The following is a 251444-nucleotide window of genomic DNA, read 5'->3' as shown; positions in this document are numbered from 1 at the left end:
ACCCTAACCCTAACCCTAACCCTAACCCTAACCCTAACCCTAACCCTAACCCTAACCCTAACCCTAACCCTAACCCTAACCCTAACCCTAACCCTAACCCTAACCCTAACCCTAACCCTAACCCTAACCCTAACCCTAACCCTAACCCTAACCCTAACCCTAACCCTAACCCTAACCCTAACCCTAACCCTAACCCTAACCCTAACCCTAACCCTAACCCTAACCCTAACCCTAACCCTAACCCTAACCCTAACCCTAACCCTAACCCTAACCCTAACCCTAACCCTAACCCTAACCCTAACCCTAACCCTAACCCTAACCCTAACCCTAACCCTAACCCTAACCCTAACCCTAACCCTAACCCTAACCCTAACCCTAACCCTAACCCTAACCCTAACCCTAACCCTAACCCTAACCCTAACCCTAACCCTAACCCTAACCCTAACCCTAACCCTAACCCTAACCCTAACCCTAACCCTAACCCTAACCCTAACCCTAACCCTAACCCTAACCCTAACCCTAACCCTAACCCTAACCCTAACCCTAACCCTAACCCTAACCCTAACCCTAACCCTAACCCTAACCCTAACCCTAACCCTAACCCTAACCCTAACCCTAACCCTAACCCTAACCCTAACCCTAACCCTAACCCTAACCCTAACCCTAACCCTAACCCTAACCCTAACCCTAACCCTAACCCTAACCCTAACCCTAACCCTAACCCTAACCCTAACCCTAACCCTAACCCTAACCCTAACCCTAACCCTAACCCTAACCCTAACCCTAACCCTAACCCTAACCCTAACCCTAACCCTAACCCTAACCCTAACCCTAACCCTAACCCTAACCCTAACCCTAACCCTAACCCTAACCCTAACCCTAACCCTAACCCTAACCCTAACCCTAACCCTAACCCTAACCCTAACCCTAACCCTAACCCTAACCCTAACCCTAACCCTAACCCTAACCCTAACCCTAACCCTAACCCTAACCCTAACCCTAACCCTAACCCTAACCCTAACCCTAACCCTAACCCTAACCCTAACCCTAACCCTAACCCTAACCCTAACCCTAACCCTAACCCTAACCCTAACCCTAACCCTAACCCTAACCCTAACCCTAACCCTAACCCTAACCCTAACCCTAACCCTAACCCTAACCCTAACCCTAACCCTAACCCTAACCCTAACCCTAACCCTAACCCTAACCCTAACCCTAACCCTAACCCTAACCCTAACCCTAACCCTAACCCTAACCCTAACCCTAACCCTAACCCTAACCCGAACCCTAACCCTAACCCTAACCCTAACCCTAACCCTAACCCTAACCCTAACCCTAACCCTAACCCTAACCCTAACCCTAACCCTAACCCTAACCCTAACCCTAACCCTAACCCTAACCCTAACCCTAACCCTAACCCTAACCCTAACCCTAACCCTAACCCTAACCCTAACCCTAACCCTAACCCTAACCCTAACCCTAACCCTAACCCTAACCCTAACCCTAACCCTAACCCTAACCCTAACCCTAACCCTAACCCTAACCCTAACCCTAACCCTAACCCTAACCCTAACCCTAACCCTAACCCTAACCCTAACCCTAACCCTAACCCTAACCCTAACCCTAACCCTAACCCTAACCCTAACCCTAACCCTAACCCTAACCCTAACCCTAACCCTAACCCTAACCCTAACCCTAACCCTAACCCTAACCCTAACCCTAACCCTAACCCTAACCCTAACCCTAACCCTAACCCTAACCCTAACCCTAACCCTAACCCTAACCCTAACCCTAACCCTAACCCTAACCCTAACCCTAACCCTAACCCTAACCCTAACCCTAACCCTAACCCTAACCCTAACCCTAACCCTAACCCTAACCCTAACCCTAACCCTAACCCTAACCCTAACCCTAACCCTAACCCTAACCCTAACCCTAACCCTAACCCTAACCCTAACCCTAACCCTAACCCTAACCCTAACCCTAACCCTAACCCTAACCCTAACCCTAACCCTAACCCTAACCCTAACCCTAACCCTAACCCTAACCCTAACCCTAACCCTAACCCTAACCCTAACCCTAACCCTAACCCTAACCCTAACCCTAACCCTAACCCTAACCCTAACCCTAACCCTAACCCTAACCCTAACCCTAACCCTAACCCTAACCCTAACCCTAACCCTAACCCTAACCCTAACCCTAACCCTAACCCTAACCCTAACCCTAACCCTAACCCTAACCCTAACCCTAACCCTAACCCTAACCCTAACCCTAACCCTAACCCTAACCCTAACCCTAACCCTAACCCTAACCCTAACCCTAACCCTAACCCTAACCCTAACCCTAACCCTAACCCTAACCCTAACCCTAACCCTAACCCTAACCCTAACCCTAACCCTAACCCTAACCCTAACCCTAACCCTAACCCTAACCCTAACCCTAACCCTAACCCTAACCCTAACCCTAACCCTAACCCTAACCCTAACCCTAACCCTAACCCTAACCCTAACCCTAACCCTAACCCTAACCCTAACCCTAACCCTAACCCTAACCCTAACCCTAACCCTAACCCTAACCCTAACCCTAACCCTAACCCTAACCCTAACCCTAACCCTAACCCTAACCCTAACCCTAACCCTAACCCTAACCCTAACCCTAACCCTAACCCTAACCCTAACCCTAACCCTAACCCTAACCCTAACCCTAACCCTAACCCTAACCCTAACCCTAACCCTAACCCTAACCCTAACCCTAACCCTAACCCTAACCCTAACCCTAACCCTAACCCTAACCCTAACCCTAACCCTAACCCTAACCCTAACCCTAACCCTAACCCTAACCCTAACCCTAACCCTAACCCTAACCCTAACCCTAACCCTAACCCTAACCCTAACCCTAACCCTAACCCTAACCCTAACCCTAACCCTAACCCTAACCCTAACCCTAACCCTAACCCTAACCCTAACCCTAACCCTAACCCTAACCCTAACCCTAACCCTAACCCTAACCCTAACCCTAACCCTAACCCTAACCCTAACCCTAACCCTAACCCTAACCCTAACCCTAACCCTAACCCTAACCCTAACCCTAACCCTAACCCTAACCCTAACCCTAACCCTAACCCTAACCCTAACCCTAACCCTAACCCTAACCCTAACCCTAACCCTAACCCTAACCCTAACCCTAACCCTAACCCTAACCCTAACCCTAACCCTAACCCTAACCCTAACCCTAACCCTAACCCTAACCCTAACCCTAACCCTAACCCTAACCCTAACCCTAACCCTAACCCTAACCCTAACCCTAACCCTAACCCTAACCCTAACCCTAACCCTAACCCTAACCCTAACCCTAACCCTAACCCTAACCCTAACCCTAACCCTAACCCTAACCCTAACCCTAACCCTAACCCTAACCCTAACCCTAACCCTAACCCTAACCCTAACCCTAACCCTAACCCTAACCCTAACCCTAACCCTAACCCTAACCCTAACCCTAACCCTAACCCTAACCCTAACCCTAACCCTAACCCTAACCCTAACCCTAACCCTAACCCTAACCCTAACCCTAACCCTAACCCTAACCCTAACCCTAACCCTAACCCTAACCCTAACCCTAACCCTAACCCTAACCCTAACCCTAACCCTAACCCTAACCCTAACCCTAACCCTAACCCTAACCCTAACCCTAACCCTAACCCTAACCCTAACCCTAACCCTAACCCTAACCCTAACCCTAACCCTAACCCTAACCCTAACCCTAACCCTAACCCTAACCCTAACCCTAACCCTAACCCTAACCCTAACCCTAACCCTAACCCTAACCCTAACCCTAACCCTAACCCTAACCCTAACCCTAACCCTAACCCTAACCCTAACCCTAACCCTAACCCTAACCCTAACCCTAACCCTAACCCTAACCCTAACCCTAACCCTAACCCTAACCCTAACCCTAACCCTAACCCTAACCCTAACCCTAACCCTAACCCTAACCCTAACCCTAACCCTAACCCTAACCCTAACCCTAACCCTAACCCTAACCCTAACCCTAACCCTAACCCTAACCCTAACCCTAACCCTAACCCTAACCCTAACCCTAACCCTAACCCTAACCCTAACCCTAACCCTAACCCTAACCCTAACCCTAACCCTAACCCTAACCCTAACCCTAACCCTAACCCTAACCCTAACCCTAACCCTAACCCTAACCCTAACCCTAACCCTAACCCTAACCCTAACCCTAACCCTAACCCTAACCCTAACCCTAACCCTAACCCTAACCCTAACCCTAACCCTAACCCTAACCCTAACCCTAACCCTAACCCTAACCCTAACCCTAACCCTAACCCTAACCCTAACCCTAACCCTAACCCTAACCCTAACCCTAACCCTAACCCTAACCCTAACCCTAACCCTAACCCTAACCCTAACCCTAACCCTAACCCTAACCCTAACCCTAACCCTAACCCTAACCCTAACCCTAACCCTAACCCTAACCCTAACCCTAACCCTAACCCTAACCCTAACCCTAACCCTAACCCTAACCCTAACCCTAACCCTAACCCTAACCCTAACCCTAACCCTAACCCTAACCCTAACCCTAACCCTAACCCTAACCCTAACCCTAACCCTAACCCTAACCCTAACCCTAACCCTAACCCTAACCCTAACCCTAACCCTAACCCTAACCCTAACCCTAACCCTAACCCTAACCCTAACCCTAACCCTAACCCTAACCCTAACCCTAACCCTAACCCTAACCCTAACCCTAACCCTAACCCTAACCCTAACCCTAACCCTAACCCTAACCCTAACCCTAACCCTAACCCTAACCCTAACCCTAACCCTAACCCTAACCCTAACCCTAACCCTAACCCTAACCCTAACCCTAACCCTAACCCTAACCCTAACCCTAACCCTAACCCTAACCCTAACCCTAACCCTAACCCTAACCCTAACCCTAACCCTAACCCTAACCCTAACCCTACCGCAACCACTGCAACCACCGCTAAGTCCTACCGCAACTCCTGCAACCACCACTAAGTCCTACCGCAACCACCTGCAACCACCGCTAAGTCCTACCGCAACCACCGCTAAGTCCTACCGCAACCACTGCAACCACCGCTAAGTCCTACCGCAACCACCTGCAACCACCGCTAAGTCCTACCGCAACCACCTGCAACCACCGCTAAGTCCTACCGCAACCACTGCAACCACCGCTAAGTCCTACCGCAACCACCTGCAACCACCGCTAAGTCCTACCGCAACCACCTGCAACCACCGCTAAGTCCTACCGCAACCACCTGCAACCACCGCTAAGTCCTACCGCAACCACTGCAACCACCGCTAAGTCCTACCGCAACCACCGCTAAGTCCTACCGCAACCACCTGCAACCACCGCTAAGTCCTACCGCAACCACTGCAACCACCGCTAAGTCCTACTGCAACCACCGCTAAGTCCTACCGCAACCACTGCAACCACCGCTAAGTCCTACCGCAACCACCGCTAAGTCCTACTGCAACCACCGCTAAGTCCTACCGCAACCACCGCTAAGTCCTACCGCAACCACCTGCAACCACCGCTAAGTCCTACCGCAACCACTGCAACCACCGCTAAGTCCTACTGCAACCACCGCTAAGTCCTACCGCAACCACCTGCAACCACCGCTAAGTCCTACCGCAACCACTGCAACCACCGCTAAGTCCTACCGCAACCACCGCTAAGTCCTACTGCAACCACCGCTAAGTCCTACCGCAACCACTGCAACCACCGCTAAGTCCTACCGCAACCACTGCAACCACCGCTAAGTCCTACCGCAACCACCGCTAAGTCCTACCGCAACCACCGCTAAGTCCTACCGCAACCACCGCTAAGTCCTACCGCAACCACCGCTAAGTCCTACCGCAACCACCTGCAACCACCGCTAAGTCCTACCGCAACCACCGCTAAGTCCTACCGCAACCACCGCTAAGTCCTACCGCAACCACTGCAACCACCGCTAAGTCCTACCGCAACCACCGCTAAGTCCTACCGCAACCACCGCTAAGTCCTACCGCAACCAGCAACAACCACCGCTAAGTCCTACCGCAACCAGCAACAACCACCGCTAAGTCCTACCGCAACCACCTGCAACCACCGCTAAGTCCTACCGCAACCACTGCAACCACCGCTAAGTCCTACCGCAACCACTGCAACCACCGCTAAGTCCTACCGCAACCAGCAACAACCACCGCTAAGTCCTACCGCAACCAGCAACAACCACCGCTAAATCCTACCGCAACCACCGCTAAGTCCTACCCCAACTAACTAGGCACTAAGTCCAACTAGAGCCTAAATCTAACCACACTAGCCCCACACTTACCTGTCACACCTACCTTGTATGGTGAGATGGTCCTGGTGCAGAAAATGCAACACAACACTCAGTTCTGTGTGACAAATATTGCTTTATTGCATAGTGAGCAATGTTTAGTGCATGCTGTGATATCACAGAGCAGTACAAACAATGCACATCAACACACAGAGCACACACATGGGCACAATACAAGGCGCAGTTTACAAGTACAGCATACACATCGTCTGCATCAGTACAAGTTACAACCACAGCAAATACAAATACAGAGTGGGTTCCAGACATCATTTTGTCATACAAAGACTCAGAGCGGGTCTGAGAAACAGTTACAGCCACAGCATACACAGCATCAGGGCGGGGCCAAAAATTGTACAGAGCATCAGAGCGGGTCCCAGACATCATGGTACACAGCATCAGAGCGGGGCCCACAAATTGTACACAGCATCAGAGCGGGGCCCAGACAGCATCGTCATGGTACACAGCATCAGAGCGGGGCCCACAAATTGTACACAGCATCAGAGCGGGTCCCAGACATGTTTTACAGCCATAGTGTACACAGACAGTCCAAAACTCACTTCATATACATAATCCATATCAGACCGACTAGACAAGGGTCACGAGGCCTCAGTATCATTTGGGTACACAAACACCGCGTTCTGCACGCAATCCACATACCCGATATACAAAAAACCAAACGCTTTCCTTAATTGGGCACATGGAATCAAAGGACCGGGGCCACATCAAAACCAACACGGACCTCAGGGCGTCCGGGACAGAACTCGAGTCTCAGAGTGGCCGCAAACCGGCACGAGTCTCAAAGTGGCCGGGAAGGAGCAAAAGGTCTCCAACCAACGGCCGTGCGTTGGTTACGAGGTTGGGTTAGCCTACTCTACAAGGAAAAACTGAGCAAAGCTAACCCAACCCCGTAAGCAAGGCCTAACTCAATTTGAAATTTAATTTGTCAATTTAGTTCAAGCCAATTACTCAAATTAAACTCAATTTGGAACAGGCAAAAATCATGGCCGGCGCTGAAATCAGCGCTCATCTTGGACTGGCCGCAAACCGGCACGAGTCTCAGAGTGGCCGGGAAGGAGCAAAAGGTCTCCGACCAACGGCCGTGCGTTGGTTACGAGGTTGGGTTAGCCTACTCTACAAGGAAAAACTGAGCAAAGCTAACCCAACCCCGTAAGCAAGGCCTAACTCAATTCAATTTGGGAGAGGCAAAAGCCCCTGCTGCACTGAAATCAGCGCTCATCTTGGACTGGCCGCAAACCGGCACGAGTCTCAATCCAATCGGAAAGGAGTGCAAAAGGACTCTGTGAGATGGGGGTGTTGGTTATGGGATTGGGTTAGCCTGCTGGACAAGTAAACTCAGAGCAAAGTTAAACCGACCCCATAAGCAATGGCTAAAGTCAATTTGGAAGTGGCAAAAATCAGCATCCGTCTCAGTGTGGCCGCAAACCGGCACGAGTCTCAAAGTGGCCGGGAAGGAGCAAAAGGTCTCCGACCAACGGCCGTGCGTTGGTTACGAGGTTGGGTTAGCCTACTCTACAAGGAAAAACTGAGTAAAGCTAACCCAACCCCGTAAGCAAGGCCTAACTCAATTCAATTTGGGAGAGGCAAAAGCCTCTGCTGCGCTGAAATCAGCGCCCATCTCGAATTGGCCGCAAACCGGCACGAGTCTCAATCCAATGGGAAAAGAGTGCAAAAGGACTCCTTGCAAACTCTGGGTGTTGGTTACGGGTTTGGGTCGGCCTGCTGGACAAGCAAACTCAGAGCAAAGCTAACCCGACCCCGTAAGCGAGGCAAAGTACTGGACACGATGAGCCATGGGATTCTCCAGGAGATAAGTACAGGGGGGTGCTGGGACGGGGACACTATTGGCTGTGTAAAGAACAAGTGCCATGGCCACGCCCATAGGGTGGGACTATAACCAGTGTCATGTCCCAAGTGGAATTGGGGCATGTCCAAAATCTTTATTGATGAACTGGGTGAGGGACACAGTGCACCTGCGCAAGTCTGGAGACGGCGTCGCGGTGGAAGGAAGCGTCGATCAGCCGCCGTAGAGGAGATGTGGACAGACGGACGTGGACGCGTTGGATCGCCGGGCTGAGGACTATGAAACGAAGTACAATCGATGCGAGTGCTGCATCCCACACGGTGTGCTTACAACTGCAGGTGACGCTATGGGCTGGAATTGAGCAGTGCTGAAGAGGCCTCCACCTGTAACAACAAGAGACATCATTTAGAAAGAGACATTGGAAACTCTACAAACGCAGAGACGCAAGTAGAGCTCGCCGTCAGCCCGGCCCTGTAAACGGTGCAAGAGTCAGGTTAGCGTTATTACAGAGAACTTTTAGAGCTGTTTGAGATATGACTTTGAAGGTCAGAGATGGTCACAGTGCACAACTGAGGTGTAGAGCTCTGTCACTACGCCTGTACTGCTGTACGGTTCTTAGGTTACAACTACACATGCACACACACACGCACACTCTACTTCTACACTACGGTGACCCAGATTGAAATCCAGGGCACAAAGTGATGCAGTACAACACAACGGGATAACCATCTTCTAGAAACACAGTAATTTATTCATAAATAACAATGGTGCGCACACGTTGTCCTTACCTCTTAAGGCAGCTGGGCAGCAAAGTGCCATTCCAGGAGTCGCATCTTACCGTTTCTCACCGAGTCTGTGAAGAACAATGGATCCCTCCGTGTGGTTTTTGCGGTGCAGTTCTCCGCTCCCACCTGTGGAACGCAACAAAGAGTGAGTGCGCTGTTCAGAAACACGGGGGCTGCACTGTGAGCGCTGCTAAAGACACCTGGGGCCAAGAGACATGGTGACACAAAGGAGTTCGGTGATCAGAGGCAATTGGGAGTGCGGGAATGTCTCCAATCAGAGACATTGGGAACTTCAATCAGAGTTATTGGAGGGTTGGGCATTACCATCACCGTTGGGTTGGATGGTTTTTCATGGGGTTAATACAGTAATCAATAGGAAATGGAGAGTTAGGGTTAGTGTTACAGCTACAGTATGCTGTAATACAATTATCTTTAGAGCTCCCATTAAGCTTGGGGTTCAAATCAGCATTAAAACCAAAGCTGCCACCCAACCGAACCCAGTGAAGCGAAGGCAAGCAAGAACCCAGGGCAGGCAAAAGCAAGGTGAAATCCCAAGAAAAAAAAACAAAGAAAAGGAAAGGAGAAGAGGCAGGGCATGCAAAGTCAAGAACATCTCAGGAAAAGACAATGGGATAAAGGCAAAGGTGAGGAGAACTGTGCAGGGAATGCCGAGGGGAAAACAGGAGGAAACAGAACAGCACGAGGAGAAGGGCCACAGCAGCACCACAAGAACAGTGCCAGGAGAAGGGCGTGGACAGCATCGCAGGAAAAGCCAAGACAAAACAAAGGGCAAAGGCAGCAAGAACAACACAGAGCCAGAGCAACACAAAGAGAAAACAAGGGAGCAGTGCAAAAAGCAAAAAAGGGAAAGGGACAGAGGGAACGGCGCAAAAACCCAAGAAGGAGAAAGGGAGGGAGGGAACGGTGCAAAAATCCAAGAAGGAGAAAGGGAGGGAGGGAACGGCGCAAAAAAAGAAAGGACTATGGGGGTCAAGAGTACGGTGCCAAGAGAAGGCCCTGAGCTGGACCAAGAGAATGGCACAAAGACAAGGCCCCAGCAAAACTAAGGGCAAACACAAGAAGAACACTGCAGGGAAAGCCATGGCAAGGAAGGGGAATGATGCAGGAAATGCATTGAAAGGGCCAAGAGAACGATGCCAATAGAGAGCCTGGAAATGGGCCAAGAAAACGGCACAAAAAGGCCCAGGCAGAAACAAAAGCAAAGAGTGAGGAAGGGGAACGGCGCAGGGAAAGCAATGAGGGGCAGAGAACGATGCCAATAGAGAGCCTGGAAATGGGCCAAGAAAACGGCACAAAAAGGCCCAGGCAGAAACAAAAGCAAAGGGTGAGGAAGGGGAACGGCGCAGGGAAAGCAATGAGGGGCAGAGAACGATGCCAAGAGGAGGTCAGGGCAGAACTTAAGGCAAACACAAGGAGAACACTGCAAAGAAAGGCAAATGGCAAGGAGAAGAAACAGGGAAAGGTGGGGGGAAAAGCAAAGGGGAAAGGCAAAGAAAACACCACAGGGAAAGCTAAGAGGTAAAGACAAAGAAAACATCTAGAGCTGCCTGCCTGTTTCCTTCTGGCTACCCTACAGCACTGAAAAAAGCTCTGGGAGCACTGCACGGCACAATGGGCAATCACCAGTGGGCATGCGCAGCCCTTATCTGGTTGGGGGAACAGTTACCAGTCAGCACAGTCCGGTTCTAGAACATTCCAGGAAATGCAGCTTCCCATTCCTCTCCACTTCCACATTCCATTCCCAGGAGTGCTGCAGCTCCCCATGGCCACCTGCAGGACACAGAACAACAATGAAGGCACTGTCCCACACATACAGGACAACGTCTCTTACACAAACGCGCACAGCAGTGCTTCTTGCCCAGAACAACGTGGTTGCACCCTGTGCACAATGCTGCTCACCAGGAGCAGTGCTGCAGCTGTAACAGAGCACAAAAAGTTTCAGTGCTCAGTTTTATTGCTTCTGTCCCCTCTGATGACTGCCGATCACACAGCCCTCAGATGCTTTGGTTTGGGATATGGGGACTGGGGAAGCGATGCCACCCACCCCCCATCGTGAGCCGAGATCGGGTACCGAACTGCCTGGGGAACCGGAGCATCCCAAAGTCTATGGGTCCCGATGAGACGCATCCTGGAGTCCTGAGGAATGAGCTGATGGAGTTGCAGAGCTGCTCTCAATGGTGTTTGAAGTCAAAGCAATCAGGTGAAGTCCCTGGTGAGAAGAATAAAGGCAGCATTACACCTCTTTAGAAAATGTAGACAAAGGATGACCCCAGGAACCACCGACCCCCTCAATCTCACCTCTGTGCTGGGAAAGAGGGTGCAGTGGATCCTCATAGAAGCGCTGCTGAGACGCATGGAAGGTCAGGATGCGATATGGGAGAACCTACAAGTCTGCCTGCTGACAGCTCCCAGGAAACTCACCGAGTGCTCCTGTTGGTGCGATCCCTGGGCTCTACTGCACCTAAGCTGGAACAGCTCTGTCGCAGCGTGCGGGGAATTACCTTCTGTTGGCCACCTAGTCCCACAGCTGCACAGCTCCCTTTAAAATAGGGCCTGGGAGATGGGAGGGAGAGGGGTGGGGGCAGCAGGAATACAGAGGCCCAGTAGAGTCAGGAAGTGCAGGGTCTTGATGCTGACTGCTGTAGGCTGAGGTCCGGCTGCTGGACTCTGGCTGCAGTGCTCCAGGCAATCGGTGTTATTGGAGGACCTAGATGTTGTTAAATAGGGTTAACAGAGATAAGTAGGAAAAAGACAACTAGCATTAAGTTTAGGGTTACACTGCACATGATTACAATTACCTTTAGAGCGCCCATTAAGATTACAGTTCAGGTGATGATTAAAATCAAAGCTGCCTCCAACACATCCCAGGAAGGCAAAGGTAAGCAGAACACCCAGGCAAGGAAAAGCCAAAGTGAAATCCCAGAGAGAGATGAAGCAAAAGAAAGGCAAGGAGAATGGTGCAGGGAAAGGCAAGGGGAAGAACAAAGGAGAACAGCACATGGAACGCCCTGGGGATGGAAAGGGAACGGCGCAAGGACTGCACTACGGGGCCAAGAGAGCAGTGCAAAGAAAAGGGCTAGAGCTGGGCCAAGGGAAGGAGAAGAACCAGGGAAAGACACAGCAAAGATGAGGGCAAGGAGAACGGCACAAGGAATGCACTAAAGCCCAGGGCATGGAAGGGGAACAGAGCAAGGAATGCACTACAGGGACAACAGAGCGACGCCAAATGAAGGCCCAGAGCTGGGACAAGAGAACGGCGCTAAAAAGCCCAGGGAAAGGGCAAAAGACAATGAGGAGAAACAGAGAAAGCCCAGGGAACGCACTATGGGGCAAAGAGAGCGACGCCAAAAGGCCCAGAGCTGGGATGAGAGAATGGCACTAAAATGCCCAGGGAAAAGGCAAAGGACAAGGAGAAGTAGGGAAAGCACAGGGCATGGAAGGGGAACAGTGCAAGGAATGCACTACAGGAACAACAGAGCGACGCCAAAAGGCCTAGAGCTGGGACGAGAGAATGGCACTAAAATGCACAGGGAAAGGGCAAAAGACAAGGAGGAGAAGCAGGGAAAACACAGGGAATGGAAGGGGAACAGTGCAAGGAATGCACTCAGGGGCCAAGAGTGCGATGCCAGGAGAAAGACCAAGCAAAAGTAAGGAGACAGCACAAAGGGAAGAAGAACAAGGCAAAGAAAGACGAGGGAAAGGGCAAGGACAACACCCAGGAGGAAAATGAAAAGGACAGGCAGCTTTTGGGTACCCTAAAGCACAGGGAAAAAGCTCTGGGAGGACTACATTGTGCCATGCTAGGTGATAGAAAAGCAGCAGTGAGTGTGTGCTGTCCTTACCTTTGTGGGTGACCAGTTACCAGTCAGCAAAGTCCGGTTCTGAGCCATTCCGGGAGATGCAGCTTTGTTTTACTCACTGCTTTCATGGAACACCCCACGTTCCTCAGTGCAGCTGCTGTATCCCCAGGAGTGCTGCAGTTCTCCGTGGCCACCTGTTGGACACAAAACAGCAGTGAAAGCACTGCCCCGCATGTATAGAGCAGCACCTTTTACACAAATGCACTCCTCTGAGAAAGGAAAACTTGTAACCCCATTTCATCTCTTACCACGGCCAGCAGAAAACCTGCCTGCATACGAGTGATGCACAAAGGAGGGGCTCGTGGTGTTCCATTTCCTGCTCTGCAGATCTCACAATACTTACACCATCAATTAGAGGAGTCTCGGCAAGCCTTAAACACCACTGAGCTGTAAAAAGAGATCAGAACAAAGAAACACATAATGTAATTCATTATGTGATAACGAGTCACAAAATGCCTTTAAACAATACTCCACCTAAGCTGATGTAGAGCACCATTTACCACAGTTGTAAAACAGGCTGGGATGATGCAGGAGCAAAGTTCAGGACCCCAAGGTGGAGATGATAAGACGAAAACTGTAAAAAAAGAAACAAAGGCTTAACCACAAAAAAAAAAAAAAAAGCTTTAAAAAGAAGCCCAAAAAAGATTGTGAGAATACTGAACCCCTTTATAGAAAAGGGCATAAGCCCCAGACATTCTCAGAGCTGCAGTGCTCTATCAGCTGAGCAGCGTTATCCTGGGGCGGATTGAAGCGTTCCAGAAATGAGGCAGTAGTGAAAGAACAGAATAAACAGCAGCTCCTCCATCACCAGTTCAGAGAAAAAGAAGTAACCCCAGCACCTCCCTTACAGAAAAAAGGAAGGGCATAGAGAGAACACAGAGAACAAACATAGCTCCCTTAAACCAGAATCAAATCCCCAAAACAACAAAAAGCATAACCCAAAAGCAAAACAGAAATCACTGACCTTACTCCAAAAAGCAGCATTAACCCACAGGATCCATAGAGAGCAGCTCCAGGCTGAGATGCTGCCCCTGCGGCTGCCGGCCCTTAAATGAGGGCAGGGGGGGGTGGAGCCAGGGATCCCCTCCTATCCGCTCCCACGGCTCAACTGCTCCCACCTGTGCTCCCAGGGCTGGCCACGCCCCCTCACCAGGTGCTCCATCACAGCTCGGGCTGTGACTGACAGTTCCCATACAGGTGTGAGTAATGGCTGACAGTTCCCATACAGCTGTGAATGAACTAAAATAAACCGGGTCTGCCTGTCCAGCGGGGGGGGGATGATCAACGGATGAGCTCCCTCATTACTGCCCCAATGTCCCTACATCCCCCACTGCTCCACGATGTCTCTACAACATCTGCAGTGTCTCCCCAACGTCCACAGTGTCCCCACATCCCCCAGGGGCACATCCCCGGTGCCCATCAATTGTGTGGAGGTGGTGGTAGTGACAGTTCTGGTGACAGCAGGGACAGAGGTGGGGACACCGCTGTGCCATGTCGGCCACCCCGTGCTGTGCACCATCGCCACGGTGAGGTCATGGTGGGACACAAGGGCACAGAGAGGACACAGAGACATGGGGGGACATGGGGGGCACGTGGTGACATAGGAGACAGGGGACACAGTGCTGGACTGTCCCCGCAGATACTGATGGAGGTGACACCAAAGGTGACATAGAACCGCTCGTGGGGCACTGCACTGCAGTTGGGGGTCAGAGCCAGCAGGTGGGACCAGAGGGACATGGGGGGACGGGGGGGGGATACAGCAGTGATGGGGGCCAGGGAGGGATGGAGGGACAGGGGGACAGAGGGGGGAATGAGGGACAGGGGAACGGTGTGGGGTGACCACAACAGTGATGTAGGGGTGATACTGAGGGAGTGACACCACGGAGTAACAGTAGGGGTGAAATTGGGGTGACAGCAGGGAGTGACGCTGAGATGACATTCGGGTGATGAGGAGTGACACTGGGGGGGCGATGTTGGGGTGACGCTGTATTGGTGATGTTGGGGTGACATAGTGATGATTCTGGACTGGCGCTGTTGGGGTGACACTACTGGTAATGTTCAGGTGATGCTGTAGTGGTGATGCAGGGGTGACGCTGTTGGGGTGATGTTGGGGTGACACTGTAGTGGTGATGTTGGGGTGACGCTGGGGGTGCAGTGGAAATGCTGAGTGAGGACTTGGAGCAGTGATGGCGCACGTGGTGGGGGGGCGGGGCCAAACCGGGGCAGCTCAGGTGTGTGCAATGCCGCTGATGACAGGAAGGGGAGGGGCCGGGACCACCCCTTCCTCTCCCTCACTTAAGGGCAGGAAGTGGAGCTGAGCGGTTCTTCCTGGAACTCTACGTACCGGAGATCGTTCAAGGTAGGGGAGTTTTTCTTTTTGGTACATGTGTCCACGTTTGTTGTACAGGGACATTGTTCTCATTTGATGGGAGTTGGTTGTGATGTTGTTATGCTGTTATGCTGTTTTGCTGTGTTGTCTATCCTGTTATTGGGGGACGCTGTTATGGGGAGATGCTGTGGGTGATGCTGGGCTGACACCAGGAAGGGATGTTGGGCGAAGACGCTGGGGGCTGAGAGCGTTAGGTTCCTGTAGGGCAGTGATGTTTTGGGCTGATGTCGTTGGGGTGATGTGGGGCATGGATAGTGGGGGATGATGTTAGGGCCTCACCTGGGGGAAGGACATCAGGGAGTAATGTTGTGATGACTTTGGGACTGAACATGGGGGGCTGTGCTGGGCACCACACCAAGAGCTGTTGTGCGAGCAGGAGTTCCACTTGGGCTCCGTGTCCTGCGCTGGCCACGCAGATGCGGTGCAGCAATGGAACAAACCCTGCAGACCCTGGGGAGAAGCACAGCTGGAGAGAGGCAGCGGTGGGGGAGAGGCACAGTGTCCCTTGGTGCAGGGGACGCCCTGCTGGCACTGCCTGTCCCACCCCCGGCTGCCGGGTTCTGCTTTTCTGCTTTCCGGTGCTTTGCCGACTCCCGGGGGTCATAAAGTGATGGGGCACTGTGGGACTGCTATGGGTCACATTAAGGAGAGATGTGGGGGAGATGCGGGGTGATAATGTTGGGGAGTGACACAGCAGTGACACTGGGGGCTTATGTTGGGGTATCAGTGGGGGCTGAAGTCAAGGAGTGACACTGGGGTGATGCTGGAAGATGACGCTGTTGGGGGACATTGTTTGCTATCACTGGGGTGGTGTTGGGGTATCACTGGGGGTGACATCAGGAAGTCACACTGAGAGAAGACACTGAAAGAAGGAGGTGGGGGGGATGGTGGGGGTGGAAGACCAAGGGGGGGGGGGAGACGCTGTTGTTGTGCTGGTTGGTGGGAGAGATGCTGTTGCCGGTGTTGTTGTTGGGGGGGAGATGCTGTTGCCGGTGTTGTTGTTGGGGGGGAGATGCTGTTGCCGGTGTTGTTGTTGGGGGGGAGATGCTGTTGCCGGTGTTGTTGTTGGGGGGGAGATGCTGTTGCCGGTGTTGTTGTTGGGGGGGAGATGCTGTTGTTGCCGGTGTTGTTGTTGGGGGGGAGATGCTGTTGTTGCCGGTGTTGTTGTTGGGGGGGAGATGCTGTTGCTGGTGTTGTTGTTGGGGGGGAGATGCTGTTGCTGGTGTTGTTGTTGGGGGGGAGATGCTGTTGCTGGTGTTGTTGGGGGGGAGATGCTGTTGTTGCTGGTGTTGTTGTTGGGGGGAGATGCTGTTGTTGCTGGTGTTGTTGTTGGGGGGAGATGCTGTTGTTGCTGGTGGTGTTGTTGGGGGGAGATGCTGTTGTTGCTGGTGGTGTTGTTGGGGGGAGATGCTGTTGTTGCTGGTGGTGTTGTTGGGGGGAGATGCTGTTGTTGCTGGTGGTGTTGTTGGGGGGAGATGCTGTTGCTGGTGTTGTTGGGGCGGAGATGCTGTTGCTGGTGTTTGTTGGGGGGGGGGAGATGCTGTTGTTGGTGCAGGTTGGGGAGTTGCTATTCCTGGTGGTGTTGGTTGGGGCGGAGATGCTGTTGCTGGTGTTGGCTGGGGGGAGAGATGCTGTTCTTGTTGTTTTTTTGGGGGGAGATGCTGATCCTGTTGTTGGTTGGGGGGGAAATGCTGCTCCTGTTGTTTTTTTGGGGGTCAGATGCTGTTTCTGTGGTTGGTTGGGTGGAGAAGCTGTTGCTGGTGTTCGTTGGGGGGGAAATGCTGTTGTTGTTGGTTTTTCTGGGGGGAGATGGTATTCCTGTTGTTGGCTGGGGGGAGGTGCTGTTCCTGGCAGTGTTGGTTGGGGGGGAAATGTTTCTCCTGTTGTATTTTTGGGGGGAGATGGTATTCCTGGTGTTCATTGGGGGAAGATGCTGTTGGTGGTGTTGGTTGTTGTGGGGGGGTGGCACTGATGGGTGACACTGGGGGATGGTACTGAGGTGATATTGGGGGGACATTGGAGAGCAAAGTGGTGCGGAGATGTTGGGGTACCACTGATGTTTAACAGCACGGAGTGATGTGGGGGTGACGCTGCTGGGACACCCCCGAGTGACGAAGTGACATTGGGGTGATGTTGGGAAGTGACACTGGGGGGGGCTTAGGAGAGGGATGCTGGGAACGTTACTGGGGGCATTGATTTGGGGAGAGGTGGGTGTGGATGGTGGGGTCGTGCTGGGAGTGATGTTGGAGAACCACTGAGGGGGGAATCGGGGCAACAGTGGGTGACATTTCGGGGTGACACTGTTGGGGCTGTGCTGGGCACCACACCAAGAGCTGTTGTGCGAGCAGGAGTTCCACTTGGGCTCCGTGTCCTGCGCTGGCCACGCAGATGCGGTGCAGCAATGGAACAAACCCTGCAGACCCTGGGGAGAAGCACAGCTGGAGAGAGGCAGCGGTGGGGGAGGGGCACAGTGCCCTTTGGGGCAGGGGACGCCCTGCTGGCACTGCCTGTCCCACCCCCCGCTGCCGGGTTCTGCTCTCTGCTTTCCGGCGCTTTGCCGACTCCCGGGGGTCATAAAGTGATGGGGCACTGTGGGACTGCTATGGGTCACATTAAGGAGAGATGTGGGGGAGATGCGGGGTGATACTGTTGGGGGGTGACACACAGCAGTGACATTGGGGGCTTATGTTGGGGTATCAGTGGGGGCTGAAGTCAAGGAGTGACACTGGGGTGATGCAGGAAGATGACGTTGTAGGGGGACATTGTTTGCTATCACTGGGGTGGTGTTGGGGTATCACTGGGGGTGACATCACGAAGTCACACTGAGAGAAGACACTGAAAGAAGGAGGTGGGGGGGACGGTGGGGGTGGGAGACGAAGGGGAGGGGGGGAGATGCTGTTGCTGGTGTTGGTTTGGGGGAGATGCTGTTGTTGATGTTGTTGTTATCGGGGTGATGCTGTTCCTGGCAGTGTTGGTTGGGGGGAAAATGCTGTTGGTGTTGTTGTTGGGGGCAGATGCTGTTGTTGCTGGTGTTGTTGTTGGGGGGGAGATGCTGTTGTTGCTGGTGTTGTTGGGGGGAGATGCTGTTGTTGCTGGTGTTGTTGTTGGGGGGAGATGCTGTTGTTGCTGGTGTTGTTGTTGGGGGGAGATGCTGTTGCTGGTGTTGTTGTTGGGGGGAGATGCTGTTGTTGCTGGTGTTGTTGTTGGGGGGAGATGCTGTTGCTGGTGCAGGTTGGGGAGTTGCTATTCCTGGTGGTGTTGGTTGGGGCGGAGATGCTGTTGCTGGTGTTGGCTGGGGGGAGAGATGCTGTTCTTGTTGTTTTTTGGGGGGGAGATGCTGATCCTGTTGTTGGTTGGGGGGAGGTGCTGTAACGGGTGGTGTTGGTTGGGGGGGAAATGCTGCTCCTGTTGTTTTTTTTGGGGTTCAGATGCTGTTTCTGTGGTTGGCTGGGGGGGAGAAGCTGTTACTGGTGTTCGTTGGGGGGGAGATGCTGTTGTTGGTGTTTTTTCTGGGGGGAGATGCTGTTCCTGTTGTTTGCTGGGGGGAGGTGCTGTTCCTGGCAGTGTTGGTTGGGGGGGAAATGTTTCTCCTGTTGTATTTTTGGGGGGAGATGGTATTCCTGGTGTTCGTTGGGGGAAGATGCTGTTGGTGATGTTGGTTGTTGTGGGGGGGTGGCACTGATGGGTGACACTGGGAGATGGTACTGAGGTGATATTGGGGGGACATTGGAGAGCGAAGTGATGCGGAGATGTTGGGGTACCACTGATGTTTAACAGCACGGAGTGATGTGGGGGTGACGCTGCTGGGACACCCCCGAGTGACGAAGTGACATTGGGGTGATGTTGGGAAGTGACACTGGGGGGGGCTTAGGAGAGGGATGCTGGGAACGTTACTGGGGGCATTGATTTGGGGAGAGGTGGGGTGTGGATGGTGGGGTCGTGCTGGGAGTGATGTTGGAGAACCACTGAGGGGGGAATCGGGGCAACAGTGGGTGACATTTCGGGGTGACACTGTTGGGGCTGTGCTGGGCACCACACCAAGAACTGTTGTGCGAGCAGGAGTTCCACTTGGGCTCCGTGTCCTGCGCTGGCCACGCAGATGCGGTGCAGCAATAGAACAAACCCTGCAGACCCTGGGGAGAAGCACAGCTGGAGAGAGGCAGCGGTGGGGGAGGGGCACAGTGCCCTTTGGGGCAGGGGACGCCCTGCTGGCACTGCCTGTCCCACCCCCCGCTGCCGGGTTCTGCTCTCTGCTTTCCGGCGCTTTGCCGCCTCCCGGGGGTCATAAAGTAATGGTGCACTGTGGGACTTCTATGGGTCACATTAAGGAGAGATGCTGGAGGAGATGTAGGGTGACATGCAGCAGTGACATAGGGAGTTATGTCTGGATATCAGTGGGGGCTGAAGTCAAGGAGTGACATTGGGGTGTTGCTGGAAGATGATGTTGTTGGGGGACATTGTTTGCTATCACTGGGGTGATGTTGAAGTATCACTGGGGGTGACATCAGGGAGTCACACTGAGAGAAGACATGGAGGTGGGGGTGACGGTGGGGGTGGGAGACCCAAGGGGTTGGGGGGGAGATGCTGTTGGTGGGGTTGGTTGGGTGGGGGAGATGCTGTTGGTGATGTTGGTTGGTGGGGGAGATGCTATCCTTGTTGTTGGTTGGGAAGGGAGATGCTGTTTGAGTTGTTGGTGGGGGGGGGTATATGCTTTTGGTGCTGGTGTTGGTTGGGGGGGAGATGCTGTTGATGGTGTTGGTTGGGGAGGGTGATGCTGTTCCGGTTTTTTATTGGGAGGGGAGATGCTGTCGCTCGTGTTGGTTGAGGGGGGGGAGATGCTGTCGCTCGTGTAGGTTGAAGGGGGGCGGTGCTGTCGCCGGTGTTGGTTGAGGGGGGGCGGTGCTGTCGCCGGTGTTGGTTGAGGGGGGGCGGTGCTGTCGCCGGTGTTGGTTGAGGGGGGGAAGTGACACTGGGGGGGGACGTAGGAGAGGGATGCTGGGAACCTTATTGGGGGCATTGATTTGGGGTGATGTGGGGTGTGTTGAAGATGGGGTCATGCTGGGAGTTATGTTGGAGATCCACTGATGGGAGAATCAGAGGGTAACACTTGGGTAACATTTTGGTGTGACACTGTTGAGAGCTGTGTCAGGGAATCAAACCATGACTTGTTGTGCAAGCAGGAGTTCCACTTGGGCTCCGTGTCCTGCGCTGGCCACGCAGATGCGGTGCAACAATGGAATAAACCCTGCAGACCCTGGGGAGAAGCACAGCTGGAGAGAGGCAGCGGTGAGGGAGAGGCACAGTGCCCTTTGGTGCAGGGGACGCCCTGCTGGCGCTACCTGTCCCACCCACCGCTGCCGTGTTCTGCTCTCTGCTTTCCGGTGCTTTGCTGCCTCCCAGGGGTCATAAAGTAATGGTGCACTGTGGGACTTCTATGGGTCACATTAAGGAGAGATGCTGGAGGAGATGTAGGGTGACATGCAGCAGTGACATAGGGAGTTATGTCTGGATATCAGTGGGGGCTGAAGTCAAGGAGTGACATTGGGGTGTTGCTGGAAGATGATGTTGTTGGGGGACATTGTTTGCTATCACTGGGGTGATGTTGAAGTATCACTGGGGGTGACATCAGGGAGTCACACTGAGAGAAGACATGGAGGTGGGGGTGACGGTGGGGGTGGGAGACCAAGGGGTTGGGGGGGAGATTGCTGTTCCCGTTGTTGGTTTGTGGGGGAGATGCTGTTGCTGGTGTCGGTTGGGGGGAGAGATGCTGTTGCTGGTGTCGGTTGGGGGGAGAGATGCTGTTGCTGGTGTCGGTTGGGGGGAGAGATGCTGTTGCTGGTGTCGGTTGGGGGGAGAGATGCTGTTGCTGGTGTCGGTTGGGGGGAGAGATGCTGTTGCTGGTGTCGGTTGGGGGGAGAGATGCTGTTGCTGGTGTCGGTTGGGGGGAGAGATGCTGTTGCTGGTGTCGGTTGGGGGGGGATGCTGTTGCTGGTGTCGGTTGGGGGGGGATGCTGTTCCTGGTGTCGGTTGGGGGGGGTTCATGCTGTTCCTGGTGTTTGTGGGGCAGGTGATGCTGTTGCTGGTGTTACTGGGGAGGTGGCACTGATGGGTGACACTGAGGGATGGTAGTGAGGTGATATTGGGGGAGACATTGGAGAGCAAAGTGGTGCGGTGATGTTGAGGCACCACTGATATTTAACAGCAAAGAGTGACGCTGGGGTGATGCTGCTGAGACACCCCTGAGTGACACAGTAACATTGGTGTGATATTGAGAAATGACACTGGGGGGGGGGCTTAGGAGAGGGATGCTGGGAACCCTATTGGGGGCACTGATTTGGGGTGATGTGGGGTGTGGATGATGGGGTCATGCTGGGAGTGATGTTGGAGAACCACTGAGGCGGGGGAATCAGGGAGTAACCCTTGGGCGAAATCTTGGGGTGACACTGTTGGGAGCTGTGTCAGGGAATCAAACCAAGACTTGTTGTGCAAGCAGGAGTTCCACTTGGGCTCCGTGTCCTGCGCTGGCCACGCAGATGCGGTACAGCAATGGAACAAACCCTGCAGACCCTAGGGAGAAGCACAGCTGGAGTGAGGCAGCAGTGGGAGAGAGGCACAGTGCCCTTTGGTGCAGGGGACGCCCTGCTGGCGCTGCCTGTTCCACCCACTGCTGCCGTGTTCTGCTCTCTGCTTTCCGGTGCTTTGCCGCCTCCCAGGGGTCATAAAGTAATGGTGCACTGTAGGACTTCTATGGATCACATTAAGGAGAGATGCTGGGGGAGACGTGGGGTGACATACAGCAGTGACATAGGGGGTTATGTCTGGGTATCAGTGGGGGCTGAAGTCAAGGAGTGACATTGGGGTGATGCTGGAAGATTACATTGTTGGGGGACATTGTTTGGTATCACTGGGGGTGATATCAGGGAGTCACACTGAGAAAAGACATGGAGGTGGGGATGGGAGCCCAAGGGGTTGTTGGGGGAGGAGATGCTCTTCGAGGTGTTGGTGGGGTGGGGGAGATGCTGTTGATGGTGGTGTTGGTTGGGGCATGTGATGCTGTTCCTGGTGTTGTTGGGGGGGGATTTGCTGCTCCTGTTTTTTGTTGGGAGGGGAGAGTCTGGTGTTGTTGCTTGGGGCGGGGAGATGCTCTTTGAGGTGTTGGTGGGTTGGGGGAGATGTTGCTTTTTTTTTTTTTCTGAGCAGTGCCTGCAATACCGAATTCTCCCCACACGGCGGCAGCACTGAGTACCGCCGCGGTTCTGAACATGCGCAGTAGCGCTGTTTCCGTGCGCTTATTAGCGCGGATTCCGTGCGCATGCGCCGTGTTTTTTTTCTAGGCAGTGCCTGCAGAACCGAATTCTTCCCACACGGCGGCAGCACTGAGCACCGCCGCGGTACTGAGCTTGCGCGCGGACGGGGCGGTCTCCTTGACGTCAAGTGCTGAGCCGAGCCAATCGGGTGCCGGCGTCGTGCATAGGGGTGGTAGCGAACGAAAATGGCCGCTTCCCGGATCGGAATCGCGATCAGCACATAAGCGGCGAAAAAAAGCGGCAGAACCCTAAACGGGGAGGCGGGAAATATTGTTGTGGTGACGGTCCGAAAACTGGCTTCTCGCCGGCCCTTTGGGGACCCGAGTCGACGGATTATTATATAGGAATTTGTGCGCATGCGCAGTATCTCCGTTTCCACGTGCATGCACGATTCTTTATTTATATTTTTTTTTCCTGGGAAGTGCCTGCAGTACCGAATTCTCCCCACTCGGCGGCAGCACTGAGCACCGCCGCGGTAATGCGCGTGCGTTGTGCCTCGTCTTGCAGCTAGTAGTCAGGTGTAGCGTTGAGCCAATCGATTGCCGCCGTGTGCGCATGAGCCACTCGGAGTGTAAATGGTCCGTTCCCTGGACGGATTCGGTCTCAGATGTAAAACCGCTGGAGCGTAGGAGGGTCTTTCTGTTTTGGAAGAGTGGGAGTATTGCTGATGACCCATGAATTGACTTTTCACCCACACCAGAACGTGTCTAATAATTGGTGCTTTCTATAAGGTTTAGTTCTTTGTTTGTTTTTGCGTATATGCGCCACTTCTTGAAGGACTGAATTCAAGAATTCTGAAATCACAGCAAAAAGGGGCGGATTAGCCGCGCAGAGTGATCAAAACGTAGATACGTCTCTTCATATTTTTACGCGCATGTGTATTCTGCTGCCATCGAGACCAAACATCTAACGGCAGTTTCGCGACGTGGCCACGCGGAGGCAGCATAGACCGCGAAAAGAACTTCTACGGCATTGGCGCGGAGCCGCAGCACCGTCCCTGCGTTCTGGTCTTTTTATTTTTTTTTTTTCTGTCAGAGTAATACTTAAAAGAGGAGATTGAGAGGGGAAAAAAAATAAGAATACAAACAAAACTTCTTGAAACCTGTGCTCCTTGCTCATGAATATCTGTAAAAAATGATCAAATTGGTGTGGTCGTGCTTTTTGTTTGTTTTTCCAGCATCAATTACCCTTCTTTTTCTGCTACTATGATAACAAAATGAAAGCACGTTAGCAGAAAGCACAGGGCCGTATTAATGTTCTCTCAGCCTCTGTCTTGTTCATAATTTATGTCTCCAAGTGCCTTTCTTGCACTCCCAAGGTTGGTGTTTTTTTTGTTTTTTTTTTTTTTGTGGGTTTTTTTTCTGGCTTTTTATTCTCTTCAATGACACAAAATGGGTGGGTTTTAGGCCCTAATAAATATTCAGTCACTGCACAAACCTGCAGTTTTAGTTTCTTGTGGACCGTTACATTCTTTCCACAATTTAATGAAAACTGCGGTTTTCCACCTCAGTTTAGATGGATTAACTCATCTGCACAGAACGAATCGATGCCTCACAGCTGCCTCTCACAATGCGGCCTGAAGGGTTGTGCGGGATGTGCTGACAACCCCTCAGAGCCCTCTGCAGCGCCACTGCTACCATGCGTGTACACGTGAATGCACATGCTGCCCCTACCTCCTTTCTATTGTCTTTAGGATTCAGATGATTATGAATGTTACTTTTAAGGTGACTTATCTGGATTAGTTTGAGTGAGTTTTTAGGGTAAAGTTGTAACCAATCATTGTAACAGTCATTGAGGTTATGATTCATGTTACTTCCTGGGTTAGGATTATGATTATTTTATTGACTGTTTTTTGCTTTACAATTAATGTAACTTTCACTCTGAATTTATAGTTGTTTTTTTTTTGTTTTTATTTTATTTTATTTGTACCATTTCAGGTTAGATATATTTTTTTAGCATTGGATTAGGGGTTAGGTTGAAAGTTACATTATGAATTAATACAATTACCTTCAGAGCTCCTATTATTTCGTTTTGTGTCAAGGTTAAAATTAAGGCTGCCTCCCAGCCCATCAGGCCCCACCAATGCCATCCTGTGAATGCTACTGTTTACTGTAACACTGTAGCTGCTAACAACAGACAAAAAGTCAGAGGGACACAGCAACATTTTCACCTCTGACTTCTCTGATAAGGGTGTTGGTGAGGCAATGCCTGCCTCCCCCCACCCCCACAAACCCTCACACTTTGTGCAAGGCTTGGGACAAACCAAGGCTGCCAGCTATTTATTCCAGCAGAGCAGGAGGAAGACAGTTTAAAGCTTATAATGAAGCTCATTGCCTTATCATAAATGCAAGCTGTCAGCTCCAGTGCAGATGAGTGCAGCAGCATGGGACAACCCTGCATGCTGCTGCCCCCACCTGGCACCTCTGCCCCCCCACACCTCTTCCTGAGCTCATCCCAACACCAAAATTCAGACAGAAGAAGCTAGTGCCAGGATTGCTCTTGAATACGCTTTTTTTTGTTGTTGTCTTTTACTGAAAAAATCATTCATAAATTAACAAATACAAAAATGTACAAACACATGGGTAAATAAATGTAATGACACAAAGGATTGCTTTGCTGAGAAGTGTGTGTGCGTGTGTGTGTGTGTGTGTGTTTTAAAACACTTAAGTCTTCAGTGCAAAAATGTCCCCCGGCACCTCTTAAAAACACAACAGCAAGCTCAAGAGCAATGACAATGGAAAGATACTCTATAGTTTAAAGCCATCTCCAATGGTGAGTGACTTCAGCTTGTGGCTGTTGCTCAGACGATACCTCCCCTAGTGAAGCAGCTTTACGAATAGCAAATGTAAAATAAATACTTCTGAAAATGAAGTGGCTTATCAGGAAAAAAAGAATTCAGCACTGAACATGGCCTGCCCTTTGTGGGACTGTGATACCATGGTAACATGGAAGGGGTGAACAAGTAGCCTCGTTGGATTTCAGCTGCCAGAATATGAACAAGTTCTCCTTAATATAAGAATTTTTACATCATAACTGCACATGCGCTTGACAGTATGTTTTTAACAGTTACACTTACTATACAGTATTTGACATATCTGGTAAGATTAACAGTGCACATTTTAAGATATTCTACATCTTATAAAAGGAAAAATTGAATGTAATTAGAACAAAGAAACTATGAACAGGGATGTCGCTGGGGGGAAACGGACTCTTATGCCAACTGTACAGTGCATTTCTGAGCAGAGGTAACATCTCATTTTGTTCAATGCACGGTGCAATGGAGGTCAGGTACACTTTAAAGGCTGAGGATTCAAATGAAGGTAGTTTAACACCTACTCACACACACATGCACGATTTCTGCAGCAGTGAACATCAACAAGTTGAAATACATTCCTTGTTTGAAGCACCATTAAACAAAGACAAATTTCTAGCAACGTCTCAAGATTGAAGAAAAGAGGGTAAGGGCAACACAGGTTTCGCAGCTGAAAAGGGTCCACGTGAATTAGAGATCAAGATTCAGAAACAGACAGAAGTCTTTATTGCTATATGTGCCATAAAAAGCAAGTCCTCACCTCTGCCTATGAATAACCATGTTGAATTCCCTCGCGGAGTGACATTAAAGCACATGTAAAATCAAAGGCTTTAAACCTAAGTTCTAAACTATCGGCACTTTTCAAGGGCAGGCTCGCTGTCCTCTCATGCTGGCCGCTAAGATCCACACCACCAGAACTCTGCTTTCTCACCTCACCTTTTCCAGATATAGGTTAGGAGCGCTCTGGGCAGTCACACCCACAACAGATGCGTATGGGGATCATACGTCCATGGAACTAAGAAAAGAATGTAAACTATGAACAGGAAGGAAACCTAAGGCAAACCTAATGCAATAAGAAGAATGTTAAAGTCATTCTGAGGTTAAATACAAGTGTTTTGTATAAATAGTCTTTAAAACATAACCCCCAATATATTTACCTTTAAGTCAGGGAAGTCCAGTAAAAATGACTGTATACATGCTGCGTAACCTACAGACTGACTTGGAGCACGGAGGGGATAGGGCAGGCGCAGCCCAGCCTGCTGCAGGGCAATTCAAGAGGCTGGACAGGGCACCAGACTGAGCTGCCAAGTTCCTAGTTCTCAAGCCTGCCCGAGGTTAACTCGTGTGTCCTTCATCTATCCCATGTCATTGTCTGCAGACAGCCTGCCCACCAGCTGTACTCCTGCCAGTGCTTTCAGGTGGCCAACAGTGGCAACCACATCATTGGGTTCACTCACTGCTTACCTAATTCCACAGAACGACTATCAAACCCTTCTGCTACACATAAGGATGGCAGGGACTAGGTGAGCTCCCAGGGAGCTGCAGAGCCATGCTTGCCAGGGTGTGCAGAACAAAGGTGGTGGATCCCATCCCATATAGCTTCACACTGATCAGTACAGTATGTCACAAACATGATAGAAACATGACTTTTTCCTGGAAGGAGCCACCTACATGATTCCTGTAAGGAGTGACAACTTTACTGTATTTCTTACAACAGGCTGTATTTCTCACCTGCTGCTTTTAATACTGAGGGCTCTGTCCCACAAATTAATGCATATGCATAGCTTAGATCATGCAAGTATTCTCACTGGTGGAACAAGGAACAACTTGCACAAATACAGTGAGGCACACACAAGTACTTACAGAATTCAGGACTAAGATGAGTGAGTGATCTTATGTAAACCTCGAGCTTGGGTTCAAATTACAGAAGAAAATAAAAATAGGCAATTTACACAGCCTATTTACATTTACACTTCTTTAAGAAGCGATTCTGATGCATATATTTTAAGCAGGTCATTAAAAAAAAAAAACAGTACAAATGTAGAAGAATGGTACCAGTTGTCTGGTTTCCCACCAGGGCAGTTCTGACCGCATTGCTCCCAACACTTGACAGAGGAAAGAAAATGCCCTAGGTAAATCTGGTGCTGAGGATTGCTGGAGGAATGTGCAGATGAACGCAGCAGCTCCGACAGCTGTCCTGAAACCCAGAAAGCAAAGTGGCAGGGAACAAAAAAGCCTATGGAGCACGATGCATGAGAACTGGATAGGGCTGGGACAGCTGAGACAATTTGTGCGTGCACTTTCAGCCTCATACTCCAGAATACCATGATCCTTCATTAGACAAAGTATTTTGTCCTCAATAACCCTTGAAAAGAAAGTCAGGTGTGACGCTTTCTTGGTGAAGGGCAGAGCAAAGTTTTCTCCTCTTAATATTCAGTTACCAGAGCCAGCTCTGGTGTCAGGTTAACAGTGATGTTCTTATACAAGGCGTCATATGTGACATTAGGAAAGTAGTTCAAATTATTGAGGCCATCCAGAGCTTGCCTTTCTTTTGACTTCCTCAGCAAGGCGTACCTGTTCAGAGAGAAGCAGACGCCCATGGAACACTGGCAGATCACCATCTGTACATTCCTGGCATGCAAGCATCCCCAGCATCACCAAATTACACAAAATTCTGAAGTTTAATAAAGATGCTGTTTGCTCCCCATCTTGAAGTTCTTGCCCAAAGCCTCCCTGGGCTCAGAGAAGGCTCCTGCTCAGGGCCGGACAAAGCATTCCAGAGAAAAGCAGTGATGGTGACGAAGCCTTCTCCACTTTTAGGAGACTGGATCTTGCACAAAAGCAGAACTAATGGTGTTAGTCTGAGTGGTGAGAAAGGTGGTAGTTAAATGAGATGAACTGTACTGTGGGGAAGGAAACTGCAGCTCCACAAGAGCAGCCTCAACCATATTTAGGGGCAGCATGATTTAAAAAGAAAAGAGCAGCAGCAGCCTGATGGCAGGACAAAACCCAGCTTCCTCCCCGCAGCACAGCTGTGCTGACACCTGGCTGCACCCAGGGCAAAGGGAAGCCAAGGGGAGGTGGGGCAGGAAAGGTACTAAGGAACAGATGCACCACAGAGAAGAGGGAGGCTCTGGGTCACAGCAAAGGAGGATGTACCTAAGCTAGCTTCCAAGAGCTCATGGAATCAGGACACTGTCAGGAAATGGCAGTATTTATTAATGTTTCCCTTCCCTGGGAAAGTGGTCAGGTCACTCTGCTTAGGTGGGAAACGGTATGGCAGAAAGCAGCAAGGGCAGCCTTCACAGGAGCTGCAGGCACATTAGGATCCCTTGCTTTCACATTAATGTGCTGGAGCAGTCTCATCAGTGCTCCGTCTCTCCTCTCTCCTTCACAGCTTACAGCTGTTACTGCCCTGTAACAGCTGCTGGGAGCATTGGACATGCTATAAACTTTATGAAGGTCTCAGGTTCTTTAAAAAAAAAAAAAAATCACTTGCCTTCCTAGGAACTGCACTTCTCCTCGATGATGGTGCGGAATTGATTTGTATTTCCCTGTGTCCCCTTCAGGTCGAGTCACTGAATAGCCTGCATACTGCACTCTGCATTGGAAAGGAAAAGAAGTCTACTGTTGCACATGCTGTACTGTCGACACTTGCCAGCATGCACAATCAGTGCACTCACGGCTTCTACGGCAGCTTTGTCTTTACACCAGGCAGATAAGCTCAGCAAATCCCCCACCATTACCTAGGCTGTGCCAATCTCAGCACCTCAAGGTGCCCAAAGATCAGCTGGGGACTGTATGACAACACCACCATGGGAGGCTGCACACAAATATCAGTATTTCACAACCACCCTTCCCCAGCTTGCTTTGTATCTGTAGCCTGCAGAGCCACCCACCTGGACCCATGCTGCCTGCAGCCAGGCTAGCTCTGCCCAGCCCAGGTGAGCACAGCACAGCAAGGGACACAAGAATGCTGTGGGTCTGAGGCTGCTCCTAGCACCATGCTCAGAAATTTGAGTTCACGGAATTTCTGTGCTCCAAGCACAGCGTGCTGCACAGAGCCCTGCTGCTACCCCATTACAAGGATGCAGGACACAGGCAGAGCCATACCTGTTCCATAAGTCGTCATCCTCGCCGCCCCAGCCCCAGAAGGCATTGGGAAAACCATTGATCTTCCAGAACTGCTCAACAGTCAGGCCACTCACCCCGCCGAAGAACTCATTATAGGGCAGCCTGAGCAGGAGAGAGAGGTCAGGAGCAAGGCATCAGCCACCACACAGCCCCTGGCAGAGCTATGAGAATACTCTCCTCCACGCTCCTTTCAATGTTTTACTTTGCACTCCTGCCTTTGATAAGAAAATCTAACACTTGCTCCTTATCTATTATTGCAGTGCAGAGAAAGAACAGTGCTTACAGGTACATGTACTTGTCCAACTTGGCTGCAAAGTGTCTTGGCATCTGTCCACACCCGTAATAGTTGCGGTCATTTTCTGGTATGTGGTCCACATCATGGAAGATGAGACAGTCCCAGTTCAAGTCCTTCATCGCTTCCCGAAAGCCAACATTGAAGAGCATGGCACGGTTGAAGGGCTGAGTACCAGCCTAGGGGAAAACAGAGCAGAGGCACCTTCAAAGGGAGCCCCATGCCATGCAGGGGCATTCCCACACTGATTGAGGGAGCTGAAGAGCAGTCTGTTCCACAGTCTGCTACTCAGAAGGAAGTGATATACTAGATCAGAAAGATTGGTGGGATTAACTGAACAGTACATACCAGGAGTGTACAACAGCAAAAATAGAGATGTGAGAATTATTAGTCAGATAGATGAAACAAACAATTTTGATCAATCTTTACTGGCTACTGCTCAGAAAAGCAAGGACAACTAAACGTGAAGGTCTACAGGGCAGAAGAAGCCAGACAGCTCTCCCAGCAGGTTCATATACACATCAATCTACAGCCTGATGCTCCACATTGGTGGAAGCCTTCCAGAGATCACATGGACCAGAGTCGTGCACATCCCTGTGCCCAGGAGAATTCTCTCTGGGGCTGCTTCAAATACACACTAAAGTAGTGCAGCACTGTGGAACCTGGAAATACCTGCTTCAAAGATGTCTTAAAAAAAAATAATGATATTTTCCAATGTAGTGTTTAAGAAATCTGAATGTCTGCTTTATTTTTTTAGATTAAAAGCAGACATTCTGGGGCAACCTATTTGCCAATTTTAAGCAAGATGGGACAATTTAAACATTGCAACATTAACATCAGAGGCTCAGAAATTTGGATGCCATGATCTGGTAGGGAGCCCCTCAGGACACTCAGCAGAGCTGTGCTGGCAGGCTGCTGCTGCTGCACTGACACCAGAGCACGGTCACTGGTGCTGCCCATCATGATCACTTACTTGTTCCACAACATAAAATGCAAACTGTAAACGTTGACGCTGCAGCATTGGAATAAGGTGCCTGAAAAGGACTGGAAGATGCTCATAGCGATTGCGGAATGGGATCAAGATCGCCACCTGAGGAAGAAAAAAGAAGAAAGCTCACACTGCAACCTGAGAGCAGCTCCCTGCAGATCCCAATCAAGGCAGATGTCTGCTAGCACAGCATCAGTGCTGCTCTTCCCTGTATCAATGCATTGGCTCCCATGTAGAGCTGGGCAGCCTGAATCCTTTCCCACCTCCACATCAGGGCTCTGCTATCCACTTCTTGGGGAATTTTTGCTGATCCTGTGATGCTTGCAGCCCCAATCCCTGCACCTCTACCCAGCAGTGGGACAGCTACAATGCGCTGTGCCACCCCTCTGGGTGGAGTCCCTGTACATGTCACCTCTCCTCCCTAGGGAAACTCCCTCTCACACAGGACAGGATCAAGCTGGATGCTCATCAGTGAGAACCAGATGGCAAGTTCCTTGCAGCCCCTTTATAGTCCCTGCAGAAATCCAAAGCTATCTCATGAGTCATTAATGCAGCTCTCATCAGCAGTAATTCTTCTGCAGCTGCTGCAGTCCCACCCCCCAAGGATCCTCATACACACCAGTATACAAACCCATCGTATTCCCAGTACCCCATTGCCCTGAGATGCTCCTCATCACCCATTCACCTTCCAGCGAGGCAGGCAGTCGCTCGGCTTCCAGTGGCCTCCCAGCTTGATGGAAGGGTCTTTGGAGAAGAACTGGTGGATGTCCTCCATCGTAATCTCGCTCATATTTACATCAATAGCGCCCTCTGGGAAGGTGGCAGGAGGAAGGGGGTCAGGAGCCATGTGGTGCCTGTCTGGCCCTGCCCTATCCTCAGCACCAAGCACAGGTGGCTTCTTCTGTCCCCAGACACTAATGACAACTAAATAGCCATTTTCCCCTTTTCAGAAACATTTAACTCACAAATGCTAACTTCCCAATGAATACTAGCTATGCAGGAGCATCACTCTTGGCTGCACCCTGCAGCCTGTGCCCAGTTTGGGGTTACAGAGCTGGAAAAGGGCTGCCCAGCTTTCTAACCGCCTGGCATCACACAGTTCCCCTTTTATTCATGTTTACCAAATAGTAGGAAAGCTTCAGGAGGGAAACATGCCTCCAGTGTAGCACAAATTAACATGTACAAATAAAGGGTAAACAAACACTTCCCAGGAGGGGACAACTCAGAACAGCGCTGTCATTCATCCCTGGTGCACTGTGGGAGAGGTAGGACAGGGTTGAGCCAGGGTGCTGCAGGAGTGCCATAGCATGCTGTGTCATGGTAGGCAAGGGGGACGCAGCTGCTGGGAGCGTCGAGTACTCACTCATAGAAGGGAGCCTCTCAGGACAGGTGTGGTTGGGAAAGTAGGTAAAATCTTCAGGAAGAAAAGTTGTAGCTTGCAGAAAGGTTTCACTGTGATTCAGGTCAAGAGGATAATCTGGGGAAGCAGGGGGAAAAAAAAGGGAAAAAAAAAAGTCTACACCTGAGCTGTGGATCCCCGATTTGTCTGGCTGCCATGAGAAAACCCCAACATCTCCGCACATCTCCAGCATCATAGAGGTTTCCTTATTAGGCACAAATCCTTGATTTAGCACCATGATCCGGTGCCACAGGAGCAGCCCGTCCCTTCAGTGAGGCCGCACCACAGAAACAGTCAGCTTCCAAATCGGACAGCTGCCCTCAGGCACCACCGAGAGGTCAAGGCGAAGAAGTGCAGTGAAGGGGGGGCTCAGGTGCACAGGGCCAGCATGGAGCCAGACACAGCTCACAAGGGTACATGCTGGGCCTCTATACCCCGCTGGACTACAGTCAATTTCTCCAGCACTTCCTCTGCTTCCTTTCACTTTCTGTGTCAAAGTCACTGAACTGCTGCACCTCCAGCTGCTTTACATCTTTGCATAGCTATGAAATGCTGCTTTCTACATTTACCCACTCATCAGCTTTGCATATGTAGCTTCAGCCAACCACAACCTAAATTTTCGGCACTAGAGAAGTTTCCTTTCTGTAGTAATGCATCAGCTGCTATGGGAGGATGGTGCCTCTCCACTTCCTCAGCCCTCACATAGGACTTGGTCCCTGCAGCAACCATCTCATCCAAAGCAGCCCCATACCCCAAGCCCACTGGGACACCAAGGGCTCATCACCTCCAAGTCTGGCCCTCTCTTCCCTAATATTAGTGATACTGCTCTAGATCTTAAGAACCAGAGTCCCATTAAGCTCATATTGCCAGAACATGCTCTCAGTGCTTGGTTTCACTGGTAGAGTGAAACTCAGCTCTCCTTTCTTGTACAGAGTGCTGCCTCCTTTTGCTGGAGGAGCAGACAAGATGCACCTAGCTCACTTGCACAGAAAATGTATTAATGCATCTATTATCAAATGCTTAAAAAGTCATTAATTACTTCCTCATTTTAACAATGGAAGAAAAAACAGCAAAGCATGAATATAGCAGGCAAGACAGAAGCACTTTGTACTTGCAGCAGACTACCCTGTGCTTTGTCACCTTGCCATTCAGGGTCAAACACCACATTTAATCCATCTGCCTAGAAATTAAAGCTTCAGAGGCTGGAGGGCACACACATCCTCCAACCAGCTCTGTGCAGAGATGTTGCCTTTCACTGCCTCACTGGGGATGCTCAAAAAGCATTAGCAGCCTCCTGCCCACTAGGGTAACCAGGGAGGAGCCCACTAGGGTAACCAGGGAGGAGCCATAGTCTCCTCATGCCCTGCAGCCTCTTCTGGTTCCTGCTGGCTGATTTCCCAGGTGGCCTGCACATGGCTTGGGACCCCAGCTCTCGCACAGTGAGGGGAAAATGTACATCACTGGATCTGAAGCATGCCCTCAGAGATCATGCCAAAGGCTCTGAAAACACTCAGTGAGGAAGATACTGACCCAGTGTTAGTACCACTGTTGTGGTCACAGTGCCATATGTCTGACAGATGCTGCCACCACCACCCATCACCTGCTCTAACCTCACAGCTGAGGGAAGCTCACCCAAGGCTAGCGTATAGCAGAGCAGAGCAGGCCAGGCTGTCCATTCAGGTCTGAAGAGCTGACGTCTGGGCACAGCCAGTTCTTTTGGCAGCAGCATTTCACGGCCCACTTCATAGAGTTGATGGCCAACTTCAGAGGGCTTATACCCCATGAGAGCCCAACAGCCAGATTCCCATCACCAAAGCGCCCAGCCTTCCTCTCTTGAGTTCACAGCAAACCCTTTCCTCACCAGGCATCTGCTTCAGCTGACATTCTCAGCCCTAAACAGCCCAGGCTGGGCAGGAGGAACACAGCATTGGTGTATTTCTGAACTAAGAAGCCATCCTGCCCTTTAAAGCTCCCCTAGCCCTAGTGACATGCTGCAGACTCATGCTGCTGCTCAGGACACAAAGCCAGCAGCAACATGACTGCAGGTGACATGTGGGTGCCAAGAGTACATGCTCAGTGTCACACCTGCTAGCCTCAGCTCCAGAGCAATGTCTCATGCCGTGTCATACACAAACAGTACACTTATGTTTTCACTGCACCACGTTTACAGCAACACTTGGTAGCCTTTCACTAACCATATGCTAGGGGTGGGAATGGCCTGGGAGCCAATGCTGCCTCTTAGATCCAGCAATCTATCCACAGCCTGATATAGGGCTGTGGCAAATCTCCAGCTAAGTCACTGCAGTTCACCCTGCACAGGAAGAATGAAGCTGACGAGCACAGGCTCCTCCACATGTGTGATGCCAAGGCTCTGCAAGCATGTGTGAGCCCAGAAGCTTTTGGGTTGTTTGTTTTTTTCTTTTCCCTAAATCTGAATCCCCATCATAGAATTATCGAATGGTTTGGGTCGGAAAGGACCTTTTTTTAGGAAAGATCACCTAGTTCCAATCCCCTGATATAAGCACTGAGTTTAAGTGTTTATCCTTAGAGCAACTGACTAACAAGCAGAGGTGCTTGGAAAGCAAAGAGGCTTTCAACTCAACATCCACTCATTTGAGACCTATCAAAATTTCTACCCTATGTTTAATTGAAACATTGGAACTAATATACATAAATACACACACACATACAAAGAAAACAGTCAAAATTCCCACTTTGCATTTACCAACATAAATTACTTCCTTCAAGGGAGGCAAGTTAAGTTCAACCTGATTTCCAATGGAAATGAAAGCTTTAATTAGAACAATAATTGTTAAAGAAATACCTGAGTCATTCACACTGCTGTTCCTCTTGGCATAGGCACTGCGGACCACCTGCTCATACACCTGAGCTCCTATTGTTCTCATGTTTTCACGAATCATGATGCCTTGGGCTTGCATCATGAAGAGGTAGGTGTTCACTGCAAGAAAAACAAACAAATATATATTTCCACGAGCATCAGCTGTTGCAAGCAAGAGAAACACAAAGCTTTTAGATGTACTCCTGGTGCCCTGAAGTTTCCTGCTACTTGAATACCCCTAGGCCATGCATGCCAGGGTGACCATGGAGGTCATGGCATGGGCAGAAGGCATTTGCAGCCAGCTGATGAGTTGTCCCACCAGCCCAGTTGCCATTGGTGTCAGAGGCTGAACAGTGCCTTCTGCTGGGTAAGGACAGACATTTAATTAGGAAATGAGCCAGACTGGTGCCTCAAAACAGGGCATGTAACTATGTTTCATCTTGCTGTCTTCAACCCTCCTTCCGCCCATGTCCAATACAGTGTGTTTCCCCATATGGGTAAGTAAACATCTGGCTCCATAGCTTACATGCTTTTTCACCAGCCTGCTGCAGCTCACGCCAGCACACCATCACCACAGTACTAAAGGGCCAGCTGCAGGAAGGGCTTGTTTAATGCTTCTTTCCAACCACTCCTGGCCCATCTATTGCCCTTCAAATGTGCCAATGATGGAGGTCATAGGAGTGTATAATGCAAATGCAATGAAACAAAAGGATGAATTTGCCTCAGAGTTTGTCAGAGTTCATTCCCCAGCAGTTCAGCCTCTTCTTGCCCATGGGATGGGTGACACCAACACAGCAGTGAGCAGGAGCTGACCCCGCTGCACTGAACCTCCAGAGAGGAGCAGCACAAGGACCAGCAAGGCACAGCTCCACCTTGGCCATAACAGCAAGGATTCAAGACTCGCCATTTCCCTATCCAAAACCCCAAAGGCAAATCACGAGACAGAGCATGGCCTCTCCTTGTTTGCTCAGGCAGCCATGGTTGTAGCTGCTGGAGATGCACACCAGCACCAGGCTGAGATAACAGCAGCAGGGCCCAACCAGGTTTGCACTTTCCAGCTTATGCAGGGCTGGAGTCAGTGCAAGGGACAACTTGCTGATGCTGAATAAGTCATTTAGCTTTCAACTCCATAATGCCTTCTACTCACTGGATAAAGTGGTATCAGGTTTGGTGAAGCATGAAAGAATGAAAGAGACACAAATCAGTATCCAATCACCATTTAATTTAAGGAGCAGGGATGCTTGTCCAGCACTGAATGCAGTGTTTGTTTTCCCTGTTTCCTAACAAGGAAGATGCAGCATGGACACACAAGAGCCACATGACATGACCTGCTCATTTTGACTCATTTGAAATTGCAGTGGGAATCCTTAACTGACTGTCACAGCCATTACCATCCCCAGGAGAACTCAAGTGAAAACAAGCCCAGCTTTGTTCCAGGCAGCACTGCCTTCTCCCATGTTAACTGCTTTGCTAAGATCTTGGGTCAGGGGGTACCTAGCCATGCAGCAAGCAAAGACCCCCATGTCCCCACTGCCTCAGCTGACGCCATGGACCCCATGCCATGACCCAGTGCCATTGTACATGCACATTTCTATGTCCCAGGAAGTCACACTTAAAATGTAAAATTTGTAACATTTCACTCCTTATACATGCACAGTGCCCAAATCAGCTCGGTGCAGCTGCCAGGACTGTACTCAAACCCAGATAGGCCCTCACTTCCCTTGGCTTTTGATGAGTACTGGGGACAGGCTGTAATTGCACAGTGCACAACCCAGCTGCCTCCAAGGTCTGAGTCACAGTGTCATCAGCATTGCCATCATTGGCTGTGACCGTGGCCCCTGTTCTGGGAGCAATGTGCATGGCTGATCCAGCATTCAGCCAGAAAACAATTTTCTGCATTGCGAGATATGGCTAATGCAATCACATCAGATCACGTGGGTTCTCCCTTTATTCAATTTGAGCACACAGCACTTCAGAGCATATCTGCAGTGTTAGCAGGCAGGCTACATCATGAACAGCTGCACAAGGACAGGAGGGGATCTCAACCACCATAAGATCAGAAAGGGGTGGGGTTTTTTTCCAACACATTTCCAGAAGACCCTCACTATACACACAGAAAAAAAAAAGCAAAATTCAAAAATCTGTTTGCACAAGTGATTGAGTTAAGATTATTCCCTTTAGTTTAAGGGACAAGCCAATCCTGCTTCGATGACACATGAGAACGCAGCACCAGGCTCACAGCAGCACCCAGAGAACTCCACCCTCCAACCCACACCCCATTGAGCATAGATAGGGTGTGGGGGAGAAAACCAGGGCTCAACAACACTGGGACAGCAAGTTGGATCAGAGAAGTCAAGTTCAATTACAGAAATAAGCACTGAAGACTTCCTCTAATCATTTCTTAGCTGGTATTTTCAGGGCAATTCTAATTAAGAAACAGCTGGCTCCCCCATGGAAAATTAATTTCACTGTGATAATACGTATGAGAAAGGACAGCAGAAGAATTTCCAGCACAGTAGTTTGTTTGGGAGAGTGCTGAGCGTGACCCACACCAGCAGCCAGCATGAGAGGGGCTCAGACCCAATGCATCCTGCTCCTCACCCCAACAGGACCAGACTGTCCCTGGCTCAAGATCAGCAAGATGCCAGGAAGATGGACCATGTAGATGCCAGCACTGTGCCCTACCAGTGAGTGGTATCAGCACCCAGCTAAGTAGCCAGGCTTTGAGAAAGAATTAGAGCACCTGCCTCTATAAGGAGATTTACAGTTTTCTGTCTCACTCTCAGCACCAAGGGGTTGCCCAGGGGGTCCCTTTCCTCTAGGTGTGACAAAGCATACGGACAACCTGAGCCCTGCCCAGGGAGCAGGTGCTGGAACAACAAAGCAATAAACCCTAACCACACACACAGTTCATCTGATGCCAGGAGAGCACATGAAGCACTGGGTTCATACAGCATGCAATGCTGGAGATGGGAGGGAAGATCTGGGAAGTGCCAGGGTGCTATCAGGAAGCTCCTCCAGCAGATCCCAACCCAGCTCCGTCAGCAACAAAGCAGATTTCTAACCACATTCACCTTAGGCTTAGCCTCCAAGGAAAAGATAGTTAAAACAGACTGAACCTGTAAACATGTTAATGAGGAAGATGGGCAGCACAGCATCCCACAGATAACACACCAGGATACCTAAGGTTCCATTAGTCTTCCCATGCAGCAGCACCATATTCCCCAGATGTATACATTGCCAAACAATTAAATCAGAGGTACTGATTAGTTTTGTGTAATTTAATTTTAACACCAACACTGCTACTTATGTCTTTGCCTATAAATAGCACAGGAATAAGTTATTTGATATGTTAAATGGCCTAAGAATTAGCAGTACAGCAGCACTGAGCTGCTAATTACAGAGCAGCATTCCCCACTTGGCTGGTTACCAGCCCTCACATGCACCAGGCAAGGAGGAAGATCAGCGACTAGAGCAGTGTTTGACCCAACTGCTGGGAGTTTGCATCTTGAAGTGGTAAGGAAAAATTTAAAAAGCTGTGGAGCGTGGGGAAGCCACATTATTCTAACAGTCCCTAGATTCTTAATCTAGGCATTAAGAGGGCAGTGTATCAGCAAAGCCTCAGCAGCACCCCCACAGCTGGGCTGGTGCACTCCAAACACTCCTGTGCTCACCTCACAACAACAGGACACCAAGCAAGCATCAGCAGCTCACCAAACACAGGCAGCTTGGCACTTGTTCCTTGGGAACTTAGCAGACAAAGCAAGGGGAATTCCTGTGTCCCAAGCATCTTCCCCAAGAGGCAGGAATCACACTCATTGTTGACAGTGGGGCTGCCTGTACCAAACAGCTGGCCCAGATTTTCTAAGGACACTGATAACCTAAGGCATTTATTAGCTTATCATGAATTATGTAGCCTTGGAATATCAAACATGTTTGACAATGTTTCAGAGAATAACCTCTTTAGAAGTACTTCATCCTGCTACCCATTTAACTTACTGAATGCTCAGAGCCACCCCACTGTATGCATGGTCTGTGTGGTACTTTCCTGGCTATCAGCAGGGTGCAAGACATGTAAGTCAGTATGGGAGCCCTGACTAGGAGAGAAGGAAAAACAACCTTCCCTCCTTTACCCCATGCCATATACTTGTCACACACTCCTAAAGAGGATCAAAACTCTGTAGCCCATTCCTGCACTGCCCTCCATAGTGTCCTAACACCCAGGAGCATCACACTCACCAGCAGCAGTGCTGCCCACACAGCATCATAAGAAACCCCAAAACTTTAGCCCATCAGCAATAGGAATTAAGTGTTTCAGCATCAGAAGCCATACTTATACTACCCTTCAGTGTTCAATGCTCTATATATAATGAATCTTGTTTAATATCTTTATATTATTTATCTCTATCTTGTTTAATATCTTTATTGATGACCTAGATGAGGGAATTGAGTGTATGCTCAGTAAGTTTGCAGATGACACAAAGCTGGGAGGATGTGTCAAACTGCCTGAGGGTAGGGAGGCCCTTCAGAGGGATTTGGATAGGCTGAACAGCTGGGCTGAGCTAAATGGGATGAGGTTCAATAAGACCAAGGGTCCTGCACTTTGGCCACAATAACCCCATGCAATGCTATAGGCTTGGGGCAGAATGGCTTGAAGAATGTAAAGAGGAAAAGGACCTGGGGGTGTTGGTTGATGCTCGGCTCAACATGAGCCGGCAGTGTGCCCAGGTGGCTAAAAAGGCCAACAGCATCCTGGCCTGTATTAGAAATAGTGTAGCCAGCAGGAGCAGGGAGGTGATCATCCCCCTGTACTCAGCTCTGGTACGGCCGCACCTCGAGTACTGTGTTCAGTTTTGGGCCCCTCACTACAAGAAGGACATTGAGGCCCTGGAGCGTGTTCAGAGAAGGGCAACAAAACTGGTGAGGGGCCTGGAGCACAAGTCTTATGAGGAGCGGCTGAGGGAGCTGGGATTGTTCAGTCTGGAGAAGAGGAGGCTCAGAGGAGACCTTATTGCACTCTACCACTTCCTGAAGGGGGGTTGTGGTGAGGAGGGGGTAGGTCTCTTCTCCCTGATAAGTAATGACAAGACGAGAGGGAATGGCCACAAGTTGCGCCGGGGAAGATTTAGATTAGACCTGAGGAAGCATTTCTTTTCTGAAAGAGTGGTCAGGCACTGGAATGGCCTGCCTAGGGAGGTGGTTGAGGCACCATCCCTAGCGCTGTTCAAGAAGCGTTTAGATGAGGTGCTAAAGGACTTAATTTAGTAGTTGGGTAGAGATAGTGATAGGAGGATGGTTGGACTAGATGATCTTATAGGTCCTTTCCAACCTTATGAACTTATGAACTTATGAATGAAGTTACATATTAATCTCAGTTAAGCAGCAACAAGAAACTAAAAACTCAAGGAACACTTAGAAACTGAGAAGCAGGTGCTGGTGGGCTGACTTGCTGGCTAGCAAGCCTGCTGAGGGCCTTGAAACACCAAAGGAAGACTGAGCAATGCTTGCATGGAATTACAGATGCAAGACATGCAGGGTGCTTGGGCTGGAAGAGAACCAGGAACAGAGGCATTTGTGATGTGAGAACAGTGTGAGTCACCTCAAAGCTAAAGTAAACAGTATTTCCTTCCTCCAGAGTAGCCATCAATTCACCTCCATGCTGGCTACTTTCTGCCCATGGTCACATTTACCAAGCTGGAACCAGGCACCTGCAGCTGCCTCCCTTCTGCAGAACAGCAGGATGAAGAGAGGTTACTGGAATATACATATATGTTACTGAGGTGGGTTTTTTTTTTCAGTAAGAGGCAAGATTATTTGAATAGTTAGTATATTGTAAATAGTTTGCTTAACACAGCTGGGAGACCTCTTCCCATGGTGAAGGCAGCATACACCTGCTCACAGCAGTGATCGCATGCACAGGTAAAAAGCAGCCAAGAGCACTAACACACCTCCTGCAACAACAACAAAAAGGTAACCTTGCAAGGTTACCCTTCCCCTGCTGGTTCAGGGAGACCCTGCATGTGCAACAGCTTCCAACTGAGGATGGAAAAAAAAAATGACATTAAATACACATCTCTATCTGCTTGCATCAATAATTCCATCCCTCCCAGCCTGTGCAGAAACAAATGTTGTATGGCAGGCTTGATGCTAGCACAGCATCCAGCACTGTGCTACTGCCAGCAACAAGGGCACACGTTGCCTGTGAAAGCACTGAAGAATGTTATCTGCCATAGGGACACAGCAAGCTCATATCAAGTATCAACGGCTTGTGTAGAAGGTGGAAGCCTGTGTGTTAGCAGTCTGCAAGCACGGAGCTTCACATGTGGAAAATAATTTCAAACTGAGAGTGCAAAAAACAAAAACAAAACAAACAAAAAAAACAACAACAACACAACTTCCCCAAAGTTTTTGATGACACTGAACAATCATTATCTCTATGCCCCTGCACTCCTATCACTGAGAACTTTTCCTGTCCGATTTCACACTTGGTCAGGGCTGTCTGACATGTGCCTGCTGACCTACGGGGTTTCTGAAAAAGGAGCCACAGGGCCATAGACATATGATGATCTTGCTCAATAGCTGGTCTCCAGACCAACACGTTCAAGAGCTTTGATCCACTACAAATAAGCAGTGAGCTTAGCCCTTCATTAAACATGTAGCATAATCCACCTAAATCTCATTAGCCAAGAAGCTCAAGGCTCGTCCCACTAGCTGTGTGTGGCATTCCATCTGTAAGCACAGCCCCACCAGCACCAAGCACAGGGCACAGTGTGTCACCCCTGCTGTTCTGGCACCGCCACATGAACTCAGGGCATAGAAATTCACAAGCTCCTTTTGTAAGGCTCCCCCAAATAATGGGGTGGGGAGCAGCCCAGAGAGGTGACTGCAGGACAGCCAGCAAAGCCCAAAACCACAGTACTGCTCTGGCAGGAGATAACCACAGGGGAAGAAAGAAAAATAAATAAATCACAGCATAATGTGGGCTAGGAGAGAACTGCTCCTGAGGGCACAGCATGTTTTTATTTGAGCCAACAGAAGGCAAATTACATGGTAAGCAGTACTGCTACCACCTATCCCAGGTACCAGGCAGGTATGTGTGGCACACCCAGCAACAGGGCTGTCCCCAGGACAGCAGCCACTGCTGAACGCCTCACACCCCTGCTGCATCTGCTGCTCCCAGGCTGTATGCAGCAGCAGCACACTCAACTTACACATGCAGACACATCACGGGGCTTCTGTCAGCACTGTTACCTTAAAAACTCCAGGTGTGGATCCTGGGGAAGTGCAAAGAATTAAAAAACAAACAAACATGCTTTAGAACTTATGAGGAAGGGAAAAGTGGTTTTAGGCACAATCCTAAAGCATGATCTCAGACAGCTTGAAAAAAACAACGAAAAACAACTCCACAGGATTTCTAGAACAGAAAAAGTGGCATATATAGGAGATCTTCTTTCTTTAATCAAATGCTACACAGGAAGGCTCAGCAGAGAAAGTCTGTTCCTGAGCATGTGGTGCATGCCAGTCACCAGCTGGTGCAATAGAAATCATCTTTTTGGTATTTGTATCCTCAACCAGAGTCAGGAAAGGGCTGCCTGCAGAGTAACTGTGCATGATAAATGACATGCAGTTGAGCATTGCAGGGGCATTTCACTGCTTCAGATGCTTCTGCTATAACAATCTTCTCTGACTCAGCAGCTGAAAGGGATGCTGGGAAGAAAGCACCTTAAAAAAAAAAAAAAGTAATGCATTATTAATATGGATGCTGGCAGCAAGATACCAGTTGGAAAAATACTGAACAGGAAAAACACAACTGCAGAATAAGAGACAGAGCTGCACGTGTTGGGGCATTTCACACCACCCCGGCAGTGGGCTGCAGTCAGGCTGGTTGCTGTTGCCTGTACAAGCATTGCTAGGGCTGGAGCCAGCCTCTCTCCCCCAGCTCCATAAGACTGAGAGTTTGGGACAGGGACCTCGTGCACAATTCCTTGCAGCCCCAGAGGAAGTACAGCAAACACAGCAAGTCTTGGACATAGCCCAGGGAAGCTGACACTTCGGTTTGGGTTTACCTGCTCTGGCACATGGTCTTTTATCTACCCGCAGTTCACACATCAGCTGCTGACTCTCAGAACCTTCTCTCATTTGTTTTCCGAGCCATCAACTTGCTCTGGCCAACCCCTGGCAGCAGCGATGCAGGACAAGAGGTCCTGGTGCGACATACACAGCTGTGTGCATGACACCACGCTGCTCACACGGAGTGCCCCACTGATATCCCAGGCACCACACACTGGAGCACTGCAATGTTTCCCTGCTTTCAGTAGCCAGGTGAGGAAACAGTATCAGTTAATTCCTGCCTACCCATTGCACTGCAGTATTTGTTTTCCTGGTTGATTCTGCATGCTTTGTTGATTTTTTGGTTGTTTAAGAGCCAAGAGGCACCTTGCAAACATTAGCAACCATGCAGCTAATTCCAAATCTTTGTGCAGGATGCAGCATACTTACAGCCACTGGTGAAAGAAGGCCCTGCACCCAAGGACTGTATGACCCTGAGGGCAGATGCTGCGCCTGCAGCATAACCCAGTAGTCCTTCACCGGCAGCATACTGCCAGGATTGAAGAGATCCTTCTGACTATTTGTTTGCTAATAGTTTTCAAATAAAACCAATCAATCAGCTTGCCATAAAACTCCCTAGGTATGTAAACAAGCCCTGGCTGGAGAACAACGCCCATACCACAGTGTGACAGCAGCGCAAAGGATTTTTTCCACGCTTGCTTTTTTCTGTTCACAAATGTTCACTCCATGCACAAAAACTTCAGCCTTTACATCTCAGATATGGAAGGCAGATGGAGAGTACACCTGTGCAGGTATTGCACAGCATCAGCACAGCAGCATGCTCACTTTGCCAAGGAGGGATTCAGTCCCGAACCAACACCACACGGTTGCGGCCCCACTCAGCCAAGTGCTTCCAGCCGAAGCACACTTAAAGCAACCACTAAAACTCTACAGTCCCCCTGCAAACCTGGGTTTTGATGCTGGGGCTCAAACTAGGCTCTTGTACAGCGGCAGTGCTATTTACACAGAGTTGCCACAACAACAGATTTCTACAGCTCTTCTTCATACAAAGTGCCCACAGTCACTACAAAACACGACATGCCTACCACAGCTCACTTGATCAGTATAGGTCTAAACAGCGCCAGAAAGACCTAGAAAACTCCTTTTGTAAGTGAACACAGGGCACTGCACTCTTCCTGTCACTCCTGCCTTGAGCCTGAGCCCACAAGGACACTTCCTACAGTCCCTGGGCCCAGCCAACCCGCAGATAGGATATCCTGGCTCTGGAGACACTCCCCTGCCAGGCACTCACAGCACCCCCCAGGTATCTGGTCTACTTTTCCTAGCAAAATAATGGTAGCTCTGAAGCAATGCTAAACACCCTGACATTTTTGAAGTGCTAGATTTAACAATCACAATTTAACATTCTCTGTGAAACACATCAGAATACACATCTCCAAGATTTTATTTTTTTAAGAAGGGACAAGAGCCTTAAAACACTTATTAACCATACTAATACACAGATGCTCACAGTGCAGTCAGACAGAAACACAGTCAGAACAATCCAAACGCAAAGAAGGAAAAGCTAACATGGAAATAAACCTCACAAAAATAACCTAGCACAGCTTTATGTCGAAGTAAACACACTCTATTGTAATAATGGAGCTTTAAAAACAAAGCTGATGAAAAAGAGGTTTCCTTGCTCTGTGGAATTTTTCTCCTGGGTTTGCAGTATTGGTGCTGCTACAGTGGGGTTCTGCAGAGCTGATTCCACAGGGTACCCCTTGAGGCCCCCATGAGTTCAGTGCATGCAAAGACCTTGCACACCATGTGGATATTAAAAGACACCAACACTGACAGCACTGAAGCAGGGACAAGTGAGGGACACATAGGTCCCTGCAGCATCAACTCCATTCCCCAGGGGAACACAACATCCTGGCAGAATTAATGCACTTCAGGAGCCCACTTGAACCAGCTCAGGGCACATTGCAGCAGAGCCCTCCTCCCCACCCCCACTTGGAGCCTATCAGAACTTTGGCCATATATGGTTTCTCAAGCCCACAAAGGTCAGGTTTCCTGGAAATCCAGGCAGGCAGCACTGATGTTTTTGCTTTAGGTGTTGGTCCACTGCATATCACTGATGTTCTGATGCAATTAATTCACAGGAATTAACCTAGAAGGTTCTGTGACTTCCATGAGTCATGCTCATGGAGACGATCCACTGAAATGTGAACTACTCATGTTTTCCCTACAGTTGCAACACAGAGAAAGCTACCAGAAAAATAAACCAGAAGCACCTGACAGACAACATGAACTACTACTGCCTCCACTGCCTCAAGTGTTTAACAGTAAAAAAAAACAAAAAAAAAACAGTAACTCACCTGCTCCAGAAAGACCTTGCCATTCCTCACCCATGACCTGCAAGCCATCAACAACAGGCTGAAGCTGCAACAGCCTCCTGGATGCATGTGCATTTGGAAAAATCCTGCTCTGGACATTACCAGTGATGAAACAGGGACTGTTCCCTCACACTGAATGAATGCAGGAGATGCAGAGATGCTAAGCCCTAGCACCAAGAAGGATTTCTTCCTACCCTCAGTTATCACGTTCAGTGCATGCAAAAAGCTCTAGTGGAACCCCTTAAGAAATTGGTTTAGGTTGTACAGTTTTGCCAGGCAGATTTCTTAGGGATGGGATAGGAGGGTGAGGGAGGCAACACCACCAGCACTCTCACAGCAACACACAGCCCTTTCCCATGCAGCAGAAGGAAAGTCAAGCAAGTAGTGGCCGGAGTTACCACAGCACAACCCTCACTTCCTCCCATTCTCAGCTGCCATGCCAAGCCCAGCATCACATGGCCCCTCCTGCTGCAGCAGGGCTCCAAGTGAAACAAGAGTGAACAGAAATCAAACCCTTCCTCCAGCAGCTACTGAGCCTGACCACACCTCCTTCTGCCAGCATTTCCATGAAAAATGCATGTCAGGCAGAACAAACAGATCTCCATCTTCATGTCACCACTGCAGATGTCCCTGCAGAGCCACTTGCCCAGCCCCAGGGACACACCTGCCACCACTCCTCCTTGCCCAAGGCATACCCATGGCATTCTGCAGCCAGCACAGAGTCATGCTGGCACCAAGAAATCAGCAGTAGCAAAATATTTAGCTATGTTCACACCTGGCACTACTATTCTGTGTGACAATTTGCCAGGACAATGCATGAATTAATCACCTTGGAGCAGTTGAGTGTAGTAGAGTTGTGTTTCCACCAAGGCTCAAGCAAGATGCACAGAAATGCTGTGGCTTTGCTCTCCATGATGTCATGCTGCTGACCACCAAAATGCAGTGCAAAGGAATAACACTTAAAAGCAATGTGACTAATCATAAAAGATGTTCTTGCATCACAGACTTAATCCAGGCCCAGTGCTGCTGACTCGTGCCCTGTACAACAGTTCTAAAGCAATTCCTGATAAGCTTGGAGGAAGTAAAGCCCAACTGAATTACAGCTTGCTTACAAAGGTAACAATCTTTCATTCAATTTAAACTCTCTGGCAAGAAAGATACATGTATTAGAAAGATTCTAATAAATAAATTAAAATAGAAGCCCCAAATTCTGAAAAACGGAAAAATCAGAAGCAGACATCTGTGTACCACATCTCAGACCTTCCCCTTTCCAGGCATCTGGTGATTACCCACAAAGGGTAATAAGGGCATGGTTTAAGAATTTCCTTCTGGTGATGCGAGAGTCACCAAGATGAAACAGAAGCACAAGCAACTTGGAAGACTATTACTACTTTCAGACACAAGACAGAATTTCCTTGCTTTCGCAGTTCCTGTTATAAGAGCACAAAGCCAGCAAAAGATACTTCATATGGGTCACTGTGATGTGAAAAGCTATGACAGCCAGAGATTCTTACCACAGCCCCTTGAAGCACCAGCAGTCCTCTGAATGAATTCCAGGAACACAGTCTTCCAAAATTCAATTAAGGAGAAGCAGCTTCTAGAGGTGACACTTGTATGGCAGCCACCACTCACACATGCGTCCATCCAACCCAGCCTCTGGGCTGCCAGCAGTTATAGAGCAGGCTGATCTGTCAGATCTCACTGAGGCTTTACTTATTCCAAAGATTATTTCAGTGCAACTGCTCATAACTAAAACAAAGCCTGTTCCCAGCCACACGCAGCTTACAGCCCTCTGCATCAGACAGGCTGCAGCACAAGGAGCAGGCCCGAGCCCTCATGGGACACAGGCACAGCAGCAGCCCCTTGGCCACTGCATCTGGAACAGCCCTATCAGGCCCTGGCCCTGAGCTCAGCCTAGAGTAGAACAATTGGTGCCTCACAATGCTCACAATGGCCATGATGAGACAGACCCACATAATAACTCCATCTGCACCAGGAACTAAAGCTCACAGGTGCCAGGGAACAGCATGTGGCAAAAAGGGACCTGGCTGCCTCCATGCAAGCCACTTGGTGCCCAACAGCTTCCTAACAGGTGTTGTAGGCCAAGAAAAAAGGACACAAGTTGTGGTGCAGCTTGGAGGGGGAAATACTCAAGCATTCTATTTTTGTGCTGTGAAGAATGAGATGCTGAATACTTAACACTGCATTGCTCTGTAAAAATCTGTGGTGACAAAAGAAAATTCAACTTCGTAGGTGAAGCCTCGTTTAGGGACATAAGCGAGGAGCCACCCCAGGCATCAAATAAGCCAGGGACATTCAAATAGAAGTCCCAAGAGCTCTAGGCTCCTACTAGATGTCAAGCATAGCCACTACCCACAGAGGTTGAGCTCTCTCACTTGTGCCCTCGATGGCTCCAAATAAAATTCTTTCTCGTGTTTCCATCATGCACAGCAAAGACCCAAGCAGTCAAGGGTAGTCCGCTGTCCCTCATCCTGGGGCACAGGACAGCACCAAGTAGAGCCAACAGGAAGGCAGCCCTGCTGGCAGCTGAGCTAGGCTCTATCTACAAGGCACCAAGAGCTGTTTTCTTGCTTCCCCAGCCGTCAAGCATGCCAGCTCCTCATCAACATGCTGAGACAGCACCGAGAAGTGCAACTGTCCCAGTTTTCTCCTGGCACCAGGACCCAAGTGCTCCAACACAACAAACCTCAGCAGCTCCAAAGCATTTTCCCCCACATCATCCCCATTCAGAGCCTGTACCAGATGTTATGGACACCTCTGCTCTCTGCCAAGTTGACTGCGTCCTCTACACAGGGATACCCTGCACATCAGCCACAGCCACTGGCCTTCACCCAGCCCTAGGACAGGCCGCCCTCAGCTGAAGGCCCTTCAGGTCCTCCTACCCTTCCACAAAACAAGGGTTGCTACGGGAGTACTTATTTTCATCATCTTTGAACTTTGAACTGATTCAAGATGTCCTTTAAGGCTGGTTCAAAGTAGTACACAGCTTCCTCAGCTTCAGGTCCCTTTTATTTGGACTTTTTTTTTTTTTTTAACTGAGGAACAACCAAGAAATAGGAGTAATCACTTCTCAGACTGTGTTGGGCTCTGCAGACAGCCAGCCTGGGGCTAAGGCCTCACACCATGTCTGGCGCTTTCCTTTACATACCATTTGCTCAATTTATTGAGATCTGCAGCACTGTTGACATCAGGACAAACAGCTTTTCTTTCAAGTTCTCTCTGCCATACCGGCCTAAAATCAAACTGCCAGCAAAAGAGGCAGGATGACAAGCCCAGCTGCCCCAGGAACACTGGCCTGGGCTCTCGCAACTGAACGTTTCTGTCTGAAAGTTGGTGGGGAAACAAACAGGAACCAGATCTTCCGTCACCTGACAGGGAGACAGATGAGTCAGAACAGCATTAACATTCACATGGACCACCTTCATATCTCTGCTTCATCTCTCAGTATCTCAGATGGTGAGAGCACGAGGTAGAATGTGACCATGCCAGCTATGATCCAAATAGGCAAAAGCTCTAAGAAGACAGCTGACTTTGCATTAATCTTATATCCTACAGCATCTCTAACATCTCCAGGACCATTGATCAACCAGAGAAGCATAAAGTAGATGAGACAATGTAACACCACAGTTCTCAGGAGAGATGTGTGCCCTGCAGGAGACCATAGCTGATACAGCCAGCACTGGCAGCACCAAGTAGCACACAGAAGGGGCACATGTCAGTGCCTGTACAAGTATCCTCAATTGGATGCATGAGAGCCACATAGCCATGCTTGGCCACTCCAAGGCCAAGCTGCAAGACAGCTGCCGTCAAACAAGACAGCAAGCCCTGGGCCACCAAGCCCAGGGCCTGAAACAGTGGCCCCACTCAGGTCATTCTGAGGACAAGCATCCCTACTCGCAGGCCTTCGCATACCAGCAACACCCCACTCCACCCTGCAAAAGGCTCCCAGAACCCAGGGGCACCAGTGGGACATGTGCGCTAAATAACCACCATGCAAGCACCCTTGAGGAGCATGGTATGCACAATATCAATGGCATTTCAAGGAAAAAATCCCATCTGCAAGACTTTCATTTCTTTTGAAATAAACATGCTTTCAAAAAGATCGTAACTAAAAGCTGAGTTGAAGGCCAAACTGACCGTGAGCCTCGGCTTCTTGCAGAAACGCGATACACAGAGCAAACACAACAGTTGCTTTCCCAGTCACGAATAGCCCCGCCTCCCACGAGCGGGCACACAGCGCTGCAGGCAGTGCGCGCGGTGCTGGCCGTTTCAGTGGTCCGCCGCTCCGTCCGCCCTTCAAGTACTTTATACACAAAAATATACTCAACTCTCGTCTTTCTGCTTTCCAAAAATAAAAATAAAAATAAAAATAAAAATAAAAATTTAAAAGGTAGCATTTCCTCCAGGTAGAGTTCTGATCGCAAACACTCCGACGTTTGACACACTGCCCCTTCCCAACTCCCCGGCAGCCGGCGGGCTCGGGGCTATCATCCCAGCGCGGCTCGGATCGAGCTCCGTCCGTCAGCACCGGGCAAACAACCGCGGCCCGCACCTCCCGTGGGTCACAGAAACGGCCACGCGTGCCCACGGCGGAGGAACAAGCCCGCTCCCACGCACGCACCCAGCGCGATCCCAGGGCAGCACCAATCCCTCCCCCCTCCCCCCCGACCCCAATCTGGGCTTTTTCCAACGCCGACAGCGAGCGGGGCCACGTTGCCCACCGCCGGAGCAACGCAGAGCGGTATACCAAGAGCACCGGGCCCCTCTCCGGGCCTCGAGGAATGCCGCGACAGGCGTCCCGCATTACTCAGCATTTCGAACGGAGGGGTGCCTGGGCTCCATCACTTACCGATACCCGGCGCCACATAGACGAAGTAGAGGAAGGAGGAGGAGAGCGAGAAAAGGAAGAGCGCGGCCAGCAGCGAGCGCCGGGGCAGCAGCCGCCAGGCGCCGCGGGGGCCGCGGGGCCACCGCATGGCCGATGCGCCGCCGCCCTGCCGCTCACATGCGCCGAGGCCCGGCGGGAAGCGCCGCACCGCAACCGCTCCGAGCCACCGCCCGCGCCCGGCGCCGCCGCATGAAGGAGACACAGCGACGCGGGGCGGGGCGAGGAGCGGCTGCAAACTCCGGCCCCCGCTGCAGAGTACGCTGCTGGGAGGGCTCCTCGGATCGGGATGACGTGTGTCGTCCGCCCCTCGCTCCGTCCCCACCAATAGCGTCCCCAAGGAGACGAAGGTAGCCCTGGGACAGCCGGTGGGAGCCTCGCGACGCCTGGAAATGATGCTGAGGGTCTCAGTGGAGGCCTCGGAGTGCCAGAGCTGGCCTTGAGGCAGCCAGTAATGGCCTTGGGGCAGCCTAGTGGGGTTTTGGGACGTGCAGTGATGGCTCCATACAATCTGAGGTGGCCCTTAAACACGTGGGCATGACCCTGGGAACCCACTGATGGCATCAGAATCCAGCAGTGGCCTTGCATGTCCAGCTATGTCCCTGGAACACCCACCAATGGCCCCGGGATACCCAGTAACAGAGCCAGGGTACCCAGCAGGAGGAGAGAGAGTGAGGGCCGAACACCCAGCCCACCATCCTGCAGGGGTGGGCACATGCCAGGTACTGTACAGACAGTGCTACGGGAAGCAGCCTGGGAAGGGGCAATGGGCACAGGTGGGCAGAAGGGAAGAGTGGGCAAAGTCAACACGGTCAGCGCAGCTATCAGCACTAGCAGCAGTTGGCAGTGTGGTTTGTTCAAGAGTAATTAAGTACTTTTGCACATATTTGGCACCTCCTCCACTGTTTGTAGGAGGAATTTGAAGGAGACACAGAGATGCCTGAAAATGAGAAAAGGAGAAAGAAGAGTTTCATTCCAATCAGGGGAGCCAGTTGAAGTGGCTACCAGGGCCCAACCCAAACCACAGCACTGACCGGACTGTGCTGAGTGGTGGAAGCTGTGACCATACTTGTCTCCATATCCTGGTCATGAGCCTCCCCCTGGCAGGAAACAGGGATTGCTTATCTGAACTTCTGACTTTCAGGCCCCACCATGATTGCCTGGCTGTAGTCTGTGCAGGCAGTGTGGGGACAGGCATTGGAACTGGGGACTCTGTGGGTGAGGCTGTGTCCTAAAGGGAAGGATTCACTTCCCTTTCATGTACAAAAGGCAAAGAAAGAAAGCAGTTCTCACGTGAGATAAATGTGAGAGAAATACCTCCATATTAGATGCATGGATTCACACAGGAGGGAGTAGATAAAGAAAGAAGATAAAGTAAAAATTAAATGGATTAGCAGGGGGAAAAAAATCTCCCTTTAAAAGGTGAGGCATTAATTTTCTTAATGTAACAAGACTCAGAAGGATCCTGAAGACAGAGGATGTCCCAGAGATAGGAGCCTGAGGAGGTAAGCAGGGATTTCCCTGGAGAAGCTGCAGGAGCTGCATGAACAAGGAAACCTGCATTCCTTGTTTTCCAGAATTGCCACTGCAGCACCACCTTCACTGAAATAAATTAAGTCCTGAGCCTTGTTAATTGCTGTGAGCCCACAGTATTTCAGCAGGATTGTGTTGGTGAGTGCTTGCTGGATCTGTTATCTGCTAAACAGCTTTCATGCAGCTCTTAAAAGGATGCCCTGAGTAAGGAAACGCAGGAAGATTTATTGGGCTGCTTTTTTATTTGTCTGAAGCAGATACGGCCAAATATGAGGTGTTGTCACAATAACCTAACCTTGTGAATGTGTTTAATTAGCAATGACATTGCTGGAGGAGCCACCAAGAAACTGGCTCCAGACACAACTGCTAGAGGCTCAGGAAGGGAAGAAGTCAGAGCCCTGAAGCTCTGTCTGCCCCTCATGCCCTCTCCCAGTTTGCCTGGGCCCAGGTCATCCCCATCAATCCACATAATTTTTCAATTTTCACAGCTCTTTCCCCTCCTCCTGTCCCTGCCCTGCCTTTCTAATTCATCCTATTTGCTGAATGCCAGCCCAGTGGTTGCAAACACCAGCCAAGGCCATTCCCCCTGCCTTCTCCCCACTGTCAACGAAATCAAACCAAATGGGAGGAGGGGTTTTAAAGATTGGATTGTTTCAATGGGCAGTCCAGTACAAAGGCAGAGAGGAAGGAGCTGTATGGTGGAAGGGGTCTGTATGGGAGCAGCTGATGGTGGTGGAATGGGGACACATGGAGACACAAGGTGGCTCCCGTTCCACTGCTACCTCCTGCAACACCACTTGTGCCCTGCCATGAGCAAACTGCTGCATAGAAAGTGCCATCAGATTCTTCTGGCAGCAGGCAGGAGTGGCAGGATTATGTTTCTGTAGGGAACATAATCGCTGAACCTCAAATTTGGGGTTTGAAATGTTCAATAAAGTGCTGCACTCTGATAACACATCCATTATTATCAGCTGCCAACAGCTTTCACAAAGAGAAACTGATCGAGAGCAATAATTTTCTTCTGCCACTTCTGCATGGGATAGATTGCACCAAGGGTGTCGCAGCTCTCTGGTGCTTGGCCGGATTTGTTACTTGCTGCTGCTGGAAGTGCTTCTGGCACCTTCAGCCCAATGGTAGAGACTTCCCAGAAAAAAGCCTCAATTCTATGATCAGGAAAATGTCTCCAATTATGAAGTTCAGGGCAGTCAGCACCTCACTGTGTTGGCACTCCAGATGCTCAATAGTCCTCCATTTGCTTGAGATGTTCCCAGGAGTTTCTGCTGCCAGATATTTTGTGAGTGAAGCAGAGCATGAGCTGTGCCACTCAGGCAGACCAAGATGCTGCATGGACTGGGTGCTGAGCAGCTCTCAGATCTGCAAACCCTGGGCAAATGAAATATGCTCCCTGTGGATGCAACACAGGTCTTGCTGCAAATCCACTCAGTGCTATCAGTGTCATCACTGGCTGTGAGAAGGAGAACTGACAGGATGCATGTACAGTAAGAATGTAAATATTTTCTCCATGCATACCTATAGCCATAGCGTACACAATAAATATTCATTCAGCATATCATTTGCTGGGTGTCAGATCATTGACATAATTATTGATGCATCAGGTTTTTCAAAAGACACAATAGAGTGTGTACTTCATTTGGTAGTAAAAGCACACCTAAGTGGTCCTGGCTTTTTAGGCTAGGCATCAGATCACTGCCACCCACACGTTGCTGTTTTACCTGACATCAGTGTGTTGGCAGTAACAGAAAGGAAACTGAAGGTAGATATTTGTTTATTAAAATTAAGGACCTCCACTGAATGCTGAAAGATGATGCTGACAAGCAGGATTACAATACCCCAGTTCTTGGATTATGCCACCCACTGAACTTTCTAATAAGGCTGTTAGAGCTCTGATCTTAGCACTCACTCATGCACATGCCTAACCATAGGGCCCTTTCATTCTAAGCAAAGTCAACAGATGTGTTGGACCTACCAAAAAGAGACAACAGCAACAGAAATGATTTTGCAGAATTCCATGTTCACTTGGAAGGTTGTTGTCATCACAGTAGGTTAAAATACTAAACTTATCGTTGCACTTTTCAAAGATTCAATTGATATCATTACCTCTGAGTGAGCCCTTCTCAGAATGCTGATGATCTGACTCCATCAACTTATCTAGCTTACCAAAAACAAGTTAAATGCCTTTGAGCTAAATATTTTGGCTGGAGAACATGCCAGAAGGTACTTTCCAAAATTTCCCAAAAAAGGAAACTTCAGCAGACCACATAAAAGTATTGTATAATTTACCACAAGTATAACTCATCCAGATGTTAAAATACCTCTCAAGAGAGTTCCTTGCAGAAAATCTATGATGATAACTGAGTTAAAATACTGCCAAGCAGCCAAATCTATCTGTGAGTTTAAAAATGAACAATATTCAGAATATTCATCACACCATGAGACTGAGACTGGGATACCAGGAGATTCTCCATTCAAGCCATTCTTGTTCACTGATACTGTGGAGGAGCACTGCTTTTTTCCCAGTCCAGGAGGAACTGTGCAGATATCTACAGAGCAGAGCAGGAATGGGAAGGACCCAGCCTCTTGCTCCTGGGAGCTTGTGGATGGAAAATAAACTCTTGGACTATTTAGACACAGGGCTGGATTTTAAAATGAACACTGTGGGCAAAAAAAGTGGGATGAATTCTGCCTGTATTCAAGCCACCAGTGGAAAAGATTTTAAAACTTCACAACATGCAGAAATGTAACTATCTTCCAGAAGTCTGGGGATGAGGACAACCAGGAACAAAAAGCATTTCAGAGAAAATTGCCTTCTATTAGCTCATAATTACATAATGCAAAATTAACTCATGGAAGCCAACAGCTTAATTGGATTTCCAACTGCGGAAGATCTGTGTCATGAATTAGAACCTTCCCCAGTTCTATTGAATCAAGTGTCTCCCCAAGTGCAGGAGCACTGTCATGGGCACACACAGCTCCATGTTTCAGCACAGCATTCCCAGAGCTGCTGAACAGATGCTGCCTTTGGTGGAGCTGAGGCATGTTTTACACCCACAGTCATGAAACAGCTGTCCCATCAGAGTGACCTGCCAGAATTAGCATTGCCCATTGGGTTTTCTCCTCCAGCCTTAATCACTGCCTGCTTTTAGCACCAACACCATTTGTGCTACGTGTTTTTATTTTTCCCAAAAGGAGCATTTGCATCTTTACTTATGTATTTTATTCTGAGGAAATCCTAATGATTTTCTTTCATACTTCACTTTGCTCCTGTTTGTAGGGGGACTCCTGCTGTTGTTCTATAAATATCCCATCTTTGAGTATCTGCAGGAGCAAGCACAGCTGAGAGCAGAAAAGGTGAAGTGAAGCTCAAGAGGCCTTTACCAGTGCTAAAAACAGCTGCTGCCACTGATGGTGAAAATAATTTCTACCTCATCCAGAGAACAATAGCACAGAGCCCAGAACTGTTGCCTCATGTGATTTATTTGGCTGTGCTTGAGCTTAGCAACATGCTATATAATGGGTTATTTTATTTTATTTTATTTTTTGCATGTAAGTATCACTCTAAAAAAGGTTTAATTGCTTTCACTATGGATGGTGATGAGAATGCCTTGGAAAAGCCATTTGTTTCTAAAACACTGAATAGGTAACTTCCTTCCAGCTCAGAAGCTCTGAGTTAGCTTTGCTGGATCCTTCTGAAAAATTAGCAACCAGAAATTCTCTGGCATGGAGCAGAAAGTAACACCCAGTGTCACTTGGCTCAAGTGTTGAATTATTTGCACCAGCTTTGAAAACCCAGACTTAGAATGTGTAGTTGCAAGCTACAGGCACCCATAGTCCTGATCCCACAAGATGAGGCTCAGTGGCCAGTGCTGCTTGCAGCCTCACAGAAACCCAGAGTGAAGAAAGGGCTCCTAGGTACTGGTATGGCTTGCTGAGCACAGAAAGCAAACAAGGTATTTCAGCTGTCCAGAACCAGAGTCAGAAAGCTGGCCTGCCACCCACAGCAGGGCACACACCTGCTTGGCACAGCACTGCCACTCTCTTGCTGTCTTCTCTACACTGCTTCTGCAGCATGCTCCCAGAGTTACGACTGCAATGACCTTCACACAAGGACACACATGAATTCCTTTTCCTTGTTCCCTTGCAGGCTTCAGGGGCAGAGTATCTCTTGAGTGGCCTTGGAGATTACCACAGCATCAGTCATGGCAATGTGGTCTGAAAAGCTCCTTGCTCCTGCACACAGTTCAACCTCCAGGGTGGTTTACTTTGGTAATTACTGAACACTTCAAAGCATTAGCTGTGGACATGAGCAGGACCTGCCTATAGGAGTGCAATAATATTAATGTCTCTCCATGTGAGGGGATCCTATGGCACTTGGAAGTAGCTTCTTTTGGAGCTGCAGTCATTCTTCTAGGCAAGCTGCCTAGATGTCTCCATTTCCCCAGAGCTGCTCCTTTTCTGCCTAGATGCTTTACCTGGGGAGCAATTACTTGCAGCAGCCCCATTCCCCCTGCCACACACAACAAGCATCAGGAGGAAAAAGCACAGAACTTTTCTGTCCATCATGCAGTGAATATGCTGCAGGACCAACATCTTCTGGAAGCATCAGAATTGTTGTGAAGGTGCTGAGCAGTTGAATATGTGCATGTAATGGATCAGTACCTTTCAAGTGTGATGGATTTCCTGCACGTGTACAAACCATCTACTCAGGAGCACCACAAAAGAAGGCATGGTTCCTGGTCCCCACAGAGAATCATAGAATCACCAAGGTTGGAAAAGACCTCTAAGATCATCCAGACCAAACATCCACCTGTCATCAATACTTGGCACTAAACCAAGAAGATCAGGTTGGCCAAGTAGGACCTGCCTGTTATAAACCCTTGCTGGTTAGGCCTGATGCCCCGGTTGTCCTGCACATGCTGTGTAGCCTCCCTGAAGATGATCTGCTCCACAACATTTCCTGGCACCAAGGTCAGGCTGACAGGCATGTAGCTCCCCAGATCCTCTTTACAACCCGTCTTGTAGATGGGAGTCACGCTGGTGAGCCTCTAGTCCTCTGAGACTTCCCTGATTGACCAGGAACAGAGGACGAACAGTGGTCCTGCTCATCCATGGGGAAAGATGGCATCATGTCCAGCAGGGCATTTCCCATTGGAGATAGCATTTCTGGTGTGAGTGGGGTTGTTTGTGCCAACCCCATGCCTTTCTCCCTCTTGAGTTACTGCACTGTGGCACTGCTAGTGCTGTCAGCAAGTTTGGGGTCACAGCAGGGCTCAGGAGCAGATTTTTGGGACAGCGGTGCCTCCCTGCCATGTTGGCCTGGCTGTGACTAGCAAGATTTAGCTGCAGGTGAATGCTGCTGAACTATGTGCTGTGTACCTGCCTGAACACCATGGATCAAGGGCTTGGTCCATGGCCAACTTGAACATGCTCTGTCACCTCCTCCAGGCAGCCCAGCAGCCCTGCCCAGTGCAGGTCTTGTTCATGGGGTGGGAGCAGGGCAGGGCAGGGCAGGGCAGGGCAGAGAAGCAGTGCCACCAGCTCTGCAGAGCCAGTGGGAGCTGTGGGAAAGAAAAATCACCTAAAGTGGGATTTAAAGATGATGCCAGGGCTCATAATTTGCTAGTTAGGAACAAGCAGGGTGACTACACAATGTAACCACAGCCAGAAAAACTTCAGGCTGAATTTTGTCATAACAAAAGTAGAAGTGACATCTTCTTTATTCCCTGACATCACTCAGCTAAAGCAGCATAACTCTGAGAGTTCTGTGTCAGCCACTCTCCTGAAACACAGGCTGCAGGGTTCAATGCCTGCTTTTACAGATGATATCTGTGACATATAGTAGTTTGCCAGTTTCAGTGACCTAATGGGCTCTACTGGCCCCAACCACTCTTTGTCCCCAAACCATCACCACCTCATGATTCAGAGGGGTGTGAGGCACTCTCTGCGTTACAAGCACACAGTGTGTTTCAGTCAGGTTCACAGAGTTTCTCATCTTATGCAATTTTCAGATCTCCACAACAGCTGAATGCAGCTACCTGGAAAGTCTGCCAGGAACAGTGCCTGACTGCAGCAACAAACTCAGCTTCGCTTTGCCAAGGACATATTTTTCTCAGATAAACTTAGAAAAACTTAGTGCAGTTCATTGAACAAAACCTGGATTCAAGCTGTTTCATTTGTAAGGGTATTTTGAACTAAACAAACTGCTTTTTGTTTACATTTTCACCAGCACTGCAGATTTCAGGGTTTAGAGCTACTCTAGTCACTCTTAGCCGGCTCCACTGTGTGGGAACAGAGAGAAGGGACAGTATAATCACTGGCTCAACTCTGAGGCCACAGCATCACATTTCTGGCAGTGCTCCTGAGACTGCAGTCAGTGTGAACTGAAGTACTGCTTCTTGGAGCCCACCACCTTTCAGGGCAGCGCAGCTGCTGACAGAGCCTCATCTCTGCTGGGCACAGAGCAGATAACCAGCATTAACAGCATGGTCCAAGGCACCCTTTTTCATTTTGTGTGCCACGGAGAAAAGGAGTGGCTATATCAGAAACACATTGCAGAGATACAGAGGCTGCCAGAGCTGATTTCTTCCTGGAAAGAGAGAAGGATCCAACAATGGCTTTTCCAAGGAAAGAAACAATTCCCTTGCCCTCGGCTCTTCTTTCTTAACCAGCCTCCCCTCCCTGAGTGATGTCAGCTCAAAAACTTTGCTCTCAAGCTGGCTCTGGCTGGCATGGAGTGAACTTTCTTCATGCTGTGTTTTATGTTTGTGACAGGAACAGCACTGGAAGCACAACAGTGTTTTAGCTGCTCCTGAATAGGGTTTGCACAGTATCAAGCCTTTCCTCTTCCCACTGTGCCCGCACAAATACAAAGCAGGGGCACAGCCAGGACAGTGCCCCAGAATGCTGTGCTCAGCCACAGAAGCCCAGGAAACACAGGAGAAAGGGGACACTCGGAGTCATAGCACTGATTCCCCCAAGTAAACATTGTGCTTTCCCCTAGACAGCTGAGCACTCACGTGCCAGTGGGAAGAAGTGCATTCCTGTTATATCTTCAGGCTTGCTTCCGTTCCTCCTATGCAGCTCTTTTGTTGCATATCACCTCTGGCCTATGAGACAGTTACTGTCCTTGACAGTTCTACATCTTTGTTATTGTTATTATTCCACTTTTCCTCTCCTAACATCCTGCCTCCCCCTTGTTGCTGCTCAGGGCTGCAGTACAGCTCTGGGTCAAGGAAGGTCAGATGGCTGCAGGAAGGGATGCCCCTCTGTACAAAACAGGGCCTGCATGTTGGGTGTTAGAACTGATTTGTGGAGGTGTGAACAGCAGCTGTGTTTTATTAACAGAGCAATTTCTGTTCTGATGATGGATTACGGAGATAAAAGAAGTAGCAGAGCATTTTTCTTGGGAGACATGTCAGAGGAACGCCTATAAAACTACCAGCAGCTGCCTCCAAAGGAGAGGAGTCATGAGAGAAAATTGTGATCTCATAAGGTAGAGAAGGAGTCAGCACATTAATTTTTTTTTTTTTTGTCTTTTTGTTATGTGCTTTGCTGGACACCAAACTGGATACCTTTTTCCTTTCAGCTGTGAAACTTCTCTCTGTCAGCAAGGTCACCATGGGCAGCATAATGGAGTGTGCCCCAAATCCAAGTCCTTGGTTTCCCAAAGATCTGCTCAGCAACAGTTGACAACCCTTTTTGTCCTGGCAACAATAGCAGATGCCATCAGCTCACACTCCCAGTTCCATAGTGTATGTGCCCCCTGCCTTTGCATGCCACTGCATTATTGGTAAATAGCAGAGGAGACTGGCATCCTTCTTGTGAGGCCTTCTGCAAGGGCAGGCAGGTTTTGGAGGTGGTTTGAGAGCATAAGGCGACAGGTCCTGGGAGTGCCCAGCAGCTTCAGACTACATCCGTGAGCAAGGAATGCCATTGTTTGCACAGTTGTTCATTCTTCCTATTGCTATTTGTTTGTGGACAAGTCACAGCAGATGCTTCCCACTCGTACAATTGATAGTAGGATTCATTTGGAGCTGGTACCAGTAACTAATCCAGCTAACAAAACACTCTGTTTGTCACAGAGCTGTCACAAAGATTTGTTAACTCCTATTGACAGGAGGGCATTCAGGTTACAGAGTAATAAGGAAGGAGGAAGAACTTTTTCTCATGTAGCAGGAAGAATGCAATCCACAGAATAACTAAATGCTGCCTTCAACAATAAAAGCATTTGGGAGTCAAAGCAGTCCCTCCCAGTGTGGGGCAGGCAGCAGCAGACTGTTTCAGAAAAGCAGAAAACTGGGCCAGATCAGGCCAGTCTTTCTGCAGCTGGCATTCAGGTTTCACCTCATGCATGATAAATGGCTTCTATATGGTGAACAGCTGCCACATGTGCATGAAGGGCCAATTCAAACACATTACTTGTGGTCCCTCCTAGCACATGACAGGTGTCTGAAGAAGCTAGGAGCAGCCAGGTCCAGAGCAGAGAGCAGAGGTGGCCCTTCCCAGCCTATAGAGAATCTGAAGGTACTGAAATGTCCATAGTTTCAGTGTGCAGAGCAATACTGGAGGGGCTCCCTGGGAGCCAGGCTGCCTTGGCTTATACTGCTCTTTGTTTTTAAGGTGTCTGCTCATGACCTCTGATGGCTATTTGTAGAGGAAGGGGTGGTGGTGGTCTTTCAAACTCTAATGCTATCCTGACCAGAACTGAATTTTTCGTTCTGTTACTTACGGTTAGGGACGTAAAGATGGTTCCTACTGTTGGCATCTTTCTTCCCTGCTATCGCTTTCACATAAACATGCATGCAAAGCACCAAATACATAGATGCACTCCAGAAATCTCACCTGTTACAAGGTGCAGAAGGCTTGAACTCACAATGCTTATTTGAAATTAAGCTATGAACAGACCCTTATCAAACAAACTTCAGTGCCTTGAGGAAGACATGCAGGAAGAAATGGGAAAGGCAGTATTTTGTCAACACTGTCCTCTGTCACATCATTTTCGAAGTATGCTGAAGCACTTGGAGGATGCTGCTGGAAGGAAGACAGGCAGCCTGCAACACCTGTGTGCACAAAGCAATGCAGCTGTGTCCCTGGGCCTGGAAGATGACACAGCTGTGGAGTTGCACCATGTTGGGCTCCTGCCCACATGTGCAGGAAGACTGATAAAGAAGCAATGTTAGTGAGAGCTGTCTGCATCAGGAGCTAAAGAGAAGCCTTTGTATAGAAGACTGGGTGAAAAGGTGGGAGCAGAGCTCCCCAGTCTTTAGGTGAAGTTGTAGGTGTCAGATCAAGTACTGTTCAGAAAGCTAGTCACCATCTGAGACCCTGTGACATTTGCTCCCTTGCTCGTCTGTGGGTTTGCTACGTGTTTCAGAAGCATTTCTCTGGCCTCTCCTAGCCTCAGCTTAACCATCTGCAAAATAGGAACTGCCTTCTGCCAAACTCTGTCATTAAGCATAACTTACTCTTGCTGAGACACACAGCCCATCGAGTTGTTGATTGAGTAGCTCATGTGAATCACAGCATGCAAGCACAATGCCAGCTCAGAAATACAGACCACTTGAGTGCTCAGTGCAAAAATATTCACTATTTAAAAGCAGAACTGAGTGAGGACTATCCTTCTGTGTACTGCCTCGGAGGCAGCACCATCTTTGCACACTTGGTAAAACTTGAACCATTCACCAAGCATATCCTGGCCGTTGGGTTGTAAGCTCTGTGTGACAGTGTTTGCTCCCAGTGCCTGCCCACTGGGGAGAGCAGTTTGTGGTTCCTATAGGGTACAAGCCAATGCTGCAGCAGGGAATGGAGACTGGGAACAGGTGGGCTGTACTTCCACAGAGAGCAAATAGGGCTAGAAAAATCAGTCATCTGCTCTCAAGAAGGTGATCCATACCCCATCCCCATGCAAAGGAGGAGCTCAGTTTGCTTGCACACTTGGCTAGCATTGCCAGCAGGTGATACAACACGGTTCTAGGGAATATTTCCTCCTGGAGCTCTTTGTTGCTCTTTCCAAAGGCTGATCTCATTTGTTTGCATTTCAGCCTGATTGCAACTCCAGGACATCACCCATGGCAGCATATGGTGCCAAGTGCTGAATATCACCTGAAGACATGATGTACTTCTGTCACTGCTTCCTCCTGGATTAACTCCAGATTTATCATGTCAGAGAAAGACAAAACATGAAATAAAAAGCAAACAAACCACTGGGCTCAAGCACTGATTTGTTTCAAACAGCAAATACCAAAGCAACTGGAAAGACATTTCCTGCTGAGAGTTTGTGGGTGGAATTTGCATGTATACACTTTATACTTAAATAAAGAAGTATGTATATATCTGTATGCACTCATGCATACACCCACTATGCATATCTAAAAAGTAAAAGCAAAAGACACTATGTATGCTAAGATATATTAAGAAGATACAAAAATCTCCACAAAGAGGGGTTTAAAACAATTTTCAGCATTTCATCAGCCAGCCTAAGAAAATTCTTCCCATTTGCTCAAAAGGAATAAAACAAATACATGGTGTGGTAGATTCCATACTTAGCAGCCTGCTTAACTTCATATATTAAATAGATGTTCTGGGTTTGATAACAAAGATTATTCATCATACCTTTTAATCTACTTTGTTAATCCCACACTGGAGTGCAGGAAAACAAAGAAAAGGAAGTCTGCAGAGATTATCTTTTTGCAGAGAGGCTGTATTCAGTCCATTGCAGCTCCCCAGCACTCAGACCTTTTGGCAACAGCCAGCTAACACATTCAGCAGCTGCTGAAGGGTGATGCTGAAGACTGGTCCTGAAGGGTGATGAAGCCTTCAAAACCAATGTATTTTCTTATCAGTAAATGTCCTGTTAGCACTTTGGTACCATAGCCATAGGCACTTCCTCACTCACAGGCTACAAATACTGACATTTTAAGGACAAAGATGATTTTTGAATTCTGATTTTGCCTGATGTCTCTGAAATCCCATGTTCCTCTCATTGTTCAGCCTATACCTTGTTCCACACAAGAATCAGAATCTGTTCCCAGGTGAGCTTAGAACATAATGTCTCTCCACACCCCAGAAAACATTTTACTTTTACACCAAAGCCAAGCTATAAAGGTGATGAGCATATTTGGGTATCTGTAGAATAGTTCTACAGCACATCTGGTAAAGCACTGCTACCTGCTACCTATACCTAGTGTATACACACAACACCTGGCAGCCCCTGACTATGCAACTACAGCACTGAAGGAAGATCGGTCCTCTCTATTTCAGCCACAGGGACCAAACAAGTGTATTAGATCCACCTGGGAGCACAGTGTTTGTAGATAATCTAAAAGACAAATGCAGATCTCTTCAAGGCCAAAGACTAGATCAACTGCTGAACCAGCTCCTCCCTAGTGTGAACCTCTTACCTTTGTTATCTAGAACTGACAGCCTCCATGTGTGACAGTACAAGAGAGACCAAAGTCCTATGCCCATAAATAGAGTCCTGCGTTTGCTCATAAATTAGAGCTTTCCCCAAGACTTTCAGCATGAGATTACAGTTGGTCACTTCCTCATCTGTGTCTGCTCTCAATGTTCCACATAACTATCTATTCAGGATATTCTGTATAATTTAAGAATTAAAACCAGACACTATGTTATCCTACAGCCACATCATCTTCCATGTGCTTCAACAACTCTGAGATACCTGCAATCTATTAGAAGATAGATTTGTGGCACATATTAGGCACATATTAATCAGTAGATGCTCAGTGGCTGTACATCAGAAAACCACAAGTTTTCTGATGTAAGGCTGAAAGGCCTTCTGTCAAAGTGATTCCTTTCTGCTGTGACCACGCTCTCAGTTCATGAGAAGCACAACAGTGGAGCACTGCTCAGCTTGGTGGCAGTGAGCCTCACCATGCCCTTTTCAGTGGCCACAACAGTCCAAGCCAGTAGTGACATTTTCTGCTGATGAGTCAGGGAGAAGGCATGAAAACCACCAGTTCTTAGAACAAAACTTCTTATATGTTATAATTTGATATCCCCTATGGCTGTCTCACCCAGGGTACTCTTCTCTGAGTGATGATGCTTGATTTCCATGGAAATCGGACAGTTCACAGAAGCTGAGTAATGATATCTCTGGGTACCTCAGACTTCCTGCTTGCACTCAGTCACCTCACCAAGTGGCCCTTGGCCCCTTCAGCCACCGGATGCTCCACCTTGTACAAGGGTCATTCAAACCACTATCTCTTTGTCCTTCCTTCTTTTAACTCTTCCTCTTCCCCCACTCTCACACCTTCCTCTTTCAGATTCTAGCTTTGGTAAAGTTTCTGTTGCCCTGACTCGTTCCCTGCAAGTTTCTTCCTGAATCCTTCACATGGTCACCAGTACTCATCTGCGGCCCACTCTTGACCTAGGTCAGCAGGGAAGTGAAAAGCTTGGGTGAGATCCTGAAGAGTTACATCTGCAGTGTCCCTTTCCTACACCAGTCTCTTCACATTTCAAAGCGTATGACAGCTACAAGGCCAGTAAAGAAAGATGGAGGGGGAAAAAAAGGAGGGGGGAAAGGAGGGGGGGAAAAAAAGGAGGGGGGGGAAAAAGGAGGGGGGGAAAAAAAGGAGGGGGGGGGAAAAAGGAGGGGGGGAAAAAAAGGAGGGGGGGAAAAAAAGGAGGGGGGGAAAAAAAGGAGGGGGGGGAAAAAAGGAGGGGGGAAAAAAAGGAGGGGGGGGAAAAAAAGGAGGGGGGGGAAAAAAGGAGGGGGGAAAAAAAGGAGGGGGGGGAAAAAAGGAGGGGGGGGAAAAAAGGAGGGGGGAAAAAAAGGAGGGGGGAAAAAAAGGAGGGGGGGGGAAAAGGAGGGGGGGAAAAAAAGGAGGGGGGGAAAAAAGGAGGGGGGGGAAAAAAGGAGGGGGGGGGAAAAAAGGAGGGGGGAAAAAAAGGAGGGGGGGAAAAAAAGGAGAAAGCAAAACAACATCAATTTCTGGTGGTCATTCTTAGGCCAGACGACCAACTTTTATGCCAAGCAAAATTCAAGTGTCTAGTCTTTTATGTGTCTAGCATAACTCCCGTAGTAGATGGCAGGGCACCGTGTTCGGATTTAGGATGAGAGTAGCACCGATAACAGACAGACGATTCAGCTCTTGCTGAGCAGTACATACACTGAGGCAAGGACTTCCAAGCTTCTCACTGCTGCGGAACAGGGAGCTGCTGGGGCACACAGCTACGACAGCTGACCCCAACTCTCCAGATGGATGCCCCACACCTCACGGCTTCGCGCTGAACAGCTATGATGGGAAGCCGCCTGTGGCAGCTGCTCCTACTCGGGGACCGGCTGGGCGCTGGTAAGCAAGTGGCGAGCGATTGTGACGCCAGGGCCCACGGCTGAGACGACGAGCGCTGAAAGATGGCGGCTTTGAGCCGAGGAGACAGAAGGTCACAGCAACACAACACCAGGTTCAATGCCAACCCCGCGAAACACAACATCGCTGCACAACGGACGTCAGACACTGCTACACTCCCCGCAACCCGCCCCCCCCAGATATCACGTGACCACCCCCACCCCCCCTCTTCCGGACAACTGTCCCATACGCAAGCGCACACTCACCTCCACGGATCGCTTCCTGTTCTACCATAGAGTTTGGAGAGATTACCAGCTAGAGCGTCAGGGAGAACTCCGGAAACGGCTGTGTCTGGGGCGGAGCCTCACTAGCGTGCTTAAAGGCGGCGGGCGGAACGATGGCGGAGTGAGTGAGGCGGTGGCGGCGGCGGTGGCGGCTGGGTAGCGGGGACGGGCCTGCTAGGCTGGGGTCTGCAGCGGGATCCCGCGGAGTGCTGATGGAACGTACTGCCCGCGGAAGGAGGAGGCCCCGAGGGGCACCGGGGCGCGTGAGGCTCGGAGCTTTGGTCGCGTCGCTGCATAATCACGTACTGTGTCATCCTGATAGGTTTGCGAATGCAACCCGTGAGGTCATCAACGTCACCCTTCGTACCACTCTGGCTGCAACCACCAAGCTGGTAATGCCTACGGCTGCCAAACCCATCCTTCCCGTTCAGACTGGAGTCCAGGCACAGCAAGAGGAGCAATCTAGTGGCATGACCATTTTTTTTAGTCTTCTTGTATTAGGTGAATGAAGTCTTTTAAGCATTCTTAAGCATGCCCTGTGTAGAAGGCTGATTTCCAAAATTGCGCTATTCTGTTCCTCCTCTGGTTTTCTGTCAATGAAATGGAGTAGTGTATAGGCCTAGGGATTTAGAAAAGTTGGGTGTATATGTACCTTTGACTAATTGACCTGCTCAAAAACATGGAAAACTGAGGACCATTGCAGACCTTTTCATATTGGTCGCAAAGTGCAAACAAGATGTTTAACTGGCTTCACGTTCCTAATCAAGTACATGGTAGGTGTTCATTTGTGGGAATGATGCTGTCAGAGTGCTCCACGATGTTTGGATCTGTCTTTGAGGAGAGATTTCAATTTTGATTACTTCTAGACTGTTCTGATACTTTGTTGCATAAGGCAGTATCAGACAGTGGGATTTACGTACTCAGGTGCTGAAGGTTAGCATCTATTTCTTGTCTCCTACGTATCTACCATTCTTACAAGTGCATGGTTACCTGTAGATTTCTATAATTATGTTAACATTGTTAGACATTCTTATATGTGCGCACAGGCATTCTGAATGGCCATGCACACCCAACTTTTCTGTAAGCTTAGGCTGTCATCTTTCTTTTCCTTAGTAGAATGTAGCTGTCCTACGGCTTAGAGCAGTGTTATAGTCAAAACTGTAACAGTAACAAAACTTTCACCGATGGTTAAAGGTCTGTTTTCTTTTGTCTGTGTATATACTTGGTCTCTCCAAAGTAAAGCTACACTGAGGGAACCCTTTCTTTAATAGACAGGTTATCAAATCTTCAAAGTGATCACTCTTTCCTATAGCAAGTGGAAAAAAGAATAATAGCTGCGGAGTTGACAGCAATGCAAAAAGCTTTTCAAATAATTTTGAGGAAAAAAAGAATGAATAGCTTTTTTTCTCTCCTATAAGTTATTATTAACTGCAGCAAGAAATAGAAAGTGTCTGCCTATTTCTAAAGTATCCGTCTGTCTTTGGAGTGGGTTAATGTTTTCCCCATCGTCAATGGCATATTAGAATTTGAAGAAAAGCAAAAGGAAAACTAAAGCAAAGTGCAGTAGATCCAAAAACTTGCGAGGTTAAAATAAAATTTCTGAATATATGTGTCTTGTAAATTTTAAAAGGGTCATTCTTGATAGAATTTAATTCCTAGGATTTAAGAACAGAAGTATGATTTTTTTGACTGAGTTCTAGCCTGTTTGTGCCCGTATGATAGCTTAATGAATCTTGAAAGTATCACCCTCAGGATAGATGAATTGTCTGGACAAAATAGAAAACAGTATGAAAGATTACTGTTGAGAATTACTAATTAGAGGATTAGAGATACTGTTGAGGATTACTAATGAGAATTGAGATGTTCCTTCATAGCTCTAACATTCATGAGCAATAAAGAATATAGAACAAGGCTTTTGTGTCTAAAACAGCAAGAAGCAGCCATGAAACTGCTGAATTGGAGCTAGCATCCAGAGGGGATGCAGCATCTGCTTTGGAAGACTTCCCCACTTAGCTAAAGAAGGCACCAGATAACTTCCTTGTTCTTTAAATTCTCCGTGTTTTGAGTAGGTTGGACTAGATTACTTTGAGATATCCTTTCCAGTGTAAATTTTTCTAATACTTCGATTATCCACTTGGGTAAAGCCCATCTCCTTAAAGAGAGTCAGATGTGGAAGTGCATAGCTTTAAAATTTTAGTTGGGATTATGTATGTGTGCGCGTATATTTTTGAAGTAAAAAATATAGAAATGTTTAAAAAAGAAGTAGATATTAAAATGATGAATTCTGTATTACTGCCATTTTTCACATCTCTTTTCAGGGAAAAATTTCTTGTAAGCTGAATCAGCTTTGAAAGGTAGTAATACTAGTATTTTTAGAAGATAATTTTATGTCCTAAAATTTACTTTTGCTATTTCCTGTCATTTGTATATTAATTTAAATGCTCCAGTGAGAATTAGGAAGCTAACTTTTGCTTGTTTTCATCAGTGGACGAAAAAATGTTCTGCGTGTATTTTTGAAATACTACTTAAAGATCTTTTATTTTCTGCTACCACTTCTAAATATTCTACTTTTTTTAAATTCTCCTTCACAGCCATCTGCATCATATTGGTGCATTTACTGATAAAATACCGACTTCATTTTTTACCAGAAAGTGTAGCTGTTGTTTCTTTAGGTGAGTAACTGACATTTTTGTATTGGTTTTGTGTTAATTCAGGGGCACTCTGTATTATGTACTTGAATAATGCTAATAATGCTCAACTGTATGTTACTTATCACTAGAAAAGTGGCAAAGTGAACACAGTGAAGAAAACAACTAATTCAAGGAATTAAATTGGCGGGAAAAAAGAAAAAACATGTAAAGAGACTGGCACAGTAAAATTATACATCTGGGAATTATAGGGATGTCCCTACCTAGGTACTTTGTCAGCGACCTCCATTTCTTGCCTCTGCAACGTGGGAAAAGGCACTGCAGCACTCTGTGGCAGTCACACTCTGGCCTTCCCTTTCACATGTGTTTGTTTTAGTTTCAGTAGTATTGTATCTATTAATATGATTCGATCAAGCTGGGGAGTATAATTGTATCCTGAAAACTTGCCCTGGGCTGCTAGATGTTTAATTGTCACTCTGATAGATACTTCACTATCCTTGTAGTGCGATGACAATAACACTTCCTGTGGCATGAGGTAAAATAGTGTCACTCTTAATGATGGTCAAGTACTCAATTTCCCACAGTTGCACTGCAGCCCTTCCGCTTCTGTAAATGTGAGTTTAAATTTCCTTTCCTTTAAATCCCCTCAAAATACATTTTTATGTGAGGTTTGTCATTGCTGTTTCATAAGTACTGAGTTTGTTGGAAAATACATTTGAAGTTTTGCCTTAAAATGCTTAAGACCAGTTTAGTTTTTGGGGGGTGTTTTTTTGTTTGTTTGTTTTGTTTTTTTCCACCTAAGCTTGATAAATAATAAAAATACTTTCTGAGCAGTTGAAGACAGTGTTCCTCTTCTGCAACAATTAGAACTGTTTTTATCCTTGGCTTCTGACACTGTTTCCATCTCAAAACAGAAAGCCTAACTGTTAGCACTGAAACCTGTATTTAAATGGCATGCAAGTGGCTATATCTGACTTCTGCCCTCTTTCAAGGAAGAGCAGACCTGTGGATTCCTTCATTAAAATTTTGCTCTTTCTTCCCATATGAACTATTTCACTGAAAAATTATTTCTGTCCTCTGGGACCAATACTTTCATGTATTTTTTGTATGAAAGAAGGCTTAAAACTCATGGCTTTTCTGTGTATGATACCTCCATCAGCAGTAATCCACATGATGCTGTTTGTAATAATGTTTAATAGTTACAGCATGAGAGATTAAAAAACATTTGAGTTACAGGAAAACAATACTTAAATCTTCCCAGCCACTTCTTACCTTTCATTCAGTTTATTTCACTTCCGTGTGCCAATATTTGATTATTAAGCTTTTGTTTTGTAAGTAATAAAAATAATACAGACACAAAGATCTGGAATCTGACTAGAGACAAATTCCTCCTAACTCCTTGAAAGAAGTGATGACAGGCTAAGAATTAACTTCTTGACTTCCAAAAGAGATCTTAGTAATTTGCATTTTTCTGACTTATCTGTTTGAAAAGGCATGGGAAAAAAGATCACAGTAACCTGCAACCAATGAGTTTGCAGTGCCCTTCATAAAATTATTTTATACTCAGGCTAGTATTTCTACATATATGAAATTATTTGGGAAACAGTTCTGACAGCGTCTCCAATCTGATCAGAATTTGTTGCCTATTTCAGTGTCAGGAAGTGCTATGATTTCAATTCTGTAGAGAAGCCTTTGCTTAAATTGATGAATGCTGCAAGTAGCATTGAATGACACAAACATGTGCTGTTGCACAGAGATCAAACTAATAACTTCATGATTCTTTAGAAGGAAAGGCACATTTTATTTGAATGCATTTTATATTAAAAGCCATTTTGAGGAATTAACCCTGTTAACTTTATAACAGGGAGCACAGCACTCTCAATAGGCATGTTCAGTATTGATATGTCTCGAGTGACAGTCTTTTATGTTGAGAAGTTACATAGTTATGTAATGTACCAGAAACTTACGTCAGACCCAAAAACATTTTGTGCTTCAGGAGTGAAAGGCTCACTGCTTTTTTTTTGCCTTGTTTATACTTCTAAAATCTTTTTGACTGATTTAATGGAAACAATGATATGTTTTGTGATTATTTAAGAATATTACCTTGTTCTTTCCTAGGTATCCTTATGGGAGCTTTTATAAAAATCATAGAGGCTCAGAAGCTGGCCAACTGGAAGGTATATTTGAAGCAGTTAATTTTTAATTGCAGAACAGTCCTTAAATATTTAATACAAGACTGATAGTAATATTAGTTTCTTTTGATGTAATTTCCAAAACTTAGTATTTTATTCTCTATTTGGAGTTTTCTAAATGATAATACAACTGAATATTTGATGTCTTGATTTTGCTGTTCATTTTCTACGCAATTTTTTTTCCCCCAGAATAACCCTTTTGTGGTACCAAATCTATTGATTGTAAAAGAGGATACTGCACATCTGGTATTGTGGAACTAGTTATAGTAGAAAAAATCTGCAGTTCAGTTATATGTTACTGGATAGAGGTAGTCTTTTTAATCTTCATGGAGTTAATTTTGGAGAATTTGGCTGGATAAAGCCTGAGGTCTTCCCTCTGTCTTTGTGGAGCTACAGAGGCTTCCCCAGGGAGCCAAGTATTTCTAAGAAGTAGAGTCCACAATGAAACAAAAGTTTTGCCACCTGTAGTTTATTCACATCATCAATGAACTCTTTGTCATTCCTGTATTAATTTAAACTAATGCAGTATTTAAATTGTGATTTTTGTTTTGGAAGATCAAATGGTCTATTAATATTGGATCAGTGAACTGATTAAATCACAGTGCTTTGAATCACCAGTTTTAAATAAGATTTTTATTAGCAGGGCAAAAATCTCAGTCTGAATAGTGAATTTTAATCCTAGCTTGCAGCTTAGTATTTCTTGGAAATTGTTTCCCTAGAGAAAATCTTTTTTTTTTCCTTTCCCTTAATTGAAATATATTAAAATTTATAGATTTTTAGTGGAATGTAGCTTTTTAAATTAAATATGACATTCTTTTTTGGTCAACTACATAAATTCTATATACATTCATTTAAGCAACTGCATGTTTCAGGAGGCATGTTGTGATATTTTGTTTTACATATTTACACACTACAAACAGTGGATGGTGCAGTAGCTAATGTTATCTAATTACTAGTTTGTGTCAGCTGGATTTGGCTTAAAATAAAAAATCAGTTAAAGATCCAGAAAAGCAGTATTTTAAAATAAGATTGTATTGGTTAAATAACGTAAGTAGAAGGAGATCACATAAATAGGAAGAAAAAAGAAAGCTCAAGGTGTGCTCTCATTTGAGTGCTGATTCTACAAACATAGGAAATATTGATCATAGCAAGTGATAACTAGTCACTTCTGGTCAGCATTGCTCAGATATGAGCAACCAGCATGCCCACTGCCTCCACATTTCATCAGCTAAGATAATGGATCACTGATATTATATTATTGTTAGCTTATTAAAATTACTTTCACTATATTAAAGCTTTATTAACATAGGTTGTCAGATATAAAATGGTCTAACCAAAAATTACTATCATTTTTTAATCATTTGATTATTATTATTTTTTAATTTTAACACATATATTTTTTAATCTGGTATGGAAATAACTACAGGCTATATCTGTGTAGAATGCATATCATAAATCTTATCCCTGCCCTAAGAACTTTGTAATGCAATTTTTTGCTATCATGGTTTACAGAGTCTTCAATGCACTGAGTACTTAACTGTTGACTCTTGATAGCTAACATGCTGGTAATTGCAGTCCTGATATTTTACTTCACTGTTCTCTACTTTAATTCATCAAAAATGCAGTTCTTCCTTCTCATCATTTGTCTCCTCTTTGTCCTTCTCTGTTTTTAGGAGCTTTTAATTCGTTTAATTATCAGGAATGTGGATGTTTTGGGTTTCTGGGGGGGAAAGGGTGTTTTGTTTTTGTTTTTTAAGCCTCATGCAGTTACTGAACTAAAAAAAAGCAATATGTGCACGCAGAGTAATGGACTAGAGCATTTTGATAGAGTGGAGGAGTTTTATTTTCTGAGTCCCCCAAAGATGATTATCTCTGTTGCATATATGAGTGAGACTTCTAAGAGATAAATACTTCTTTTTGCAAGCTAGTATTTTAACAGAATAATCAGTTGTTTAACCTGGATTTAAACAAGATAATTGTTGCTTATAGAGATGAAAAGTTCTGCTGTATTCAGAACTGAGTGGACCAGAAGGAAACCTGATGGGTAAAGAGAAGTGCTAAAATCAGTTTGCCTTCTGTGCTTAGTCCGACAGCAGAAAGAAAAAACATGTCTCTGGCAGAATAACTCCATAAAGCAGCATTAGTCAAATGGTAAGGTGGATAACAGAGAATGAGGATACCAAAAATACCATCTTATTTCATGTTAGTTTTCATTTATATCATTCTGATGACAAAAAGGAACCATAATAATAGTATCACTAAATTACAGGCATAAATTTTCAAGAAGAATGAAGCCTCTGACTTTTCATAGAATCACAGCATCATCAAGGTTGGAAAAGACCTAAAAGATCATCCAGTCCAACCGATCACCTATCACCAATAGCTCCCACTAAACCGTGTCCCTAAACACAACATCCAGATGTTCCTTGAACACCCCCAGGGTCGGTGACTCCACCACCTCTCTGGGCAGTCAATTCCAGTGCCTGAACACCTTTCAGAGAAGTAGTATTTCCTAATGTCCAGTTTTAGCAGTGATGTTTATCTTGAGCCTGTTCATGTGTATGTGCATTACGATGATGATCTGATTTGTTCTTGTCCATTGATCAGCTTTCTAATGAAACTGTACTTATAACATGGTTATATCAAATTAGTAGAAGTGGTCACTGTTTCTTGACAGTACTTAATATTTGGAGAAGGTAAGGTATAATGGGAATTCTTCTTTGAATGCTGAAAAAGAAGCACATCTCCTTTGTCTGTAGTAGTCAGTTTTATTTATTTGTTTGTTTTTATTTATTTTTAATCTGGTATGGAAATAACTTGTATTTATTTGTTTTATTTATTTTAAAATAAGCAACACCTGGACTTCTATCACTAGAGGAAAAAAGAAGTAATTAAGAAGTAGCCCTAGAGTATTTTACTACTATGTGGCCTTTTATTTTGGTGCAAAGAAATGAGAAGGGTTAATGCAATTTTCATTTTCCAACAGTTTTGGGTGTTGTTTTTTTTTTTCTCAATAATATCCTATTTGTGAAGATTCAGTGTTACTTTAATAATCGTGACATCTTTCAAATTATGCTTCATTTTTGTTTTGCAGGAAGAAGAAATGTTTCGTCCAAATATGTTCTTTCTGCTTCTGCTTCCACCAATTATATTTGAATCTGGATATTCATTGCACAAGGTAAGTCCTTGCCTGACGCTTATACGTTGAGGTCTGGCTTGGAACAGATTCTGCTTTCAATTATCATAGTGACATTGCACTAAATTTCACCATATTTGTTGTTGAGCAACTGAGAATGCAAAATTTAATCTTCTTTGACCCAGAATGCGGGGAATGTTAATGAATGTTGGCAAGGTGACAGGTATTGCACAGACGTTCTCCTTGGTTGAAGAGATTCCTTACCTTGCTGGGCTCTATAAGGACTGATATGAAAAAGGAAAACGGGGAAGGAGTGGGATCAGAAGTGAGAACGGTCGGGTCATTCCGTATGTAATAAGGTTCCCCTTATTAGTAATGATATGAATTGTTACTGTTACTGAAGATGTTTCTCATTCAAAATCATAGCCTAAGTGGTGGACTAGCTACTGGGTTGTTTAAAAGCCTTTTTCACATGCCCTTTCTACAACAGATGGATTGATTTTTCTATCAAATGAGGAGTGTGTACAAGTGCGTGTGAATATTCAGCTGGTCATCTAAGAGTTGGTTGTTGCAGTACCACGCTGAGGTGGTGCCCAGGGTATCAGAGAGGTTTTCTCTTGTCCTTGAGAGAGCAGATGTTGTGCATATATGCCCTGTTCTGGGACACCTGGGACCAAACTAGTGACGTTTTATCATCTCTGAAACCCAGCTGTGAACCAGAATCTAATTTAGATACAAACACAAAACATGACTTTTGCCTCAGTTCATTTTCACTAATTTATTTACTGTGTTACTGTGTTCCAGGGCAACTTTTTTCAGAACATAGGCTCAATCACACTATTTTCTGTATTTGGTACAGCAATATCAGCTTTCATAGTAGGTGGAGGAATTTATTTCCTGGGCCAGGTAAGGATAACTACTTTTAAGCACTTATGTTTATCCAGCTTACTTACTGAAAGACAGTTTTTTAAGAACAGACAAACACAGTGGAAGTAGATTCTTGGGTCACAAAGTCAATTTCTCTGCTACCCTGCTGATGCAGGGGCAATGTTATATAACCCCTTGTGTTTTTCATGTTAGAAGCAATTAAGTCTTGAACTGAGTTTTATTTTCTTTTACGTGATCTTCCCATTAGAAGGCTGTACCAGAACCTGCCTTTTCTAAGAGACATCTTCTAATTTCCACTTATTTGTTCTTCTGTTGACAGCTTTCTTTAACTTCTCTGCTTTGGTGTTTCCCCTCTCATTAGCTACAGGCATAGATATTGTCTTCTCTGAGACTTCATTCAATTAAGCCAAACAGTCCATGCTTTTATCTTTGCCTTTCACATTTCCATTCCTGTGCATGCCTTAGTTACTTGTATCTTTTCCAGTTTCATCTGGCCTTTCCTGATTTTGAATGACCAGAATTGTAACAAGGTAGTGTTAGGTAACATAATTCTTATGATTTATGATGATTATTTGTGATGTTATTAGTTGTTTTTTTTTAAGACAATTAGCTTCAGATTTGATTAATACTTTAACTTGTAAAAATAGCAGCAAAACACAGTTGATTGTGATTTTTTTTTGTGTGTTTTGCCTATTCTTTCAGGCTGATGTAATTTATAAACTCAACATGACAGACAGGTAAGCTCTTGGAGAAATGGTGCAGTACGTGAAGTGAAGCACTTATTACCAAGATAATACTGTATAGGGAAAATGTGCTTTAGTTGGCCAGCTCTTCTTTTTTCAGTTTAGATTGCTTATATTCAATACTGTGTATTACCCCAACAAATAGATCAGTTTCTTCTAAACTCAGACGCTCTTATTTCTGAATAGTATCCTTGTGCTCAGTGAATTTTCCAAAAATATATTGTTTTTTAACCAACCCTTAAAGTGAAAATATGTAAACTTTGATTAGTTAGATGATGATTAATAGTATATGAAAAAGGAACTTCCTTGTCCAGGCGGTGTCTCAAAAGAGATAATGAGTTTTTCAGTCAATAGTTTAGGTTTGTCATGAAGTTGGCTAAGAATATTCAAGTTCATACCTCCCTACAGTTAGAGTTCATTCCTGTATTAATTGTTTATTTTGTTTGTTTAGCCAATGTTAAGCCAAGTACAAGAGTTTTTGGTTAAAATCCATAACTAAGTCAAGTGGCAGGCAGGAAACGAGACAAGTAAAATATACTAAAACAGCAGAAACCTTCATTATTGGTTCCAGTGACTTTATACAGCTAAGCAGTCCTGTTGCCTCTCTATTGTCTGTCTTTAAATTCCAAAGTAATGATCTTTTAGCTATTCCCTTTAGATGTTGCTTTTTAATATTCCCAAGCGGATTAACACTATGCATATGTGATATATGGTTTAGCTAGTGTCTTGTTCTTTCTGACTTAGTTCTAGCAAGGCATTGGTAATGTTGCTGTGTGCTGGGAGATATGTATTTCTCAAACTTCTCTTCCATCTGGACAACAACTTTCCCCTTTGAAAAATAAAATAATCTCTTTTCTCACTTCAAGTTCTTATTCATGGAAAGAGAGCAGGACCTTTCGCTATGTGTAAACTGAGACATTTGCTACTAACTGTTAATGTAAGCTTATTGGATATGTATTTTTCTTTCATATGCTTTTCTTTTTTTGTTGTTGGTTTGTGTTCTCCCAGTTTTGCATTTGGCTCTTTAATATCTGCAGTTGATCCTGTTGCTACCATTGCCATTTTCAATGCCCTCAATGTGGATCCTGTACTTAACATGTTGGTTTTTGGAGAAAGCATTCTCAATGATGCAGTCTCTATCGTCTTGACTAAGTAAGTGCTTTTGAACTACAGGTGTATGGAAACAGCAAACACTCTCTTTTCTGTTAATTGGGTATTGAGATATATGGGTATTTTTCCATCTGCTTTTGGTACAAGTAATGTGTTTTTGGTTTAATGCTGAATTTTTTATTGCTAAAACAAATCTGTAACATAAACTCCATAGGCCAAAGACAGCAAATGGTTGTCTTTTTCAGCTCCTTCAGTGCTTCATCAAATTGACCCCAGATAACTGTTTTTAACTACAAGTTTGTCAGCTATCTTTTCATCTTAGGATCCTGGTGACAGAAAGCCAACATGGGTCCTTTCAGGCTTGCACAAAAATATTTATCTTGCCAAATTTTCAACTGCATCTCCATCATAGGCTTCTGTCCAGAATGATGTTTCAATCTGTGGGCTTACATTAACATCCATGCAGTAGGAACTTAGTTTGCTATTTGTTGGACTTATCGCAGAGATGGAGAGAATTGATTTACCTTTTACCCATGACGTTTGCACTCAGAAAGTTGCGGTCAGCAGCTCCATGTCCAGGTAGAGACTGATGATAAGTCCTCAGGAATCAGTGCTGTTTAACATCTTTGTAGATGACACAGACAGTGAGATCACCCTCAGCAAGTTTGCAGATGACATCAAGCTGAGTAATGCAGTTGAGTCTAATGCTAGAGGCTAATGCAGTTAACATGCCAGAGGGACCTGGACAGGCTTGTAAAGGACGCACATTCCAACCTCTTGAAGTTCTACAAGGCCAACTGCAAGGTCCTACACCTGGGTCAAGGCAATCCCAAGCACAAACACAGGCTGGGCAGGGAATGGCATGAGAGCAGCCCTGAAGAGAAGGATTTTGGAGGGTCAGTTGATGAAAGACTCAGAATGAGCCAGCAGGGTGCACTTGCAACCCAGAAAACCAACTGTATCCTGGGTTGCATTAAGAGAAGTATGACCAGCAGATTGAGAGAGGTGATTCTGCCTCTCAGCTCTTCTCTTGGGAGACCTCACCTGGAGTACTGCATCCAGTTCTAGAGCCCTCAACACGAGAAGGACGTTTTGCTTTGGAAGGGAGTCCATAGGAGGACCACAAACATGAACACAGGGCTGGAGCACCTGCCCTGCAGGGAAAGGCTAAGAGAGCTGGGGCTTTTCAGCTTGGAGAAGAGAAGGAGCTGAGGAGACCTTATAGCAGCCTTCCAGTCCCTGAAGAGGCCTACAGGAAAGCTAGGGACTGACTTTCCATAAGGACATGGGGTGACAGGATGAGGGGAGCCTTTTTTCAGTGAGCTAATATAATAGCTTTAAATACATTCATGGTTTCTTTATGGAAGACCATCAAGACTAAGAGCAGTCAAATGGCATGTTAGTTAGAAACTATCTTTTTTTTCCCGTGAAAATCTATGAAACGTATTCCTGAAATTCAAAGGCATTTCTTCTCTTTCCTCTTAAGAGGTTCTTTGTTTACCTACAGTGACCTTGACTCACACTCCCCCTGGAGTATTTGATGAGAAATCTCCCTGTTAATTTTTTCTTCTCTGAGGATCACATGATCTGTCTTTCCTCTTTCATGCCCAGAGTTTCTACTGTGGCAAAATGTGTTTTCAAAGTTTGAAAACTGTTTTGTAATATTGGGCATTATCAGTATTGGCAATATCACCCATTTACACTAATCTGAGAATTCTTTAGGAGAGCAACTTCCAGATTGTTAGCAGAAGTAGCTTTCCATTTGGGCATTGCAATAAGACTTGATGTAATATCTTTTGTCATTCTTCTTGCTGTATGTATCATAGTAAAGGCCTTGTAAAAGTGGTAGCAACCAAGAAATAGAAGCTTTTTTTTGTTGTTCTGAAAAGCTGTTTGGCTTTTTTTTCTTTTTTTGAGTCAAGACTTATAATTAACAACTACTTCTTTTTTATTATTAATTTTTATTATATCCAGCACTGCAGAAGGTTTGACAAGAGAAAATATGTCAGATGTAAGTGGATGGCAAACTTTTCTACAGGCACTGGGATATTTTCTTAAGATGTTCTTTGGCTCTGCAGCACTTGGAACACTTACTGGCCTTATTTCTGCATTAATATCCTTTCTTAATTTGGTGATAAACATACATAAATTGATGAACTCCAACATTAAAGTAGTATTTCCTCTCCCATATTCTCCTGCATTCCTTAGGGGTTATTTCCACTTTGTTGATTGAGGATTTCTTGTGCTCGTGATGTTCTGTGAACATCATTAAGGTGTGAAATGCTGTATAGTAGATTATTTTATGTGCAATAAAGTATAATAAAATATGGTCATTGCTTTGTAAATTCAAAATATGTTAATTCAGTTTCAGTATTGATCCGTTTTTACAAACATGTGGCTTCTTGTTTACATATATAGAACAATTAGTTAAAAAGAAAAAACACTTCTTTTCCCAAGGGCTTTTGAGTCAGACCAGCTCATTTGTCCCTATGTATTAAGCCAGCTGAAGATGTATACTATTCTATTTGGTTTCACATTGAGTTTTATTTTGCCTTTTCCACTTGCATGAACTGGTTGCTAAATAACACAGAAGCTTCTCTGCTGAGATAAGGAAGGATGTTTGTTTAAGTCAAGCACTTTCAGTGAGAGCTTGCTTTAATATTAACACTGCATTCACTGTAGGTATTTTTTTTGTTGGGACGTATTGTTAAGGTGCATCAGTTGGGACGTATTGTTAAGCACTCTGTAAATAACAAGAACAGAGTGTTTGATTAAATACAGACATGTTTCTTCTTTTGTTTCATTAGCCTGATTCCATGAAGTTTTAAATTACTCCATGTATCACAACAAAAGAGGGAGATAGATGCTTAATGTTTCTTTCACTGATATGTAAATGATACCGAGACAAAGGGAAAAGCAGCTTATTTGCCTTATTATGGGTTTTGTGCCTCAGAACATTAGTTTTCCCACAAACATGCAAAATTTCAGTGTAGCAAAAGAAATCTCCTGGTAGTTGCCAGCAGATAAATACAGCTGAAGGTTGTTGCTGGTTCATGACCATATTCCTCCTGTCAATGTCCATGTCACAGGTGTATTATCCTCTGAAATTTAGCACAGATAGCACGAAGCCAAATTTGCATCCCTAGACTAATGTCCACACTCATGACTTACAAATGTAAAGTAAGTTTTATGTATCTTAAATATCAAAAGGATGTTTTGAAAACAAAACCTATTTTACTTCATTGTTTCATACCTCTACTATGTTTTTTGGAAAGCCTATACTGCTTAATGGTTCTCTGTGGCGTATTTACAATAGTTTTGAAGAAGAGATTTCAAAGACTGAATGTATAGAGAAACATCCCTTCTGGATCCAAACAGTTCAGTGTCACAGAATTTTAGGGGTTGGAAGGGACCTCTAGAGACCAAGTCCAACGCCCCTGCCAAAGCAGCTCCCTAGCCCAGGTTGCACAGGTAGGCATCCAGGGAGGGTCTTGAACATCTCCAGAGGAGACTCCACCACCTCTCTTGGCAGCCTATTCCAGTGCTCTATCAGTGTCACAGTGAAGAAGTTCCCATGCACATTTGTGCACAACTTCCTATGCTTCAGTCTGGGGTTATTTCCCCTCATCCTATCGCCACGCACTGCAGAGAAGAGTCCAGCCTCATCCTTTTGCCTCTTGCTCCTTAGATATTTATAGATGTGGATCAGACCCCCTCTGAGTCTTCTTGTTTCAAGGCTGATTAGCATGCTGCTTGTACTGTATAGGTACATAGTAGCAGAACTTTTCCAAGTCTGTCCATTCTGATAGACTTCTACCAGTAGTGAGCTCTATAAAAAACACTCTATAAGAAATGATTAATCTTTACCTCCTTGAGTTATGGGACAACTTGTAGGTGTTATTAGCTATTCAGCAGATAAGTATATTAAGCACCACCACTGTTTTATAATGGAATGGTATGAATTAAATATTTTCTTTAGATTATTATTTTTTTTACTTTTCCATAATATTTTCGTGTATACGTGCTAAAGCACATTGATTTAAGAAAGACACCCTCTCTAGAGTTTGGAATGATGATTATCTTTGCTTACCTTCCTTATGGACTTGCAGAAGGTATTTCACTCTCAGGTGAGTAGCAAAAGAATTATTTGCTAATTTCTTTGATAAGTTTCAGTATTGGTTATTTGTGTCTAAGAGGGCCACCATCTTGTTGGTGGTTTGTTTTTAATGTTTTCTCATTTAACCTGTGCTCTTACGTTTGACCTTGCCTTACTTCAGGAAAATAATTTCTATTAAGTGTTACAGATGTATAGAAAAGATAATTGAAGTTTTCATAAGCATTATCTATCCAACATAAATGCTAGTATGCTTCCCGGTTACCTCTGCCTACCACAGAATAAAGGTTTTATCAGCATGCTATGGAGTTTGGCTGCATCTGCTAACTTAGGTGATTTCCAGCCTACTGCCCTGTAGCTGTTTTCCTGCCCATCCTTCTGTGCCAAGTCAGCTGAGAACAACCAATGCATACTGTAGGTATATATCTTTGGACACTTGGCAGAAGCTTGCTGAAGGCCAGGAGAAAAGGTTTTCAGGTGATTTTTTTCCATTATTCTGCAAAATCAAGTACAGAGACAGCGTCCAGTTCAGCTGGATGCCTACAGCCTCTGACCTCTGGTGACTTAAGTGATTTGGAAGACAGTCAGCTTCCTGTCTCGTGTCTTAAAGGAAAGTGGGAAGGGATGCAACAGTTATTGTAATTCATAGGAATCTGCTTGGTTCTTTTTTTTTTTTTATATAGATTGTTTTATTTTTAAGTTCATTAAAAGATATTTGCTCTTCAACTTGGTGTATGTGATGAGAACTTAACAAGTTTGTGAAGTTTTTTATAAATGATCTGCAGATATGAAGTCAGAGTTTCTGATTTTCTGAAAGCATATGTGCATTCTATTGTAAATATTTTGGAGTAGACCTGTAGCAACATGCAGTCACTGATACCAGGAGATTTTTATTTTGTTGTTGTTGGCATTTTTTTGTTGTTATTATGTATGAAGATGCGGTATGTAATCATAGTGTTTACACAACCGAGATACATTATGTAAATGCAAACATTCCATTCTGCCCACTTGCATCTAGAACAGTTCTGTGTATAGACCAACACATAGACAAAGAAATTATATGAAATATGAGCAAACAGTTTGATGCATTGAAACGTTTGTGTTGCTGTAAACACAATTTTTTTCCTAGTGAAAAGATGATACCGGAATATCTTAGCACATAGCCTTTTCTACTTCTAATTTACACTGCTTCTGAATTTAAAAACAATAATAAAATAGTACAGAATTTGTGCTATTGCATTATATAACAAACACACATATGCTGGTATACAATGACGAAGTAATAGCATTCCTAGTCAGATGCTTTTGGTATTTTAGAGGTTGTTTCTCATTTTATTTGTGAAGACAAAAGCTCTCTGATTTGCTCAAGCATCTTCAAGAGTAAATGTGCAAGAAGTAAAAATTTTGAAGGCCTTAGTTAGTTCACCTCTATTTGAAACAAAGGATTGTTCTCACTCTGTCTTGGCTAGTCTAATCCTTCCGGTTGTGTTCATCTGGGCCACTCCTGGGCACATAGCTCTAGCCAAATAATTTTGTTCTTTTATACTTTCTGTACTTTGGGCTAACTAGACATGCTACCAAATGTCATCTTGTCCTCTTGAGATCTGTATTGCAGTTGTATTCTTCTGTGTTACATTGCCAATTTTGGTAAGTTTTGTCACAAGGAGTACTGTTGTTGATCTTGCTATGTTGCTATATTTGCACCATTCCTCACTGTCATCTCAAATGACATCCTTCTCAGATAGAAGTCTATGCAGCAGACATGGAGATGTTTAAAACTTCCTGTAAGATATCTAGCTCCCTTTGAATAGTGAACAACTAACAGCAACTGTGATGTGTCTTGACCAGTTGATTCAAATTATTTCCATAAATTACCCAGTGCTGTGAAGCAGGACAGATGGAAAAATTGCTAACATAAATCAAAGATGCAAGACTACAGTGAAATCTGAGACAACTCTTCAGGCCTGTGGTACTGGTTGCTGTATGTCTATCCAAACTATGCATGTCACTGGGGCAACTCAACTCTATAATGGTAAATGTAGTGGCTTTTCCCATAACTGATGGCTGTTATTAATCTCTGAAATAACCTGTAGTAGCTAGTTTCATGTCCTGTCTTGGAATCAAGGGACAGTCTGCAGAGTAGCATTCCTTACAGGCCTTATGCATCAGGCTGTGCCTTCTTATAAAGGACATTTGTGCCCAGAATTCTCAAATCTCAATAGCCTTTCTTGTTCTGAGATCAATAACAAATTGCAAGTACACCTGTGTGTGCTACTCCTCCTTAATTTTTAATGACTTGGTATACCATACTGGAATAGATTCACACCCAAGCCCTGCTGGTCTCATTCTGCTTCTGGTGGAGTGATTGGGACTGACTGATCAGCAGGAAGGAAAGAATGACTTCTCTGGGAGAACTAAATAATACAGTCCTCTAGCACCAGTACGTTCAAATTGTTCTTACTTCTTTTTTGATTACATCTGTCTGCCTGTTAGTATAGTGAAAGGCAAGAAAACCTCTCAAGAAGCAGTTTATTTCCCTCACTTTTATGAGAGAGCAGTGACTACAGGGATTTATTCTAGCTTGCAACTGACCTGTTTTGTTTTCCTAGTATTTAATGTATCCAGCTGAATGAAATCAGTGTGAATATCAGTGGTAAAAGAAACCGTACTCATTGCTTCAAAAAAGTATTATTTTGCTTTAGTATAGAGTGTCAGCACACATTGTATTTGCACTTTACAAGTTAATCTGCATTTGATTACTGCATTTTATTTACAGGTATCATGGCAATCCTATTCTCTGGCATCGTGATGTCCCACTATACACACCATAACCTCTCCCCCGTCACACAGATATTAATGCAGCAGACACTGAGAACCGTTGCTTTCATGTGTGGTATGTGCTAACTGTGGTATATCTAATATTGTTCAAAAATTGATTTGTCTAAAATGGTGATTCCAAAGGGAGCAGGAAAGATGTGAGTTTTCCTCCCACCATTCCTATGTTAGTGGTACATGTCTTTAAGAGAAAGGTTCCTAATAGTGGAGACTGGAAGGCTGTCAAAAGTCACCTTTCTTGCTTTACTGGATAAAACATCCAATAAACCTTCTGTATCTCCCATCCTGGAGGCTCCTGCTAATATTTGCAGCAAGACTGATAGCTAAGGAGAGACCTCTGACTCCTATACTCCTCTGCAAAAGGATTGCTTATTCTGTGCATTGGAAAGTCAGGAAATAAATATTTATTTTATGTACCATATATAGTAACTTATAATAGGAATACAAAAGGTTTTACAGAATTGTGTATTTAAAATGCAACTTCTCTTTTTCAGAAACATGTGTTTTCGCATTTCTTGGCTTGTCAATTTTTAGTTTTCCTCACAAGTTCGAGATGTCCTTTGTCATCTGGTGCATAGTAGGTATTTCTTTCAAGAATGTTTAGGTATTTTTCTGTGGTGTTTGTGAGAAAAAATAAAACCTTGCACTTAAAACATTTTAGACTATTTGTTAGATTTTTTTAAATGAAATATACTATTCTAATAATATTTATTGCACAAAGTTAATTCTCACTGATACCATGAAGTTATTCTTTCTCTTCTTAGCACTGTGGTGTATGCATATATCAGCCTGATTTAAGGAATTCCAGTTTACTGTTATTTTGAAACACTAATAAGGAAAATTGCTTATTTTGATTTATTAAAATAATCTCAAAAGTCATCTCCCTCAGGAAAATAATCCTGAGTTTTCCTGCATCTTTAGCACTGTATGAAGGATTTATGTGAATTTAGTCCACATGTTATTTCTTTACTCTAAGCTCCCCTTCTTCAGAGGTGGTACTTACTCAAAACTTCTTTAATGTCTGACCATTCTTTGACTTCATTATTAATTCTTTCATTTTGTATTTCAGTGTAGTTTTTGTTTTGCCTCAGACTTACCTACATATTTTGCTATTGTAATTATTTAACTGAAACATGAAAAATGCATTCTCTTTGCAGATTGGAAGGAGGGAAGTTTCTAGTCACATACCTCAATGCACGCTAGTTTGTTTTAGTCCATTGTCCAAGGAAGGAATTGTTTTCTACAATTTACAGATAATTATATCAACGTGGAGAACTGCTCTCACTGCATTACACATATGTACACAACTTCCTTATCTAATATTTATCTAAGGTGTGACACTTCCTTCTAGCATTGCCCTCACAGCCATAATGCAAATTGAATAATTTTGGGGTGATTCATAAAGGAAAACAGCAGAGGCCTTCAAGAATCCTGCTGACTAATTCTAGTATATTTACATTGTCAAGATATGTTTGTTATGGAGCTTACAAAGCAACACCATTGTGAGTAACTGCTTTTCTGAGTTAATTTTCACTGTATTCATTGATTATCTGTCATTAAAGCAATAGCACTTTTTTGTTGCTTAGATATGTGGTGTATTTTACAGCCATATCCAGTAAAATTGCTAAGGAACCGAACTACATGCTATTTGTTTGGGTTCTGGCCTTTTTCTCTGAGGAACTGGCCCATGGGGAGACAATAGAAACATTGCTTTGGCTGTTAGCTGCTGTGATGAAAGAACAATTAAAGGAGGTGAACTGAGAGAAACATATACCCAAAGTAATTCTTGGTCTCCCTGGAATGCCTTCTGGGTTTCATTTATTAGAAGTAAAATAGAGTCTGGTCTCTGTCAGTGATGAGTCTTGTTTAATTTCAGTTAAGCAAAGTGTTTAAATTAACTGATGCAGACAGGTTTGGGTTTTTTTTATGTTGGTTTAGCAGCACACCCATTTACAAGACTTGTGGGTGGGAAGTTTGTATTACTGTTAGCTGGTACAAGCTAAATGCAAGGCAGATCGGGCCCATGTGACTGTAATACATCAAGTGGTCTTTTGCTTTGGGTTTTGTTTTTCAGGTACTTGTTCTGTTTGGTAGAGCAGTGAATATTTTCCCCCTTTCCTACCTACTCAACTTTTTCCGTGATCATAAAATCACCCCTAAAATGATGTTTATCATGTGGTTTAGTGGTAAGTTACAACTCATAATATGAAGGACTGGAAAAAATGTTTTATCGCTCTTTCATTGTGTGGGCTGCTCTGGGAGGAACTGGTTTTCCATCCATTGAAAACTTAACATTTGCACCATTCTCAAACCCAGGTGTAACTGATACATTCTCTTTCCCTTTTGTTTTAGAAAACAATGCAGTGTAAATCCCATCTAAAACTTTTCTTCAAAGAATCTTGTTTTGTAAAGAACAAACAGTTTCAATTTGAAAAGCAATACCTCTGATTAATTTTAAGATGATAACTAAGTAATAGATAAATAAGCACGGAATAGGATTGTAAAAAATCTTGAAGGTGGAGAATTCCTGTTGAGTTAACAGAATGCTAGGGACCAGCCTTGGTGCTGATTCACTCTTCACTGATTTATTCTCTCTCTGCAGGCTTACGTGGTGCAATTCCCTATGCGCTCAGCCTCCATTTGGGCTTGGAACCAATAGAGAAACGTCAGCTCATTGGGACAACAACAATCATCATAGTGCTGTTCACAGTTTTGCTGCTGGGAGGGGGAACTATGCCCCTTATCAGACTGATTGACATTGAAGACTCTAAAGCACGCAGGAGGAACAAGAAGGACATTAACCTCAGCAAGACAGAGAAAATGGTATGTTGTTGTTCTCAGATAATTACTGTTTGTTTGTTTGTTTCATTTTCAAAGAAGGCTTGTATGTTATTTTTTTCACTAAAACAAAATTAATGGAAGCATGGTAGAAAAAACCCAAGTATTAGCATTTTAAAATATCCCGAAGAGCTTGGTTAGCATGTACACAAGTAACTGTTAAGAGGTAAGAAGCAATGTCTCTTAACTCAGTCTAATTATAAATGAATCCATACAAACTAAAGTAACCTTAAAACATAAGGCAGATGTTACAGAATAGATTGAGTCACATACAGACAGGAAGTAGCTAGTATATTGTGAGTCAGGAAGTACAACTATTAATAATAGAAGGCAGATGGGAATTATTTTGAAAATGTCAAAGCAAAGGCCTCAAGAAGGTGGTAACAACAGCACTACTGTTACTAAGTTTTATTTTAAAGCAGATTCTGGCCTTAAAATGTCAGAAATACTGAAGAAAGGTCTGAAAACTCATCTGCTAAAGATGGGAGTACATAAGTATCATGGAGCATTTTCCTGTTTTAGTCCTAAACCATCACACAGTGCACACAGAGAATTGTTCTGTGGGATCTGAAGAATAAGTTATCTTGGGATGACGTTTTATAAAGTTTGCAGTCTTCAGAATTAGCTTACTCTGTCTATGAAGGGAGGTGTGTGTAGAAGAAGTGCAGGTAATATGATGTGCTCTGATACAGAGCTTTTTTTTCAGAGACATGAAGACACAAAAGCTTTGTTTACTATATATGGAATCATAGATTCATAGAATGGCCTAGGTTGAAAAAGATCATCTGCTTTCAACACCCCTGCTGTGGGCAGGGTTGTGAACCACTAGTCCAGGCTGCCCAGAGCCACATCTAGCCTTGCCTTGAATGCTTCCAGGGATGGAGTTGAGCCTCATTAGGTTCACACAGGCCCACTTTTCCATCCTGTCCAGGTCTCTCTGCATGACTTCCCTCCAGTGTATTGACTGCACTGCTCAGCTTGGTGCCATCTGCAAACTTGCTGAGGGTGCACTCGATTTCGTTGTCTATGTCATTAATGAAGATGCTGAAGAGCTCAGTGCCCAGGTTGTAAGAAAAAGCTTGCACACTAGAAATCCTTTCTTAGAAATAGCAACAGTGCAAAATCATGGAGTATTTTAAGCCTTCTGACATGAAAAAGAAAGGTAAGCGACTCTGAGAATCAACAGCTGGACAGATTAATGCAGTCATAAGCCCTGATTGGATGAGGTGACTGTTTCCATTATGTTCTGGCATGGGAACTGACTGCGAAAAGGGAGACAGAAGAAAGGAGTGAAGCAAGTGGGAGGAAATAATTGCATTTTTTTCTTAGGTTATTGCAATATTTGTGATATTTCTAGGGAAATACCATAGAATCTGAGCATTTATCAGAGCTCACAGAGGAGGAATATGAAGCCCAGTACATAAAACGCCAGGACCTCAAAGGATTTATGTGGCTTGATGCTAAGTATTTGAATCCTTTCTTCACCAGAAGACTCACACAAGAAGTAAGTCTTTCTTGTTTTCTTGAAGCAAAACTGCAGTATAGTTCTCATTTCACTCATTCATTCAAGGCTTATAGTACAACTATTCAACTTCTACACAAGGTATAGTGAGCCATCTAATACCTTACTTGTGCATATGTAGATCGGCTGTAATTAAAGGCTGCACTGTAAAATTGCTGGTTGGATTAAATGGATTTTTCTGCTGAGCACAGCTTCTTGCTTGGAATTATGGACAAAGATTGCAACCTTCCTTTTTTTATATTTCTTCAGTATGAGATGAAGACTGAAGCTGTAAATGCAAAATGACACCAGGCTGAACACATAGCTTAACACTGAGTGGCTCTGAGAGGTGTGAATACTATGCCATTTTCACTCCAGGCCTCAGAAGCCTGATATTCCTACATAATTCACTTTTTTTTCCATCTCTAATTTGAATTACGTAATTTTGCTGAGATTGAAGATTTTTTGTAAAGCATTTTCCTAGTTTGCTCAAACATACCATTTTTCTGATATTTTGTATTTGCTAAAGAACACTTTAAGCACTTTTCCACAAAAGCCAAAGGGTCTTAATTTTTTATTTTTATTTTTTCCAAAACAAGGAATGAAGCAGGAAATCTAGAAATGACATCTGATTTGTAATTGGTAGCCAAAACCATGGGTTGCCATTGAGACTGCAGCCAATTGGTGGGAAAATAAGATACATGAATTGTCAGAGCAGTTCACAAGCTTTCCTGCTATCTCTGGAAACATGCTGAGAGGAGTGAGATATAAAAACTTGCCTTCTGGATGTCTCTGTAATTGAAAGCCACAGAGGAAGACTGTGTAGAAAATGAAGAAAAATCTCAGAAGTGCCATCCCTGGAAGTAATTACTAGCTGCTTGAGCATTTGCCATGTTTTGTACACTTAGAGACCAGGAGCAGATTATTTCATGAGGAGTATGCTTAACTCATCATTCTGTTTTGTTCTCCCTGACAAACAAGTTGTGTTGTTGTAGCTCAGTAACTGTTTTCTTGTGCCTTAGGACTTGCATCATGGGCGCATACAGATGAAAACCCTCACAAATAAATGGTATGAAGAGGTACGACAAGGACCCTCAGGCTCTGAAGATGATGAGCAGGAGCTGCTCTAGCTGACTGGGAAAGGAGCACAAAGAGTTTGTCATTAGACTTTAGAAAGTGGATTTAAGTATTAAGAGTATGACTGCGCAAAAGCTTCTGATTTGAGGCATATCTTGTGCTATATGTTTAAATATTAAAACGCGGATCTACTCTGCTTGGTATTACTAGTCAGCGACCAAGCCCCTGAAGTGTCAGACTCTGGAATGATTGAAGAACTTTTAAGATTTTACATCACAACAAATTTCATGCAACCTGTGAAGAAGTGGAAACATCTGCCATGAAATAGTAATGTTGTTTAATGTGGGGTCCTATTATAAAGCCTGCTGTAAACATTTGAAGTACAGGGCCATTGTATGACTCCGCAAAGTGCAATGAGTTGCAGCTTGGTTTTTTTCTTTTAAAATATGTACCAGTTCATAGGGAGAGGCTTGCCCACTTATACCATGAATTTGTTTCAACACTAGTAAGGGAATCTGGTTGGAATAAATCCACAATTTATGAAACTTACAGAATCAAAGAATGAGTTGGGTTGGGAGAGACCTTGGAGATCATCCAGATCCAACCCTCACTCCCTGCCTCAGGGGCATAGAAGGCCACAGACCACACACTTGCACATTATGAATCCTGAGAAGATCAGTGCTTTGACATACATGAACCTCTTGAAAAGTATTTCTGTCATATAAAATTGTCTTGGTTTCTATTGAATGGGATGTTTTATTTCTATATTCTGAGATATCATAATCAGTACTGTGGGTTATGACTTGCAAGAGGTGGAGATAGTATGACATTAAAACTGCAGTGAGTTTTTTGTCTTTTTAGTATGATTTCTCTCCTCTGCTGATGCTGTTTCTTGAGCAGCAGTACTTCAGTTTTTTTTGCTTGGTGTAATCTGTTTGCTCTAATTATGAACACCTTAACAGACAGGAAGGTTTGTTGTGTTTGCCATGGTTACACACACAGTTCTTTGCTGTCAAGGCCAATCCAAACTCAGTTATTTACATAATCACTGTTGAAATGTGAAACCATAGTTCTGCATGTAAATCTGACGTATAAGTGCACATTTATTTCTAAAAGCAGGAATCATTTTTGGTCTGGTTTTGCTACTGGGTTTTTTTAATCAGCTGCTTACCAGCTGGGAAAGTGAAAGACTATTTGGAATCCTAAACCTGTGCTAAGCTGTTCTCCAGAATAACAAGTTATGTGACCTGCTTTTCCTTATTGTGTTATTTCGAAGAGTTGCATGCATCCTAGAGCTGAAAAACACACTAGTCAAAGTCTGAATGAGACACAAAATCAGCCTATGGTATTGACCAGAAAGGAATCAGCACTCGCTTTTCTCTTTAGAAGGGGATCTGTCTTTTTCCTTCATCCTTCTAGACAACAGTGGATTTAATTACATTTCAGTTACCCATTAGTTCTAAACATTAAAATAGAGAGATCGAATATGGTGCGCTGATCCAAGATCAGTGCTGTGAAGGGTGTGAATGTGTGCTCAGGTTCTGCATTATGTTTGTTCAGTGCAAGGAGGATTGTTTATTTACTGGGCTAAATTTTGCCCAGTGAGAATCTCTGTGCTGTCAGTGCCAGCAGACTGAAGCTGCTGACTTTTCTTTTGAGACTTGTTTGCTGGAGGCAAGCATGTGTTATCTTTTTTGTCTTTCTTTATCCTGTATCAGCTAAGAACTCACACGTGGGAGACGGAATGGGGAGCTGGTCAGGTTCACACCCACACTGACATGTGCAGACCCCTTTTCCTGCACAGGAAAAGCTTCTCCTGTCAGCAGGAGCTGTACTTGAGTTTAATGTTCCAGATGCTATTACACTAGGCATGGTACTATATCATATTCATGCTGAAATACCAAACGCTCTAATTTCTATTGTTATTCTGAAACGAGGCGCCTGTAAAAGGAGTGAGGTGTGAGCACATCAGCCGTTGTTATTGCCATCTGAAGTGATCGCGTGCTGCCCTCTGCTGGCAGTCAGCGGTAGCAGCGTGACATCTAATGACAATCGTTTGCCGAGGTAGTTGTATAAATTAAATGGAAGCAAGGACTTGATACAGCTAGAACTAATCGACTCACTCCGAAGCAATTAAATTGAAGAAAAGCTTGGGTCTTTTCATAAAATAATAATAATAATAAACCCTATCCTGAAATTTAAAAAGCTTAGATTTGTCAGAGCTTGGAATGAAGACGTTTGTTTTCCCTCAACAAAATATGCACTAACTTTCACACTTTTGAACCAATAGAATAAAACTTTGCCATTATTTCAGGGACTCATTTTTGTATTAATCAATGCTTTTACTTAGGCCAGTCATTGTGAGTTAGGATTCCCTAAGCACGTTGGTTCATCTTTCTTACTGAGATCATTTCCTACATGATCAGCATAGGAAACTCTTGTCCTCTTTCCACAAGGACCAGCAGCCCTATCCTAACTTCAAGTCTATACTAGGTTTTTTTCTGCTTTCTTCAACACAGAATGAACAGAAAAGATGTAGGATGCAGATGATACTAATGACAGATACTGAAGTTCTGACAGTCTGTTGGAACCTGCCACCACTCCCAAGCAGTGCCACGTCCCAGAGCAGCTATGTGACTGTCCCAGGTGGTGCACCAGCACAGCCCTGCCACCAGAGCCCGGCCCCCGCGCTGACTCACAGCACCTCCAGCTTTCCCAACCATTGTGTAATCACCGCATTGTTATTTTTAACTCAGCCACGCCAAGAAACGCTCATTTATTTTAATCTTGAAAGCATCTGCAGGCTGTTTCTTCAGCCTAATCTAATGATGCCATAAGAAGAGACAAGAGCAATAGTTATTATCTGCAGCTCAGGAGCTTAACTTTTGGAAATAATTGGGCTCTGAGCTATGCTTCCTAAGTCTCCTTAGCTTTTTCTAAACAATTGTGTAACGTGTGTGAGACAAGACACTGCAGACTGGGTTTCCACCACTCCACCTGGCTTTAAAGGGCAGGTGTGGCACAGCAGCATTATCCCCACCTGTATAACATGGTTTGCATCAGTTACTTTATGGCAGAACTGCATGTAGAATCATTGGAGATTTGGGCAAAACCCATGACCTCAGAACACATCAACACCTTTTTAAAGCTGCCATTATCCCTCTGACAACCTGCTTTTGAAACTAATTTCTCGAAGTGAGGAATTTTTTTTCTTAGTGCAGTTTTTCTTCATCTTTTTAACCAATATGCATTATTTCAGCAGTCGAGCACTTGCCCAAGCAACTCCAATCTCCAGCAGAACACGGAGCACAGCAGCTACTGAGACAGAAGCTCACCCTGGGTAGGATCAGGAGACCCTCCATTCAGCATCCACAGCCCATCCCACTGCTCAGCCCTCACTGCCATGGACACCAAACCCTGCCAAAGCCCTGTGGCAGCTCCAGCTCTGCAGCAGCAACAGGCTCCCCCTGAGCCACTACACAACCCAGGTGCACCAAACCCCCAGCCCTGAAGTCTAATCCCTGACAAATCCCAAACCCCCAATATACCTGTGACAGAACCTTACAGCAGCCTGCAGCTTACTCAAAATCTGAAGCAATCACACCTCACCACCAGCACCCTGAAACTCGCCCCCTACAGCACCCAGCGTATACCATACAATCCGAAGCGATACTCCAGATACTTAGATATTGTCTGCAGTTGTTGCATCAGCACTGGCTTAAGCCACTGAATGGGTACAGCTGCACTGTTACAATGACTACACTGTTACACCTGGCCCTGCAGGTGGGAGCACCTGGTTGCAGTGCATGCTTTTAGCTGCACTGTTTTAGGCAGTGTTCAGTTGGTGCTGTGCTGCTGCCTTAACTGGTAGCATATCCTGTATGAGTGTAGATTAAAGCACACTTGTTACCGTGTTCTTTCAGATCTGTGTTCTCACATCTCATTGAAGGTGAAAATGATGACCTGGACTTTTCAGGCAGCAGCAAATCCTCCAGGGGATATGTGGAATTTGTTTTCATTGTGTTCCCAGGTGGGGAAGTGAAGTTGAACTCTATGCTGCAGACTCAGTGTCTACCACCACCAAACAGAGGACCAATACCTAACCCACCCCCATCTCAAAATGCCAATGCACCTGTGGAATTCCCATTTATCCTGGTCTGACCCATAATGAATGGGATAAATTGAATTAATTAGATTGCCATTTATTTTAAAAACAGTTTCTGGAATACAATGAAAAGTGACAGAGACACAGAGCGGGAAGTGCATCTTGGGGGGAAAGGGTCAAGCTCTTTGCTCACTCAGGAAGATGCACACAGCTGAAGCACTGTCCTCATTTCGCACTGCTGCCCTGATAGTTCTTTGTCAGCAGCTTTGTGCAAATATTGCATCTCTTTGGGTTAGACCAAGGTTGTTTTGCTTAGCATGAGTGAGAAGCAAAGCCTTTCAAGTTAATCACTGAGCTCCTGCACACAAACACGTTTACCTGTGGGCATTACAGTGCATAGTGACAAGCACTGAAGAAGATGTGAGCATACCTTGACATATTATAGAACACCTTGCAAAGCCCCACTGCTGTCACAGTTCCAGGGAGGTAGTTGAGCGTGGGGGGCGGGGAGGAACATGGTCAGTGGGGGCTCCCTCACAGGACCAGGCCTGCAAGCTGTTTTCCTTTTTTGTTTGTTTTTCTAAAGGGTATCCACTTTCTTTTATATTTTTTTTTACTTATCTGTAATGCTATAATGGAATGGAAAGTACTGCAATTAGCGCAGGGCAGCAAACGCTTCTGCTACAGCAAATGAGAAGGAGTCCAAATGCAGCAACCACAGATGCAGAAACAAAGGAAAGGAGCTACTTACCTTTAGAAGGCCTCAAGTAGGCAGGGATCTCCAGTAAGGGATGGCTCCACCTCCACTGCCAACCCTTACATGAGGGCTGAGAAGGGATGGATCCTTGCTCCAGCCCTTCCAGTCACTCTGGTACACTGCATGCACCTGAGCTCCCCAGGGCTGGCCCCGCCTTCCCACCAAGTGCTTCATCACTGCTTCAGGCCATGACTGAGCATTTCAGAGCACACAAAGCTATGGGAAGTTTGCAGCCCATATTGGCTAATGGAGAAGTAGCAAGTGGGACCACCTCTGACATAAGGAATCAAACACTTTCTTTGACCAGATTTATTCCCACTGGACTGATACCTACACACCATGCTGGCAGCCTCTCACATCCTCAAGTCATGCTTTGCCCACATTACTGGTTTGACAGCTTGATGCAAATATGAGTTGAAATTAAGTTGCACTTCCATCTTCCTGCTAAAATCCAAGAGGCTTTCAGAAAGCTGGACAGCACAACAGCCTCCTTCCTCAGTGCATTTACTAGATTTTGGGGATGAGAAAAAGATAAGGAGTAGCTCTGAAGCACTCCATTTATTCATGTAACAGCAGCAGGTTTCCCAACTTTTCTCCATGGCCTTCAATCCTCTCCATATTATGCTGTGATTCATAAAGAACAATCGGTCATGTGTTCAGAATTTGTTTAACACCTTCTGAGTCATTTTATCTTGTGAAGGAGCAGCAATGGTGAATCTAGGTTTCGGTGGAAGACAGCTGTCTGCAAGAAGGCAGGCAAGGATCAGAAGCTCTAACTGAAGGAAGCATACAGAACTGAAAGAATGCTGCAGAATTTGTCAAATATGTATGAAAAAAAATCTGAGTTCTCTGAGCAATCCCTGCTTTTAAAAACCCTTCACAGTGATCCTCTTCCCTCCTTCCTTGTTCTTTCAATGCCAGTTTGTCAGTCTCTGATGTTTCAGATAACACATTTTTCTTGAGATACATCTCCCCCCTCACAATTTGTGCTTTTAACTGTAATGGAAATATAGATTAAAATACATGTTTCACTTCTTGTATTTGGCTCTTTGGTGCCACTGACAATTCCCAGTGCCTATGAGTTCTGGTTTCTCATATCCCACTTGTCTGCTGTGCTTCAAATGCTGCCCACTACTTGCGGTGCAGCTGGCCAAAGCTTAACCTTCAGCTTCCAACCCCCTCACCATAGACTTGCCCTGTCTAGCTCCAGATAAAACACTGCTGTGTCCCCAGAAACATGCCAGGTAATTTCCTTCATCATGGTGCCTCCTTTATGCCATGTACCTGCCTCATGTCCAAACAGAATGAAAAAAAAAAAAAACCCAGCACAGTTTAAGGTCCCCACAATATGTTGAACACAATGGGGCTATAAGCCTTTTTTTTTTTTTTCGAAATCTCCACAAGTGTGTGGCAATAGGACAAGGGGAAATGGCCACAAACTGAAGCATAGGAAGTTCCACACAAATGTGCATAAGAACTTCCTCACAGCACAGTGATGGAGCACTGGAGCTGCCCAGAGAGGTGGTGGAGTCTACTCTGGAGATGTTCAAGACCCACCTGGATGCCTACCTGTGCAACCTGGGCTAGGGAGCTGCTTTGGCAGGGGGGTTGGACTCTATGATCTCTACAGATCCCTTCCGTGACTGTGAAGTGTGTAGACATGCTAACATTAACAGTGTCTCATACTTGCACTGCAGAGCAGAATTAGTGCACTTAGCATTGGTGCAAGCCTTAAGGTCCTCAATATATAGCAGCAGAACGTTATGCATGGAAATGAAAGTGCACACAGTTCTACATGCCATGGTTTTGTAAAAGCCTGTGTGTGAGTGAAATGACTTGGCAAGAAACACAGCTTCTACAGTAGTATACAAGGCGGTAAATATTTTCAACTGACACAAATCAAACACAGCTCTTAGGTAAGTGACACAAAAGGATATTGTATAAGCAGCTAACTGCTATAAAGGTGACAGAAAATCCAAGCAAGAGGCAAATGTGTAACCAGAAAACTGGCTATTGTTCAGTCCTCCTCCCTCCCAGCCATGCATCACACTCAGACATCCCAAATACCCTCATCCCTCTTCTTTGAAAGCCACATACTTACACTCTTCCCAGTTCAACCTCCTTCTTTCACAAGGACTTAAAGCTAGCTGCCAGCTTAACAAAAATCACAGAAAGGCGTTCCTGTCCTTAGAATACAGTTTGCCTTATCCACATCTTAACAGTCAACAGAAGTATCAGTACCCAGTACCAGAAGGATCTGTTGCTAAGAACATCATGGAAGGTCACAACTCAATAAACCACTCCTAACAGCTCTGTTCCCCAGCCCTAGGCAGCCTGACTCAGGCACAGCCTCACAGTAGGCAGCAGCCCCATGCCACCTCTCACTCTGGAATGAGTTCCTTTGATTATTTTTTTCTTCTGATGTTCAAAGTCTACTCTGAACACACACAGATTTAGTATCTTACCAAGTTACTTTAGGAAAACACATGACAGATGAATTTCCATTAGAAATGCATCAATGCAAATAGATCTTTGGCCAGACCTTTGAATTGTTTCTAATAAATAATCCTTTTGAAATCTATCAACTCACTTGCTTTCTGTGTTGGAATATAAAACTATATTGTTTCAAAGGAAGAGTCACTTTTGACTCTTCAGAGTCGTTAGATACCATTTCGTTACCTAGTTCAATTTTTTTAAATCAATTTTTTTCTGCTCCTCTTTAGAGGATTGCCAGGACAATAACTTTCTCCCCTTACCTTCCTACTCACACAGCTTTTTGGCTTAGGTGTCATTTTTTTCCCATGTTTCTTTACTCTATGACCTCATAGATTTAATGAGCCTGTGGCCTTAATCTGGTATTAATTCTGTACCCTCAGTTCCTATCCTAGTGATCAGCTGCAGGTGGAAAGAATAGGATGAAACCAGCATCAAAGCAGCATTCCCTCCCAAGATGCGTGCAGCTTCATCCTACTTGAGTTCAGTCAAAGTTATCTCATCAAGAGCTTTGGATCTCTGGAAAAGTGGACATAGAAATTACAATGAAAAGATGATTCTCAAACCAAGTTCTGAAAACTACCGAAAGATGCCTACATGCTGTCCTGAAACTACAAACTCAAAGTTCCGACGAGCAAAATACAATAATGATGCTCAGTTGGATCATTTCTAGCAAGCAGAGCTCCTGATGACAAAGTCCTGTAGATTCTGCATCGCTGCAGCTATAGCCCAGACTTTCTAGACTGGACAGCACCATGGTCCCCAGTGCCTGTCCTTAGGACCCAGAAAGCCTTGTCATGCACAGACTGAAACACCCCCTTAAATGAGGTTCAAGCAAGCAATTTCCTTAAGCATAATCAACATGGAGCACCCACAGTGAAGCACTACCTGTAAAAATCCCTGCAGCAGAGAACAGTATTCTTATAACATGAAGCTTCCCTTCTGGTCCTCCTACCCTTAATTTTTGCCCACACCACACATTCACTGCAGAAGCTATACATGGACATTCTCCCAGAAGCTGGGCAAGTTTTACACTCCAGAGCCAGACTAGGGCTGCGCTGTGTCCTCCCAGCATGAGAACAGCAGGTGCAGGCTTAAACAACCTCAGAGTGCCATCAATAACTACTCCGCACAGTTTCGCAGCAGAGCAGAGCCAACAGTGCACACACCACCTGCTTCCCCTCCTAGCATTGGGAATGGTGCCTCTCTGAGAACCTTCTGTGATTAACATCTGGAGAATCAGAGAATTTAATCACAACAAAAGCTGTAACACTGGTTGTCCTAGAAGAATTTCTGCAGTATGATGCACAGCACGAGGAATTAAGCCCCTCTCCCCTACAATGGGGAGGCAGAGCATATATATCCAGCCTACTGCTTTCTGCTGAGATGGTGTAGGGCGAATAGTTCTAGAGAAAGGAATTCAGATAGAGATATTGCGGAGGATGGTATATTTCCATGAGGCTTTAAATAGATGGCACACAGACTACCAGTAAGTAAAAGGCAGCTCACCTCTCACAATGGTTGAGGATCGCCAATGACTCCACACAGGAGGGATCTCTAAGAAGAGATCCTTCCCTGGTGGTGGTCAGCCCTTAAATGGGGTCTGGGAGAGGTGGAGCCAGGCTCCACCCCTTCCAATCACACAGTGCATTGCCTTCACCTGTGCCCCCATGGCTGACTCAGTGCTCACCTCAGGTGACCAATCAGTGGTTCAGGCCGTGATTCAACAGTTCCCATACAGATGGCCCAAAGCCAGCATGCTCCATGAACTCATTACACATATAAGAATCTTTCTCATCTAATACCATGTAAAAAGATGCTGTAACAGGTTTGCATTTTCAGGTACAGAAACCAAGCATAAAACAGAGCTGGAAATGTCATTTTCCCAATGTATGCCTCAGGACTGGGCTGCTTCATCCCAAAGAGGTCATACCCCCAGGAGGTGGCTCACAGCAGCACCGAGCTGCCTGGCATGGCTGATCCCCACAATGCAGTGTGAGGAAACATGCCCTGAACAGGTGATGTAGCAGATGGAATCCTTGTCCACTTCTGCTTCTGCCACTGTGCAAGCTGCAGCTAGTAAGTTGAGATAGCTGCCCTTCTGCTTGGCATACCCAAGCTCTACCAGCACAGAAGGAGCAGGCAGCAGTTCTCTGTCGTCCCCTCCAAACCTTCTGGAGTCACAGTTCAACACTCCCCATGTAACTATTGCAGACTGAATGCTTCACTGTAATCAAGTATACATTAAAACAACAACAACAACGACAAAACTTAGCCAAAGGAAAATATTCAGTCAGTCAACCCAGTCCAAGAACACACCAGTTCATACAATTGCACTGAAGCACCTGAACAGGGTGCTCCTTCTTCGACTTGCTGGTTTGTAGTATTTGTTTTGATTTGATTAATGGTTAATTTAGTAGGGCTTGGGATCTGCACATGCCACTGGCAAGGATCCACAACTAGGGCACTACAAAAGTGGTCTGGCCTACCTGGAAAGCAAACAGAATTCACACATGTGCAGCAATGTGGAGATGTGCAATGACTGCAGTTAGGTGACAACAGTTCACCAGCACTGGCTACACTTCAGTGATAAACTGCTAGCCTGTGAAAAGTTTGGCTGAAGCAGTTAAATAACAATATGTTGCACACAAATCAAGCTACCAAACAGATTTTACTTACTCCAGGGGAAAGCAACATTTTTTCACTAAAGGAGTTGATGAACAGTTGTGGGTTGGTATTTCTTATCCTTTTTTTTAAAGTATGTCGATGAGAAATCTCAGAACAGTATGACTATCATGAGAATGATTTCTAAAGCAGGAAGCATGACAGGCCCACACCCACAGCAGCAGAAGTAGCAGCCACATGCAAGTTGTCAGCTACGTGCTGCAGGTCTGAGCTTACATTACTTGAAGTTATTTGGATGTTTGACATTGTCTTCAGTGCAGTGAACTGCACAACATGGAACAGACTGGAATGTCAGTATAAGGGGAAAATGGTAAATGATGGTGCTACCCAGGTCAGAAAGTAGTACACATCCTCACTGTAATGCACTGAACTATCATCACAGTACCCAACCTGAAGAAGAGTGCCATGACCATCAAAACCTGCTTTCATGATCTGCAGCACTAAGAAAGGATCCCACCAATAAGGAATACTACTACTAAGAACCTTAAACCTCCTCTGAAGTTCTCTGCAACATGAATTTAGTGTATCTCAGATTCTGAACGCCAAGAGAGAAATTTCTCGTTAATGTTAAGGAAAAAGAAAAGAAATAAAAATACAGTCTGCTTCACGTTTTTCCGACTTGCCCCCCTCTTTTCTGCATCAAGCCTTTCCAAGTTCAGTAGAAGCCCATGCCTGGCTTTAACCACAGGCAAATTGGAATGCTGAATGTCATAAGCATTGCCATAGCCCCACTGTCTCTTGTTACCATAGGGGAAAAGTAGGAACTACCTGGCAGCACCTTGCTCTCTTCAAGCCAGAAGTGAAAGAAAAGGGGACTGCATCAGTTTGGACACTATGTGTTCTAAATTCCTGGACTTTAGAGTTACAAGAGCTGCTGCCATATCATGCATTTAAACCTTTTGCCTTCCTTCAAGTAGTAAGTAAGATCCAGTGCACTGGTCTGTGCTCTGTATGGTGGCTCAATGCTGAAGGATGCCCTAATCGCAGTAGGGCTATGTACAGAGTACAAAGCCAGAAAGCTACTTTAAGTACTAATTCCCTGACTCTAAACTTTCAGACTGGCAAGACATCATAAAAAATATTATCTAGAGGAATATGGTCATCTAGAAAAAGTAATAAAAAACAACTGCAATGCCCAATTTTTTTTGATTTTATACAAGAGATCTAAGACATTTCATAGAATATCTCAAGTTGGAAGGGACTCACAAGGGTCACAGAAATAAGGAACTGTGGAATATCCTGCACAAACAACAGCCAGGTACATTTGTAATCACAGACAGTAACAACCATGCTAAAAGGCCTAGTTAGCTCCCAATTACTTCAAAGTACCTGTTTGGGCTCTAATTTGGTTCTATCAGCTTGTTACCTTACCTTGCAGCCAACTCCTGCTTTTTCCTCACTCTGGCAACATTACAATAATCACAGTACTCAGGCTCACTCCCTTTCTAAGCAAATACCAGAAAGGGGAATCTCTCCCCCTAACAAGACACTGCAACATGATTAGCTACACAAACTAAATGACTGGAATCCAAAACTGTTGTCCAGAAAAAAATAAGTTTAAAGAGCAGCCAGCTCAACCTATCAAGTTTAAGCTACTTGATGATGCATGGAACCTTTAAACTTCCATTCAGAGCAAAAGACACAGCAGACACATATGGGACTGTCATCAGAAAGATCAGATCAGTCAGAACAGTCAGCACTGACTTGTTTAATATGCACCAGAAATACATTAGTACAAGCAGCACAGAGGTGTAAGAAAATTCTTCCTGTGGTAATACTTCTGTCAACTCGAGCCTGATTTTTTCAAACATTCCCGATACTCCTCAACAGATCAAAAGATTGTGTAAATGAAACTAGAGGCATTTTAAGCATTCACGTGACATTCAGGTGATGTGCTCCAAAACAAAGAACCAAAGGAAAAATAATCTGGTTTAGGACTTGAGAAATTACCCTGCTCTGGAGCAAGCAGGATTAAAGAGCAGCCAAAAGGCCTCTCTCAAGTGATAAAAAGTACATCAGCAGTATCTCATATCTTTTGTGAGATCTATCATCAGGAAGCTTTGTCAGAAAACCTGCAGATGACATAAAGAGCCAAGGCTGGAAAACAATGTAGGTTAGCTTTACATCACACATGAAACCTGCTTGGTGCCCCACATTAGCCTGACTGTTGCAGACTGCATACATACCTTTATGGAACAGGCATGCTGCTAAGACCTGAAAGTAAACTTAAAAAAAAAAAACAAAAAAAAACCACCACCACCAAACACTGAATTCTGCAGGCACTCCATGCAGTCTCGTACAACTGAGGCTCACGATACATACACACTAGCCCATTTTTCCCCCAAAATTACCTCTGTGCATCATCTCACTTCTGCATGCAAAACACAATTGTGAAACAGACAGCTACATGCACTCAACTTTAAGAAAAGAGTTAAGCCTTTTCTTAAAGGCCTCTTTATTTTTAAATTCCTTCAAACATAACAAACTTAACAAATCAGATACAAAACACCTGCATTTTCAATTAGCATATATTTTACTATATCAATCACAGCAACCTCATACAGTAAGATACATAAAAATAGAGTATGGTATCACTTCAGTTCAACACAGTTTTGTACTACAGTATTCCATGACATATATACACAGGACTTTTATTTTTCAAAGCAAGTATAGCCCCTGCTATGTTCACTGTAAAAATTACGTGGCATCACAGTTGTAGTTATTCACTGTAGTGTGAGTAGCCATATGGAAACTGAACTAGCAAACTAGAAGATACACTGTATAACAGCCATACAGGCATGACACTTCAGAAGATGGACAAAACTAAAATAATCACTGAAATGAAAACCACTTTTAGACTGTATTTTAATAGTAAAATTGTTTTTAAATTCCTCATTATATACACAATGTATCTACATTTGTTTTATTTATATACATATATATATTTATAAAAAACATACGAGATTTTGAAAACCTTAAAATCATTCACCTAAACAATATTTACCCCCAACCTTCAGGGTAAGAAAGGCAATTCTTGCCTATAACGTAATATTCAGTTGCAGTCGTTTGATTCAGAAATTTCCCTGATTGCTAAGCACCTACCATTCACTTTGTTTCTTAGTGCAAACTGTACAGTAACTTTTGTTCTCAACCCTCCGCAAGACTCAGGTTTCACCTTATTTCCATTACTTCTGAGATCCATTTATGGCTAAAATTATTTTAGTTATTTTACAATATTAGCCTATATGCCTTTCCCTACACCTACCTTCAAGCCCTCCCCCGACTTCCCAAAAATATTAAGAAAACTGATCATTCATGCACATCTCTGTCACACAGGTATCAATGAACATTTACATTTCAAAGCCTAGACTCTAACAGTATTTTAAAAAAAACCCTAAGTGAAAAATGTTAGTGCAAAGTGGACTACATAGTCTACAATTCAGCTAGAGGGTTTTTTTTTTTTGTTTCTTTTCTACAGATACTATAAAGACATTTAACTTTGCACATCAGATTACTTTGCCTGACATTTTGTTCTAGCCAAATAGTTTGAATATAAGAAGTCAGGAGGATTCTTGTGGATCTTCCTTTATGCAAAAACAAAGCAAAAAAGCTCTAAAGCCTATTAATAACTGGATGTTGTTCGGAAGCAAGACTGTACAAAGTCTAGCACAAGGGTTCCTATGTGCTACCGGGTTCACATCCATAACCATTAGGTTTACGTTAACTGTAAACAGAGGATTCATAAACGAGTTCTGATTTTTCATCAGGCCAGCACTTCAATGCTGACTACACTACAGACTCTGCAGCGAATTCGGATGCAAGTGGAAGATTTATACTTACAATTCCCATAATTACAAAGGAAAAGTGTGCATCGAGAACCAAAATCTAGGAGTTCTTAGACAAGGCTCCACCTAGCTTAGCAGAAGTAAAAAAGTTGGATGAAAAAAAAAAATGATCAGAGCAAATAACAGCAACTACAACAAGCTATGAAATACAGTACAAGTAGAAACAAAAAGTCACCTGAATAAATAACCCAGAGAGACTTAGTAGTTATAATGATTTTACCACGTTTAAGAACTCAACACATTAAATATTTATTAAAAATAAACTGTTTCCAAATTATCTGTTTACAGTACAAAGAACAATACTTAAAACATGTGCAACAGAAAGTAAAGAAAATCTGTACTAATCGGGAAGGACAATAGTAGGCTTAATTTAAAAGACATAAATACAAGTTCACCTTTTTAAAACATACAGTAAAAAACAGCAGGATGATATTGGCAACACTAGAAAATAAAGCACATATTGTTCAGATTCAGTTTGAGATAAACAACTAGGAAATAAGGAGAGAAGGAAGAAACAATGATGAAAAAGAGATGCTATGGTGTTTGCATTTTAGAGATGAAGAAATGCAGACACACTTTGAAAAATAGTCCTTGTTGGCAAAACAAGCTATTCACATATTTCTTGCACATTTGAGAGTCATACTTTACCAAAAAATGGCAGTAGTTTCAACACCCACGGAAAACGTGAATCTCATTTCTCAAAGCCTCACATAGCTTCATTTGGGCAAAGAGATGACTAAAATGGTGTGAAATATGTGATGTCATTTCTCTACAATGCAACAGCTGCCAAGGTATTACTTAAAAAAAACAAAAAAAGTGCTCTTCTCCCTCATTCAAATTGAGAAGTAATGATGATTTAGGAGTTACCTAAATAATAGCAGCATGAAATAATATACCTGCAGCATTTGTTAAGCCACAAAAATCAAGAACTGTCACCTGATGACTGAATCATGGTTCCAAATACTTGGGCATGTCAATTTTGTAAGAGGTCAGTGCTTTTTTTCTTATCAGTGGAGTATGAACATTAAATAGCCCTTTCCTTTCCCCTCCAGAACAGACCAATCAAGTCTATCTATAAACTACATGGGACAGCTGGGTTGATTTATAGTTTAACTGATTGTTAGGCATGAATCTGTGAAGCTCACTTTTCCTACAGCAGGGATCATAATAGTATGCATTGAGGCAAGTGTCACATGAGACTTTTGAACAAAACATGCAAGTGTTTGCAGCTCCAGATCGGTTACAAAAGCCACAGCGTGAGGTACTTGCAGGTTTGGATTTTGAACTGAATTGAGAAGCTCTCTCTTGACTTTGAGTCTGTGATGTATACTGAGGTTTCTCTCTTAAAGCAGAGGCAGGGGATAAGCCATCATTTGGAAGTGGTTTGATGGAATAGGCGCTCTGTTTCACTACTGGGTAGTCCTGCCTGGAGTTGAACAGACTGTCACACTTTTGGCAAACAGAAGCCCCACAAGGTACGCCACAGTTTTGGCACTTGAGGGAAGCTGTCTCTTTGGCTAGGTGGGTACGTTTATGGTAAACAGGGTTGGCATCATTTTTTAACAGCCACACATCAGGCTTAATAGCTTCCTGTCTTTTAAAATTTAACATACTTTTAGAATCAGGATCAGCATACAGATCTAAATCCTCTTGAGCAGAAAAATAGGAGCTGTAAGGGACATTTGTTCTTAACATGCCATTGTGATGAGATGAAGATGTCAAGAATTCATCTGAACACGCACGTGGCGAGCTTGACATTGTCAGAAGGGAGGGTGATGGACGAATAATTTCATCTTTGATGTCATCTTCTGCATCAACTAAGATTGGTTCTTTCCTGAGGCTCAATGAGCTCATCAATGGTGGTTTCTTATTTTCCCAATAATTATCATATGTGTCTACTGATTTAGAAGGCTTGCTCACTTTTGGCTTGAAATAATCCTTAGAGGCCCGTTCACTTGCTGATTTCTGAAGTACCATTCGTGCCATGGAAGTATTTAAGTTTTCCTTGCATTCTGCCCGCCGTTTCATAGCTTCTGAGCAGCCTCTAGTATCTTCGTTGCTATTTTTTCGTTCATTTATGACATCAATCTCCAAATAGCCTTTATCCTTCACTTGCAAATGAATTTCAAGAAGCTGCTCACATTCCACTTTGGCCAAAAAGAGTTCAAATGAAACCATTTTCACTTGAATAGCATCAATCTGCTCTTTGAGCTTATACATTGTTCCCATTTCTTGGACATAGCCCATGTAGTTCAGAATCTGCCTTACATCATCTTCAGTGAGAGCAGACTTTACATAATATACAAAGGGTCCCGTGTAGGTCTAAGGAGGTGGGGGGAATAAAAGGAAAATTAGGTTACAAATTCAGCAGTAGACTAGGTGTTCAGAAAATTCAGTGACAGATACTACAGAATTAAAGAGAATAATTACAGAGAACACACGCAACTCCTGTGGCAAGATGAACTCCATTTCTGTAGCCCTTCTGTTTCAGCAGATGGAAATTCCACTTGAAGCAAGTTTCGAGTAGGAGAATTTTCGTTCCAGTTGAAATTCTGATTAGCATAGTGTCCTTCTTGCTGGGTTAAATCACTATCGTGTACAGTGACATTAACTTTTATATGCACCAGACATGTTTGTGTTTGTAAGTCTAGTACTAAAGCAAAAAGGCAGAGATTTCACATATACCCCCCAGACAAGAAGCAGCTGAAAATAACAGGAAGTTGGTATTACTGCAAGAGTACCAAAGTCCTCTTCAATGCACATTTAAAAATACTCAGGGGCATTTTTTTTTTTTTTTTGGAGAGTAGGGTGTACAATTTCTACACAGCTCCAATGCCTGTTTTCTTTAATATAGCATTAGGTCAAGAACTTCCAATAACAAAGCCCCAAAACACAGTTATGATTTTGTTTAAGCCACAGTTCTCTTGTCATCTGGCACACCTGAAGTATACTCTTAACACAGTTCAAATTGCTTCTGATTGCAGGGAAAAATACCTTGGCCATTATATATTTGTACAGAACAAATACTGGATCCACAGTGTGCAACCAAAGTCAATATTGGCAGTGCATCGAGTAATATCCTGGATGGATCAGCAAGCATCCCAAAGACCAGAACTTAAGTGTAGTGATACAGATGCGTTGAGAGACCTTGTATAAAGGAATAGTCTTCTCTTAGGAGAAAGACTCAAACATCCCTGCCCATAGCAGGGAGGTAGGAACTTTAGATCTTTAAGGTCTCTTTCAACACTCTCTTAGCTCTCTTTATGAAATGCACCATTCACGTTCAAATTCTCTGCTACACTGTGAAATACTTTTAAGAAAAAAAAGTCTTAAGAAAAACAAAAATACCCATCACCAGCACACACAACCTGCAAAAGACTTTAGACATACAACAGAGACATTGTTTCTACCCAACTTTTAAGGCTCAGAAGTGTTCAAGTAGCCTGAAGCATTTATTGTTGAAATGATGTGGCAGCTTTAAATAGGAAAAAAGAGATAACAAAAGATAAAATCAAAAATTGACAGCACGTATCTCATTAGCAGACTTGCAGTACTCAACCCAGCAGTACACAAGTTCATACTTTTTACTTTTCAATGTGAGGTCATAGCATAGATTTAAAGTGCACCAGAATCAAAATTTCATGATTCAAAATTACAAGCAAGTAAAATACATTCTAGGAGCAACTACTTCAAGTGACTCCTTCAACAATACCACATAACTTGCGGGAACCTCAGCAAAGCAGCTACTTAAAACCATGCATTGCTTATTAGTACTTGTGCTATCATAATACTGGACGTAAAATAAAAAGCTAAGGATGAACTTCAACACCACTTAATCACTCACTCAAGTTAAAGCACCTCCAAGTGGAAATTAAATACGTTAGGAGAAAAAGAAAACAAAAACCTTAAATAAGCTCTTCCTCTGCTTTTATGGTTACTACAGAAATGCATACTTGTGCTCTTGGGTAGTCTCACCAGCACATACTTCGTGTAATTCACCACTTATGGCTTATGTTTACCAGCTATATATATTCACATCTTTACATCATTCTAACATGTAGGAAAAAAAGTTGTTATAAGCAAGCTGCATGATACGTTTAAAGAAGAAAAATGAATTATGTCCTCACATATAAATGCCTTACCTTAATGTGCTTGAATTCCTTTTTCCAGGGATAAAGGAAGAGATTAATTCCAAGAGTCTCAAGCATGCTGAATGCATTATGAAGAGAATGTAAACTTGAGGATTTCAGAGATCTCAGTGAGTTTTCAGCCATCTCATAAAATTTTATCAACCGGAATCTATAAAAGGGATCAATTTTGGGAAGGCAAAATAAGGCTGATGCTGCCACTCGCAAATACTCATCATTAATAGGAGGCTGCTTGCTGTCAGAGACACTCAGTTTGCATTCATGGAACTGTACATACTTTCTAAATAGATCGTCTTTATATTTTGTATCCATTGAAATGCAATTTTGTCTCAGGCTTGGGAAGCTACTTTGTCTCTTTCATGGTTATTCAGCAGCGGGGTGATTATCCCGTACTAAGAACCTTCGGTAATGGCAACTTTTCTGGAATAAAAATCGAAAACAAAGACAAGTCATCACAGTTGCATAAATCCCAGATGTCAACAGCAACTTTTTACTTCACAGGATTCTATAAAATGGATCACAGAGGAGTAGCTCCAAAAACAACTTCTTTAAGTTTCTGAAAAAGCACAAGCTTGTACAGAAGTGCTACTGTCCTGCTTCTTCCTGTTATTTTCTCCTTTATTTTTAATTTATTTGCTATAACAGAGCACAGCAAATCTAAATCAAGCAAGGTATTAGGAATCTGATAAAAGAAAGTCCAGATAGGCTCATGTCCAGATTGAGGATTCCTCAAGCTAGGGAACCAGGGCCAAAGTAACTCATAACAAGAGACTGAAAAAAAAAAAAAAAAAGAAAAAAAAAGAATGAGCTCTCACAACCTTGTTTTATTTTACTGTTTCAGATCAAACCATTTACACAAACATGATTTTAATCAGATATTGTGATTTGTCTGCACTAATAAGCATTCCCACCATTCCCATACTACACAGAAATAGCTGGTGCTAAAACAAGCCTCTCCATGTTAATTAACCAAAGCCAAGTAATGAGGAGTCTCACAGACTATTCTGACTACCTGAAGAATTTGTGATTAAAAAGTAGACCATGGTCTATGCTTTTCAAAAGAGTGCAATCTAGCACTTCTCAACTGCAAACCAAAATGGAGAGGGGGATCAGCCAAAAGACACAGCATTGGTTCAGCTGCAGAGACACTGAAGCAACACTCCAGAAAGCACTTTCCACTCAATATTAATTCCAGTTGCTAGAATGTTGATCAATGCCACCATATGCTCCTGTTAAAATGCAAATCACCAATAAGGACAAAATTAAGTCCATGAAAATAGCCATTACGCAGATATGCAGGAAAATAGAAAAAAACACAAAAAAAAGAAAGTCAAGTGGCATAGAAGTCCAACAGAAAAAAACAAAAAACGAGCAAACCACCAACCTAACAGCTAATGTTACCTGAGGAAAGGATGTGCTGTCATTAAGACTGTGCATGAGAAAAGTTCACCAGCTGTTCAACTTCTGCTTAAAGGAACACAGCCCCTTGTTTCCCCAATCAGAATTTTCACTGATGTCAAAAAGAAGCTGTGAATCACAGTGTCAAGTTCTGAATCTGCATCTCAGTGCAAGGGTCAGATGAAAAAACATAATCCAGTCCTCTCCACAGAGAGTTAACTTTTCTCCCTTACCTCTTTCCTCAAGCTATGCAAGATGGCAAGATCAAGTTCATATTCAAAACCAATCTAATTGCTGTTACTTAGCAAGAAGAGCTCTGTGAATGAGAAGATCCCAGTCCAGTACATTAGCAACACACTCTTAGGGGAAACAACAGCGTGAGCAGGTAAGAAGTTGATCAAGTATTAACGTTCTCCCATGTCCAGCATTAATAATTTCTTAACAAAAGAGCTCCATTACACAAATGAAAGCCCAGGATTAGGAAAGTGCCTACAGGAAAGGACTTCATCAAGACCCTACGAACTATGATATTCACAACCGCCACCAGCCCCAGCTCTGACATGATGTTTAATCGTACAGCAGAGCTCAGGCAATTGAGAATAGCAAACCAAGGCAGCCCCTGAAGGGCTGCTCCTCTACTCACAAACATGCAGCTATTCTAGAAGCAAAAGCTCATCCGAGGTATCCATACAGCACAAGACAGGGTCCAAATAGTTAACAATTGTAGCTACAAGGCCCAGTGTGAGCAGGCACAGATGAATATAATCCTAAGAAACGCATCCACTCGTGAAATGGATAGAGCATGAGGTCGTTCTCATGCAAGTTATTTACTGAAAGGCTCACAATTACAGAGAGATGTGTGAATAATGAAATCCAATCAAAACCTGATACCTGCTGGTGAGACATTAACACACTTCTGTCTTTCTCCTGCATTCAAACCTAGCTGTGAGCAGAAGTCCCAGGCTGCAGTCATGTACAAAACTCACAGCCAGAGGGGAAGAACACCATAGGCCCTTACTGTCACCAAGACCAATAAAATCAGAGACCTAAGGCTTTTACCAAATGTTTCAAAATAGAAAAAGCATTAACAAAAAACAAACCTGTGCCCAAAAACTATTCAAAGAACTGAGAGCCCCACCATTAAACAAACCCCACCACTAAAAGGCACTGCCCGCCACGCAGGACAAGCACCGAACATAGCACAGGGAAGCCCACGTTCTTTTCCTCCTGGCACCCACCTGCTGCCAACCTTCCCCCCGCCGGGGCACCGAGGGGCAGCCGCAGAGAACAGAGCCGCCCAACACCCTCGGACCGCCGTCTCCCAACCCCAGCGTGGGCACGGGCAGCCCCGGCCTGCCACCGAATCCTCGGCAGCCGCGGGACCGCCTCCTACAGCCGAAGGTCACGGCACCGCATCCCGCGGGCCGCGCCTGCCCCTCACCTCTCCGCGTCCGGGGCCCGCAGCCCCTCAGCCGGAAGCAGCCGGTGACCCGGATGCGGGTAAGGAGCCCCCCGGACACCACCACCCCCACGCAGTCCTAGAGGCATTTAGTCCCCAAAAAGGCTTACCAGCGGAGGCGCGGGCACCTTCGACCTCAGGGTACGGCCGGCGAGCTACCGACGCCGAGCGGCAGGGGGCAGCTGACAGCGGCGCCCCGGAAATAGAAGGTGGAGGGAGACAGGACAACGCCTCCTGCCGTGAGGGGTCACTTCCGGTACGTGACGACGGAAGGGCTGAGGGGCGGCCCCTCCCCTCCCGCAGGCGTCAGGCCACGCCCCCCAGCGCCTGAGCTCCTCCTAGCGCGACCCCGCCCTCTCGGGGCCCGGCGTTGGGGCGTTGCTGCCGTTGCGTGCGGCCGCTTCCGGGCTGGGACCGGGAAGATGGCGGTGGCGGGTGGCGGGGAGGGTGCGCAGCGCTCCCCCGAGCGGTGGTCGGAGCTTCTGGCGCGCCTCACCTGCCCCGTGTGCCTTGAGGTGTTCGAGAGCCCTGTCCGTGTGCCCTGCGGACACGTGTGAGCGGCCCAGGGAGGAGAACGGGCGGGGCGCGAGGCGGCGCGGGGCTCTCTCGGCCCGTAGGGCTGAGGGCAGCGTACGGGTACACCGCTCCGTACCACCAGGGGAAGGCGCGGGGACTGCGAGCTGTTCTCCTCGGCCCTTCTCCTCATCGTGCTCTTGTCCCAGAGCAGGTTCTGCACGCCGTGCCTGCAGGAGTGCCTGAAACCCAAGAAGCCCGTGTGTGGCGTGTGCCGTGGGGCGCTGACAGCCGGGAACAAGGCGTTGGACCTGGAGCAGCTCATAGAGAGTACCGAGACTGCCTGCAGCGGCTGCGGCAAGAAGGTGAAGATCCGAGCGAGGAGTCTGGGATCGGGTGGTGGTGTGCTGTGACTGCACTCTGCAGGGTCGTGGATCCCACTGAGCTTTCTGTAGATTCTGCAAAGCTTCCCGAAGCATTTGGTTTGGTTGCTGCTGTTGAGGTGTCTCGTTAATTTCACTAGTTCAGGAAAGCGCTCTTTTCACCGTTGCAGCTGATAGGAAGTTGCGGTACCTCAAATACCAATTGTTCGTTCCTGCTAATGAAGGTTCACATTGATCTGTATTTAAACCTATGCTACAGTATGTATTGAAAGCCATATTATTTCCCATATGTCATCTCTTCTCCTCAATAACGAAGTAAACTGGCTTCATGTAAGAATATTTTCTGGTTCTGGAGTATAGGTTAAGACAAGTAAGCAGAAAAGGGTTGTATTTGTAAAATATTACAGGCAGCAGTTATATGTTAACTAATTTTATTTTAACACTTAACAGCTCACCAACTGGAATATGTGTTTCTTCCTGCTTCATTTAGCATTGCCCGCACAGAACTTTGTGTGCACTTCTGCTGCAAACAGTTGATCTGCTGTTTAATTGTTGCCTACCCAGATGTTCCTCTCAAAGATGCGCAGCCATGCAGCCTCCTGTCCAAAGTACCAGAATTACATAATGGAAGGCGTGAAAGCTGTAACTAAAGAACCGCTTCAAAACATCAGGTAAGTAGTTCTTCTCTTTAAATACTCATCTTTAGGGTCACAGAAAGAGGGCTGTTACCAAATAGTCTGTATAAAATCTCAAATTTGATTCCACTCCTGCAAAGAGGCCTTTTAGTTAAACAAACAGCAGCAACAACCAAAAAAAAAAAAAAAAAAAAAAAACAGAGATGCATTATGGTGTTTCGTGCAAACTAGTTTTGCTGTGAAAGCGGACTTTCCCTCTTTGCTTAGTTTGTGTTTATTGGTAATCATTTCCTGCTGCAACTGGCTGCATGTAAGCCAACTGTTCTCCTTCTCTATGCAGTCTTCGCACAAGACGAGATTGGAGTACTTGATAAAAGTAGCTCCTTATGTAATAATCACTGTCTTTCTGTCTCTTGATTGTTGTACCTTATAACAAAGGGAATTCAGAGCTGACTGTATTGCCCTGATCTGCAGGGTAATAGATACCCTGTGCACTTGAGAAGTAAAAAAATATAAAAAGGGGATAAATGGCATTTATGGAATTTGTGGGAGAAATACCTTTGTGTAAAAATGAATGATGTGAAGATTTCTTTTAGATGTCATTAAAAATTTAAAAGATGATTCTTTAAATTTGCTTGTCTTGATTGCATGGAATAAGATTATTGTTTTGAATATTTTTTATTCTTAGTTACTAGTAAGATAACTTCTGACTAGCAAATTCAAAATCTTTTAAACTATTCCAAAATGATTGTTTGTGTGCATGCACTTTTAACTTAACAAATATGACATTACATCTCATCTGTTTGCCCCTCAACCAGGAACTTCCCAAATCGCTTTACCTTTCCTTGTCCGTACTGCAATGAGAAAAACTTTGATCAAGAAGGACTAGTTGAGCACTGCAAAACGTCGCACAGCAAGGATGCAAGACAAGTGGTAATAAAATGTCTTAGTGCTAGAACAGCAATGAAGTCTAGTCTTAAATCCCTTTGAAACAATGAATTAGAGACTTACTGCTTGAAGTTAAGTCCACATTTATAATTGCTTTGCATCTATTTCACATCCACCTCGTGTTTGAAAAAATGGTAGGCAAAGTACATTAGGTACAGTAACAAAGATACTGCAATGTAATTAAAAAAAAAAGGCTTTAGTTTCGTCTATGATTTTCTCAGCCACAAGATAATATAAACCATTGTGAATAATGATTTGGGGGGAAAAAAAACAAGTATATATTTCTGGTAGTCTTTATCGACTGATACTCCATTTCCTTTAGAACGGTATTGCAAAACTTGGAACTGAATTAGAAGCATTCTTTTGTTTTTAAAGTTCTTAGGAATTTAGGAAAAAAAATGAATCTTGGAGAGAAGTTACCCTTGTGAAGGTGAGCAAGGAAGCTTCTTTGTTATTGATCAGTGAAGTTAGAGATCTTCTAAAGCAAACAGATGTGATCGATTCTTATCTTTAATATGTAGAGAGAAGGCTAAACCAGACTAAACCTCATTCAGAGGCTTAAGAAATCAATTTAAATAAAAGCTTCTATTAAACCTGAATGGTGAGTGGCCCATCAAAGTATTTGACATCACCTTGCTTAGAGAATAGTGACCATTACAGACCTCAGACTCCAGTCTTCCACTCTCCCTCTCTTCTGCCCTTCAAAGTATAAATTTTGAAGTACTTCACTGTTGGGGCTTAATTGGCTTTCTGATTTTTTCTTCAAGGTTTGCCCAATTTGTGCCTCAATGCCGTGGGGAGATCCAAATTATAGGAGTGCTAACTTCATGGAGCACCTTCAAAGACGACACCGATTTTCATATGATACTTTTGTGGTATGTGTTTTCTCACCCTTGGAGTACAGGAGGCTGATGACTCTTAAAATACAGCTTTTTACATGGCCACTACTATGAAATCTAATTTATGCAGATGGTATCATGAGAGAAATTGGATTATTGGCAAGTTAGAAGATGAGGCAGCTGTTTTCTGGGTTTATTTTGTGTTATGTTAATCACCATGGCTGTTGCAGTAAAAGAATTTCTGTACCTTTTGTTCATAGGATTATGATGCTGATGAAGATGATATGATGGCACAGGTTTTGATGCGTTCTTTGCGGGATAAATAAAAAATAAGTGAAAAACTTTCATACCAAGCTTCCGTGGGAGAGGGGAAGTGCCCAGCATCCTTGCACTTCTCCCTGTACATCCCAAGATGAGCTCAGGCATCCAGAAATATGGAAGACTTTTTATCTGTCTTGGTTTCAAATCCCTGTGTGGTATTTCTGTATCATTGGGTCTTCTGTTAACCGCATCAGTTTAATTTTCTTATTTGCTTCGTGCAAAGCTTGATTTCCCTTCAGCTGTGCTTATTTTTTGATGAGTTATTTTTTCCAGTTGTGTTCATTTGACTCTAATAGCAGAAATATTCCAGACTGAATGGCCCTAACTATTTGGTAAATCTCACCACCTAATCTTGTTTACATTTCTTAAGTGATAATATAAGAGGTGTACTTGTGTCTGTTTTTAAGTGAGACCTCCAGGTGCTAGCAGTAATCGTCAGATCAGTTCTCAAAGTGGCCTCTGATGCCTGTTTAGCAATATTTGAACTCTTATAGGCAGTCTCTCAGTTATATGGAAAACAAGTTTTTAATATGAGTCTTCAAACTACAACCTTCCTTAGCAAATGCTTGCAGCTATGTAAGAAACTGGTTCAAAATATTTTAGTTCTACATCTGATTATAATTTACGGCCAACGTGCAGAACACATTTCAAGCCTAGAAGATTAAACTTTTGTGTCAATTCAACTGCTAATAGCAAATATTAATCATATTTGCTGGCTTTGTGGTTCAGTTAGTGTTCTTAGAAATTGGTTTTCTAGCATTTTTAAGCATTGTGCTCATAGGCGAATTCAGAAAAAATTTCACTATCTCCACTGCATATGAATTTTTTTTTGCTTAAATATATGTATTTGTAGTTTTTCCATCCCTCAAGGCAAACTGGAACCAAAAGTTATGTTCAGTGGCACTTGCACAGCTCTACCTTTCTGTGCTGCAGATTTTAAAAAGTATTTTGAATTTCTGTTCTTCATTTAGTGTTGCTAAAGCTGTATTTAGATTCTGTTTTCCATATATTAGATATATATAGCATGCAGGTGTAGCTTTCAAAGAAAGAGTAAAACAAGGAGGATGATTGTTCCCTTACATGGAAAATGGATATTTGATATTCATTTATACTCTTTCGCTATAGAGCTTCCTTTTAACACTTTAATTGCACAATCATGATGCTGAGATCTAGCAATATGAGACACCTGAACAGAAGCTGTAAACCAGAGTAGTGTTGGTTTCTTGTGTAATTAAACTTGGCATACTGAATTGGAGCAGCAGACCTGTACCACCACAGATTTGAGTACTAATTAATTTATTTGACAGATAATATCTTCATACCCTGCAGACCACAGTGTAGCCTTACCATTATGAAATGTACCCCACTAAAACATCTTAATTAAACTTTGTGTTCAGCAAGACTTTAACGTATTTAACTTGATTTTACAATGTTTTCCCAAACATGCAACAGGCTAGTTATATACCCAGCCTTAAGTATCTGCTTGGTGAACAGAATTTCAGTCTTAGCAAAAATACTCATGGCACTGTGGGAAAAATTACTTTGTTTTGGAATTGGTTATTTCTAATGCTTGATCTGTGAAAAGATGACTGTGTTGTTGGTTGAGTGTGGGGATTTCTAGGTTCTGGCTAGGATAGAGTTTTGCAGTGCGAACTGACCTGAATCTGGATTGTGGCTGCTATTTTAAGTGCACTTCCATGCAATTTAGATTAAATGCTTAAGGAGCAGCTAGAAGCTTCTGAGCAATTACTTTGTCGTTTTTTTTTTTTTTTTTTTTTTTTGAATTTTGAAGACATGTTATAAATAAAGTTCATTTAATTTAAAAGATTCTATTTTCATGTCAGCTTTGGTAATTTCTTCTTCATCGTATGCTTTGTCTTAGCACCTTTCCAAAACAGTTCTGACTGCTTTAAAGCTCCAGGAAGCATGCTAGAAACTGGGGAAAAATCAGAGAGACTTCAACTCTGTTTCCATTGCCTGTGAAACTAGGTGAGGATTGTCTTGCAGCCCTGAAGGATGAGAGATGTTTGCTCAGGCCTTGTGATCATACTGTATCTGTACAGACCTGCTCACTGACCATGCATCTTGGCTTTGATTTGCTTCAACTTATAAGGAATTTTCTCATGCATGGGACAAGCCCAAACTGGAAAATGCACACCAGGTCCACTTGAAATTTTGATTAAATTTGTGTACAATTAAGAAATGAAGGTTTGGCACCTCCTAGCTTGGTAACAGTGGAATTTATAGCACTGCTATCTGTGCTGTGATAAGCATCTATACAGGCACTCAGAGAGAACTTGAGCTATAGTTTTCCACTTAAGTGCTGATGAGCTTAGTGTCTCTGTGCTGCTGACTTCATCAACTTAACAAACACAAACCTGTTTACAGTGATATGTCTCAGTGGTATTTGCTCATTAATTTAAAGGCACTGGTGAGAGACACGTGTTTGATGTTGATTCATCTGTGTGCAGAAGCTCTCCAGTAAAAAAGCGTTATTACAGAACAAGCTAATTCCAACTTCTGAATCTGGTGAAGTAGCATGGCAGGAGAGTGAAATACTGTGCCAGGAGAGCTGCTTGCACCTTGTCAGCAGCTGATCTCGTGGCTGCAGCAAGTCCCAGGGCCCACTGTTGGTGATAATGCAATTGGGCTGCCTTCAACCTGTGAAATTCCTAGTGTCTAGCACTGGGAATTAGAAAGAGGGAAATCAGCACATAGGAAGATGGACAGAATGGGCAGAGACAGGGATGTGATTGAGGGTTTTTTTGTTGTTGTTGGGTTTTTTTTTTAGTATGAATCTGTCTCTAGTCAAAGATTGGCCTTAATCAGGGAGATCTATTAATTGCCTAAAGCAAATGGCATCACTTCCCCTGGAGTTACAGCCATCAATCCCTTCTTGTAAGGGACCCTGTAATAAAACATTAACAGTACATTCTGGGTACTCCTGGTGCCTGCTTGGCATTATCTGTCCTGAGTCCAAAACCCAGGAAATGTGTGGTAGAGATTTCGGGAAGATATGGGTGCTCCCTGGTGAGGTGGATGTGAGAAGGATTCGTCTCATGGTCGTAAGTTTGGCGTCTTTGCAGGTATTGCTCTACCAGCTCCACCCAACTGCCAGCCTTCAGAACCTTTCAGCTGCTGTTTTCAAAGTTGTTTTCTGATGCTTGTTTGCAGCAATAGATTTGAGAATATGTAAAGAATTGAGGCAAACGGGGTCAGGAGAATAAAAGTGCTTCGGTTTCCGAGCGATGGCCTTCCCCCGGATTGCCAGGGTGGTGGCAGTGAGTTTTTAATCAGAAGAGGCCGTCGAGGAGCACCTTCGGGCGCTACTTCGTGCGAGTGGCGGCTGCGCGTCACCGTGGCCCGCGGTCCCTCCCGGCTGTCGGCAGGGGGAGAGCTCGGCCCAGCGAGAGGCAGCGGCCAGCTCGGCCGCGTCCTCGGCTCCAGCCTTGGGGAGCGCGTTCCCCAGCGCTTCGGGGGGAAGCGGGGAGAAGCACCTGCGGGCGGCCCGCGACGACGTGCGGCGAAGGAGGAACGGGGCAGCGACGGGTCGGAGCTCGGGAGGGCTCGCCAACCGCCTCCTCCCGCGGAGGGCAGCGGCAGCCCCCGAGCAGCGGCTGGGGGCCGCGTTACCGCGCTTCCCACTGCTGCGCTCGAGGTGGGGTGCAGCCCAACGGGCCGGCGCCGAGCAGGTGCATGCAGCCGCGCCCCGGGGAGGTGGGGGGGGGGGGGGGCTCTCCGGTTCCGCCCGCCCCCCACGGTCCGCCGGCTACGTCGGGGAGACGAAGGCGGCTGCGAGCCCGTGAGAAGGGAGCAGTGGAGCTTGGGGGGGAGAGGGCGCCGGACCCCGAAACCCCGGCTCCACACTCCCACCCCCTCCCAGCACAGCCTCTCCCGAGCCGGGAGCACTGATGCCCGGGCCGGGGCCAGCACCTGTAGCCCGCCCCGCCCCGCCCCGCCCCGCCCCGCCCTCTCCATTGGCTCTAGGCCTGGGGGGCGGCCCCGCACCGCCCTCCTCGCCCCCCTGTACACCCCGGGCCCATATTAAGGGACGTTGAAAGGCGGAGGTTCCGCAGCGGGTGGTGGCGCCGGGCCAGCACGATGCCGCGCTCGTTCCTGGTGAAGAAGCACTTCTCGGCCAGCAAGAAGCCCAACTACAGCGAGCTGGAGAGCCAGACTGGTGCGTGCCGGGCTGGGCCGCCTCGCGGGCGGGGGCTGCCCTCTTCCCTCCCGCGGCAGAGCGGTGCGCTGCCCTTTCGCGCGGCTCTGGGGTTTTTGGTGCGTTCCGCTCTCGCCGCGAGGAGCGTCCCGCGGGGCGGGCGGAGGAGCGGGGCGGCTGCGAAGTACCCTGGGGTGGGCAGAGACCCTCGAGGCGAGCGGTGTTCGTTCCGCCATCCCCCCGTGCTGGAGTGAGCGGGGCGCCCGGCTCCGTGGAGTGACTCCGCGATGCCCCGGGGTGGGCAGTGTGTGCTGCGGAGGGTGGGCTTGGGATCCTTGGGGTCGGTTTGTGGTCTCCGTGTCCCTCTGGCTCCAGGGTGGGTCGGGGCATGGCGGTGCCTATGGGGCGTGGTTGAGTCCCCTTGCATTGGGAAGGGGCACGTAGACCCGTTGCGTGGGATCGGGCACCTTGTTCTCATGGGCGCAGAACCCACTGTGAGGTGGGCTGAGGTCCTCTTGTGTCCCCGTTCCCAGTGGGGTGGGTTGGGTCCCTCTGTTTCTAGTGGGGATGAACTGGAATCCCTTTGCCCTGCCCTTCCCCATTCCCAGTAGGGTGGATTGGGGTCCTTGTGCCTCCTGTTCTTATGGGGTAGGTGCTCCACTGAGTGCTCCCTTTTGCCTACAGTGCTGGCTGCCCCGCTGCTGTATGAGACGTGCACACTGTCTGTCATTCCCCCACCTGAAGTGCTGAGCCCCGGTGCCTACTACCCGCCGTTGGTGTGGGATGCGGGGCTGCTCTCCAGCCTCTTCCCAGCCGGCCTGGGCACTGAGGCAGAGGTGGCAGGCGGTGCTGCACCAGCCCTGGACCTGACAACACTCTCCAGTGAGGAGGATGAAGGCAAGAGCTCAGGGCCACCCAGCCCCGCCTCAGCCCCTGCTGTTGCCGAGCGGTTCCGCTGTGCACAGTGCACCAAGGCCTACTCCACCTTCGCTGGGCTCTCCAAGCACAAGCAATTGCACTGCGATGCTCAGACCAGGAAATCCTTCAGCTGCAAGTACTGCGAGAAGGAGTACGTGAGCCTGGGGGCTCTCAAGATGCACATCCGGAGCCACACGCTGCCCTGCGTCTGCAAGATGTGTGGCAAGGCCTTCTCCCGGCCCTGGTTGCTGCAGGGCCACATCCGCACACACACTGGTAATGACACTACTTGGTCCTCTCCTCCCACCCTCATCGCTTCATTGCTCCCAGCCCAAAGCAAATCAGCTGCCAAGCTGTTGTCTGGGAACATATGGGCTTCCCAAACCCCATTGGCACATCTCTAAATATCCTGTCTGGAACTGAGCGTGGAGTCAAGGTCCAGCTTGGGAATCTGTGCCTGGAAGCTGGGACTGTTTTGCTGTGCTGAGATGCTTGGTTCTGTGCAACTCCATGCTCCCTGCTGTCCACCACTATGTCCTCTGTCCCAGGGCCACAGCACCTTGCATTGTCCACAGCTCTGCAACCCATGGTCCCAGCATTACAGGCAGGTGCTTGCAGCTGCCTTGTGCACCTGTTGTTGTCTGAGGCCATGGACAGCTGCAACCCTCCTCATGCCCACAAAGCATCTCCTGAGCATCCTTTGTGGTGCTATTGGGATGGTGTAATGGTTCCTTGGCACTAATTTCACACCCTCTCAGTGTTCTAAAGATGATGGCTGAAGGAAGCTGGCAAGACTTGATTGTGCTTTCCAAATTGAGCATGCACGTTCGTTTCCTCCAAAAGAGTCTGAGAGGAATTCAGCTTGCCCAGGGCCTTTCAATGTATCCAGGAAGGAGAAGGGGGAGTGCAGGGTTGGGGGAGGAAACGGCCGTGCTCAACCCTAACACTGTGACTCTGCTGTGACTCCCGTGGCCGGCCCTCGTTGTGCGGGAGCTGCACTGCTTCTCGCGGATGGTTCTGGCGTCCTTGTTCGAGGGGGGATTTGTCTGAGTAGGAAATTCCCAAGCTGGAGGCGTTGCTCGGTAAATGCAGCCCATTCCATGCCACTTTCCATCCCAATAATGCTGCGAGCACTCCTTTTCACACGATTGCTGGCTAATGAATGGCTCACTCTTTGATATTCCCCGTGTGTTGATGCAGTGGTTAATTGGGAACGTTTCTCTTTGTCTCATAGGTGAAAAGCCCTTTTCCTGTACGCACTGCAACCGGGCCTTTGCTGACCGTTCTAATCTGCGCGCCCACCTGCAGACCCATTCTGATGTAAAGAAGTACCAGTGCAAAACCTGCTCCCGGACTTTCTCCCGCATGTCCCTGCTGCACAAGCATGAAGAGACGGGCTGCTCAGGGGCACGCTGAAGACCAGAACTCCCTTCCCATTCAAATAGATGTATTGTACCTAGCGTTTGTAGGAGTTAGTTTCCTCCATGCTGCCGTTGCCATGCACCTCGGACCGTACACAGCCACAAGACATGCACCCTCCTCGTCCCGTGCTCCTGTAAAACCTCAAGACCCAATCCTGCCCTCATCTGGATATCTTTGGGTGCAGGGTGGACTCCCATGGGTGGCACCACGAGGCCTGGAGCTTAGCAGCACCTCGCAGGTGGCACTGCACCCTGGCATGCCACCAGTGTTGGCTATTGTGACTGTGTAGCTCTGGGGGGCTGCATTTATTTTTTTATTTTTTTATTTTTTTACCATAACCACTTGGTAATTTCTAAGAACCAATTCTTTAATGAAAGGCGAAGTGTTAACACAGCCTCTTTTTCTCTGCCTCGATTGTATATAAGCTGCCAGTAGAAGGTGTAACTATGCAATAATACAGTATCACATTAGTTCTGAAGCAGCTGCTTCTCCCCAGCACAATGACAATTTGCAATGCCTACGAGATTAACGGTGTCCATAAAAGGCATTGGTAGCTATTTCAAACAAGAATCCTGTTTACAGAGCAGCTATGCACTCAAGCACCTGTTAATATGACTCTTAACAACTGCTTTTCAAAGAGGACTGTGACTAATAGCCGGCACTTGTCAGCTGATACAATGGTGGCCTGTCCAAAGGCTGCCCACCGACAGGTGTGTGCCAGAAGTGCTATTTATGGTTATTGACAGGTGCCTCCTGAATGCGTTTCTTTGGACATTGTTTTTACAGAATCACAACAAAGAGGATGTTTACGTTTCAAAGGTACACTGGTATTTATATTTTTGTGCCATGATTTTGTACTGATAAAACTTTTATATAATTATATACAGTTTATTGATATTCAATAAAATGGTTAATTTATAATCTGGTTCTGTGTGTACCTGGGGTGAATGCATAGCTGAAGCTGAGCCTGGTGCAGGAGTTGTGTTTGGGGAGTGGGGTGGGGGGCCCCAGCAGTTCTCCTGCTCCTTGTGCTGGCTGCAGGTGAACCACAAGTGCTGCTGCAGGCAGGAGCTGTGGCACGGTTGCTTCTCAGGGAAGGAAAAAGTAGGCTGAGTCAGTTCCTGCAACTGTGCAGGGCTGGAGGAAGGGGGCAGCTGTGCAGAAACATGGGCAGGTAGAGGGCTGCTAGTGAGACTGCAGTGGGGAGTACCTGCTGTGTTTTGAGACTCCCAGTGGGAACAGCCCTGGGGAGCACCTGGACACAGGTGGGTGACTTGGTGACCCAGCACAGGTGGTGTGGCCATGGGGCTGTGTCAACGGTTTACGGGCTGGTTCGGCCCAGTTCTGTGATGATTGGTGCAAGGGACCCATGGACACATGCCCCAGGAAAGGGGAAAGGGAAAGGGAAAAGGGAGATGGGCCTAGAAACAAAGTGGCAATGATCTAAGGAGGAAAGCTAATTTATTAAATAAGATATTGGAAAGCAAAGTAACACAATATAATACAATATAATTGGAATTGAAGTTAATAAATCAAATAAAATGAGCAGGAGAGACTGTCTGATAAACCGAAGGCCTTATGCTAAATGCTGAAGGCGAGACGGCAGCGAGCACCCACTGCTGGGTGGATCCCAAAGGAAAAGAGAGAATGTCTCGTGACGCACAAACAGTTTTTATCTTTAACTCTGAGCAGAAAAACGTAAACATACAAAGCAACGCAAAGTCCTCGGGGAAACTACCCCCCTCTGGGGTAGTTCTCCTCTGAGACAGGTATACCCATAACTATCGATGATCCATGGAGCTGAAGCATTAGCATGCTTAACTGAAGCTGAAGCTTTAACTCTTTAATTCTTAATGCACCAAATGATGTTATGATGTGGAATGCCAAAACCTAAAAACATGAAACCATGACAGGCTGGCACATCCCACTGTCACACAGCCTTTGGATGGGGCTGGCCCAGGAGGGTGAGGTGTTCTAAGGATACCCCTGGTGCCCATCTATGGGATTTTCCATAATGAAGCCATTCCTGTTCTCCAGCCCCCTCCCAAAGGCCAGAATTTGAGGCAAACAGGCTCACTATCCTTCCTGCTCACCTCCCTGGGGGGCTGAGTGTTGGTCCTTTCAGCCCACACTCTCTTGGTGCCATCTCTGGGACATGGCTGCCAGCAGGGCACTGAGCAGCCATCCCCTTGTGCTCAAGGCACTGGCCCCAGTACTCGTGTCAGTCTCACCCAGCTCCCAGGGGCTGTGGTGGGGCAAGAAGATGTGTGGAGCTGTAAAATGGAGCAGAACTGCTGCTCGGCCCTTCTTTAATTAAGAGTTCGCCCAGTATAAATTGACTTTCCCAGCCACGTTCAACTCATTACTTTATTATTAAGCAGGGCAGGAAGTTTTGGGTTTTGTTCTTGTGTGTGCTTTTTTCTTCCTTTTCCCAACAGGAAACGGGGGAAGGGCACTAATTACTTTCAGCTTTCCATCCATAAAATCTTGGATTCGCAAAAGCAGCTAAACAGTTTAAAAAAAGACCAATTTGGAGCAAGGACCACCTGCAGGAGCTGGGAAGGAGGGGTCAGGGGCTGACAACCACGGAGCATGGAGCTACAGGGCCCTTCCTGCAGCTGGGAGGCTGCACTGCGAGCTCTGCACATCTTTCATTGGGCTAAATGCTTCAGTTTCTGTTCTCTGGCAGCATGCATCTGGCCACATCATGCGCTCCCCTCTCAGATGTGCCTCACTGGGGCTGGCATGAATGCAGGGAGTCCTGCCAGCCCTTCTTCAGTGGGGTGTGATGAATATTGGTTGAGCAGGCAATGGGGTTATGGCCAGCCTTCTTCATAGCTTTGCTACTCCCAGTTGTACTCCCCAAATCCCACTGGCTTTCAAACATTAATGCGGCCTTAAAACATGGGGGGAAAATGTACTGCTGCCTGCTCTGAATCACAAAGGAGCAACGCACTGGCACTTTTGCTGAAGCTGTGTCTGCTCTGTCTGCGCTCTTTAGCCAGGCTGCCTCTACTCCAGGGTCCTGCAGCATGGGGCTACCCCATGTACCTGGGGTGTGCCTGGATCTGTGATCCCCCTGCATTGCAAGGATTCAGGATGAAGAATTGCCCCTGGAACTGGGTGTTATGATGAGCTGTGATTTTCTATTTCACTTTCAGGAGGAAGCCTTCCGAGCAGCAGCCCCAGCTGCAGTGCTGTGCAGCAGCAGCAGCATGATCCCTGTCCTCCATCCCTGCCCCTGTGCTGTGTGTGTGCCTGGGAAATGTGGTAAAACCAAAGGGTTTATGACAAAGCCTCAGCGGTTTTCCCCTGTTATTTCCCCACTCTGTTTCAATGCCACAGGAAACAGACACACTGTAAAGCTACGTCCCATGCAGGTAGAGCCGGATGCATGCAGCATTGGTGGCCATGTTGTGCGACCATCTGAAAATGCATTATGGTGTCAATGCTCCCAAAGCCAGGATTCAGGCAGCCTCCCCTGGTACCGGAGCACAGGGCTTGGCAGTGCTGACTCCACACACCCATCATGCTGCTACTATTTCATATCTGAACTCCTCCTTTTCATTTCCACGGGGGACCTCTGAATGAGCATGTACAACCCTGTAGCTGCTGGAGTCGTCTCAGAGGTTCAAGGGAAACCACAGTGTGTGTGCTTCCCCAGTTTTCCCCTCTCTCTGACCTGGTGCTCAGATAGGGATTGTAGGAATAGAGCCCTGGGAGGGGCTGGAGAGTGACCAGAAGTAGGGGAGGACATGGGGAAAGGCTAATTGTGGAGTCACAGTGTGGCTGGTGTGGATTTAGGGAGTGAATGGCAGGAGCTGTGCAGAAGGCAGGACAGCTGAGGAGCAGTCAGCAGGTACCTGAGGTACCAGGTGATTCCAGGGCTGGGTGGTCTTTGCTCTTACTGTGTGCCCACAGAAGGACAACAGGTGCAGGGTCAGGGGATCACAGCTCCTCACGTCAACATGTAGAGGCATAACAGTCTGTGTCCATTAATCGCTCACAATGAGGAGGCAGTTCACAAGCAAGCTGCAGGTGTAACTATTGTTTTTCTGGCTCTGGGCTTTTGACACTAGCAATTATGTCAAATTAATCTTTAATTGGATGATAAACGGATAGCACGAGGCTGGAGAGGTGCTGGTCTTCCCAGCGAAACAGACTGTGGTGAATGCAGAGGGAGCAGGAGGGCCCCAAGTGGGGAGCAAACCCATGGGGTTCTCTGCAATTTCTTCATCCGAGGATTTCCAGCTCACCATGAGGGCAAAAGCACAAACACAAAGCCCTCCTCCTCCCCACAGGGATCAGTGCATACTTTACTGTCCTGAGACTACAGCTCCACAATTGCGATGCTGGGCTGTAACACACTGGAGATCTGCCTAGAAAATCATCAGAAAGTATTTTAAACCCATCATAACGTACATATTTATGGATCACCTCTGTTTTACTGGGCTCACTGAAAGCACTGAGGCCTGTTTGACTTTCCTTCATAAAAAGTCTCATGTTTCACATGTGAAGAGATTGGCGTCTCCCAAGCTAATTACTATGGGTTTCCCTCCACCTCCACATTTTCCACGCAGGGTTACGCTGGCGACACATTGTCTGTTGCCCCCGTGAAGCTGCAGTGTTGCACATGAGCCTCAATGTGCTGGAGACACCACGGGCCATGGCAAGGAAGCGGTGGTGCACAGCAGCACAGAGTCATGGCCGCTGTAAAGTGCTTCGAGGGCCTGCATTATGTCATTACTCAATTAGCCTGTTGGTAATAGCACTTCATTAGAGAGACAGTTCCTATTCACTGTCCCTAATCTGCTTTCTAAAGCAGGCCTGCAGCCATTGAGAGCTTTTCCCACTTTGCAGGAGAGGCAGAAAGTGGTTTTGGATGGTGGACCTGCAGTGGGCAGCTGGGAGCACTGCTGCAGCAGTGATACCCTGTGCACACTGCATCCCAAGACACTGCCTGGCCTGCAGGGAGCAGAGCACTTGTGCTCCCTTGGCCCCAGCATTGGCTGTCTGCCCTCAGGGAGAGGCCTTTCTTTGGGGTCACACCATGGGGACATGGCACTGCTACACTCCAACTGAGGAAACTATGTAACAGTGACAGGGACATCATCTGGGAGCAGAACCCCCCCCCCCCCCCCCCCCGCCTTGCCCAGCACACTGCTTCACCTTGTGCTGCTTTGTTTACCCTCTGTCTTCTGTGCAGTGCTGCTCACCATGGCATCTGGTCTGCAATGTTGGAACCACCAGCATGCAGATGCCAACATGGCCTTATAGAAAGCCCTGCTCTCTTTTTCTTTTCACTTTTTCCCTCCATTTAACTCTGTGAACTGCACTATAGATATTAACTGGGGGTAGGAAGTAGCGTGAGAGTAGTGCACAGGAAACCAATGTGTGTCAGGAAAGGATGTCAGTGCTGGGCAGCATGGCTGGGAGCAAGCACCCAGCACGGGAACTCCCCCACTGCCTTGCTTGGGTGATGCGCAGATAGAGGGGCAGGAAGCAGAGCGGAGCCCTTCACTTGCTGTTAGTGCAGGCAGCTGCTTTGATACATGGTGGTCACTGGGCCAGCAAAGGGGCACAGAGCTCCCAGCTACTGCCATGGCCTTGGGACTGGAGAATCCCACATCCTGACTGCCTCATGTCCTAAGCATCCCATATCCTCAGTGTTCCACATCCTGAAAGTCCCATGTCCTGAGTGTCACCTTTCCTGAGTCTCATGTCATCCCCCAGACTTCATAGCCCAGTAGTCTGTCAGGCCCTGTGCTATGACCATCAGAGCATTCTCAGCCTGGGGCAACCATCTGCAAAATGTCATCTTGTGCAGCAGGATTGGGGCTGGGCATTTTCTCTTCCCATAAAGAACAGCCATGGCTCAGACCTTAGAGAAGTGCAGCCTAAGCACAGGAGTTATTTCAGATCAAGACAAATACCTGGATAGAAAAATGCACTAACCTGGTTGTGGCAGCTGCTATCTGTGATCAAACATCACTATTTTCCAAAATGAACTCAATTTACAGGAGTAGATTTCCACCTCTACTTCTACAAGGCTGGGGGATAGCAGAATGGGGCTTCCATTTACTGGACCCATTACAGTATGAATTATCTCTTCTTTTTCAACAGGCCGCTTGGGGTAGTTGTGGGTGCTCTGTCCCTCAAGGCATTGAAGGGCAGGTTGAATGGGGCCCTGGGCAGCCTGATCTAGTGCTTGGTCTAGCTGCTGGCAACCCTGCCTGTGTCAGGGGGTTGAAAATGGATGATCTTTGAGGTCCAACACAAGCCGGTCTGTGATTCTATGAGTCAACGATTTTCCCTCTGTCTCTTCTGCTGGCAAATTAACAGCTTACCTTTATGACAAAAGTCTACAGTTTATCCCATTTTATGCTTTGCCTTCTCTCAAGCCCCCAGACCTTCTTGCTCAGGCCATCCAGAAAACGCTTCAGGTCTCTATCTCTGGTGCTGGGCATGGCTGAAGGCCTGAGTAATCATCAGGTCTCAGCATATCCCTGAGCTATCACCCCAAGTGGAGCTTTCTGAAAACATCCCCTTGCATCCTATCCATCCACATGCCATCTGCAACAGACAGCTGCTGGCAGCTCCATACTCACCCTGCTTCTTGCTCCCTGCCCACCCCATCCCATCCCACTCTGCCTGCCTAGAGAGCTGTGACCCTGCAGCACTGTGCAGCCCTGCATGTAAAATTAGCACCGTGGCAGGAGGCAGCAGGAGAGTGGCCCTGGGGCCGCAATGGGAAGCAGATGCTCAGTGATTGAGCCCACATGTGGTGGTGGGAATGCTCAGCAGTGGTGCCCGGCCTGAGGTCAGGGATGTTGTATGCGTCTGAAAGGGGGAAGTCCCCACTTATCTCCTGCCCTCTCCAGTACCACAGATGTGATTTCTTGAGCTTTAGTCATAAGGGATGGTCATTTCTGTTTCTTCTCAAGGCAATTTTCCACCCACTCTCCCTGGCCCTGGTGGGAATTGTCAGCTCTGAGATAACGAGGAGGATGAATGGTTAGCACAGGATGTTGCATGAAGCCCAAGTGCTATTTGCAGGCAATTTTAATAAGTAATAATAAAGAGAGAGAACTCCAAAGGAAGTAAGCTGGTACAGCAGACAAGTCAGATTTATCAAGGCAGAGAGGAAATACTCCCCAGAAATGAATCTGGCACGAGTTCCTGCACACCAGTCCCACGATCCTGTCTGCCACCGCAGGCAGCTCTTATCTGAAACAGTCTAGTGTTTAAAATAGACTGGGAAATAAATAGTCCTCCAGCACAACTGATCCTCCAGAGCCTGCAGTTCATCCCAGCAACATTTACAGTTTTCTCTGGAGTGTTTCCGACATGCACTTCAAGGCCTTCCAGCTCTCTCCTCCTCCCCTGCTTGTGACATTAATGAACCTTAAGGGATTCTTAAAGCACGTTTTATGGACATGTCTTTTTAAGCAGGGGAAGGAGAGCGCATTTCCCAGCCTCAGTGGGGTGGGGATGTCTCTGCAAGCCATGTTCCAGGCAGGAATCCATCATGCACCAGCTTGGAGTGCTGCTGCAGCCGCTCTGCTGGCTGTGTGGTGCCTCACAGCCATTGTTCACCTCTGTGTCATTCTAATAGAGTATCTTATTGTTTTTCCAGTTGTACCTAAAACTATCATTCATTATCCTGCTTGGCCAATGAACACCTTGCCATTAATGGATGACACAGGGACCAGCTCAGAGTTTCCAGTGCTTCTGCCCTGGTGGGGCTGGCCTCACACAGCTGTGGTGCTGCCAGGATGTTCAGCTGGTGCTGGAGGTGACATTGTCTGGGGATGAGCTGACAGAACCTGGTGGTGGCTCCTGGCCATCAAGGCCATTGGAGCGATCCTGCTTGACCAAGGACAGAGCTCTAGTGTCAATCTCTGTGCTCTGATTGAATCAACTGTGAGTCTCGTGGCATGTTTGGGAACATCCCACAACACTGCCCAGACAATGCTGGGCTGTTGCATTTTTATTTTGCTGGAAAAGACCCTTTCTTCAGGTGGGAAACTCTCTGTTACTCTGTGTAAGTCCTGACAGACTCTCTACAGTAGTTAAAAAGAACAGCATTAAGGAAAAAGAACTCAAACAACCCCAAAGAGAAGGGCCTGTAATTTATTTACTCCCCCCAGTGAATGCTGGTTGCAAATCAGTTTGTACAAAAATAACTCCTTTCTCCAACTTTTGATCTCTGATATTCCTGTGTTTCCCTGGGGAAAATGTAAATCTATGAACTTATTACTAATGTTTCCTGTCCCTGACAGTGGAGCCAGTTGATATTTTACTTGAGAAGATGAAGAGAGAGAGAAAAAAAAAAAAGCTGCATAAACTTAATGACTGCAGACTGTTTCCAATCTTAGTTTCACTTTTTCAGATGGAGACTTTCCATCTTACAATGGGGATAGGAAGATTTTAAAATAAAACATGATTTAACCTCAGCCAAACTTCCTCCCAGTGTTTACGCTTTTGGCTCGGGGCTTGATCCATTTAAAGCCGGTTCCTTTTGAAGCAGCCCCTACTCATTGCTGTGAAGTGATTATAAATTGTCTGTTCCATTTCAGTGCCAGAATTCCCACTGTCCCCTGTCCTGTCGCTGCTCGGGGACACCCCTGGCTCAACTCACCCGTGCTTTTTCCTTTCTGACAGCATCACCTTGGCACAGCAGTGGGCGCATGGTGTGGTGACGCAGTGTCCTTGGGTCACTGCTGTCCCTGGTTGCTGACGTTCGGTACCCACAAAGCCACAGCACGGAGCTGTGTGCAGGGCTTATGCTCCATTGCTGCTGGGATGTCCTCTGGTCCTCACCCACGAGGCTCCATGTCTGCAAGGGTTTGGGAAAAAAGGCTGGAAGTTTTCAGAATTGTCTAATTTTGGCATGTTCCCCCAGATTAAGCACACTGCTATCTCACAGCAGGCTTTCCTGAGAAATGAAGGTTCTCCAAAACTGAGAAAGCTAAGCAACACCAAAAGAAAACGTTTTGGAGTGATGAAATAGGGATGTTTTTCTCAGCCTTCATTATTCCTGGAATTGCAGGCCAGATAGCGTAGCACACTGTCTTTGCAGGGCTTTCCTTTTTTTTTTTTTACTATTTTGGAATAGAAAAAGAAATCCCAAGAAAATCTGGCAGCCCGAGCAGGTGCCAGTAGAGCACTCAGCTCCATCCTCTCTCCCTGTCTCCTGCCCTGGCCCTGCAGCATATCCCTCACACAGTATTGCCCCAGGGGGATCCAGGAAGCTCAGGAGGGACATGGGGCTGCAGGTGGAGTGGGGCAGCTCAGCTGCAAGCAGAGCTCTGACACCAATCCTGGAAGCCAGCTCCCACAGGAGCAATTCAGACACTGTTTTAACATCCTCCAAAATGCAGGGAATAAAAGGAATTATAATGGGGTCTAAATTGAGCTACACACCCTGGAGGATTCCTGGCTGTCTGTGTTTGTGACAGATAAATAATCCTGTGAATGCAGTAACGATTAACATTCCCTCACATTATCTCACTGGCATCCCCAGGCTCCTAAGTCACATCTTTCTCTTCAGTCCTTGTCCCGCTAACCAGGTTGCAGCACCATTTAAGAGCATTTCTGAAATGGAGCCTGGGAGATCCAGATCTGGGAGAAGCAACTGAGCATTGAGCTCAGCTCTGATTCTGCTGCCAGCAGAGCTCTAGAACACCATCAGCCCAAGCAAATCCCCAGGCTGGCAGGTGGGGATGATGCTGATGGGCATCACCAGTCAACCTGCATCCTGAAGGCACTGTGGTAAGGAAGAATCCTTGCATCCCATGGCCTCTGTCCCACATCCCACATCCCGCATCCCCTGTCCAATGTCTTATGTCCCTGCCCCAGCTAGTGATATCAGCCATCCCCTCTCCCTTCCTGACAAGCTTCTGATGGTTCTGGATGGACAGCTGTAAATGATGTCATCTCTGGAGATGACCCTGGCTCTGGCTCACATGCAATAGGTTGTCACGGGAAGCAGCCCCTGCTTCCCCCACCTGAACAACACTCAGGTTGTTGTCCAAAGTGCACAACTCCCTGTATCATCCAGGGCTGTTGCAAAACTGCTTTCTGTTGCTATCCAGCTACAAAAGGCACTTTATGAGCATGCATCTTGCACAACAGATGTGTCTGCTGGCAATCAGACACTTGACCAAGCCAAGCACTCATTCCCCACTCCCATCTGTTGCTCTGTGATGCAGGCCTGGCCAGATGCCTCTCCTTGCACCTCCCTGCCACGTTCCGTCCTTGTGCCATTCCACTCCTGTCCTTCTCTGTGCCACCTGGGGCAGTCCTGCAGAGTGCAGTCAGTGGCCACCACCCCTCCAGACTTTCAGTCACACCAGGAACCAGCTGGAAAGACCACAATTTTATTTTCATTTCACTTCCCTGTATCTGCACTTCCCAGTTGCACCCGGCCATGATGCACACATGCCAGGCATTGCCACAATCCTAAACTATATCCCCGAGTTGTTCCTCCAAAAGTGGGCACCCATCATGGCACTGGGACGGGACTCAGCACCCCACAGGCAACACATGTCCCAGTTGTTCCCTTGGTGGGGATATGGCATGGGGCTGCTTCTTGTCTGGGCCTCTCATGAAATTTGGAAGATGTGTTGGGGGAGAAGAGCAGACAGGCAGATGGGAATGGCTCTGATGTAAAGCAGAGACGGGGAAGTGAGAGGGGAGCCTGAGAATGGCTCAGCCAGCAGTGCAGCGTGCAGCGCTGGTGACGGGGCAGGAAACACATTTGTGTCATTACTCATGGAAAACCTGGCAGGGAGGAGTACAGAGACAGCCAATCTCCCACTGAGAAGCGCTACTGGCTCTGCATGGGCACTCCAGTGGGAGTGAGAGTAGCCAATGCACCAGAATCTAGCCAAATCCTGAAGTGGGAAGAGCAGAGGCAGGGACAAGTGCAGAGTTTGGGCAGCATGGTGCTGGTATGCTGTGGGAGTGCTGCAGGGATTCAGGGCAACATCCCGTGCCCAAGGGGATCCCACACCACATTTCTTTGATAGTAGCGGTGAGTAAAACATGGCAGATCCTGGTGCTCCCTTTGGCCTCCCCCAACAGCAGGATAATGCAGCCAGGCCCCCCTTCCAAGGACACTGAGCTGTGATGCAACTGCATGCAGGCTTGTCCCCTCAGCCCTTGTAGTCTGAAGTTTCCTTTAAGGCCATAAAATAATCTGAGAGCCTTACTGAATCAGATTGGGGTGGTAATTTCTTTGTTGTTGGGTGCCTGCAGGCCATCATCGCACTTCTGGATCCTTGCCCAAGGCAGATGTCTGTGTCAGGTCTGTCAGGTGCTTAGCAGGGACATGGCTGAGCACAGGAGCTCCCAGCCAGGGACTGGAAGAGGCATGATTGGAGGGTATTGCTCAGTGCAAGAGGGAAGCAGTTCTGCTCTCCTGGCAGCAGGTGCATGCAGTCCACAGAGCTGGGTGCATCCAGCATAACCTGCCCAGAGGGAAAGTCACATCCGGAGTGGAACAGATCCAGAAATTCCCCTCTGGCTTCCCCTACTGCACAGTGCAAGGGTGACTGGAGAAAAGCTCTACTTTTATCTATGTTTGCATTACAGGCATAGATAAGCCCAGACATGAAAACAGTGACAGTGGGGCTCTCCAGCAGAGCCCATCTGGTACCTGCCTCTGTGCTGTACACCCCAGCAGGGCAGCAGTGCTTGCTAGGTTGGAGGTCTCTGCTGGGAGCAGGCTTTGAGGCTGCCATCGGAGTGCCTTCCTATGCTCACACTGGCATAGGGTGATTTGTGAATGAGCCTGAGTTCAGATGTGGTAGTGCAGAGAGAACCACTTCAAGTCAGTCCTGGGATGCACAAGGCTGGCAGGGATGTACCTGGCTCCATCCACCACCTTCTTGCCCTTCTCATCCCCATAACGCACCCTGGAGCTGCTGGGAAAGGGCCAGGATGGCCTTGAGGTCTCAACCTGCACCCAGACAGCCAGACAGTGCAGCGCCTTCTGGGGTACAACCCCTCCCTGCAGGGCTCCTCCATATGCCCCAGCCCTTGCCCCAGGGCAGCCCAGAGCCGTATGGCTGTGATTCATGCATTAGTCAGAGTGTCAGGGAAGTGTTCCACATACCAACATTAGCAGGAATGTTATTTACTGAGGACCGAAGAGTTCTGACAGGACGGAAAGCCTTGCGCCCAGCTCTTCCCCATGTATGGATGTACACCGGTGTTACTCAGCAGGATATGGCACAGATGGAGGATCTCTGGCTGCTGTCCTGCTCCGGGACACAGCAGCTCAGAGGAAGCATCTGGGAACAGCCCTGCTCCAGCAGCACCCACAGGCACCCCACACACAAAGGGGCTGTGCTGAGAAACAGACAGCTGTCTGCTGGGATGTGTGTGTTAGCATTTAGGAGGAATGGGGAGCAGGCAGCAGCAGGGGGCTGGATAGCAGATCACCATGCTGTAAAGAAATTTAGTAATAGTGCCCCTTTCCGTTAAAAAGTCTTCTTGTCAGAGCAAACATTTTTATAAATGTGCAATTTAACTTCCCATCTCTGATGTTTTACAAAGGCTGACAGTGAGTATTCTCAAAGACCAACACTTTCCAAATCTGCTGGCTTTGGACAGGGCCAGTGATGGGGAAGCCCGTGGCCCCAGCCCAGGAGAGGCACAAGCTGCCAGGGATATTTTCCTGACTCACAGATATGTCCTCAAGCCCAGCTGTCTGCCCAAGGATTTCAAAGGCTCTGCAAACACAAGCAGATGAAGCACAGTGCTGAATCAAGGGAGCTGCTGGTGTCATGGGGGAACTTGGGGACACATGCAGACAGGATCTGTCAGGTGGGCACAGGCTATGGGACAATAGGGTTGCTCATGCCCATCATGCATGAGCAAGTGGGAAAATATGGCACTTTTGTCCTCCTGTGTCCCAAACCCTCTCCATTTGAATCCAGGCATACAGAACACTTAGCAAACCCCAGCACATCTGCAGGGAGCCCCTGGGCACTACACGCAGTCTGATCCCAACCAGTGATCCCAAGGCAGAGCTGGAGCCACTGCAAGAGCAACAGGGATTGCTGCTGAGGAGGAAGAAGAATTTTTAGTGTGGTTTAGCACATGTGAGTGTGTTTTACAGCTCTAACTTGTCCAGGGAAATTTGCAGCATGACTCATGCAGCTTTCTGGAGTTCCTGAATCACTGCATTGTGCTGTTTAGCAATCAACGTGCAGTGGCAGTGCTCGGAACTGCCAAGTCCCTGTACCCGCAGCACCGCACAGCAAGGCCGGCATAGGACAGTGCTCCACTCCAGCACATCAGAGCCCAGGAGCTCTCTGACAGCTCCTTCAGAATGCCACTCTTTCCCTTGTCATCTCGGGAAGCAAACAAATCCTACACGAGGGCATGCATCCGTGCGCTCCTTCAGCAAACAGTAAAAAAAAAAGAAGGAATCAAGAGAAGCTGTTTCCCTGCTCCCATCTGCCAGCACCACACCTCTCCCCAAATGCCGAATACACCGTTTATTTTCCTTCCCATTAAAGTCTCCCCACCAGTCTGGCTCTGGGAAACTCAATTCACGCTCAGACCTCTCGGAATATTATTCCTAACAGGAACAGAAAGGGGCAGTCAGCGCGGAGCGGCTCCGGCAGCCAAACAAGCCGCCTTTGCTTTCTCACCGGCAGCGCGGGGACAGGAAGTCCCCGTGCAGACAGAAAGTCTGCGCCCCGCGCCGTGCCACCGCCGCCGCGCTCCTGCGGGGGCCGCGGGAGCCGCGTGGAGGCAGAAGGGGCCGCGGGCAGCTCGTGGGGCTCTGTGCCCTCAGGCGGCTCGCACACGTGGGCCGGAGGCTGAAGGTGTCACGACGGGGACGGACTTGTGGGTTAGTGCCCTGGCCCGGTCCAGGCAAACTGAACCCCGAGAGCTCGCCGAGGCCCATTTCTTGTCCCTGTGCATCGCTGGGACGGGCACGGCGCGGCCCCGCGGCGCAGAGGCTCCGTTCGAAACCGTCAGTGCCGCAGCCATTTTGAGGCTCAGCGGGGGGAGAACGAGGGAAAGGCCCCGAGTCTGTCCCAACAGAGCCCTTGGCACTGTGCAGTCAGTGCACAGGCGATAGCTCCGAGCTCTAGGAGTGCCACACTGGGACATATGCAGCACTGTGACAGGTGTTTTCCAGCTGTTTCTCTCCACCAGAGCCGGACACAGCCATGCTGCCATACTAAAGCTGCTCCAGACGCACCATCTCTGTGCGCTGTGTGTCCCATGAGTAGCATCCTGCCCCGAGACCCGGTGCTTGTCACAGGAGGTGTGTGAGGAGCAGGCCCCCACAGCTGGCTTTTCCCTGCCAGTGTAGGGTTTCAGTAGCTCCTTGTTCTCCCATATCACATCCTTCATGTCCACTGCATAGTGATCTCATCTTTCCATTTTTTTTGTGTCTCCTGAACAAAGCTGTGCCTCACTGCTGCCCCCAGCCCTGCCCCACCTCCACCTTTTGCACGTACCAGGACTCCCTTGCCCCTCTCTCCATCAAGGACTTAATAACCAGAGCAAAATACACAGTCTGCGCAGGCTCTGCGGTGGTGAAGAGGCCAGCTGTGAAACCCATTTGCAGCTTTTGCCACAATTTTTAACTCTTCCATCCCCACACAGACTCAGTCATCCCTACAGCATTGAGCAGCCTCACGAACTCCTGCTCTCCTGTCCTTTCTTGGAGGCACAAGGTATACATGCAGGAGATCCCAGGAGGATCTCACCCCCATGTGTGTGTTAGATACCAGACCACTCTCCTGCTTCGCTTGCATCTTCAGACCCAAATGTGCCCTGGCCAAGACCCAGCAATCAGCTTCAGAAGCCCAGAGCCTGGGGAAGGAGCTGGGAAGGATTCTACTGGGTGGGGAGAATCTCCTGGAAAAGTGCAAATCCTACTGAGGAGCAGGAAGTCTAAGGAATGGGAGAGTGGGGAGTGCTCAGCATGTTCCCCCAGGATCATCTCCCAGAACCTCCCAGAACCCCTCAGAAAAGACCTTAATGCTGGTCCTCATTCCCTGAGGATTCTAAGCCTTGCCAGCACTGGGAGAAGGTGCCCATGGGACTAGTTCAGTTGGGAGAGAAGCAAACAAAGAGCCTTTGCCATAAAAATTTCAGAAAATGATATGCCGGGGCAGTTCAGCCATGCAAAGCATCTCCTGCCTGGACACTTAAGGAGCACCTAGCATCTCTTGCTGCAACATTATTTTGGCTTGGAGACATGGAACATGTCCAGGATGCAAAGCTCTTTGCTTTTGAGGACTTCCCCCATACCCCAACATCTGACTGGTGTGTGCAGGACCTGGGCAGTGGCTGTGGGTACTTACAAGCCCCAGCTGTGTTCAGTGCTGCTGTGCACTTGGCATTCAGTGCTGGCATCTGGCCTGCAGAACAGTGGTAAATCCCCATAGATGTTTTCTCTCATATACTGGGACTGTGGTTCACCAGAAGAAAGCATCTGTGGCATCCAAGGACTGGTGACAATCTGGGAAGCTGTCCACAAGCATGGAGCCTGCAGGGCAGTGGCACCTGCACCCCTTCTAGCAGGTAATGGAGATGTGCTCAGGTGAGCACAAAGGAATTGGCTCTGTTATAACTTTCCATTTAAAAGTGTAACTGAAGAGCTTTGCCTGTGGTCTAGTTCTCACTTTTTGGACAGGCCTTACCTGGTGCCTGCCCATTCTGCAGAGGAGCTGCAGAAGGTGATTTACTGTGGTTGTAAGAGTTGAAGTGGGCAGCACATGCAGTCAGCATGAGATCATGTCTGTGGGGAGTGGCGTGGCCTGAAGGGCCTTAAGTAGGTGTTGAAAATCAGGAGGTTCTTTCAAGAAGGTCTCTGTGTGGGGAGGCATGGTGCAGCCCAGGGCTGATGGATGGAATGTAGGTAACTGCTGCCTCAGCCCTGCAGCCTACTAGGACCCCTTACCAGCAACAGAATGGGGATGGAGACTTGGGGGGCATGCCTGAGCCCCCAGCATGTTGCTGGGCTGTGACAGAATGGTAGGAGAGCCCTAGTCTGATCTCACATTGGTGCCCAGTTTCCTGCACTGTTTACCCCAAATGTCCACCCAGGGATATGTCCACTTTGCCCAGGGGGATGCAGCCACCTGAGGCAATGGGACCACAACATGCCCAGCACAGAGGGGCAGGGACAGGATCCAGTGCAGGTGTAGGCAGCAGAGTGTGGGGCTACAGGAAGGGCAGGCCATGCCTTGGCATGGAGAGAGGACCTTGCCACCCTATTATCCTGCAGCCACATGAGGGATTACAGTTTACCCCAATAAAGTTAGTAAGGAGCAGGCACAGCATGCCAGCAGCTTAAGTCACGTTGGAACATGTCCTGTGGGAGCAACTTGAGTGCAGTGTATGTCCCACAGCTGCTCTAGGCGGGTTTCCCCAAATTTCTAAGGCCCAAGCAGACATCTGTGTGGTTGTGGGACCTGGTTCTTTCAAGTTTGCTGGAGACACTATATTTACAGAAAGGTTATGGGTGCTCTCAGGCTGGTACTGTGGCCAGGCAGGGCAGAAAGTGAAGGATGAGAAGTGTGGGCAGGAGCGGGCCATCCCCTGAGTTCTGCTCTATTACTGCCATGGGGCACAGCCTGCAGCTGGCACCCAAGGATGGGTACCCGTGGGTGGCACAGGACCACCTGCTTCTGCTTCTGGTGCAGACCCAGTCCCTGTCTGTCCTTGGGGAGATGACAAAGCCCCCAGGGGGACTGTGGCTGGCACTGGGAGTGACATCATTGGGTCCTGGCTCACATTGTGAAGGGGACAACCCCAGGGGGTTTAGCACATTCCTCCTGCCCCTAGTAACCCAACTATCCCCACCTCCATTGCCCCGTGACAGAAAGAGAGTGAAATATTTCAGCTTTTAGGCATGGCAGCAGGAGATGTGGGAGCAACGCCTAGTCCTGACCCTGCACATGGAGTCAGGGCTGAGCCATGCTGAGGCCATAGGTCCCCGGGAGTTCATTCCTATGGTCAACAATCAGATTCAGCCCCCATGGACCCTCTCATTGTCAGTGGCCTAAATCTGTGTCCCAACAAGCATGGGCTGATGCAATTAGTGTGGGGGGGACAGCAGCCCATCTCCCTTACACTTGATGTGGCATTGCGGAGATGTGGGGTCCGCAGGGACCTCCCCGTCACTCTCCCCACTGGCCTCTTAATATCCAAAGTGGCTGTGATAAGAAGCAGTTGCTGGGGCTGCAGGTGGGAAGGTGTCAAGTCATACACGCAGGGCTATAAACAGTGTGTGCCCATAAAGCAGATCAAAGCAGAAGGAGTTTATTTTCAGAAGGTCTGTTTCCTCTATGGAGCCAGGAGACAAAGAGCTTCAGGGGGAAGGGGAGAGGGGAAAGAGGAGTAAAGGGGAAGAGTGCAACAAGCATAGGGCTGGCTGCACCAAGCAGCTCCATGCTGAGGTGGGATCAGCCCAGCAGGACACAGGGCCCCAAAACCTTTCAGCATCACTAAGGCTCTCCAGGGGGGGCCCGGAGCAAGGAACCTGACCTTAATTAAACTTGCAGAGGCTACTCCCCTCCCCGTAGCCCCAAAATCCCAGTGCTTGGGGCCAGGCTGGGCTTGGTGGGAGCTGGGGAGCTGCTGCAGGTGCCCCAACCCTATAGCTCCTTCCTGTTCCAGGTTGGAGGAGGAAATCCAGGTAGGGAGGGTGGCCATGGCAGGTTTGTTGGCAGTAGGAGCTCCAGAGGTCAGAAAGCAGATGTCGGGACTGCAGTGAGTGTATGCTGGCTCAGAAATGCCTGCATCCTCTGCTTTCCCTCTTCACCCTGCTGATACAGAGAGAAAATTCCCATTTCTTCTCACTGCTTAGTTGTGCAGTGAGTCACAGGAAGCTGTATGGGGTCTCAGGTTTGTTCCTCTTTAATTCCAGCTGAAGATACTCTCCAGGAGCAGCAGCTCTGCAATGCATTTCTCCCCCTTCCTCCTACTGACATCAGCGCTCAGACCCTGACCCCATGACCCACCCCAGCCCCACCAACATGTCCTTCCCCTGGCTGGCACCAGCCTCTCATGTCCTTCCACCTCCAGTATCCGTATGGGCAGGAAATTAGGTTCATCTGTCTATGTGGAGATGGCAGCACTTGCTTCCTTCTGCCAATGGCCCTGGGCAGGGTGCAGCCCTGTGCTCGGCACATGCACATTGGGGCTGCTCTGAGACGCAGGAGTGGGTCCTCCTGTGCTGCTCAGCACCTGCCGGGCTCCAGCCTGCACCTCCCCATCAAAAGCCATGGCCAGGGAAACACACTGCGTGTTCTTCGAGGGACATTCTGCTGTTTCACACAAATATTTATCCCACCTGCTTCCTGCCTGCAGCCGCTCAGCCCCAGGCACTCAGCAGGTCATGGGTAGCAGGGCACGGGGAACACTACACAAAGGCCTCTATCTGCAGCAGGCCTGCAGTCTGCCCATTTCTTGGTGCTGTGTTTTCACCCATGGATGGCTTGGGGTGCAGTGTCTGGTGTGGCATCCCAGTGCTTTTAGGGGAACGGCAAAGTGTGGGCTTGGGCACAGTCTGCTCAAAGGCTTTGCTTTGTTCTTTCATTCAGATGGACCAGGCACCAAACCCTGCAGAAGAGTGCAGTGCCTGGATTCCACCAGACACAAGCATGGCACTGCATGCACCCTGCACGCTGCCCTGCATGCCCCAAGCATTGCAGTGGGCTTCTGCGTGCCTGCAACATCCCATAGGCCCAAATCCTTCCAGGGGTGCTGCAGCCCCCACATTCCAGTGTGTCCCCACCAGTGCTGTGCTCTCCTCCTCTCCTGGGCACCACTGTGCTGTACTGCAGCCCACAAACACCTGTGGCATGTTCCTGCACTGGTGTGCCAGGATGTTGGCAGGAAGGGCCCGGCTCACACCACAGTTCATGACAACATAGCTCTGCAGATCAGCAGTGCTCTCACTGTTTCCTCACCGTAGTGGGCTCCTGCTTCCCACGCAGGGCAGATTTCACTGCTTGTGCTGCAGTGCTCCTCATGGTGCTTCACACACAGAGGCTGACCTACAGCCATGGAGCTGCCTGCCCTGCTCCCATCTGCAGCAGCGGTGCCAGCAGACTTTTCCCAGACTTTGCCTTGGTTTCCTAAGGGGATCTATTTCCCTCTGCAAGAGGCTGAATGTTTGTCAACATGACCAGCAACCCAGAAAATCCCTCTGTGGGATATGAAAGCCAGCACAGCCAGCAGAGAGATTCTGCTCCTGGAGATCCCTTTTGTCGGACCTCAAATGAGAAACCAAGCAACGGCGTGTGGGGCTGCCACAGCTGCTGCAGGCGATCTGCACTGTGGGGAGAAGTCAAACCCACAGATTCCTGCTGGACACACCTCTGCAATGTGGGGGTCCCTTGGGTGGGCTGGGCACAGGGAGATGTTGGGCGTCATGCACAGCTGGTGCTGGGGGGTGCTGGGTCTCCACATTTTGCCAGTTCTCCAAATCCCATGTGGTCCCCCCATTTCATTCTGGGTCCCCAGGTCCTGTTGGGTCCTGTTGGGTCCTGTTGGTTTGGGTCCCCTCCCTCCCCCCCTCCGGTCCCACTCAGCTGAGCTCGGCATAGGGCTCGCTTCCTGCTGAGGCAGCACATTCACCAGGGGAGGAAAGGTCGTACTGAGGGGCTGGGGCTGCCCCCACTTCCTTCCTCACGCCCAGCACTGCTTATCGGCAGCTGCGGTTTCCTCCAGTTCCTGTCCAGTCTTCGCAAGGTGCAAACCAAGGCCCGATGTGGTCACCCACCTGCTCCCCTCGCGTGTGAACTCTGCTGTTCCTCCAACAGAGTGCTGCTGTCTCCCTGGGGCAAATGCTCAGTGGAAGCATGGCTGAGTCAGTAACATCCCCTGCTAGCATTCCCTCATTCTGTTCATCACATGCAGCTGACATGTGTGCTCCTTCCCCACTTCACAGAGGGAAGAAGCATCCCAGAAATTGCAGGCTGACGTGGGCCAACTCCATGGGGCTCTGCTTCCCCATCTGGGAAATGTGCTCAGCCGAGTACAGCTCCACAGGGTCTGCAGGTAACCCCTGTCTGTGCGCTCCTTGGAGTGCTGCTGGGGACTTGCTCAGGGAGACACGCTGCCCAGCACCCTGGCGTCACACCAATGACTTTTCCTGTTTATATCCTGTCCTGAGGAATCGTCCCAGCTGAAAACAAGTTCCTGGCAGCCAGAGAGCAGAGATAATCTTGCAGGAAGTGGAGCAGCAGGACAGGGAGAATGGCTTTGCTGTCACCATCCCTGCTAGCTGGCACTGACACCATCCCTCTCCCTGCTTTCTGTTTGGCAGTGAATCCTCGCCACGATCACTATTTCCTCTTGCACTGCGAGGTGGGGCTGAATACTGGGGTGCAGAAGGGATGAGGAGCTCTGTGCAGAGTAGCACAGACACCTAGGTTGGAGGGAGCCATGTGGTGCCTGGGCTAAATGCTACAACACAAATGTACATAGCATAGTGCTTGGTGGAAAAACCGAACCAAACTTAATGGAGACAATCTTGTGGAAATGAAGCTTCTAACTTACCAAAAAAATCAGGCACAGGCATCATCACAGCAGAAATTCCCATCGTGAGCCACCTGTGCTTTCTTCCAGGGAACATAACCAGAACAGCCGTACCCAAGCGCTGCACTTTGCTCTGAACACACTGGGAAGCGGCTTCCAGCAGCACCTGTAGGACAGGGCTATGGGAAGCCCAGAGCAATGCCAAGGTGGCATGAGCATAGGGTGATGGCATGGAAATGCTCCTATTTGTACTCCTCTGGCCACAGTATGGGGCTGGGGGACAGTAGGCTGCTGACACTGCGGGCTGTATACTGCAGCTCCCTGTCTGTTTTTCTGTCCCTGGGTTTCTCACTGGCCCTTCCTTTCACAAACGACAGGGTTCCCTGTCTGGGCAGTGTGCCATGGCACTGCACTCACACATGGGAGGCCCATCTTCCCCTGGTACACTACAGTATTGGAGTGCAGACAGGGATTGCTTGGCTCTGCTTGGGGCTTTGGCTTTGGATTCCCAGAAGGGGGAAAAGTCTTATCTGAACTTCAACACTCACTATGTGTTTGCTTTGGCTCTGGGTTAATATGTATTGGTTTACTAATCAGATAGAGAGATCAATGGACAGAGCTGTGACAGGTTTATTTTCTGCCCATTTCAAAGCCTTCAGCCCTGGCAGCAGCACAGGGCTCCTCCACCTTATCTGTTTGAATTGAAGTACCTAAAATTCAGGCTAAGCATGCTCTTCCATCAGAGTTCCTCATCATGGAGGAGACAATGGGAATGCCGTTGGTAAAACTGTAGAGACAGAGCCTTGCCCTGGGCATCCCGTGCCTCCTTGCCCAGGTCACCCATGTCATATTCAAGCTGTTGAAGCCAGGCTCCTTGCAGCTCAGCCACCCCCTCCTGTTCTTCATCCCCATCATCTGCTCATCTTCCCCTGACAAAACAGGGAACAACTGATGTCACACTCCACAGTGTGCCTGGGCAGTTAGAGCCCGGGCAGGTAGAGCAGAGCTGTAGAGCAGGGCAGGTAGGGCTGGGCAGTAGAGCAGGGCAGGTAGAGCAAAGCAGGTGGGGCAGGGCAGGTAAGAGGGCAGTAGAGCAGGTCAGCAAAGAAGACAAACACCATAGAAGTGTGGCTCCTCCCAGCCCCAGGCCAGGGCCCTTTCAGGGATTAAGTCCTTTTGTGCTGGGTGATGCAAGTGTTTACTGAAGCTGCTGCTATAAACCTCAGCAGCCCCATTGGCAAAGGGATCTGTGTGCACCCCAACATGCACCCATGACCATGGGACTGTGGCTCCAGCATTGCACGTGGCACAGTGCAGCCTGGCTCCTTCCCCCTTCCCTTTGGCACACAGTGTACTGACATCTCACAAACAAGAAGCAGGTTGATATGATTTTTCCACGGATGTCTTGGAGTCACAGATAATTCATTATTCACACCTCCCTCATTAAACCGCTGCCCAGAGGCCGAGTGAGCCTTCATTGGCTGTGCAGGTCAGCCAGCTTCAGCGCAGTCACAGTGCTGGGTCACTACTCTGTGGAAAAGGCAGTGCTGAGGAGGACTCCTCCAAAATTGGGGCCTGGTGCAAACCGCGGTCAGAGCCTTTCTGCTCAAGGTGAACAGCTGGATGAGCTCTGACCCCACAGCAGTGCCATGGAACCACTCACAGAAGAAGCTTGCTGCACTCTTGGCCAGCTTTCTGATGGCTAGCATTCACTCTGTGCCTTTGGCGCTGAAGCTTGGTCTCTAATTCCCATTGAAATCCGCCTCACCAGCATGATTTCACTGTTTAATTCTGGCATTATTTCACTTTTCCATGCCAGCTTACTACAAACCAGGCTGGTGGTGTGGATGGCCAGGGCAGCAGAGACCTGAGGATGCCCAGCACAGGGGCATGGTGCTGGCACTCCAGGGCTGCTGCATGGGGCAGCTCCCACTCCACATCTCATCTGCATCCCTCAGCACCATCCCTCTCCGGAAGAGCTTCCCAGCTCTGCCCACTTCCATTCCCACCCTCGGCTCAGTATTTCCATGCAGGGCAGGGGCACCCTGGAAGACAGCACTATGTTTCCAGCCCAGCTAATGAGAACTCCAAATGTCTTCGGTGGGCTGCTCTCTGCAGGCAGCGCTCAGCAGCGAAGACAACCAGGGCCATTTTAATCATTTCCAGATTTGTGTGGGAGGTCAGGGCCCTGGGGTGCTGCTCCATGTCAGTTTTATAAACACGGCAGTTTTTCCAGATGGTCTCTGGCTCCAGCCTGGCTAGCAGGTTGATTGGGCCAGACCGAAATAACAACAGGTGGAGAACAGGCCATGACTGCGTGATGCTATCTCCTTTTTCCATCTACTCCAAAATGATTTTTTTTTTCCTTTGCAGAAAACTTGCAGTGGGTCAGGGAAAGGTGCTGGGGCTGAGGCCTCACACATTTACTGCTGCATGAGAGAAGCACTGCTGCATTCTGTCCCTGCCCCATGCTCCCAGACAGGGCCTGCAATGGTGCTGAGATATGGTGCTCGATGGAACCTGGCAGCTCTCTCCCACTGCTTCTGGGATGCAGGCATGGGATATTGCATCACTCCAGGACAGAGGCTGGGAACCCACCATGCTTGGCACAGCCATGGCTCTACACTTCAGCAGTGCCCTTGTGATGCCCAGACACAAAACCCAGTGAAAACAGGAAGCCATGGACACTTGGCCCTGAAAAAGGAGCACATTCCATTGAGCTCTGGGGCCATCCTGACTCAGTGTCAGAGCTCAGTGCCACCAGCTGCAGTCAGTGCTCATGGCTGGGAGTCATGTCCCTGCACAGATCCAAGGGATGGAAAAACTACTGCACTGTGCTGGAGGCAGGTTGCAGTGCATCCCACACAGAGGCTTTTTCATATTTCCCATTTGCCTTTGAGCTCAAATTCCAGCACTGGCCACATCGCCATGTACAGGAGATGAAGTCTTGGCCAGACATTACAAATTGATTGTGGGTGTAAATAAAAAAATGGCATATTTAGCACTGCTGCTGCCAAGGTTGACGTATGTCCCTCTAAGATCACGAGGACCCCGCACATGGCCCTGTGCTCCAGCTGGCACAAGCTGAGGTCGGGGACTCTCCCAGGGACCCTCTGCTCCCCGAGAGACTGCCAAGAGCCAAGGGAAGGTGGATGGGTATGAGCATCCCAGGGGACAGCTGGGACTTCACCCACTCCAAGGAGTGCCACCACTGTCCCCATCATGCCCTGAGTGGCCCCCATAGTGCTCCAGGGACAGGGGCTGGCTGCCACCACACTTTATTTCTAAACCTGAGCCAAAGCTGAATCAGACCTGGCATGTGGCTGCTCTCAGCCACAACACGGGCATCTTTCTTTGACCCATGTGGATTTCTTCTGTAGTTTCCGGCCCCCTTTGCTCTGAGCATGCCGACTTTCAGAGAATTGCATAGCCCCTGCTATTACTTATACAGCAAGGTAAATACATCTCTCTCCTTGCCTGTAATTTGTATAAATTGCTCACAATGCTGCAATTTAGCATTTAAGTTCAATTTATTTTCTGTTGATTAATGGAAAAGACACATCCCTCTGTGACTAATAAAAGGCACTGGCAGGCAAGGAGCCCCCATCCTGGGAGGCTGCATGGGCTGGTTCACCTGCATCACATCCAGCACTGTGCACAGCACCATATGCAGCATCATACACCGTGCCATGCCGTGTGCCAGCCCCAGTAGGCACTCAGCCCCGAGCCCACCTTGCTGCTGTGGAAGGAGGGGCAGGAGCTGCAGCGCCCGCCTCTGTTTGCACAATCTCCTAAAATGGAAAATGTGAGTGCTGGGTGCCGGGGTCTGGACAGCTTTACCCACACAAGCAGGTAGCAGAGCAAAGCTGGAAATGCTTTCCGGTCTGGGAAACAGCACAGGCTGAACCAAACCCCTCCTTCCTCCGGCCCTTTGTTTAGGAATCCCATTTATGTATTGTCTAAATAGGCTCTAATCCTGCAAACACTTCTCCAGAAAAAGGACCAAGCCTTTCACTAGTTTTTATGTGCAGCACTGTGTGCACCTGAACCCTCACAATAATGAAGAACGACTTTGGCTCTGATACAGCGCTGCTGCACCTGTAATCTTAGTGCCCTTTTAGAGTTTGGAAGTGTGACCATCCCCAGCCCATGGGTGGAATAGCTGGAACTGTGCTTCTACACTGGAGGAAATGTGGTTCCAGTGCTTCCCAAGTACTGTTACCATGTGATACCGAGTGCTGACACTGTGGCACGCATCCTGCAGAGCTCATTGTCAGCCCAGCACCCACCTGCTGATGCACCCCATCTGCACACAGCATCTGCCCCTGATTTCAGAGGCCCATAACCAATTCTGTGCTCAGAACATTAACTGGCAAATGCTCTGCTTTCAGGCATTAAGGGATTGGTCATGTGAAATTCAGTTTCTTTGGAAGGCTCAGCACTGGTGATGATGCAGACATGAATCATGCTCCAGGAGAGCAATGCCTTCCTTCTGGACAGTCTCTCTCTTCAGCACCAATTTTTTATTATTGTCTCAGAAGACAGCATGCTTCTAAAATTAATGCAGTGAAACTCCACACGTACGTACTGGGGGATGGAAATGGGTTTAATCACTGGCAGACGTGTTTGGAAGTGCCAGGATGGAAAAATGTCTCAGAGCAGCATGTGAGCAGTGCCATGAGTGCCTGGTGAAGTCCTTCTGGCTCTGACAGCACGGCCATGGCACGCACCTGCATGGATGGACCTGTGTGCGCGCAACATGCACGCTGCATCACACACGTGTGGTAACACATGCCTGCTTCTGTATGCACAAGCAGCCCTATGCTGGTACACAGGCAAACCTTGAGAGCCATGCGTGCACTTCCCTTGCTGAGTGCTGCAGGGAGGAAACAAAGGCTGAGGGCTGCAGATGAAAGGGAGCAGAGGAAGGGCGCGAGCAGCCCACACACTGAGCAATGCTCATGCTGTCCCTTGCGCATTCCCATGCTGCTTCCAGAGCACAGGCGAGAATCCCTTATTGGCTGCACCTGGCTGCTATTAAGGGTTCAATCATAAAGGGATCACGATCCAGATACAACTGATTTGGAGAAACTTTTTTACACAACAAGCCCCTCGCTGTTTGTTTGTTTTGTTTAATATCTAAAGCTAACTCCAGCTGGTTTGAAACTGAGCAGGGCTCTTGGCTGTCCCAGGAACCAGAAGGGGATGCAGACATATTTCTCACAAATGCAGGAGAGCTCTCCTTTGCTGGTTTAAAAATAGCAGTACAAAGGGCAGCTGCTGGCTGCTGGTGGGTGCTGGTGGTGCTGGTGGATGCTGGCAGTGCCAGGGGGCAGCCCAGTCCCCGCAGACCCTCATGGAGTCACCAGAAGCCTGTCTCTGTGTCCCCCGTGCCTGTTTTCCGTGCCCATGAGGGTGACCTGGCACCCAGACTGACACTGGATGAGGCACCAGGGGAACCTGTGGGACACCTGGAAACAGTGATGCAGCTCCTCCACGTCCCTGGGCCACCCCCAGGCAGCAGAGCGGGCCCCAAGCATTTTCTACCTGACCATTTGAACCATAGTTCTGGGAGCACAGAATACCATCGATCACCTATGACACTTTCTTCTCCTGTGACTGAGGAGTGCTGCCTTTTTGTTTCAGTACCAAAAACCCACATGAAAACCTCACTTTTATTCCATCCTTACAGAGACCCAGCAGCAAAGCTCCTGTGTGACCTCTTCTAAACCCCTTCCTGAGGGCAGTCATATTGTGAAATGCAAAAAAAATGAAGGGGATGAGAATCACAACATTCATCCCCTGGCTGCGCCTGCAAAGCCCCCATCACTGCAGATGCCCACCCTGGAGCCCCCAGGCAGGACCAGCACCGGCAACATCCTACCTGGTGGGACCTGGCCACCTGCCGTGGGATGACAGCACAGTGACACTGCTCTCTGGCTGTGGCATGGCCCTCCATTTCACACCATCTCAGTGCACCAAATCACTGTTTCCTTCCTCATTTCCTCCCTCCAAGAAGAGCACAGCATGAGAAAGTCCCAGTGAGTGGGTGTCCCGGGCCTTATGCAAACTCAGAAACCAAAGGCATCCTGAAGATTAGATGCTTCCTGTCCCATCAGCCTGGAGGAATTTTTCAAGCACTTGCTCAAGGGTACCATACACAATTTGTCCCACTCATTCCACCCCACATGGGCACTTTCAGATGTTTGCGGATGTGCACTAGATTTTAAGAAGGCTCCAAGGTTTTAATTTAACATCAGAACTTTCCAATTAGAGGGAAATTCGCTATCTCAATCAGCATGGGGAGAAACAAGGAGCGGGGGATACATGGATTTCAATGTTAATTTTCCTCCTTTTGGGAATGGTTTCAGGTGATATTCCCATGATGCTGACATTCTTCTTTCCCAGGAATTTGGCCATTTTAAACATTTTGTCCACCATCGCATATTATTCACAGTGACTTCTGCATTCCCTTACTGCCCAGCTCATGTTGACAAAAGGACCAGGGGAAGTGAGAAGCCTTTTGGGGCTGTGGAGGAGAAAATCAGCCATGGGCAGCCACCATCGTTGTTGCTGAGGTCCCCCTGGAGGCCCATCACCGCAACCCCCACTGTTTGGTGGCCCACTGAAAAGGAGTTTCTCAGTTCTATTCTCCTCCCTCTCACTGGCCCCAGCCCTGATGGAGGGAATCAGAGCGCGGACTTGGCTGGGAACACCCCCCAGGTTGCTCTCACAGGGAAAAGGGGGAAAGTAAATGTAAAGAGTTCTCCTAGGAAGGATATTACAGAGCTTGCTCTGGAGAAGCACCACATCTTTGGGTTGTGTCCTGCATTTCTAATCTTCTTCCCCTCTCCTCACCGCTTTGTGATACAAAAAGTCCTCCAAATGTACCTTCCATTTTGCAGTGCTTTTGGTCAGGCCATTATTCAAGCTGAACTAGCCCTGTTTCCTTGCCAAGCGCTGTATTCTCTGTCTGATAAGATAAGCTCCTTGAAGGAGGATTTTTGGGACCCTGACTCACTGGAGAATTTTTTTCTGTGGGGCAGTCATACGGCCTGTAACACACTTAACTATTTGATGAGCTTATCGCTGAAATTCAAATGTTCATCCTTCATGTCCCATAGAAGGACAGCCCCTTATCTAGGAGCAAGGTCATCCCGATCAGGTGCTAAGCATGGAGAATCTCCCTGTCATCTCCACGCCTTCAGCCCAGCTGCATATTCATGGTCACCCTTGCTCCTGCCCCAAGCCCTTCTGGGCAGTGATGGAGGCGATGCTGGGGAAGCAAACCCACCTGGCAACCACAAAACCCTTTATGGTGGTTGCACAAGCCCAGCTCTCACTGTCTGTAATGTGAGCCTAAGCTCACTCCATGAAGGCTCCTCTGTGCTTGATGCCCCAAAACACCCCTGGTGCCCCTTTGAAGAAGGCAGCCCCACTGCCCCTGCCATGTCCCCAGCTCAGGGACTGACTGTGCCACAGCCCCCCAGTACAGGAAGCCCTCATGCTTGGTGGATGGGGCTGGAGTTTCATGTCTCTGCTGCAGGAGATTCTCTGTGCCTTGCCTGTGGAAGATGCAATCAGCAAAGCCTCATATTTAATTAGCGCCGCTTCTCCTCTCCCATATGTTTCCAGTTAGAGGCCCTGCCCGGTGCCAGCAGTACTATCCTGCTCAGCTCAGACGGATGCAGTGTTAAGCTGAGCAGATGAGCAACATCCCCAGCAGTCCCAGCAATCTGCTGCCCTGCTGCTGTCCCTGGACACTGCTGCACACACCTGTGCATGGGCAGGACCCAGCCCTGCTTACAGCTCTGCTGCTTCTGCCTGCATGATCTTGGCCATGCCCTGGGCAATGCTGCACCAAGGAACGAGCAGCTGCAGGGCACGTTCCAGCTGCTTAAAATCCACTCTGGGCTCTGTTTGCCCCCCTCAAAGGCACTGGCATTTCTCTTGCTGCCCAAGAACATGAAGATCTCACCCCAAGCAACACCAGCAAAAGTACCCCTGGGCACACCAACACCCCTAGCTCTGCTCCCAGCACTGCAGGGACCCTGTGCCCATCCCAGGCCCCGCAGGTTGATGGGCTTGGTAAGCCCCAACAACTGCAAACAATCAACCCCCGGGAGGATTTTTTCCTCCCCTCAGCTCTGGAGTCAATTGTCAGCTCTGCTTTTAAAGACACTCTTGTAGGCAGCCCAGCTATGCCTTTCTGCTTTGGAGGAATTCCTCTAAAACAATAATAGTGACATTGTTCCTCACTTTGCTGGCGGTTTTATAGGGCTCACGGTGGAGAAAGGTGACCGTGGCTGCCTTTTGGCCACATGTGTTTACACAAGGAAATGCATGTGGGTTTTGGGGTGGCGCCTGGAGTCAGCAGCCGCTCTCTGTACTCCTGACCCTTACAGAGCTGCTTTCTTGCTTCTGGGTACGTTTACTGCACTCCAGATGTGAGCTGGCTCCAGCAAGGCTGCGGAGCGCCAGGGATCTGGCATCCCCAGACTCATCAGTCCGTGGGGTAGAATGCCACAGTGGTTGTTTTAAAAGCTGTAATGCGTTCTTGGTAACACATCATGATTTATTCAGTCCTTGTTTGACAGGGTGCCTTTATCAAAAGCTCATGCGAATCCAGGCTGCATGGTGTGCTCTGGCTGCAGCTCAGCCAGGCTCTGCAGACGGAGCAGTGTGGGCTCTGGGGGACTCTGTGGGGTGCAGTGCTTTGGCCCCCTATCTTCTGCAAGCCCCAGGCTGCAACCCATGGCTGGACCACAGGGAAGAGCAATGAAGGAAGGTGCTCTGAAAGAACAAATCTTGTAACACTGATGGGGGTCACTCAGGTGCCCCAGATGATGGGGTAGAGGGGGGGGGGGGTGACAGTCCCAAGTTCCATCGTGCCTTACAGAGCCCACATGCTGCTGGCCTCACTTCAGCTTGCAAGGCTATAAATGGAGGGGAGAGAATCAAAATCAGAGTGTGTCTGGGGAAAAATAGGGCACGGCTGCAGCTGAATGTGGGCCCTGGGGGAGCAGCGAGGTGTCATCACCCTGTGAGCTGCCCTGTCACTAAAACCACACTTTGTTCCACTTTTATGCCGTTTAAACCACACAGTGTGGTTACAGGCAGCGGTGCTGGCAGGCACCTGGCAGGTTAACGCGCACAGCCCCACAGCGTGCTGTCGGCCCTCGGTCCTGCTGCTTTGTGTGGCCATTCTTACAGGCATGGACAGACGCAGGAAACCTTAGCCCTGGATTAGGAATGAGCCTTTGGCGTAGAGATATTTATTTCCCTTTTATCATAATGGGAAAAAATGAAACAGCAGATAGGAGAGGAAGAAAAAAAAATTCAATCTGGGTCAGGATCTCACACTGGCTAGTTCACTTCACAGTTTAAGTAAATAGTTCTCATCCCCAAACCCTTCAGGGTCATGTAAATGTGCCTCTTTGCATGGAAGAGACTATTTTGATAGAAGCTGGGTGCCTGATGAATTTGCAGCCTTCCCAAACTGTTGGTGTCTAGAATGTGACTTGTGACTTTTCACAGTGAGATACAAAATCCTATCAATTAATCTAACTTTTATTGCACCTCTGGGGCATGAATGTGATGTTATTTAAACAAATGGTTCCCATTACCTTCAATTATTTTATAAATGTTTTTCAATGATTTACAGGCTTCTATTAAATGGACAATATACTTCTGTGCTCCTCGAGGGGTAAACAATGATCTGAGGACTGGGGCTGACCAGTCTTTGTTTCTTTCTCCTCTTCCTTCTTCCCGCGCACCGGGCTCTGAAGACAAGGGGGGAGGGGGGTGTGGGTGTAGGCACAGCCCACATTGATGGGGCTGCCCCTGACCCACACCACGATGCTGAGGTGAAGCCATGGGGGACCCCCATCCCCTTGTCTCCACCCCAAAGACATCCCTGCCCTGTGGCAGCCCTGAGCAGGGCTCTGCAGGTTGGGTGTTCCCAGCTACACTGACCTACCCACGTCTCAAAATGACACATCTGTTCCTCGCAGGGCCTTCATCTCAGGGATTACCTGGGATTTGCAGGATCCTTCTGTAATGCACAAAGGATACAGTACTGTGTGCACTGGGGAAGGGAAAGGCGGACTCCTGTTTTGTTCCTCAGATAAAACTGAAGGAACTTCTCCCTGCTTGAGCCAGAATGCCCCAAAACTGTCCTGCAGGCCTGCCCTGGGCCAGGCCTGTGCACCATAGTGTTGTGAGGGGACACCAGGCTGCAGCCCACAGCTCTGAGCCCCACCAGACCAAGGCCCAGGCCTTGTCAGTGCAGGAGGACAGAGTAGATCCGATTGTCCCTTCACAGTTTGGAAGGAACCCAGGCTCTGCTGCCAGCAGGAAGCACTTATCTCGGTGGGGGTCAGGCGGGGACATGGTTTCTGGGTGCTGACCCCAGCCCTCATCCATCTCCTGCACCCCGGTGCTCCCCTGCTGAAGCTCTGTGCCACACGTTGACAGGATGGCAATTACGTCCTTGCTACACTCACTCACTTGAGCCTGGCTACACCTCAGGCAGCCATGGAGATAGGCTCCGTTTACAGGGCCTGCTGCCATTTATGATTTTTCAAGGGCCTTGCGAGGAGCAGGGTGGGGGAACATCACTGTGGGAAGATAGACCTGGCAGAAAGGCAAAGACACACGGCCATGTACCCTCAGCCCTGGGTGCACGGCGCTGGGCACTCACACTCTGTGCACAGCCAGAAGCCAAAGGAGTGCACAGGGACAGCCACCAGAAGGGACAGAGTGGCACGAGGTGGCAAGGCCCAGCCGATGTGGCAGCAGGCAGACAACGCTTCTTTTCCTGGAAGGCAGACCCACAGTGTCAGGCACAGGGTAACACTTTTCTCAGCTGGCCCTGGATTCCTGCCTTGAACTGCAGCCATGGGTCCGTTTAGGATTCTGGGCGACCCACAAGATTATTTTTCTTGGCGAACAGCGACTCCCTCCAAGTTGTTACACCATTGAAAATAGCTAATAACATTTTACTTAATTAAACAGTGTAAGGCCTAACAATGTAGACTGTCACTTTTTCCCTTGCATTGTATTGCTACAGCAACCCAGATGGGAATTCTGCATCCCTCCTCCAGCTGGGGCCATGTGTGCCTGTGGGGGATGTGAGTGCAAAGCCACAGCCCTGTGTACACATCAGACTCAGTACTGAGTCTCCCCACTTGCAAAGTCAATGAAGCATGGCTTGCAGTACAGGCATTTCCCATTGAAAGGGTAAGCAGAGCCTCAGGCTGGAGCTTCACCCCCACCTTCAGCCCCCTAAAGCCTCCACTCTGCTTGCTCTCCACCATCTCCAGCATTTTAGGCTTTTCTCTTATTTAAACCTATCTTATTAGTAAAATATATCTACCTGACACCCTGTCTTTTATTTGCTAAAATCAGATTGTGTTTGGAAGACAAAAGCACTGCATGGAAATGGCTTGCAGTGGCACTGAGGGGAGCCTTGCTGGAAGGGCTGGTGGGGAGTCAGCATGGTGCTGCGACGGCTGTCCTGGGCTGTGTGCACAGCAGCGGCTCTGAAATCATATTTCACTGCAGCGGGAGAAAGTCTTCATCGTGTTTCTTCACATTTAGGCTTGGGTCTATTTCTCACTGAAAGGTTATTAAAAACACTTGGACCTGAAATGGTTTCATTGTGTCTATGTATTTGCTGTTTATTATTATAAACAAGGGTGCTGAGGGTCATTAAAAATAAATTGGAACGAGTGAAAAATGAGTGAGAAGTACAAGGAAACTGAATGATTGAAAACACTCAGCATCCTGGGTAGAAAGTTCCCTCTTGGAGCAATGCCTTAGCTTGTGAGACAGAGGGGAAAAACTCCTCTGCTTTCTTTTCAACCATGCCACATCCTCCTCCCGCACAGGGATGCAGGGAATGGAAACAGACAGAGCCAGGACAGAGCTCTGTGCCTGCGCACACTCACTGCTGCCGTGGGAATGGGATTTGTCAGGATTTTCCTTGCAGACATTGCTGGTCTCATGTTGATTTGACAGATTTCAGAAGCCACCAGCAAGTGCCTCCTGTCCCAAAGCCCAGTGACAGGCAGCCTACAAACCCCGCAGCCATCCCACCGAGGACAGACTGCACGGCTGCAGTGTCTCGCAGGGATTAGAAGCAGCCCCAGGGCCCAGGATTTGCTTTTTCTCCTGGCAGGAGACAAAGTTAACCCTGGAGGTAAATGGCTGGGGATGGGCTGCTTCTCACATCCCTCTGCTAAGCACATCTCCATTAATTAACATTCCTAAAAGGTTTTTTTTTTTTTTAAATAACAAAAATGAAAAAAACACAGAGAGGCTTCTAGCCTCATTCACACCAGGCCACATCAAAGCAACAGGTGCTATTCTACACAAATGCTAAAAAACGCGTCCTACTGGAGTTAAAAGTTGGAACTGTTCCTGAAAGTATGGCTGACCACTCCATGAGAAGACATGCATGTGAGTTACAGGGTTGCCCTCCTCCATTGGGAAGGGCTGGGGCTGCTGGTGAGCTGTGTCTCAGCCAGGGCATACAAGGAACTGCACAAGTGCTGGCATACTGCACAGTACTGCTGCCCTACCAGCTGAACCATCTCATGAAGACCTTGGCTTGGCAGCATCTCTGCCATAAATCCACCCCAGCAGCTCTCATTACTCCTGGAGCTACCTCCTCATCCAGGCAGGCACTGCTGGGAGGCCAGGGAGTTTCCAACCCTGTGACTGCTGCAGGTGCTGACATCTCCACACATGATGCACATTTGCCCTTTGAAAGCCCATGGCTGAATTCTTAATGCTGTACATGAAGAAGAAAGATGTCCCCAGCTTGGATGTGCTGTGGGGAGACAGATCACAGATCCAGGAAAACAGGCACTGCTCAGCCCAAGTGGGACAGAGGTGTACAAGAATCCTTGCACTGATGGCTCCCTCCGGTGATATCCCATGTCAGCATGCTGCTGGCTGCACTGTCCTTGCTCCATGCTGTAATGGCAGTGCACAGCACAGCAGTGTGAGCTGGGGACATGCGGACATGTGAGGGCAGAGCTCAAACACCTCCTGGACTGCAAAGGAGGAGCAGAGGAGGTGCGGGCGCACACTAACAGCACACATGGGGCTTGTCCCAGACATTCGGCTCCAAAACGTGGGAGCTTCAGGATGGCTGAAAGAACACACTTCTGCCCTACAAAATTTTACTGCTTGTAAAGAGAGAGAACTGATCCAAATCGCAGCATTTGAACTGATTGGGTGCAACCTCGTTCTGAGAAGCTGCCTTAAAATTCTCATTTCCCAATCTTTTTTTTTTATTATTATTATTACAAGTAGATATACAACAGGAAGTGCTCACCACATTAAGACTGTCATGAGGCCACCAGACAGACAGATCCAGCGTGCAGGGCTGGCAGAGCCCATGTAAGCAACACAAAACCTTGCAGGGCCACACGTGCCTTCTACCTGGTTAGAACAAGGCGGGCGGCGAGCACTTAGCAGAGGCACTGACTGAAGCCGGCAGTCATCGCCCAGTGCTCGTGGACAGGCAGCTTGGCAGGGATGACTGCAGCCTGAAAGGAAAGAAACCGTGGGCAACTGTGGCTGCAGAGTGCGGTCCAAATTGTGCCCCAGCTCCAGCCCATGGTACCGGCCTGCTGTGGGACAACACCTGCCCCACAGACGTGGTTGGAGCTGATGGGACCTAGGCTTGGTGCAAAACGCCATTGGGTTTGGGGGTAGCGCAGTCCAGGTCTTGGGGAAGTGAAGTTCTGAAACTCGATGGAAGTAATGGGGACAGTGGGAGACATTCCTTGCACCTTGACAGGAGAGCAGCATCTTCCAGAGCTTGTGTTCAAATTCACGGACAGAATAGGGGATATTTCAGAAGAACTCCCCGTTAAAAACTTTTATATATCTATAATATAATATATATATAATTTCTATATAATATAATATATATATAATTAAAATCATGGCTCTAAACACTGGTTTTAATGAAATCCTCCCCTCCTGGCAGGCCCAGGCAAGCTGCAAATGAACTTAAACCTAGTGGACAGTGGCCCTTCAGAAGAAGGAAAGTTGAAAGCGTTTTTGTTGCACTTGCGGGGTGAGGGGAAGAGACACAGGACCCAGGATTGTGTTTTGCTGGGAAGCATGACGGCATCCACAGAAGGAAGGGAACACTCTAAGCCTTCTGGCCTAAATTATCTGCTAACATAAATAATCAAATTCCAGGGACCACACTGCTCTGGCGCCACTGGAGCAAGGGGCGGCCCCGCACTGCGAGCAGGTGGCAGCCTGCCTGCCCTGCTCCTCGGCTCGGGCCTGATGCTCTCTGTGGAAACCAGCATCACTCTCGGTATTGTGGGAAGTTTTTAATGGCTTGCTCGAGGCAAGGCCTCCAAAATGTTTATATTAATACTTAGACGCTGGACAGCCACTCATTGGGTCTCAGCTGGAAAGCAGTCCAAGCAGCTGAGAAACATCTGGTTGCTAACCCCGGACAAGGCATAATCTGGTAGCCCAGGGATTTAAGAGGTCTCTTTGGAGGGAAAGAAGTTTGGCAAATATCTTACTGAGATCCCTGCTCTGCCACGGTTGTTTCTCAAGTCTCAGTCACTGCCACAGTGTTAGACACAGTCGTTCTTCATCAAGACCCTATTTACACAGCATCCAAGCCTCAATGATTACAAAAAGCTGTAATTAAGCATTTCTCCCAATTTCCAGGAACACTTCTGAAGGTGTGGGACGGTGTGTGTGTGTTTCCCTGACACATGCTCCCCCCTGCTCCATGGACAGAAAGCAGCTGTTTGTCCATTCACAACCACGCTGCTCACATCAGCGCTGCCAGCCCTGCCTGCCCCGGCCCCGTGCAGCCCCAGCGCTCACACCGCACGGACGCGGACATGCAGGAACCTTCCCTGGGGTCCTCCACCCTGAGGCCACAAAGCTCCCTTCTCTGCAGATCTGGAGACCAGGATCAGGCAAACTATGAACACAGAGATGTACAAAAAGAGTGGGGAGAAGGGAAAATGGATTAATTCCGATAAGTATGGCTTGGAAGTTTGCTTCCTTTCTCTTTCTAGAATTCTTGGTTTTCATTTCCCTCAAAGGCAGTTTCGGCTTCGGCTATTCTAAGACTGCCTTCGAAAAGCAGAGGGCTAGTGAAACAGGACAATGCAAACGAGCAGATGTTGAGTGACCGAGCCAGGAAGGGACTTTCAGGCAGATCATCTGACATTTATTCTCCTTTTTACTTCCTATAATATATCACAAGGCCTTCTAGACATCACTGGGAAAAGCCACCAACAACCTAGCTTGAGAGGCAGAAAATAAGGACAGAACTCATACTTCTGAAAATCCTTTGTAAGCTTTATTGAGAAAGAGATAAGGATGAAAAAGGTGACAAGATGTTTGGCAGGTATAAAATGATGAGAAACCACCCTATCTCCTTATCTTCCACCTTGTCTTCTGCTCTTTCTCTTGTGGGCTTTTTGTTGTTGTTTTGTTTGTTGGTTTTGTTGCAACAAATGTGGGAGACACTGGGGAAACATAAAGGCATAAACACCAAGGACATGGCACCGCGAGGGGAGGGCTGGGAAGAAGGCACTCAGTAGAGGCCACAGAAGTCTCCCTCCCAGCATGCTTGCTGTGGTCCAGCAAAGCACTTAAGCATGCACCTAGCACACATTTGACTTCACCAGAGCTCTTCACAGGCTTGAAAGTTAAGCAGCTGTGGCAATCTACTACAGCAAGACCTGAGAAACTGAGAAACTATTATGAAAACTGACTCTTGTCCATCAGCAAGGTTAGCTTCCCTTTGAAGAGCATCTTAGTCAAAGATTCATGCAAGGTGTCAGTTTCCACTCACTTGGGAAAACTCTAAGCCACCACAGAAGGTTCCTTACATTCAAAGTAACACATAAAAAAGATTATACATTAAGAACATCATCATCAAACTTCCTTCAACTCCTTTCAGCTCAAGGTAGAGATTGAAGCAGACATGTGTTTACAGGTACACACAGAACTGGAACTTCCTTGTTTCACTGTAAGCCAATGCCAGCTTAAAATAAAGTAGTGAATTCACTGTGCTGTTCCTTGATGTAGGAAATACTGTCTTGAGGATGAAGCACCACCTCAAGCACCCAACAGCCAAGTACCACAAATACCAGGTGAGCCTCGAACAGCACCATGGCTCTGGGCAAGACTCTACAAAGACTGCTATTTGGAGGAGCAGAGCACTTCTGAACACTCCTTACATCATCAAGAAAACCTGAAAAAGTCTCCGGCTTTGCTTCCCTTGTTGGAATTGGTGTAACAACGCTGCTTCTCTACATCACATCTTCCTGGTGCTTCCAGTATGACAGTGTTAAGCACCGCTGAGATAAAGTGGTGGGGCCGTTCCTGGCCAGGCTGTCTGCTCAAGAATTAGCGGCAGGGCTGCATGCAGCTCTGCTCTCACTCGCTGCTCCTCATCCTGCCCCAAACCCAGGCTAAAGCTCAGCCGCTTGCTTCACAGAGCAGCTGATGGCACATTTTGGCTTAAAAGTTATTCCACTAACGATGATGGAAGAAACGTACATCCTAAGCACTAGGTTAAAAGGACAGAAAAAGCATATTTAACCGTATGCTCCCTGTATAAATATATAGAGCTTAATTACATCAGAGAAAGAAGCAAATGACAAACCGTCTTTATTAGCAACTCAAATCTCACTACACTGGTGGCATTTCCCTAACGCCGCCGCAGTAGAAACGATCGCGTTCCAGACGCTTTTCAAACTGAAACGATTCACGATCAGCAGGAAGAGAGGTCCCCACGCGCGGAACCGACCGCCGCGCGCGGCCCCGCTCGGCCCGGCGCCGCGCAGCGCTCCGGCGCCCCCTGGCGGCCGAGCCGGCCCCGCGCACAGCCGGAGCGCCGCGGCGCGGGCGCTGGGGGCTGCCCTGCACCGCCCCCCCGAGCGGCCGCCTCCCGCACAAGGCCCCGAGGAGCGGCCTGTTTCGTGGCCGTGTGTTTATTTATGAGCTCTTACACCTTTACCTCAAGAGACCCCAGGTCGGGGCACAAACCAAAGTCAGTGGGGACACTGAGCACGCTGTCCCGCATTGCCGGAGGAGGAATACACACAGGAGGGCGGGGTTCACTGCCCGCCTCCACGTCTGCAGCATGAACAAGCCCAGAGTCGTGTGCTGATAATGATGGGTCCCCGGCACCACAAGTCTTTGAAGTCACACGCACCTGACAGAGCCACAGCACGCAGATCCATTCAGTGGCACAATACACAGGCGCAATGGCAGCTGAGTCTCACTGTGATACCTTTTGATGCCGCTCCTACTTACAGCGGAGCACCGGTGCACTGGAGCACCGAAGTGTTCCAGAGCGCTCCTCCTAGGTAAGACAATGAACTTCGAACCCCCAACACTGTTATCACAGGGACTATTGCTAGCACAGGTCCAGTGAAGCACAGTCAGGTCAAAGCAGAACGCACCACTTGTAATGCAAATCTGACGGTTTGAGTTTTCCGAGCAGCACTTGCAGTCTGAGGGCCAGGGGAAGCACCAAACATGCACCAACCACACCTTCCTGAGCAGCACATGGGCATTCTCACCGCAGCTCAGTGAAACAGAGGCATTCAAGAACCACTCTGCAATGACCAAGCATTATCCCAGTTCGTTTAACTTCTTCAGATACTGAGCTACTTCAAACACACACGATGCTGACACAGCATTAAGTCTCCTGGCCTTCACAGATGCTCTCTGAGCTACAACCAGCAAAGACTGGAAGACAGCAGGTTTCACACACATCATTCCCTTCCCTGTCCCCACCCGCGGGAATTGCACATTTCATCACAATACTGGAGTGAACACACAACTCGGCCCCTTCTGGCAGTCTGTGTTAGTGGAGACATTTTGCACCCAAAAAAGCAAAACTGTGCAGCTCCACCTTCATCCAGATCTACAGAGCTCTGTTTTTCCACAGCTCAGCATTTGAGAAGAACCTGGTAAAAATTCAGGTTGTGAAGTTCCTCATGAATGTGGCAATCCTGCATGCAGCCACGTGTGGATTTGATTTCCTCAGGACTATGGCACACAAAGGCCACTGTGGCAGTGCTCCTTAGGGCCACGTGCCATTACCCACTGACAGCTCTACGCAGCTCTGCCTGAGGGCTAAAGGAAAACTAAAGCTTCTCCTTGGCACAGCAGCAGGATAAAGACAATTGCCTTTCACCAACAGTTTCCATACTGTTAACTAAGGGTGATCTGTAGGAAGATACTTCCAACAAATCAAATATTCCATGGGGGATCAAAATCTAAACATAAATACAACTACAGCCTTCTAATATTAATGCACACTTTTTATTATATTAAAATCAGGCAATGGTCTGATACAATAAAAAGGCTGCTTATGGAATACTGTTATGTTAAACTTTAATTACAGAGGATGTTAAATCCCTACAACTAATATTTTCCTCAAAAAGAGTTAATGGAAACATCATTGTTCATTGACTTGATAGCTGCTGCTTTAAAATGTATTTTTATTTTTTTCTTTTTTTTTCTTTTCTTTTTTTTTTTTTTTTACACAAACTCATGTTTTTTCAGAAAATTTCAGACACACTAGGTTGGTTGTATGTAAGCTTGCATCCACATTTCAGCAGTTAGTGGTCCAAAAGAGTAAAACAGAAAAGGCAGTGACTTGCCAGGATGCAAAGCCAACAGCGGTCCTCGCTGCGCTGTACGCACCGCTCCCCCAGAATCGTCACCGCGGGGTTTTCTCCTCCAAGACTCAGAGAATCCTAATGGGACCTACAGTGACTCGATTTGTCTGTCAGATCTTTAGAAGGGCCAGACCAGGTGCTGCACTTCATTAGTCAACGCTCCCAGGTCAATCCAAAGCACCAATACAGCTACTGGAGCTGGAGTGTGTGCTTTGAACCTATGTGCAGAGCTTCCCATTACAGCCTAGCAGCAGCAGATTTTGGCCATCCTGGTAAATTACTGCTCTTTTCACCATGTCAAAAGCCTACCTAACAAGATCAGCTGCAGCCAGCTTGGTGGTGTGGCAGCAGTGCCAGAGGGGCAGGGAAAATCCACGTTTGTGAGCAGAACGGATACTCTTGATTCCCAGGCTGGTGAAGACTAAATTTGTTGCAAAACTAAAACAATAAGCAGGAGGGAACAGGTCAAGTTATTGCCCCAGTGTTTACCCCTGCCGTCCAGGGGCGAGAAGAGACACAAAGAGGGGCAAAAAGAAAGCAGCATCCCCACTAAAAAGGGGGGAAGAGGAGGGAGATTAAAAGAACCCTGAACCCTTCACCCAATGCCCACGTTACTGGTGAGGGGGATCAGGAAGAGAAATACAATCTATGCCTTTGCCAGAGGGAAGGAGGAAAACTTGCCCCAGATTACCAGGGCATTAAAAAAAAATACAAAACCAAAAATGACCAGTCACATTCAGCCTTTACTAGAGATAGCACAAAGGGAGGGATGACGGAGGTTAGCACACATCCCCATTAGTAGTCCATAAAGCCCAGCATTGTACTGGAAGCAAAAACCTTTGTGTCTATTCTAATAAACAGCCCTGAGCTTCAACACTATTGCAAAAGACAGAAAAAGGAAATAAACAACAAAACAACCCAGGCCAGACACACAGCAAGGTGATTGTGGGATGTATGCTTCACAGTTAAGTTAGATGTGCCACACCGGTCTTGACAGTAATAAATTTAAATCGACTTTTCCTGATGCCAGAAGTTCAGCTATGTGGACAGTGGTTACACGACAGGATTATTTGTTATAGCACAACTTATATTTCAAATGAAAAAATTAGTATCATTTACAGTATCTCAAGAAAAATCTCCTTTGAATGGGAACTTCCTTTTCAGTATTTTGAGGTCTACAAGATGCATCTAGAAAATTTACTACTGTGGAAAATGAAGACAGCTTAAATTGAATAAAGGGACATGATTATTTTTTTAATTAATTGCTGTAACATTGTCCTTCAGGTGGCTGAGGAAGTTTCATATTTTCTTTAGACATCATTAGACGCCGAAGCTCTTGCAGAACAACTTTGATACTAAAAGAATTCTGCCATTTTGCTAGGACTGATATGGCTCTGGGGTCCACCTAGAACAGACAAAAAATACCATTTCTGTCAGAATCAGTACTATCCATGCAGATAATTCTCACGCAAACCCTCCTCCAGCCAAAGATCCTTTAAGAAGTCTGAATGGAAGAAATCAAAGAATGCAAAAGCAAGCAATTGGCTTTCCTGAAAGCATAATTAATCCATGCATAACTATTCGCAATATAGCTGCAAATGTACAGGAAAGGTCAATTCCACATTTTGATTCCAGAACTCACTCAGTTTGTACAGTTCCCTTCCATGCCAATAAACGGTATGAGAAAACTAAAAGTATTAAAGCAAACTGCAAGTATAAAGCATTTGAAACTGCACAGGAAAGCCACATAAAGTAATAAAAAACAAAAACTTACCACTCCGTTAGAACTATTTACTCCATTCATATTAATTTTTGTTACAAATCTTACAAATGGAGGTGCTTCTGGATACTTAGGCCCACATTCTATTTTAAGGCTGTATATTCTGTTTTCATAAATTGTCTGAGGGGAAAAGAAAAGCAGGGAGGGGGAACAATTATATCAGGCAGTTCAACAATCACTTGGTTAAAACAGTGGTTATTTCAGGGACCTGAACCACTAAAGAGAAGGACAGCCACTTGCATACTATGCTGGCTACCTCTGTTTTGGATTTATTTTACAATATTTTAAGTATTAAATGCTGTTCTTCTGCATATTAAATTATCCTGCTCTTGTAAGCACACATTGAATTTTCACAAAGAATGAAGCTGGCATTGCTTCCTGCTTACTACCTGAAATTATTTTTCTTAATCACCATATAGTTTAGATATCTACTTTTCAACCAATCTTTATGAAACTGTTCTGTTTCTATCAATTCACTAATCACAGACACAATCTTGAAATCAAAACTATGGCTTTAGTGTAGACAGCTTTCTGAAGCTGCCCAGTCCTAGAGCTGCACTTGAAAACACTCTTTGGTCAATCATCAACCCAATGCAAGAGCTCTCTGAAAGGCGAATGCTCCTAAACCTCGTATATTTCGAAGTACAGACATTGCTCCAAAAGTAATGCCTCCTGATTCCATAGAATCTACAACAGATACGTAGAGCACAACAACACTATTTGATAGAGCAAATTTTCATTCTCCATAACATTGTGCAGACAAACGGATCAAAGCACTCTTCATTTTGTGGTATCACAGCTGTGCAGGACTATCTGGAACATGACCTGCCCTTCACGTTGATGCTGACACTGCTGAAAGGCACAATGGCATCCACTGGTTGGTCTCCATAAGTGTTCAGCAGTCATCGATGGATGTCAATGGGTGCCATTTTTTTGGCATGGAGGAATTCATACGCACTTCCACATCAAGACACTGATCTGTCAGAGTGCCCCTCTGCTGCCAGCTGTCACATGGCAACATGTCACGAGACACTGGTGGGAAGGTTCAGCCCCTACTGCCATACCACGAACCTGACATCACAGGCCAACATCACAAACTAGGAGGCATTACTTTTGGAGCAGCCCTTGTACATTCTGATCTAAACAGCATCAGCATTATCCCAGAGCCTGGGGGACAGCCACCTGGCTCAGCCTGGACTGCCCTGGTCTCCTGACAGAACCCAAGTGAGCTCTGCGCACACAGCAATTAACAGACTGAAATCTGTGCGGGTTTTTAGGGTCCCTGCATATTACCACATCGCATTAAGACCAGTGAACAGAGTCTTCACCGTGCACATGCTGAGAGTCGGTGCAGACAAAGCTGAAGTTCTGATAGCACCACTGTTATTAAATGGCTTGTGTAAGCAAGAGGAATGACTGGTTGCAAAACCATCTGCACCGAGCCTGGGAAGGAGCAGTATGCTTCCATGTATGGTAGCAGGGACACTCCAGAGCAGCAGTGTGGACCCAGCTCAGCACAACCATTCATTTTTCCCTACAGGATGCCCAGCATCAGATTCCTCCACCTGCCACAAGCACAACTGTTTTCTACCCAGAACACAGGATTTTTTAATTTCTTTTCTAAAGCCAGTACTTCTCACATCATATGCAGTCCTGTTATTACTTTTGTTTTTTAAATAGGAACAGACCAAAAATCAGAGGAACCACCTCCCAGATACGAGTGTCTGAAAGTTTCCAGAATCTCCCTTACTGCAGCCTGTGGCTTTCAAACAGTTACCTCAACTCAAGAATGGGGGAAAAAAATAAAATCTGTTTTCATAAATGTGTCAGAAAGACAAAAGTGGCATAGCTGAGTAATTCTTTCACTGACAGTCCTCTAGCCCTGGTTAGCAGTATGATGTGAGCTACAGATTCCTATCACTGCTGACAAATCAACATATGCCTATTTGCATGTTTCAGTCTCTACTTAAATTTCTAAATTAGATTTCAAGGTTGTTTAAATTTTGCATAAAGCATAGGTGCACAGTGAGCCTTCCTCACAGTCCTCACATAGACTCATTAAAGCTCTCCCAATGTTCCAAAATCAAAAGTAATTCTGGGAAACAGTTTGGGCATATCATAAATGAATGAAATGATCATATATGAGGAGATGTTAGCAACAGCAAAAAGAGAAGAACACTTCTGGATGAGATAGAAAACAGTGCATGCGTGATGTGTTATTAATGACAAAATGGAAACATATCAGGTGGTAGCAGGACTGAAGGACTGTAAAGGTTTCCACATCAACAGCACTGGAATTTTTGAGAAGTGATACTGAAGCCAGACACACAGGACAACACAGACTACTGCAGGAAGTCCCACTTGCACTTCATGGCAGGGATAACTAGGAAACCAAACAGAGATACACAGCAAAACTGGGAGCAGCAGAAACCTGTTTTCAGCATACATGCATGTACATATAATGCACAATCAATCCCTAACATTAACTGCCACTGACCCTCAGTTGAGTAAAATTTGCAAGGGAAAGGAGACAGAATACACATCAATGCTATCACAAAGGCTATGATAGCATTACATTAAGCTACTTCAGGAGAGAACATTCAAAAAAGTAACTGAATTCATAAAAAATCCAGTTTCTTGAGTTAGCTGAAACTGTAAACAAGCATGTCGGTATTTCTGCAATCAAAACACGCCTGTAAACTCAAGAGGAAACAGCAGGAAGACCAGCAGTACTGAAAGGACATCCACATTTTACCTAGACCAGCTCCATATGTAATCTCAGTAGCTCAAGGACTTTAAACACTACTGTATTCAAGGGCACAGGATACTAGAATCCTGGAATCTCAAAAGTTAGGTCTTAATGAATCTGTAAATACAAAGCAGACATGTGACACAACTAACCAGAGGTGGCTACTGACAATATTCCAGATCATAAGCAAAAAGACAGATACACAAAACCCGTTAGTATACATGTCTTTCAACATGTTACTTACTGAAGTGCTTTGCCACTCATTTGTATTTTGTTTGTCTTCTATTTCAGTGCTTAGATTAAGAGAAGGAAAAGAGGAAGAAAAAAAGAAGTAACAATGGTATTTTAATATTTAAGTGGATGCTTACTCTTGGAGGCCCAATAATCATTCCTGTCCATCTTGTGAGTGTCATATCTTCATCATCTTCAAGGCCCCAACTAACCGTTCCATCACCAACTCCTTTTTGACCTTCTTCAAGCTCTTCCAACAGACGAAAATTACGAGGAACTTTTACTCCTAAAAAACAATCAGAACAATGTTTTAAGCAAAAACTAAAAAATACCACTGTTTCCCAACAGCATGAAGATAGCCTTGTATTTAGCATGGAGTTTTCAAGTGATATCAAATATGGCAAAAGCCTGACAGGGCAGATGTCAGGGCAGGCACGGAATGCAGGGAAACCTCTCTATCCACTCAGAGAGCCAAACAGTATTATGGAGCTCTATCAGCACTTGTTTATATGATCTACAGCATGAAAATGTACCAGATGCTACAAAATGAGCAGTCAAGTCCCTCATGGCGTCAAGTCTCTTACAGCTTTAAAAATACCACTAAACTCAATCAGAACATTTTCACAACATTAACAGGTTAATGTGAACTTCAGTGGGCTTTGTCAGTAGCAATGCTGTCCTTGGTACTTCTGACCTCATATCACCACAGATATTCAGCACTTCAGAATTGCTAGCACATTATTCCTCAAAACATACACAGTAAAACAGGAAAATTTTCTTATTCCCACTACATTAATGGAAAAGAATGGCACAAGAACTCAGTGAGACACTCAAAGTCACAATGCTGTGTCTGTGGTGAAGTACCTTGATCCCAGGCCACGTGGTACTTCATTACTTGTTCCTCCTCAGAGTGCCCATACCTCAGCCACCACAAAACAGATGCACACTCAGGCCACTGCTTCTCCCTCAGATATCCACACCTCCAATAATCGAGAGTTTGAATATTCTGGGGAAACAGGATTCAGTGACACAGCTGAAGTGAGGACACAGAGAGGAACCTAGAGCCAGCTGAGTGGTATCCAATGGTCCCACCAGAGCTGCATCAAATGCAGAAGGGGCTGCCAAGACACAGTGCAATGCAGCTCCACGCCAGATCCATGTCGCTAACCATCAACCAGATCATGCTGTGACCACGACTGCCGAGCAGTACAAACCTTTGTCTGTGAAAGGAAATGAGGCAGTGCAGCTGTGAGGACATCACCATGAGGCTGATCCCAAACCCCGAGCAGGAACAGGACAGGACCTCTTGGAGATGGCTGCCACCTCCCCGGAACAAAACCTCCAAATTATAATGCAGCTGGTGGGCCTTCAGCATGGGAAGTTCCAAGTGTGCTGCTCACAACCGGGTTAGGCAGATCAGGCATCCCATCCTAATGGCATCCACAGGGATAGGTGCCATCACCACCTGCACATGCTGCTGCTCTGCAGGACCTTCACTGAGCTCATCATGCCACCAAATCATGTTCCCCTTGGGCAACACCACTGCAATGCCCAATAAGTGTGATCTGAGCCTCTCTCTGTCAGTGCTTGCTAATACTACCTCATATTCACCAGCAGGATGAAGGAAACTTAGCAAGGCTGAGTGAGACCAAAATGACAACCAGGGAGGAATCAATACCACAGTGGGAGCACTGCATGCTTTAAGGAAAGCAGACGCAAGCCACACATCAAAGAGGAAAATCACAGATACTGCCTACCTGCCCCTTCTCCAAGCACTCTGCTCAATTACAGAGGCAAGTATCCTGCACAAAGAAAATCAGGTGATCGTGTAATTAAAAATTCCATCATCCAGTGAGGCCATAATCAGACCAATGAGCAGCTTTACTGCTAAGCACAGCTAGGCCTGGCTTTGCAATGTTAGAGGGGGAGAAAGCAGCTTGACCTCAGGGCTCCCCCAGGACACGGCTGCTCAGATGCAGCACACATTTAATTCTGCCTGAAACACAGCCACACAGTGCAGAGAGCATTTCTGAGGTCCCTGACAGGTCTACGGTCTGCAGAGCGCTCCCTGCTCACATGGCTCCAATCACATGGAAAAAGTGAACAGAAATGGCTTTTAATTCCACTGCAACTGCTTGCTGGTGAGCACTGCAGGATCATTAGCTTATTTCCAAACGACCTGTCCTTATGCAAGGCAGAGGAATGGTCAGGTGCAGGCTGCTGGTCAGCCCAAGAACATGCACAAAGCTGAAGGCAATGGCCGGGGACACACAGAAGCAGCTGTCGCATCCTGCTGATCTGCAGCACCTGGGCAGAATTGTCATTGCTGGCTGTATGCAAACATACCATTGTGCTTTTGTCCAGCAGAATTCCTGGAAAGCTATCTGAATTGTTGCACACACCCACACTGTCACGGAGAGCAGGCTGGGCCAGGGGATGCCCTGCTCCGCCCCATCACAACCCATAGTGCTCAAAGCACAGTGGAGGAGATCTCCCAGACAGTTCCCAAACCAACGTGTTTTTCTGAAGGCCCTTCATTTAACACCAGAAAACCTCAACAAAGTCAGAGGTAATTAAAAATTAATAAAAAATACTTCTAGCTACATATTTTTATGGCGCCTTCACTGTGGCTCAAGATGACTTCTGTACAGTGGGAGCAGTTGCAGCATAAACACACAATTCCACCCAGACAATGGCTTCACTTGCAGCTCTCCTGATCTTGCAGAAATGCTCCAAGAAACATTAACTGAAGAAGCATTATAGAGCATAAGAGGGTATTTACTTTCATTCACAAGAACAAACCCATGAGAGCTGAGACATAACCACACCAGTAAACTTTCAAACCACATAGGTTTGTACAGTCTCCACAGAAGCTCATTTTTAGTATATTTGCATACATGAAGCCTCAAATCCAGACATTAATTCATTAAATAGCTCATGAAATATTTTTACAGGAAATCTGAGAATAACACAGAATCACAGGTGAAGTTTTGCAGAAAGTCAGGATGCAAATTTTACTGAACTAAAAGTCACAGTCAAGGAGCTGCTAGGTTTTAGGTGACATCCTCCTCAGCCTTCAGATAGAATCAGGACCTTTTGTTTCCAAGACTTTCAGTGCTGCTGCATGGACGGTCACCAATGAGCGTTTGGCACCAAGGCTGTCTGCTGGATGGGGAGCCCGGGGCTGGGCCGGCTCAGTCACAGCGATCCCGGGAGCCTGCGGCCACCAACACCCTCTGCAGTTCTGCACCAGAGACAGAATTATTCCTAGAAGACAGTTAAATGCAACTTGTGTTTTTTATGCCCTTAGGGCACTCTCAGATTCACTTCCTGTCCCTGCACCACTAAGGATGCACCGACACAGAAATTCATGCATCTTACAATCCTTTTTAAAATGATCTCGCCAGCCTGACGTTTTCTCATCTCAAATGTACATTCTTGTGAAATACACAGTATGTCTTTAACAAGTTAAAAATAACATCTGTTGACAGACACCGCTGCGTATTTTTTTAGTTTTCCTGGCTATAGAGTGGAAGCAATCTCCAACTCAGAAACTGTACCCTATGATTCTATATCATCGTGCAAGTAGTACAGTGAGAGGAGGGAAATGAAGCAAGCAATGCTTCTCAGAGTGGATGCTCTTCCTCAGTGCGACTAGAATGAAATAAAGACCGCACGAAAATGTCAGTGAAGCTCTCTTTCCTTTCTACAATGAAATCCTGAGGATTAAAGTACTAATATCTCATAGAGAACAACTTAACAAAGCGCACTGAAAATGCTCTTCACTAGTGTTGTGGTTTACCCAGCAGACAGCTGGGTACCAGACAGTCATTTGTGCACCTCCCCCTACCCCAGTGGTGCGGGGGAGAAAATTGGGAGAAAATGCAGTGGAACTTCTGGGTTGAGATAAAACTATTTAATAAGACAGAGAAAAAGATAATGTTTATGACAAGTATATCAGTTGCTCACCACTCCTCAAATGATGCCCAGCTAACCCCCCAAGCATTAGAAGAAAGTGAGATGAACTCCCACTCCCTTCTAAACTCCATCTGCACGATGTTGTAAGGTATGGAATATCCCTTTGGCAGGTATCATTCAGCTGTCCTAATTCCGTTCCCTCCCAGCTCCTTGGGCCCTTTGCTGAGAACGGCCTTGGCTCAGTACAGCTCTGCTTGCTTATCAGCAACTATCAGCATCAGCGTGTTATTAACACGGTTCTCTAAACAAAACGAAGCATCATACTTGACACTCCGAATGGAACAATTCCATCCTGGCTGAAACTAACACAACTAGTCAGGGGCTATTAAAGAGTTGCTGCAGGTTTCTTCACACTCTTGAGGATAACAGGTGTAAAGCCAAAGTGACCAGCACAAACAAAGATGTCACAAAGGAATGAAAATGAATGCTCACCCATTTCCAAGGATCTAGGCTCGAAGGGAAAGAACTCCACAGGAGGGATCTCCAACAAGAGATCCTTTCTTAGTGGCAGTCAGGGTCTAAGAGGGGTTGAGCCAGATGAACATACAGATGAACTGCCTTCACCTGTACTCCCATGGCTGACGGCGTCTTTCCTTCAGGTGCTCAGTCAGTGGGGGTCAGGCTTTGTCTCAGCAGTCCCCATACAGCAGAAAACCCCAAATTCTACACTTTCAAGCCAATTTCAATTTTCTGTACCAGTTCATCACCTACACTTACTCAAAAGAACTGAAATCCATTAACTTTAACTGTCATTGTTGCTCATGTACATTAAAACTCTTTCTGCTGTTAACTTTTGTGCATTTGCTATTCAGCCTTTGATACACCTTTTTCAATGGAATCCTCACCTCTCTGCAGACTGCAGCTATCTGGAAATTTGTCAGCTTATCCTTACAGTACTACAAGCACAAAAAAAAAAAAAAAGAATAATAATTCCTTGTCAAAAAGGTATATAAAGCTTTCAAAGTAAAGTAATATTTAAAACAGCAAGAGGCTTTCAGCAATTGTCACAGAAGCTTTCAGGACACAGGAACCTTTAATTTTCTACATCTTCTTTACAGTCACTTCCCTCCTTGATACTGCAGACAGGTACTGAAATAGCCTGCAGATTCAGAATAACTTCTTGAGCACTTGAAATAATTCAGTGTTTCCAGTTGCAAAGAAGCCAGAGCCTGACTCTGTCCTTCAATGCTGGAAGCACACCACTTACAGGGCTACAGAACGCCTGAGGCAGGCACAGGGCTGAAGCCCAACAGCTGCCAGCAGCAGGAAGGTGGGACACACTCCATCACTTGTATCAGAGCTGAAAAGCAGAACATTACCAGCTCAGCTAGAGTGCTCTAGAGAAGTCATCCTCAAGTCACGTCCTGGATAAAATCTGTACACTAAATCCCATCAGAGAGAACACTTCTCTCATGAAAAGAAACAGAGATTACCACTATCATGCCAATTCACTGAATGATTTGTCCTGTCCTTCTGAGGTTCTCCACATTCCTCTGACTTTGATTAACATATCTGGTATTTTTTGGTATATTTGGTAGACTATCAATACTATATATTGGTATATTTGGTAGACACACTGTCTACCAAAACCTGCAACAGACCTGTATGAGAACGGTGAGTTAAATGAGGTCATTATACTTTTTCTCACAAGTAAAGTTGGAAAAACAGGATTTCATAGGCTAACATGGCCAGGTTCTGACCCCTTATATAAACTGTCCTTCCACTAGGGCATGGCAACACTGGAGCAGGAGCGAGCTGTGGCAGAACACACACAGGTACCCACCTGCAGCAGCTCAAGGGGATCGGCTGCACCGCGCCCGCTCCCTGGGCCAGCGGAGCCAACCTGTGCAGCACTGAGAGCCAGGCAGGCACTTACTGCTCGGGTGCTGTGGTCTCCTGTGAAACCTTATCAGAACGACTAAAGCCAACTCTTTATTCATATATTAACTGTGAGGAAAAGAGAAATGAGAAAAATTATCATTGGCAATGCAGAATTCTCCTCTGTACAAACAATACTGGTGAGTCTTACATCTTCCCATTTTTTTCCCTTATTCTTACTGGCTTATTAAGTAAAAATATAAGATTTATTTGTCTAATTCCCAGGATCAGTCCTCACTTTTTTTCCTTTTTTCTTTAAATTTATAATGCCATAATTTGTCATTCCTTCCTCTGGGCCAGTAGCTGCTTTCAAAGAATGACTGAATACTTTTCATCCTCAGCCTCTACTTAAGTTCTTTCATTGTACTATAAACTTAGGGCATCAAACACCTCAAGTGCTTTGCAAATAAATATGAATGCATTTAGATGCCACGAAACAAGTGTTAGCAAAACCGGTTCTACAAATGAGTGAAGGCATCATGATGTCTGCATGCAGCCCCACAGTGAATCAGGCACAGTGCAGAACAAGGAGGTGTCACTTCCTGGCTCTGTGTTACCAATGCCCTCAGTGCATTGGTGAGGAGGAACCATGACCTGCACTGCAGTGCCACCAGCGCTGTCAGGAACAGGACACTACGTTGCTCTTTTTCAGGAAGGACGATCTCCAGCCATACTTTACTGGCAGGTTTGTGGCCTGGCAGTCTGGGACTCAGAGCTGGACAAAGCTCCAAGGCCCGCATCCGCACAAGCCACTGGTCTATATGCAAAGGTTCCTCAATCCCAACCATGGGGCTACCTGCAGAAGTTCAGCATTTCTGCGACACGATTTTTTTTGAAGACATACTGTTTTGCACTATTTCCTCCTGCCAGCAGCACTTAAACAAACAGGACCTCAGCAGCAGCTAAGCGCAGTGCTTGTCTGATGCTAACATTTTAGAGGCAAGGAGCTGAGCACCTGCCTGCCACCTCCCTGGCTCTGTACTGCTTCTAATGCTGAAGGCCAGGGACAGATCAGGAAGACGTGAGGTAACAGCAATCCAAAGGTACAGTGCAGCTGATGGACAGCAGCCGTATCCAAAAGCTCATCCCAAAGGCACGAAGGAGCTGTGCAGGACCGGCTCCAGGCCCTGTCACTGCAGTCTGGATGTCCATCCACCCTCTCCCCCCTATGACCACCCAGGCAATAACTCATAAAGCTGCACTGGCTTAAAAGCAACAACCACTGGCCTTGTTCTTCCAGCCACATGCAAAATAGAAAGTCAGCAGACTGACAGGATTATAGGAGCAGAGAAGTGAGATGTGATAGTGAAAACGTGCACTGTCCATGGGCTTTAACGTGGTGCTCCAGACCTCACAGCCACCTGCTTCCAAACACAGAACCCTTTTATGAACTTGGTCACCAGGAATTACCTGCACTGTGACATTTATTCTTGAAGGCTGGAAAGCCACCAGCAGAACCTATCTGTAGGGAAAATGTCTCCGGTAACTTCTGCTGTACCTCACGGTGCAGCCCTTGGACGATCCCACATTTACCATCAGAGGATGCAATCCGAGCTCAGTGCTGCTAAAGCACACTGGGCACTGGTTACGAGCAGGTGGGTGAGACTGGCAAACAGGAACGAAACCATGTTATTTGGTCGGCAGAGGTTAGCCAGAAGGGATCAGCAAAAAAGATACAAAGAGGTCCGGTTACGGCCATTTAGTTTAACGTGTCAACGATAACCAGGCGGCGGCCGTTTAACCATTCATAGCAGGTGCACAACGAGGCAGGAAACCAGCATCAACTTCCTGAGCCCTTCGGAAGCGGCACCCTCGGGCCTCGACCCCCCGACAGCCGCCGCCCAGCGCTGCGAGAGCGCCGCGTTCCGCCCGGGGGCCGGGACCCCCCAGCGGGCCGGGGGGGCGGCGGGGCCTCCGCCGCTCTCTCCACCCCCCCGAGTCACGCCCGGACGCACCCCTCGGCCCCCCCGGCCCACCTCCGCCGGGCTTCCGCCGCGACGCCTCGCAGCCACGGGGCGGCCCCGGTGAAGGGGAAGGAGACGAACCCGGCCCCCGCCAGCCCCTGGCCGGGCTCAGCGCCGCGCCCCTCGGTCCGGCCCCCGCTGCCGCCCCCTCCCACCCTTCTCTTCGCCGCAGCCCTCGCCCCTCCGTCGACCGCCTTCCGGCCCGGCTCTGCTGCCCGGCGAGGGGCGGCTCCGCCCGACACCCCCGGCCCGGCCCCGCCGCCCGCTCACCCGCACCCGTGGTGGCCGCCATCTTGCGCCGCTGCCGCCAGAGCCCCGCCCCCTGCGGCCGCGTCACCGCAACGCGGGAAGTGAGGCCTCGCGTTGCGGGCGGGCGCGCGCGTTTAAGGCGAGGCGGCGGCGGCGAGCGCCGTGGTGCACGCGGGGCGCGTCCCGGGTTTACGGCGCGGGCGGGCGCGCGCGAGCTTCGCCTCGTTGTCTATTTGGCAGGGGCTGCCCGAGCCCTGTGCGCACCCACAGCTCGGCAGCCGGCTTGCCTCGGGGAAGGCAGAGCCATAGCTCCTCCAGGGACGCCGGAAGCACGGGCACACTTTCAAGCGTTCAACATGCTATAAAACTCCAATGCAATTAATAATTGCCAAACCACGTTCATTACGGCCAGAACACAAGCAGCGTTTGGCTCCTAATGTTCTCAAATTATCCACAGTCACTTGGTAATAATCTGGTGGTGTTTATGTATTTGCTTCCCAAAGGTCTAACCGTTACATTTTCAGTTAACGAAAATACCAGAGTGCTGTAACAGTCATTTCATTTGCTGCCTTTTTCTTGTCGCCATGAAACACTGAGGACAACCGCTGCTGCAGGAGCAGAGAGCGCCGCGCCGCTGGGAGCGCTCACGCGGAGCCCGCGGGGACGGAGGGGTGAGCCGGCAGCAGCACGCTGCGCACGTCAGCAATCTGGAAAGGCGTGGCCAGACGAGCAGACCGCAGGGGGACCTAGAGCGCTCTGCTCCTTCAGCTCCCTTTTTCCCTTGCCTCTCTCCAGTCAATACAGTTAAGAACAAAGAAACCTGGAAGGAAATGAATTCTGCTCTGTCTTGCACTACTTATTCCTTAAATTTTGTCCTGAGACATAGTACGGAAATTTCACAGAAATTATTATGGAGTAAAAGATTTAGAGGCTCATGGCTGTCATTCACACCCCTACCCAGTTAAACCAACCTCAAAGTGCAGAGCTCTCAGCAGCAAACAGCCACGGTACCGTTTCTACCAGTCATCCATTGATACTACTTTAAAAATAGCAACACCGGTCTCGCTGGTTAGACTACAGCTTAATCCTAACGTTGCATTTTGGATGAGGCTGACAGCAGCAGTAGAAGCGAGCAGGGCAGAAGCTAGGTGGCATGAGAGCTCAGCAAACCTGACCTGGAGCTGGGGGCACCGATGCCAGGTGCTCCCCTTGGAACTGCTGTAATTCTGGGCAAGATGGGAGTCAGTGCAACCCCGCTGCTGCAGCCTTGTCCCCTCTGTGCCAATTACAGGAGGGGTCAACAGGTACAGACACCCTGTGTCAGCTCAAACCTCCTACTATGGACCTGTTCCAAGCAGGAATTGAGGCAGCATTTATCCGGGCTGCGGCTGCTGGAGGCACTAGAGGGAGCAAAGGGAAGCGCAACGCTTGCCCTTGCAGACAAGGCCCCAAGCGACTGTGCTTGTAGGTTTGCTCTGGAGCACTAGAGATGCAAACATGAAGAACATGCTCCTGCTCGGTCCTTGCAGTGCCATGAGCAGCATGCTGCTACGGTCATGAAGCTGGGGAGGCCATCAGCCTGCCACTGTCCTGGAGAGATCCAGGGAGCAGAGGGCTATTTACATCTTTCTGAGGAGTGACAGATTGAAACCAAGCAGCCTCCGCAAGTCAGCCACATTGAAGCACAGGCCCTCACTGGAGTTTAAAAGGGGCTTTTTCTGTTTTAGCTCTAATCTGTTCCTAATCAACTTAAGGCAAATTCATCTTAAGCCAGATTTACATCTGTTGAGAAGGATCCATGTAGCTTTTTGCTCCAGAATTGACACACAGATTTGACAGAAACATCCACTGCTTTAAATAGGTGAAGGAGCTCCTGGACTCCAGCGGGAAGACCAGAACCAAGCCAGCATTCATTAACACTCTGCTAAGGACACTGCTTTACTCAACTCCAGTGAGCTAAGCAGAAGGGAAGGGAGGAGGACAGGACAGAGAGAAAGCCAAGGACTACAGAGCTGTTAGAATATGGACTACAGGAGCCTCAGGACAAAAGGAGACATGAATTTAGATTTTCATCAAGATGCGAGAAGTAACCATTACTGCTCTTTGTACTCACAGCTTTGTACTCTACACTCCTAGAATTGTAGGAACTTGCACACTGGAAGGGGAGAAGAGGGTGAAGCATTCTTGGTTCTGGACACACGATAATTTGCATCCCCACCACAGCAGTATTCATCACGTTTTAGTTCAACTTCTGTCATACCTGTTACACCAAAGAAATTTAAAGTAAGTTTTAGCCACAACTCATGAATGTTACTGGATCTAACTGAACTGATTCAGAGTAATGATCATGACATCAACATGCCCAGTAGGGGAACCTACCAGTCTTCCCAAAATAATTTATATTCACTTATCAGTCTGCAATACACAACAGTCTACCTGGAAATCAGAACTAGTCTTATCGCTACTTGTTCTAGGAACTGCTTGGATCCAACAGATTCGGCCCAGAAAAAAGCTTCATAAATGCCTGGATTGGAGAGAATTAGCATTAATTAACAGCCTGTAACAACCTCCCCTCACCAAGCTGGCAGACTCTGGCTGCTCTCCCCAGCACCACATATTCCTATGTATGGCCTTCTTCACCACAGCTTGTGTTGGAGAGCTTGGGTAAGAGCTGCTTTTTTCAACAAGAGCAACACAAAATCATTCCTCAATAGCAGTATAAAAGGAATTCTTGTCCCTCTTCCTCAGTTTCAACTAAATGCTTACTAAAGTACTCTTTACTGCCAAAGCAACACGGAGAGCCCAACACTGACTATGACAACTGACTATTTTATAATAGTAAAATATTGTCAGTGAGAGTCTCAATCATTTAAGTATATCAAACACTTGGAAACCAAAGTACCAACTGTGACTTTGTTTTTGTAGAAGCCAGCTCAGACTTCAGCATCCAGCAGTTCCTACTGAAGGAGAGTTGTCAAGTCCCAACCCTTCAACGTGTCATCATTGAAAACTGGCATTTAAAATCTTAAACACACACAGTGAAATCAAGGTTAGTCTGAACTATGACTTGAAAGCTCTTTACCATGCACTTCAGGAAAGTACAGTATAAACTCAATGCAGTTCACAACTAGTGAAGTCTTTGGTTTGACCTTCAGTAAGATTTCATTTAGAAGAGAATGAAACAAGAAGCAAATTGCATTCATTCAGTGCCTGTTTGATGTGAACACTTAATGTGCTAAGGGATTTCCCCCTCCCCCCCAACCTCATCCTTAGCATCCAATGCCATTACAGTTAATTGCACTTCCAGCAAGGTGCTGAAGTCTGGTGCAATGCAGTGCTGAGCTCCTACAAAGCTGAAGAACAAGTGAACCACTTCAACCTAAACAAGACTTAACAGGCTGCTGCAAAATACTCAGGTGCTTGGAATCACGTTTTATAGCTAAGTGATCAAGCGTCTGGACTAAACACTGAGAATGCATGAATGAAGAATAGCAACACAACTTAACAAATGTGATTAGTATTATCCAATTGCTCTGTTATAAATATATTATATACATTCAAACATGACATTAAAATATTATTCCGTTACACCAGAAGAGATTAAGGCCTTATATTATTTACAGAAACAAGCAAGCACCTTAAAAAAACAAACAAACATCTGTCATTGATGTTTCCCTTCTAACATTACAAGTTTGATACCTTGAGCTCTTGAATACAGCTATTTGCAATGTGCCCAATGCTATAACTATTTCAAACATTTATGGTAAGGGTAGGAAACATTTAATAGAAGGCTCATCAGTGAGCACTTCACACAAACAAATGCAAGCATGTGCTGTGCCCTCCCTCTCCTCAGGCAGTTGTTAAGGTACAACTGAAGGCTTATAAAGAAATGGTTTGATCAATTCCACATAGAGAGTAGAACAATTTTATGTTAAGGGAAACTGAAGACACTTGAGGATTCATGACCCACCAGTGAAGTGGGATTCTCAAAGTTCTGTTCCACATTACATCAGTTAGATTTAACGAGATAGCAAAGATGGAGCTTTACCAAACGAACAGTGCATTGAACAGTGATGATTTTATAGGCTTCCAGTACTTCGACACACTGTTTTCATGCAGTGTTATTTGGACTTGAACATGAAGTGACAAACTGTTGTCACCATTCCCCCCAGAGGTCTTAGGCAACAAGCTATTTTTGAAGTGTTAAATAATGTTGATACAACACGTTTACAAAGCCACCACGTACCAATGAAGTAACTGTCCTGCCTTCTGGCTTGCCTGACAGCTTTACAAAATACAGTGATGTACTTTCTAAGATGTAAGCGACATGGCTAAACAAAAGGTGCTCAGTAAGAGTAATCATCTTCAAGTATTGTTTTAAGAATTAGTTCTTTAAATTACAGTCTGTTAGCACTTCTTAGTTTGTGCTTTAGAGTCTGTTATTTCTTTGCAGGTCTTGAGTTTGGCTGATGGCTTCTTTAAAAAAAAACAACAATTGGCAACAAAGGTAAGGACTGCAGACAGCTGGCAAAAGTTATTTAATTTTCTGAGCCCATTTCATGTCATCTGCTCTTGGCTTCTCCCCAGTAAGTCCTTGGATCATGTTCTCCAAACACCTCCAGAATCCAATCTTCTCTAATGGATAGTTCAGCCAACCTAAGTGGAAGAAAAAAAGTTATCCCACACTTAGGGAGCTATTCTGTAGATACGCTATAAATTACTTGATGTATATTTCTGGAAAAAGGAAAACAAAAGAAAACAACAGCAAATGAAAGGTAGAATGAAGAAGTTGTTACAACAACGGGAACAGTGAGCTAGCAGCAGTTCTGCTCGAGGAAAGAAACAGAAGAAGTGCAGGACAGCGTAAGCAAGACTGGAACATGGAAGAGCTGCCTCTGGGTCAGCTTTGCCAGATCCAAGTAACACTTGTACACCAGCAACACTGCCAGCAGATGGAATGCAAATGTCTTCCTGGTGATACCCTAGACTACATGTGTATGTATTATGGGACAGAAATACTAAAATGAAAGAACATTCAGGATACTCACTGCCAAAGTATTGTGTTTCCAAACAGCTATTCCCTTCCAGCTTTAATGATCTAATCAAAACATGCTGTTTTTGGTTAGCTCCTCTGGTTGGATGTGACCTGTCCTTGCTCACCTGTGATACCACAGCCCCAATCAACTCACTCTATACTGATGCCTTTCAGGAAGTCAGTCCATGTGATTCCCATTAACACAGCCATTGCCATTCAAGGAATGGACTCCTCCTTCCTGGTGTCCAAAAACAGCAGTCAGTCTGAGGCTTTAACACTGGGAACCAGAAAGCTCTATTACCTGACACCTCTCCTGGGAATGGTACAGTGGCAGACCTTTATGTGCATAGGTCAGCTCTGAAAGCAAGTATACCGCTTGGACGTGGTTGTCTTCTTTTAAATGTGCTCTGCACTTGTTAACTAATAAGTGCATTGCAGTAACTAGTCGTATTTTACACAGTAAAGGTTCAGTTTAAATAGCACTTTGATGGCTTATTCCTGTCCTTTCCATCATTCTTGCCCTAGAAGAAAAAGAATTATGGCTACAGAAACACTACTCCAATGGAAAAAAAAAAAGCAAATATGCAATCTATCACACTCCCTCACATCAGGTTAGTGCGGTATGAGCACTTACATAAAGGACTTTTTTTCATAAATTTTTAATAAGAACACAGAAGCAACTAGCTCAAGAACACTGAACAGTCCAGTTCCAACTTTCAGTGTTTACTGTATCACTTCAGGATACGGTGGGACTGAACGAACACATACAGTGCCAAGATTTTTGCAATCACCTGTGAAGTCAGGTTTATTACTTGTAAATTCTAATTCTGGTCATGAGAACTAGATTTATTTCCTGGTAGAGATTTCAAAACTGACAAAACTGATTATCAAAGCCGAAGACAGAATTAAGAACAATAGCTTCTTTCCAATCATCTCATTAATTTGGTAGCTTGTTCAGAACTGTGCAACACTGGTGAGCAAATACACCAGTCTCTACAGGAGGCATAATACTGAATATAGACATAAGAACCTACAGCCAGTCTGTTCCCTCCACTGCCTCAAATGAGAAAGAATAAATGATGAAAATCCAGAAGCTTTGCTTTAGAAATGAAAATTCAAGGCAAGCTGCACATGCATATGAAATGATGCTCTTTCTGTTACGAAGTACCAGCAGCTTTAGCAGTTCAGTGAGCAAAATGCATTGCTAGGAGGAGGTTCCCAAGATATTGTGCAATTAGATCTCAATAAGACTGCCTACCTCACTGAAAGTTATCTTTTAGCCAAACATGAATTTTACTTTTTTTTTTTTAATGTAACAATAACAGCTACTGCACAGTCAGCTTCAACAAGCCTTTTTCTGTATTTAATAGATTGTCACTATATTACATCTTGCCAGGCAAATTATACAAGACTACAAAAAACCCCAGTACTTTGCAGTATGAGCCAGATGACAGTACCTGTTGTAATGCAGAAGTATGTTTCATGTGGAGACACGTGGTGAATCCTGTGATGTTTCCGAGGCAGGATAACATGCCAGTCCTGTAGAAAGATGACCCAGCGTGGAAGACCAAAGTACGTGTGAGACCACTTGTGGATCTGGTTCGTCATGGTTATGAAGATGATAAGGGCAAAGACATAGCACTCCCAAGGACATGTTTCATATAATGCTTCTGCAAAACAACATTTGTATCTTTAAACAGTTTTTTCATAAAAAGGTAGATTTCTACTAGGAAAGAGTGGTCTTGCTCAGCCAGACCTGACTGATACTGCAGGAACTAACAAGGGTCTCAAAAAAGTTGCTTCATCAAGTGTCACAAGAACCAGTGAGCCATAAATGGTTTCAGAATGTCACAGGAAAGACTGGGATGCGTCAAGTTGTGGTAAACAGGAAGTTAAGCCATGAATTTTTATTGATAAAAAATCAAATTAATCTTTAACTCTGGCTTGTTTAGCATTCAATTGAAGTACTTCTATACACAGATGAAACATTTTTATATGGTTTAGAGCAATGAGTTTTCTTGCATAGTTTGATTCCCTCTTGTAGGAGGAGCTTACTTCTAACATTTCCTTAGAAGATTCCTCAGAGATGTGTTGCTGGGCTAGAGAAGAATATTTGCTTCTCCTTCAAGGAAAAAAAAAAAGTTTCCCTCCCCTCCTCCTCTAGGGAGGATACTGTTTTTAACAGCAATTATTTGTTGCCTCACATTCTTTGATTTCTTCTATCCTCATCAATAAAAATGCCAAAACCACATAAAGTCATGGCTAACAGCTTACCTGGGGAAAAGGAAACAAATTTGTATGCCATGTTTGCCAATGGGACCAATGTCATAAAGCAGTTGTCTCCGTTGGTCTCTATGAAATCATGCCTGGTAATTGCTGTAGGGTCAATATGGTGTTCTCTAAAGGGTCTGATGAAAGCCTGAGAAAACAAGTTGAGGAAACATGACACAATGTCCCCAGATTTATCATGAAGAGAAAAAAAGAAAAACCAGAAATGGCATCTGAATATACAGTCTCAGAGAAGAGACAGCACAAATGTAGTAAGTAGGAGAGGGGCAGTAAAACAAGGATAGTTATTTGCCTTCAACACACACATCACGTATAGCTTATGCAACAGCATCTGATCACTGTGAACTCTCTGGTTTGTTTAGTGCACAGTTTCCTGCAGCACTTTTTTTTTTCCTTGACCTATGTTCCACAGATACAGGTACTAAAGGACTACTAAATTTTGTTTGCCTTCAATAGATTCAGTCTAAAATCAACAGGCTTACTGAATTGGTTCTCTTATTTCTGGATAACTGCAAGGAATATCCCGTATGTCTTTTATTTTTAAAAAGGAGAACATCCTAATATTATACTGTGAGGAATAATTAGTGGTAGTTATGAAGAAGTTATTTTAAAAAACAGATTAGTGTTTATTATGTTAGTACACTTTCCTCTAAGCATTTGGCATTTATAGCTGCATATGTATAATACCCCATTTACAATAGCAGTCAGGGGCACCAAGTAGAAAAACCTTTTACTAGACCTTCATATTTTCTATAGAACTTCTAAAGAGTGCCACTACAGGAACAGGACTCTTGATGAAGCAGGACAGGTACATTCTGAACTTCTGTGAATTTACTGGCCTTGTGGAAGCTCTATTCAAGTCTAGTCAGGTTTCTACACTTGTGTGCCACAAGCTATTTCACTGCCACTTGGGACTGTGTACACAAGTATTGCAGAACTGTGCACACAGCTAATCACGGTGATAAAAAAAAAAACAGCATCACCTTGCATGTGTCACTTAGATGACATGGAAACATGGTGCTTGGAGCACCACACCAGCAATGTCTTGAGTTGAGCACAAAGCTGAGGAGTTGGTAATGCTTGCAAGACTGCAAGAAAGGTGCCTGTCCAACACAGCTAAGAATACTGGAAGTGTTTCAGAATAGGATTTCATTAATTTTTTTCAAGTTTAAGGATGAGAATCTCAAACCTTTCCAATGATGGGTAGCTCCACAGATCCCCAGGTGTCTGCTCCCCAGTGAAATAATCCTGATAGAAAGTCTGCTGTAATTACTCCTGCAACTTGAATGAAGAGAGACATACAGTTAGATATGCAAAAGCCTTTTTTTACTGATACATCCACAGATTTATTTGCTTATCTACTTCTAACTTCGATGTCTACAGCAACATCTACCCAACCTGAATACACCTAAGTAACTAGGAAGAATGGTTAATGAGGTATCATGTGGACAGTTTTTCACTATAAACATTGAAATTTGTGTCTGATCATCTTCTATAGAAGAGCTTGTTTATCTTCCCAATTGCTGGCACAGAAAGGATTAATAAATTTAAACCGTGTCATTTCAATAATTTTAAATGCACCCTCTCCCTGGATCTACCCACCTTTCTTCTTTCACAGCGTTTAACAGATTACTTGCTAAAACAATAACTGCTGAAGCTACTCCAAAAGATGGTACTACTGGCAGACTCTTCCTCTTCTCCCTTAGTCTCTAATACCTTCAGGAAAAGAACACAGAACTCCAAGATTCCATGTGAGCATCAATGAGGAAATCACTCTGTGGTACAAACTGTTGACTGATGAAAGTCAAACAACTCTGCAACTGTATCACCTGCATTGCTACAGGCACTGCAAAAGCACTCATAATGCAGGAGACTTAACTGCAGCATCAGCTCTTCTTCAGAAGCCTGGGAAGACAGCAGAACTCCTGGCTTTCTCCTCCACTAGCCAGCATTTATTTCTGTTTCAAAACCTCCCTCAAACACAGCTTTTCCATCAGAGATTGAAGCTTTCTGTGGTAAGCCAGTGCACCTCTGCCTGCCAGAACTTAGGCAAAGCAATTCCAACTCACTTGTAATTCAAATCAAAAGTTAAAAGCATTGGTACACCGGTTCCTCTCGCTTTAGCTCCAAGGCATCCTGTTACTCCTTCTCCCTTTTATAAACTCAAAGCATCAGTGACACAGGCTGGCAGGAGATATGCCAGGAATTAAAAACAACCAATGTGCACCTCCCTGTAAGTCATACAACTTACACCAGCCATGACCTGGATCTCACCTGATTTTACCCCCACCAGGGCAATTTGGTCAGCTGCCTCAAAAGTCCATTCCATTAAGTTCTTTCGACACAGTCAGGATTGCTAAAGAACAGGTTTTTGTTTATTAGAACATGAAAGAGGACCAGACTGTTCTGTTACTATTGATCAAGTGCTCTTAAGCTTCAGGGCATGGCATTTTCCTCCAGTACATGCAGATATACACCAGATGTATATCTGGCGTGTTTCTTGTACAGCCTTCTCATGGTTGCATTTCATTGAGCTTATCCTTCACCTCTACATTCCTTCTGTCCCCCTCCCATTTATTACAAAAAGGGAGAAAACAAGAGCTACAGTGAAGCTACAGTGAGACATCAGCACCACAATGGCTTTGGGATCTGCATCTAGCAAATGAAATAGCAAATAGCTTTGATTCAGGGGGAAGATATCCAAACAGCACTCCACTTTTCAACAAGTGAATACCACTCTTGCTGATTTAATTACCCCATTAACCCCCAGTGCCTCTAGCACACTGCATTCTCAGAGCATGCAATAACAGCAGGAAGAACAACTAAAACAGAGGCAGAATACTGACTGCTCAACTTACAGCTCATACGTCATATTGACGCCAAATGATAGAAAGCTGAAAGAATGAAGGGTGTCTGAAGCAGTGAATTACAATACAGCAGTCTGAAAAATCTAACTACCACAAGGTACATCTCAGCCACAGTGCAGAAGCAGAGTATAAAGAGTTGGAGGAAGAGAAAAAAAAACCACAACACAGTACCATAGGTTACACTTGTATCCTGCCTGCAGACTCAGAAGGCGTATCACACACTGAAGAGTTAATCTGAATGTTCTCATACACTTGGCACTGTCCCCCAGATATAAAAAACCAAGGTGTGCCTTGGGAAAACCAAGGCACGGGTGTTCAGTTACTTCCCTCATGTGGAATTGATCTTGTTGCTCTGTCATCAAGGCTGGAAGGGCAAGGAAGGACAGCCCAACAACGCTGAGCATTATTTAAGATTTAACTGCAAGGTCAGAAATGCAGGATACTACAGCAGCATACACTATAGACTTCACCCAGCGGATTTACACACCATTACAAGTGCATAAAGCATTAGAAAAACACTGCTCTGTACACATTAATTTCTTTACTCCCACTGTCAAGCCTATCTTGGGTTTGCATCTGCGGAGGGAGTAAGCATGCTGAGAGCACCGGGAGGTATGGTGCTGCAGCGGAGAAGCTAGCTGCAGAGCTTGCTCAAAGCAGCACGGTTTTTTTGTTGTACAAGCAGACTGCTGAATCAGGGGATTAGAAAAAGGTCTCGCATGGAAAGAATGAAGGTGTACAAGTGCACTTCAGCCAGCTACAGACATTTCAGACTGAAGGAGCATGACTGATCCATCAGACTGAGAGCAGCTGATCTCTCCTAGCTGAGACCCTTCACAGAAACCTGTGGGGCACTGCTGAGGAAGGAAGTGCTCACCAGCACCAGGGACGTGCCAGGGAACATGCAGGGCACCACATCACTCATGGACACAGGGCAAGGGCTGACACAGGCAGTAGTTGAGTGATGGCAGTTCTGCTCCTGTTGTGGTCTGCTAGGGCACCAAGTAACACACAGGAGGGTGGGCCACAGAAGAGCTCTCACTGCTCCTCAAGTACCAGAGGAGCCTACACCTAGAGCTTTCCCTTCTGAGAAAGCCACGTACAACTTCCTGCAGCCCCACAGTTCCCAGCAGAAGGAAGTCAGAGAGCTGCATGTTCCAGGTACTGCATGCAACAGTTCGAGCTACACTGCGTGTCTGCAATAAAAAAAAAGACTTCTCCTTGATTGATATTATTACATAACATCACATTTAATGAACAATTTTAAGACCTCTGTGTTATAGCACTGAGAGGCAGGGAAGTTTAGCCAACATCACAACTCTGTGCTGTTCAGAAATCAAAATACTGAGGTATTGGTTGTTTGCTGCTTCTATGCTTATAAAAATAAAATGACTCAGTCATCTACATCCCATTCTCAACAGCTTTACTTTGGTGCAGTCAGTTGTAGCCCAGAGCAGGCAGGGCTGTGATGCTATGGCAAGCTGCAACACTAAGAACATAACCCCAGAGCAGGTACAAAGCACAACAGCTTAAGAGCAAGCAGGGAAGAGTTAATAATTCTGGTGAAGTCCAACTGAGAAAGTCAGAAGAGCTCACAGTGCAAGTAAGGAGAGAATGGTTGAGCTACGAAATAAAAGAAAGATCTGGATTTTTTTATATCTCCAGGGCACAAACCACACAGCTTGTGACACTGCCAGAAGATACCAGGAGAGGGAGATCCCCAAGGAACCAGGATGCTTTCTGTCCTGGAGGCAAGCATCTGGACAACCTAAGGCAAACGTTCATCTCACAAAGGTGTGCCTTGGCTGAGGATCACTACCCAATAAACTTGAAAATAAAATTTGGCAGTCCCTGTCATGTCTTCAACATCAGCATGTTAGCCTAAGTAGGCTATTTCTACCATTTCTCCAGCTGACAGAGAGTTTGTGGAACATGTGGCATGCTTAAACAGCAAAATTCTGACAATCTCAGCTTCTTAAACGAGAAGTGCCATTGCGGGTTCCTCTTTAGTAATACATTTTTAGAAAGAAAGCAATTAGGGCATGTCTTTACTGGGGCAGCCCTCCAGCACTGTTGGGTACTCTGAAGTGAAGGCGGCACCGTTCTGGGTGAACCAGGGCACTAAGACCCACACTGTTAAATCCTCCAGCCAAAGTCCCCTGCAACTTTAAGAAAGCCCCTGACAGCTCAGGGAGCAAACTGAGCTTTCCTTGTCTTTCAGTCCCTGCTGCTGACATAAAGAGCAATAGCAGATCCAATAAGCCCACAAGCAAGCAGGGAAGCACAGCTGGAGCCATGCCACCAGCTTCCCCCCGCTGCCAGCAGCATTGGGCAGGGAGTCAGGCTCACCCCTCCCTCGAGGGATCACCCACAGCTGTCCTGCCAGAGGGCAGCTTGCATGTGTGGGGAGCTCATCTCTTAATCCAAACACACACAGCTGATGTCACAAGCAGCTGCCTAAGCACAGCCAGCATCTATGCTGAAATGCTACTTCCACAGCCTCCAGGGTCCTCTGGAGCAGGAACTGCAGCTCCTGAACTAATCCACTTTGAGCAGCAGCTGCATGCAGCATGGCATGTTAATACATGAAGTAAGAGATAGGCAAGTCATACAGGGCAGCAGGAAGCACAAGAAGATGTCTACCAAAAGTTTTGCCTCTTCCACGACAACAACTGGGGTCTCGGCCTTCTAAAGAGAATACAGTTTAAGATGTAAAACAGCTGCAGTTACTGTGGGGGAAGGGGGGGTGATATGGAGGTGGCAAGTGTGGCTTATTAGGGCCAGCACTCAAAGGAGAACTTTCCTTTCTTAATGGAAACTTCCGTGCTCTAACTTCAGACTGTTTTAATCAAAATTTCAAGCAGTGATTCATTATAACATACAAAGTAAATCCAAAACACGACTGAGGCACATTAGAAGCTTCTGCCTCTTGCTGTAAGGCAGCAGGAACTGCAGCAGCTGACACACATGCAAAGCAGCCCACACCATGGAGTACCGGTGGCATCAAAGTGGTTTTGCTGCAACGCATGGCAGAGCTTTCATGCATCACACTCTCATCATCCGGCTCTGCAGTGCTGCTGACCATGGCACAGCCTTGCAGCAGAGACACTAAAGCTTGAAAGAAAAAGGTTTCTAGTTTGAAAATGAACTGGGTGATTTCTTCCTGTTACTAAAGATATCAGCACACGTGGTGCACTTTTATGCAAAAGAACAGGTGACACAAAAGTAATTAATTTCTAAGGCTATCCATTAAGAACATAACATGACAGCGGACAAAATTCAAGTCAACCCATGTGGCAAAAAGGCTTTTAAACCCTACAGAAATGCATGAAGAGGGGAAAAAAAGAACCGGAATCCATACAGCAGTTTTTACAGTCCACACTGGGAAGAGGCACTGCATCTAATCGCTATTAATGGAGTGCCTATAGATGCATCTGATGTATATTGAATTATGTTAGACAACACAAACTTGTCTGAAGGCACGAGAGCTTTCAAGCTTAATCTCATTGGTTCTGGTAGGTTCTTCTGCTTACCACACAAGTAACACATAAGCCAGCCTTGTCCCCTGGAATTACTCAGCTTCAAGAAAGTGGCAGAGGCCATTCTGCTACAACGATATCCCACTCTGGGGGACAACAGTTCAGCTGCATCTGGAAAAATGGGGATAGTAAACCCTCCTCTGCAGTCAGCCTTCCTAACCACCTACCAGAGGTTATCTGTGCACACGTGCAAACAATACTGAATCCAAACTTACACTACTGTCAGTGTGCATGAAGAGAGTAAATTTCATAGATCATCAGCAGGTAAAGACATTCAGAACAGAGCACAACTGGATTTAACAGACAAGAAAAGACATCCAGCCCCTGCCTATGCTCTTCTTTTGACCTCACGGAGAAGGGAGCTGTCCCACACCAGCTAAAGCAGAGTATAACACAAGAGAATCACTGTTCTTCCTCATGTTCTTCAAGACAAGCTTTAGTCAGCACTGAACAGCGCAAAAGCTGCTCTGAAACAGCACCATGAAGTTCCTGCCTGCTTCCTGGCACTCAGCAGCATGAGGCCCAGCAGGTGAGCCAGCACAGCAACGCACCGCGTGCCGTGTGAGCATCTCCAGGAAGACTGCCTGTCCCAGGACAGGAGTAAGTGCTCTCGGACAGTGGAAGGATCAGACCATCTGCCTCACAAATTTCTAGATTATTTACAGTGTAACCCACATTGCAGTTGTGTGCTTTTAAAGGCATTAAAAAAAAAAAAGGCTAAGCCACAGCCTTTGATTGTAGACACAGCCTGAATTAGGTAAAACTATGTAGAAAGTTCAAACCACTCCCTGTTTTTCTGCTCGCTTTTTTAAAGAAAGGACGTATTTACGTAAGAGCACACAGGGCATCCAACAACCTTCCCAGTGGCCACGGCAGTGTATCAGATCCAGCCCATGGGAAGCCGATCACTTCGAGGTTTCTCCCATTGCTGTAATTTTCAAAGACAAAGACCTGATGTGAACTCAGCACACAGCTACTTCAGATGTCTTTATTAGCAGAACCTTTGTTCCATGAGCTCAACTCAAAGGTCAACATTCTCATCTAAGTGTCAAGAAAGCTCTGGACAGGAACACGTTAGGCAATGTCTGGGACCACCTTCCCTTTCCTTTCCCATTGTACTGCATATCATATCTAGGCAGATGGGTTTTACAGAACTTGATAAAAAACTAATTATCGCTGTGAATCAGATACTATCCACACTTCACCTGAATAAATAATGTATTGACAGCAAAAATAAGATAACACATGGTCCTTATTATTTTATTGCGCTCGTTTTTGTGCATGCTACCAGTTATTTCCTTACTACTCTATTTGCACAGAATCCAGATTCTGCCACTTTAATCATTCACTACTACTTAAATAACATTATCAGTGAATTGGTTGCTTTATCAGTTAAACCAGTAACCAGGATATCAGAGAACTTAAGCTTTTATCAATATTGAGATGAAAGCCAGTTGCAAACAGATCACACCCCAGGTTAGCAATCATTACTGACTCTCTCCTGTATCTGCTCTCATCGTGGTGGAGCAGCTCTCATGCCCAGTTCTTCCTCACTCCTTCCAGTGCTGCTACCTTGCTGGCTGACAGCAGGAAGGGAGCTGGTACAGTTCGTAGTGGGGGGACACTGCTGAGGAAAAGACAGCAATCTCTCAGCAGACATAAGGCACTAGTGCTTCTCATCTTGGACGAAAATTCACAGCACCTATCACGTACTCTAGAATTTGCTGGGGTTTTTAAATCATTAGGAATACACAACTGTGCTGAACATGTTTGTTCTTCCAAAACATAAAGCCTTGCAGAGTTTACAAAAGAAACAAACTGCTTTCATTCTAAAGCACAGAAGCCATACACCTGTAACTAGTTATATGGATTGACATATTTTTCAATTAATGACAACTCAAAAAAATGTAAACACCATAGACCCAAAACCAGAAATTAATAGAGCATTTGGTATGCACTAGAAGTGTGCAAGACATCCAGTGCAATGTTTAACTACTTTCTCCTCCCTCCCTCATAACAAATGAGAAGTTTACCAGAAGATAACAAAAGAGAAGCGCTGCAGAGCTAGCTTCCAATCTTCCCAACTTAATCCTTCCCTCTTCTCATGCTTCCTTCCATCCAAACATAGTACACGTTTGCAGAGCCTGCCTCACAGTTTAGCTCCCCACACCTTCTCTTTCAATGGAATCTCTAAAGCCTTTCAGTCCACAAAGTACAATCCACAAAGTACAACCAGGCAGCAGACTGGTGGGGTTACATTACAGGCACAGCTAGCTCTGCCACAAGAGCATTCTCACACAAAGGAGGATAACTCAACTGCCAGGAGCTGTCCAGGCAACCCAACAGATGGAGCCAGCCACAGACAGCACTTGCTCTCTCTTCCAACTGTTCTCTAGGAAGTCTCTGTGCTACCACATTATTACACTAAATACACCAATATTTTTTTGCTCTCAGCATTAAACAGCAAACAAGTTTTGCATGTTTAGACTATGGATGGTTTAGTGAATGCTGTAGAGACCCTTGTAATAGTCAGCTTATTCTGAGAGAAGTTTTTCCTTCAGTAGGGCAGAAGAGCCAATATCGCATTCCTGATAATTTCTGAAAGTCCATGCCTGGATGAAGAAACATTCTTCCTCCCTACTATCCACCCTTAACCACCCAGAAAGCAGCAAGCTGCTTAAATCAAGTTACTGATCCTGCAAAGATCAACTCGGTTGCTGAACTCCAAGTAACAAGCAAAGCAATAATGGACCTACTTACCAGCCGTGAACCAATGAACAACAACATTTCCATCACACCAAAAACCCTCTGTTCATTGCAAGACAACCAAGTATTTGCAACTCAAACCATATTTGAAGGGTCGCTCAAGAAAGACTAGCTCCATACTGCCAAGATGCAGCAAACTTAAATACTTCTGCACACCTGAGGCAAAGATATGACTGATCTTGTTGGCCTCCACATTCAATCTGCAGCTTTTGCAGATGGTATCAGTTTCATTGTAACTAAGGCAATTACACATATGCCATTTTTCTTCTCTCTTAGCAATGCTAAGTCAAGAGTAAAAGACTGCATGCTTGTTTCCAGCATTACAAGAGACAGTCCTGCCTTGTGCTTGGCAGTGAACACTTATTACTTACATATCCCGACAATAATGGAGGGCGTGTGTTCAAGTTGCAAGTAGAACAGAAGGTGGTAAAAATTGAAACAGATCAGAAAGAAGCATAAGATGACAGAGATCCACTCCTGTAGTCTCTTTCCTGTTGGAAAGAAAAAAACAAAAACACATTTTACTTTTATCCAAGAGGACAAACTGTAGTCTGAAAAAATACAGATAGACTATTCTACTGCCCAGATGACTTGCTCTATTTGTCTGACGGAAGTGAAACAGAAACTTATTCATGGAGGCATGCATATTTCGTGAAGTGACATTCCCCTTCCCTGAGCCACTGCTAACCCCTTCCTCTGCCCATGCCCAAAGTAACAGAAAGAAAACTGGACTTCAGTTCATATTGGTTTACTCCTCCCTGTGGTCTCCAGCATAACACTCTTCTTCATCACATCTTTTTTCAGATCTGCTCTGTACTTACTCAAGTGCTGCAGATACAGCTGAATCTGGGAACAAACGTCTGGCCTCAGATGCCCCAGTTAAGCCACCTCACGAGCTGTAACGCTCACCGCCCCAGACCTCATAAATAGGAAAAAACATCATCCTGCTTGTCAGTGGCCCCAGAACTGCTTTCTGAACATTGCAAGTACGCTTCTTGGGCTTATTTACTTAACCCACAACAGCTGCAGCCTTATCGCTGCATTCCTGCTCCCTAGCAGAAAGCTATAACCTCCCAGCCACCCTGGTATGGCAAGAGACCGAATAGGAAAGAGAAATACAGGCATAAATTCTCTCTTGTACCTAACTGTACTACTTAATACTTCTACAATAACCTCAAAAACAAGAAACTCAAGAAAAAAAACACAAAAAAAAAAGACAGACAGTAGCTTACAGTAACCTTTTGAACCTCCAAGCTGAGAGGCTTTCTGCTGCTAATCACTGCTAGATTCTCACAAGGCACTGATGCTGCGAGGAAGGCAATGCTCAAAGTGAGACTGTATGGATTACAGTATCAGAAACTTTAATACATAATTGCCACAGGCAGATCTGGGCTGCCACCCAGACACGTCAGCCCTCACCTCCTCCAGGCCCAGCACAACTGCCTCAGCCCTAACATTAAATTAAGACACAAGAACAAGCGTATTTCAATATAGCATCAGGTCCCAACGTGGGAGATTCTATAAAGAGCTCCCTGGGGTAATGAAAGTAAGAGTTAATTAACACTTGCTTCCTGTTCAAGAAAGCCACACCCTGATTAGAGGATGTAAATGGGTAGGTCCTCATGGATCAATTAGCAATCTGCTGGGAAGCACCAGGCTCCTCATCAGGGAGTTCCACTAGTTCAGCCTGTGCCAATGCTGCTGCTGCTCTGAGTGTGGGATCCCAGGGCCGCCCCCACCTACAGATCCCCAGGTCCAGCACTGGGTGGCAGATCAGGAGAACAAGCAGCTGAAGGACAGGAAGCAGTGCCAAGAGCTCACGTTTGAAAAGCACTAGCATTTCAACACACATGAAAACATAGGGATGCACTTAAAGAAAGAAAGGAAGTACTGGAGAGCCACGTTCACTCTGCACAGTTGTATGTAACCGGCGTCATTAAGACTTCAATAGCCCAGCATCACATGCTTATGCCAAAACACATTCTGACACTGCTTATATATTATTTGTGTTATGACAGGAAAAATTTGCACATCTAAAACATTACTGCAACACACTGCTGCTAGGCAGACACGCACTGCTGTACAGGCCTTCCAGGAGCACCTGACTGCAGGTAAGGACTGCAAGGTAGATTTGGAGGAAAAACTTTTCCATATAAGTGAGAGCACAAGGAACAGGAAAAGTTGGTGACTGCTTTTCTACAAAGTACAGAAATCAATTGCCTCCAACAGCTTCTTCTTTCCTGGCACGTCTGAGGTGACCAATACAAGCTGGAATAAGCACAGATTTACTAAATCAAAGTCTAGAAAACTGACAGACCCATGAACGTGTTTGTTTTTCAACATAACGTGGTTCTGTGCAAGCAGAAGCAGCACCTCCATTTAGGCCCTGAACGCTAAGCTGACCTGCTGGAAGCTGCGAGTACACCGCACGGAGTGCTGCAACACACCTGCCCCTTTGTGAGCCTTCATCTCCTCGTGCTGCTCACACTGGGAGCTTAGAAGGACGGCACGCTTCGCTGTCCCTTCATTGGCCTCTGATGGACAACGAGCTTTGGGAAGATGAAAGCAGAGCAAAACCTCAGTCCGCTCTCCCTCCTTCACCTTCTGGATCGGCTAGGCACCTCAAAGCAGTTTACCAAACATTGCTGCGTGGAAGCCCCGGTCGGCAGCTCGCTTAGCGACCAAACTCATTTATCTGCTCCTGGATGAAAGGCTTCCTCTGGAGCACTCATCCGGGCAGATTCCAGCTTGAAGCTTCCCCAGCAGCAGAACCGCGGCTCAGCGGCGCAGAAAGCAAGGCGGCTTCACACCGACACCGCCCCGACGTCCCCGAGGTCGGGCTCGAAGCGCGGCAGGAGCGCCCCTACATCGGACCGCGGCACCAAACGCAGTGGGCCGAGCGCGGCTCCGCGCGGTGCGCGAGAGCACCGCGGGGCATCTCAGCACCACGAGGAGCCCGCGCGAAGATCTCCCGAAGGCACCGCTGCACCGCGCCGTCCCGCGGCCCCGCCCGGCCACGAGCACCGCGCCGCGCGGCCCCGGCACCCGGGCCGCCTCCAACCGGCGCGCTCCGGCCCGGGCGCGCAGACGGCGGGGCTTGCCCGAGCCCAGGAGCCGGGCGGGGCCGCGCCACTCAGCGCCACGCGTGGGCCGCGGGGCCCGGTCCGTCCCGGTGGGGCCTTGAGGGGAGCGGCGCCCCACAGAGCCCCCGAGCCCCGGCCCCGCCGCACCCACCTGGCGAGTACAGCTCGGCCAACTCGCGGGCCCCGGCGTGCTGCGCTCCCCAGCGCCGGCTGCCGCCCTCGGGCTCTTCCGAGGCCTCACCAGGCGGCTCAGCCGCCTCCTCCCGCGGCGGGGGACTCTCCATGGCCCCGCCGCGTGGCTCCGGGCCCCGGGGCGGCTGCTCCTCCTCCACGCCGGTGGGCGGCGGCGCGCGGCGCCCAGGACCCGCCGAGGCGCCCGGCAGCAGCGCCGCAGCCCGAGGCAGCGTAGGAAATGGGGCCGGGCCGCGGGGAGGGGGGAGGGGGAACGAAGGGAGGCGGGGGGGGGGGTGCCGGGCGCGGCTGGACACGCCCCCGGCGCCGCACGCCCGTCGTCGACACCGCCGCGCGGCCTCTGGCCAATAGGAAGAGGCGCTCGGCGCGGCGCGGCCAATGGCGTGGCGGGAGGGGCGGGGACACATGTGGGGACGCCCGGCCCCACGGGCACATCTGGCGACGGGAGCGTCCTCACGGCCCGGCCGGGTCCGCCGCGTCTCCAGGTGTGCTCTGCCCGCAGCTGAGCGGGGGAGCCGCGGCCGGGACACCGCCACGCGCGCGGCGGCAGCGCCCCGCAGTCCCCGCTCCGCCCGTTCCCGGCCGGGGCTCGCCCGCCCCCTGGCGGCGGCGCTGCGTTCCTGGAAGTCCCCCCCCCCCCCGCTCCCGTTCATTTGGTGACGCGGCCCACGCTCCTTTAACGGACTCCGTTGGAAGGTGCTCACCGCGGCGGCCACTGGTCCGCGGCAAATTCTCGCTCCAGCACAGAAAAAAACCTACGGGAAAAAGCCCCTACCGACAATATTGCCATTATGAATTTTGCTGTGACATTTACTTCAAGGTCAAAAAACATAGCATTAAAATTAAAAGTGATACAAATAATTTAGTCTATTCAATTTAAAGAACGCATTTACAGAGGATGAAATGCTGGAGAGGGGTTTTGTTGAGTCTGAACGTTGTGCGTTTGCAAACGATGCACCACAAGGAGGGAACGAAGTGATGGGAAAGCACAGCCCAGACCTGAAGCTGTGAGCAAACCACAGCTCCGTGGTAAACGCTGCTGTGCCCCTTCACGACATCTGAGAGCTGCAAGGAAAGTGCCCTCTGCGCCGAGCCCTGAACGGCACAGGCCCAGCAAACCCCACCGCTCAGCAATGGCTCCACATCGTCTCGTAACAGCATGCCAAAATTGCCACGCTTCTGGTGCCAGCTGAAGGCGTGCAGTGTGTCTTCCAGGGTCTGCCTCCTGCTAGGAGGATCACAAGTTAATTAATAGCTAAGTGGAACCGTATGCTCAAACTAGCCCAGATTTATGAAAAGTTGGCTCGGCACTTTTTTTTTCATTTTATTCCATTTACTGCATCAGGAGTTCTAGAAACTGTTCTAGAAGTGACGGTGTGCTGGTGAATGCTGATTCAGTGTGATAGGGCAGCTGTGTGTTTTGAGATACATTACAGACACATATCTCCATTACAAATGCGTGAGTTTGCTGTAAGATGCAGCTTCCCACGAGGCACGGCTCTCGGGAGCGTTTCCCAGGATAACCTTCAATATCTGTAGCCATCGTGTTTTGTCAGAGCCATTGGTCTGCCAGCATGACAAACGCAGAAAGCTGCTAGTGAGGTTTGGCTTCGAACGGGGTAAAAAATTCAATTGAAAAAACGGTTTGAAGTTTTTCCTCGGTATCTGCTGGAACAAAGCTGTACAATAACGTCAGTGTGAGTGCTTAAAGATAAACTAGCAGAAGGAAAAAGGTGCATCTGAAGCCTATCGCTTCAACAGGAAGAGGACCACTGAGGAAAAGGTTTGGCGCTTTCTTACGGAAGACCTCAGGACGTATTTGAAGAACGCTGTGTTCTCTGTCATTCTCTGGGGAGGGGGGAGAGATGGTCCGTTAGTTCACAGGCACAGGTGAAAGCACACGTCCTGGTACAGCCAAATGGCGACCGCACCCTGAGGGAGCGTGCAGCCAGGAGGGATTAGCAGTGACGAGAGCAGCGGCTTTAAAAAAATACAGCAAGGTAAAACACAGCGAATTAAAGCGAACAGATGCATCAGACGGCCTGCTGGTGTCAGGTACCCGTACAAACAGAGCATCGCCGCCGAGAATAAGCAGCAGCCTGTGGTGAGAGGGTAATCCCGCGGGGAAACCTCGCTCCTCCTCGGCCGCCCCGGGGCGCGGCGCCGCGCGGCCCTGAGGCGCTGTGGCGGGCGGGAACCCGGCGCTGCCGGCAGGGGGCGCCACGAGCCCGGCGCAGCCTGAGCCGCACGTAGCGCCGCCTGGCGGCCGCACCGCAGCACAGCGGCACCGCGGAGCCCGCGGCGCGGGAGGGCGGAGCCGAGCGGTGCGTTTGCGCGGAACGGCCGCGGGATCGCCGCGACGACGTGGGTTTACGAATTCTTAATGGCAGTCATCATCTGGTGTTTTTCTGCCTCAACCGGGTGCTGGGGAGCAGTAAGGACAGGACTGACGGCCACCCCCCCCACACACACACTGTGGTTAAGGGATAGCAGTGATTTCATTGCACAGAGCACCCAGAGCTCCTGCAGCCGCGTTGCCCTGTGGTGCCGCAGCAGGCATCTTGCCTCTTCTCTACACACTTCCCCCTTCCCTCCTCCCCCCCCCCCCGAGGGCAGCCACACGAGGGTTTGGAGATGTGTTTGTACACAGGCCCATGCTACAGCAGCTTCATGCAGCACTGCACAAGCCTCACAGTTCAGAACATCCGGAAGCCAGACACTCTCTCCTGTCGTCTCTTACCCATTCTTACACAATTCTTCCTGACCCACGAGTCAAGAAAGGAGCAGAAGCTGGCTGCAGTTCCCTCGCTGGACTCTCTCTGGTATGGGAAATTATCAGTGGGTGGGAAAGCTGGAACAGCCACTCCAGGGCTCCTTCCAAAGCCACATGCAGAGATAGAGAGCTGATGGGGACCAGAAGTGACGTGTGGGGTGGATGGCATATTGTGGCTATCCCACCTGGTGTCCAGGCCATTGCAACCAGCTGCCAGATGACACAGACCAAGGAGCTGTTCTCACATGCCAGTGCTCACCACCAGCATGTCCTAACTGCTTCCCATGGCGCTCAGCACAGGGTGAGAGCAGCTAAATGAACAGTAATTGTAAAGCCTAGCATGCAGCCCTTAAAGCTTTTAATGAAAAGTCGTAATTCTTCACTGCAGTCCATTCTCCTGCCAACCCCTCTAAGACCAGTTTCTGCTATCCCTGGCAGTATGCAGCACTAAGTCCTAGCATCTGGCCCCAGCTTCAGGATCACTTCAAGAGCTCTTCTCGTTTAGAGATTTTGTAAATCAGTAATCAGTCTGCTCCTGGGAGCTACAGGCACTTGTCAGGGTCCCTTACAAGGGTCAGATTCCTGTTTCCCAGACCCCTTTTTTGAAAGCCTGGACACCCCAGAAAAAAAGTGATACATGTTCTGTAACAAATTCATCAAGATGGGAGATACAGTTACCTAGGAATGGCAGATGACTATGGAGAACTTCTGGAAAGTAAGTGGACAGCAACTTCTATGTCTGTTTTTCAATGGGATACTTGTAAAACTGCTCAGAAATGAAGCCCACATCTTCCCAGTCAGATGGCTTCAGAGTGGACTTTGCAGCACAGGGCTGGAGCCTACAGCATCTGCTTTTCCACTGGCATTTGTGCGCACTCAGACACTCTCTCCCTTCCTTTCTTTTGCTGCCATCATTGCAACATTGCTCCACTTAAATTTGCTCCGACCTCCAATTCGCTCTGGAAAATTTTCCCTGTAGCGGGGGAAGGTCTTTTGCTCACACAGTCCCCACCAGCTGGAGGCAGGGGTGCCATCTCCAGGTGTCGCCTCCGCAGCACTAGGTAGGGCAAAGAGCAACACATAGATAAAGTGGAGATTGAGCAACCTGTCACTGCAAAGGCCAAGCGTGCTAGGTCAGAGGTGAGCAGAAAATCAGCAGACAACCAACAAACACCTGAGCATCCCCATGTCACAAGGGAATGAGGGGTGAGGGTGCCCTCTGGGGGGGCAGGACTCTAACAAAAGAACTCAGAGAGGCCAAGAGTCGGCCTGCAACTTGCCTGGGAGGTTTCTCACACAGGGGACTGCAATGCAGAGCATCACAGCTGCAGTTTGAGAAGAGAGGAAGAAGTGTGGCAACAGTTCTTGGTTTTTTGTTGTTGTTGTTGTTGTTTTGTTTTGCTTTGCTTTGTTTTGCTTTTAATGTTAAAATGAGTCAAAGTCTCAAGTCTGGTCTAAGAGCTGGGAGAGACAGAAGGAGAGCCAATCTCTGAGCTGACAGTGTCCCCACCAACCTCTCTGTGTCTTCATTAATGCTGTGTCCTTTATTATTTATTTTTTTAACAGTGGAGAACAGCATGTGGAAAGCAAGAGATTGGAATGCCAGGTACAACTTATGAGCTGCTGCTGGTGTAAGGTGCGTGGCTGTATGAAGAGGGACCTGGGGCTAGGATGAAGGAGAAAACAGTGCACACAGATTGATAATGCTCAGAAATAAATTTCAATTTTACTTCTCTGTGTCGCAGCATTTATTGCAACATTGCTGTGCTGTCAAACTTTCAGGCAAGGTCACATCTCACCCCAAGATCCCCCATAGTGCTGTGCTTCCCCAGCATGCCCGCACGCACAGACACCACTGCTCTCCAACTCACCTGCAGCACACTGCCAGCAGCACCTCGTTCAGTGATGCAACTGTTGACTTCTGGCATTATCTGCTTTAATCTTTGCCCCTCTTCTGCCTCTCCATGCTTTGTATTAGGCTGCAGGTCTGCAACTGAGCAGCTGTGTCCACATAGTGTTTAGCATGATGCAGCTCTGATCTCACTGATCTGCCAGGAGATACTGCAAGGCAAATAACATGCACGACAAGTCTTCAGCAAGGAGCATCTAACATTATAGACAGCCTTTTTTCTAGAGTACAAACCCTCAGCCCACAGATCTTCTTACAAAAGCTTCAGTGTTTGATCTGTGACCATTACATTAATAGCATCTCCCCAAAGCTAGTGTCCTTCCAGGACAGATGCTATAGACCTGCAGCATGGGAATTGGAGAACCTGCTAGAAATCCTGGAAAAGAAGACAATTTTCAGGAATTATATGTCTCTGCAACACTTTGTCGTAGGTCTGAGCCCGCAGATGGAAAGCTGTGTCTCACTACAGCATAAAAGGGAAAACGGTGAGAATTAATACCAGAAAAAAGCTGTGAAGGTGAGATTCTTTCCTCCACTCTTTCACCCTTCCCATACTCTTGTCTTACTCTTCCACTATCTATATTTTTTCACACATGAATAAAGAGGATTCTGGATTTTACTAGATATTTATATATATAGCTTGGGACTGTAGATGTTTTCACTAAGTAATTCGGGAACAATGCTGTCTCCTTCCCCAGCTGAATAGTTCTGAAAGAATAAAACATGAAATCATTGGAAAGAAAGACAGTGCTTTTCATAGAAACACTGCCTTTCTGCTGAAGTTCGCTGTCAGAAGACCTGTTATAGAACTAATAGCTGCTGCCCTTGAGTTTCTTATCAAATGATCCCTTCACCAGGAACATCTGCATCTCTTCTCCTATCTCTTTATGGAGAAGACTTTCTGGGACGATTTGCAGCCTCTGTATGTCAGGCCAGGCCAGACCGTGTCGTGGCACTGTCAGGGATGGAGCTCGGAGTGCCAAGACCTCCACCCGACTCTGTGGTGTGGTGTGGTGTGAGCTTCGCTCTACACCTGCTTCCATTTCAAAAGCCCCGTTTCTGGCCATGCATTTGTTGTGACAAGTGCAGAAACAATTTTAAAAGAGACTGGAGTTAGCTCAAAACCTGCTTGCTGAATGTTAGGGTTTAGGATAAGTGGTTAGACCCGCCAACAAGGTTCCCATGAGAAGCTGAGAGTGAATGTTGGCTCCATCAGAGTGGATGCTGGGATTTGAGGTGAGCTGGAGGAAGTTTAAAGAGATCCCAGCAGAGCAGGGAGGTGAGGGGGGGAGCAGGGAAGGAGGGCACCAGCTGGGCATCCAACCTCAATTACTGCTCCAGCTGACGTGTGATCCCAGTGACTATGGGATTACTCAGCACTGGCCTGGAAAAGGAGGTGTGGGCCACACCATCTCTGATACGATCTATTTCACATGACAGTTGCGCAGACGTTTTATTTTGTTAGGGAAGATCCGCTTGGGTGGGAGCACAGCTTTTGCATGCTGAGCAGCAGAGGACGGGGTAGAAATTTTGAGAGGGCAAATTCAGATCTCTAAGAATATCTTAAAAAATGCCGAAGAAGTGTAACCCATCGGTTGCAGGGCCCTCGCTTAGCCAGAGGCTGTGGCATGACAGAGACCTGCCAGGGTAATGCCAAGAAAAACCAGAGCCATTCCAGCAGGTGGCCATGGCAGGAGACCTTCTGCTTGTGGGTTCCTGAGATGGTTGGAGGTAGGAAGCTCATGAGGCTGAATTTCAAGAGTTCAGTTGCAGGGGCCAGTTAGGGCAGCTTCTGGATGCAACTGCCAGATCTGAACTCAGGATAAGGGCAGAGCACAAGAGAGAAAACAGCCAGGAGAACAAGCCCTGGCTCACTGCGACTTGCCAGTATTTGCACCCAATACAGATGCTTGTATTTATGAAGGTAAGGGCTACAACCTCCAGACCCAGACCTTTGGCCAGGCCCAGCTCCAATTTAATCTCTGGTGCATCCACCAAAGATTAACTTGGGAGATAAAGATAGAACTAGAAATATTTGAAGCCCCAAAACCTGTTAGGGCACTTTTGTTATGGAAAGAAAACCCTCTTAAAATGTGAAAAGTAAACACAAAAATACAAGAAAGAAAAAGCCCATCGATCCACAGACACATTTCTGAATTCTTCCTCTTTTCAAAGTTTCTGAGGTTTGAACATTGGGAACAGTTGACTGTTTGAATCGTGTAATGCAATACCTGTTCCTCTGGCTTAACGTTACAGTATTTCCCACACCGCAGGATTGCTTCACATTATTCTAAGAGGCAGTGTCATTTTCCCTGCAGTGCTGGGTCTTCTTTACTGAGGCAAAGGACACTCCTACTTCCTTTAATTATATGTTTTGTTTTAAATTAATGTCCTTTATTCTGGGGATGAATCACCAGCTTGTAGACAGGTAAATGTGGGAGTAAGAGAGTGAAAATATAAGTTTGATTCCCAAGGTGGGTGTCTTTAATTAAAACGGACATCGAGATTCGGTCTTCCTTCCCAAACTTACACTGCGATTCCCAAAGTGCCCGGGTCCCACGGCTCCGCGCACGGAGCTCACGCTCTTTCAGAACGCCTTTGAACACGGTCCCCCCGCTCCAGAGCGCACATTCCCCGTCGCCTTTGTACCCTCATAGTTGCAAAGTAAATACACCAAGACAACCTCCAAACTCCGCCGAGACTCCCCGTCACCGTCCCTGCACGCAGAGATGCGGAGCGGGGCTCGGCGGGTGCTCGGCTCTGGCGGCCGTGGGAAGGAAGCCGAGGGCGCGCTGCAAGCTGCGCTCACTTGGCTCTCCGCTTGCCCTCGTAAAATGGTTCTGAACGTCCGTGTGGGACGGTTCTGCCCGCCAGTGCGGTTTACTCAACCAGGCACTGGACGGAGAGTAAGAGGATCTGTCTTCTATTTGCAGCTTTTTTCCCTGCTTTGGCAAAAGAGCTTGGAAAAACGCCTTCCGCCTCCATCCCCCCAGGGGTAAATCGGGACCCAGGCGGGGTCGGCACCTCTGCGCGGCACGCGCAGCCCCCACGGCAACAACCCCTCCTCTCAGGCGCAAAAGGCCGAGCGCCGGCAAAGGGCGGCGGCAGCGCCCCGCAAACCGCGTCCCGGCCCCGGGCCGCCCCGGGCCGAGCGGGGCCCGCGTTCCCCGCAGCCGACGGACCGGGCGGGACGCGAGGTCGCGGCGGCCCCGCTGCCGGCGACGGCGGCTCCGTGCGGTGCCGTTCCCGCGTGCTGCGGAGCTGCCCCGGGGCCCGCGCCCGCGGCCGGCGGCGTCCCGGGGGCCGGAGCGGCGGCTCCGGAGCGTGCAGCGTGGCATGCGGCCAGGCGGTGACGCGCCTGTTGCTATGGGATCCACCGCCCCTATAAATAACCGAGCGAAGGAACTTTCCTAAGTCAGAGACTTGAGGACACGGGCCCCGCAAACAGATGGTCCGCAGGAGAGCCGCCAGCTCCAGCCGCAGCTCCGGGAGCGGGAGAGCCCCGCCGCGCAGCACGGACTGATCCGCCCGGGCGGGCAGCGCAGCGGGGCCGTGCCCAGCGCCGGGCTCGGGAGCCCCCCAACCCGACGGCGGCTGCTCGATCCCGTGCCGGGGGGGCCCCCCGCGCCGTCTTCTCCTCCCCGCATCCCCCTTTGCTTTCATGCAACGCCTGGTGGCCTGGGACGCAGCATGCCTCCCCATCCAGCCGCCCGCCTTTAAATCCATGGAAGTGGCTAATTTCTATTACGAGGCGGACTGTCTGGCTGCTCTCAACAAGCTGCACCCGCGGGCGGCCGGGGGCCGCTCCATGACCGAGCTCACCGTAGGGGACCACGAGAGAGCCATTGACTTCAGCCCCTATCTGGACCCCTTAGCAGCATCCCAGCAGCCGGCGCAGCCGCCGCCTCCCGCAGCAGCAGCAGGGGGCAACTTTGAGCCTGCCTGCAGTAGCGGCGGCCAAGATTTCCTTTCCGATCTCTTCGCCGAGGACTATAAAGGGAGCGGCGGCGGCAAGAAGCCCGACTACACCTACATCAGCCTCGCCCGGCACGGCCACCCGTGCGGCAGCCAGAGCCACAAGCCAGGGGGGCTGCCGGGCTGCTTCCCGCCCCAGATCGTGGAGACCAAAGTGGAGCCGGTCTTCGAGACCCTGGACTCTTGCAAAGGGCCCCGTAAGGAAGAAGGGGGCGCGGGGCCGGGACCGGGGGGCATGTCCTCGCCCTACGGCAGCACCGTGCGCTCGTACCTTGGCTACCAGTCGGTGCCGAGCGGCAGCAGCGGGAACCTGTCGACCTCGTCCTCCTCCAGCCCCCCCGGCACCCCAAACCCTTCCGAGTCCTCCAAGTCGGCCGCCGGCGCCGGGGGCTATTCGGGGCCGCCCGCGGGCAAGAGCAAGCCCAAGAAGTGCGTGGACAAGCACAGCGACGAGTACAAGCTGCGCCGGGAGCGGAACAACATCGCGGTGCGCAAGAGCCGCGACAAAGCCAAAATGCGCAACCTGGAGACGCAGCACAAAGTCTTGGAACTGACGGCCGAGAACGAGAGGCTGCAGAAGAAGGTGGAGCAGCTCTCCCGGGAGCTGAGCACCCTCAGGAACTTGTTCAAACAGCTGCCCGAGCCCCTGCTCGCCTCCTCGCCCCGCTGCTGACCCCCGCGCCGGGCCGCGGGGCGAGCCGAGCGGTGCCCCCCACCCCCGCTCCCTCATCCTGGGGCCGGGCCGCGTTTTCGGTTTCATTGGGGGTTTCGTCGTCGTTGTTGTTGTTGTTTGTTGTTTCGGTCTCTATTTGCTTCCCCTCCCCCCTCCCTCCGGGGCCAGGGGGCGGGGGGGGGAGGGGGGGGCGCGGCCCCGGGGCTCTGCTGGGCGCTGGGATTATTTAAAACGGCGAGAGGAGAGCGAGGGCGAAGTGATGCAATCCTTTAAGCATGGCTGGGAATGCTGTGTACATGATGCAATCTCGTGTAACTGTCAGTCATGGATTGAGTAATCTGTTAAAGATGTTCCTACAGTTTTTTTATTATAAAGAATAATCTATTTCTATAAGAAAATACATATGTATATTTTGGGATCTATGCATTCTTGCTACATTTGAAGCATTAATGAACGATTTTAATAAACTTTATGACTAGGTTAAAAAAAGTAACTTGTTTTATTTTGAGGGTACGTTTCAAGTCAGATGAAACGCAGGGCTGACATTCCAGCTGGATCTGGCTCGGTGCTGCAAGCGAGAGCAGGACTCGTGTTGGTCTTTTGACTTTGTGACTCAGAGAAAAACAAAAACAAAAACCCCAAGAGTAACCCAGCAAAGAGCGGAGCTGGAGGCTTCAGCCAGTCCTCCCTGTCTCGTTCTGGCTGCTCTGATCACTTGCTGTAGCTGCCGCTTGGGTATTGTCTGGGAAGGAGATGTTTGTTTGTTGTTTGTTTTTGCATTTCTTGCTGTTCCCTCTGTGCAGTGAGGTGTGCTATCCAAACCGTGACCAACCCGGACAAGTAACTCCGAGGCTGAAGTGGGAGGGAGGAAGAATCAGTGAGGGAGGAAGCTTTCACTTTTTTTTTTCTTTTTCTCCAAGGAGTTTCTGTTCTCTGAATTATGGTTCAGCATGTTTTAGGTGTGTAGTTCACAGGAATAAACATGGGAAAGTAGCGCTTCTGTTGGATGTCAGTAACGTGGTCATTTTTGGGAAGCTCTTGTGACAGCCGCCAGGTGGGACACACACCAACGACTCTTTCCTCTTGAGACGTTCTTCTAAAACCTGTAGCTGGAGTTTCTCTGTGGAGAGGTGTTTGTTTCTCTGTGTCTGCTGGGGGAAAGCAGCAGATGAGTGGAGTGGGAACAGGCTTTGTTTGGCTATAGATTGGGCTGGAGCTTTGTTCTGCTGCTCCCGTCCCCTGCATGCTGCTGCTGGAGCTCTGTGAGAAGCTCCCAGTGCCAGGCTGGTTATGTGCAGGGAGCTGAGAGAGCTCCCCAGACTTACTCAGCATGTTCCTTTTTCCTGATAGGCCAAATTTAAGCACCGTGTTTTAAAATCCAGATTCCCAGTGCCCCAGAAGAGGAGCTCCTTAAAGATCTGTGCTGTTGGACAGCTGAAGCCAGAGGAGCTTTTCTGTACCAAGAGAGTGGATTTGAATTTTGTGCTGTACATTCCAATACAAAGGGCAGGACTCCAGAGCAAATCTTTAGCTTGTCACTTATTCCTAGTGTTGCTCTTAGCAAAAGCTTGTTTCCTATTGAAAGAGCTGTTGTGCATTTTTGACACTTGGGATCCTTGTCTTTCCCTGCAGGTAGAGCTCTCAGGGAGATCTGCTGTGCTCTGCCCCCATAGTACCTCCAAGCTCCTGCCAGGAGCCATGCAGCAGTAAGCAGGGAAGTGTTAGACCCGATACAGATTTCCATTGTTTGCTTTTTAATTTGTACACTGCAGTTAAGTTGGTTTTATGAGACCCTATGAATAGATTTTCTTGGGTGAGCAAGCTCCTGCATGACTCAAATTCTCGCAGGCAAGATAGACGTTAGATCTTGTCTTGGCTGTCCCTTGTGACGTGGATCTCCAGCCTCCAGTGGCTGTTTATTCTGCTATTCTTCTAAGTTACGAAACTTATCCACATCGTTAGATCCCATTTTCTTGCTGTGCTGTAGGCCATGTAATGTTACCCACACTTACAAGCAGCGTTCCCAGTTGGAGCTGAGTGCTGCTGAGGGTAGAATTGCTGGAGGACTGAAGATGGCCTCAGACACATTTCTTTCTTTCTTTCTTTCTTTCTCAGTGACAGAGCTTCCAACAGAAGTTCAGTTTATGAGGGCCGGGAGGCAGAGTGGATTGAAAGATAAGATGTACTAAAGGTATTTATATTTGTTTGAATAGTGATCCCGTTTTGGAGCTAGAGCTCTGGCAGGCACAAATGAGCTAATTCCTGTCTTAAAACTGTTTCAGGAGTTGGGGCAGTGTTGCTGCTGCAATTTAAAGCACATTTCAATTACTGCTGTATTCCAATCTATCATCTTTTTGGATGAAATATTTGTCATTAAGGAGGAAACTTCTGCAGCAGTGAGTTTTTGTCAAAAAGGTACAGTTAGGATAACTGAAGGCACAAACACATGAACATTACAGCAGTCTCAGAAGTAATCTGAAAGAATCAGAAAAATAATTTCTGAATAATTCTTTCTTAATATTATATTGCCTACAGAATTTACATTGTTAGAGCTTTTTAGCACAATTAAATACGTGAAGGCCATGAAATACCCTCCTTAATGAAAAAACACGTGAAAAAGCCCCTGGAATTAAAACATTTCCTAGGGAAAAGAAAACAAAAACAACAGTTTGGAAGAAAATAGTTTGGAAATTAATCTGAGCACTAATTCTTGCACCAAAGCAGACAAAGGATTTCAAATATCCTTTTCTAATCACGGTGGTGGAGTTGGAAAATCCCTGTCTAAACAGAGGCTGTGCTCCAAATGGGAGAGCTTCCCTTTGCAAATAGGACTGTGTTAACTGAGAGCAGTACCGGGTGCACCCAGTTGTCTCCTTACCAAGTTTCTGTAGCTGCTTCTCCTGAAGAGACTCTGTACAACTGGTGGTAAGGCTTCACAGCTCACACGCAGAGAAACCGTTCAGGGAAGTTAAGGCATTTACTCCAGGAGGTTTTTTTTTTATTTTATGGAAGCCTATAAAAAACATTTGCTTTGGGCTTTTTATTCCCTTTCGAATTATTTATGACACCAACTGATTGCTACAGGTCTTTCTCTTCACTACTAAAAGAAGCTCTCCTTTCTATGCAGGAGCAGTGCTGTCAGTTCATATTCCCAGCGCTGACTTCCCACTTCCAAAGCATCTGCACTACTTTATCATTTGCTGCTGTTCAATTCAGTTTTGCTTAGATCCACAAAAGAAATCATATGTAGTTTTCAAGCACTGTTTCATTAGCTGTGAATAAAAGTCAGTGCAACTTAGTATCTACTTTAATAAAGACAAAACATATATGAGGCCAAATTACATCTTCTCTTGCTATTAATATCACTGAAGAGATCGTAAGTATTGCCTTGCAATTTTTCTGTCATTCATAGCAACAGGCACAGTTCAGGTACAGAGAGGTTTTAGTTAGGTCTCAGAATTTCAGCCATTTTGAAGAGTAACAAATCCTCCACAAACTCACATATTCCCCCTGTACAGTACATTATAGAGGTGCTGGATTTGTCATCAGACCTTGTTTTAATTGGCCTGAACATCATCCCAGCCAAAGAACTGCATTTTTGACAGAGAGGCAACAAAAGTTTATGTTCCCCATTGCCACATAAAACAAGTGCAGCAGTTGGTTTGTTTTCTATAGATGTTTGCTAGTGTATTGCAACAGCAGTCCATTAAGCCTGTGGTAGGTAGTTCATTGATGTTGTCTAGAAATTACAGTAACACGAATCACAGACTCCTTCAAAGAATGAAAATATCCCTCTAAGCCCTCAGCCGTGGGCTGCTCCCCTCCCACATCAGCCCACCTGGGATCCGGGTCCGCAAAGCTGTGCGAGCCTGATTTGTGTTTGTGTCAGAGAGCAGAGAAGTGTTGGTTTTAGACATGAATGTCACAGTGACACTATGGGAAAACGTTTCTGTGCAACACGATGAAACAATTTCTTGGCTGGAGTAATTCAGGAAGGGAGTCAGAAGGACAAGAGAAAGTGCCTGGAGCTGCTGGAGAAGCAGGAGGAGAGCAGTGGTGGCAGAACACTGTTTTGCTAATTCCCCATCCTCTGCCATGTGGCAGTAACTGAGGGTGGATGTTTCTGACTGCGATGTGCCACCTTTCATGAGCCTACACTCCTTACTGAGTCCGTCTGTGTTGTCCTTTGAAGATGGAAGTACAGAAAGAGAGCACAGAATGTCATTTTTCAAGACACGAGTGTCTAACATTTAAATGTACAGGGAGCACAAAAAAATGTGGGGTTGGCATAGTGAGATGAGTAGATTAACAAAAAAGCTTGTAATTATCAAGGAGGTTTTTTTTAAAGGAACGTAAGGTGGACCACAGCCACGGGCACTTCCACACACCACCAGCCCCCACTGCTCATCGTGCTGATGTGCTTCTGATGACAACTCCCAGAGGCTGAAAATATTCCCGTGCTTCGAGTTAAGAATTAGTGCTGACTGCTGGGATGGATCCTCAGACCTGAGGGACTGGGAGAGGAGGCAGAAGGCCTTCGGATACGACGTTAGCTATTGGGTTCACAGTATCCTTATACACTTGGAAAGGAACTTATAGAGCTGCAGTTAATGAATGGCAGAACACTGTCAGAAATTAAGCATCGAGGGATAAAAGAGATTTAGCAAAAGCTCAGGACTTGGAAGGCAGTTTCTGGTCCTGACTCCTTCATTAGTTTTCATTTATCTTTAGATTGCTGGTTAGCTCCCAAATGTAATGAAGCTGTCTGCACATATGTGCATCTCCAGTTATAAGTGCAGTTGCCATAGCTGCAGGTGTATTTGCCTATTATATTTTTAGATTCTGATCATACATATGTGCTTTGTTATACATGTAGCTGTAGTGATTTCAGTGGAACTATTACTTGCATGAGAAATGATAAACACATAGATCCATATTCACATGTTTACATGGATCTGTATAAGCACAGATCTGAGATCACGATGTCTCTGGGAAGTTTTCAGTGCCTTTTACAGCACATGCCTAGGAAATTTTGAGTATTTTTGTATTGTATATTCAATTTCTCCAGAGCTATCCAGTCACATGGGCTGACTTGACTATCCATTCCCATACAAAAGGCAATGACAGAGGCTTCAGCATTGGTTACTTCCCAGAAAAAAAAAAAAAAGCACATCTAATTAGTGGGGTACCACCTCTCTCAGCCATTGGGCCCCAACACAACAAAACACGAGTGCATATTCTGCCTGAGCAGAAGCAAAACAATGCAGAACACAAGCTTTCAAGTGTTGGATGTGCCAAGTGCTCTGCTGAAATACATCCTTCCAGAGTCCCAGGCATAGCCACCCGGCCTCTGGGTTATGGCTGTGATGCAGCTGTGTCACAGGTGTTAAGTCCTGGGAAACAAAACATGGCAGAAAATCAAGATGTTCAAAAGATGGTGAATGTGATACACTCAAGCAGGCCAAAAGAAATCCTCATCTCCTTCTAGTGTACTGAAGGGGCACATTTGCTGTGTATGCTGGACAGGGCTGGCAAGCCACTGTTAGCAGTGAATGCTGTTAGCACCTGACTGGTGATCAAAGGAGTCTTGAGCAACAACCCACTCCACATCAGCAGGAGCTGCTGCCAAGAACCACGGACATCTCTGGGCTGGAAGGCAACTGATAAAGCACATGCTGAGAAAAGCAATGATTCCTGCATTGAGCAATCTGAGCTCTGCTAATGGCTACTGGAAAATGTTATTTTTATTTTAGTTCTGCAATTGCATAAGGCATATTCATTAAAGACTCTCACATGGTGTTTGCACAGGATCATTATATTTTATTTATTTATTTGTTTGTTTGTTTGGCAGCATTTTATTTAAATGAGCAGATACTCTCACTTTACGAGGGAAAACTCCTTGGTACTTTTCTTCCTCTGTCAGTAACAAATATGGATCAACTGTACCTGTCTCCAGAATTAGCTCCTGTGCATTTGGCTGTGGAAGAGAAGGCACTCATGAAGAGTGGGAATGACACAGTCAGATCTGTTGTAATACAATCCTGTGCCCGTTTTGAGGGGATACAGTCCACAAGCAAGGTTGGCAAATTAGAAAGGATTGGGCAAAAAAAAAAAAAAAAAAAAAAGAAGAAAGAAACAAACAAAAAAAAAGAGTACAGGGCATATTTCCATGGTCTGAAGAGGTTTTAAAAGAAGGAAGTGATACCAAAGAGTACATGGTTCTGGGAAGGCTATTGCAAGCCATGGCAGTGATGGGAACTGTTCCCAACAGACAAGCTAGGGGCACTGAACTATTTCCTCACTGACCTCACATCCATATGAAGTGAAAACCCTACTCTAGTGTTTTTTGCCAAGATCTTTAAGGCGAAACCTTGGCAAATGGCTCCTGCTTTTGCATTAATTCACTAGCAGGTGCTCTTCTGCACGAGCCCTGCAAGAGCTTTATTACCAGAGTACACTAACTATAAAACAGCCATAAGCTTAATCCGGTATTTACTGTAGGACTGTGCCTTTTTATTGCACGCAGGGAGGGAACTCCCTTCTCAGCCCTCCAGGTGGTCCCTTCAGGGCAGGGTTGAGGCACATTGGTGAGAAGAGGTGGGGTTGGGTGGGAGAGGCTTTCGTTGCTGCCCTACCTGTTCTGGGCATAAATTGAAATGATCAGTCTTTAAATCCTGCCAATTAGGCTTGCTTTACTGGCATTGGAGTCAGTTTACTATGACAAGTAAAAGTACAATGTTTCTCCTAAAGCAGACAAAAAAAGAGGTAAAATTCTGCTGTAAAATTCTGCAAAACAGCAGGGCAGCACTTTTCAGCACTGGGCACAAATCCCTCCTGGCACATTTGTGTACCCTCTGCCAGTAGTGACTGTTGGGGAGCTCACAGAGCAGGGATGGAAGATGCACTCTGCACTCCTCCACAGCACCCCCTCCTCTGCAATAACTGCACTTAGGCATTCAGTGCAGGATTAGATGTGGAAAAAAATAGCATATACTCTATTTGCCAACAAAACTCCATCTACCTGGGAGAGCAAAACATGATGCCTTTTACAAGACTGCGAAACTGCTAATCTGGGTAGTACCTGTGGTCTCAAGGCAGTACCTTCTAAATCCCCTGATGAACATATTCCTATAATGAAGAGGATCTCTTGGCTCTATTTATTGCTTCTTGGTTTCTGCAGACTAAGGCAGACATTGCTCTGTTTCTTGCATGCTGATCCCATTTTGAGGGTTATCTTGTTTACTACAAAGTCCAGAAATTATAGGGATGATTTTCATCCTCAGTGTAAAATTATCTTTGCAGCAAGTACTTCTGCCTACAGAGATACGGCAGGCAGAACCTGGACTCATCCCTGTCTGCATTCAGAGAAGAGGGTGAGCACTGTCTCCCAGCAGCACCATACTCTTATACTTCCTTAAGGGCCATTCTCACCGCTTTGGCTTTTATTTTAGGCTTTGCTGGGTCTAAACCAAACATTTCAGATATCAACATTTCAGGCCTTTGCATCCCTTACTTGCTTCAGAACATGCTTTATTCTGAGAATGGTTTCTCACTGGCACTTGGGCAGGAAGTGAAGAGCACAAATGGGAAAATTATCCATGTCAGAAACATTTAATATTGCACAAAGCTGGCCCAAGAGGAATGCTGCGTTTTACTCTTTGATGTCCTGGGAACTCTGACTCAGCCTCCTGCATCCACAGCTTGTAAACCTCCACAGTGTATTACTAAATGACTTCAGCACAAATTTAGGATAGAAAAGATCACTTAATATAACCTTCTTTATAAATGTGGCTCTAGGTTCTTCCCTCCCATGACTGCCACCTTACTTAAGTAGACCTTATTACTTAAAATTACTTAAAGTCTGTATGAAATGCTAAAAATAAAAATGAATTCAGCAGAGAAAGCTCTCGGTTATTTTGTAGAGTATGCTCTCTAGACTCATCTTCTGGTGGTGACAACGAGAAGCACAGCTGTCCCTCACTATGAACACTTCTCAGGCAGTAGCATGACCACACATTACATATGTAAGATAGGCAGATGCCAGTAGAAAGTAATTTTTCTGACCCAGTCAGTACAGAAGGCCATCCCTCATGATGAGGTCCTCTGCAGGGGCTGTGTTTTACCATGCCTCATACCTTTCAAGTTATATCAAATGACCCCAAAAGTTGAATACTACTTTCCTTCTTCTTTCCTGGAAACTGAGCTCTATGTTCACCGAATTTCTGATTCCTCAGCGTTTTCGTTTCAAACCCCCTTGTGTTTGACAGTATGTAATTCCTGATTTGGTGGGTATAGATGCAGTTTTATTGGGTACATAATAACATTCTATTCAGGGACAACATGTCATGATAATAAACCATCCACGTAATTAGGCTTGACTCATCAACTCAAAAAGGTCAGAAAGGAACTCTTAAAAGCACCTTTAAAGGATGATGGAAATGTTTAAATAACAAATAAATTAGCAGTGTTTTGTACTGTTAAGTGCTTTGCAGGGTAGAAAATTAATTAGCAGTGACATGAACACACAGCTCTGGAATGCCCATGTCTGGCCCATTCCATCTTGCTTTGCCCACTGAGTCATCCACGCAAAGTGATGGAGCTGTGCAGGAGCAGGTGTGGTGGGATGGAGTTTAGCGCCTTACTCGTGCAGGCACCACGGATGGAGATTTGCTCTGGAGCTGAGACCAGGCTACCAATGGCAAAATGCAGCAACACAGCACTTCTAGGCAAATAAAAAAAAATGAAAAAAAATCCCACATTTTTTGCATATTATTATTTCTAAATTGTTACTTTTCCTTTTAGGAATTTTGTTGTTTTAGATGAGATGCTAAACATTTGTCTGTAGTAAGCTACGGAAATCAAAAGTCTCCACATATCCCAGACTGATCATCTGAGAAATCTAGCACTTACACATGGGAGCCCTTCTGAACAGGAAACCACGTGCCCATGAAGAGAATGCACATTTCCAAGATCTAAGTGAAACACAAATAACAAAATAGTGCCTGCTGTGCCTGGGGCCTGAGCACACACAAAGTTACCACGGCCAAATCCAGCTCTGCCCAAGTCTGGGCAGATGGTCATTAAGAATTAGGAAGCGAACTACTGAGTTACCACATTGCAGCAACAGAATAAACTCTCCCCGACTGGCTAAGTCAGTGGGATATCACCCCTGGCTATTGGCAGCTGTATTCTCATAATTAACCTTTATTAAGGTGGTCATCTCCAAACTAAACAAATGCAAAGTTTGATTACTAATATAAAAGACATCAACAAGATTTATATAAGAGTATTGCAAAATATTAAATAATAAAAGTTGCTACTGAACAACAGCAGGAAAACTCATAACCCTACAACACGCTTGCTTCTCAAGCAGACACAGCCCGGCTATTTTCAGGAAATTACATCTTGAGAGGTGACAGTATTTGCTCTGTGCATTTGATGTGGGAGATAGGGGAGATGGTGGCACACTCTGCTTAAATTTGACAGTAAGGCCAAGGCTGGCACTTAACTACGTGAATCACCAACTACTGAGATTTAAAAGCTTGCATATGCAAATCACTAATTAAACACATTAGCATAGTCAGTTACCCAAACTGTAATCTTAATCGTATCTCCAAGTTAGGCATGCAGTCACACACCCATTTTTCAGATTTGCATTTGTGAGCTTGGTTTCCTGAGAGCTACATCCAGAAAGCAGTCCAATAACCATTGTTTCCTCATTTAGTTCCGGGAAAGAAAAAGAAGAGTAAAAGCATGCTGAATGCCTTCCTCCCCAGAAAACAACAGGGGATTGTACAGAATCAGGAACTGATTAGGGCAGAGAGATATGTGTGCTCTCATTTAATCTAATGCCCATCTTCGTGACTCCTTCCACCCAAACTTCCCTCTATTTGCAAATATTCAGACACAGGAAAAGAAAATGTGCCAGAGTTTGGCTTTATTTACACTGAATTACCTGAGATTAGAATCTGAAACTAGAAACTTTCTTTATACAGTTACAAATAGCTATATTATGCTGTTTTAAGGGGTTAAGAAAAGGAGGAAATCATAACCACAGAAGTCATAAAGGCAACTTATCCCAAGCCAAATAGTTTTGTTTCTAACGCAGGGCTTTAATTATAACATGTCATATAATGATGACATAGTGCTATAATAGGCAAATATAATGCATTAATCTGATATTATATTTTGGCTTTAACAATAGGTGCAGCGAACCAGCCTTAGTGGATAACTCATTCTGAACCTATCTGCACACTCCACCTAGATACTTATCTGCCTCTTTAATTAAGTGGAGGGAAACTTCTTGAGGCCATACCCATGAAGCCGGTCTCTGATGATAGCAGAGTTACTGGAAGCCTTTGGTAATCGCTTACTCCCACGTATTGTGGTTAGCTTCCAACTTTGGCTCTTTCCTTCTCGCTTTGGAACTACCTATTAATCCCCTAGTGTAAATCCCCTGGTGTTTTTGTACCAAAGTGGTACAAAAGACCCTCAGCTGGTTTGTTTGAGCATGTCAGCATAACACCATTGGACTCACCAGGACTGCACCAGCCTTCCTAATTGAGGTGTTTAAAAAAAAAAAAAAAAAGAGCTCTGGCAATTTTTTATCTTACTAGTGTATTTCTTGAAACAGTAGCAACAGACTGCATAGTGAACACAGTACTCACCTTTCCAAAGAGCAAGTTCTCTAGACTGTCCACAGTCTGTGTTCATGGCAATGAAAGAGCACATAGCAAGTGACTTCAGTGGAAGCGAGCTTGGGTTTCCCGATTCCCGTGTAACTTCGTGCCCATTGGAAAACACCCTCTTTGCTTCTTAAAGCATAAAGTGCTTGTAGGACTCACATGCTAAGCCAGAAATCAAGTTTTAAACAATTAGTTTGGAGAAGGTGATTCTCTGAAAGGCAGCGTTTGCCCTCTGCCAGGACTTTTTGAGAGAAACATCTTGTTCTGAGGCAGTAATAATGCAGAAATCCTAAAGATCCATTCTGGAGGCCATGTGAGACAGTTTTCTGACATAACAGTAGTGTAACAAGCCCTACAGTTCTCGTATCAGAATAAAGACAGCTGTCATGAGGCTCTAATGTTTCAGTACTAGCTAAGCAAGCCGCACAGGATGAGCACAACTGAAATGGCTCCAGCTGCTTACCGCCTTCTTTTCCTTTTTCTTTCTTTCTGCTGTGCACTTCCTTACTCTCCTCCGACCTTCTCCATTATGAAAGGCTCTGCTAATGACCCCTGAGCAGTATCATGTTGAGCTTCTTAATCTTATGGTGGCGCCTAGATAATATGGTGATGGGTACTGAAATGCTGAAAAACAGACAGACAGATAGTTAGATAAGATTAGATACGTAAGTAATTTACTCAGTCATCATACAGAGCAGCTGACATAAGTTCATTTGTAAAGTCAACTGCTAAAATTGCTTTAGAAGTCCATACAATTTAATTCTGTTGAAAGACAGACCTTTGATCTGAATTGTTTTGGTGGCATGTACATTATTTGAATGGAACCTCACCTGACCAGGTAATACCAGATCGGTCATTCCTGGCATACTATTGTCATAGGAGAACAGTGTACATGCAAATCCATACGTACTGATAGCTCAAGGGCAGACAGATAACTGAGCATCATGGAGCAGATATGGACTGAAAGCATGACCACCATCTTGTGCTGATATGCAGAATGATTCATAGCTAATAAAAGGTTCAAACAACCATATATGTGACAAAATGTAACCCCAACAACACTTTTAAATTAAGCATTCTCATAAAACAAAAGGAGATAGATTAATAGATGTTATTGCTTCACATTTTCACTAATATTTATTAATTTACACTGGAGGGAGATGGAGGAGGAGGAGAAATAAAACACATCTGTTGGATTCTCTATCGTTTATAGGCAGCTTTATATTCCAGCTCTTAGGTATCAGAAAAACATTTTTATATTAGTGCTGCACTCCTTGCAGGAAAAATTATTTGCATTCACGTGTCATTATTATTATTTTTTAATTAAACATTAAAAAACTTAAAGACACTTCCTAGGGCAGGCTATTTTTGAAGTGGGTTATTTGTTTTAACTCTAAATCTGAAGGCACACTTGTATTCCTGAGTAGGGAAGGAGTAAGATGGTTAATACAGAAGTGTAGAGTCCATTAGGCTGTGTTTCTCTGCATGGCACTGATCCCAGTGCAGACACTTTGCACCACTAAGTCCCACGAAAGCAAAAACTGCTAATTTGTGGATGAACCATAGATAAATGGCTGCATGCCCTAATTAGTGATGGATGAAGCTCTAAGAATATTCTGTGGTTTCATTAGAATAGGAATTCAAAAAGTGCAAATGCTAATCCAAACCTATAATGATGAAAGTCACTCTCTAGAGCAGTTTACTCAGTTTTTAATATATCCTGACTGCAGTTGTGCTTGAACTGCTGCCCAAACAGCAGCTGTCACAAGAAGTAGATTCCCTCTTTTGTTCTCATTCAAAATCAGTAATTGCAGATGTGCAGAAAAATCAAATGTCTGAATAGCAGTCTCCTGACAGTGCTTGCCACAGTCTTGTCTTCTTCTGTGACACTTCTGGATGCCCTTGGCTGAAAGATTGGATCAATTTTACCTAACTATTAAAATCTCTGTTTCCTCAATGTTTGGAAATCTCAATCGCTTTGTGAAGGTGTATGTCTCTGGACAGTGACTACCACGAAGGAACCAGACTCCTCATTTGAGCATCTCGTTTATTTGCCTGTACTTTGGAAGGATCAAGGTCCAGCTGTGTTGTGAAATGTCTGATGTTACGGTATCTCCCTGTCCAGTACCCTGCTCCCATGGGTAGACCATTGTGGGTTATTTCAAGTCAGCTTCACTGCACATTGGTGTGTCAAAGTGGGTTGAAATGCAGGAGAACTCAATTTCCAGAAACTTGATTTTCTACATAGAATTGTCCGTATACAATATCCTAGAACCTGACTTCCCACTGTCTTACATCTGTGTAGTCAAACCCATGGATTCAGAGCAAGTCCACAAGGTGTGTAAAATCCTTTCTGGAACATTTGGAAGTGCCAAGCTCCCCATCTGTATGACTTGAAAGCAATGGAGGACTAGGGCAGTAGCAACTACAATTATACTTCCATCTCAAATCTGCATAAGCAAATATCGGACTTGTTATGCATATATTTGACATCTGCAATGAGTTGTCCAGCCTGTGCTTAAATGGAGGAGGTGCAAATTTCCCTTGCACACCGCATGCCAACTGTGTGCAAACCAAGCACAAAAGCATCTCATTAGTTGAGGCAACTATTTAAAAACAGGCGTCTAAAAGTGCTACACAGTAATAAAAAACATAGTTCCACTTTCAAAACTGCTGAGCAGAAAGCAGTTCTTGATTTTCATGTGCTTTTTTTTTTTTCTTTTTTTAGACCCCATGCACACTTCAGTTTAGGTTTGGGAACATGTTTTTATACACCTATTATTTAAGAAACATTGGCCAAATTTCCAGCTTTCAGCTGGAGTCTTTATCAGGAAATCTGTAACTCAGCAGTCCAGGCCAAGATGCACAACAGATGAAACAGTGCAGACAGTTGTACACCATGCTGTTAGAAACATTACAATATTTTCTCAGAAAAACAAGCTCCAATAAAAGGCTCCATTCAGGAAAAGTAAAATAAATGTACTTTTGTGAACTTGAAGGGTGCATTTCTGTGCTTGTAATGATAATAGTAGTTCTTCTGACATCATCCACTTTCAAAACTTTGAATGAATAACCGTAGATACTGAATAATAGCACCTTTAAACAAAACCTTAATTGCAAGACAAAAGAATAATAAAGAAAAGCTGTTGTGTTTTTTTGTTTTTTGTTTTTCCCCCAAAGCTTAAAAAAGTTTAGGTCACAGTTTTGGGTAAAGGTTCGGTTGCTGCCTTTCCCCCTTTTATCTGAACCAGCTTACTCAGACCTAATCTTCAACATCTAAACCACATGATTAACACACAAAATAACTTCGGAGCAAGCCAGATCCAAGCAGGAAGCTGCAAGTACTATCATGTCTTCGTGAGATTAGCCAGCAAAATAACTGTGGTTTCTTCGGGTTTCTTTTTTCTTATTTTTAATCATTATTACTATTTATTTTTAAAATTCACCATGTTTTCCTTGAAAGGGGCTTGTTTTTAATTTTTCTTCTATTTGTTTATTTATTTATTTATTTGTTTATTCATTTGTTCTACTTTTAATTCTTCATTGCTGGAAACTTTTAGATTTCCAACTTCATCCTTGGAGGAAATGTGTATTCTCCTTCACAACCCCCACAAGACATGGGCAGGCCTGGACCCTCACAGCAAGCAGCTAAGAACATCTCTCACACTGCTCATGACCATCCATCAAAACTGCTGTTCAGTCAGAGAGCACCACTCCCACCTGGTGAAGTTTGAATGAAATAGTTCTGACTGCATCATGCTAGGGGACTGGTCCTACTGATGTGTATGAGCCTGGTTCAGAGTATTTCACTTGATAGGGCTGTCCTGAGAAAATGAAGGGTCCTTTACTTTTAGGATCCCAATAGGTTCTAGGTGGGAACTATGCACTAACCGGCTCGGATCACAGCAGCTCAGGGCATGTCCAGGCATAAAGTCACTGGTACTGGAAAAAATTCTATCCCGACCAGGGAAGAACTTACTGAATTGGAGGTGCTTAAGTCCTCCTTTGCATCTGGTCCTAACTTGCAGGGGAGGAAGAGCCAAATGCTCAAAGGCAGCTTTCAATTTTATGGCTTTCAATTATGCAAAACAATATGGACTTGATAATTTTGCACCTGCATTTGTAATGAAGATGAGGGAGAGCCTTGACTGGGCAGAGACAGGCTCTAATCCTCTGCTTCTTCTCTGCTGTGTGGATTCAGAAGGGAAGACAGGACTAATGGCCAGCATAAATCACAGTCCCCATGTGTGTAATACATGCCTGTGCTAAGCTCCGCGGTTGGTACAACTGGGTGCTTGTTGGGCAATGGCATGGAGAAGGCTGGTTTCCTTGGAACATTTTCTGTTCATTGTAATGCTCCTTCCCAGCATTTCACAAACCACCACAAAGACAACAGCAAAAGGGGGAAAGAAAATCTTAAAATGAATTGTGTGTCTCCTCCCTCGCTACCCCAATAGCCTTGGCAAGCTCAGAGGAGCCAGGCAGAGCTGGTCTCTGCTGGATGTTAGTCTTTGCAAAATTTTATGATAATTTGGAGGAGTTTGCATGATCAAATGGTGAAAGCATGAGGAGTGAAGTCGGGACTCTTAGACTTCATTACTAGTTCCACCTCTGAGATCCTGTTTGCTTTAGGATGACATATATAAACTCTTATTGTTGTTCCACTGGCATGAACCTTGCTTTACGTGTTCCTTCTTTCTATTATTTCTAGGACTAGCTCAGGTTCAAATCAAAACAATAGCAAAATGTCCCAATTTATCTGCAAAACAAATTATAAATCTAATAACTAAGACTTCTTTGCCTATTAAAGACCTCAGAGCCTATTAAAGACAATGCAAAGACATCTACTCACTCCAGTACACTTTAGATTACAGTGTGGCCTCTTGATCAGGTGGAAAAGAGAAGGAAGGACACTAGATCTTAAGGAAGGGATGGGAGAACTGTGATATATATATCAATAGAAAGTAAAAACACCTCAAGGGATTCTGGAAGCAAGACTTCTGTCTTGGCTAGAATACCCAGGTTTAGGGACCTAGCTAATGCAGCTTCTCCTTGGCTCATCATGGAAAGAAAACATCTTCTTGTCTTAACCTCTTAATGTGAGCTCTGTATTTGTAATTTGCAGTACAGTGCTCATCTGAAAGAGCAACTCAGTTCTGCACTCATGGCAAGAATCCCAGTGATTTCACTGTGAGCACAGAACAGCTCATGTTTCCTTAGTCTCTGCTGCTGAGTTGTTTTCACATCCTTCTATCCCGCGATGCCTGCAGGAGCTCTCTTTCCCTCACTCCTAGTCTTCCTTCAACACAAGTAACAGTTGTAAACTCCATCTAAAGATCACTGATTCTGTGGCAACCAAGATAGGAAAAGAGGAAATTAACTCAGTGTTCTGCATCCATTCAAAACACCCCCTGCTTATAATGACAAGGTGTTTTTCCCTTGCTTTTCATAATACGCCCTGCAGTCAAGTTTAGATGTTCTCAGGTGGGGCTAGTAGGGCAGTCAGACAATCCCAGCTGCCATTATTGGAGAAGTATCCTTTAAATGTGATCATTCCAGAGCACAAATTAAAGAATAAAGATGAACTAAAAAAGTATGACTTTTAAAAAATGAAATCCATTATTTCACTGCATAGCATTACTATTTCAGTACTAAAACTTTTAGAACACTACTGGTGATGTCATCCTTCTTCTAGAACCTATTTGCCTCGGCCTGGTCCCCAAAAGTGCCTTCTCTGCCTTTGAAAAGTCCTCTTTCAATTTTACAAAGTTGTTCCAATTAAGTGGGAGGTTATACATATTAACACTTGGAAGGTTTATATAAGAACAGGTTTTGCTTGGGTTCTGTCAAAGTTTTTTATCCAAACGAAAAATGTAAACCATGAATGAACATGATCCTCAAATAATCAGGCAACCTCAAGTCCTTCTGCTCTCAAGGTGCAAAATAAGAGATTGATAACATAAGAAGATGCTTTGAGTGGTGATCAGAGATGGCTCTTTCTTCTAAAAACATACTAAATTTGATCTGCTAGCAGTACTGACAGAAAAGGTGTTTTGGTTCTTAAAGAAAGGGTTTGATTGAAAGACTTAATTCTGCTTTAAGAGCTTCCAAAAATATAATTAAGCATCAAAGTAAAATGGGAACTCTGAATCCCAAAGCTAAAACGTGTCACTCCTTGGAAAATGCTAAAATGGCATAATTTGATTTGTTTGGAATTTGAAGGTGATAGAACTGAAACAATCATTTGAAAATGACTGTAGTTCTCAAAGCATTTCAGTTTTCCCAGATGTTAGCATTTTGGCTAAGATTTTCAGATGATAATTAATAGAAGGATGTTATTGTGATGAAATTACACACAGTCAGGATCGGGATTTTTGTGTTACCAAATACAGATCTATGATGGTGGTTTGCTGGATTATTTTATTGAGCACATTTACAGACCTCTCAGCTAAAAGCCAGGGTGGATACAGAGAGGAATAAGTCAGGGTTAGCATTTAGTATTTTATAAGCTATGGTAACACTACATCTTAACAAATCTTACAGGAAAACACTATGTTCATAACGCCATAGAAATAAGGTACAGAAATTCAAGCAACTGTTCTTTTCCTTCAACATTTTCGTTAGGCCACCGTCTTCCCCAAAATGAACCCATGGCAGATAATTGATTGCTTAACCACATAACATGAACGCAACATATTTAACACGGTTGCAGTTCATGCTTTAAATTTAAACATAACTTCAAAACAACAGGTTTTGGCAAATGAAAGGCAGCAGTGAAGTGTCCATCCAGCAAGACTCCAATCTCATCTAAACAGTGTTGTTCTCAGAAGCTGGCAGACAGGAGTTCATCTTTTAAAAATGTTTCTAGTGGAAGCTGATGTTTATGATTGCTCTCAGCTTGGCAAGAAGAACACTCTTCTAAATATTTACATTTCACATTCTTTGGGACAGTTGAAAAATGTTGGCTTGCAGTTCTGCATGCTGCAGAGAGCCTGTGAGGAATGCTAGAGCAGAATGTTAATAGCCATGCACGCATGTACTTTTGTACTTTTCTTGGTCTTTGATTTACTATGTGGTAGCTTTTTATTCCAGTTGTGTTTGTAATGCTGTCGGACCCTACTGAAGTTTCACTCAAACACTGTGAACTGACGTTTATTCTTTTAGCTAATAAAAATAAAGTCAATTCAATTATTAGTAATACTTTGTAGTAATGTTACTGTCACCATTTGGAAGCTTTCCCATTTGAATGTATTCACTACACACTGTTGCAAACTTCTATAGACAGGTCAGAAAACACCCATTTCTCACAAGGTGCAGTCTGTGAAGAAGAGGCTGTCTGTCTGTTCAAACCATCAGCTTGTGGTTTGCCTACAACTGTGACTGCAATGCGCAGACATCGCCAACAAAAGTCGTAACATGATGTAGAACCCCGCTCAGTCACGGTGGCTTCCAGGTGACTCTTGCCTCTAGCACCTGCCACCGTGCAGCAGGACACTCGTGTCCTGGCACCACACGCAGCACTGCTGGGCTCTCACAGGCCATGTCATTACAGCTGGCCAGACCGCCTGCATCTACCTGCCCTGGCACACGCACTTCCCAGCTTGCCCCAGCCTCCTAGCATCAGGAGGAAAAAACACCAGCACTGGCTCTATCTGTCACCAAGAGCAGTGCTTTCAAAGCAGTGTTTTGAAAGTACAATTAAATCATAGGTGAGAGGTATATAAATGTACTCAGTGTGTTTCCCATTCCACAAATCACTTGAAGATGCATTTGACAGTAGCATTAGCTACTGTCATAGCTAAATGAATTGCTAAATTAGGACAGATGCATGAGATACGATGAAGTCCTAAGCACTGCCAACTGGAAGTTGGTGGTACATAGATACAACAGGACTTTTAAATACAGGAACACACCTACACAATTTTATGTATGCAAATAATCTCATATCAGTGTTGCAATCAGTGGGAGTCCCCAGGTTTGACTGATCCTGTAGGCAAGCTCACTCACAGTCTGGGGATCTGCAGAATCAGGCTTGGTGGTGTGTGCTGGATGCCTGTGCGCTCTCACAGTAGCTCAGTTTACTAAGGTGTGTGCAGTCTCTGTCAAGCTGTATGTAAGCTGCAAGCACAGCAGCACCAGGTCAGCTGCCTCAGGTCTGGGCCGTTTGGCTGTTGGGCTGAAGAGGTTGACTATGTGGCTTACTCTACGGTACTGGGATAAAGAATGAAATCTGCAGTATGCCTTGTTGGTAGCTGTAGTAGAGAAATCAAGGCAAGAGAATTTTACAGATGGAATAAATACACTATTTACAAACTGTATGTGTGAAGTCTTAGTCACTGTTCTTAATTAGGCTACAACACAAACAGATTATATGCATATATAGAATCGGGTCCAGGTACCCAATGGCAGTGCCCTCATTTCATGTCAAGAACCTCAAACCAAATAAAGTCAATAGAAGCTCGAGGTGCTCCATGACTCATTTCCAAGCAGGTATGAAAAATGAAGTATCTGTTATTGTTGAAGATTTTGAAAATTATAGCCCAGTTGACAGGACAGTGACAGAGGATAAAGCTGAGGAATTCCTGTTCTCATAGACAAGTCCCCTCAGAACAACCTGTTATCAATAACTAATCTGTATTAATGATGTAGCATATGTAGATCTCTATAGGAAACCACTAACACATTGTTAATCGTAACCTTAATGGAATCCGTGTACAGCCATTGTCTTGAATAACACTAGTAACACTGTATAAGGAAATTAAGGGAGCAGCTCAGAGTGGGTGGGAAGCAGTAGTCAGTAGGCTGGATAGGAGAAAAGGAGAAATAATGAGGCATCCAGTTCCCAGGAAGGGCCAGCAGGTGTATTTTCAGAGATCATACCTCTCTTGGTCAATTAGATCCGAACCCAGAGGAACCAGTGCTGAAATATCCATTTCTTCTGGCTCTGGTGAGAGACAACTATACCTGCATTTATATTATAAAACCTGATTTATGGGGAACAAAAGTACAAAGAACTTCACATAATTGCCAAAGAAAGAAAGAGCATGGTTTATATTCAGGACTGGGACTAATGGGGTGTGTGGATATTTTTTGAAGTTTCAGGGAGGATAGCTTAGAACATTTTCCTGAAGTTTCAACATTTAAGTTAGAATTGAAATAACATTCATTTTATTTGTTTATTTCCTCTCAATCTGGTATCTAAATATTCAATATTAATTGTTACTAATTAAACTTACATTTTGCTATGAGGCTTGTCTGATGTTGAGGTTAAAGCAAATTAACAAAGGTATGGTGTTACAGTTCCATGGAGATCACAGACTGAGTCAAAGAAGCACGTGTTGGTAGCCCTGAGAACTTCTCAGCTCCATGGGATTCTGCAAGTGGGAGTAATTTCTGACGAGCTGCAAAGAGCCAGTGGAGGAGCTGAGGCTGCCAAGCTTTTGCAAAGGCGGTCCCTTTGGTAGGCACAAACGGCTTTCTGCAAGGCACAGAGACTCCCCATAGCTTCCCTAAGCTTTACAAGGATACCAAAGTCATAGCACGATTTAGTGACAAAGCTGAAAAGAATCCAGATTGTGAGCTCCCTGTCCTAAATACCAAATGTAGTCCTGCCTTCTTCTCTAGGATAAAAGCACAAAGGAAAATATTCTGAAAGCTTTCAAGAAGCAGTGTGGATTTTGCTCTTAAAAAGAGGAAATATTATCAAAGGGTCAGAGAATTCCACAAAGCAGCACAACAGCTACTATTGCAAAACTCTGAGGGATCTCTTCTGTGGTATAGAGTTATTCAGCAACTCAGATTCATGGCAGCACTTCTTCGTCTTCCATGGTCATAAATTCTTTTGCCTGTTATGGGTAAGTTCAGTATTCATTTGGCTTCAGTGAGATCCCGACCTTGCCTAAAATTTTACCTTTTTACTGTCCTTTCCAACGAACACTTATTTATGCTGCATTTATCAGGTTCGCTCCTTTTTCTCATTAGAAGTTAATCACAGTGCCATTAGCACTGCTTTAATGTCATGAGAATCACACTCAGTAGGGTGCATCCTATGACTGCCTCAGAAATCTCTCCCTGTGGATATTTTGTCTATGTGAAATAGTCTGGTTCCAAGTATTCATCTTTGCCAAGAAGAACAATGTTACCAATTATTTCTACAGTGGAAAATACATCAGAACAATTATTTGTTTTCTTGCAGCTGGTTGTACATATCCTTCACCAGGAGAAATTCAATTTTGAGTTATAAAACTTTCCTTCCAGCTTCCCAGCCTGTTCCGTTTGTGCAAGATTCATGTTATGAATAAGTTATCTTACCTGGGAGGTAGGAATTGTTCCAAGTTCATACCTGCTCAAAATGTAATTCAGTTTTATGCAGGAGACTGGCATAAAGCCTATCTACAAAGGATCTCCAGCATCATTACATACAGCACGGAAGAGTTACCAATGACCCAGTAGAGAAATCAAGAATTTGAAGGTATTTTTGCAGAGAGAAAAGATCTGTCATCAGTGAAATGAAATGAGATGAAATTAGTGAAAAAGCATTTCTGATCATGCAATCCTGGAAACATGGAACAAAACTCCAGGGCACAGTGGTATCTGTGAGTACTACCTCGGGGAGAAGGCACTTCAAAAACTTCCCCAGATAAGGACATATAAAAACTCAGTGCCTGAGCTCAGAAACCCAAGCATGGACCTTAAAAATATGATCAGTTTATATTTACGGTCTGGGAGTTGAGTAGCTTTAGGACTTGGCTCTCATATTCTGCAGCTCATCAGAGTAGTTCAAATCACAGGGTCACAGAATTGTAGGGGTTGGAAAATGTGCCATTGCTGCAGAAATACCAGAAATCTCTGCAGATATACACTCAGGTTATACAAGCAGTTACCCTTCCATGCACAAAGTTATGAAAACCCGGCCCTGAAGATTCCTGTACATTCATTTTTGCTTGGCACACGAGCTGCAGAGGCGTTGTCCGAGGTGCTGAGTCCTCTCAGGTCCCCGTGAAGCCAAAGCTGAAGGTGCTCCATGCCACTGGAACTCACGTCATTGCCTTAATCATCAACAAAGTCTTGTTAACAGGATTTGCAGCTGGGATCCAACGAAATCTGAGATAGCAGTCAGAGTCCTAAGCAACTAGTAGTACCTGTTTTTCTACAAAATGAATACATACAAATGCTAGCTGCTCTAAATTCATGTAGCTCACCCGGAAAGATTTGCGGTTTTTATTAAAACACAGACTATAAATAGAAAAGGAAATTAATGACCACATACTTCGTGTTCAATAAACCCCACAATGCAGCAAAGCTTTTGCAGGGCTGAGTATGCAAGAGAGTCAGCAAACTGTCACTGTAGCCTTTCAATCATTGTAAGATACGTAAATGCTTTCTAAGCGTGTAGCACATTAGTGGCTACCAAAGCAACTGCAGCCCATAGGCTGGACACTGCACCGAAGAGGATAAACATTGCTAAATTGTATGGTGGGGATATGAGACTGAGATGCTCCAAGGAAGTAAGTCTGTTCTTGGCTCGTGAAGGAAACTGTCAGGGGAAGAACAGGAGAACATGGCCAAGCACCTCAATGACACAAAGGCAGCAAGTCCTGATACATGCCCAGTGCCCACCCATACTACATGTAAGAAGTGGTGTTTTGCATTGAGCCTTGGCATTATTTCTGTTTTTCTCTTATCCGGAGGACAACAGCTAGCTATCCAAACCCTAAGCAAACCTGTTCCCGGGCTGCTCCGTGCTGAACAAACCATGCTCCTTCTGAAGCTGTGGCTGTAGGAGACAAATGCAGATTCCTCTGGAAATCTGCCCAGATCTTAATGTGAGTATGGAAAAGTGTGTCACTGCCTGCACTGTGTGTTTGTGTTCAAACTCTCCCTTGAGTGAAGTTGCAAAATTTTTTGTAGTGAAACTGATGGGAAATGATTAAATTAAAAGGATCTATCACATAACTAGGCATCATCTTGGTAATGAATTATAGACTGACATGTCTCAAAGGATGAAAAATTTTGAAAACTTATGCACTTGCCTCCAAAAGAAAAGGAAAAAGTACTCATAAGGACAATACAACTACTGTACTGTAAAATGTCTAGCAGAAGTAACTCAGAGGGTAGACTGCATTTTGAATCTAGACTGCTCTGGTAGCTAAGATGTGTCACCTTCTACACTCCTCACCAGCCTGGCAGCAAGCAGTTGCAATATGCCACCCCAGTGCAGCCACTGCCTTCTGTCTGCCCATCCTGGCAGGGTCCAAGCAATGATGCTGCTCACCGCCCCGCGGGACCGCAGTAAGAACTACTCAGCTGACCTCCATAAGAATTAACTGAGCAGCCCTGCTTGGAGCAGCATGCATCTTCCTGGAGCTGTGCTCAGGAAAGGGCTCTGTCTGAGTCATTCTTCTAATCTGAATATCCCTTTACATCTTAGCATTAACAGTCAAAAGCCATCAGAGCCAGCTAGAAAAGCCTCGTGTTTGTGCTCTTCCATGCAAATATCTCTTCTCCCTATATATTAGTTACCATGTGTGGGTTTTCTCTCTCACTCTCTCTTGCCATATGTGTGGGAGTTGATGGCATCAACTTTATGAAATCTCAGCGCATGCCAAGAACAGCTGGAGAAGTTGAAACAAGTTCTGGGTGAGGTGAGTTTCATGGGCTGGGCAGGGACTAAAATTATCAAAAGTGCTGTGGCTGCTTGCCATCCTGAGAGCATCACACGGAGCACGCGGATTCTGCCTGCTCCAAGAGCAGATTCCCGAAGGAAGAAAAGGATTTGATTTGATTTAGATAGTGATGATGCCAGAGATAGCTGAATAGGAGAATTTGTTCACTGGGAGAGACCATCTATGCACCTCTTCTGTGACTGGTTCATTATGTAAATGTAAAAATGTAATCATGGGTCCGAGGTAATTAATATCTTCAGCCAGCATGTAGCACTCTGTATCTTCAAAGCATTTCACTAATGTTAATAATTAATCACCACAGCTCTTTGGGAAAGTTACCACCTTAATCAATGGGTAAACTGAGGCACAGATTTAAAGTATCCCAACCTGCCAGTGGCAGTACTCTCCGTGTCCCAGGCTGGTGCTCAGTGTGTTACAATGTGTGGCCAAACTACCTGATATGCTTCAAGATAAGGGACAAACCAAAAGGACATTCCAGGATGAATGAGATAAAATTTCCTGTGCAGAGCAGAGACTGTTGAGCACCGGCTGCTCCTACAGGTCTCTGTACTCACAAAGCCAGGATGCAATCTTCCCCTTGTAACATCCACAGGACATTTCTGTAGATCTTTCTGCATGTTTCCTTCAGCAGTATTCCTGACATCAAAGATAAGACCTGCTTAGCTGCAATTCAGTTATTTAGATCTCCTATAGAATTTTAGAATATAAGGAACAACTAAAAGGTCTGATGAATTTTAGTGCTATAAATCAGTACATTTAACAACTGTCATTTCCTTGTGAAGCACTTTACAGATCTATCTCAGAAAGATTTCCTGCTTTTGCCTCAATCTTTTATTCAGGAGCGTTTGAATCTGCTTCAAAGTTTGGTCTTAAGTTGTTTATTTTCTATAGTCAAGTGTTGCTTAAGCTACTAAGCACTGCTTTTGCTTTATCGGTCTCTGCCACTAGTTCCATCTGGACATCTGCACTGGGTTACACATTATTGCAGGTATGTTATTCCCTGACAAATCTGGCGAGAGTTGTGAAAGAAGTGACATCCCTGCCCAATTCAGAAAATGAAGCTTCAGTGCATCTTGCTAAAGACAGAAAAATGCACGGTATACCTGACACAAGAAGTTGCTTGTCTTGAGGCTTCTCAAGAAGAATCTGTCAAATGTAGTAGGCTGTCATTAAGAACAATTAAACTAAACAAAAATCTCTTATTTCTGCCTAGTCAGGTGAATATTAAATACTTGATTTTCCAGGAGCACTGGGAAGAAGAGGAAATCAGCATCTGTTTTTATTCAAACGTGTACCAAAGAGCAAGTACAGATTTGCCTTCCTATACCCAAAGCATGCATGTAATTAGTATGACTGCACAGATAGTCATGAGACTTATCTACATGAGTGTAGACTACCTGCATGTCAACAGAGCGGTTGTCTCAACAGTGACAATATATGTGTGTGCAACCCTGGCCATTTAAACATACAGAAACACAAATCTTCCTGGTAACATGGATTTGTGAGAGCCGCTGTTCTGCTAACCTCACATCCCAAGTGCTCTGGTACCCATTAGGACAATACTGCTCATTGACATACAGATATTTGGACCAGATTAGTTTAAACTTGTTGCTTGTGATGTCTGAACTTCCAGCATCACCATCATGGGTACAGTTCTTTCCTCATCACTCCCAAATCCCTTTTGTGCTTTCCAGAAGTGGAGGAGGCAAAGAAAACTGCCAGCTCCTTTGAGGTGGTAGCTTACCCCTGGGGGGAAAGAGGGAAGCTGACCTCCAGTACATTTACTGATCGCATTTATTTTCACAGGCACTTAGCCATAAGGTTCAGCCTATGGCCCTGCTTCCTGCAGGCACACCCTGCTTATGGCTGTGAAGGTACTCACTAAGCACTAGTAACACCCAGCATTTATATAGGGCTTTTCATCTTCAAAGCACTTCCCAAACATCATTTAATTAACGAATCATCACAGCCCTCTGTGAGGTATGCACAGTTATTACCCCCACATTTTACAAGTGAGGAAAACTGAGGCAGCGATTAGTTGAGACAACACTGTGGGAATTGGGATTAGAGGTGAGGAGCCCTGGGAGGGCCTGGACCCCCAACTCCACGCTCCAAAAACAAGGGCCTAACTGGGGGATGGTGCAAAGCCCCAAGTCAGCACAGTAACACACTGTGATCAGTGCAGACCCTTTGGTGCATCAGCAACATCTCTTCCTTCCACTCCCACATTTGCTTTCTGTGTGGAGCACTAGGAAAAAAAAATTGTTTTCTTCCTTCAGTATCAGCTCCAGATCCTGCTGCAGCCCAGACTGCAGATCCCATGAAAGACATGAGGAGGAGATTTCAGAGAAGGATGGCTTCTACCAGCTATAGCATTGCCTAACAGAGATTCAGTTTCAGTGCCTTCACGGTCCCACAAAAGGGGGACTTTCACCCAGAGAGCTCAGTGCACCCTAAGGACACAGGCACTGATGCAATCCCATATCTGTAGGGCTGTCCGTGCAGGCTGTCAAACCCATTTGGGCCTGTCCTCAGCTGAAGAGATGATGATTCACGACCCTCAGCCCACATTCACGAAAGTTCACTGAGTTTCACTCCCGTCCTCTGTGGCTGCGGGTTCCTCCCTCACCAGGCCCCAGGCTGTCCCTGTCCCTGCTGACACCGGAGGACAGAGCAGACATCCCGCTCTGATGGCAGCCAGTAGGGTGAGAGGGCACCCGTGATGGGGTTAAACTTGGATGGTTCAGTCTTGTCAAACTTGAACATCCGAGAGAACCTGTAGGGCTTGGTTCCTTTCCAGCCCTCCAGGGCTCTCACAGCTCTAATTATTATTGTTGTTGTTGTTGTTATAACAAAACATTCATATGCTGTCATAAAATGCAAACTAGATTATACACGTTTCTTGCCTGAAGAGCTTAGGCATTCACAGGCTGGACATTCTGAACTGGATCCCTGGGGAAACAGTGAAGGTGCAGCCCTTTCATAGCAATTTCCCCTCTCAATTCTCTTCAAGCACAGCCTGGTGCTGAGGAAGGCTTTGGGACGCAGCAATGAGCAGTGGGGCAGACAGCATCAGGTGCAGCGTGCTGCTCCGGCTGTGCCTTAGCTCATATTCTGATACCCAATCCTCCGGTTCACATGCAGGGGATATGTGGACCAGGATGCTGTTGTGGGTTGTGCTCCATGAACGAGCTGTGGTCCAGACCTGGGACTGCTGCTCACGACGCATGCTGAGTTCTACAGGTGCTAAGATTGCTGTCCACTGCAGGTCAGCAGCACTGCTTCTGCAAGCCAGAGCTGTGTAAACACTTTCAGAAATGTGGTCAGAACTCCACCACGCTGCTGCTCCTACCATTAACACAAGTCTCATTTCAGAAGCACCATTCAGCCAAACTGAGGCAGTGGAACTGTAATAATTGAAAGTAAATAGGAACACAGGATCACACGGCACATGGTGCCTAAGCACAGTTGACTGCTGGGGAATCTGTGGCTCAAAAATACTCTTTTTGACTGAGACCAAAGCCTTGTCTTGCCTGTATGGTCCCTTCTGTTCCCTCCTGACAGCATTTCCCAGTGAAATCTGAAATGCCATGAGATACTGATGCCAAGGGAGAAGTGGAAAACGTTGCAATTCCCAAGTTGTACTTTGAAATGAAATAGTAATAGTTGTAATTAATGATAACCTCTGATGAAAAAGAATCCCTGCTTATCCCAATATAGACACTTCAGGTAGTGCTAGGGAGGACAGACTTAACCACAAGGTCCAGCAGCAACAAGCCCAGTATACACCAAGCATCAGTTCGAACAACAGCTGCACCAAAACAAAACAAAATGAAACAAAGACAAGGGGTATTTTGGGTCTTTTTTGTGTCGGAGCACAAGAGAGGGTTCCTTGGCTGGCTTCTACCAGCTGAAGACTCTAAGACAGAAGCTGTCCTTGGAACTAGATTCATAGCTCATAAAAGCCAATGAACCACCACCACCACCACCAACAATAACAAAAAACAAAAAAAACAAAACCAAAATGTATTTACAATGAAGGAAACATTACTCAGAAGTGTTGTGGCTTTCATTCCCTCCAGTGCTCTGTGTTCCAACATTGTAATGTTCTCTCACCATTTGGTCACAAAGACATTGAGCAGCCATTTTTTAAATACTTCATCTGATCTCTCTTAGACCTGTCATAAACCCAAGAAAATAGAAAGGATCAGGACACACCTTCTATGTTATTCAGGGACGCAACGATAATGTTCGGATTACTGTTGAACTCTATAGCAGTTCTCATCGCAGAACCTACAAGGCAATGGGGAAGCCTCCCTGGACACCCATTGTAAAGGTTCACATCTCAGTGCCTACCCCAGAATTGCAGTACTGCTTGTACGTCCCATCCTTTCCCTCCAGGCTGCCAGTCCAGACCCCACCTGAGCTCTACACTGTTCCCAGGAATTTGTTCATATACACAAACACACACATATGTTGACGACTCATGTCTTCATTTTTCAGCGTTTGTCTGTCTCTGATGTCCAGTCCCTTGCAGCCTGTTGCATTCTCCTCCTACCTTTTCCCACCTCTTGGCTGTCACCAAAGGAGCCCTTTTTCCTAGCTGTATTTCCATAGCACAGCCCCAACAGCCTCTCACTGCTAACAAGACAACACTTTCTGTGAAAGGGTCATCTGATTACAGTCCTGCTGCACACTTTTACATGTCAGCAGAATGGTGAAGCCTCTGTTTTTTCCCATTTGCAGTACAGAAAGATTACCCAGATGAATGGCTAATTTATAAGCTAGTTCCCCTTGGTTTATGATTTCTGACACAGAAATAGTTGTTAGTCAAGCACCGCGTAACCTCAACTCTGACATTAACTTGAACACAATTAAACCCTGGCAGCAAACATCACGAGCACTGTTTCTCCTGAATGTGATAAGACGACTGACTGTCAGGACAGGCTTTGCATTCGCTCCTTGACTTTAGCAAGAGTTAGTTCAAGCCCATGCAGACCAATAAAACAAATGACATTGTTGGCATTAGAAAGTGCAACTCTTTCAGCATCAATTGATTTCTGTCTCACTAAGCCAACCAGGATGTTGCCCCAGACTACAGATGTGGCTGGGATTTTACTCTTAGTTTTCTTTATTTCAGGATATTAATTCAAATGACAATTGGGCAAGAATAATGAGGCCAAATTCAAGGCACATGGGCTAACTGTAAGAGGTGGTGCTTGGGAGGCTAAGAAACACTCAAGTAGCTGGACTCAGGCCAGCTGATTGTGCATGGGTCCCATGACCATTTGGGTCACTGGGATCTCTACCGGCCTTCCTTCTGCTGCTTTCCTTCTGTTGTTCCACTGCCCTTCTTAAGTATTGTCTTTAGATTTGCTCTTTCTCATTCCACTTTTGGAGCTGACTTGTGTGTCTCAGATGGGACCCTGTCAGATCTCGGTGGGGCTCACAGTGACTCAAGTTATGAACTGAGATGGCCTGGCATAGATTGTCATCAGCTTAGGTCCAACCCAGGCTATCCTCACCCCATGCCCAAGAGCCAGTTGGGCCACACGCACCACATACCAGCCAGACACTTACTCTCGCACTCCTCTTCCCATATTTTTCTGGCTATCTGTTTTTCTGGTGCTACCTTTATCAGGAGAACAACTTAACCAACCTGGCATACCAGCCTGATGTACTTAGCAGATTGCAGTGTGACTCAGAACAGAACTCTTCCTCTGTTTTTACACACAAACACACTCTGTGGATGAGAAGACAGTGAAAAGGGTACCTGATGAATGATGGAGTTTGCAAAACCCTGAGGAGTCAAGAGATTGGAAGGTCCCCCACAGAACAGGTACCCAGTCCCCAATAAAATGCCCTGTTCCTCTTCTGATTTGGACAGTCTTATGTTCACAAAATGCCCGAGACTTGTTGAACTATGCACAGAAATAGCCCATGTTATTGAAAGCACTGAACAAGCGTATTCTATTAGCAATACTTTGGCAGCCGCTCCGAAGGCTCCCTGGGAGTTATCCCTACAAGGAAATGCATTTGATGACCAGTGCATATTGCACCACTAATTAAGCCGGGGCAAATATTTTGAAAGTGATCCATAGGCAGAAACCTATTTGCATTAACCATTCATTGAAAAGTATTGCACACATATATATTTTACCCAGGGGGTGAAATGTAAAAAAAAAAATCAATGCAGGTGCTAAAACTATTATATTTAAGATTGACTGTTATATTTCACTGGAATGATTGCATTTGGTAGATTGCTTGGTCAAGGGAACATCTATTTCCACCTGAAAAACAGGACTAATTTCATTCTGTCCTATGATGAACAAAGTCTTTACCCAAAATTTAATTGAATTTATCCCACAGACATACCTCACGTGTCTGCTTTGTTGGATGGTGCCTTTTGGACACCTTGGGAGCTACAGTGGAATACACTGCATTGTATTCTGCATTCTGTAAGGTGCTGTTTATTTACAGGTTACATATTATCACAGATATTTTCTCCAACTGATTGAAAAAAAAAATCATAGATAGAGTCCCACTAATAAAAATGTTTTAAAATGCACATAGAGAAAATGCCCTGCTATGGTTTTACTGAAAAAAGTCTTGATGAGGTTTCTTGTAAAATGTCTGTCTTGTTAAGATTTGCATGCATAAAAACTCATATTCTTTGTCTGCAGTGCTTTGCAGCTGAATACTGGCCCTGCTCCCATGTCTGTGTGAGCCTGTGACCCAAGCAAAGCACTGCCCAGTGTTTAAACTTGAAGAATTAGGGTGGTTGCAGCCCAGGTCTCAGTGGAATGGGCTGAGTCCCACTCCCACATCACAAGATGCTGGGGCAAGCTCCACACTGTGCTGGGTGACAAGCACAGGCCTGAGGCATGAGCTCCTAGCCCTGTGCGGTGCTGCGGTCCTTCTCCATCTGCCTGGATCTGGTGCATGGGACTGAAGAATTGGAGAGACCCCAAAGTGCTAGGGTTTGTGGAAAAAACTCCACGGGAACTAAAAATCCTCACAGCTCTCACTGCACTCCATTCTCTTCAGCTTTGATGTTGCTGTCTTCTACATGAATGTTATTATGCATTGCATGTAGAATAAAAACAAACATGAAAACAGGCAGTTTTCCCTATTAGAAGGGAATAAGGACAAAACCCTACACCACATACTTGTCACATTGCTCGTGCAGTTATCTCTCCAATAGCTAGGGTACATCTACTAGTTCAGCTAAAAACCAGGAGGAGAGAGAAGCGTATTAATTTTCTGTTTTGCAGCATTATCTCCAGCAAAGCAACTGCCAGGAATGCAGACAGAACCCAACAGACTGGAGTTTTCATAGGTCTATAACTCTTCTACAGTCAAAGTAATGTTTGAATGAAGTTTTCAGCTGTTATAAGAGATATGGCCAAGAAAACTAGCACCTTCAATTATGAGGGCTTGGCATGGCCAGTGGTAACTGTCCCCCTGAGCTGAGCTCAAGTGGAAGGGTTGGGACAACTGTATTGCCCTTGCTAAGGAACTCTGCACCATCTGTGCCTCATGGATCTTCCACTGTCTCCTGACAAAGTGAGCTGTGCTGCAGCTCATTTTGTTGAGCATTGAGATCTCAAACACTGCACCTGCACCTAGGAATTACCAGGTGTGTGCTCAAAGATAGCTAGTGCAGCACAGCATCCTGTTATAGTCTTGTTTTTACTACTGAACTGCTTCTAGATCTTGTTCAACTTTCAGTATCTCATTTGGTCCTTCTGTAGCTTGAGGAATAACACATTATCTGCTCCACTGAAGCACCAAGATCTGTAACAATAACTGTGAACTGTTTTATAATAGATGCTACTGAATGACAAAGGTGTATTATTGCAAAATTCTGTGGGTTGGCAACTTAGCTGGTGGCACTGTATTGCATCTAGGCCCCATTTGGCTCCCGACAATGTTATGAGAGTGGGGGGAGAGGAAATCGGGTCAGAGTTTTTGGCAGAGCTGTTGCAGGTAAGCATAATCCAGCTGATTCATTATGTGCTGCAATCCTTGCTGGCAAAGGCTCTGAAGTAAAGTGGCCTCCAGCCCTATTGCAACTCAGCCTCCATGTGTGGGTGTTGATGCTGTGCATTAAGAAAGGGTGTCGTTGCTGGATAAACTGAAGGGGATGACACTGGAAAAGTATACAAGGGACTTCACCCAAGTGCAGCACCAGCCTTGTGCTCCATGCTGAGCAGTCCACCCTAAAAACATCATTCCCACCTCCTGCAAGACTAAGAGGAAACCTTTGAGAAGCCCCTTCCGATGACTAATGCAATCTCTGTGTCATGAATCATTGGCACTGGGATGTCCCCGTGGCATAATCGGAGCTCTGGTTATTATACTCATTGATGATAAAACAAGTAAATCTTAATGAGTTGTGGGAAAGGAGACAATAGGGCCCTCTGCCAGGTCTCATTTACCTTGACAACACACCTACAGCCCAAGCACAAAGATCACTATTGTTTGCCCTGGGTATTTGTGAGGGGGCCAGGCAGTTCTTCATTTCACCCAGTCTGATGGTGCTTTCTTTATCTCTGCCTTAGCATTTCTAAGGTGCCTATCACTGTGCTATCTGAGCATCTCAGCTTCAGTCCAAGGATAGATTTATGGTAAATAAACCACTTGGACAGCCTTTGAAGGTGAGAAACTGATACACAAACAGTGGTAAATAATACAATTTACATAGAGCCCCTTCTTTGACTAAAAGAACAAGCAAAGCCACCTTGTTGTTTATATGGTAAACAAACCCATCTGCATATGATTCAGACACTGACTAACTGGGTCTGTTACTTCACTATTACAGCTAAGCCAGTCTCCCATGCCCACCACGAACTCAGACTCTGTCTCAGCTGGGCTGCATTTGCACTAGGGACTCACGGCAGTGTAACTGACTATCGGTTACAACTCCTCACACTCTCCATCAAAAAATCTACAGCATTAGAAATACAAAGGAAGAAAACATACCTGAGAAAAACAGACCTATTCCACCCAGCAATCCGTCCCCCTCGCAGCAGCTCCTGTCCTGCTGCTGGCTATTCATGCAAAGCCAAAGAATGGTTGAGGGGAAGCTTTCACCTGGTGCATGCTGCAGCTGCAGCTCTATCTTCTGCTTGAGAATTTTCAGTGAAAAGGATTTTTGAACAGAAGCAACAGATGTCTATCAAGCTATATTTTCTATACATTTTTCAGGAAGGTGTTAAGAAAAGCTTGACAGATCCCAAATGGATTAGGAAGGGCAGCTCCTGACTAGCCTGCATTCCAGCAGCCAGGCACTCACAGCAAGGGGAGAGCGGAGCTCAGCACGTGGCTCAGTCTCACCCCAAATGGCTGCCAGGATGACCACACTGCTACTCGTGCTGGCACTGGCATCTTCTATGATTTTTCTGCAGAAAGCACAGAAGATGTCAGCTTAACTCAGTGGGAATACAGCACCATGCTGGGAATTCTGAGAAGTTTGTCAGGACGGCAAGACACTTCCCTTCTGATACGGAGATAAGTGCAGACTTCCAGACAGATTCTGACACTTAGATCTTGGAGTGAATTCCCTGTAACAGGGAAACAAGAGGAAAACATTTTTCTACTCATGCTACAGCTAAATCAAATCAGTGGCTGATTTATAATGCTGAGCAGGGAGATCATCAACAACGTGTACTTTTTTCCTTATACATTCCCAGCCATGGGCCATTGCAGCTGAGGTAGGGGTTGACTACTGTTTGCCTGGTTTAAATGTTTTCTGCTCTTCCGTGTTCTCACCCTCTTCATTTGCTGCTGTCAGATGGAATGCTGCTCCATGACTCGTCACACAGAAAGATGAATGACAAACCTTTCCCTTCGGACAGACAGTGTCACCTGCACAGCACGCCTGTGTCTGCTGGATTTGCATGCTGATTCTCACAGTGCTGCCCTACTCAAGGCAATTTTTTCATGTGATGTTTCTGTATTTCTGATGTATTGAGGTGAATGATGAACAGGAAAGGATGACAAAGTAAGGCATACACAGTGAGAGCCTGGCAATTAGCATGCAGAAGAGGTCTCAGTACGGCATACACAATTGTCTGTTGGTAGGGACTATTGCTTAATCAACCAGATGCTCTTCCATCACAAGGGAACTCAAGTTCACCGTGGGAGGGGGGCTGCAGCCTTGCAATTTCCTTCCTCTTTCCCCGAAGTCCACCACCAGGCCTGGCTGCTTAAGGTCATTTCATAGCTGGGAGGATTTGCTTCCCACTGTATCCCGGTACAAACAAGCATTTTTCAATTACATTTATTTTACACGTAGAAGATATTTACTGATAGAAGATGCTCAGTGAGTGGCAGCTTAACAAAAGGGGCTGAGTGAAAGGAACAAGGCTAACACGAAGACAAATGCATGTGCTCCTGCTTGCTCACTGCTCATGGAAATGATATCTTGAATTTTCTTTTCACTTGCACTGAAGTAAATCAAGCAGCTCAGCTAAGGATGTGTATCTACAAAGCTTTCATAAGAGACAGGCAATTTGGATCCATTACACAAGCCCAAAAAATCATTTCAGAGGCCCCTCATGGAGCAAAATGACCTTCTGGCTCCCCTTTAGCTCCTTTCAGCCAGAGCAGCAGAAGAATGCACAGTTTAACCCGCAGCAATCTTTCAATCCCCCAAATGCTTCCTTATCCACTTGTCACTATCTTCAGTGACTTTGCTCTGAAATCACTCACTAACAGACAGTGAGGTTCTACCTTGCCAAGACATGGCTGGTCAATAGTAGTGATTCTTCTTTGCTCCAATATGCTGTAGGAGCAGAAACCATTTCCACAGGAATACCCCCAGGTACTCATTTGCTGCAGCCCTTCAATTTGACCCACAGGGTGAAGCTTCACCTGAAGTCTGATCTGCTCTCTGTTAGTGTTTACCAGGCAGAGTTAAATAGTTTTGTGGACATTCACATAGATGCACCATATTTATGCTAGATTTGGAGATCTGTATAACTTTGATTCAAGACGCAGATTCAGCTTGAATTTGAGATTTGAAAGTAGTGGCTTCCATTCCCGACAATAAAATAATTTTGAGTTACAGAAACAGTGCATTAGTGTATTAGTACTAGTGTCAGAAACTTATACTTACAGGCAAGCACAATTAAAACAGAACTTGCTGGAAGTTATTAGGCAGAGAAAACTTCTTTGTCGCTGACCAGACCAGGCAGTGGTCAGTGACTGCAGGTCTTTGGGCCCTGGATTTAATTCCTAGCAGGCAACACTAGAATAAAGTTCACATGAGGTCAAGAACACACAGATTTAATGTCCAAAAGCCACTATAATTCATGATGAGCACATGAGAAAGTCTGAAAATCCAGAAATATTCAGGTTTATTGAGACATATGCACACATTGGTCTATTGCAAAACATTTCATTCATGGAATCTCCGAGGACAATACTGAGCTCTGTTAACCCATGAACAGGTGGAAGAGGCACTTTCCTGAGGTATAAGCCTGAAAGTACTCATGTAATCCATCTAGGACTGGAACCTCTAAGACGGGTTAGGTGAACTTAGCCTGCTGTCCCTGAGCCCTCCAGAGCTCAACCACCTCATGTATGGAGTCCCTGAATGCACATCCCATTTGTCAGAAACAAGATTAAGGAGCACTCTGACCAAATCCCTTCTTGTCCTTCGGCAGTGAGCTTCCTGTGGCTTTCAGCTCTCAGGCTGCTGCTGGAACTCTGACCTTAAGTCAATGCAATTGAATAAACTGATCATAACGCTGCAGAAAAGATACAGCCTTATCTTAACACCAGGGATATAACTGTATTCAAAGGACATGGTGTTCATAGAGCAGATTAACGAATCTCAGTGTGGGTGGAATTAAAACTGGCACCTTCAATCTTTGCAAAGAGCTTGATATAAATGCAAGTAAGGTTTCAAGAATGCGAGGCAAATCCTCACTGTTGCATTTGGTAGCTGTAATTGTCCTGCTCCAATCAGGAGCTCAGATCTGTGTATGCTTTTCAGTCATTCTTACTTTGCTACTGGTCTGTAGAAAATGAAACAGCATTCCTTGTAGTGGAAAGGCCCCATGCACAGGTGGTTAAGCACACGCACAAAACCAGCTTCCTGTGCGCTCAGATGCATAATGCTCAGCTTCCAGCAAACACTAACTTACAGACTGCAGAAGTACTGTAACATCTGCTTTTATTCAGGATATCTGCACACAAACATGCATCACACGTGTTTATGCATGCACCTGTATCAATATATTCGCACAAGCTCAGACATGTGGTGCGCTCCGAAACACACATGGGTGCTCACGCATGTGCTTACATGGACCCAGCACACAGCCCTGACTTGCTCACGGCAGTGCCATGAGCCTACAGCAGTCAAGAGAAATGTAATAGTGAGGTCAGGAGATGTTCCCAGGGCTGAGACGGCTGCCTGTCCTGCAGCCCTTCCCCTACATGGCCATATAATCCTTGTACACACACCGACAGACGCGGACTCACTCACCCTTGAGCTTTTCAGCAGTGATGTGTGCATACTCTGCTGACAATCCTCCATTCTCTTAATCCTGTATTTGCACACAGCAAATGTTTCATCTTTCAGACCATGCCTATTCACCTTGTTTACAGGCAGGACACCAGGCTCTGTGAGTGAGTCCACATCCACCTTGGCAGAGCCAGCCCCATCTTGTTTATTTATTTTTTTTGCAGTGACTGAGTGTGTAAGGAATATGGAGGGTGTAGGCGGTTCTACATGTCCCTTCACCTCTTGTGGGTTTTTCAGCGCATTCCTTTCATAAATACTCTTTCAAATGCAGGGGACAGGATGCTTTGTTTACATAATCACTGCCTTTTGCTGAGGTTCCAGCCACCACAACACATCTCCTGAGGAGGTGGAGGTCTGTGTTTCCAAATTCCCTCCTCCATGGGCTCTGGGTAACAGCAGAGCTAGAAGAGTTTCTGGAAGAGGACCTCAGCCGGAGCTAACTTCAAAAGCCCTACTTAATGCTGCTGTGTGATGGTTTTGCATCCAATTTTCTTTTGCCTTTCCTTTCACCTCAGCTGGCCCCGTGTCTCTATGGCTGCTCGAGGAAATGGAAGCTCCCCACGCTCAGCTCTGGCTGCTGCTTCTCATGACCAGCTGATGGTGCGTGTGAAACTGCCCTGCTCCGATTGCAGGGAGTGTAAGGGGCTGCAAGGAGCAAGTGAGAGTAAGCAAGGATGCGTTAAGCACAGCCTGCTGCGTTAGTCAAAATGATTTTATTTACACATTATGCATTTTCACACCTTTACAACTGTCTCCACATAAATAATTGTATCCAAACCCATAAGCACTGCTGAACGAGAGCAGATGCTCTCATTACCTTGGTAAGCTATGCTGACAAAGGTACCTTTACCCAAATGCAGTGGGAGCTACCTTGCTTCAGCTATAGAACTTTAAACTGACACTGACTGAATTCTCTTACTCCCTCTTCATGTCCTCCCTGTGCTGCTTTAGCAAAGGCACTGGCTGCACGACCAGGGAGAACAGAAGTGACAGCCCGACTGAGCAGGGCAAGGAGCCAGAGCTGCCTGCCCCCCGTGTCACTCACAGCAGTCCTCTTACGTGCTGGTTACAGACCCACAAGCTGTAAGAAACATATAACAGCATTGCTGTGCATACCTGATCATAACGCAGCATTGCTAGCGTTCTGTGATTTAACATTAACTTGTTGTAATACTGAGCGGGAAAACAAAACAAAACAAAACATGAAACAGTTCTAGGGATTTTTCTAGTACCACACTGCTAGGAAGATCTGTTTCCCATAGCTAAATTAAAGACACAAAAGAACCACGAACCTAACCACTTGAAGGGAAGTGAGCACACAGCCAGCCAGGACATGGAGATGGCACCAGTAACACAGGTTGAATGCTGCCTGTCAAATGCAGCAGCAGAAAAAGAAGATAATTTTCATAGGTTTCAGTGATCACAAAACTTAAATCTAACCAGCATAAACTCGAGCATTTCTGCAACCAGCCTGTGGGGTTTTGGATGTAAACAAAAATAAAGAGACAGGAATGGGAAAACAATTACACAATTAAAGAAATAGTCAGATAAAACAAAAGGCCAAATTTCTATAAAGACATATATGTTTAAAGCTAAAAACTAGCCTTTTTCTTCTGCAAGCACTGCTTTAGCACTTGTTTTGGGATTACATACATGACATACATGCACACCTGGAATGCCTGTACTCCAGTACTTGCAGAGCTTAGGGAACTTCTGAGAGGTGCATCATCTGCATTTGTCAGACAGAAAGAATGACACGAAAAATGCTGAGAATGATTTTTTTAAGTTCATTCAAACGTCAGTGATTGAGAGGCAAGAATGGCTAAATCCCTCCAGTGCCAGCTCCATCTATTCCGTATGGAATAGCAGCACATTTTCAAACCATCTTTATTTATTTGCTGCATCTTGTAAGATGCACGCCTTTCATTTTTATTCCCCAACTCAGCAGCAAGTTGGAATTCCATTTGTGATCCACAGCCAAGTCTTTAGTCACAATTCCTTGGCCTGTATCTGCTATACCCAAGATTCCTAGATGGTGTCCCATCCAAATTACAGAAGGACCACTAAAAGTCCATCATCAGATGAGTTCAGTTCATAGACTTCATGTAGGAGCAAACAGCACCAATTCTCTGTGCACAGATCTCTCCTGGGAAGAGCAGACAAAATTAAATAAGAAGTTATTTTCACTTCGTTCTCATACGATGACTGTGATAGTTGCAGGGCAGAAAGCAGCAGCACTGCAATAATATAGCAAGCAGATCCTCTAATCTTTGCACCAGACCAATCTTTAATGTTTGTGAAAATCTCTCCTTATAAAACAGGTATTAATGGCACATTCTGCTGAAACAACTATTTCCTTATGAGAACTGCTTCAACAAGAAAAAAAAAGTCTGTCTTCCCATGAGGAAGAGAGAATGTTTTTCAGAGTGTGTGAATCCACTTTCACATAACATGAAGTCTTCTAAACTCTTAAATCCATTAAGGAAATGCTTCCAATTGCCACTTTTCCTGAATAAATCTTCTCAGGTCTTTAGACAATTAAAACCTACTCCCCCTGAACTTATACACTAAAAGCAGCGGGATCATTTACACTAAACTGAGTCACATCTGGCTTTGGACTCTTTTGTCAAGAGGATATCCCTCCATTTCCAAGAAAAGGGGCCCAGAATCAAGAATGAGTTAATTCTACAATCTGTGAAAGCGCTAAGAATATGTTGATTCCAAACTCCCTTTTTCTATCTGCCCATTTTGCTCCTTGCAATCCTTGTAAGTGGATTGCTGGTGTGCACCCACGTTCACTTTCATTAAAGCCTCTAATTTTTGAGCCTCACACGTAGTCCACTTAGCCATACCTGTGTAGTCTTTAAATAATATGCTCAGTGCAGTAATACAATCAGATTAAAACCAATAATCGGATTGCAGAGGCTTTGGGCAACACTGGGGTCAGTGGGATGGGATGACAACATTGTTGTGCCATCTGTTTCAGCTGGTGAGGAGGCATGTGGTGTTCTTTTACTCCTGTTGCACGCCTTTCTGGAGGGCAGGAGAAGGAGATGATCCACTCTATGCGTTTTCCTTTTTGCCAGTCCTGCAGATGATGTAAGTGCCTTGTTTCAGCCCTTGCAGCTGGTGCTCAGACTCTGGTGAGCATAGCCTCATCTGAAAAGCAGCACCAGTGGTAGTCTGACTCAATTCTAAGCAAAATAATTCTATAGCATTTTCCAGGTGTTGATAGCAGCCTACTGTAATTGCAAATAGTAATGATTCAGCAGCTGTACACTGATATATCATTTTCTATCTCTTTTCTCCTTTTTCTTTTTTTCATGAGAGCTAGGTCTTATATCAGCAACTGTAATGACAGAGCTCATCAGGATCACTGGCTTCAGCAGTCTGGAAAAGACTGTTTTACAATCAGTGAAATCATTTTTTTTTTCTGTATCTACACAGTACAGTAATATGGTTTAAGACCTATGTCCATCTTTCTTCCTGTGCTAATAATCCTCTCTTGTCACATCCCTGATACAGTGACAAACGTTCCAAAGAATGAGAAAGAATGGAGCTATAACCACAAGATTTGCACACTGAGATATCCTGATTACTGAGCAGCTTTAAAAATCTGCTTTAACTTTGGATTCTTTGAGTCCCAACTGGTTGTTTGCACTGCTGTCCCCTGACTGTATTCTTTGACCTTCTGACATACAGTTACTGCAGTCTGTTGAATGTATCCCCAAGCAGAAAGCAGATTGGATGGAGATTAGATAACATCATGGTGTATGGGTTGGTACTTCTTTTTTTCTTACCAGTTTCCTGTTGATAGAATCACACTGATAAGGAGTTTAGCTGGTAGCTGAAGTATGAAACTGCAGAAAGCTGCCTTTTAAAAGACGTGTTCCAACTGGGATGTCAATGCAATCAAAAGACAATTTGATGTGTAGTTGTGCTCTGATGCTTAGGCCCATCTGTCTAAATACTACACAGGACCAGCGAGGACAATCACTATGGGTGCACAGCACAAGGTTAAGCATTTTCAAAGCCATCTGTGAGCACAGTTAGAGGAGCACTGAAGGAACAGAGGAAGGTATTTGAGGTATTACTTCACTCTAACTGCATCTTACCACTTTGTTTCTGATAGTTATTGCTCCATAGAGCTTCAAGGGAATATGACTTAGCAGAACAGTGAGCTTCTGTCTCAGCTGCTTCAGTACAAAGTCATCCAAGCTGCCTCCAGCTATCACAAAGTAAGGCAGATGATTTTGCTCAAAGTGGACTTGTAGCAGTGCCACAGTCAGTCCTGCCAGCGACGTGGGAACCAACAGCTGTGTGCAGTGATACGCACATGGCTACAATTCTACCTGCCACAGTCACACAGGTGGAAGGCCTCAGTGTCCCACGATGCTAATCCGAGACCTTAGTAAGAGCTGAGTTGGAATAAAGCTTGGAACAAACCAATTGAACCAACTGATTATTCACACTTCTTTTGGTGTCTTTTAACTGGCTGGACTTACTGAAATAGAAAGTTGTGACTCCTCTTACTTCTGTGAATGTTCCTGAAAACAAAAGCTTGTTAGTTGTAAAATACAACACTGAATTCAGCATGCAAAAAAATATCCTGTTGCTAGATACTCTTGAACACAGTCTTTGCTGGTGCTAGTCAGCAAGAAGTCCCTTCCAACTCTAAGGATTCTATGATTCTGTGACTGTACTGGTTTGAAGAGCTCAAGGCTGTGCAGAGCCAGAAAGCACAGCTTTATCTTCCACTACCTGCAAGGCAAATTAAGAACTAGACAGTGCTTTTGCCGTTAGCTGTTTTGCTGTTTGCTGGCCTCACAGCATTTTTCAGTTGTAAGGCTGTGGTTTCACGTCTGGTTGCATGGGCAGTGCCACGCTTTGCACCCACCATTGTGCTGGTAGACCAGAACAGCTGAAAAACTCCCTTCAGCTGACAGTTCAGGTTACTCCATAACCACAGAAAAAGGTGTGCTGACTCCAAATGGGTGCAGTACAAGAACTGGAGCAATCAGCTGAGTGGAGAGAAGTGGCCACTGAAAAAAACGGACGTGAATTTTCAGCCTGAGAAACAGAGGTAAAGATCCTAGTAGGAAAACTCAGCAAAGAAAGGGTCAGTCCACATTCGCAACAGCTTCCTCTAAGGCAGAAGGGAGTCACAGATATGAACTGGGGGCTGTGCAAGCAGCAGTATAACGTAAAGCAGATTTTCTTTGATTAGCCCTGGCCTCTAATCTCTCCTGTGCCCCCCTGCAGCGAATTCCAGAGTTCAACAGCCCCCACTGGACTTTCCCGTTAAGGCTCAAATCATTACAAGTATTTGTTTAGTAAAGGCTAAAGCACTCAGCTCCCAGTTCCTGAGAGCTCTGTGAGGTTAATGTTGTCAACCTTTTGAATGCAAGCCATATTCCATAGGGCTTTGTGATTCACTGGTAAAGATAGATGGAAATTTTATTTTCAGGCTTCAACTTTCACCCCAGCTCAAATGATGCAAACTGCTTGGACAATGGGAGCTAACATGGTCTTGGACATAATCCTGAGCACATGGCACGGCCTCTGCCAGGCTGTGTGCACTTGGTGGAGATGGCACAGGCTGGCGTCTGACAGCCACCAGGGGAGCTCCAGCAGGCTGGGAGCTGGGCAGGAGATCACAACGCGCTGCCTAATTCTGTTGAGCAAATAAAGGTACAACAAAGACAGGAAGAAGCCCTGACACACTGGGCTCCCCATCAGATAACTCACTCAAATTTAAAATTTAACAGGTCTGAAATTAAGGATTTACACCGCTCTAGGACCAGGTTTATCATAACATTGCTCTGGTGGTGCTGTATTACACATGAACCAGCAAAAATAGTTTCAGTACTGCAAGTCTGACTGACCTCAGGCTTGACTCAACATAGTTGCTTGGGGCAGGTGTTCAAAGATGGCAAGGATCTGTTCCCAGCTTGATCCAGGATTCACAACTTCCAAAAGGATTGGTATTTCTCACAGAACACTGAGTTATACCCTATGGAATATTCCTCTATTGGCCTTATTTCAATAAAAACTACTTTTGTGAAATCGCCACCAAATACTGGACAAATTCACATTCGTTAAACAAAAAAACAACAAAAAAAAAAGTTGCTTGAATTTAAAGCTGATCTGGTTGATTGATTTCCTTGTCAGAAAAGAAACACTGGATTTTAGCTTGCTATTTTCACTCTCCAATGGTTTAAAACCAAACTAAACGAAACCAAAAAGCCTGAATAATTTCTCATGGAGCAGCTGGAGAGTCTGCATACCTGCCCTCTAGGGGAAAGGCTGCCTGGCTCTGGTGAGGACAAGAGGTGAGAACCTGAGCCCTCCAGAGCTGCAAGCCCTCAGGGAACCCCACGGTTCATGGGGCCAAAGGGCCTGGGCCTGGGCAGCTGCTCAGAGACCCCGCAGACCCCCGCAGGCTGTTGCAGACCTGTTAAGTCTGGAAGCGTTAGCCTGGAACCGTCCTGTACAGAGCTACATCGGTCCCCCCTGCCAGACCTCCAGAAAGGACTGGGGACAGCCCTGAGGTTTGAAGAGCTGTGGAAAGGGGTTCTGGCTCTCAGCAGTCCGTCTGTCTGTCAGCAGGCTCCCCAGGAGTAGGGCGGGTGAGATGGAAGGAAATCAAGCAGGTTTTCAAACCTGCCTGGCAGGCAGTAAAATGCTACCTGTTTCCTGTCAGTTTTGTAGAAAATGTCATACTCCCCCAAGCATCCAAGCTGAGATCAGACGAAAATGCTTTTCCTTTCCTCTGAATATTTTTGAGACTTCAAAACCTTCCCCGATACCCACTTGAAAAAAAATAGTTGGTGACTTTCACAAACTGAAATAGAGAAGAAAAAAAACGGGAATGGGTCAATTAAAAGTTTTCTTAACATTCTCTTTATTTTTTCCTAGACTCAAGCCAATGCTACACCTTTGATTACTTCCATTTAAAAAATCTGACATATTCAGATGAGTAAGGTATCATGTTAAGTAATAACTGCACTCTGTTTTGAATGTCTGTTTGCATCATTTAGCCATTACTGAGCACACAGAAGTCTGTAAAAATGGAGAGTTTCATTCTCAAGCCTATTTGCACCAGCGTTTATCTACAGTGTGCATGATATTTGCCAGTGAACAACCTTGAAAGTGTAGACCTCACGGGAAGTATCAGACATTTTACAACATCTCACTGGCACTTAGACACAGTTGTCTGTAACAAACAGTCCGCTATTAAACTTTTCACACTATCTGTTCCCATAAAAAACTGTGATGAGTAACTCAGTGAAGGTCTCCCACCTCATTGAAGCAGGAAGGAATTGTCACTGATGACCAGCTTTGTCCTTCTGTCAACTTGCCAGGTACCTAACCCTAATGAGAGCTTGCTTGATTCAAAATCTACACTGCAACTCAGATTAACTCCCAGTGTCCTGCACGCCAAATCCTCTGCCCAGGTCACCCACACCCCAGATAAAGCCGGGGTCAGTAACACCTCCCTAAAGTTTTCAGCAATTCAGCACTCCTGAGAAACCAGTTCACAAACAGAAATCATGATTAAATACAAATCCAGGTGATTCCACTTAGACAGGCAGACTCTGAAGAACATGCTATATTAATGGAAGGCAATGTGACCTTTCATGTGGAGAAATGACCATTTTCCAGGGAAATTACAAAAAACAAAAACAAAAAAACCCACAAACAAACAACTTTTGACCCAGACCAACATTTCCAGTTCCTCTCCAGCTCAGCTTTGTCAAAGACTCTAAGACAAGTTAACTTTTACCTCCAGAAAATACCACTTGACTTTACAAACCGAACAAAACAACAAGCCACAGAGTCATCAGCCACTCTTAAACAATGCTTGGTTTTGATCCAGCCATTGCTTTCTGTTTGAAAAGGGGGAGTAATCTGCAAATGCACAAACTAGTTATATGCAAATACAAAGGAGCGGACAGCACTGAGTAAAAGCACCATGAGCCCAGGTACCAAGTAGCAGCTTATATCCATTATGTGTGATAGGCACCTGCATGGGACAGTTCTGCAGATAACTGCTTCTGAGAGGTGACATTTTTGCTCTCTGTACTCATAATCCATTTGGTTTCTATTTGGTTTCTATCTGGTAACAGTTTGGTATGAGTGCAAGCTGAGAAAGAGACCACCACAGAGCTAGGTTCATCTGGAGTTGAAGAAGAACGGCCACTGATGTGGACAGAACTTGACTCTTCTACTGTATACTTCAGGGTTGGTGTTCTTTTTCGTTTGTTTTTTGTATGTTTTTTTTGTTTGTTTGGTTGGTTTATTTTGCTTTAAGCACTTAGGGAGAGGAGGAATTACCTTCTAGAAGGCAAATAAAAATAAATTTCAGTCTATGTAGGAAACCCAACCTTAAGTTCCCAGACTGAGCACACAAATTTGGGCAGTCTCACATGACCACGTCTCCTCTAGTCATTCTCAGCTGATTTTTGCACAGTTTCTGTTTATGGTGTCCTAGATGTGATGGACATCTGGTTTGATCTTCTGTATAACACAAGGCTATGGAATTCCAACCAGTTTTCACTACAATAAGCTCATGTTCACACAGCAGCAATACGGTGGCTGCTGCATAAGATTAAACAGAACTCATTTATAAATGCCCAGCTCAGGTCTCATCTGCCTGAGGAGGAATGGGGCTGAATGGAAGCAAGCAATGCCCACAGATGATATTTAAGACAAATTACAAAGCCAGTGCACAGTCCTGTCAAACCCACTGCAGTCCTCAGAAGTGGACACTGAAATGTGATTATAATAATCTTAACCCATCTGTGGTCTTGGAAACATGAAAAGATCCTCTCAGGTCAATGGGAACATACAGATTGCACTGGGAGAGGCACACTGATCCCACTATCCAGACCATGATAACTGTACAAACAAAAAACAAGGAAGCCTTCCAGAACAAGCAGAGCCCCAGGCATACAAGAACACCTGGTGGTTTGGCATGCCACTAGGGAGCTTAGATAAACAGTTCTAAAAGTATTCTGGGACCATGGGGAGGATTCCCAGAATCTCATATGGCATTTAAAACAGGATCTCATACCATACGCTGTATGATAATAGTCCCACTTTCAGAGAGAGAGACTGGGCTCCCTCTCCATGGTGAGTATGGCAGGATGCCTTTGCAACAGTGAGTCTGTCTTGCCTACAGTGCAAAGAGGTCTCAGCTGGAAGCCAGCTAAAGGGGGGAGGTATTAAATACAGAAACTGTTTTAATTAAAAAACAAACAACAACAACAAAAAAAAACCACCACAAAAACATCCCAAATCCAAAACTAGGCAGGCCAAAACAATGTGATCTGTACCTTATTTGATGGTGCTGCTATGAATTACAATTACTGTTCAACATTTATAGTGCAGTAGAGGTGACAAATGGGTCTAAAACCTCATTGTGCAAACTAGGTACTGTGCAAATATAGGATGTCTCTGGAGTTGTATTCGCTGGTACACACTCCTGAATTGTGGGAGATAGTCGAAAAACAACCCAGCTCAAAATTACATCTGGAAACATTCTTTCAAGATGTGTATTGATGTCCCTGAACTTTTCAGGACTTGTGGTGCAATCAGGTACTGGAGAGGCTGGATTTTGAAGTGGTCAGCTTTTCAAAGGGGACAAAGTGCTCATCCATCAGCAAACAAAATAAATAAGGCCAACCTTGAATCAACCCATGCCATCCACCAGCTTGCAGAGCTGAGCTGATTTCAGGTGGTAGAACTTTGCCAGCCTGCAGAGTTACAGGCAGCAGCAGGAGGCTGGGCTGCTCAGGGGGTGCTGCAAATACTCCCACCCCAGATCGCAGGTTTCCTGCTCCCAGCATACCTGTGTCTGAGCTGCATACAGCAAACAGAAGCGTAGGGAGATAAGTTACAAGAAATCATGTGCTGTGAATAAAACTAACAAGAAACAACAAGGCTCCAGCAGCTGATAAATGCTTATCAGCTAAATTTAGGGTTTGATTCACTCAAGTAAGATAAAATCTTGAGGTTTTGAAGGAGATGGAGAAGAGAGGAAAAGATAGAGTTAAATTCCAGTTAATATCCTTGTTGCTCTTGAACTAGACTTCACGTACACCAGAGGGCTGAAGAAGGAGCTAAAAGGAACTTCCTTGTCCAAGTTAAAAATAAAAATTACCTCTTCCTAAGATCTCAAATTTGTTAACCTCCCAGAAAGGAATATGTTTCTTTTTCATAAGTGTCACCTAGCAATTCTTACATGAGATTGAGCACAGTAAGTGTTACTGGACAAATAACTGAGCCCTGCACACTGGGATGGAAACCTAACCTACACCAGCATAGTTCAAAACATATCACAGTACTCATTGCTGAGCATTATTCATTTTGTGACCAAGATTCTCTACCTCTTTAAAGGTAAAAAAGTTATATCGAAGTAGTAAGCTGGGAGCTGTGTACCCTCTGCACTGTAAATCCACAGCAGTGCCCTCAAAAATGTGCTGAGGGCAATTGTCACCAATAGCTTGGGGAACCACTTCTTAAGGAAAACTGAATTCTAATCCTGTTAGCCTGCATCCCTTGGTCTATTGGATCTGAACCAGAAAACGTTCTCACCAAAAATGACCTTGGGTAAAGCATTCCTTCTTTATGGGAGAAAAAATTTTCAAGAGAAAAGCTAGAAAACCAATAAAATTTTTGGAATGAACCATCACTAAGATATCTCCAGAGGCCAAATGTGCACAGATGTTACACATCTGCACAACCCAATCAGCCAGCCCTTCCAGCAATATGTTTGTTGATAAAGTAGTACAATTACAAAAGCAGCTTAAATGATGGAGTTTGTTCTCTTTGATCACAAGAGAATTCCAGGGTCTCTCTGCTTTGTTTTATCAGGTTGGTCAGAATTCTTCCACATATGTGGATATTTCTGTGGGACTATTTTTCACCTCACTGAAACACTCAATTTTTTAACTGACGGTACACCTTATTTTCTTTCTACTGTGCATTATTCCCAAAGCAAGCATTGTTTTAGTGAACAAACAGGCAAAAGCATTTTTGGGGGGAGGAGACCAAGCAACTCCTGGGTAGATATTCAAGGTCTACCCAGACCTAAAACTAGAACTGAAATGAGCATTATCACTGTATGTAAGGTCAGACTGCAGTGATTCACACATCCACGTGCCTCTGATCTAGGCTGTTCTTGGCTCATATGAACAAACAATTTGCCATTCTTCAACAGAATTTTTTGAAGGCATGTGCTGCAAGCCATGCTCCAGAAAGCACCCAAGCTGCCACAGGACTCAGACCACAGGATATGAGTCCAAAGATGGAGGCTGGCATGGATGAGCACCATTTCCTTCTCCGGGGCTTCTCTTCATTCTTTACAGAAGGGCACATGTTAATCACGGTGTGTCACACTGCACTCTAGAGGCTGACGTGATTCTCATCGCTGGCAGTAGGTCTTCCACATGGAACACTTTTCCAGCTTGCTACAGGTTGTTTTCAAACTGGAAAACATAAGAATGTCCTTGGAGGAGGGAGGGCATTCTTCAGACAGATGTCCCAAGGAATGGCAGTAATGCTTATGAGGCTGAAGAAAACAAGCAGAACTGTAAGAGCCTAGGCCTTAGCATTGGGAGCAGATTAAACTCAAATCAGTGTTGCTACATCTCTGCTCTTAGACACGTGAATGAATGGGAAAGAGGAAAAAAGAGGCAGACCGTGGCTGTCCTAACAACTGGTGCCATGCCCACAGGAGCCGATATGAGCATGAGAAAAAAGGTTACTCAGCAGATCCTTACCAACAGCAGAGTGTGGAGAAACAACAGCGTGCCTTCCTCACCGAGCTCTCCTCAGCCACTGCAGTGAAGTTTCAGCCAAGAAGCTTGGATAATGTGTGGCAGCACTCATGAAGTCACAGGCTGTGTACTGTAGCTCTTCCTTCTCCTTTTCATTTGCTGGAGGTCCCTGCTTTTGCTGAGAAGCCTTTTCTTTCGCTGATTTTTTGAGTTGCTGACCTAACAGTTTCCTTTTTTCTTTTTTCTCTAGTGAAAATACAGACAGAGGAGTAGTCCAAGCCTGACCATCAGGTAGAGAGTGGATCATAGAATCCCTCTATGAGGCTCAGGCACTTTCTGTATGACCATGACTCTCCCAAGTGATTCATTCCAAAGGGATACAGTTAATAATATCAGGCAATGATGAGGGGGAACCAAAAATAGGGCCATCAGGGTCTTTGTGACTTCAGTGTTCATGCTGGTTTGAACACAAACCGAAAGAAAGAGATAGGTAAGTTAGAGATGTGCTGCAGCCTGCTGCCATTTGCCAGGGGAAAAGGTTCTGCCCAGAGCAGGAGCAGGAAGAATTCTCCTGAGGAGGAAGAAAATAGCTTACCTGGAGGAGTCTGTGCCTCCAATTAAGAGAAACAGGCACGTTCACCTCAGTGTTACTGCCTCTAATTGCTTCAGATACATACAAAAAGGAGGGGGGGAAACAGCAAGGTGTGTTTGTCAACACTGCTACTGTTACGCTTGGCTGAATAGGCACAAATAACATGGCTGGAAAGTATTCCCATGTCACTGAGCAAGGCTCCTGCAATTACCAGCAGGCACAACGTGAGCTAGCTAGCTTACGACTAGTCCTGTATGTTCAATTGCACTCCAGCCCTAAAATATATATATATATATGTATTCCTCCTAGGCGCTCATAGGAAGTCAGTCAGTGATCAAGCACACTGACACCACTGGCTTTCCTTTAAACCTGCCAACACAAGTGAGAAGAAGCAAACTTGTAGCAGAAGGAGGAGAGGTAAAGAGGAAATGTCAGCCATGAGAGTTGGTCCAATAATGGTGGATATCACATCCAACTCAGTTTCTAAAGTTAGTCCCTTTCTGAGGCTACCAATCACAAAATATCATTATGCTGTCCAAACCACAAATTTAGGAAGTGGCTAAATCCTGAGGACAAATGATACTGCCCTGGTCTGCCCATAGAGCAATCCTGTACACCGGAGCACCAGCCCATGCTGCTCCATAGACTCATCCCTTCTCACCACTGCTGGTACTCCAGAGTGGGCTATGATCAGCAGTGACTCCTGTGTCTGAGCACCTTCCCTTTTGCCATTCTGTCACAACCCTTTGCACAAACTCTGTCACCATTACCAATAAGTGGCGATAGAGCACTAACAACTTTGGGGCCCAGCTGATCTAGGTCAGACTGCAATGAATCAACTGGAGCAACAGGGAAGGCTTACGTGGCATCATCTGTCATCTTCAACCCAGTTTTGTCCCAAGCCAAAGCTACGCGAGCAGCTCATGATCTGAGGCCAGGGACAGACCATTACTCACAGACTGACCCCTCTCAGCTCTAATGTTTGAACTTCATTCATCATCTGCTTCAGCAGCTCTTTTTGGTTAACTGGAAGAACACTTTGCCATGGGATTCTGTCATAGCCACTTGCACATGAGATCTGTGTATAAGCATTAGTAACATATTCAAGATATTAAGGAGAAATAAAAAAAAAATACTGTTCTGCTGTGGTGCTTACCGAAATGCCTCAAGTCAGAGACTTCCTCTTTCATCCTGGTGTGGCTTCATGCTTACTGCAGGGTAAAAGTAAGCACACAAGGGAAACCACAGCAGAGGTGATATGCAGCAAGTTCACACCATACCTTACCCCACAGTAACACATTCACGTTGCCATATTCTTAGAAATAATTATATTTAATACCCCCACAGGAATTATTAATAATGCATTTAGCTGTCTAGAGGAAGTTTAAAATATGGTGATCTGTTTCTCTGGTTTAATACGAGGAAAGCCTTTTGACTGGGTGTGTTCTGACTTTTTGACAGCAATGACAAGTAGGTAACTGGTAAATATCTGAGTTCCATCTGGCTGCAACATGCAATATTCTGACATCCAAAGAACTGTGGCACTTGAGGCTTTTTTTTTTTTTTCTCACACACAAAAGCTATTCTTAATTAATTTCCTGCATGGTTGCTCATTGGGAATCCACTTTGGAAGCGGGTTAAATTAATTTGCACTACAACACTTATACCCCGGAACAGCCTCCATGCCGCAGAGGAACAGCGATCCATTTAAAATTCACACATAGGTTTCATACAGATTAATGACACTGTATGAACTAATCATTTTCACTCAGCCACAGGGAGGAAAGACACACTTGTTTCCCTGCTTCAGCCCAAAGCTCCGCCTGCAGCAGCCTGGAGCTCTTAACCACCCCCACCCCAGCTGCGGGTCATTGCGGGGCATGCTGAGCCGGCCTGGCTGGGGGATTTCCCTCAGCCCAGCAGTGCTCGGCTTCTTGGAAGCAGGAGCACATGACTGTGAGTGGAGAGGCTGCTTACTGTCAGTGCAATTAAGTGTGTTGGTAACTGAAACTGCATCACATAATTAAAGCAGTACAAAAAGCAACTCCCTGTAACGCGACGCCTAGGGCCTGGCTGGGGCTGCAGGCCGGATGGAGCTGCGCTGCTGCAAGGGGCAGAGGCTGCACAGAGCTTGGCCGTGGCACAGAGCCCCATATCTGAGCATGGAGCTGCACGGACAGTGCTGGCCCCGCTGCCTCCCAGCTGTGAGCTGCACAGCTGCCACAGCATTGCTGGCCAAGACCTTTCTGTGGCAGCACTACACCCAGATCTCAGCGTGGCAAAGTCAGTGGAATTCCTGAGTACGTGAACACTCACACACAGCCATTAATCTCTCCCAGACATGCACCAGCTATGCCAGCTGCATGCTCACGCCTGTAC

The 251444-nt window shown here is 46.3% G+C and overlaps 8 protein-coding genes across 14 annotated transcripts; 4 read left to right on the top strand and 4 right to left on the bottom strand.

Moving 5' to 3' along the window:
- Positions 1–26925: 26925 nt before the first annotated feature.
- On the bottom strand, positions 26926–117035 carry B4GALT5 (beta-1,4-galactosyltransferase 5). Of its 2 annotated transcripts, none has more exons than XM_065754511.1 (9): positions 117032–117035; positions 35001–35135; positions 32141–32254; positions 31463–31587; positions 30763–30879; positions 29781–29968; positions 29477–29599; positions 28863–28964; positions 26926–27937 (listed from the first exon to the last, which is right to left on the bottom strand). In XM_065754511.1, coding segments are annotated over exons 1-9 (1053 nt in total). In that variant the 5' UTR covers positions 117033–117035; the 3' UTR covers positions 26926–27789. The 2 variants fall into 2 exon arrangements, with proteins under 2 accessions (XP_065610583.1, XP_065610582.1); XM_065754510.1 differs by lacking the exon at positions 117032–117035 and adding an exon at positions 50334–50490.
- On the top strand, positions 65573–89558 carry SLC9A8 (solute carrier family 9 member A8). Its single transcript, XM_065754334.1, has 16 exons — positions 65573–65632; positions 65834–66012; positions 68103–68183; positions 70278–70336; positions 73446–73529; positions 74292–74393; positions 75078–75112; positions 76127–76270; positions 78203–78341; positions 80250–80355; positions 83119–83235; positions 83672–83754; positions 85252–85363; positions 85780–86000; positions 87373–87519; positions 88539–89558. The coding sequence occupies exons 1-16, from the start codon at positions 65625–65627 to the stop codon at positions 88644–88646; spliced, it is 1725 nt and encodes a 574-aa protein (XP_065610406.1). The 5' UTR covers positions 65573–65624; the 3' UTR covers positions 88647–89558.
- SPATA2 (spermatogenesis associated 2) lies at positions 102320–107347 on the bottom strand. Of its 2 annotated transcripts, XM_065754575.1 has the most exons (3): positions 106904–107347; positions 106621–106777; positions 102320–104800 (listed from the first exon to the last, which is right to left on the bottom strand). In XM_065754575.1, exons 1-3 carry the CDS (start codon positions 106936–106938, stop codon positions 103547–103549), a joined length of 1446 nt encoding a protein of 481 aa, XP_065610647.1. In that variant the 5' UTR covers positions 106939–107347; the 3' UTR covers positions 102320–103546. The 2 variants fall into 2 exon arrangements, with proteins under 2 accessions (XP_065610647.1, XP_065610646.1); XM_065754574.1 differs by having other exon boundaries at positions 106621–107347.
- Positions 109905–114522, top strand: RNF114 (ring finger protein 114). 2 transcript variants are annotated; one of them, XR_010623332.1, is made up of 6 exons: positions 109905–110036; positions 110211–110361; positions 110944–111050; positions 111833–111957; positions 112730–112837; positions 113062–114522. XR_010623332.1 is itself a non-coding variant. In XM_065754522.1 (6 exons), the coding sequence occupies exons 1-6, from the start codon at positions 109906–109908 to the stop codon at positions 113125–113127; spliced, it is 678 nt and encodes a 225-aa protein (XP_065610594.1). In that variant the 5' UTR covers position 109905; the 3' UTR covers positions 113128–114522. The 2 variants fall into 2 exon arrangements, 1 of the variants encoding a protein (XP_065610594.1); XM_065754522.1 differs by having other exon boundaries at positions 111833–111947.
- Positions 117036–117191: 156 nt separating the features above from the next.
- SNAI1 (snail family transcriptional repressor 1) lies at positions 117192–120525 on the top strand. The gene is made up of 3 exons (XM_065754621.1): positions 117192–117302; positions 117966–118475; positions 119434–120525. Exons 1-3 carry the CDS (start codon positions 117224–117226, stop codon positions 119613–119615), a joined length of 771 nt encoding a protein of 256 aa, XP_065610693.1. The 5' UTR covers positions 117192–117223; the 3' UTR covers positions 119616–120525.
- A 39557-nt stretch (positions 120526–160082) lies between these two features.
- UBE2V1 (ubiquitin conjugating enzyme E2 V1) lies at positions 160083–171753 on the bottom strand. Of its 3 annotated transcripts, none has more exons than XM_065754052.1 (4): positions 171705–171753; positions 163752–163900; positions 160629–160754; positions 160083–160259 (listed from the first exon to the last, which is right to left on the bottom strand). In XM_065754052.1, exons 1-4 carry the CDS (start codon positions 171724–171726, stop codon positions 160113–160115), a joined length of 444 nt encoding a protein of 147 aa, XP_065610124.1. In that variant the 5' UTR covers positions 171727–171753; the 3' UTR covers positions 160083–160112. The 3 variants fall into 3 exon arrangements, with proteins under 3 accessions (XP_065610124.1, XP_065610125.1, XP_065610123.1); XM_065754053.1 differs by having other exon boundaries at positions 171711–171748; XM_065754051.1 differs by lacking the exon at positions 171705–171753 and adding an exon at positions 164479–164701.
- PEDS1 (plasmanylethanolamine desaturase 1) lies at positions 163813–191648 on the bottom strand. 2 transcript variants are annotated; one of them, XR_010623312.1, is made up of 8 exons: positions 191414–191648; positions 188551–188670; positions 180197–180288; positions 178993–179137; positions 178176–178388; positions 175930–176339; positions 173797–173943; positions 163813–163900 (listed from the first exon to the last, which is right to left on the bottom strand). XR_010623312.1 is itself a non-coding variant. In XM_065754050.1 (6 exons), the coding sequence occupies exons 1-6, from the start codon at positions 191544–191546 to the stop codon at positions 176218–176220; spliced, it is 825 nt and encodes a 274-aa protein (XP_065610122.1). In that variant the 5' UTR covers positions 191547–191648; the 3' UTR covers positions 175185–176217. The 2 variants fall into 2 exon arrangements, 1 of the variants encoding a protein (XP_065610122.1); XM_065754050.1 differs by lacking the exons at positions 163813–163900; positions 173797–173943 and having other exon boundaries at positions 175185–176339.
- Positions 191649–199564: 7916 nt separating this feature from the next.
- Positions 199565–200842, top strand: CEBPB (CCAAT enhancer binding protein beta). Its single transcript, XM_065754166.1, has one exon. It carries the CDS (start codon positions 199798–199800, stop codon positions 200782–200784), a length of 987 nt encoding a protein of 328 aa, XP_065610238.1. The 5' UTR covers positions 199565–199797; the 3' UTR covers positions 200785–200842.
- The last annotated feature ends 50602 nt before the right edge of the window (positions 200843–251444 follow it).

This window comes from Cyrtonyx montezumae, unplaced genomic scaffold, assembly GCF_038088225.1.
Source record: "Cyrtonyx montezumae isolate F1298 unplaced genomic scaffold, pur_monq_1.0 scaffold_9, whole genome shotgun sequence".
In the NCBI taxonomy this organism is placed as follows: domain Eukaryota; kingdom Metazoa; phylum Chordata; class Aves; order Galliformes; family Odontophoridae; genus Cyrtonyx; species Cyrtonyx montezumae.
This window is presented reverse-complemented; position numbering and strand designations above follow the sequence as displayed.

Excerpts from the sequence above, each read along its gene's own strand:
- CEBPB (XM_065754166.1), top strand. The coding sequence starts at position 199,798 with ATGCAACGCCTGGTGGCCTGGGACGCAGCATGCCTCCCCATCCAGCCG.
- RNF114 (XM_065754522.1), top strand. The coding sequence starts at position 109,906 with ATGGCGGTGGCGGGTGGCGGGGAGGGTGCGCAGCGCTCCCCCGAGCGG. Across the intron at positions 110,037-110,210 it reads CGTGTGCCCTGCGGACACGT|GTTCTGCACGCCGTGCCTGC; the intron begins GTGAGCGGCCCA and ends GTCCCAGAGCAG. Across the intron at positions 112,838-113,061 it reads TTTCATATGATACTTTTGTG|GATTATGATGCTGATGAAGA; the intron begins GTATGTGTTTTC and ends TTTTGTTCATAG.
- SNAI1 (XM_065754621.1), top strand. The coding sequence starts at position 117,224 with ATGCCGCGCTCGTTCCTGGTGAAGAAGCACTTCTCGGCCAGCAAGAAG. Across the intron at positions 117,303-117,965 it reads CGAGCTGGAGAGCCAGACTG|TGCTGGCTGCCCCGCTGCTG; the intron begins GTGCGTGCCGGG and ends TTTTGCCTACAG. Across the intron at positions 118,476-119,433 it reads CCACATCCGCACACACACTG|GTGAAAAGCCCTTTTCCTGT; the intron begins GTAATGACACTA and ends TTTGTCTCATAG.
- SPATA2 (XM_065754574.1), bottom strand. The coding sequence starts at position 106,938 with ATGGATACAAAATATAAAGACGATCTATTTAGAAAGTATGTACAGTTC. Across the intron at positions 104,801-106,620 it reads AGGAATTCAAGCACATTAAG|ACCTACACGGGACCCTTTGT; the intron begins GTAAGGCATTTA and ends CCACCTCCTTAG.
- SLC9A8 (XM_065754334.1), top strand. Across the intron at positions 83,236-83,671 it reads AACCGTTGCTTTCATGTGTG|AAACATGTGTTTTCGCATTT; the intron begins GTATGTGCTAAC and ends TCTCTTTTTCAG. Across the intron at positions 86,001-87,372 it reads TCAGCAAGACAGAGAAAATG|GGAAATACCATAGAATCTGA; the intron begins GTATGTTGTTGT and ends TGATATTTCTAG.
- UBE2V1 (XM_065754051.1), bottom strand. The coding sequence starts at position 164,506 with ATGAAGTACCACGTGGCCTGGGATCAAG. Across the intron at positions 163,901-164,478 it reads CCACGTGGCCTGGGATCAAG|GAGTAAAAGTTCCTCGTAAT; the intron begins GTACTTCACCAC and ends ATTGTTTTTTAG. Across the intron at positions 160,260-160,628 it reads TAAATAGTTCTAACGGAGTG|GTGGACCCCAGAGCCATATC; the intron begins GTAAGTTTTTGT and ends TGTCTGTTCTAG.
- PEDS1 (XM_065754050.1), bottom strand. The coding sequence starts at position 191,546 with ATGGAGAGTCCCCCGCCGCGGGAGGAGGCGGCTGAGCCGCCTGGTGAG. Across the intron at positions 178,389-178,992 it reads ATTTGTTTCCTTTTCCCCAG|AAGCATTATATGAAACATGT; the intron begins GTAAGCTGTTAG and ends GTTGTTTTGCAG. Across the intron at positions 176,340-178,175 it reads ATACTTCTGCATTACAACAG|GTTGGCTGAACTATCCATTA; the intron begins GTACTGTCATCT and ends TCTTCCACTTAG.
- B4GALT5 (XM_065754510.1), bottom strand. The coding sequence starts at position 50,460 with ATGCGGTGGCCCCGCGGCCCCCGCGGCGCCTGGCGGCTGCTGCCCCGG. Across the intron at positions 35,136-50,333 it reads CTATGTGGCGCCGGGTATCG|TGAACACCTACCTCTTCATG; the intron begins GTAAGTGATGGA and ends TTTTTCTTGCAG. Across the intron at positions 30,880-31,462 it reads ACTGCCTGCCTCGCTGGAAG|GTGGCGATCTTGATCCCATT; the intron begins GTGAATGGGTGA and ends TTTCTTCCTCAG.